Source organism: Lepus europaeus, chromosome 7 (assembly GCF_033115175.1).
Source record: "Lepus europaeus isolate LE1 chromosome 7, mLepTim1.pri, whole genome shotgun sequence".
NCBI classification, from domain to species: Eukaryota; Metazoa; Chordata; class Mammalia; order Lagomorpha; family Leporidae; genus Lepus; species Lepus europaeus.
Window position 1 is genome coordinate 4,141,502 of NC_084833.1, and position 270,832 is coordinate 4,412,333.

A 270,832-nucleotide genomic window follows, 5' to 3' on the forward strand; every position below is an offset into this window, starting at 1 on the left:
GGCCTGCGGTGGGCGTCTCCCAGGCGTGCTCACCTCCCACGGGCAGTGGCCCGAGGTGGGCCAGAGGCCACGGGTGCCCGAGGCAGGGGGCGTCTCCCAGGTGTGCTCACCTCCCACGGGCATTGGCCCATGGTGGGCCGGGGGCCTTGACCCATGGGAGGGGCACAGGCGGCCTCAGGTCTCTGGGGTGAGATCTGGCTGATAATGGGCGATAAACCAGCAGCCGGGGAGACAAAGCAGGCGTCTGTGGGGCTACCTGCCCGGGGAGAGGGGATCTGCGGGTCTTCCGGGGCAGGAAAGACCCCGGGCTCTGCCCGATCCCCATAGGAGGCGCGGACCCCACAGGTGAGGGCGGTGGGAGGAGCCACGGCTTTGCAAACCCAGCGCTGCCCCCACCTGCCCCACCGCGCCTCAGTTTCCCCTGCGGAGCAGGCAGCCAGCCTGATGTCCCCTGGCCAAGGTCAAGGGCGCCCTCCCTGTCCTTTGCTCCAGAGGGTCCCGCGTCCATTTCCTAACGACCCCCCCTTCCCTAACAGGCTCCATGCACCTGCACCCCCGCGGCCACCCAACGCCTCCTCGCAGGTCCCAGGCACCGCCTTTATGGGAACCTCTCGTGCCTCAGTTTCCCTGGGCGGACACCGGTCCCCGCGGCTGTTCCCGGGGACACGCGCTGCTCCCCGTGTTCTTGCTTTGTGCCCCTCACTCGCAGATGGCAAGGGTGGGGCGACGCCCGGGCCCCCCGACAAGGGGCCGCGTCCCCGCCGCACGCACGGCGGGCCACCCCAGCCCCACAACAAAGCAGCTCCCGTTCCGCGGCCGCCTCCCCGGCGCGGGCGGGAGGCGCGGTCCCGGGTGGGCGCAGGTGCGCCGGGCCCGCGGGCTCCGCGCGCCTCAGCCCCTCGCGCCTAGGGGGCGCCCGCGGGCGCTCGGCGGCGCCGCCTCCAGCCGCGATTTAAAGGGCAGCGAGGGGCGGAGGGATCCCTGCCGTCGCCGGCCCGGCCGCGATCCCTCCGCCGCGCGCTGAAGCGACGGCAACGACGCGGCCCGTGCTCGCCAAACCCGCTTTTTATGCGCCCGCCACCGGGCGCGCCCGGCGCGGGACTCGCTCCTCTCCGGCGCTGCGGCCCCGCGCCCAGAGTCCCGTCGAGGCCCCCGCCGGTGGCGCGCGGCGTGGTGTCCCTCCGCCGTCGGGGCCGCGCACTCCTTTTCGTGTCCTTCCACCGAGCCCGGGCGGCGGCCGCGCGGCTCACCGGGGGCGGCGACGCGGCTGCGGTGCGGCCGGCGAGGCTCCGGGGCGCTGAGGGAGGACGCCGGGGCGCGGCGGCGGCGGCGGCGCGCGGCGCGAGGGCCCGGGCCGCGCAGCCCCGCAGCGGCGGGCACCGTGCGGACGCCGCGGCCGCGCGCCAGGCTGAGGTAAAGGCCTGGGGGCGGGGGTGGCCGGCGCGGCGGCCGGGCGGGGCGGCGGCGGCGGCGGCGGCGGCGGCGGCCGGGTGGGGGCGGGGCGGCGGCGGCGGGGACTTCTTTTTCCCGGCAGCGGATGCAGCCGGCGGTCCTGCGGCCCGCGCCGCCATCTTGGATTTACTCTCCATTTTTCTGTGGAATTATTTTTTGGTGATTAATTTTCTTCGGTGGGGGGGGCGAGGAGACGGGCGGGCGCGGGGCCCGGCGGCGCGGGCCTGCCCCCCACGCCCACGTCGCGGCGGCCGGGCTGGACGCGGCCGAGGCGGAGCGGCGCCGCGCGGGGTGAGTCGGGCCGGGCCGGGCCTGCAGTGGTGGCCGCGGCCGGAAGGGAGCGGTAGCGGCCTGCGGGCCGCGGCGGCCGGGCCCCGCGCTCGCGATTGGGGGACTGCGCCTTCCGTCTGCTCCAATGGGCGGCCGGGCGCCCGCTCGCCCAATCTGCGGCGCCGCCGCGCTCCGCTCCGCCGCTGCGGTGTGGGCGAGCGCCCCGCTCCCGGGCGGCCCCGGCCGCCCCCTCCCCATGGCGCCGCGGGGCGCTGAGTCCCCCGGGGTCGCCCCGGCCCCGCCGGCCGCGCCGCGGTGCAGGCAGGGGGCGCGCCGTGTCCCCGCTCGGGTCCGCGGGCTGCCGTGCCGGGGCCGGGGGAGCAGGTGCGCCGGTGCGGGCTCGGGGAGCGCCGTGGGCCGTGGTGAGGGGCCGCGGGGCCTGGAGCGCTCGCCCAGGGGCGGGGTCCTTGTAGCCCGGGGTGGCCCGGGGTGACCGGTGCGGGTGGCGATGCCGCCGGACAGCCTGCGCGCTGCTCGCGGGCTCGGCCCTCCGGCCCCGGGTTCCCAGGCCGGGGCCTCCGGGAGCGGCCGCGGCCCCTGACCTGGGAGCGGGTGCGTCTCGGTGGCCGCTGCGCCCAGCGCCGGGGAGGCGGCGCTCAGATCTGGGTTCCGGACTGCCCGGCTCGGAGTTCGGGTCCGGTCGTCGGACTGTGTCCATCCCGGTGTGGCTTCAAGCGTGGCTGTGGAAACTCGGTGTGAGAGTGAGAGAAGTGTTCGCTGAGCCTGGGAGAGAGGTGGGCTTGTCTGAAGCCAGACTTCAACTCCACGTGCCCGCCGCTGCAGGGAGGGCGTCCTGGGGTCGGCTGTCCGAGCAGGGGGTCCCGGCGTGTCCTCCCCCCCCCCCCGGGTGCCTGTGGGCAGGGTGTCCGGCTGTCCGAGCAGGGGGTCCCGGCGTGTCCTTCCTCCCCGGGTGCCTGCGGGCAGGGCATCCTGGGGTCGGCTGTCCGGAGCAGGGGGTCCCGGCGTGTCCTCCCCCCCCCCGGGTGCCTGTGGGCAGGGGTCCTGGGGTCGGCTGTCCGAGCAGGGGGTCCCGGCGTGTCCTCCCCCCCCCCCCGGGTGCCTGTGGGCAGGGGTCCTGGGGTCGGCTGTCCGAGCAGGGGGTCCCGGCTTGTCCTTCCCCCCCGGGTGCCTGCGGGCAGGGCATCCTGGGGTCGGCTGTCCGGAGCAGGGGGTCCCGGCGTGTCCTCCCCCCCCCGCCCCGGGTGCCTGTGGGCAGGGGTCCTGGGGTCGGCTGTCCGAGCAGGGGGTCCCGGCGTGTCCTTCCCCCCCGGGTGCCTGTGGGCAGGGTGTCCGGCTGTCCGAGCAGGGGGTCCCGGCGTGTCCTTCCTCCCCGGGTGCCTGTGGGCAGGGCGTCCTGGGGTCGGCTGTCCGAGCAGGGGGTCCCGGCGTGTCCTCCCCCCCCCCCCCGGGTGCCTGTGGGCAGGGGTCCTGGGGTCGGCTGTCCGAGCAGGGGGTCCCGGCTTGTCCTTCCCCTCCGGGTGCCTGCGGGCAGGGCGTCCTGGGGTCGGCTGTCCGAGCAGGGGGTCCTTCCCCCTGGGTCGCACAGGTCTGCGGCTAAGGATGGTTTTCCCTTACGGGGCTGCGTGGCCGAACTGTGACAGATATGGGGCCATCGGAGCAGCCTCCTGACCCACAGAGCAAAACCTTTCTATAAATCGTGGGCGGCCTTGCGAGCCGCTGGCCCACGTAGGAGCTGGCTGTGCTTCGGTTCTCCAGACGCGGGCGGCTCCTGTGAGCCCAGTTCGGGGTGGGAGGCCTCCTTCCCGGCGGGTCCACCTGCCTGTGGCCGCTCGGAAGCGGAGCGCAGGCCACTCCCACGCAGACAGGAGAGACTCGTTTCGTGGTTAAGATGGAACTTAAGATGTAACTTTTTCACCCTGATTTTTTTTAGTTATATTTTGGGAAAAAAAATGTGGTCTTAAGGACTTAGCTTGGTGTAAAAAGTGGCTTTACTTGCTGTAAGAACCCAAGACAAAGTTACTGGAAGGTAACTAAGAGTAGCCGGTGGGTTTTAGGAGGCAGGCATTGGGGAGCTGTGAGCCTTTTCCCTTGGGGAGCTCAGCTCTGCCTGTGGAGACGCAGGCTCTCCGTTCAGAGCCCTTCCTTCCCAGTGTGAGTTAACCCCGCGGCTGGAGGGAAGCACCCCGGCCTTTGTCCCTGACGGACTTTGAGTTGGGGGAGTCAACAGTTCTCTAGTTCTGTTCCAACTCCACTACGGATGTGTGTGTACCTCGGCTCTCGCCGCAGGGCCTTTGGCTCTGGAGCTTCGTGCTCCTGGGAGATCGAGAGGCCTCAGCTGAGGGAAAGGTGGGCCTGACCGGCTCTGACCTCCTTCCTTACCTGTTGGCGGCTCCGAGTTCCACGTGGTCTCAGAGGAAGCACACACGTGTTCCGGATTTTATTCCTGCACATCTTATTTTACACGCATTACAGGATTTGGCTATTTTAAAGCCATGCAGGAGAGGATCCATCTGTAAAGACGGCCCCTGCTTTATTTTTGTGAGTCGCGTCAGCTTCGCGCTGCTTGGCCCGGCGAGCTGCAGAGGGGCCCTGGCAGTCCCTCAGCTGCGTGGTCTCACAGAAGGGACCGCTGATCTCCAGGTGCTTGGTCCTGCGCTGCGTTTCGCTGTTTTCCTTCCGGGCGCCACCCCGAGCGTTTGGTCACAGTGTCGCGTGTGGGCGCAGAACACCGGGCGTCCTCTGGGCGCACGGAGAACGCTCCGACCGTGTTGAGTGTCACTGGAGGCGGTGAAGGACCCGCTGTGTCCCTGCTGTGGCCTTGGCGGGGCCGGGCTCATTCTGCTCTGCAGGATGACCACACGTGGATCTCGGAGGTCACTTCCAACCCCGAGTTCGCCGTTCCACCACACTGCTCTCTGGTTTCTCAGAACCGTTTCCATCCCGTTGACATCCCCGATTGGCTTCTCTCACTCATCTGTGTGTGGCGCGGGGCTTTGCCTCCCCTGGTTTTTGAAACGCCATCAAATTAATGGAAGGCAGCGCACATTGGGTTTTAGAACTGAAAGACTAGGGTGTCCCAGCGGACTCAGAAACTGAGCTGTTAAGACCTGTGGGCTCCTGTTCTCCCGCTGGGTCTCCGCAGACTCGGGAGGTTTGCGTCGGAAGCCTGCCTCGGGGTGGAGCTGCGTGTGGCCTGGGCTTGGCATAAACTACAGTGTGCAGTTTCAACACAGGGTTTGCTTTTCAGATGTATTTATTTGAAAGTCAGAGAGAGGTCTTCCATCTGCTGGTTCACCCTCTGAATGCCTGCAACAGCTGGGGTTGGGCCGGGCAGGGGCCAGGAGCTTCTTCCGGGTCTCCCACGTGAGTGCAGGGGCCCAAGGACTTGGGCCATCTTCTGCCCTGTCCCAGGCAGATCAGCAGGGAGCTGGAAGTGGAGTAGCCCAGACACGAACCAGCACCCGTACGGGATGCTGGCATTGCCTAACCTGCTGTGCCAGCCCCTTCAGCACAAGGGTTTTAGACTAAGTCTGACCACTTAAAGGCACAGCAGGCACTTCGGAGCTTTGGCCTTCTGGTTGGCAGTGATAACCCTGCCTCCCCTGCCGCCCCGGGTGGTCGGCTGGTGTGAGTCCTTGGTCATGTGTGTCGGGGTGAGGGGTGCCTAGTGCAGGTGTCAGGGCGCCTACGTTCCAACTGTGCCACCTTTATAGGAAGGCCTGGTCAGAACTCTGATACTGGCTTGGTGGGCCTTACGCAGAAGGGTCCTGCCCTGGTCTGCACCCCGTTTTCTCACAGGCTTCCCTTTGATTGTGGTCCCCTACTCACCTTGCAGCCTCTGTGTTCCTGAAAGTGGGTGCTCTCGGGCGCCCTCTAGTGTTCCCTGAGCACAGCCAGTTTCCAGCACCACGAACAGTGCCCGTGGCTGCCGGATGCAGTGCAGTGCAAGGTGTGCGAGCTGGATCCCTTTGTCCGATGCATACAATGCGGCTGGAGTGGCTGATCACTTCAGTGGTTCTGAGGAGTGTTTTTGTTTCCAAGGAAATGCTTACTGTGTGTCACAGGGAGAAATCCGTATTTTTATCAGGAAGACCACCCTCTCTCAGGGACATGGAGCTCCTGGCACTGAGAAATGGGGAGGGCTTGCTTTGGCCAGCGAGCCCGTGGAGTCCGAGACTAAGGAAGCTGTTGGAAACCTCCTTGTCTCTCTCCCTTAAACAGAAACAAAGTCCTCACGCGGGGTCTTGGTGAGCTTAGACAAAGCCACTTGCCCCTAAAGAGATCTGGTGGATGCTGATAGATACCAGGAATGGGGTTTAGACGGAAAATACTTAGACTTTTGGTTTAGTTTTCCCCAGTTATCCAGCCTGCAGTCTCTTACTGTGGCACAGTCTTTGCTGACATCGTACACCTCTGACCAGAATAGTTAGTTCCAGAATACTCCGTTGTCTCTCCCCGCCCCACATTACACTCTGAGCACTGTGAAATCTGAAATCATATGTTTTGTTCTGTTTTTCTTCAAGTGTAGGACAAAAAATGCTTTAAAATCTGTTTGGGTCAAGATTGTGTTGTTTCTGTGATGTTCAGAGTACAGTCTCCGGACCTGGTCTTGTCTGTCTTTTGTTGTAATTCTCTTAGCTGTCCTTGTCTGTAAGATCGGGGTGGTGATGGCACAGCGTGTCGGGGGAGAGCTGTGCAGTGGGGAAATGACACCGTGCCCATGGCGAGACCGCACCGTTCTGGTACCCTAAAGCGGTGCGACTGGGCCGTGCCAGGCCGGACGCCCACCCTGCCGCGTGTTTCCAGCAGGCACTTCTTTTGCTGTGTGTTGGACGCGGCGCTGGGTGCGGTACGCTTCCCCAGACACCGAGTGGGGTTGCCCAGCTCCTCTAATTTGTTAGATGGCTTTGCAGTTCTTGTGTCCGTGACACCAGACCCTCTCTCTGCCCTTGCCCTTCAGTATCCTAGCTGCTGCCCCGCCTCCAGTGTCACGGTCCCCACCTGGATCGCAGTTGAGCTGGTCTTCCCCTGTGGAAGCTGAGTAAAAGGGACTTCTCCACGTGGCTGTTCAGCTCTGCAGGGAATGGCTCTGTCCCTCTTTGCTTTTGCCTTAGTTACTTGGAAAAAGGGGGCCTTTATTAGTGATTTTTGCTCATTGAGAATTAGACCCTCTTTTCATTTTATAAATAAGATGTGAGGGAGGCTGAGTGGTGAGTGCATGGACAGGCTGCTGGGGAGTTGGGGGGCAGCTGGGGTGGTCCCAGGTGCTTGGGCTCCAGGGCCACCTCCTTAGCCACTTCCAGATATGGGCCTTAGATGCTGACCAAGGATCCCCTCCGGAGGCTCCCCTCACACTCTGCCCACTGAGAAGGCACTGCTCTTTGGTTGGCTTGAGCTCTGTGTGCTGTGCTGGCCACAGCCAGATGTTGGACACCGGGTGGAGTCTGTTCTAGAACAGTGAAGCACTGGATCTAGGAGATGGACATCAATAAGAATCTCTGGTTTTATTTGTAGACTCTCGTAGGGGAGAAGATGGATCAGATATGTAAAGATAGGGAAGCAGGTGGTTTTATTGTTTTTTTGGGGGGTTGTTTGGATTTTTGTGGAATTTCCTTCAACTACGTCAGCTAAAACTTTCATTTTTAGAAATACCTGCAGAGTGTGGCCAGGGAGTGCAGTGGAGGATGGCCCAAGTGCTTGGGCCCTGCACCCCATGGGAGACCAGGAGAAGAACCTGGCTCCTGGCTTCGGATCAGCGCGGTGCGGTGGCTGCAGCGCGCTAACCACGGTGGCCATTGGAGGGTGAACCAACGGCAAAAGGAAGACCTTTCTCTCTGTCTCTCTCTCTCACTGTCCACTCTGCCTGTCAAAAAAAAAAAAAAAAGAAAAAAGAAAAAGAAAAAGAAACACCTGCAGAGACTGCTGGAGATATGGATGCTTTTCACATAGACTCCTCCATCTTAATGGGAGAGAACACAGACATAATAAACTAGGAAGCAGGACTTTCTGAATGAGACAGTTTATTCTGAGTCCAGCTGTGGATCTGTAGGCAAATAAGAAAAAGTATTGGGAATGTCTGACCATGAGTTTATCACTGTATTTTGTTTTAAATGTTGTGCTAAGTGAAAAACTCAAATAGTTTTCATTGTAAGTTTTGCTGTAAACAGAAACACGCTGGCTATGTCTAGGAGGATTTTTGGTTCCTGGCAGCGCAGCGCATGCGTGTTAGACACGTGATTGACAGCCTGGTGTGCACCATACGTGTGCTTCACGCCTGCACTCGCCGTGGAGGATGACTTAGACTGTTCTGAATCCCTTGTTTTTAAAGATGTTTAACGTCTCCTCCGGTACGTGTTTGAATTCTGAGTATTTATGGGGCGTGACGGCCCTAAGCCTCTCTGCTTCAGCTTTCCTGGCGCCTGTGTTGGGCTCCTGTGGCTGCCTCGGGGCTTGGAGGCACATAGACGTGTACTCTCACAGTTCTGGGGCCGGAAGCTCCACATCGCTTTCCTCTGGGTCTCCGGCGAGGTGTTGGTGCTGTGCGCTGGGGGAGGGAATCCATCCTCTGCCTCCTGGCTGTGGCCGCCACGTTCCCTGACCTGTGACCACATCACCGTCTGTGCCTGTCCTTCCCTCTGTGGCATCAGGTCTCCCTCTGCCTCTCCGGCATTTAGGGCGGCATTGAGGGCCCACTAGGTAACCCAGGGGGTCTCATCTCAGTTCTTAACTTATCAATATCTTCAGAGCCCGCTTCCCCATAAGGAACATTCGCACTTCTGCAGGTCGGGGCCAGTTTCCAGCCTGCTAGCCTCCTTTAGCGCAGTTATCTCGACTAAGTAGTGGTCAGTGTTCTCCAGGTCTTACTGAGGTCATCTCTGGCCATCATTTTGCCCTGGAAAGGTGATGGGTTAAGAAGCACTTGGGCATTCTCAGCTGCAGGCCTGTGCCTCGGGGGTCAGCCGGGGGCATGGCCACGGGAGGGTGTTGAGTGCACTGAAGCTGAATGCATCTTAACTTGACCACAAAAGCTAGAAGGAACGCGGGAGTGAAACCTGTAATGCCGTGGGCCATTGTCATCGTCCCGCACATGCGCGAGACCTGCTGTTTGCCGTGGAGTTGATGACGGTGCTGCGGGGGTGGAGTCCAGCTTAGGAAGTCAGGGAGACGGGGATCCCCAAGGCTCCTCTCTCAGAGCTCTAGCTGAACGCCATGCCACGTCATACGTCTTCCCAAGGGAGGCACATTTCTGACAGCAATGTTTATAGGAGCCAGTTTAAGGTTCCAGGTGTGACCATAAATTCATGGCGACTTTCTCACAATCAGTGAGACAGCTATTACCCCATGAAAGTATTGTCAAGTCCCACATTGGGATATTGAACATCAATGCTTCTGAAAGCTTTGCAGGGCAGTTTACATAGTTTAATCACTAGAATTACTGTTAGAGGGTTGATGGAGTCTTGGATGTGTTGATTGCAGCTGGATTTGGAATTCTTTGATACATTACAGGAGCCCTTTTTAAATTTAGATTTTGGAGGAAAGAACTAATAACCTGTTGGGATTAGATGTAGTGTTAAGTTTGCAAATAGGGTGTGGGGCAAAGCTGCTGCCTGTGACACTGGCATCCCCTGTGGACACCGGTTCAAGTCCCAGCTGATCCACTTCTGATCCAGCTCTGTACGGATGGCCTGGGAAGAGCAGTGGAAGATGGCCTGAGTGCTTGGGTCCCTGCCACCCGCGTGGGAGACCCGGAGGAAGCGCCTGGCCTGTACCCAGCCATTCGGCCGTTTGGGGAGTGAATCAGCATATGGAAGATCGATCTTTTACAAAGATAAATCTTTGTAAAAAGGCGGGGGTCTGATGGGCAGGCATTCTTTTGAGTGGGGCACCTGAATCTCACGTCTGCATGCCTGGTTTGAATCCCGGCTGTTCTGCTTCTGATCCAGCTTCCTGCTGCTGTGCCTGGCAGATGGCAAATGATGGCCCAAGTGCTTGGGTCTCTGTCATCTGTGTGGGAGACCCAGATGGAGTTCCTGACTCTTGGCTACAGCCTGCCTCATCTTCAGCCGTTGCAGGCATTTGGGGAGTGAACCGGCAAATGAAGATCTCTCTCTCTCTTTCCCTCTGTCATTATGCATTTCAGATAAATAAATCTTAAAAAATTATGTGTGTGTGTGCATGTGTGAGAACAAATGACATGAATGGTGTGTATATGAGAACACGTGACATGAGTGGTGTGTATGTGAGAACACGTGACATGAGTGGTGTGTATGTGAGAACACATGATGTGAATGGTGTGTATGTGAGAACACGTGTCATGAGTGGTGTGTATGTGAGAACTCGTGACATGAGTGGTGTGTATGTGAGAACACGTGACATGAGTGGTGTGTATGTGAGAACACGTGACATGAGTGGTGTGTATGTGAGAACACGTGACATGAGTGGTGTGTGAGAACACATGACGTGAATGGTGTGTATGTGAGAACACGTGTCATGAGTGGTGTGTATGTGAGAACACGTGACATGAGTGGGCTTGTGCTGCACTCCAGTGGTACGAAGTGCTCCTTAGCTGGTTTCCACCACAGCGGGGAAGGCAGGAGTCATAAATGGTTGTGCAGAGCGGTGGGTACGGCTGTAATAGGCACCACTGTGAGAAGTGGGGGATTAGAGCCTGTGTGAGAAGATCCGGGAGGCTGGGAGACTGGAGTGTGGGCAGGGGCAGGGTGGGGGCGTCCCACAGGCAGAGGCTTTGTTGCAGTGGGAAGCTACCCAGCCTGTCGGGTTTTCCTTTTTTATTTTTAACTTCAAATTTCTTTTTTTTTTTTTTTTTGACAGGCAGAGTGGACAGTGAGAGAGAGAGAGAGAGAAAGGTCTTCCTTTTGCCGTTGGTTCACCCTCCAATGGCCGCCGCGGTAGCGCGCTGTGGCCGGCGCACCGCGCTGTTCCGATGGCAGGAGCCAGGTGCTTCTCCTGGTCTCCCATGGGGTGCAGGACCCAAGGACTTGGGCCATCCTCCACTGTACTCCCTAGCCACAGCAGAGAGCTGGCCTGGAAGAGGGGCAACTGGGACAGGATCGGTGCCCCGACCAGGACTAGAACCCGGTGTGCCGGCGCCGCAAGGCGGAGGATTAGCCTAGTGAGCCGCGGCGCCGGCCTCAAATTTCTTTTATTACAGCAGTAATTACATGCTCAATTTTAAAAGTTACATATGTAGTAGGTAGAAATTCTGTATAATTTCATTCTCCAGAGATAACACTGTGTCAACCATTTGGTGCATTGAACTGGTTTTTTTTTTTTTTCCCCCAGATTATAGCTGAATCATTGGGATTTTTTTTCTGAATAAACATTTCTAACAGTTCTCCAGCAAGTTAGAGCGTACTTTTAGAAATTGTGTATTACTTCCTTCAGTCACTTAGGGGTTATTCCCGTTACTGGATAAATCTCTAGGATCAACCATCAGTAGGCAGATTTAATGTGTAAGATGGTTAGAGTTCTTGGTAACGTCACAGGAATTGTTAACATGCGTGATAGTTTTCAGAATCAGTGTTTTGTTTTTCTGACAGATTTTTTAAAAATCGTGGTTTGTGCAAGATGTTGAAAAAAAAAAAAAAAAGTGAAAGCTTTGGACCAAGGGCTGGCATTGTGGTGCAGTGGATCAAGCTGCTGCCTGCGATGCTGGTATCCCTTCTGAGCTCCAGTTCCTATCCAGCTCCTTCCTAACGTGCCTGGGAAAGCAGTGGAGGATGGTCTAAGTGTTTGTGCCCTGCCACCCACTTGAGAGAGTCTGTGGAGTTCTGGGCTCCTGGCTTTGGCCGTTGTGGCCATTTGAGGAGTGAACCAACCAATGGAAGATTCCTGTCTCTCCCTCTCTCTCTAACTCTGCCTTTAAAATAATTTGTTTTAAAGGTTTATTTATTTATTCAAAAGGCAGAGTTACAGAGAGAGGAAGACAGAGAGAAAGGTCTTCCATCAGCTACTTCACTCCCCAAAGAGCCACAATGGCCAGAACTGGTCTGGTCCAAAGCCAGGAGCCAGGAGCTTCTTCGGGGTCTCCCACGTGGGTGCAGGGGCCCAAGCATTTGTGTTGTCTTCGACTGCTTTCCCAGGCCACAGCAGAGAGCTGGATCAGAAGTGGAGCAGTTGGGACTTGAACCGGCGCCCATATGGGATGTTGGTATTGCAGGTGGTGGCTTAACCTTTTGCACCACAATGCTGGCCTTGCCTTTCAAATCTTAAAAAGAATAGAAAGATTGGAACCAGAGTTTTGAAATTGCACAACTGTTAGCTTAAAAGCCACAGAAACATTTGTCACTTGGTGAAGGGACTGTGGAGAGATGGAAGGGCACTGGTGTCAGCGGAGCCACCATCCCTGCTGAGCACAGAGCAGGTGTTTTGCATGAACCAAGCACATTTTCTGTGAAATAACTGTTTTCTTTTGAGAAGTCACCAAAAAAAATTTTTTTTAATGCAGAATTTTTCCATCTGCTGGTTCACTCTCCAGCTGCCCGCAACAGCCAGGACTGGGCCAGACTGAAGCCAGGAGCCCAGAAGTCCTCCCGGTTCTCCCACGTGGGTGGCAGGAGTCCAAGCACTGTGGCCGTAATCTTCTGCCTCCCAGAATGCATTAGCAGGGAGCTGTGTTGTAGGCAGGGGAGCTGCTGCAGCACTCTGACTTGGGGTGCAGGCTTGCACCTGCTGTGCCACAGCACGTCGCCGGACACCCTTTTGTGTATGTTTGGAATGTTTTGGAATCTGAAGTGCATGCCTCTTTCCCCACCTGTTGATGGAGTGAAACCTGGGAGGTGAAGCTTCCTCCCGTTGGTAAACCTCTCAGAAATGGCTCTGTGCGTGTTGGAGATAATCGGTTCATTCCCTCGGAGCCCGCAGGTGGGGAGGTCCCTGCCCCTTCGTTCTGCCTTTCTGCTAGATGAAAATAAGTGTTTTTTAAAGATTTATTTATTTTTACTGGAAAGTCAGAGTTACACAGAGAGAGGAGAGAGAGAGAGAGAGAGAGAGAGAGAGAGGGAGGGAGGGAGGGAGGGAGGGGGCTTCCATCTGCTGGTTCACTCCCCAGTTGGCTGCAACGGCTGGAACTGTGCCGATCAAGAGCCAGGAGCTTCTTCTGGGTCTCCCACGTGGGTGCAGGGGCCCAAGGACTTGGACCATCTTCTACTGCTTTCCAGGCCACAGCAGAGAGCTGGACAGGAAGTGGAGCAGCCAGGTCTTGAACTGGCGCCCATATGGTATGCCGGCCATGGTATGCCTGCCCCAGGCCAGGGCATTAACCCAATTTGCCACAGAGCCGGCCCCTGAAAGTAGTTTTAAAAGAGGGTGCTATTGGGGTCAACACTGTGGCCTAGCGGGCAAAGCCACCGCCTGCAGTACTGGCATCGCACATGGACACCAGTTAGAGTCCTAGCTGCTCCACTTCCAATCCAGCTTTTTCTATGGCCTGGGAAAGCAGTGGAGGATGGCCTAAGTCCTTGGGCCCCCGTACCCACATGGAGACCCAGAAGAAGCTCCTGGCTCCTGCCTTTGGATCTACACAGCTCCAGCCGTTGCCACCATCTGAGGAGTGAACCAACTGATGGAGGATGTCTCTCTTTTGCCTCTCTGCAACTTTGCCTTTCAAATAAATAAATCTTATAAAAGGAGGGGGGTGTGAATGATTTAGCATCAACTTAAACACATTGGAGGCCGGCGCCGCGGCTCAACAGGCTAATCCTTCACCTAGCAGCGCTGGCACACTGGGTTCTAGTCCTGGTTGGGGCGCTGGATTCTGTCCCAGTTGCCCCTCTTCCAGGCCAGCTCTCTGCTATGGCCCGGGAGGGCAGTGGAGGATGGCCCAAGTGCTTGGGCCCTGCACCCCATGGGACACCAGGAGAAGCACCTGGCTCCTGGCTTCGGATCAGCGCAGTGCGCCGGCCATTGGAGGGTGAACCAACAGCAAAAGGAAGACCTTTCTCTGTCTCTCTCTCTCACTGTCCACTCTGCCTGTCCAAAAAAAACATTGGAAAGGTGCTAAAGTAAGAATTATAATTAAGAGGGAAATTGTGTTTGTGAATGTTGAGAAAAGCAAAGGGAAAAGCAATGCACAGCCCCTTCAGAAATCCCACCCGATTCTCAAACTCCAGCGATCTGTGCTCCTCTGATCCAGAGAATTAAATCTATTTAAAAAACCTTTTAATCACAGATCCTCTAATCTTTTCTGGAGTGTGAAACCTAGTTGCTTTTTCTTGTTTTGTTTTTTAAGATTTATTTGAAAGGCAGAGTTAGAAAGAGATCTTCTATTTGCTGGTACACTCCCCAGACGACCACAATGGTCAGAACTGGGCTGGTCCGAAATTAGGAGCCGGGAGCTTCATCCGTGTCTTCCACATGGGTGCAGGGGCCTGGGCACACCAAGCATCTTCCGCTGCTGTCTCAGGCATATTAGCAGGGAGCTGGATCGGACGTGGAGTAGCTGGGACTCAAATCAGCGCCCATGTGAGATGTTGGCACTTCGGGCAGCTGCTTTACCCCCTATACCACAGTGCCAGCCCCATAATCTTTTTTTTTGTAAGTGCTTATATCCCCTTCTTCGCTGCCCTCCCCCCCCCCCCCCCCCGATTTATTTGAAAAGCAGAATGACAGATTGGGAGAGACAGAGACATTTTTTCATTGCATGCTCTGGTTCACTTCCCAAATTGCCACAACGGCTGGGGCTGGGCCAGGCCAAATCCAGGATCCTGGAGCTCCATGCTGGTCTCCCATGGGTGCGGGGGCCCAAGCCATCTTGTGCTGCTCTCCTAGGCACATTAGTAGGGAGTTGGATCAGAAGCGGAACAGCTGGACCTTGAGCTGGCTGTTCCATGTGGGATGCCGGCCTTGTGAGCAGTGTCTTGTCTTGCTGTGCCGCAGCGCGGACCCCTGACCTGTGTTTCTTGAGGTCATTTGTCTTGTCACCGTTACACCCATTTCAGTTGTTTGTGAGCAAGGTGCACAGTCACCAGTGGCCCCTTTTAGATTCCTCCTGCGCATCTCCTTCTGCTGCTCAGGTTTATCATTGCTTTCCTGGAGCTGCTTTCTCCTCATCCTAACCTCGACACGTCAGAGTGTGCCTGTGTCCCGCCATACTCGCTCCTCAATACTTTACCGTTAACACTCCAGCTCCAAATTTATATCCCAACCCTAGACCTGTACTACAGCCGCCTCTTCCACTGGGCATCTGTCTTACCCCGCCATATTCCATCCCTCTGCTTGGAGGCGTGTTGGAGTCCTTGTTCCCTCACTCCCACACTCAGCCGGTCAACAAATCCTGTCTTCCAGCAAAATCTTGAGAAAAGATCCCAAACCCCTCACTTCCTGCCACCTCTGCCACCGCAGGCTACTAGTTCTCCTCTGGTTATTGCAGTGATCTCTTAACTAGTCTCCTGTTTTCTCTTGTCCCCAGACACAATCTCCCATCTGCTGGTTCACTCCCCAAATGCCAGCAACAGCTGGGTCTGGGCCAGGCAGGAACCAAGCTGGGAACTCCATCCAGGTCTGCATGTGGGTGGCAGAAGCCCAGTTGCTTCATCACCACTCTTCCCAGGGCATGCACAGTAGGAAACTGAAATCAGGAGCCGGGGCTCCTGGGAGTTGAACCCACCAGACATTCTGTCCCTGGCAGGTCATTGGGTCTTTTTCATTAGACCAAATGCCCTCAAAATTATTGAGATATTTATATGCATTAAGTTAGATAAGTAAATTATTTTTAAAGATTCATTTATTTATTTATTTGAAAGGCAGAGTTACAGAGAGGCAGAGAGAGAGAGAGGTCTTCCATCTGCTGGTTCACTCGCCAATTGGCTGCAATGGCCAGAGCTGCGCCAGTCCGAAGCCAGGAGCTTCCTCTGGGTCTCACGTGGGTGCAGGGGCCCAAGGACTTGGGCTATCTTCTACTGCTTCCCCAGGCTACAGCAGAGAGCTGGATCGGAAGTGGAGCAGCTGGAAGTTGAACCAGCGCCCATATGGGATACCAGCACCACAGGTGGCAGCTTTACCTGCTATGCCACAGTGCCAGCCCCTAGATAAGTAAATTCTAGTGTTCTGTTACACAGTTGAGTAACTAGATAACAAGAATAAAGTATGTATTTTGAAAAAGCTGGAAGATGGCTGGCACTGTGGCACAGCGGGTTAACGCCATGACCTGAAGTGCCAGCATTCCATATGGGCGCTGGTTCAAGACCTGGCTGCTCCACTTCTGATCCAGCTCTCTGCTGTGGCCTAGGAAGGCAGTGGAAGATGGCTCAAATACTTGGGCCCCTGCACCCGCGTGGGAGACCCGGAAGAAGCTCCTGGCTCTGAATCGGCACATCTCCAGCTGTTGTGGCCATCTGGGGAGTGAACCAGGATGGAAGACCTCACTCACTCTCTGCCTCTCAACTCTTGTGTAACTCTGACTTTCAAATAAATAAATATATATTTAAAAAAAAGAAAACACTGGAAGACAGAAGTTTTGAATGTTTTGACCACAAAGAAATGATAAATGAGGAGATAGATAGGATATGCTTGTCTTGTTTGGGTTTTACACATGTATGCAAGTGTGGAAACATCAGATGGCACGCCACAAACATGCAGCTTGTATGTGTTGACTTAATTTCTAAAATTTGTATGGTGTTCAGGTCATGTGTGTAAGGTACATGTGAAATGTAAGTGAGCTTGCTGGCTGCCTTGGTCTCAACCCTGAGATGGGAGACACGCTCCGTCGCCAACATCTGGATAAGGGACACACCGACGAGGACACAGCCTTGTTTGGTTCCGTGCTTGTTCCCCAGTGCCTGTAGAAGTGTCTGGAATGTAGTAGCTGTCTAACATTGTTCCTGACATTTTTGTATTGGGAAAGCAGAACAACGGAACATTTGTACCTTGGGGAGTGGCCAGTACTTGAAATTCTCTCCTGCCGATTTTCAGATTAAATTGAGGTAATTTTTGCTTTAATTGTAGTCGGTGGCTACTTAGCTCAGATGTTGTCAACCAAGCCAAGCTCGTAGAAGCATTTCCACGCGAGTCATCTGTGTCCATGCAGAGAGACTGTTTCCTTGTATACTGGGGGTGGGAGTCCTCTGTAGTAGCTGTGAAACCTTTAGGCTTTGTGATCTGCTCCCTGTCTTCAACTCCTGTTTCTCCACAGTCCCTTACAGGGCTAACGTGGGTTAGCTGTTTGCATTTAGGTGTAAGCTGTGGTTCTGTAGGAAAGATATACCACCAAGGACAAACCCTAGACTCAGTGCAGCGGTGACGTACCTGGGTCCAGACCCAGCTTCCTGGTAATGTGCACCGAGGGAGGCAGCGGGCCCCTGACACGCAGGTGGGAGACCCAGATGGAGTTCCAGGTTCCTGGCTTCAGCCTGGCCCAGCCCTGGCTGTTTTAGACATGTGGGCAGTGAACAGGGAATGGAAAATCCCTCTCCATCTGTCTCTCTGCCTTTCAAATGAAATGAAAATAAATAAATAAATAAATAAAAGAAATCCATGCTCCTGAGGGCAGAACAAGTAATGTCCTGGTAATCAGTATATAATTCATTTTGAGCTGAAAATATATAAATAGCCCTCCAAAATTGATCCCTTTGTTGCAGCTGCTTCATCTGTGAGTTCACGTAGGTCTTGCTTTAATGACCGTGTCCCAGCGTCTGCTGAAGTAGGTCCAGTCGTGGGTGCATGCGTGCTGTGAGGTCCAGCCGCACTGACGGGAGCGCCCACTGCACTGAGCTGCCTTCACTTCACACGAGAATAATAGTTGCGAGAAAAATAAATGGCCATGAGACACAGGTTTGTTCCAGGTTGGACCAGTGACCCACACTGAGTTGAAGAGTTGCGAATAAATTAGAGTGACTCTGCCTGTGTTCCATGAGCTGGGCTCAAGGGTGCTGCTACTAAAGTGATTTATTTGTGAATGTTTCCTAATTCTCGGGATATGTTAGGTTGAAATCATTTTGTAATTTTTCTTAAATTCTGGCATCGCTTCGTTGCCCTAACAGATAATGAAATGATGCACACGCACACGGAGCAGCAGTTCTCACACTGGAGCCCGCGTGACCTTGGAAGTCTCAAACATGGGTGCTGGGCCTCGGGTTTCTGCTTTTTATGTCTTTTTTTTTTTATTTGTAAGGCACAATACAGACATCAGTCCTACATCTCCTGGTTCACTCCTCGAATGGCTGCAGTGCTCATTGAGAAAATGCTTAAGTCCCAGCTAAAATTCCCACTCAAGATAAAAATTGGAGCCTGCACTGTGGCATAGTGGGTTAATAAGCCTCTGCCTGCGGTGCCAGAATCCTATGTGGGCGCCAAGTCAAGTCCCAGCTGCAGCTGCTGCTCTTCCGATCCAGCTCTCTGCTGTGGCCTAGGAAAGGCAGTGGAAGATGGCCCACGTTCTTGGGCCCCTGCACCTGTGTGGGAGACCTGGAGGAGGCTCCTGACTCTTCAGATCAGCTCAGCTCTGGCCATTGCAGTCATCTGGGGAGTGAACCAGTGGATAGAAGGTCTCTCTCTCTCTCTCTCTCTCTAACTCTACCTCTCAAATAAATAAATAAAATCTTAAAAATCAGGAGCCAGCCGCAGATTGAGCTGCTGCCTCTGACACCAGCATCCCACTTGAGCACCAGTTCAAGTCCCAGCTGCTCCACTTCTGTTCCAGCCCCCTGCTAAGGCACCTGAGAAAGCATTAGGTGATGACCCAAGTACCTGGACCCCTGGAGTTCCAGGCTCCTGGCTTCAGCCTGTCCTGGACCTGGCTACTGCAACCATTTGGGGAGTGAACCAGCAGGGAGAAGATCTGTATTTCTTCCTTTTTCTGTAACCCTTTCAAATAAATAAATAAAAATATTCCTTGCCATAAAGGAGACCTGAGGGAAGTAAAAATTAAGTTTTCTATTTGTGGCCGGCGCCACGGCTCACTAGGCTAATCCTCTGCCTTGCGGCGCCGGCACACCAGGTTCTGGTCCCGGTCAGGACACCGGATTCTGTCCCGGTTGGCCCTCTTCCAGGCCAGCTCTCTGCTATGGCCCGGGAAGGCAGTGGAGGATGGCCCAAGTGCTTGGGCCCTGCACCCCATGGGACACCAGGAGAAGCACCTGGCTCCTGGCTTCGGATCAGCGCGGTGCGCCGGCCATTGGAGGGTGACCCAACGGCAAAAGGAAGACCTTTCTCTCTCTCACTGTTCACTCTGCCTGTCAAAAAATAAAAAAATAAAAAGTTTTCTGTTTGTGTTGGGTATCATTAAGGGCACGTCCAGGTCTGCATTTCTGGGAGTACTTGAAGTAACTTACTGTTTGTACTTTCCTGTGTCTTTGTGAAGAGGGGAATTAATTCTTGTCTGGTGTACCTGAGAGATTGGAGGGCTGCCTGTACTCATGAGTGCTACAGGCTTGTATGGCATGGGTTTGGCTTCCGTTTCATCTGCAAATTGAAGGAATTGTACTGGTGATATTAATATTTCGTATATTTAGCTCTAAAGTTCTGTATTTTTGCAGTTTTTAGTTTATGGCCTTTTTAGTCTGATTTAATACTAAAACATGATTCTGTAATGAGTTGTGGTGAATGGCCGTCTTCTCATTTCAACAGGTGTAATCTGTTTTACTCACATTTCCCAAGGTCCTTGTAGATTACAGAATTCTCCACTATCCAAGCCATTCAGTTTCCAAATGCAGCTAATTAGATTTCTGGTGGTCGGGTATAAGTATTTATTGAGCACCCACTCAGTGTCAGCCACTCTTCTGAGTACAGGGACTGAAACGCGGAGTGAGTCCCAGCCTGTTTACGTCTGATCGGGTTCCGAGGGCGCCGCTGTCTTGAAATGGCATTGTGTGTGTTGGGGCGGGTGGCGGCAGATGCTCCTTAAAGCGGAGACACATCACTAAGCCACTTGTAATACTCTGTGTCTGCTTACCGTGGTCTTTCCTGCATTTACCTCCCCATTTTGTTTTGTTTCTCTTAGGAAGGAACATTGACTTTATTCTCGGAGCTATTTGAAGAAAGTGACTAAATGCACCTGAGTCAGGCTGTCTGTGGGTATGAAGTGGTTGGGAGAATCCAAGAACATGGTGGTGAATGGCAGGAGAAGTGGAGGCAAGTTGTCTGACCATCAGCAGAACCAGTCGAAGTTCCAGTCCGCAGGCAAGGACGCCCTGAAGGCAGGCAGAAACGCCGTGGACAGGAAGTCCAGCAGATGTACGTACGCCCTTGAACACTCACTGCTGCCGTTGTGCTGTGGCTCAGTGATTCTCCCCAGTCTGTAGTGTGTATTCTGTTTGTTTTGTCTGCAAAACAGTTTTTATGTTTTCCTAGTTAATAGTATAGGGGTTTGCATAAATAATTCTTATCAAGCAATATGGAAAAACTTAAATCTAGTGCTAAGTGTATATAATCTTAATTATGCTTTCCTATCCATAAATCCATTTTGTAGAATTTATATCTGAATGGTTATTCTATAAGTTTTGTAGTGCTGTTGCTTGGTTTCTTGTGAGTCTAAACTCTTTGTTACTTTGTTGTAAGTATGTATTTTTTTGATAACTTCTGTAACTGTTCTCAGAGTAGTAAAGTCAGCTCTGAATGTAGGGTAAACAGGACTGACTGTTGGGGCGGCCTCACAGACTGTAGCTGTTCTGGTCCTGAGAGAATCATGCCTTCTGTGCCCATGGGAAGAGGACCACCTTTTTGGTTTCCGTTTTTCTTAACAAGGATCTCGCCACTATTGGATTTTCTTAGTTTGTGTCAGAATTGGCTTACTCCCAGTGGTTTGGGTCAGCATGGGGTTTTTCTGCAGTTTCAGGCAGATTATGCCAGTTCGGATCCGTTCCTTTCTCCTTACCTTTTTGGGGTTTGTGCTGTTCACTGGACTCGGAGTGCCCTCGACTTAGTTCTGTAGCAGATCAGGTCACTGTTCTGTAGAAAGCTACATGAGAATAGGAGAGAGGCCAAGACTGGGTGGGCTCCTGCGTGGGTACCAGCTCACTCCTAAGGTTCTGTTTGCACCCTAATCCAGTCGCACTCATTATTTGGTGGGAACCTGAAAGAATGAAAAGTACAGTGAGTGACCCAGTGAGTGGTACTGGTTCTAGTCAGTAAGTCGATTCACCTTTTAACTTTTTTAGCAAATTGTCGTTCGCTTCCTTTGTGCATCATAGTGCAAAAAGGTTTTCATTAGTTTTAATTGTTGGAGATAAATGAGGATTTAGAAGTTACTTTGAGAGTAGACAGGCACAGAGGGATAGGTTAGGGAAACCCAGAGTGTGAAGATAACATCTCAGAGAGTAATACTGGGCAGGAATTGTGTGCACAGAGAGCCAGTGATGGAGAGACAGAACAGAGCGGTGCTTACCTTACCCTCACCTAATAGCAAAGCTCCAAGTGACCACACTGAAGGGAAGAATACACAATTCAGCTGTCATTCAGTATGTCAGTACTTTTTTTTTTTTTTTTTTTTAAATGAAAGGCAGAGTTACAGAGTTGCAGAGAGGAGAGAGGTCTTCCATCCGCTGGTTCATTCCCCAAATGGCCACAACGGCAGGAGTGCCGATCTGGAGCCAGGAGCCTCCTCTGGGTCTCCCACACAGGCGCAGGGGCCCAAGGACTTGATGGCTTCCACTTCTTTCCCAGGCCACAGCAGAGAGCTGGATTGGAAGAGGAGCAGCCGGGACTAGAACCAGCGCCCATATGGGATGCCGGTGCTGCAGGCGGAGCTTTAACCTACTGTGCCACAGTGCCGGCCCCACAACATTATCAGTTAACTAGACCTAACAGACATCTATAACAGTCTACCCAACTACAGCAGAATCCACATTCTTCTCAGCTGTGCATAGAACATTGTCTGAGACAGACCGAGCTAGCCATTTAATATGCCTTCGTAAACTTAAAAGCGTGGAAGTCATCCAGATATGTTCTCTAGCCACAGTGGGTAAAATTTAGAAATCAGTAACAAAGAAGTCTGAGAGGCTCGCGAGTCCTTGGAAAGTAAACACGCTGCTAAACACCCAGTGTGTCAAAGGAGAAATCACAGAGGAGCCACAGGGGAGATGTCCGGCCTAGTGGCTGAGCTGCTGTCTGGGATACCCACACCCCGCATCAGAGTACCTGGGTTCAAGTCCTGCCTCTCTTCTGATTTCCAGATTCCTGCGAATGTGGTCCCTGGGCTGCGGCAGCGATGGCTCAAGTGCTTGGGTCTCTGCCCACCTCTGTTGGAGACCCACACTGAGTTCTTAGCTGCAGCTTTGGCCTGGCCCTGCTCTGGCTGTTATGGACATTTGGGGAGTGACCCAGCAGATGGGAGGGGAGGGTGTGTGTATGTGTCTGTCTGCCTTTCAAAAAATGAAAGTGCTTTTAAAAATCATGTATTGGGGCCAGCACTGTGGCGCAGTGGGTTAAATCCCTGGCCTGTGTTGCCGGCATCCCATATGGGCACTGGTTCGGGTCCTGGCTGCTCCACTTCCGATGCAGCCTCTGCTATGGCCTGGGAAAGCAGTAGAAGATGGCCCAAGTCCTTGGGTTCCTCCCTGCACCCGTGTGGGAGACCCAGAAGAAGCTCCTGGCTCCTGGCTTTGGATCGTCATAGTTCCGGCTGTTGCAGCCAACTGGGGATTAAACCAGCGGATGGAAGGCCTCTCTCTCTCTCTCTCTCTCTCTCTCTCTCTCTCTCTCTCTCTCTGCCTCTCCTCTCTGTGTGTAACTCTGACTAAAAATCATTTGTTTATTTGAAAGAGTTAGAGGGTAGGAGCAGGGGAGAGAAAGAGAAAGGCATATTCTATCCACTGGTTCACTCCCCAAATGACTGCAACGACCAGGACTGGGCCAGGCTGAAGCCAGGAGCCTGAAACTCCATCTGGGTCTCCATGGGGTAGCAGGGACCAAATACTTGGGCTGTCATTTGCTGCCTTCCCAGGCGCAAAGAGGTGGATGGGAAATGGAACAGGCGCTTAAATGGGATGCTGGTGTCACAGGTGTCAGCTGAATCTGTGCAGGAACACTAACCCCTAAATGTTTATTGTTTTAAATAAATGAAAATTACAAAATCAGAAAACACTTAAGATGGAAAATGGAGGTAGATAGAGTATACCGAAATTTGTGGGATGCAGCTAAACTGGTGGCTTGGAGTGAAATTTATAGTAGTGAGGAACCCATACTAATAAATAATAATAAAGAGCTCGAATCAGTAACCTAACCTCTTCACTTGGAACATCAGAAAAAGAAGTGGCCTGAGCTCCACGCAGGTAGAAGGAAGGAAATAAAGGTTGGGATGGAAGTGGATAAATAGAGACTGCTCTGGTAGAATAAATCAGAAAATCAAAGTGGTTCTTTGAAAAGATCATCAAAATTGGCAAACCTTAGGCAAGACCCCCCCAAAAAAAGAGAGAAGACTCAAATCATTAAGAATGAAAGAGGGAACTTTGTTTGCTGCCTTACAGATAGAAAAGGGGTGATAGCAATACCACGGACAGCTGTCTACCAACAACTTGGGTAAAATGGACAGAGTTCTAGGAAGAAACAAATCCATGAAGAGAACAGAAAAACCTAAGTAAACCAATAGCAAGTAAAGAACATCAGTAATTTAAAAATTACCCACGGGGCTGGCGCTGTGGCCCAGTGGGTTAAAGCCCCAGCCTGCAGCGCCGGCATCCCATGTGGGTGCCGGTTCAAGTCTTGGCTGCTCCACTTCTTTTTTTTTTTTATTTTTGACAGGCAGAGTGGACAGTGAGAGAGAGGCAGAGAGAAAGGTCTTCCTTTGCCGTTGGTTCACCCTCCAATGGCCGCCGCGGTAGCGCGCTGCGGCCGGCGCACCGCGCTGATCCGATGGCAGGAGCCAGGTGCTTCTCCTGGTCTCCCATGGGGTGCAGGGCCCAAGCACTTGGGCCATCCTCCACTGCCCTCCCGGGCCACAGCAGAGGGCTGGCCTGGAAGAGGGGCAACCGGGACAGGATCGGTGCCCCGACCGGGACTAGAACCCGGTGTGCCGGCGCCGCAAGGCGGAGGATTAGCCTAGTGAGCCGCGGCGCCGGCCGGCTGCTCCACTTCTGATCCAGCTCTCTGCTGTGGCCTGGGAAGGCAGTGGAAGATGGCCCAAGTCTTTGGCCCTTGCACCCACGTGGGAGACCCAGAAGAAGCTCCTGGCTCCTGGCTTCGGATCAGCTCAGCTCTGGCCGTTGTGGTCATTTGGGGAGTGAACCAGCAGAATGGAAGATGTAACTCTGTCTTTCAAAGAAATAAAATAATTCTTAAATAAATAAATAATACCCACAAAGAAAATCTCATTTCCATGTGGCTTCGGTGATGAATGCTGCCAGATGTCTAAAGAAGAATTAATGTGAATTCTTCACAAACTCTGAGGAAATACTCTTTTCCCTATTTTTCCAAACACATTTGAATACCCTGCTGCCAAACCAAAGACATCACAAGAAAACTGCAGACCAGTGTTCTTTCTGAATGTAATCACAGAGATCCTCAGCAAATACAGCAAACCAAATCCAGCAACATCAAAGGATTCTATCACACGGGCTAATGGGCTGTATCCCAGGGAGGATCCGAAAGTCTGCTAAGCTAGTAAACCAGATCGATGGGAGTGAAGGACAAGACCACACGATCGTCCAGTCGTTAGAGAATGGACATTTGACCGACTGCGACAGACTTTGAGGGTGGAAGCACGGGGCACGGAAGGTAGGACAGCTGCGAGAATGGTGAAAGACCAAAGACTCCCCTCGTATCAGGAACAAGCTAAGTATGTCCACTCCCACTGCTTCTCTTCAGCATTGTACCAGAGCCAGAAAATGAACCGGAAGGCATTCCGATTGGCCAGGAAGAAATAACCGTTGGCAGCCGATAGGATTGCCTGTCCAGAAACCTAAAGAATCCACCGATGAGTGAAGAGTGCAGGAAGATTGCAGAACATAGACCAGTAGGCAGGAATCAATACATCTTCATACCCTTTCAGTGAGCAACCCAAAAATATTAACATCTCATTTACAATAGCATAAAAAGGGAAAAATATGTCTCATGTTCACTGACTGAAAGGCAGTGTGGTTAGGGTAGCAGACTCCTCACGTGAACTACGGTTTCCACGCAGTTCCTACCAGAACCCAGGCTGGCTTTGCAGAAAATGACTAGCCGATTCTGAAATTTGTATGGAAATGCATGGGGCACAGACGAGCCAGGAAGTCTTGAAAGAAAACAAAGCTGGGGAGCAGGCATTTAGCCCAACAGTTAAGAGGCCCACAACCCATATCAGAGTACATCGGTTTCTTTGCTGGCTCCAGCTTTCTACCATTGCACACCATGGGAGGCAGCAGTGAGGGCTCCGTAATGGGGTTCCTGCCTCCCATGTGGCCATGAGACCTAAAGTGCATTCCCAGTTCCTGGCTCTAACTTCAGCCATTGACGGGCGTTTGAGGAGTGACCCTGTAGGTGGGAAGGCTTCGTGCTCGCTCTCTCCGCTGCTCAGATAAACAGGACAGGAAAAGAACCAGGCTGGGGGACTCCTACTTCTCAGTTTCATAACTTCAGTGATTTCTGACATGTGTATGTACACCTGTAGACTCATGGGATATAATCCCACATTTTTAGTTCTTGACTTTTGACAAGCATACCAGGAAAATTCAGTAGGGGAGAAATAGTCTTACCCCTTCACAGCCACAAGGTCACTTGGAGTCCAAAGGACCCACAGTAACACGTGTCTGCAAGGCCGTGGGACATTTGGGCCCTGATACCCCGGTGGTGGAAGCTCTGGTAACACAGTTACCAGAGTGAATGTGTAGCTAAGAGCAACTTTCCTATACAAGTGTTTGCACTAGCTACTGCTAACAGCCAAGGAGTGCAGACAGCCCAGCTGTGTGCCACCTGATGAGTGGATAAGGAGGAACAGTGTTTCCATCTGGCAGAATGTGCTTTGATTCATGGTACAGCATGGATGAGCCTTGAAAACTTCCTTTCAAGAAGCCAATCATAAAGAGCCACATGGTCTAGGTGAAGACTTCAGGATGGACAGACTCACAGACGGGGCTTGGGGCCAGGGGTTGTGCAGAAGGCAAGAACAGGGGGAAATTGCTCCTGGATATGGGGTACTTTTTGGAGTGATGGCTGCACAACTCTGAATATATGAGGGGGAAACATTAAATCATACACGTTAGGTTGGTGTATTACATTTCAATAAAGCAGTCATAGAAAGCAACATTACAGTGTTCCACATACATGAACATCTCTCTGCCTCTCTCTAACTCTGTCAAATAAGTCTTTAAAAAAAAAAATTATTTATTTATTTGACAGAGTTACAGAGAGGCAGAGAGAGAGAGGTCTTCCATCTGCTGGTTCTCTCCCCAGGTGGCCACAGCAGCCAGAGCTGCGCCTGTCTGGAGCCAGGAGCCAGGAGCTTCTTCCAGGTCTCCCACGCGGATGCAGGGGCCCAAGCACTTGTGCAATCTTCCACTGCTTTCCCAGGCCATAGCAGTGCAATCAGAAGTGGAACAGCCATGACTCAAACTGGCGTCCATATGGGATGCTGGCGCTGCAGATGGTGGCTTTACCTGCTGTGCCACAGCACCAGTACTTTTTTTTTTTTTTTAAACAACTGTGCTGCTGACCTCTGGCATTTGTTGATGTTTATGTCAAGTGCAGTCAGCACTGATGAAGCCTCATGTGAACTCGACCTCCGTTTCCTTCTTTGCACCACTTCTCTTCACTCGGATCCAGCTGTTTGTTACGTGTTTTAGTCCCTGCTCTTACCTGTCATTGAATTGTTTCAGACATCAGTTACAGAAAGGCCATTCATTATCTGTTTTTCTTCATCTCCACTTCCTGACTGTAATCATAGGCAAGTTTCTTTCTTTCTTTCTTTCTTTTATTTATTTGAGAGACAGAGTTACAGAGAGAGAAGTCTTCCATCTGCTGGTTTACTCCCCAAATGGCCACAATGGCTGGAGTTGGGATGGTCTGAAGCTGGGAGCCAGGAGCGTCTTTGGGGTCTCCCACATGGGTGCCGGGGCCCAAGGACTTGGGCTATCTTCTGGTGCTATCCCAGGTCATAGCAGAGAGCTGGATCGGAAGAGGAGCAGCCAGGGCTCGAACTGGTGCCCATATGGGATGCCAGCACCACAGGTGGTGGCTTTACCTGCCAACCACAGTGCTTTCCCCATAGGCAAGTTTGTTAACCTCTGAGCCTAGGCTGCCTACAAAGTGGGGATAAAATCATTCATAGAAACACAAAGCTGAACTTTTCACTTCTCAAGAGTCATTTTGGGGGCCACTGTTGTGGCTGTTAAGCTGCTGCTGGGATGCCGGCATCCCATATTCCAGTGCCAATCAAGTCCTGCTGGTCCTCTTCTGATGCGCCTGGAAAGGCAGCGAAAGGTGTGCGAGTATTTGGGCCCTGCCGTCCACATGAGAGACTGGGATGGAGTGCCTGGCCTAGCCCGGCCTTGGCTGTGTGGCCGTTTGGGAATGAACCAGCAGGTGAAAGATCTCTCTTTGTCTCTCCCTGTCTGTGTGTCACTCTGCCTTTCAAATAAATAAATCTTTTAAAAAAAAAAAAAAAAAAAAGTCCTTTTGGCATTTGGGATCTCCAGCAGTTCTAACACCTCGTGTTCCACTTGTTTGCCTCTTTTCCCGGTTCTGTCTGTAGTCCCCACGTGCCATCTTGTTGAGAATGGCGGGATCCCATCCCCTGGAAGGTAAAGTAAAGCTTTTCAAAGAAGACTCTCAAAGCCTGGTTTCCAGAACCTGGGTTCCCTGCAAGCCAGACTTCCTTCAGTAACTGAGTGACTTTGTTGTATTCTGCTTTGGGTTTGGTTTTGTGCAGAAGGGGACTAAGTTCTTAACATTAAGTAATTTCAGTTCTTGATTACTTGCTTGAATGTCAAAGATGGCAGAAATGTTTAAGGTAGAGGCCAGTAGTTTCCAGTCGGAGTTACTTTACTTTATTTTTCACAGGTAACGGTAACTCGGGGTTTGAAGGACAGAGCCGCTATGTGCCGTCTTCTGGAATGTCCGCCAAGGAGCTCTGTGAAAACGATGACCTCGCGACCAGCTTGGTTCTCGATCCTTATTTAGGTTTCCAGACACACAAGATGAATACGAGGTAATTTTAAATGTCTTTATCCTGAATGGAACAGATGATGATGTCGAATTGAAGAAAATAGGTGGCTAATTCTATCTCTGCTCAGAATTTAAAATGACGTTGAAGGAGAGTTATTTGCCTCAGAAGGGTTTTTGGTAAATGAACAAGAGGAGCAAGCAAAGCCCTGTAAGAGTCTTGTCAGTTCTAATTCTGTGTTCTTTACCTCGAAATGTTTCTGTGAAAATACAGTGCTGGGAAGCATCTTCATGTTGTATTCTGAATGCTGGTGGGGATTATCTTAGTGAAAAGAAAAATCTTAGATGCATCCTGCAAAACCTTGACGATGCATGATTGCATTTCCCTGCTGCAAGTAGGTTACATCAGTGTTGTTCATGGTTTTGTTAATACACTGTCCTTCTTCTAAATAATTCCACTGTATAAAGGGAATTCTGCCATCATGGTGAAGGTTTGGGATTCTAAGAGAACATTTTTTAAAGATGTTATATCCAGTATACATACAGGTATGCAAGTGAATATGTAGTATTTTACTGTCAAGAGCTACAAATATAAAATACTATTATGTCAGTCTTGAATGAAATCTGTTGTTCTTTAATTTTTGAGGTCAGATCTCTTAACTCTTTTTTTCTAGATATTTTTTGTATCATTGCTCCCTCAGTCACTTCATAATTGTTTCTGACACCAAACGGGAGGTCTGAGCTCCGCGGCTTTTCCTTACTTTCTAGCCATCATGGCGTAGGGTGGGAAAGCATGCCGGCCAGGCTTCAAGCAGAGACCGTCAGGACGGGGCAGCCCTGCAGGAAGTGGCTGGCCGGGTGGACAGGCACTGATGATGAACTGGGGAGAGTGGTGTGAACTGGTGAGCACAGGTGGGGGGAGGGACTCTCCTGTCCTGGCCTCCCCGACCCCTCTTGATTTTACCCCATGCTAGAATTAAAGCGCTGCACTGTGTGTTCACTTAGTGTCTGTTCCAAGTCCAGAAAGAACGTGCTCTAGGGAAGGTCAGTATTTTCCTGCAGTTCCCGTTGTCGTCTGTTTTTACTCATGGAAACAAAGTGAAAGCGTGGAGTGAGATTGAGATACTGGCTGTTCCCTGGAAAATCAGCCAGGTTGGACGCCCCGATGTCCAGCTAGGGCCTGGTTTGCCGTGCTTGAGTCCATTTCACTTTGTCCCTAGTGGGTGTCAGAGAGCAGGGCTCACTGTCCTCCTGGAAGCTCCTGCTTGTGTCTAAGTCACCTTTTTAAATTATTTTTATTTATTTGAGAGGAAGTCAGAGACAGGCAGACGGCTCCCATCCACTGATTCATTCACCAAATGTCCACAAAAGCTGTGGCTGCGCCAGGATGAAGCCAGGAGACAGGAATTCCACCCAGGTTCCTTAAGTGGGTGACAGGACGGCACCACTTTAATCGTCGTGTGCTGCGGCCTTGCAGTGTGCGTGGGGGGGGGGGGGGGGGAGCTGGACTTCAGCCGAGGTAATCTGGTACAGGTGCAGGTGTCCTGACTGCTACACCGGATGCCCGCCCACCCGACCCTGCACCCTGCTGAGGTGTTTGTAGGTTTGGTTGGCTCTTGAAGGCTGAGTGGAGAAGTGGGAGTGTTTGAATCGCTGTTAGAACAGTCTGGAAGTGTTCCGTGTGTCACCATGGAGGCACGTGGTCTTGACCTGGAGTCATAAGAAGGTCACATGGTGCTCATTGTGTGGAGACACACAGAGACACATGAAACATGCAGGAAGTGTTCCATGAAGCTGCCGGATTCTGCCTGACTCACGTGCCTTCCAGGTAAACACGTTTTTGGTATGCCATCGGTATCCCAGCCAGAGTTGTAGTGGCTTTTGAAGGAACTTGATGTGTTCCAAAGCCTTGCCCTTGACCCCAGAGGGTGAACATTTACCCTCTGCTGGTCTTTACGATAGAAAAGACTCCACTTCCCTGTACAAGTCCTCCTAGACAACTGCGGAATCTTGTAAGATGCAGATCTGATCTGTTGGCTTTGAGGTGAGGCCTCGGATCCTGTTTCTGACAAACTCCCAGACTATCCTGGGAATAGAGGAAGCCCCCAGGCCTGTGAGTGCACTGTGATTTGATGAGTGGATGTGAAGTTCCTTGCTGGTAGTTTCCTGGGGCTCAGTTAAAGCCGTGTAGTCAGGGCCCAGGTGTTGGGGCGTAGCAGGCTAAGCCAACACCTGCAACTCCAGCAGTCCATAAGGGCACTGGTTCGAGTCCTAGCCGCTCCGCTTATCATCCAGATCCCTATTGATGCACCTGGGAAAGCAGCAGAAGATGCCCCCAGTACTTGGGCCCCTGCACCCATGTGGGAGACCTGGATGAAGCTCCTGGCTTCAGCCTGGCCCAGCCCCAGCCATTTTTCCATTTGGGAAGTGAACCAGTGGTCAGTCTCTTTGTCACTCCTCTCTAACTCTGCCTTTCAAATAAATAAGTCCTTAAAAAAAAAAAAAGAAAAGAAAAGAAAAAAGCTGTAGCCATAAAATGTAAAGTTCAAGGTTACCATACAAATACTGTTAAAAGAACGCATCCAGTATCTAGAAGTTTTTTCCTATAGAAATTGAAGCATCTAAAATTAAACTGGTTAAACCTACAGAGGGACACATTCATTTGTACTTCTCAGTGCAGCATTTAATCACACGGTTTCTGCAGTTTCAGCTTATGGTGGGATAGCACTGCTGCCGTCCCAGGTGGGCCTGTGCGCTGGTCTCTCCTTCCCTCCAGGGCGGCTGTCACAGGCCCATCTGCCGCTTGGCGAGACACAGACACTGTGCCAGTGATGAGGGTGCAGGTTCATGTCACCATCCTGAGCGCATCTGAAATGAGACAGTTCCTTCTAGCTCTTCATCTTTTGAGCAAGAATTTAGCAGGATATTGACTGAGTCATTTCGCATATACTATTTTATGGGAAATCTGTAGGGGTTTATTGGAGCAGTAGATTACCAATAGATAGCTTGTAGACCTCTGTCTCTTTGGAGTGCAAAAGAAGTGTCTGGAAGTTGTCATGGATCTTGCATTTTAATTCTCTAAGCTGTATGCATGCTTCTACAAGGGGTCTGTCCACATGTATGCATCTGTAATTTGATAGTGATTTTTTTTTTTTAAAGATTTATTTATTTGAGAGGCAGAGTTAGAGAGAGGAGCAGAGATAGAGAGAGAGAGAGAGAGAGAGAATCTTCCATCTGCTGGTTTGCTCCCCAAATGGCTGCAACAAACAGGGCTGGCCAAAGCTGGAGCCAGAAGCCTCATCCAGGTCTCCCACATGGGTGCAGGGACCGAAGGACTTGGGCCATCTTCTGCTGCCTTCCCAGGCACATTAGCAGGGAGCTGGATCAGAGTGGAGCAGCTGGGACTTGAACCCAGAGTCCATGTGGGAAGCTGGCACCGTGGACCTGCTGCGCCACAGCACTGCCCCGATAGTGATTTTTTTTTTTTCTTTGCACCTTTATCTTCCTTCTGTTTCTTTCAGTGCATCACCAGGAAGGGTGTTTAGAAACAATAAATGTTTGGTGCTTGACAGTTTCCAAACTGGTTTTTTTTTTTTTTTTTTTTAAACAGGCAGAGTAGACAGAGACAGAGAGAAAGGTCTTCTTTATGTTGGTTCACCCCCTAAATGGCCACCACGGCCGGTGCGCTGCGCCAATCTGAGCCAGAAGCCAGGTATTTCCTCCTGGTCTCCCATGTGGATGCAGGGCCCAAGCACTTGGGCCATCCTCCACTGCCTTCCCTGGCTACAGCAGAGAGCTGGACCAGAAGAGGAGCAACCGGGACTAGAACCCGGTGTGCCGGTGCCGCAGGTGGAGGATTAGCCTAGTGAGCTGTGGCGCCGGCCCAAACTGGCTGTATTTTTAACCACTCATGTTTCTGTTTCTTTAAAAAAAAAAAAAATTCTTAATTTATTTGAAAGTAAGAGTGACAGAGGGAGAGACTGAGAGAGGTCTTCATCTGCTGGTTCACTCCCCGAGTGGCCACAACAGCCAGGGCAGGGCCAGGCCTCAGCCAGGAGCCAGGAGCTTCATCCAGGTGTCCCACATGAGTACAGGGCCAAGCACTTGGGCCATCCTGCACTGCCTTCCTAGGTGCATTAGCAAGGAGCTGAATCAGAAGTAGAGCAGGTGGCGGCTTTTCCCACTATACACAGCACCAGCCCTGAGCACGTGGTTTCTGTCTTAATATATGCCCCTATTTGCACCGATCCTGTCCCGGTTGCCCCTCTTCCAGGCCAGCTCTCTGCTGTGGCCAGGGAGTGCAGTGGAGGATGGCCCAAGTCCTTGGGCCCTGCACCCCATGGGAGACGCGGGATAAGTACCTGGCTCCTGCCATCGGATCAGCGCGGTGCGCTGGCTGCAGCGTGCCTACCGCGGCGGCCATTGGAGGGTGAACCAACGGCAAAAGGAAGACCTTTCTCTCTGTCTCTCTCTCACTGTCCACTCTGTCTGTCAAAAAAAAAAAAAAAAAAATGCCCCTATTTACCAACAACTCGGAGTTGCAGCGTGAATGCTTAGATGTAGTGCAAACAGCACTAGTTTTTTTTGTTGTTTTTTTTGTTGTTGTTGTTTTTTTTTTGTTTGTTTGTTTTTTGACAAAGTGGACAGTGAGAGAGAGAGACAGAGAGAAAGGTCTTCCTTTGCCGTTGGTTCACCCTCCAATGGCCATTGCAGCTGGCACGCTGCGGCCGGCGCACCACGTTGATCTGATGACAGGAGCCAGGTGCTTCTCCTGGTCTCCCATGGGGTGCAGGGCCCAAGCACTTGGGCCATCCTCCACTGCACTCCCGGGCCACAGCAGAGAGCTGGCCTGGAAGAGGGGCAGCTGGGACAGAACTGGCACCCCGACCGGGACTAGAACCCGGTGTGCCGGCGCCGCTAGGCGGAGGATTAGCCTAGTGAGCCGCGGCGCCGGCCAGCACTAGTTTTAATATTGGGAAATTTTTGGATTTGACTTGTCAGTTAGGGAACTTCAAGGTGTTTTTGTGTGTGTGTGTGTGTGTGTGGTTTTTTTTTTTTTTTTATGGGAACTGAGTTGTGATGCTGCCTTTGATTTTCAAAGGGTGCAGAGGAAGGCTGTTGTCCAGAGAGGCTTGGGGTGGGGGGCGGCACTGTGGCACAGCCGGTAAAGCCACAGTCTGCAGCACCTCTCCAATGGATGCTGGTTTGTGTCCCAGCTGCTCCACTCTGATCCAACTCCCTGCTAATGTGCCTGGAAAAGCAGCGGAAGATGCCCAAGTGCTTAAGGCCCTGCACACATGTGGGAGAACCGGAAGAAGCTCCTGGCTCCTGGCTTTGGCCAGCCCTGTTTGTTGCAGCCATTTAGGGAGTGAACCAGCAGATGGAAGAGATCTCTCTCTCTCTAACTCTGCCTTTCAAATAAATAAATAAATCTTAAAACAGGGGGCAGGGGGACCCCTGGGTGCTCCCTTCTTCTGGCAATAGAACCCTCAGATGTCAGTGTCCTAAGGAGTGGGGAGACCCCAGCAAGCAGGGAGCTGATCATTTTAAAGAAATAGGAGTCATCTCAGGGCACTTTTTCTTTGAAACTTTTCTTAGTCTTTCTAAACGGATGACACGCAGTCCTTGCTCATCCTTCCACCGCTGTGATAGCTAATTGTGATGTTACTTATGTAGGCACTGGTTATTTGTGTGCACTGTTGGGTAGGAATTGTAAATCGCTCATAGGTGCTTGACCAGGACGCTTGAGGACGTCGTAGAGTCCTTCTGGCCCACTCTGCAGAGTGTGATGTGGGAAGGAGGGACTTTGCGCCTGGCGTTTGGGATCCTGCTGGGTCTGCTCGCACTTCACACAGACGCTAAATACTAACAGGGAAGGACTTCTGCTGCAGTGGGTATTGTAAGTCTGTTTAGAAATTACAAGTACAGGTCATACAAATGGTTTTTTATTGTTGTGTTTGCTTCTGTGTAGCGCCTTTCCTTCGAGGAGCTCGCGGCACTTTGCAAAGTCTGACAGTTTCCCTCACAACAACCCCGTGAGGTAGGTACGCGTCACCCACAGTGGTCAGACACCGGCCACCCTGTGTCAGCTTGGCTGTTGTTCTTCAGTGTTAAGTGGTTTGAGGTGCCAGCAGAAACACGAGGTCTAGAACGTTTTGCAAATCTTTAAATATAGTTTGGTCTTGGTTATGTTTTTTTTAAAAAAAAAAAAAAACACTTGTACTCCATAACAGGATCACTTTAAGAGACAAAGCATTCATCAAAAGATCAGAGTCAGTGCATGGGATTAACCGGGCACTGGCTGAGAACTCAGCCAGGTATGTGTCTGGTTCTTGTCTATTTTCAGGTGCAGAAGGAGCGAAGAGCCATGGTGCCTCCTCTCGGCGTCTCTAGACTGTCAGTTTGCAGCTAAACTTTACTCAGAGGGGAAATGTGTTCACTGTGTTGCCTCGTCGTTTTCTTACTTGACATCTTAAGTGCTGGAGTGTTTTTCTCCTCTCTGCCGTCCCTCTCTCTGTTCGTCTTCCCCTCCCTCCAGTCGGCTCTTGGTGTGTGTGCTAAAGGAGGGCACAGTAGTACAGCTAACACAGAGCTGCACCTTTCCTCACTGCCACAGTGGGCTCGGGTTGGAGGCAGAAAAACAGAATAGCAAGAAAGCCTGGGAAGTCGGGCTCTGGAAAGAGTGGGGACCGGCTGTGTGGGAGTGTGAAGTTTTTTATCCTCCTTTTAATAATAACTGATTCTAAGTGACATTTTTAAAAGTTCTGCTATCAGCCATTGATCAGAGATGTGGGAAGAGAAAAATAAATGTTTGGTTTATTTGAAATATTAGATTTTGTATTAAAAAAAGAGGGAGGAGGGGACATACTGATTTGAAAATGTTGGGGCTACCATTGTGGCCTAGCAGGTAAAGCTGCTGCTTGCCACGCCTACATCCCATGTGGGAGCCAGTTTATGTGGATCCTGGCTGCCCCCTTTCCCACCCAGCTCCTTGCTCACGGTCTGGGAAAAGCAGCAGAAGATGGCCCAAGTGCTTGGGTCCCTGCACCCATGGTTTCTGGGTGGCCCAGCCCCAGCTGTTGTAGCCATCTTTGGAGTGTACTAGGCAGTAGAAGATCTCCCTGTCTCTAGCTGAAGATCTGACTTTCAAACAAATAAATCTTTTTAAAAAATTAAATTCAAGGGGCCAGCTCTGTGGCATAGTAGGTTAAACATACACCTGTGTTGCCGGCATCCCATATGGGCGACGGTTTAGTCCTGGCTATTCCTCTTCCGATCCAGCTCTCTGCTATGACCTGGGAAAGCAGTAGAAGATGGCCTAAGTCCTTGGGCTCCTGCCCCCACGTGGAAGACCTGGAGGAAGCTCCTGGCTCCTGGCTCTGGATCAGCCCAGCCCTGGCTGTTGTGGCCATTTGGGGAGTGAACCACCAGATGGAAGACCCCTCTCTCTGTCTTTCCCTCTTTCTCTCTGTAACACTGCCTTTCAAGTAAATAAATAAATATTTATTAAAAAAAAAAACAAACATGAAATTCAAGTGATAAGCAGTTTATTAAAAGTTTTTTGTAGAAGTGCCAAATACCTGTTCTTGCCTCCCTTGCTGCTTCACCCCAGATACCAAATTTAAAAATCCGTGTTTGCATGCACCCCCTCCACTGTGTCGTCAGTGTACAAGCCAGAGAACCAGAACCACCTGGGCTCAGCTCTGGTGTTCAAACCATGAGCAACACAGGGGGCTCTCGTAGGCCAGGAGCAAGCAAGGCCTGTGCAGAAGTCCCGCCATCTGTTCATGAGCCATGCGTGCTGCTGCTACCAAGTAGTGGTAATGCCAGCTGCTGTGCGCGCTGGGTGTTCTCTGCCTCGTTGTGAGCCCAGAGGGTGACAACCAGGAATGTCTTCCCAGCTCTGAGGACAGCTTCATGGGATCTGAGAGGTGCAGAGCAAGTGCAACTGAGAAAAGGGTGTCTTTTTTTTTTTTTTTTTTTTGACAGGCAGAGTGGACAGTAGAGGGAGACAGAGAGAAAGGTCTTCCTTTTGCCGTTGGTTCACCCTCCAATGGCCGCCGCGGTAGGCGCACTGCGGCCGGCGCACCGCGCTGATCTGATGGCAGGAGCCAGGTGCTTCTCCTGGTCTCCCATGGGGTGCAGGGCCCAAGCACTTGGGCCATCCTCCACTGCACTCCCTGGCCACAGCAGAGAGCTGGCCTGGAAGAGGGGCAACCGGGACAGGATCGGTGCCCCGACCGGGACTAGAACCCGGTGTGCCGGCGCCGCAAGGCGGAGGATTAGCCTAGTGAGCCGCGGCGCCAGCAGGGTGTCTTTTTTCTAAGGCCCTCAGTGGCTCTTACTCTGGCCTTAGTAACTATAACAGTCTTATGTTAACACTTTCTATTTTTCACAAAGTTTGTTGCATTGGGATGACTTGATGTGCCAGCCAGCTGGTTTTTATACTCATCTACAAGATGATTGAAAACCTTACCTTTGTCCTGCCGGTCGGCACCATAACTGTTCTCTTCCTTCCCTCCCTATCATTTCACACTGGTGGCAGCCAGCTCCGACAGTAAGTTTTAACATTTTTTGAGATGGCAGATTAACTTTGAGAAACATCTTTTTAAAAAAAAATTTAAAGATTTATCTGAAAGGCAGAGTGACAGAGACAGGGAAAAACACAGAGATCTTGCATGCACTGGGTCACCCCCCAGATGTCCACAACAGCCAGGCCAAAGCTACGAGCCAGGAACTCAGTCCGGGTCGCTCATGTGGATGGCAGGGACCCCAGTACTTGAGCCATCACCTGCTGTCCCCAGGATGTGTATTATGTAAATCACATGCTCACCCCACAAATTCCATTTTTCGTGAACTAGACGGTAGTTTCAGGAGTTTGATTTGTGTTTGCAGTGGTAGACGTCAGGAAGCCAGTGCAGATCTAGAGAAGAGTGGATTACCTTGTGTTGGCATTGTGAATCAATTCATTGTGAAGCAGAGTGGAGGCTGCGGGAGGAAGGGGCAGGTTTCAGGAAGCGTAAAGCACGCACAGCCTGGTAAACCGCTCGTGTGCATTGCGGGTTCATAGCGGATTTTTCCTGCAATTGTCTTAGGAATCTTAGGTGAGTTTAATTCTGACCCAGCTCGGTAGGTGTCAAGCCATGTGATTTTTTTAAAAACAGTGTCGCCAGGGTTACTGCCCCCATAAACAGGTGAAGGCTGGCACTTGCAGCCCTGCCACTGAGCGTCATCAGTAATTTGGCGCATTTGCTCGGAGTGTACCATTGCTCTTCGGACTGTTGCACAAAACTTGGAATTTTCTGTTTCTCACCATTTCATGTTTCGTCCTGCCTAAAGTGTTGTGTCTTAGCTGCTTTGTCCTCTTAGCTATCCTGAGTGTAGGGTTACTTGTGAGTGACTGCGAGTGAGTGTTGCAATACGGACTTCTGATGCTTTCCCAGTTCTGCAAGTCTTTCCGTATTGTAGTGGTGGTTCTCCCACACCACACTGTGATAGTCTAGTTCAGGACAGTTGTGACTTGTTAGAGGACTTGGATTTATCTGTGAGAGCTGCACTAAAAATGCTGTCCGTTTCTCCGTGTGGTGGCTCCAAGATGTGTGCAAGCTCAGATATTTGCACGCTAGTTCTGACCGTCTAGGTTTGGTGAAACTAGAATCGAAGCTGGTAAATTCCTGGCGCAGTCAGTTTACGTTAATCTGAGATCCTGCGGAAATCCTAATCCTCCCAGGGAGTGGTTACAGGTTCTAGACCCTACACCTCCCCCTGGTGGTCACTTGCTGGCTGACCCAGTGCATTGATTGGAACCCAGCTTTATTAAGACCCTCTGCTATGGGGCTGGTGCTGTGGTGCAGCAGGTTAACGCCCATGGCCTGGAGCACCGGCATCCCATATGGGCGCCAGTTTGAGACCTGGCTGCTCCCCTTCCTGTCCAGCTCTCTGCTATGGCCTGGGAAAGCAGTGGAAGATGGTCCAAGGCCTTGGGCCCCTGCACCCACGTGGGAACCCTGGAGGAGACCCCTGGCTCCTGGCTTTGGATCGGCGCAGCTCTGTTGTGGCCATCTGGGGAGTGAACCAGTGGATGGAAGACCTCTCTCTACCTCTCCTCTCTCTGTGTAACTCTGACTTTCAAATAAATAAATAAATAAACCTTTTAAAAAAAAAAAAAGACCCTCTGCTTAGGCTGCCTCTCACTCTTCCTGCCTTTTGACTTCCTCCCACCTGCAGTACTAACTTTACCGCTCTCATCATTGCTGTGTCAGTGTCAACCCCCAAAAACCCAAACCAATCTTAAACCTTAGTTATGCTCTGCGTGCTCTGAAGTGCTGTCGGAATGCAGCTCTTCCTGTCGGCGTGCGTTGCCTTGCTTCACCGCTTGGTGTGTGCGTGTCTGGAACTCCATGCGAGACAGTGCCTTGTCTTGTCTGAGATTTGTCACCATAGCGCTTCAGGTGCTGCTGTGCGCTCCGGCTTAATCATCCTTGGTAAAGTTCTGTGGCTTAAAATCTTAGCGAAATGTTGGGTGATGGAGAAGAAAATCTTACAGAAATGTTGGGTGATGGGGAAGAAAAGATGCTTGCCAAGTAGTCCCTTGTGCGGGCCTCGTGCCAGACCTCATCTCAGTCCTGGCACCTGCGGGCTGGCGCTGTGGAACGGGGTGCAGAGTTCAGAGATGTCCTCTCTTGGGCCACGATTTTTAATGTATTTCATTTGAGCAGCAATCTGTAATTATTTTTTTTCTCCCATAGAAACCTTTTATTTAAGGAATACAAACTTCATGCATTTCATAAATACAACTTTAGGAACGTGGTGATTCTTCACACCCTACACGCCCTCCCACCCCACTTCCTCCTACCTCTCCTATTCCCAGTCTTATTTTTTACTAAGATCTATTTTCAGTTAACTTTATACACAGAAAATTAACTCTATTCTAAGTAAAGAGTTCAACAAATTGTATGGAAAAAAATAACTTTTCTTTAAAAGTCGAGACAAGGGCTGTTCAAAGTCATTGCATCTCAAAGTGGATTTCACTTTTTTTTTTTTTTTTTTGAGAAACTTAACATTAAAGAAGACCCCAAGAATGACACATCTTCTGTGAGCACTTAGACATAACTGTAACTTAAGAGACTTAAGACTATCCTCCACTTACTATTACTAAAATGAAGTAGATCTTTGAGAACAAGTTTTGGCCGGCGCCGTGGCTCAATAGGCTAATCCTCCGCCTGGCGGCGCCGGCACATCAGGTTCTAGTCCCAGTCGGGGTGCCGGATTCTGTCCCGGTTGCCCCTCTTCCAGGCCAGCTGTGGCCCGGGAGGGCAGTGGAGGATGGCCCAAGTGCTTGGGCCCTGCACCCACAAGGGAGACCAGGAGAAGCACCTGGCTTCTGGCTTTGGATCAGCTTGTTGATGTGCCGGCCGCAGCGCACCGGCTGCGGCGGCCATTGAAGGGTGAACCAACGGCAAAGGAAGACCTTTCTCTCTATCTCTCTCTCACTGTCTACTCTGCCTGTCAAAAAGAAAAAAAAAAAATGTTTTACTATTAACTCTCACAATATAACTCTTTGAGGACAGAGGTCCTGCATGGGAAGTTAGTGCACAGTGACTCCTGTTAATTTAATGATTAACATTCTTATGTATTATGTCAGTGGTCACCGGAGGCTCTTGCCATGAGCTGCCTGGGCTGTGGAAGCCTTTTGAGTCCACAAACTCCTTCACTCTTTAGACAAGGCCGTAGGCAAAGTGGAATTTCTCTCCTCCCTTAGAGAAAAGTACATCCTCCTTTGATGACCGCTTCTTTCCACTTGGCTCTAATTCCTCTCTTTGTTGAGTATTTGTTTATCTTAAAAAATAAAAACTTTATTTAGAAAAATCAACCAAATGAAATTGACAGAAAAAATTTGAAATCTGAGAACCTTTAATCATAGTACAGCTGAGAACAGCTTTAGATGGAGGGGCTCTCGAAGTCTGAGTTGAACGGTGGTCGTTGAGCCATGGGTTAACAGGCCTAGGAGTTTAATATTCTGAAGCCAGTATGGCTGATTGTACAACAGAAATCTGAAACTCTACCACACCAGTTTCTCCTGTATCACTAATACAGCAATTGACTGCCGAAACTGCACTTTTCATGTTCTTTCTGCTCTGAGTGCGGTTGCTAGAGATGAGATTGATGTGGATGGCAGAACGCTTGGCCCTCCTGATGTCCTCAGGATGTGTCGGAGTTCTCAGGTTGCTGCTTTGCCGGCTGCTGACATAGGCAGTGTTTTGGTTGTGCATGATTTTGTTTGCTGCTTCATACTTCTGAATCATTGCATTGCAGTCTTCAGCTTGACTCTGCATGCTTCTAAAAAATTCTTATTCTGATTTGTCAATTAGATGTGCTCTCTTGTGTATTCTGTTACAGATCTCTTTCTGTACCTTTCAAAGTCTTAAGCCTGAATCAATTTTTGTTGGAATTATCTAGTCATCTTATATTTAAAATAACAAATAAAAATGTTACAGTTTGGAGAAAGAGAAGTTATGTTCCCAGGTGATCAGCATTACTTGAATAGTGATTTATCACCGATTATAGGTTGTTCTGTGTTGTTAGAGCTTTGCTCTGATAACCACAACTGATTTTACAGTGTTAGCCCTTTCTCAGGATCTCTTGAGATGAGTCTGTGGCCCAAGGCTCATTGCACATAACTAAGCTTACGGTTTTGATTTCTTTCAGATTTAGGCCTATTAAAGGAAGACAAGAAGAACTGAAAGAAGTAATAGAGCGTTTTAAGAAGGATGAACACTTGGAGAAAGCCTTCAAATGTCTGACATCGGGCGAATGGGCACGGCACTATTTTCTCAATAAGAACAAAATGCAGGAGAAGTTATTCAAGGAACATGTAAGTTTATTAAGCACAGTCATGCTGTTGGCTCCAGACATCACCTCAGGAAAGGATTCAAGAGCAGATATCCACTCCACAGAGTGCAGGCCTGCTCAGAGAGGAGCGGCCCCACCTCTGAACTCTGTAACGTGTGTGGGTCATTTAATGAAAGGGGAGTTGCACCCTTTTGCGGTTTTTTTTTTTTTTTTTTTTTTTTTTAAGCTTTTATTTATTTGAGAGGTAGAATTGCAGACATTGAGAAAGAGAAAAAGGTCTTCCCATCCTCTGGTTCACTTTCCAAATGACTGCAGTGGCCAGAGCAGGGCCAATCTGCAGCTAGGAGCTTTTTCCCAGTCTCCCATGCAGGTATAGGGGCCCAAGCACATGGGTCATCCTCTGCTGCTTTCCCAGGCCATTGCAGAGCGCTGGATCGGAAGAGAAACAGCTGGGACTCAAACCGGCGCCCATATGGAATGCCACAACTGCAGGCAGAAGCTTATCCCATTGCGCCACTGCGCCAGCCCTGTGCTGCACCCTTAATAAAGGAGAGGAAGTTTATGGTTTTTCTGGGATGTAGATTTCCCAGAATGTAGCGACCACCCTTTTTACCCTTCTTTGGCCCTGTGTTCCCGTCACGGTGGCTGGTAGGTGTGTCATCTAGCACAGTACTGCGTGGTGAGCTCTAGGTCGGCCTAGGGCAGCCTTGGTCCCCTACACCTCACAGAGCAAGATGATGGTCACTTAAGAATTCCAACTGCTAGCAATTAAGCTGGACCCAACTCCTGCCTCAGCTGCCCTACTGCTGAGACCCTAGATCAGGTGTCCAGAGAATTCCATGCCCTGGGTAGGCAGGGACACAGAGTCCACAAGTAACGGGAGACTTTTCCCTCACCAGCTCCTTAAGATTAAGGAATGGGCTCTCAGGGAGGATGAGCTAGGGAGGCAGAGGAAGCTGGGGGCAGCTCCTGTTATCGTGTCAAGAACCCAAGCCCATATTCTGTGGGTCTTGAGTGACCATCATCTTGATGTAGAATTGCTGTATTCTAAAGACAAACCTAATGGGAGGTTGAAAAGCACACATGGGAAACCTGTAACACAGTTCCAGCTGTTAGGGGTCCTGAGAGTTAGAAACCAGGTGGTACTGGCAGGGCATTCTTCACTGGCTACCAGATGGAGTGAGCTGTTGGCACCCTTGCCCAAAGACGTGTAGCCGTGCTTGGTGTTAAGTGTTCCTGGCACTGACTGCACTGCGCCTGAGGTCTTAATGCAGTTGTGCAGCTGGCACACAGGCGCGGCCTGTGTGAACACTGCTGCTGGCAGCCGGGAGGGCTCTGTGTCATCTGGGTTTGGGCCGGGTCCATCTGGAGAGCAAAGCCTCTGAGGAGCAGCTAACCCAGTGGCTGCCCCTGGACCCACAGACTTCAGCCCAGCAGCCTGTTGTTTGCAGGTTGGTCTTGGTGTTTGGTGGGTGGAGATGCCTTTGGAGCCACACTTCCCAGTGAACGCTGGTCCCTCTGTAGGTAGCTGTCAGTGCATTGTTGGGGAATCTGAGAAAGGACTAGATGTAATGTGAGCCATTGAGATCTGACTGTCTGGATGATACAAGATCCACTTGGGGCACAGAGTCTTAAGGGTGTGGTTGAATTTCCAAGACCCAAGTCAGAGTATTAAACCTGCAGTGGTGGGGAGCAGCCTCCCATAGACCTTTGGTAATTCCAGCAATCTGTCAGGTCGAAGTAGGCTTCCGGAAGGTAGGGATTGGTTTCAAGCTCACCCCTCCAGGTATCATACGACTGACTCCTTCCACCCATGGGTCCCAGTGAGTGTAGTCTGGGTGGCAGTGGGAAGAAGTGTGGTGCCTAAGAAAACCCTGATAGTTGGGTCATGTGGTGTCATTGAGGTGGGCACCAGGATGTGAGAAGTGCACTACTCTTAAATGGAAGTATGGTGTTAGAGGACAATAGGGTGTGCAGCTGACACAGGCAGTTGGCTCCTATGAGGGACCCTGATAGAAGGTCACTAGCCGGGGGGGCAGGTTATCCTCTGTGAGGGTGAAGTCTTGTCTAACTGGATATAAGTGAGGCCGAGGACTCAGGCTGATGATATTGGCAGCAAATCTGACAGTTGGTTAGGTTTCCCTTGTGCCTATGACTTGTGGAGAATTAGTCATGCAGTTTGTGTTGCGTTCTCTTCTGTAGGAGGTAATGAGAGCCCCCAGAATAGTGGCAACACTGTTTGCAGCACCCATGGCAGGAGATAATCCGGTATTGGTGTTTTTTTTTTTTTTTTTAAACTAATCTCCTGAAATCCAAGCTGTGTTTTATTTTTAAAAGGCTCATAAAAATTTACTCAATTATCTTTTATACAGGTATATTTAGTGAACTTTGTCCAAAAAGGCTGTGTTTTAAGTTTATATGTAAAAAATAACAAAAGCTGTATCATCCAGTCTCTGATCAATAAGAAGAAAATCTTACTAAAAGTAACAATAAATAATTTCTGACAAAATGCCAGGTGACGTAAGAATACTATATTAATCTATATATTTTCTTTGTATTTACAATAAATCTGTTTATTATTACTGTGACAGAAAAAATGATCCATATTATTTAGTAGAAACAAGCTTTGAAGATGGTTATACCTCTCACAATAAAAATGCACAAGGGCTTCTCACCCAGCTGAAGTGCTTTTCAGCATAGTGATAGTCTTGGGGTGAAGGTAAAACTGACCGAGTACTTTAGATTGGCTGCATCCTAGAAACAAGGAACCCAAAGCATAAGCATTGACCAAGCAGCAAAAAGTGGTTTCATTTTCCAGAACTATTTAAATATTGTGTTCCCCATGTGAGAAATTAATTTTACTTTGTAAGTTAGAAAGAGTAGAAACACTAATTGGGAAACTGTGTTAATCAAAAGCAGCCCCAAACTAAAAAGCCAAACAGAAGTGAAATAAGGCATTCTTTTAGGTATACCATGCATAAAAAGAATAATTCTACAGCACCTTCCTTAGTGACCAGACTAATAAAGAAATGAGGTAAATTTTGGCCGGCGCCGTGGCTCAACAGGCTAATCCTCCGCCTTGCGGCGCCGGCACACCGGGTTCTAGTCCTGGTCAGGGCACCGATCCTGTCCCGGTTGCCCCTCTTCCAGGCCAGCTCTCTGCTGTGGCCAGGGAGTGCAGTGGAGGATGGCCCAAGAGCTTGGGTCCTGCACCGGCATGGGAGACCTGGAGAAGCACGTGGCTCCTGCCATCGGATCAGCGCGGTGCGCCGGCCGTACCGCGCCAGCCGCGGCGGCCATTGGAGGGTGAACCAACGGCAAAAGGAAGACCTTTCTCTCTGTCTCTCTCTCACTGTCCACTCTGCCTGTAAAAAAAAATAAATAAAAATAAAGAAAGAAAGAAATGAGGTAAATTTTAGTCACTGCAACAAACTATATTTTACTACTTAAGAGCTGTCCTGCCATTGTTTCAGAATATAAAATAATTAACCTAATGTCTAAAAGCTGCAGACTCTGTTTTTTAGATTCCCTTCTGTGAGAGGTATTATAACAAAATATTATCTGAATATATAAATTACCAACACCAAATATGATAGTTATCCTGTAATCTACATTTTGTGTATGTATAGTGGAAATACTGTAAAAGCTAGACAAAAGAATAAAAACAGACTAGCCAGAATTTTAAATTTCAGACTAATGCATGGTAAAAATCTAGAACAAGAAATAAAATTCAGAAAATAGGTAACTTGCTGTCTTTTCCATATTCTGTGGTCAACTAAGGCGTAATCTCCCATTACCTTACAGAGTACAAAGAGGAAGAGAACATAAATCTCTATTAGTTATCGGTTGTACTTGCTGAAAGAAGGCTAAGATTAGCAAGGACGGTAACACTACAAAGTCTAGATTTTCTATTTTAGTTATTAGACTTAATAGAGAAAAATATTAATTGAATATTTTCTACCACATTGCTATTATCTGTAACTACCCTTAGTACCATAATTTATAAGATGTCCGCCATTAACCAGACCGCATTTTTCAGAGTATATCCCAATGTCAATGTGTGCTTTCTTTGTCCTCTTGCCATTTGAAACCATTATTTTAAACTATCTGATGGGAAATTTTATTTTACAAATTCCTTGTTTCAATTACTAAAGATGTGCTTTAAAAACATAAATGGATGCACCTGCCAGTCCTGAGATGATGATGGTAATGATGAAAGGAAAATGGAAAGCTTGGTAACTTTTTACTCAAATTTCTGCTATAGTTTTTTTTTTGAATACGGCTGGCGAAACAAAGAACAGCCAGAATCAGGATAGGTAGTGAGTCCAGGAAGCCGCTTCTCTGTTGTAAGCTGGCAGAGGTGTTCCTGCCTTAATCGCTACAAAAGACGGAGGTGCAGCACTGAGAGAAGTGCCAATAAAAAACTTTCAAAGGCACGTTTGTCCCAGGAGATGTAATGTTAATAAACCAGCTTGGCAGGGATGGTGTATTCTTAAAAATACAGTGTGGTTAATGAGATGTTCTCGGTGACATTCAGCCGCTGTGACCTTTTTACTGCTTTCTCTGTAAGGTATTTGTACACAACTGGTCTCCCAGCCAAATAGGAGAGCGTATAGCAAAATGAGGCACCAAGTCCGGAACACAAACAAACAAGAAATACGGCTGGTGGACAGGGGTAAAGAGATCCTGAGAGTATGCCGAGAAACACAGCCTGGAACAGCAAAGGAGCTACAAGCACTTGTGCCTAAAAGGGTCCTTACGTTTGGATGGTATTTTTCCGAGAGCCTTGGCATCATGCATATCTCTGGGAACCTTCATAATCACTTTCTTCTTCACCAAGCTGAGGACAGTTTTTGTATACCAAAAACATAACAAAAGCTGCAGATAGGAAAGTGGACACCGGTATAAGGAGTGACATTCTTGCTGACCCAGCCTCTGCCCAGGCTTTGCCTTCGGGTGGTCTCTGCTACCTGATGCTGCGGTCCCAGCGTCCTCACTGCCCCATCTCGCACTGGGGTCGTGTGTAGTGCCCCCGTCGACGATCGTTCACCTACTCAGCCTTTCACGGTGGCTGCCACAAGGGAAGGAGCGAGCAGGGTGGCGCCGCACCCCCTTAACAGCTAAACTCCGCCGGCAGGAGCTGCCAGCCCCCAGGTGCCACTGCCAGAGCCTCTTCCGGTGCGACCTCCTCTCCTGACACCACCTCAGGCTCCAGAGCACAGTGCATATGGATTAGTTTTTAGGGAGTCAATTAGCAAGCAGTGGGGGTTTGAGGTGGAGCACTGGTTAAGGCAAGAGTCAGCACACTGATTGTAGCAGTAGTAAAAGCAAGGCCTCTTACTAGGGCCCAGTGATACGGAGTTGAGGATAAAACTGAGTCGGGGCTGGTGCTATGGAGCGGCAGGAAAAGCTGCTGCCTTCAGTGCTGGCATCCCATAGAGCGCCAGTTAGTGTCCCAAGCTCTCCTACTTTCGTGCGATCCAGCTCCCTGCCAGTGGCCTGGGGAAAGCAGTGGAAGATGGCCCAAATGTTTGGGCCCCTGCCATCCACGTGGGAGATTCAGATGAAGCTATGAGCTTCGGCCTGGCTCAGTCTCTCTCTCTCTCTCTCTCTGATTTTCAGATAGACAGATCTTTTTTTGGGGAGGTGGGGTGGGGGGACTGGGTCTGGTGGAACAGTAGCTTTAGGTTGCCTTCTGTAGGTTCCCAGGTGTGTATCAGGGACAAGTTTGACTAGAGAGAGGTGGATCCAACTGGCTATTCCTTGGGAAAGTTTTACAGCAGAAGTGTGTGCTGAGGTAGCACTTGTTGGGGTCTCTCCCGTTTAGGTTCTCCCAGAGATCCAGCCTCCCAAGTCTTACCGTGACTAGGTCACCTGCTTGGATTGGACATTTAAAAGGCCCCTGTATCTGGGCAAGTAATACATTTCTGTATTCTTGTAGTGTCTGTTGTACCCGTCTGGTTGGTGTCTAAATCTCATAGCAAGTCTGTAGTTAGGAAGGGGCTACATACAGCATTTCAAAAGGCTGAGTTGCACAACGGCTGTAGGAGCTGCTGTTCTCTGGAGTGAAGTAGGTAATGGCTTACCCAGTGCTCAGATGTTTCTTGGCAAAGTTTTCTAGAGTTGACTTAGCTGAAGAGTGTGGCCTCCAGGAAGAATGTAGCTTGTAACTAAATTCCTAAGGACTTAGATACTTGCTTTTTTAGTATTGGAGGAAGGACCACTGTGGTACTGGAGGGCGCATTATCCTAAGTGTGGGATACTGTCTTCTAGTGAGAACTGAGCCCTTTCTGTTCAAGTTGGGAAGGCTTCTCCCCACAGTAATGGTAACCTAGGAACACCGGGAGGAACCCAGAGCCTCCAGCAGAGGGCGTCTGAGCGAAGTCTGCATGCCAGTGTCCCCTGGGTAAGCGCAGGGTGGTGTATGGTCGGCGGAGGGGAGGAATCAGATGATGACCAGGCTCCTTGTGGAAGCGTAATTCAGAAGCCCTTGTTACACAGCCCTGGCTAAGTCCTTCCCTGTAGACAGCTGTGTCACCAGTCCAGTCATGGTGTCTCTTCCAAGTGAGGGGACTGTGTACACTTAGACTTCCCATTGCTCTGTGGGAAGAAGATAGATCTTGTGGATCCACTCACATCCTCTAAGGCCCTTTTCCTTTGCCCACGTCTCCTCTTGGGAGGAGGATCAGGTACTTCCTGGCACGCCTCCCAGGGCAGGATCACCATCTTGGCAGCTCTCAGGTTGTTTCCTGTTGATGTCCCTGACAGGGAAGTCCTGGGGTTGCCTTGGGTGTCAGCACTGCCTGTACTCAGTTCAATATCTCCTCATGACGTCTAGGGAGGGGACTGTGCTGCGTGGGCACGTGAGGTCAGGGAAGTGTCTTAGGCGTTCATGTACCTTTCATCTCAGTCTTTCCCTAGTGGTAGGCCTGAGTGAGCGCACTAAGTTCAGGGGGCTGGTGTCATGGCACAGTGGGATGGGCTGCCACCTGTGACGCTGGAATGCGAGGTAAGCACCAGTTGAAGTTCCGGCTGCCCTATTTCTGATCCAACTCCCTGCTAATGCTAGGACAGTCTTTTCCAGCAGCCCTCAAAGTTTAACACTTGGTATTGGAGGACGGTGTCTCTTACCTGGAGCGCCCAGTTCCTGTCCCTGCAAACTGATCTTGATATAAGGGTCCCCAAAGTGACAGTGAGGCTGCAGCCACTGCCAGAAGTCTGGCCTTGTGTCTGCACCTGAACCCTATCTTCTGTCATTAGAGATTCTGAAGGCTGTATCTGCCGGTTGACTTCATGGCGGCTGAGGCCCGTTAGGCAGCTTTTGTGGTTTCCTACAAATGTCAGGTTCAGACTGACCAGTAGAGTGTGTGCCTGATAGCACCTGTCTGGCCTGGCACTCAGTCTGCTGTAGATATCCACTCCCGGAAGAGGGCTGGGTTTGCATTTGGTCCTGAGTTCATCATCTTTTACTGGTTATACAGTACATTTTTCATCCCCTCTATAAGGCCAGTGATGAGGTAATTCCTATTTTCCATAGTAGGAGAGTCCCTCCAGTAGTTCCAGCTGAGACCACGTGGACTTGGCAGTGAATCCTGCCTGAGCTAGCCACAACCCCGCTGCTGTCTTCCATCTCATCCGCCCCAGCTGGCCTTCACTGTGCCTCCACTGTGCATCTACTAGGACCTTTAGGTGTTGCTGGGTGATTGAAGAGTCTTAGTCACTTTATTAAAGTTCTAGACTCATTTTCTTGGTCCCCGGAAAGATATCCCAAACTTACCCTTGTATAAGGATAGGCCAGACACAATGGCGTGTGGACCCTGAGTGTGCCCTGCCCCCACTGGTAGCCTGTCTTTCAGGAGGCTTCCTTCAGACTGTGGCATGTCCCTCTGTGAGTAGTTGCTGGACTTCGGGCCCGTGTCATCCCAGCTGGGGATCCTCAGCTTACGGTGAACCACCCACAGAGACGGGGACAGCACACATGCGGTGGTTGAGATATGGTGACTAGGATGGGGCCAGAACCTGGAGAAGAGGAAGTGTAGTCTCATCCCCAATCAGAGTTCAGGGGGGAGCAGGAGTGGGAGGGGCAGTGGGCTCCTTGGAGCAGTGCCCAGTGAAGAATCTTCTAAGGTATCAGGCTTCTGCTTGGAAGGGGGAACTTGGGGCCAGTGCTGTGATGTAACCGGTTAAACCACCTCAATGCTGGCATCCCTCATGGGTGCTGATTCGTGTCCTGGCTGCTTCGCTTCCGATCCAACTCCTTGCTAATGCTACTGGGAAAGTTGCAGAAGATGGCCTAAATCATTGGGCCCCTGCACCAACATGGATGACTTGGAAGAAGCTCCTGGCTTTGGCCTGGCCCAGCCCCAGCTGTTGCGGCCATTTGGGGAGTAAACCAGAGACTGGAAGATCTGTAACTCTGACTTTCAAATAAATAAATCTTCAAAAACAAAAGAACGGGTAATTTGATGTGAGCCAGATAGACCTCACATTGCCTGCTCAGGCCCAGGTCCTGTTACAGGGCCGTAAAGTCCTGAATGTATGGAACCCCTTCCCATTTTGATTGGAGAGTATTGTTACAGTGGACCCGTCCAGCAACCATGTCTCAGGGTGACAGAAAAGATGAGGCTCTCTTCTGTAGAGCTTCTAAGTCAGATTTACCCCACTAGGCAAGATATGCCCTAACATGCAGTCCTGAGGGATAGAGTCCCCCGCTTCGTTTGGACGTCTAATCTGTCATTGGACACAGCTCTTCTCAGCTTGGCGAGGTTGTGAGTGTGCTGTGTCCCCTGTCACAAGGGGCCGAAGGCAGAAAGCCCTGCCAGTGGCTGTGAAGAACACAGAGGAGAGCGTGGCACTTGTATGAGATGGAGGCGGGAGAATCAGCTGGGGGTGAGAAGACTATAGTGGGCCAGAAAAATGGCAAGAGATCTGCCGCCCCTGGAACCTTCAGTATTTGAGGCTTAAAGGTGACAGAAAACCGTGGCACTATTGCAGTAAGTGTGGTCCAGTCCCAGTGTGGGGGCCATCTTTAATGTGTCTGAGGTTTTCTGCACCCTGCTAAGAGTTCTGTGGTGTGCAAGGTGCAGTGGTGTTTCTAAAGATTTTGCACGCAGCTCGAATAGGAAAGAAGTTTCCTTCAGTGACCACCCCAGTGTGGTAGAGAAGGGATCCAAGTACCCTAGAGGAGGAGAGAGTTAGACCTCCCTGAGGTCAGATTGGCTTAAAGCCCTTTGGTCATCCTACAGAGGCTGCAATGGCTTTTTTTTTTTTTTTTTTTTTTAAGATGTATTTATTTATTTGAAAGGTAGAGTTAGATCTTCCATCTGCTGGTTCATTCCTCAAGTGGCTACAACGGCCAGAGCTGGGCTGATCTGAAGCCAGGAGCTTCCTCTGGGTTTCCCACGTAGGTGCAGGGGCCCAAGCACTTGGGCCATCTTTCCCTGCTTCCCAGGCACATTGGCAGGGAGCTGGACTGGAAGTGAAGCAGCCGGAACACAAACTGGTGCCAGAATAGAATGCACGAGCCGCAGGCAGCCTTACCTGCTACGCCACATGCTGGCGCCAGCAGAGGCTCTTAAAGCAGTGATAGGAGAGAGAACAGCGTTGGAGCCAGCACAAGAGTTCACATTTAAGTCAGGATGGGCAAAGACAGACATAGCCGCTGGCCTGAGACAGGGAAAAAGAAAAGGGAGATAAAGAGATGGGCTTCCTGGTTGGCCTCTTGCACGGCACGGGCTTGTGACCTGTTAGTTGTGCAGGACTGCTGTCAGCCTGTGTCTAAAACTGTGTGTGTGTACTCTCCACCCAGCAGCTGGGGGAGCCGTGGTAGCTAGATGGGGACAAGATTATGCACCTATAACCCCTAGGCTGCCTAACAGTCCAGAGTGTCTGGAGGTCATTCCCAGCATCCCAGAGTGCTGCCTGCACCCAGCATCTGATGACCAAAGTGAGAGGTTTGGAGCCTCAGTTGTTGACCACCGTGAACTCAGGGCAGAGTGAGTTGCACTTGTCTTTATCGGGCTGCCCTGACTGTCTCCCCCACGCTGGTTCACCAAGAAGGATGGCACTGGACAACAAAGAATACCTGGTACCCAGGCCCTTGACTTCACCTCAAGAAAGAATTCAGGAGGCCAGTGCTGTGGCGCAGTGGGTAAAGCCCTGGCCTGCAGCGCCTACATCCCACATGGGCACCAGTTTGAATCCAGGCTGCTCCTCTTCCGATCCAGCTCTCTGCTGTGGCCTGGGAAAGCAGTGGAAGTTGGCCAAGTCCTTGGGCCCCTGCACCCACGTGGGAGACCCGGAGGAAGCTCCTGACTCCTGGCTTCGGATTGGCACAGCTCCAGCTGTTGCGGCCAATTGGGGAGAGAACCAGTGAATGGAAGACCTCTCTCTCTGTCTCTGTCCCTCCTCTCTCTGTGTAACTCTGACTTTCAAATAAATAAATCTTTACAAAAAAGAAAGAATTCAAGAGTGAGTCATAGAATAACGAATAGGGAGCAGCAAGTATTTTACTGAGGAAGCAAAGACAGTTGCTCCACAGAGTGCAGACCTGCGCGGAGAGAAGTGGCCCTACCTCTGCACTGTGGTCATTTAATGAAAGGGGGAGTGGACTCTAATGAAGGGGAGGGGTATTTGTGGTTTTTCTAGAAAGTAGGTGGAGGTTTTGAAATCAAGCTGCCACCCCTTTTTTACACTTCTGTGGCCCTGTGTTTCCTGTCATGGTGGGCATTACATTGAGCGCTTGGTGAGGTGTAGGTCAGTCTAGGGCAGCCTCGGTTCCCTACACCGACATGAGCCGGGTCCACACCTGGGGTCTGTGTATCTTCAGAGCAAGGAGACCCAAACCCGTTCTTCCTGGGTGAGTTGTAAAGTAAGCTGCAGCCGAAATGTTAGGGAACACTGACCTTTTGAATGTGTTTTCATAGAGCTAATCAGTGTGAAGATCTTGTAACATATAAGGTTATCTGGATAGCTACTATGAAGATACTCAAGTGTGTGAAATTTTAAAGCAGCAAATTTGTTACTCAGTGACCTCACATTTCTTGCATTGTTGATTTTATAATTCTGGTAAAAGCCTAGCTGGACAAGCTGTTGAAAGTCGTTCTCTTCTTCTCCCTCTGTTTCAGGTATTTATTTACTTGCGAATGTTTGCGACTGACAGTGGATTTGAAATACTGCCTTGTAATCGATACTCATCAGAAAGAAACGGAGCCAAGATAGTTGCAACAAAAGAGTGGTAACTGTCACGCTAGTATAAGAGTGGTAACTGTCACACGAGTATAAGTAAAGCAGTCTCATTAAGTCCTCTTCAGTTGCTGCCGATGGTGAAAACGGAAGCCCAGGCTTGGCCGTCACCTGGAGTCAGAGTTGAGCCAGAGCCCAGCTCTGGACCGCAGTGCTCTGGAGGCCCTTGGTGATGAGGGAAGGGGAACCTGGCCCTAGGGTTGTTCTTTCCTGGCTTAGCACACAGGCAGGGAGTGAGGTGTGCATGGACAGATAACCCTTACCTGCTAGCTTACTAGCTTCTGAACAGTGTGGACATGGGCCAGCTTACATAGAGTTGAGCCCAGCCAGGAGGGCTGAAAGCCGCAGGTGAGAGGGTGTGTGACTCTGACCTTCTGCCCTGTAATGCCTGATCTCCCGGAGAAGCATACTGTTCCTTCCGTACCTACTCCTGCTTCTAGCACGACATTAGGGGATCAGGTACTGAAACTAGAATGGGCAGAGGAGCGTTGGTGCCAGCCTCTCGGTGGGGGTGGGCGTGGCTGCACTGTGTTTGCTGAGGAGCCTGTGACAGTGCTGGGGCTCCCTGTGCTGCAGCGGCTGTGTAGGTCTGGGATCTCGGGTGTCAGAGCTCCCCCATCCAGTCCAGGGACTAACAGCACGTGGAGTCCTTGAATTGAGGAATGCTGTGTACGATACCAGATTTTGTATTTTATTTGTCATTAATAGCTCTTACGTTGATTAGCATTTTGGTGTGTTGGGTTTAAATATCATTAAAAGTGATTTCATTGGCTTTTATTCTTCCGATGTGGCTGCTAGAGAGTATGAGGCTGCAGCTTTGCTCCGTTGCAGCCTGGTGGCCGGTGTCGCAGGGCTGGTCCTCGGGACCCTCATTGCTGCTGCAGTGTAATTCAGGACTGCCAGTACTGGAGAGCTTCCTGCTGGCAGAGCGCCGCGCTTGGTGCTGCCGCACAGGGGTTTCAGAGATGGAGGAAGTGCGGTTCCTGCCCTGAGGAGTACCCCCTCTGGTAGGGTTAAGGCTGTGGGGCTCCCAGGAAGGGAGGAGATAGGAAGGCGGGGCCTCAGTCAGCCAACATGCCCACTGCAAGTCTTGTCGATCTCTGGTGCTCATTAGGCAGGCTTATTTTATTAAAAGAAGCCTTATTATTTATCATTACTGGTAACTTTTAACACATCACATATTTTAAATAGGAAACGAAATGACAAAATAGAATTACTGGTGGGTTGTATTGCCGAACTTTCAGAAATTGAGGAGAACATGCTACTTAGACATGGAGAAAACGACTTCAGTGTCATGTATTCCACAAGGAAAAATTGTGCTCAACTCTGGCTTGGTCCTGCTGCGTTTATAAACCATGGTAAGCTGCATTTCTAAGGTGTTAGCACTCATAGTGGAGCGGTTCTGACAGTAGAGCTTCTGTCTCCTTCTAAAGGAGTGTTGGAAGGAGGAATTCTTTGTTTGCAAACTCATTCCAGTCCTTTCGTGTTTAACTGAGCCCTGACCTGCCATCATGGGATGTAAAGTTTCTGGAGAGCTTATTTCAGACTTCTGTAACTGTTCGTGTTTCAGATCTTATCAGCAGTTAATTGACTTTATCTTTTGGACATTTTTCAGATTGCAGACCTAACTGTAAGGTAAGCATACCAAAAAATTATCTCCAGTATTCTGTTCCTGCCTCAGGTGTGAGTTTCTTAAAAAGTCACTTTCATTTCAGTTTGTGTCAACTGGTCGAGACACAGCGTGTGTGAAGGCACTTAGAGATATTGAGCCTGGAGAAGAAATTTCTTGTTACTATGGAGATGGGTTTTTTGGAGAAAACAATGAGTTCTGCGAGTGTTACACTTGTGAAAGGTAAGCTGTTAAGGAAGATTTGTGGTTGTAGTGTCTAGCCACCTGCTGATGTCTCCTTGTCATTAAAATGCTGTGACACCCTTGCTGTTCTCAGCAGAGCACTTAGTGAGATGTGCAGGCACAAAGTCAGATGCTGTACAGTTGCTCGGGGACACTGGCACCCGGCTCGGAGGTTTTGGTGTTGCCGGGTGTTGTGGGTCAGAATTCAGAGTAGGTTACGGGGGCGGGTGTTTGGCACAGTGATCACGTCACTTCCTGGGACATCCCCATCCCATGTCAAAGTGACAGGTTCAAGTCCCAGCCACTCCAGCTTGTCTCTGGCTTCCTGCCAAGAAGCACAGCCTGGGAGGCCAGAGCCTGGGATGGCTCAAGTCCTTGGGTCCCTGCCCCACACGTGGGAGACCCAGATGGAGTTCTGGGCTCCTGGCTTCCGCCTGGCGGGCGTTTAGGGAATGAGCTAGCGGATGGAGTATCTCTTGCTTCTCTTTCAAATAAGTGAAAATAAATTAAAAAGGTTAGATGGGTGCTTGCGTGTACACGTGGTACCAGTGAGCTTGACCTCGGAGTGGCTAGCGGAATGCCCGCTGTCATCCTGGGAGTCTGTAGAGCCTCCGCATCGTCGGGCCGTGCCCTCTGGAGCTTCTTTTTGAGGCACACTTTTCAGTGTCCACACCTGCCCCTGCTCTCACTCCCTGAAGACTCCCTTCTTGTGACACCCAGAGCCCACAGTCTCCACAGAAGTCCCCAGGTTGGCCGTGGCAGGAGCGCTCGACTGTCGTGACGTGTGAGCAAGAGCTCTGTGGAGCAAGCGTGATGTGCTTTCGCAAGCAGGGGTTAGGTAGTGCGGACTGCTCAGGGAAGGAAGGCCCGTTCCGCACACCTTGCCCCATGCGGGGCACTTGACCCTTGCTCCCTCATCGAGTCCTCACACTGCCCAGGACGACAGTGCCCAGCAAGTGCAGAGGTATCTGGACCCCATCAGCCTGATGGCTTCATACTGCTTTCGCAGTACTGGCAGAGTCCCCCAGCCAGTAGGCTTTGCCACTTCTCCCACTTGAAATGCCCAAGCTGCAGCCAGCCATCCTTGGGGAGAGGTGGGCCGATTTCCCAGGCACTATTTCTTCTGTGGGTGGCTGGGGGTCTCAGGCTGTGAGGATAAGACGGCACGTAGAGTGATGGTGCCGTCCTTGCCGGTTCTCCCCCGGCCTCTGACCCCTTGCTGTGAACGGACGGCAGAGAACTAACTCCTCATGCTGCTGAATTGTTGCCTTGGTGGTGAGGGTATAAACTTTATGTTGAATTTTGAAAAGTTATGTGAATGTTAGATCTCAGAGCAGTCCGCCAGAAGGCGCTTGAATCCGTGAAGTGGTGTAATCATAGCTCAGGAATGCTTTGGAGCCGTTTGTGGACGGATGCAGTGTGGCAGGTGAGTGCCTGTGACCTAGTCGGGCTACCTGAGTCAGAAAGCCACACTCGCCAGCACAGACCCGTGGCTGCCAGGACGGTCCTCACCCGTGAGCCGGGAAGAGTGTTAGAAGCTGTTCAGTGCAATTTTTGTGAGGGTTTTGTGTGGCACGTAGTTGATGCTTGTTGGTGTTTGGTCAGTGAGTGAATGAGTAGACTGAATGGTGATGGGCGAGTGCGTGGGGTCTGTCCTGAAGACGCCTCATCCACACCCAGGAGCCCGCACCACGCTAGGGCAGGACCAGGCAACGGTGTCATCGCGCTGTCTCGTGAGCCTCAGCCTCTCACTGGCCAGTGCCCCAGGACTAGTGCAAATCTGTGCAAAGCTTTTCTAAATGAAATACGGAACAGTAGGCCTGGCTGTTTGATTTAAAGGTTGACTGTGTGTGTTAAGACTTATTTTATTTATTTGAAAGGAGGAGTTAGAGGAAGAGACTGAGAGAGATCTTCCATCCACATCCACTGGTTCACTCTCCAAATGGCCATAAGGGCCAGGGCTGGCCCAGACCTCCTTCCAGCTCTCTCGTGTGGGTGCAGGGGCCCAAAGACTTGTGCCATCTTGCGCTGCTTTCCCAGGAGCATTAGCAGGGAACTGGATCAGAAGTGGAGCGGCCAGGATATGAATTGGTGCCCATATAGGATGCTGGCATCACTGGTACCTGTATATGTTCTTAAAATGCTCACAGGGTTAGCACTGTGGCATAGTAGGCTGAGCCTCCTGTGGCGCCAGCATCCCATATAGGTGCCTGTTCATGGCTCAGCTGCTTCTCTTCCAATCCAGCTCTCTTCTATGGCCTGGGAAAGCAATGGAAGAGGGCCCATGTGCTTGGGCTCCTGCCACCCATATGGGAGACCTGGAAGGAGCTCCTGACTTCTGATTGTCATAGCTCTGGCTGTTGTGGCCATGTGGGGAGTGAACCAGCAGATGGAAGACCTTTCTCTGTGTCTCTCCCTCTCTGTGACTCTGCCTCTCAAATAAATAATAAGCAAAATCTTCAGGAAAAAAAGTCCAGGAAAAAAAGGCAAATTGTCTCTGCCTTTACAAAAGTTAGCGGGGACTCTGAATGACTGGTCGAAGGAGCTCATTCAGTCATTTGTCAGGCATTAGCTGAACGTGACTCTGTCAGGTGTAGTAACACGCAGATTAAGCAAGACCAGCACAGTGTCTGCTCCACGGGGCCTGGCACACCAGAGAACTGAGAGCTGAAGCAAGACCAGCATATTGTCCGCTCCACAGCCTGGGCACCCAGAGTCCTGAAAGCCGAAGCAAGACCAGCACAGTGTCTGCTCCACGGGGCCTGGGCACCCAGAGTCCTGAAAGCCGAAGCAAGACCAGCACAGTGTCTGCTCCACGGGGCCTGGGCACCCAGAGTCCTGAGAGCTGAAGCAAGACCAGCACAGTGTCCGCTCCACGGGGCCTGGGCACCCAGAGTCCTGAGAGCCAAAGCAAGACCAGCACAGTGTCTGCTCCACGGGCCCTGGGCACCCAGAGTCCTGAGAGCCGACAAGTGCACAGAGGCCCGTTGGGGAAGGGCAGTGGACGCTGTAACTCCACACACTGTGTGGCAGTGCTGTGACTGCTCAAAGTAAGCTGTGCGCACTGCTCTTCAGAAGATGGGAAGGGTGACCAGAGTCTGGGCGTAGCACTTCAAGTCATTAAGATATTAATTCTTTCCCCAATTTTTTTTTTTTTTTTTTGACAGAGTGGACAGTGAGAGAGAGAGACAGAGAGAAAGGTCTTCCTTTGCCGTTGGTTCACCCTCCAATGGCCGCCACAGCCGGCACGCTGTGGCCAGCACACCGGGCCGATCCGAAGGCAGGAGCCAGGTGCTTTTCCTGGTCTCCCATTGGGTGCAGGGCCCAAGCACTTGGGCCATCCTCCACTGCACTCCCTGGCCACAGCAGAGAGCTGGCCTGGAAGAGGGGCAACCGGGACAGAATCCGGCGCCCTGACCGGGACTAGAACCCAGTGTGCCAGCGCCGCAAGGCGGAGGATTAGCCTGTTGAGCCATGGCGCTGGCCCCAATTGTTTTTTTTTTTTTTTTTTTTTTTAAAGATTTATTTTTACTTATTTGAAAGACAGAGTTACAGAGAGAGGTAGACACAGAGAGAGGTCTTCCATCCGCTGGTTCACTCCTCAGATGGCCACAATGGCCGGAGCTATGCCGATCAGGAGCCAGGAGCTTCTTCCAGGTCTTCCATGCGGGCGCAGGGGCCCAAGGGCTTGGGCCATCTTCTACTGCTTTCCCAGGCCACAGCAGAGAACTGGATCAGAAGAGGAGCAGCTGGGACTAGAACCGGCGCCCATATGGGCTGCTGGCACTTCAGGCCAGGGCATTATCCTGCTTAGCCACAGCGCTGGCCCCTCCCCAATTATTTTATAAATTGTTTGAGACTTTTATTTTTTTATTTTATTTTTTTTTTATTTTTGACAGGCAGAGTGGACAGTGAGAGAGAGACAGAGAGAAAGGTCTTCCTTTTGCCGTTGGTTCACCCTCCAATGGCCGCCGCGGTAGGCACGCTGCGGCCGGCGCACCGCGCTGATCCGATGGCAGGAGCCAGGTGGTTATCCTGGTCTCCCATGGGGTGCAGGGCCCAAGGACTTGGGCCATCCTCCACTGCCTTCCCGGGCCATAGCAGAGAGCTGGCCTGGAAGAGGGGCAACCGGGACAGGATCGGTGCCCTGACCGGGACTAGAACCCGGTGTGCCGGCGCCGCAAGGCGGAGGATTAGCCTAGTGAGCCGCGGCGCCGGCCGAGACTTTTATTTTTTGAATTGGTCAAAAATACCTTCAAGGGGCAGGCGTTGTGCGGCAGACCAAGCTGCTGCCTGCCACAGCAGGATCAGAGCGCCCGTTTGAGGCTTTCCTGACTGCTCATTTGTGTGGCTGCAGTGAGCGAGGTTGGGCTGGGGGAGCAAAGAGCTGGGGGCTCAGTGTAGGCCTCCCTCGTGGCGGCAGGGACCTAACTAGTTGAACTGTCACTGCTGCCTTCTAGGGCGTCCGTTAGCCAGAAGCCAGAGCTGGTGCTCAGACATGGGGCCAGGCCCTGGGGTAGGCCAGAGGCCCACTCCCAAGACGGGTGTTGTAAGGCAGGTTTTCACAATGGCCTCACCTTTTTAAACAGAATCTCAATTAGATTTTTGTTTGTTTTTTGAACCTTTCTTTATTTGAAAGGCAGAGTGACAGAGAGAGACAGAGATTCCCCCATCTGCTGGTTCACTCCCCAGATGGCCACAATAGCTGGGCCTGGGTCAGGCCAAAGCCAGGAGCCGGACACTCCCATCTGGATCCTCCTGCATGGGCGGCAGGAACTCAGGCAGTTGAGCCGACATCTGCTTCTTCCCAGGCGCCTTAGCCGGGAGCTGGATTGGAAGAGAAGCAGCCTGCATTCAGATCAGTGCTCTGGTGATGGGATGCAGGCACGAGCAGTGACTTAACCTGCTGCACCCATGACACCCATTCCTAGAAATGTGCTTGCGTCTGATGTCAAATTTTAAAGTGCAGAAAATTTGATTTTTTAGTTCCTTAATTTCCAGTGTTCGTTACTGAAAAGTTAATTTGTACAGAACACAACTGGAATGTAATTCACAGGTGTATTTTTGTTTGTTTGATTGGGTTTTTATTTTTGTTTTGAGAGGCAGAGAAAATGAGTCTCTCATCCACTGGTTTAGTCCCCAAATAATCACAACAGCCCGGCATGGGCTGGGGCTAAAACTAGGATCTCAACCCAGGTCTGCCACACGGGTGGCACACGCTCAGTTGCTGGAGCCAGGACCCAAACCCAAACACGACAGTGTCAAATGCTGGCGTCTTAACCACTGGGTGCAAGTGTCCACCCCAACAGGTGCTTTTTATTTCCCACCTTTTTAAAGATTTATTTGTTGTTTGAAAGAGTTACAGAGATAGGGAGAGACAGGTTTTCCATCTGCTGGTTCACTCCCCAGATGGCTACAACAGCTGGGGCTGGGCCAGGCCAAAGCCAGGAGCCAGGAGTTTCCTCCGGGTCTCTCATGTGGGTAGCAGGGGCCCAAGCACTTGGTTTTTCCAGGCCATTTGCAAGGAGCTGGATTGGAATTGGAGCAACCAGGACACGAAACAGTGCCCATGTGGGACGCCAGCACTGCAGACAGCGGCTTTACCTGCTACGCCACAGCGCCAGCCCCTAGATTTTTTTTTTTTTTTTTTAAAGATCTGTGTGTATTTACCTGAAAGAGTTACACAGAGAGAGGAGAGGCAAAGTGAGAAATCTTCCATTCGCTGGTTCACTCCCCAGCTGGCCACAGTGGCTGGCCAGAGCTATGCTGATCCGAAGCGAGGAGCCAGGAGCTTCTTCTGGGTCTCCCACATGGGTGCAGGGGCCCAAGTGCTTGGGCCATCTTCTACTGCTTTCCCAGGCCACAGCAGAGAGCTGGATTGGAAGTGCAGCAGCCAAGACTTGAACCGGTGCCCGTATGGGATGCTGGCACTGCATGCAGTGGCTTTACCCACTATGTTTTTTTTTCAAAGCTGTAGTTTAAACCTGTTTTTACAACCATTTTTTGAATTTGAAGAATTACATTTACCTACACATGAAGTTCTACAGGATCCAATAATTTCTCATAGGTAATGGAGAGTTGATAATGGTAATAAGAAGTTGTTACTTTCAAGTATGGCGTTTTTGAGTTAATTGTATTACATCCATATTTAATTTCTCTTAAGAGTCTTAGACTCACCGAGGCTCATGGGTCCATCACGTGTGCTATACTGGATTTGAATGCAGCCCTGCACCCCCCTGCAACACTGTGTTGTCAGCACACAGCCCTGTCAGTCTAACCTGTGCCATTTTTCTCTTTCAGACGGGGAACTGGTGCTTTTAAATCCAGAGTGGGACTGCCTGCGCCTGCTCCTGTTATCAATAGCAAATACGGACTCAGAGAAACAGATAAGCGCTTAAATAGGCTTAAAAAGTTAGGTGACAGCAGCAAACACTCAGACAGTCAGTCTGTCAGCTCCAACACTGATGCAGATACCACTCAGGAAAAAAACACTGCAAGTAAGTAGGGGGGCTCGGTAAGCGCGTCTGGTTTTGGCTTTTGTTTTTTCACCCCATTCACACAATGTGCTTCCTGAACACGCTTTAGTAGTTTGGAACTTTTAAGTATTGAGAGAAATCCATAAATACCACAGCAAAGTTCTACAAGTAATTGTGTCCCACCTGCAAACTCAGTGTAAAACTATAGACTGTTACTGAGGTTTTGGTGACTGGACACTGAATTCTTCGTCATGTGTTTGAAGAAAACTTTCGGGTGTTAGTGACACTGCACTGATGTCATTACGCCCTGTAAGAGCACCCAGGTCTGGGGAGGGTCGTGGAGGCTCATTCATGCCCAGTGCCTGGCCACTCTGTTGGGAAGACATGATGGGTGTGGGAGCCCTAGTTCCTGGGTTCCACCTTTTTACGACTTTCTTACTTTTTGAAAATGGACGGACCCAGTTTGCCAAATCACCAGTTAGCAAGCAGAGTTGTGACAGCATCGTTGTGAATGCCGCCATGTTGGGTGTTGGGTTACCACTTCCAAAGGGGCAGGAGAGGTGAGGAGGACGAAGCAAGCTTTGAGAGCCGGTTTTGTGTGGGCAAGACGAAGTAGAGACTGGAGAAGGATGAAGAGCAAAAAGAAAAGAGAGAAGAAAGCCCAGACAGGCAGCACAGAGGGAGGAGACGGGTCCCAGTTGGGAGTGCTGGACGTGCCACGTGCTGCTGCTTCTTGTAAGAGCGACACCCGTCTCCTGCAGTCGCCGCTGCTGCGTCGGGCTCCGGTCTGAGTGTCTCCGACAGACACAGAGCTGGAAAGGTTCAATTCGGGGATCCCCAGTCTGCCTGTGGTGTCTGGTGAGACTTCGCAGCCCTGAGGAGCACGCTCAGGTGCTGGTGTTTCAGGCCCTCCTCCCTGCCTCCACGTGTGCACGGCCCAGCGCTGGCTGTTGAGATCCTGATTAGAGGGAGGGCGTCTCCCCAGGGATGCATGCCACTGTCGTCCTCCTCCGCGTCCCAGCATGACCTCTGAGTGCACACACAGTGCTGTAGTTCTGTTCCCGTCTTCCTGGTGCACGTGCAGAGAACAGCCCATCGCTCACTGTTGACTGGATTCTAACAATAAATGCAGCGCGATGAACATTGGTTTTCTGAGTCTGGTTCCTTGGTGAAACTGGAGACTTGTGAAGCCCATTTGATGGATGCTTGCATAAGACAGGCAACGTGCTGCCGTCCGTACTCGGAGACAGCCCCAGAGCTGCCCACATGGAGCGACTTGTGATGTTTGTGGGAGTGTTTATGTTTCTGTACATAATTTTATTACTAACGTATACATACTGAACTCAGTACACCGCTGAATTTAAAAGAAGAGAAATGCAAGTAATTTTTGGAAGATGTTGGGTGTACTAATAGGTAACCATCTAGGGAATACTTATTAGTAAGCCAGATGTTTATTAAGAGCCTGTTCTTAGAAAGCTACGCGGTCTCTGGCTTTTCTCTTGGGGAGCCTGTGCCTTAGCTTGAGGGCTAGACCTGTGCAGAGCAGACCAGACACAGCCGGCTCTCACTGGTAGAGGGGCTGTGAGCCGTGAGTGGTGGTCTCAGCATCACAGAACAGGAAGCGCTTCCCAGTGACTCCTTCGGTCGGGTGCTTGCTTGACTCCACTTGCCTTTCTGCAGTGTGACTGCGGCTGGTGTGGCTGAGCCGTGGACGGGGTGGGCGTGACTCGGTGCTCAGACACACCAGGGCGTCAGCCTCGTCCAGGGCTGCCGTGCACTGCCAGGGCCGCGAGGACCCCTCCGGTTCTCACCTGTGTGTGCAGGGCTGCCGTGCACTGCCGGGGCCGCGAGGACCCCTCCAGTTCTCACCTGTGTGTTCTTAAGCTTCTCTGGTGTTTGCGTCTCGGCCTCCTACCTGTTTGAAACCACAGCTGGCAGGAAGGCCGGCCCTGCCAGAGTCTTCCCGGGCCGTTGGGCACTGTGTGCAGACAGGAGTGCTTTTTCCCTGCAGGGCTGCTCGTCTTTGTCCTGCAGTTCACGCAGGATTCGGCAGCGGCAGACGAACCGCTTTCTTTGAACAGCGTATGTAAAGGAACATTTCTGCCCAGTCAGAAGAGAAGTTGTTTCTTTCTTCCACACTGGCCATGTTTGAAAACTGTCTTGGGAGCTCCAGCCTGGCTTGTTTGCTTTTTAACATCCACCAGCGAAGACAAGAACTCCATTTTCATAAATTCCCACCTCGAGTCTGGCTGGGATGCCGTCCTTGGAGGATGTAGCTTGCCTGGCCCCTCACGCCTTGGTGCCTGGCTGCTCTCTGTAGTTAACGCTGGGAGGCCAGAAGGCTCTCCAGGGCCGCAAGGGAAGATGGGGACAGTGTCACTGCCAGTGCCGTAATTTGGCACAAGACAGTGGAAGGAGTTGACCTGCACGGAGGAGCGCCCGTCCCAGGCGTGGAGGCTGCCACCCTTCTGCCCTCGCCTCACTCGTGACCGTCCTTGCCTCAGAGCCCAGGCCGCCTCCACTGTGCTGGGAGCCGCTGACTGTCTGTGTCAGCCACATGGTGGGAAGCGGCTTGTGCCTGGGAAACTCGCGGACTGAGGATTTTCTGGGTTCTCGAGTCGTAAAGACTGGAACTGTGTGGCCCCCGTTGCCGTGGCTCGTGAGGGCAGTGAGCGTTCCCGGTGCCACCGAGCGCCCGGAACAGCTGTGGAGTCACTTCCCAGCTCTGGTGTGGCTGGCTGGAAGTCTGGGTGCCACACTGCCTTATGGTTTAGGAGACACCTGGAGGTGCACACTTTAGCCATGCTGTGGCCTTTACCCTGTGGTGTAGCTTACAGACCACATCACAGACTGAGCCACGGGCCTGAGTGCAAATCCAGTCTCTTCCAGCCCACCAGGTGGATGATCAGAGGCACGCCGGTCCACACAAGCTTGATTTGCACGCTGCTCCCACGGCACACTCCTTCCAAGGGTGCTCGTAGGGTGAGAGCAAGCTGACCTGTCCGTTTTGCACAGCACCTGGTGTGCACTGTGGCTGCTAAGGGGGGTGCTCTCCACCTACAGCTGCTGTCGTGTCCGACGGGGCGTTGTCCCGGCCGGTCAGGGAGAACCCAGTGAGTGCTGAGGCCGGGCCTAGGGCGTGGGCCCACTCGGCCAACTTGAGGTCATCGTGCAGCCGCGCCTGCCCCCTTTCGGCTGACTGCCCCTAAGAGGACGGCCGGCCTCTGGCGTTTCCCTGGACTCGCTCGTGTCATTGTCACACTTCTACTTCCTGCTGGCTCTGTCTGTGTCTCTTTTCCTTTTTGGGGGGAGGCCCTTGACCTATGAGCATACCTTTTGATTGGTCTTTGATAAGACAGTGATTTTCAAACAAAATGAAAACACGATGATAAATACACAAAAATAAGTGAGGTCTCTCTTGAAATAAAACAGCGTCGGCCCCTTTTGTGCTTGGTTTAGGACGCAAACCCAGAGGTGCCTTGTCTGCGCCAGTGCTGCCAGGGGTGAGCCTTTGGAAGGAGGGACGGGATGGGCAGAGCCAGGCTGGGCATCAACAGAACTCGCTTCTTGGCCTTTGAGAAAGCTAAGATCACGTGTAGGAGTCGTCCTTGAGTGGAGCAAGTGCCGAGTGAAGAGTCCTGGGCGCTGTGGGGCAGCATGGGGCGCCCACTCGGCAAGGCCTGCCGGGCGCTGCACAGGGCTGTCAGCTCCCCAAGGGGAGGGGCTGGCTGAGCGGAGCGTCCTCAGAGAGGGGACTCCGGTATGGGTTTGTGGACAGGGGAAGATGGGAGGTGAGCGCTCCCCATGGGCAGGGTGAGAGGGTGTGACTAGGTGACCACTGCACTCATTCTCCGGTCACGAGACTGTTGAAAGCCGAACCCGGAAGTGACCTGATGGGCACCAGGGATATTTCTGGCTGTGTGTGGAGGGATTGTGGGGAAAGGTGGGAGAGGGAGCCAAGCTGCCACAGTGCAGCGGGAGCTGGTAGCATTTGGGATGAGATGACAGGGTGGGGACTCCACAGGCAGTGCCAGTTGAGTGGATGGGCCATCCGGAGAAGTCGAGGTGAGCCTCGGGCCCTGCCTGGGCAGGGGGTGTGCCCACGCTGCCGGGAAGAGTGGCTTGGAGGCTTACCCGTGAGTTGAGTGTAGTTGGCCAACGGTGGCCGTGAGAGTGTCGGTAGGCACTGGATGATGGACATCTCCTTAGGAGAGGATCAAGATCAGGGAGCGGGCCGGCGCCGTGGCTCACTTGGCTAATCCTCTGCCTGCGGCACCGGCACCCCGTAGCAGCCATTTGGGGGGTGAACCAACAGAAAAGGAAGACCTTTCTCTCTGTCTTTTATAACTGCCTGTCAAAAAAAAAGATCAGGGAGCCGGCAGCTTGTTAGTGAAGTAGCCGGGGGAAAGCAGGCAGAGGCCTGCAGATGGACCATGGGGGCGCCAGGGACGGAAGGGACAGCCAGGAGAGGAGAGCTGCCGATGGCACGGGGAGAAGCGGGCTTCTCCAGGAAACGAGAGTGGCCGGGGCCGCGAGGAGAGGAGGGGCGCGGCGTTCACTGCGTTTCCTCGCGAGGCAGCGGTTGGTAGCGGAGGGGCAGCGGGACCCAGAATGCCAGGCCACTGCTGGACGCCACGCTGGCAGGGGTGCTTGAAGAGGTATGGGGTGAGCAGAGGAAGCCGGGGGCTGTGTGGACGCCTCTCCTCCGCGCGCGCCCTTAGAGGAAGCTGGGGAAGCGTCAGCACAGCTCCCGACTAGCAGGTAGTGTGGACAGGTCCAGGGCATGAGACGACGCTCACTTGTCAGAGCCCTCAGGAGCAGCCCCCGCACGGAGATCGGACCCTGGTTGGCTGCGGATACTGCTGGGCCGGTGAAGTTGCGTGTGCGCCGGTCCCCGTCCCGGGGCCTGCCGGGTGGGAATGCGGTATTCCTGCTTGCTCAGCAATGGCCCCTTCAGCCCTCGGCATGTTGGAGGCGACAGGCGGCCTGTGGGGTCCTGGTCCTCCGTGGGCCTGCAGCAGCGCGCAGTTTCTGTTGAGTGATCTCGGGTTCCCGAGTGGACGACTTGGAGAGGGGGGTTTTGACAGAGAAGAGGTTTTCAGCTTGGGCTGACGGAGCTAAGTAACAGGGAACTGCCTGTGCAAGACTGTCGACGGCCCAGACTGCACACAGTCGGTGCTGACAGCAGAGGAGCTGGAGTCTCGGAAGAGGCCCCGAGAGTGGCCTGTGCTGTTGGCAGGGTGTCCTTCCTGCTAGGACGCTGCCACCTTGGCTCCTGGTCCCTGGGAGCAGAGGTGTGGTTCCCTCAGGGTGTGCTGATGGCAGGGGACCCTGAAGGCCAGGCCACGTGCCTGCAGCTCTCCTGAGTGGACAGTCCCCTGGGAACAGTTCTGTTTTCAGAATGCTGACACTGACAGCCTCCAGAACATGCAAGTGTGTGTCGTGGAAAACCGTGAATTTTAATAATGTTGACACCCAAGTAATTTTTTTAAAGATCTATTTATTTGAGAAGCAAAGTGATAGGGGAAGAGAGAATCTTCCCACTGCACCACAACATCAGCCCCTGCATTTATCTTTTAATTCCATTTTTCAAGAACTTTTAAAAATACTCTTACATGTGTTGCTTCAGGATATAGTCCTGTCCTCTCCCTCGCCCTCCCCCCAAGACTGACTTATTTAGAGGGAGAGATCTACCTGCTGGTTCACTCCCCAGATGCCTGCCACAGCCGGGCCTAGGGCAGTCCAAAGGCAGGAGCCAGGAATTCCACCTGGAGTCTCCCCTGTGAGAGACAGGAGTCCAGGTGGCTGAGTCTCAAGTGGAGCAGCGGGGACTCGAACCTGCACTCAGGCAGGATGCTAGCACCCAGCTCTCACCTGACTTTCTCACTTTGAAGCCTTTGTGGTGGATTTTCTTTTTTCTTTTTTTAAGATTTATTTGAAAGTCAGAGTTACACAGAGAGAGGAGAGGTAGAGAGAGGGAGGGAGGGAGAGGTCTTCCATCTGCTGGTTCACTCTCCAGTTGGCCGAAACAGCTGGAGCTGCGCCAATCCGGAGCCAGGAGCTTCTTCCAGGTCTCCCACGTGGGTGCAGGGGCCCAAGGACTTGGGCCATCTTCCACTGCTTTCCCAGGCCATAGCAGAGAGCTGGATTGGAACTGGAGCAGCCGGGTATCGAACCAGCGCTCATATGGGTTGCCGGTGCTTCAGGCCAGGGCATTAACCCACTGCGCCACAGTGCCGGCCCCGGTGGATTTTCTCTCATACAACCCACTGGCAATACATGTTTGTTTTGTATTACTGGCCAAATAATGTACTTACTCCATTGAGTTTTATAGTTCAAGAACAATCTGTCAAGGAAAAAAGACTTTTAGTAGCTTTCTTTCGGAACTTCCACAGGAAGAGACTAAATCAGGAGAAGTACGTAATCTGGCAGACGAAGAAGCTGCGTTATAACCACGCGCTCACGAGTGCGAGCGTGGGGGGCAGCGCTGGGGGGCTGCAAACGTGAGCCGAAGGCTGTGCCCACACGTCGGGAGAGTCGGCATTGTCTAGCTAGGATTCTAGATTTTGGCATTGCTTTGTTGAACACATTTTCTGTTACCAAGGCTGTTTTTCAACTTTTTTTTTTTTTTTAAACCTTGCAGCTTCTAACCGAAAATCTTCAGTTGGTGTGAGAAAGAGCAGCAACAGCAGAACGTTAACCAGGCCGTCGGTGTCCAGAACTCCAGCCTCCGGCTCTACCTCATCCAAGCTAACTCATTTACATAATTCCAGGGTACCAAAGAGACTGAAAAAGCCTGCGAAGCCTTTACTTTCCAAGATAAAGTTACGAAATCATTGCAAGCGGCTGGAGCAGAAGAACACCTCGAGGAAGCTCGAGATGGGGAACCTAGTGCTTAAAGAGCCCAAAGTCGTTCTCTATAAGAACTTGCCCATTAAGAAAGGGGAGGAGGCCGAGGGGCCGGCGCAGGCCGCCGCTGCGGGCGGGTGCTTGACCAGGCACGCGGCGCGGGAGCACAGACAGAACCCGGCCCGAGGTGCTCGCTGGCAGGGGGAGGCCTCGCCCTGCGCCTACCCCACCAGGCGCTCCGTGAGGACGAGAGCCAGTGTGAAGGAGGCCTCTGACATCCCGCTGGAGCCGGCCCCGGGGGACGGCTGTAGCCACAGCGAGGCTGAGCCCGGCACGGACGCGGGCGAGCAGGCGGGGGAGCTGCCCGTGGTGCGGGAAGAGGAGCTGGCTCCTGAGACGCCGCCGCAGGGAGAAGCAAGGTGCCAGAAGGGCGACGCCAGCCCCTCCAAGAAGAGGGCGCGGCAAGCAAAGCTGGGGAAGCCGCCGGCGCAGGCGGCCGAGTGCAGCCCGGCGCACGACTCCCCCGGCGGAGACGGCGTGGCGCCAGGGCTGGCGGAGCCGCACCCTGAGCCGGGCGAGCACAGCGGCGCGGCCGGCCTGCCCGGCAGCCACGCGGCCTGCACCGCCCCAGGCGGGGGCGCCGCGGGGGCGCCGGACGGCTTCAGGACGAGAGACAGCGTCCGGCCTGCCAAGAGCAAGAAGAAGCGGCGGCCCACGCGCTACGACGCCCAGCTGGTGCTGGAGGACAGCTCTGGCATCCCCAAGCTGACCCTGCGCAGGCGCCACGACAGCAGCAGCCTGGCGGGCGAGGAGCGGGACGCGGTGAGCGCCTCCAAGATCAGCATCAAGCTGAGCAAGGACCACGAGCGCGAGAACAGCCTCTACGTGGCCAAGCTCAACAACGGCTTCGGCGCCGGCTCGGGCAGCGGCGCCACCAAGCTCAAGATCCAGCTGAAGCGGGACGAGGAGGGGCCTCACGAGAACCGCGTGTGCTGCAGCGACCCGCTCTCCCTGCTGGAGTCGCGCGTGGGCGTGGACGACTACGGCCAGTACGAGGAGAGCGCCGGGGCCTCGTCCTCCGAGGGCGGGGACGGGGACGAGTCCTCGGACGACTTCGAGGACGACTTCATCCCGCTGCCCCCCGCGAAGCGGCTGAGGCTCATCGTGGGGAAGGACTCCATAGACATCGACATCTCCTCGCGGAGACGGGAGGACCAGTCTCTGCGGCTGAACGCGTGAGCGCGGGCGCACCTCCCTCCGCGCACCGAACTGTAGAACGTGTACAGCGTGCTGCGCCCCCGTCTCCGTGTGCACATTTGTACCGTACTTCTTAAATCGCCTTCTTACGTGCAATCCTGAACTAGAGGTCAAGCCCTGTTGTAAAAATAAAGGCTCAAGCTAAGTTGTACAGTGACAACAACTTTCCACACAGGACGCGGACAACAGTGTGGCTACACAGTTGTGTGTTCTGTTTTTTTTAACTTTAGGAGCATCAGCTGACTGTGTAACATATGACTACACGGATTTAATCATCGTAGCAGCGTATTAAGGTTTCTAGTATATGCTCGTATCACCAGCAATGACCTTTGGCTCTTTGGTTTATTTGCTCCGTGTTTCCCGGTTGGAGTTTGATCCGTTTCACACTGTTTGGGGGCCCAGGTGTACTGTTCGTGGCCTTTGTTAACATAGCAAGCCATTGGTTGGAAGTCAGATTGATTTCTTTAAAAACCAAAAAAAAAGAGAGAGAAAAAGGAAGCCCCACGTGACAACTCACAGCGCGTGACGGGCGGGCGCGGTGTGCAGCCCAGTCAGTGCTGCGTATTTATTCTTGTCATGTAAATTAAAGACCTTGTATTTAACACTTTTCAACCCTTTTAGATAAAATTGTTCTTTGCAAGAATGATTGGTGCTTATTTTTTCAAAACTTTGCTGTGAACAATGTGACGGCGACAAGCGACATTTACCTAATGAACTCACAGCTGTCTTGATTTGGTTCTCTGAGTTTTCTGTTGCACTTGTAAAATGCTACAAGGAATATTAAAGAATCTATTCACTTTAACTTATAATAGTTTATGAAATAAAAACAAGAGTCACAGCTTTTGTTCTGTGGTAACCTATAAAAATGTTTTGTCTGAAATTCAATGTAAAGAGCTGAAAACGATGTATATGTTGTAAATATTTGTGTGTTGTGAGAACTTTTTGTCATAAGAAATTAAAAGAACTTACCAGGAAGGTTTTTAAGTTTAGAAATATCCATGCCAATAAAATAGGAAATTATAAATATATAGTTCTAAGCACTGCATCAGTGGGAGTTCTTGGCTTATGTTAGTTAATTATGAAAATATCAAAGATTTTTTGACTATATTATCAGTTAAAAAGAGGAGTCAGATCTAATCTGTTTTTTTTTTTTTTTTGAAGCACTTTGAGAAATGTTTAATTTAATGAGCAAATTTTTGATTACTACTTACGTTCGATACCAGGCTCTCATTTCTCTGGTTTATTTTACAAATCGTTGGACAAAGAATTGGGGAATATAGAACCGTAAGGGCTGTTTGAGCCCAGTGGGCCCCTCGTCCCTGGGCGTGGGCACGTGCGGTCTGGCGCCCGGGGGCGAGGGACAGCCCCGGAGGCAGGGCCTGCGAGCCGCACTTGTCAGGAGCCAAGCAGAACCGAGGTTCCTGAACACAACGAGTTCCTGACATTCGGATCGCTCCCCTCGCGTGCTCCAGGCGTTGCTTCTGTGGGGGCACAGCCTCCCAGTTTGTCAGCTGCAGTCTGGTTCCTCAGGTATTAGCTCGGGAGCACGAGGTAGACGCCCGCCACGCGCACACCCCCTGTCCCCGCCTCGAGGGTCACCCCTCCACGCACCTGGAGCACTTTACAGACCGCGTCCAGGCTCCCGGCCACCCTAGCCAAGCAGAGCCTGTGTCCGGGGGCCCAAGGACGGCCGCCCGAGGCTGGGAAGCCACCCCTGCGCCACTGCGGACTGTGCGTCCTGAAGACGTAGTCACACACGGCCCGTTTTTCTCCATCCGTAAGTTTAGCTTTCCTAACTTATTTATGATGTGTGTGTGATGTTGCTGTGGCCTCGGCGTTCGAGGCTGACCCTCCAATGCTCTCAGAACAGGGGCGCTCGGGGACGACAGGCGCTGCCCCTCCGGAGTGGACAGCCGCTGGGGTGACCTCATTCCGTTCCAGGCAGGGGCCTCGCAGCGGCTGGCGAGCGGGAGCAGTCCACGCCGCGGACCAGTTTGGAAGAGGTTGCGTTCAATAAAACTCTCAGCTTGAGCTTATGCAATGATTGGTGAAGATGTTGACCTTGTAAGAATTAGAAGCGATCATAGAAATAATCTATGTATTCAGTTTTCAATCATTTTTTCAAATTGCTGTTTTAAATTGTTTTTGCTGAGTTGTAATACTTTTGAGATACAATGTATTCCTTGTACTGAAAGAATGAAAAAGGACTTTTTCAGCATTTGAGGTAAGTTCTTTAACGTTTCATTAAAAACATTTTTTACAAATATTTTGTACATGCACTTGCAGTATTGAGGTTAATCATTTTAATAAATTCGGAAATTAAAACGATGTGACGGTGTGCACTGTATGTGAGAAGGCGGCGGCGGCAGGGTGTGCCAGGCCCGAAGCTGCGGACCCCCTCCCCCGATGGCCCGGGCTCTCGGAGGGACCACGCGCATGAAGCCCGCCCCCCGCCCCCGCTCAGCACAGCTGTGCCGCCCGGCCCATGGGCTCTGGTTGGCTTTTCCCTCCTTGCTGGGACAGAAGTGGCCTCGGGCCGTCCTTTTCCTACTTCGTGGCAGCAGAACCCCCTTGGGAGGAACGGGCCCTAGGAAGCGGGCACCTGGGGCTCTCCGGCTCTGGACACCTGGGGAGCCCCACTGAGCCGCAGCATGCCCAGCTGCTTTTCTTGGTCAGAAGGCCGTGTGGCCGCTGACACGAGGGTCTGCCTCAGGTCAGGGGTCAGGATGGGGGCAGTGGTGCAGGCCGGACCAGCCTGCGGGGGGCACCACCGCCGTGCGTGCAGGGCTGTGCCAGCTGCTTTCAGCCTGACTCCGGCACGGAGCCCAGGGCCCTCGTGTGCCTCGCTCGGCAAACGCCGACTCATCCCGACGGGCACCGCGTCGTAGGGTCTGCTGCAGAGCCCGTGCTGCCTTCCCAGGCAGGTTGGCAGGGAGCCGGGTAGGACGCAGAGCAGCCAGGACTTGAGCTAGTGCTAGGGTACGGGATGCCCGCTTTGCAAGCCACAGCGTAACCCACCGCGCCACAATGCTGGGCCGCAAGAGTGGGGTTTGATTCTTTTTTAGAGTGAGCACCGGGGCCAGCGCTGTGGCATAGCAGGCTAAGCCTCCACATATGGCGCCAGCACCCCGTATGGCCACCGGTTCGAGTCCCAGCCGCTCCTCTTCCGATCCAGCTCCCTGCTAATGGCCTGGGAAGGCAGCAGAAGATGGCCCCAAGTGCTTGGGCCCTTGCACTGGTGGGAGAGACCCAGAAGCAGCACCTGGCTCCTGGCTTTGGATCGGCGCAGCTCCAGCTGTTGGCAGCCATTTGGGGAGTGAACCAGCGGATGGAAGACCAGTCTTTGTCTCGTCTCTGTAAATCTGCCTCTGAAATAAATAAGAAATCTTTTTTAAAATGAGCATCAGGATAGATCCCCGGGCGGTAGGCTTACGGAGAGTCGTGGGAGCAGTTGGAGAGCTGCTGACCGGGAGGCCAGAGGCCGGCTCGCCGTGGTGGCTTTGGTGTGTGCTGAGAGAGCAGCCTTGCCAGACCCCCGTTCTCCCAGGCAGATGCCTGAGTTCTTTGAGATGTGACTTCTGTCCTTGGGACTGGGCCCGCCCTGCTGCCGAGGCTGCTCCGGGGAGAGGTGGAGCTTTGCTGGGCCTGCTTGGACTCCCCAGGCGCTGGCCCCGCCGGAGGCCCTGAGCAGACAGGTCTGGCATCTCTCAAGTGAAGCTGGTTTTTATTTATTTGAGAGACAGTTCTTCCATCGCTGGTTCACTTCCCAAATGACTGTCACAGCAGGCCAAGCCAGGAGCCAGGAACTCCAGCCTGGTCTCCCACTGGGGTGGCAGGAGCTCAGGCAATAGAGCCGCCCAGGATGCATCTACCAGGGAGCTGGGTGGCAGGTACTCCAGGCGGGACGTACGAGGTCTGCCCTGTGAGCGTGTTCTTAACCAAGGAGCCGAGGCAGCCTGCCCAAGGCCGCACAGCGGTGGCAGGTGGCAGAGCCAGAGGTGAGCCCCAGCCTGCAGGGTCACCGCTCTGCCTGGAGCCTCAGCGGAGCTCAGGTGCGGCCCACAGCCCCGCCCACGGCCCCACCTGCGCCGGAGCCATTCTGGACGTCTGTCCCCTAAGCTTTCAGTGACATCAGCAGTCGCTGCCCTGTGCCTGCCTTCCGTGCAGCTCTGAGGGCCTAGGAGAAGTGCAGATAAGCAACGTGCCCCACACCCGCTGGGTGCTGGAGAAATGGGAGACGGAGCTGCGAGTGTGCAGCCTGAGAGGGCCGTGGCCTCACTCGGCCCCGCCTGCCCAGGGACCCCAGCAAAACCCGAGCGTCCCTCCTGCCTCGCTGCAGCCCGACACATTTTTCTTGGCCAGGGGCCAGGGATTAGCCTTGTTTGGGAGTTTTCTTTTGTTGTCCTAAAAATTAGAGCGGTTAAGATACCTGCTAGGGGAGCCAGCAGTGCCAGGATCCCTTATGGGCGTGGGTTTAAGTCCCGGCTGCTCCTCTTCCTATCCAGCTCTCTGCTGTGGCCTGGGAAAGCAGCAGAGGATGCCCCAAGTGCTTGGGCCCCTGCACCCGCGTGGGAGACCTGGAAGAAGCTCCTGGCCCAGCCCTGGCTGTTGCAGCCGTTTGGGGAGAGTGAACTCTGTCCTTTTCTCTCCACCTTTCAAATAAATAAACCTTTAAAAAAATCGATGTATTCTTAGAAGCTTGTCTGTTAAAAGCAGGTCACACTTTGGCCACGTGGTACTCACGTGGGTGTGGTCGGGGAACTGGCTTGTCCCTCAGCCTCACTTTCGTGCAGAGGGGAGCTGGACACTGGCTGTGCCCGTAACAGCAGGTGGCAGGAGTCCCAGGGAGACTTCCCTCCCAGCCCCCAGCAGACCGGCTCAGGCCTCTCCCCGGGCGAGCGACCGGACCACACAGTTCCTCTCACTTCCTCCTCCTGCCGGTCAGACCGCATTGCTCCTCTGGGGGTAAGAAGGGAGCGGAAGTTCGGGGCCTTGCCAGCTTCCAAGGGGACCCGAGCTGACCCAGGAAATGGCCCAACCAGACTGGCACTGGGCGGCTGCCCTGACGCCCACCCCCAGCTGCAGGGGCCGGGCCGTGCTGAGGGCGTGGGCCGAAGGCGGCTCTTGGCACCTGTCCTCACCCAGCTGGGCGAGCGCTTCCTCTCCTGAGCCTCGTTTCTCACTGGTGAAGCAGGGTGACAAGGGCTGGGCAAGTCCCAGACGTGCCACCTCCAGGGGCCGTCACGCCTAGCAGGCCTCCTCTCTGCCCACACCAGCTGACACCTGCTCTCCTGCGCCTGGCCCCAGAGCTGCTCTCGATGGCCGCCAACAGCGGCCACGGATGCAAACTCGTTCTAGCCCTTTCTCTCTCTGGCGGATGCTTCTTGGTCAGCCGAGTCAGGCCGCCTCCGCTAACCCTGGCCCTCTCTGACAGCCGCAGGGCTCCTTGGGTTCACCTGCCCCCTCGACCACCTTCCTTCTTTGACTGCCAAGTAGGTGCTGGACACTGGACAGTGGTGAATCAAACCCACACTTTCCCAAATGCATAAAAATCACAAAAAGTATGTGGTAAATGCTTTGGGAGAAATGTGGATACACAGAGAGTGCCCCTGGTTTTACTGGGAAACGAAGGCAGGCTTTGTGGAGGAGGCAAAATGAAGTGGGGTCCTGAGGGATGGATAGGAGCTCATGGACCCAAGGGCAGAGACGCAGTGGACATGTGCAGAGGTGTCCAAGGAAGGTCTTCAGTGAGGGCTGGGGACAGTCTGGGAGGTGTCAAAAGGCCTGGCCTGGGGCCCCAGGGAGACTGCAGGGGTGGGGTGGGGTGGGGTGGAGCGTTGGCCTTGCCACAAGGGCCCTGGCCAGGCATCCTCAGAGCCCATCGGCCTCCATCACTTCCTAACGCGGCAGCTGTCCCTGCCTGGGCCTCGGCTCCTGGTTCTGCACAAGGGAGCCAGCGGCTGCCTCCCTGGGGCTCAAGTCCAACGCAGAAGACGGGGGCCGCTCAGTGTGGCCCGCGGGGGCGCCCGGCACTCGTGCGCAGTTCCTTCCTGGAATCTGATTCCAAAGCTGGTGTTTTCCCATCTTCACCGAATCCAGCCCCAGCTGCGGCCCAGCCAGCCTGGGAGGCCACAGCAGACGGGGCCAGGATGCTCGCTGTACACAGGGACGGGGCAGCGACTCGCCAAGGATCCCACAGCCAACTGGAGGCAGAGGTGCGCATGAGTCCAGGCCAGGAGCAGGGCTGCCCTGCCTGGCGGCCAGAGCCCCCTCCCGCCATGCCCGCCGCGGCAGGCAGTGCCAGGCTGCCCTGGGCTCTGAGTCAGCGGGCGGCCACTGCTGCTCCCCAGCGATAAGGTGTGTTGGCTTAGCTGGAATCATTCACCAGGGTTAATGTTCAACTTGCTGCAGCCCTTGGAGCACAGCAGCACGCACACACACACACACACACACACACGGCTTCCCATCCAGCTCCCTGCTGTGGCCTGGAAAGCAGCAGGGGACGGCCCAAGTGCTTGGGCCCCTGCACCCGCGTGGGAGACCCAGATGAGACTCCAGGCTCCTGGTTTCGACCTGGCCCGGCCCTGCCTGTTGCAGCCATTTGGGGAGAGAACCAGCAGATGGGAGACCTCGCTGTCTCTCCTTCTGTCTCCATGTCTCTGCCTTTCAAATAAATAAAATAAATCTTTATAAAGCAAGAGGCAGTGGGGCTGGCGCTGTGGCGCGCTGGCCTGCGGTGCCGTCCTCACATAGGAGCTCCCGTTCCAGTCCCCGAACACCTGCCCCACTTCCGATCCCGCTCCCTGCGCACGTGCCTGGGAAAGCAGCGGACGTGGCCCAAGTGCTTGGGCCCCTGCCACGCACACGGGAGACCTGAACGGAGCTCCAGGCTCCTGCCTGGCCCAGCCCCGGCCAGAGCAGCCATTTGGGGAGTGAACCAGCGGATGGAAGACCCTTTCCTTCTTTGTCTCCCTCTCTCTTTGTATAATAAAGATTCAATAAGAAAGGGAGAGAAGGCAGAGCTGTGGGCTCTGCCGCTGGGCAAGGCTGCAGAGGCGTGAGAGGAGGTGTGGCCGACGCCCCCTCGCCAGGCGGCACCGGCGCTGGGTCACAGGATTCTGGGCACTGGGGCAGATAAACAGCCAGCAGTAAGTGTGGCAAAGTGCGATTGGCCACGGCGGCCAAAGGCTGGGCCCTGCTCACGCCCCGTGCCCTTGGACTCCGGCCTTCCACAGCTGCCGAGCTGCCGGGGACTGGCCACTTCCTCGGCCTGGCCTCAGCCCAGCGCAGCTCACTCCGCGGTTCAGCGCCTGCACTCACCCTCAGTCATTCCTGCACTCCCCGAACACCTGCTCTGTGCCAGCGCAGCCTCACACACACACTCACACAGACACACACTCACACACATACACACACTCACACTCACACACAGACACACTCACACACTCACCCTCAATCATTCCTGCATTCCCCGAACACCTGCTCTGTGCCAGCACAGCCTCACACACACACTCACACAGACACACACTCACACACAGACACACACTCACACACAGACACACTCACACACTCACCCTCAATCATTCCTGCACTCCCCGAACACCTGCTCTGTGCCAGCACAGCCTCACACACACACTCACACAGACACACACTCACACACACATACACACACTCACACACACAGACACACTCACACACTCACACAGACACACACACTCACACAGACACACTCACACACAGACACACTCACACACAGACACACTCACACAGACACACACTCACACACATACACACACTCACACTCACACACAGACACACTCACACACAGACACACTCACACAGACACACACTCACACACATACACACACTCACACTCACACACAGACACACTCACACACTCACCCTCAGTCATTCCTGCACTCCCCGAACACCTGCTCTGTGCCAGCACAGCCTCACACACACACTCACACAGACACACACGCACACACAGACACACACTCACACACAGACACACACTCACACACACTCACACACACACTCACACACTCACACTCACACACAGACACACACTCACACACACTCACACAGACACACTCACACACACTCACACACTCACACTCACACACAGACACACACTCACATACACACACTCACACACAGACACACTCACACACAGACACACACTCACACACACATACACACACTCACACTCACACACAGACACACTCACACACATACACACACTCACACACAGACACACTCACACACTCACCCTCAATCATTCCTGCATTCCCCGAACACCTGCTCTGCGCCAGCGCAGCCTCACACACACTCACACAGACACACACTCACACACAGACACACTCACACACTCACACACAGACACACTCACACACAGACACACACTCACACACACATACACACACTCACACAGAGACACACACTCACACAGACACACACTCACACACACACTCACACAGTCACACAGACACACTCACACACACACTCACACACTCACACTCACACACAGACACACTCACACACTCACCCTCAATCATTCCTGCATTCCCCGAACACCTGCTCTGCGCCAGCGCAGCCTCACACTCACACACAGACACACTCACACACTCACACACAGACACACACTCACACACACATACACACACTCACACAGACACACACTCACACACATACACACACTCACACTCACACACAGCCTCACACACACACTCACACAGACATACACATACTCACACACATACACACACAGACACACTCACACAGACACACACTCACACACATACACACACATACACACACTCACACACAGACACACACTCACACTCACACACAGACACACTCACACACTCACCCTCAATCATTCCTGCATTCCCCGAACACCTGCTCTGTGCCAGCGCAGCCTCACACACACACTCACACAGACACACACTCACACACACATACACACACTCACACTCACACACAGACACACTCACACACTCACACACACACACTCACACAGAGACACACACTCACACAGACACACACACACACATACACACTCACACTCACACAGAGACACACTCACACACATATACACACACTCACACACAGACACACACTCACACACATACACACACTCACACTCACACACAGACACACACTCACACATACACACACTCACACACAGACACACACTCACACTCACACACAGACACACACACTCACACTCACACACAGACACACACTCACACACACTCACACACAGACACACACTCACACTCACACACAGAAACACACACTCACACTCACACACAGACACACACTCACACATACACACACATACACACACTCACACACACTCACACATACACACACTCACACTCACACACAGACATACACACTCACACACACATACACACTCACACAGACACACTCACACACACATACACACACTCACACTCACACACAGACACACTCACACACACATACACACACTCACACTCACACACAGACACACTCACACACTCACCCTCAATCATTCCTGCATTCCCTGAACACCTGCTCTGTGCCAGGGTCTCTTCCCCCTGCCCTCGGGTCGTCCACAGTCATGGGGGGTGAGGGGAGACAGACACACAGACACATGGACACACAGACACACAGACACACACTCAGACACAGACACACACACTCATACATACACACACTGACACACATACTCACAGACACACACACTCACACACACTTTGGTTGGGACTCTCATGAGGGCAGCCCAGGAGACCGGGAAACAGGACTCAACCTGGGAGAAGGGCTGTAGACACAGCAGGGAGGGCTTCTCGGAGGAAGTGTCCTGTAAGCTGGGTGTTGAGGGAGAAGGAAGAGCCTGGCCAGCAGGGTGTGGAAGGGCCCCGCGGCCCCCAGCCCTGCCTCCCCGCCCGCCTCCCACAGCCCCTTCCCCGGGCTGCCTTGTCTCGCTTTAACAGTCCTGGATACTTAGTGCACGGCCGTGTTTGGTGCACAGTGAGACACCAGTGTTCCTTTTTGGGGTCCCTGGGTTTGCTCCCCAGCTCTGTTTCCAGTCCCAGCTCCCTGCCAACGTGCGCCCTGGGAGCTGACAGTGGGTTCTTGCCACCCACGTGGGAGGCCCGGATTTGGTGGGTACTTGGGGATTGAACCAGCGGAGAAGAGTTCCCCATCCCTCCCTCTCGTGTGTCTCTGCTGGTCAAGGAAATAAAACAGCTTCAGGAGCAGAGGGTTGCAGAGTGGACGTGCGGGCTCCAGGCTGGGGTCAGACTGCTCCATCTTGCAGGAGAATCCCGGTGCGCTGAATTTAGCTGTGGTCGCCCGGACGCATCGCCCCCCAACCTGTTCCAGTGCACCATGAGTTTTAGGAAGTGGGGTGCTCCCGGGGAAACCAGAGGGCACCTCCTCCTGGTAGACCACCCCGCGAAGTCTGCTGGGGCAGGGGACGCTGAGCCGAGAGCAGAGAGCAGAGGGAGAACCCCACGAAGGCAGGGAGCCCCAAAGTGGGGGGCGGGTGTAGGCGGGGCTTGGAAAGGGCCCACTGAGCCTGCCCTGTTTCCTCCCCAGCGTCTGAGGAGGGGGCAGAGGACCCGCCTGGCTCAGGGTCCCTTAGCACGGTCTTCATGCCCCTCTTCAGGGGCAGTGGAGCAGGCGGAGTTCGCCAGGCAAACACAGCCCAGGAAGGAAGCCACGTGTCCGGGGTCGGGGCCATGGCCCTACCCAGCAGTCCCCAGGCCCCGCAGGTGTCACAGGGGGCAACTGCTGTCTTCAGCCCACAGCGGCCTCAGCCACTGAGGCCAGGGAAGGCGCCCAGCAACCACGCCTCCTCCCATTCCTGCTGCTAGGCTCCGTCTGCTAGGGTGGTGGGCAGCTGGGTCTCCCGCGTGGGGATTCAGGATTCGCTGCTGATTAGACAACAAGGGAGAGAGGGGTCTCCCAGGAGGAGGAAGTGGCCTGCAAGTCACGTGGGCTTGGCACTGTAATGGGGGGAAGGGCTGGGAGACAGACCCTCTCCGTGTGCCTGGGAAGGGGTGGAGTCTACAGCTCGGATGGGGACAGAAGCTGCAGGACAGGAAGTGGTGAGGCCAGCGAAGGGAGGGTTGAGAGGGCTTGGGACTTGGAGAGGCCTGGCTGGCAGGGGCAGCGGGGCACTTGACACCAGTCAGGGCAGGTGCCGGCTGCTGTGGTGAGAGTGTCGGACCCCAGGGGAGGTCACTGGGCCCCTGGCAAGGAGGAAGCCCCAGGGAAACTCTCCAGGCTGAGGAAGTCACTGGTATTAAAGAAAATCTTCAGCCCCTCCCAGGCGACAGTCCAGGTCCAGGCAGCCCCGCTGGGTGCCCAGGCCTATGTGCCCTAGGCTCCGGGAGACCCTGGCCCCAGTCAGCCGCTTCCTGTGCCATGGAGGTTCCGTGGAGGTTCCCGGGGGCCGAGTCCAAGCTCAGGGGCAGTGCGGATCCCGGAGGCGGGACAGTGAGGTCACAGGGTGACAGGAGCCTCGAGCCATTTCTTTTTCTTTACACTCTGGCTGTATGTTTTTTCTTTTTTCCTTCTTTCTTTTTTTGAAAGGAAGAGTTAGAGAGAACTTCCGTCTGTTGGTTCACTCCCCCAGGTGGCTATAGAGGCCGGAGCTGCGCCAGGCTGAAGCCAGGAGCCAGGCGCTCCACCCACTCCTCCCAGGGCGCGCAGGGGCCCAAGCACTTGGGTCGTCTCCCGCTGCTCTTTCACGTGTCTTAGCAGGGAGCTGGATGGGAAGTGGAGCGGCGGGGACCGGAATCTGTGCCCATAGAAGATGCCGGCCTTGCGGGCGCAGGCTTAACCGACCCTGTGTTTTCCTTAGCAGTGTCCTGAGCGCACTGCTAACGATTCACTCCTGCAGCCGGTGCAAGTATTGTCTCCACTTGGCAGGCACACTGACAGCTAGCACCTGCCAGGCCACACAGCCAGTGACAGGTGGAGCTGGGATCAGAAGTCAGGCAGCGGGCACTAGGCCACCTCTGGAATCCTGTCCGTTCACTCCCAAGTCATCCTGAAGGAGGCAGCGGGACCCCAGGCTCTGGAGAGCCAAGCGCAGGAGAGGGGACACTGGGAGGTGGCACTGGGCCTGCCCCACCTGCCCTGGGTGGACCAGCCCTCCCTCCGCCCTGGTGGCGCCGCCCGACTCTCTGCACTGTAGATATTGGCTCTGATTGCCAAGGCGGCCTCACCAGGTAACGCCAGGGGGAAAGGCAAGGGCGTCACTCCACCCCAACTCCACACGTGGCCCCCCATCCCCGTGGCCCCCCATCCCCGTCCTCCACCTGGGAGCCACCCCTTCCAGAGCGAGAGCCCACCTCCTCCCCTCCTGGCGAGGGGCAGGCAGGGTCTAGGCTGGAATCCTGTCGGGCCAGATTCCTTCCCCAGGCGGGCAGCCTCTGGCCTTGGGGTTCAGTCCAGGCAGAGGAGCCGGGGGAGGAGGGTCTGCCTGAGGCCTCCCAGGACCCGAGCTGCCCATCCAGCTCCTGCTAGTGTACCTGGAAGGCGGTGGGTGTTGGCCCAAGTTGAGCCCTCTGGGGCCCAGGCTCCATCTCTGGCGCTGAGTCTGACTGCATGGTGGAAGGAGGCCGACTAAGATCACATTTGGGGGGCAGGGCCCATGTTGCGGCCTAGGACCTGCGATGCCGCATCCCATCCGGCACCAGATGGAGTCCCGGCTGCTGCACCTCCCACCCAGCTCCTGCTAGTGCACCTGGGAAAGCAGCAGAGGATGGCCCGGGTGCTTGGGCCCCTGCACCCACATGGGAGACCTGGCTTTGGCCTGTCTGAACTCTGGCCATTTGGGAAGTGAACCAGGGGGTGGAAGATCTCCCTCTCATTCTCTCTCTCTCTCTCAAATAAATAAATAAGCCTTTTCTTTTTTGCACTAGGAATTTTTATTTTCTCATTGAATAAAGAAGCCTTTTAAAAGAGACCTCCAAGGCAGGCGTGCCCTTGGCTGACAGAGCTTCCCGGACTGCGGGTCAAGGCGGGCGCCTGGTGTGGGGCCAGCTGCACGTCCCCACGCCAGCTGGGCTGCAACCCAATCTTGGGCGTATGGGATCCAGTGTGGCCCTCTCTGTGCCCTCCGTAGTGTTTTTAGACTGCTTCTCAGGCCCTCCAGGGACCCCCGGCCATGCCAGGCTTCTCGTTTTTCCTGGGCACAGGACGGACAAGGCTCCCCTGGATCGGGTGCTGGGTGGTCTTGCCGGTTGGGAGACTTTGGAGATGCCGCATCCAGAAATAGGGCTCAAAACCCGCCCCGCCCAGGGTTCTGAGTCTGTTCTTAGGATTTAGCCTCGGCCGGCGCCGTGGCTCAACAGGCTAATCCTCTGCCTTGCGGCGCCGGCACACCGGGTTCTAGTCCCGGTCGGGGTGCCAGATTCTGTCCTGGTTGCCTCTCTTCCAGGCCAGCTCTCTGCTATGGCCTGGGAGGGCAGTGGAGGATGACCCAAGTGCTTGGGCCCTGCACCCGCATGGGAGACCAGGAGAAGCACCTGGCTCCTGGCTTCGGATCAGCGTGGTGTGCCAGCCGCAGTGGCCATTGGAGGGTGAACCAATGGCAAAGGAAGACCTTTCTCTCTGTCTCTCTCTCTCACTGTCCACTCTGCCTGTCCAAAAAAAGAATTTAGCTTCAGCTGCATTTTTTTTTTTAAGAAGACTTATTTATTTGAAAGGCAGAGTTAGAGATCTTCCACTAGCTGGTTCACTCCCCAAATGGCCGCAACAGTAGGGGCAGGGCCAGGAAGAAGCCAGGAGCTTCATCCGGGTCTCCCACATGGGTGCAGGGGCCCAAGCACTTGGGCCATCCTCTGCTGCTCCTCCTAGGTCGTCATTAGGGAGCTGGCTCGGAAGTGGAGCAGCCGGGACATGGACTACCGGCGTCCTTACGGGATGCCAGTGCTGCAGGCTGCGGCTTTGCCCGCTAAGCCACAGTGCTGGGCCCTCCAAACTTTTTACACCGAGATAAATCTACCTCTTCATTCACTTTTCCCATGAACTTTTCAAATGTAGTTACTTGAAAGGCTTAGGGGTGGGGGAGGCAGTGCGCTTCCATCTGCTTGTTCACTCCCCAAATGCCTGCGACCCCAGGGCTGGCCAGGCCCAAGCCAGGAGCCCGGAACCCCATCCAGGTCCTCACGAGGGTGGCAGGGGCTCAGGTACTTGAGCCATCACCTGCTGTCCCCAGGACTGCACCAAATAGGAAGTGGAGAAGCCACCAGGCCTCCCAGAAACAATGAGGCCCCCCCCCACAGCGGGGCGTTAATGGCTACACCAAATGCCTCGCTGTTCGTTGGTGAACTGGCTGATATTTTTATCTGTTAGGCACTTGAAACACTTGTATGCTTTATCTCATCTATCTTCGCACACCCTCTCCCTTTGCCGGGAGGCGGGCACGTGCCCAGGGAGTGGTGGGGCGCCGCTGTGCCCCACCATGTGAGGACTGGCAGGGCCTCACTTGTGGCACTCCCGGCCAGGGCACCACCCTCTGCCTGCAGCCCAGGTGAACAATGGCAGTGGCCGGGTCTGTGTGGGCAGCTGCAGGCCTGTGTGAGGGGCAGCCAGGGATGGAGGAGGGTCCCAGAGACCCCTGGCCTGAGTTGGACCATGAGCTAGGAGTCCTCGGCTCTGGTTATCTCAGGTCCTTGTGTGTTCTGTTCTACAGCACCGGAGCTGCACCTGGCTTCAGAATTCCTGCCACAGGGGCTGGCGCTGTGGCGTAGCAGGTAAAGCCGCCGCCTGCAGTGCCGGCATCCCATATGGGCACCGGTTCAAGTCCCGGATGCTCCACTTCTCATCCGGCTCTCTGCTGTGGCCTGGGAAAGCAGTGGAGGATGGCCCAAGTCCTTGGGCCCCTGCACCTGCGTGGGAGACCCAGAAGAAGCTCCAGGCTTCTGGCTTCAGATCAGCACAGCTCTGGCCGTTGTGGGCATCTGGATATGAACCAGTGGATGGAAGACCCCTCTCTCTCCTCTCTCTCTCTCTGCCTCTCTGTAACAATTTTGCCTTTCAAATAAATAAATCTAAAAAAAAAAAAAAAAAAAAAAATTCCTGCCACAGTCACCCCGTGAAGGCACTGCCCTGTCGTCTGTCTCCACTTCCTGCTGCTCTGGGGCTTATGTCTGGTCCCAGCAACCTGGTCATAGCTGACGGGAGCAGGCCTGTGCACCCGGCCTAGGGCCGTGGGCTGGCTACTGGCTCTTGCCAGGGCAAAGGCCACTGGACCAGTCAGATCGCCATTCTTTTTTTTTTTTTTTCTGACAGGCAGAGTTAGACGGTGAGAGAGAGAGAGACAGAGAGAAAGGTCTTCCTTTTCCGTTGGTTCACCCCCCAAATGGCCGCTACAGCCGGCGCTGCACTGATCCGAAGCCAGGAGCCAGGTGCTTCTCCTGGTCTCCCATGGGGTGCAGGGCCCAAGGACTTGGGCCATCCTCCACTGCCTTCCCGGGCCACAGCAGAGAGCTGGCCTGGAAGAGGGGCAACCGGGACAGAATCCGGCGCCCCGACTGGGACTAGAACCCAGAGTCCCGGCACCGCAGGCAGAGGATTAGCCAAATGAGCCGTGGCACCAGCCACCCCCCCCCCCCTTTTTTTTTCCTTTAAAGACTTATTTACTTGAGAAAGGTCTTCCATCCTCCAGCTCGCTCTCCAAATAGCCGCAACGACCAGAGCTGGGACTCAAACTGGCGCCCATATGGGATGCTGGCACTGCAGGTGGAGGCCTAGCCCACTATGCCACAGCGCTGGCCCCAGATCCGCACTCTTGGGAGGGTAAACCGGGAGGCCCGGAGTGAGTGAGTCTGATGGTGCCGGCTGCAAGGCTAGTGGCGGCGCTGGGCAGCGCCTGCAGCCCAGCGGCCCGGGGTTTGGCTGTGAGCTCTGCCATTCACGGGCGGGCGGGTAGGGCCGGGTGTGCTGTGCACGGCTCTGAGCTCGGAGGTGGGGCCGCGAGGGTTTCAGTGCGGTTTGCGACCCTGTGGGTGGGGAGGTGACAGGAGGGGACACAGACACGAGCTGATCTCTCCCAGCCTGTGTCCTGCGCCTGCCCCTCAATGCCCGGAGGTCCTCCTCTAAAGGCTGCAGGGACAGCACTGGGCTGGGCACCGCCCACCTCCAGGGCCCTCCAGGAGGACAGCCATTTCCTGTCCCTTAGAAGGCAGGAGAAACCAAGGCCTCAGTGCCCAGCACAAGGACGCACCCGGCTCCTTCCTCTCTAAGGCCTGGGCCCAGGGGTCTGGCATCTTTAAGGAGGCCACATCCCTCTCCCCCAGGGAGCTGCCACCCCGCAGAGGTGGCCCCAGCTTTCCTAGCCCACCCCGCGGGCTGCAGGCCAGCAAGAGTGACTGCCAGCTGCACCCTGGTGCCCCTTTCCCTGGCCAGATTCCTGACATTCCTCAGATGACCAGACTGGTGCCGGGGAGGTGGGACCACGGCCTGTCACCCAGGAAGGCCACTGACCAGGGGTCACTGCCCTGGGGGCTGCTATTTTTAGCAAAGTCCTTGGCTCCCTTATCTCACTGCAGACCTTGAATTCTAAGTCCTCCGCACAGCCAGGGGGACCCCAGCCTGTCCACCCCAGCCTCTGCTGGCTCCCCCCAGCTCACCGTGCCAGCCCCCTGCCTGTCCACCCCGGCCTCTGCTGGCTCCCCCCAGCTCACCGGGCCAGCCCCCGGGGCTTGTCCACCCCGGCCTCTGCTGGCTCCCCCCAGCTCACCGTGCCAGCCCCCTGCCTGTCCACCCCAGCCTCTGCTGGCTCCCCCCAGCTCACCGTGCCAGCCCCCTGCCTGTCCACCCCGGCCTCTGCTGGCTCCCCCAGCTCACCGGGCCAGCCCCCTGCCTGTCCACCCCGGCCTCTGCTGGCTCCCCCAGCTCACCGGGCCAGCCCCCTGCCTGTCCACCCCGGCCTCTGCTGGCTCCCCCAGCTCACCGTGCCAGCCCCCTGCCTGTCCACCCCGGCCTCTGCTGGCTCCCCCAGCTCACCGGGCCAGCCCCCGGCCTGTCCACCCCGGCCTCTGCTGGCTCCCCCAGCTCACCGGGCCAGCCCCCGGCCTGTCCACACCGGCCTCTGCTGGCTCTCCCCAGCTCACCGGGCCAGCCCCCTGCCTGTCCACCCCGGCCTCTGCTGGCTCCCCCCAGCTCACCGGGCCAGCCCCTTGCCTGTCCACCCCGGCCTCTGCTGGCTCCCCCCAGCTCACCGGGCCAGCCCCCGGGGCTTGTCCACCCCGGCCTCTGCTGGCTCCCCCAGCTCACCGGGCCAGCCCCCTGCCTGTCCACCCCGGCCTCTGCTGGCTCCCCCCAGCTCACCGGGCCAGCCCCCTGCCTGTCCACCCCGGTCTCTGCTGGCTCCCCCAGCTCACCGGGCCAGCCCCCGGCCTGTCCACCCCAGCCTCTGCTGGCTCCCCCAGCTCACCGTGCCAGCCCCCTGCCTGTCCACCCTGGCCTCTGCTGGCTCCCCCCAGCTCACCGTGCCAGCCCCTTGCCTGTCCACCCTGGCCTCTGCTGGCTCCCCCCAGCTCACCGTGCCAGCCCCCTGCCTGTCCACCCCGGCCTCTGCTGGCTCCCCCCAGCTCACCGGGCCAGCCCCTAGCCTGTCCACCCCGGCCTCTGCTGGCTCCCCCCAGCTCACCGTGCCAGCCCCCTGCCTGTCCACCCTAGCCTCTGCTGGCTCCCCCCAGCTCACCGTGCCAGCCCCCTGCCTGTCCACCCCGGCCTCTGCTGGCTCCCCCAGCTCACCGTGCCAGCCCCCTGCCTGTCCACCCTGGCCTCTGCTGGCTCTCCCCAGCTCACCGTGCCAGCCCCCTGCCTGTCCACCCCGGCCTCTGCTGGCTCCCCCCAGCTCACCGTGCCAGCCCCCTGCCTGTCCACCCCGGCCTCTGCTGGCTCTCCCCAGCTCACCGGGCCATCCCCCGTGGCCTGTCCATCCCAGCCTCTGCTGGCTCCCCCCAGCTCACCGGGCCAGCCCCTAGCCTGTCCACCCCGGCCTCTGCTGGCTCCCCCCAGCTCACCGTGCCAGCCCCCTGCCTGTCCACCCCGGCCTCTGCTGGCTCTCCCCAGCTCACCGGGCCATCCCCCGGGGCCTGTCCATCCCAGCCTCTGCTGGCTCCCCCCAGCTCACCGGGCCAGCCCTAGCTCTGCAGCAACCTGGTCAGAAGTCCCCCCTTGGCTTGTCTCCCTGTTAAACTCCTGGAGACACTTCGACCACGCACACGTGCACTCGTTAGAGGTTACCGCCATGGAACAGCCCACACCCGTGCTGCGGGGGCCAGCGCCCAGCCCACCCGGGAGGACCTGCAGTTTTTATATTTCTCAGTTGCTCGCTTCCTTGCAGGCAGCGGGCCAAAGAGGGGTGAGGGGCCCGGGAGCCAGGAGCCTCACCCCCACCCCCGCGCTTGGGGCCAAGGTGCAGCCGTCAGGGTCACGCGGAGGCGGGCAGCTGACAGTGGCCACTCTGGCCCGCGGCCCCCGCGGCAGGGACGGTGCCCCGCCCGTCTCCTGAGCCTCAGCACCTCGGACAGGGAAACTGAGGCTGCGGGAGGCGTGTGCGGGGCTGGGTGCGGCCTGGAGCCGGTCACCTGCTCCCCGCTTTCGGGCCTCGGTCTCCGGACCACGACCGTTCCTGCGGCCCGGGTTGGCAGGGGCGTGCAGGCGTCCCGCACAGGTCCGGCCGGCGCTGGGCAACGCCATGAAAACACGCCCGCGCCGCCGCACGCGGCCTCGCCCCAAGGTCACGCGGAGCGCGAACCCGGCCTCCAGCGCCCGTTTCCTGCCCGCCCCGCGCCGGGCGCCCGGCCTCCCAAGCCACGGGGCTCCCGAGCGGGGGTCCCGGCAGAGGCCCAGCTCCCGGGGCCAATCCCGGGGCCCGCCCCGCCGCGCCCGGCCGGAGCCCCGCGCCGCCCGCGAACCGCGCTCCGCCGCCCCCGCCCCGGGCTCCGGCCGCGCAGGCCCCGCCCCCCCGCGCCGGCCCCGCCCCCCGGCGGCCGCGGCGCCTCGGGCGGGGGGCGGCGCCGCAGCCAATGAGAGGGCGGCGTGGCGAGGGCGGCGGCGGTTGTGATGCGCCGGGGCGGCGCGCGGCGGCCAATCAGCGGCCGGCGGGAGGGCGGGCTGTGACGCGGCCGGCGCTCCTCGTGCGGCGGCGGCGGTAAAGGAGCGCGGCCCGCGGCCGGAGCGCCAGCTGCCCGCCGGCCCCGCCGCCGCCGCCCGCCGGTCCCGGCTGCCCGCGCCGCGCCCCGCGCGCCCCCGCCCGCCGCCCGCCCGCCGGCCAGCGCGCGGCCTCCCAGCTCGTCCTGCGGCCGGCATGAAGACCAAGTTCTGCACCGGGGCCGAGGCGGAGCCCTCGCCGCTCGGGCTGCTGCTGGGCTGCGGCGGCGGCGGCAGCGCGGCCCCGGCGCCCGGCGTCAGCGACCTGGAGCCCAAGCCGCCGCTCGCGCCGCCGCCCCCGCCGCCGCCGCCGCCCCCGCCGCCGCCCGCGGCCGACGAGCCGGAGCCCCGCACGCGCCGCAGGGCCTATCTGTGGTGCAGGGAGTTCCTGCCGGGCGCCTGGCGGGGCCTGCGCGAGGACCAGTTCCACATCAGTGTCATCAGGTGGGTCGCGGGGCGCGGGCCCCTCCTGGAGAGCAGGGCGCGCCCGGTGCGGGCCGCGGGGGTCGGGAGCGCGCGCGGGCGCAGGGGTCGCCTGGGCGCGGGCGCGGGGTCCCCCCCCCCCGGCAGGGGTCCCCGGCCCGGAGGCGTGGCGACCCCTCCCCCCGCTTCCCTCCACCCTGGCCCCGGGGTGTCCGGGTCCGTGCGGGGCGTGGGCTCCCGCACCCACGCGGCCGCTTTTCTGTGCGTTGGCTGAGCCGGTGGGTGCCGCCTGGCGGCCCCCGGTCATCCTGCGTCCAGGTGGTCATTGGGTTTCTCCCGGTGCCCACGGGGCGAGCGCAGCCCAGGCCCTGTTCCAGGGGCTTGGGAGCAGACGCAGCCAGAGGTGCTGGTGGGAACAGGAAAGGGAAAAAGCAGGCGCGAGGTGTCTGGGCGATCCTTGGGTTCCCGAAGGGGCTTCAAGAAGAAAAAAAAACCTCAAACTTGAACCCACACCCGAGAGGCCGCAGCTGACAGCGGAGCGACACCCTTGAATGTACAGGGAGAAGCTTAGAGGGTGGAGTGGGCCGGGCTCCACGCCCTCGGCTCCCAGAGCCTGGGCCTGGGCGGGCACTCGGAGCCCCTGGGTCCAGCCGCAGGGCGTTTCGCGGCCTTCTCCGGGAGTCTCACCGGTCACACCTCTGGGGTTTGGTCGGACTGTCATTGCAGGAGCAGTGGGGGTCTGGTTTCTTTCCCCAGGAGTTGGTAGCCGCGGAAGACACAGCTTTCCCTTTGGGTTGGAGGACTTCTTATTTTTTAAAGAGGGTTTTATTTATTCGAAAGCCAAAGTGACAAGTATTTTCCACTGCTGTTTTACTCCCCAAATGGCCACAACAGCCAGGGCTGGGCCAGGCTGGAGCCAGGAGCCAGGAGCTGCATCCAGGTCCCTCGCGGGGGTGGCAGGGGCCCCCCTCCTCTGCCTCCCGGGTGCATGTTAACATTAACAGGAAGCTGGATCAGCAGCAGGACTGGCACTTGAAACTGGTGCCCCAGTGTGCAGTGCCGGTGCCCGCGGCGGCCCAGCCCCAGGGAGAGCCTTTTAGAGACCAGCGCGGTGTGGCTGTCCTGTGGCCTGGGAAAATACAGTTAGTGAATGTGGTGAGGAGAAGAGGTGAGTCAGTGCGTGGAAAGGTGGGAGATGCCTTACTCTAAAAATGGCAGGGGGCCGGTGCTGTGGCATAGAGGGTAGAGCTGCCGCCTGCAGTGCCGGCATCCCATATGGGCGCTGGTTCGAGTCCTGGCTGCTCCACTTCCCATCCAGCTCTCTGCTGTGGCCTGGGAAAGCAGTAGACGATGGCCCAAGTCCTTGGGCTCCTACAACCACGTGGGAGACCCAGAAGAAGCTCCTGGCTTTGGATTGGTGCAGCTCTGGCATTGTGGCCCATTAGATAGTGAACCAGCGGATGGAAGACCTCTCTCTCTTTGCCTCTCCTCTCTCTGTAACTCTTTCAAATAAATCTTTAAAAAAAAAAAAAAAATGGCAGGGAGCCAGCATTGCCGCCTGTGATATCGGCATCCCATGTGGGTGCCAGTTGGAGTCCCGGCCACTCCACTTCTGATCCAGCTGATAGCCTGCGAAAGGCAGTGGGAGATGACCTGCCCCCCACGTGGGAGCCCCGGATGAAGCTTCTGGCTCCGGCCTGGGCCAGCGCTGGCTGTTGTGGACATCTGGAGAGTGGGCCAGCAGGTGGACGATCCTTCCCTCTGTCTCTCAGATAAATAAATCTTTTTTAAAAACGGTGGAAAAGGCCGTTGGAGGAGGTGGGGTTCACTGGAGTGAAATTCAGTGGTCCACCGGAGGCGGTGGCATTTACTGTGGCTCCTTCTGTCACGTACGGACGCTTCCTGTCCGTCTGCTCCAGTTCTTGTCCATCTGCTTGTTAGAGGTCGCAGCCTCTGCCTGTCCCGTTTACCCAGCTCCTGCCCACCTTGGATTGGGCAGCTGCCTTTCCCCTGGGAGTTATTTCCATACCAAGTGGTAACCAAGACCCTGAGACCTGGTGAACTTCCTTTGCATCCACACCTTCTGCCTGGTCCCTTTGCTTCTCCAAGGCCCGGAGACCCGGCCTGCTGCCCTGGGGACACCTGTGGTCTCTGCTCTTTCCAGGTCTCGGTCCCACTCCCGGGTGTTTCTCAAATACCTCAGTTATCGGTGCTCCTGTGACCTGGCCTGGCTGGAGAGCAGCATCCAGATGTGGGCGCAGACCTCACACTCTGGGCTCCGGCTGTGTCTTTTCTGTTATTTTAGAATTCTCCTTCCTCCCGGGTGCAGCAGCCGCAGCTGAGCAAGCGTCATGCTCCCTCGCCAGGCCCTTGCCCCTGCCCGCTGCTGGGCAGCCTTTCCCCGGGGTCTGCAGGCCTCACGCAGACCCCGACAATGGATCTTTCTCCTCTGTGTTTCCCCCCAGCACTTCACAGGCAGGCAGGAAGGCTTTGACCACCGCACTGGACGTGTCCTGCTCTCCCAGGAGATGGAATTCCTGTCATGCCGGGTTCATCTTTGTTGTTTGCCTGCCACCCAGGCCCTGGGAAACTGTAGACTCCCCTGTGGCTGAACTGGCCCTCTGCCGAGGGTGCTCTGGAGACGTGTCATCAGGGGCTCGGGGGCCTGGGTGCCAGCGAGGAGTGGAACAGGGAAAATAAAAGTGAAAGTTACTTATGCACCGGTCATTTAGAAAATATGTCCATGCAAGAGACAACACAACTGATCTCTGTCCCTGCTTACCAAAGCCAGGGTTGGCTGGCTGGTTTGCTGGCACTCTGGCTGGTAAAGCAGCACAGGCACGGCACAGGCACAGCACGGGCACAGGCACGGCACAGGCGGGACTGCAGGTTTGCAGAAACATGCCACACTGCATGGAGTTGTTTTTTTTGTTTTTTTTTTTTTGACAGGCAGAGTGGACAGTGAGAGAGAGAGAGACAGAGAGAAAGGTCTTCCTTTTTTGCCGTTGGTTCACCCTCCAATGGCTGCTGCGGCCGGTGCACCGCGCTGATCCAAAGCCAGGAGCCAGGTGCTTCCTCCTGGTCTCCCATGTGGGTGCAGGGCCCAAGCACTTGGGCCATCCTCCACTGCCTTCCCGGGCCACAGCAGAGAGCTGGACCGGAAGAGGGGCAACCGGGACAGAATCCGGTGCCCCGACAGGGACTAGAACCCGGTGTGCCGGCGCCGCAAAGCGGAGGATTAGCCTGTTAAGCCACGGCGCCGGCTGCATGGAGTTTAATGAGAAGTGTTTGAGAACTGTTCACAAAGTTCACAGGTCTCTGCTGCCACATTGCACCCCATGCACACAGCAAAGATGGCGGAGGAGGGATTACAGACCAGCGAGGCATCCGAAGGCGGAGGGGGCCTGAGAAGACCGGCGAAGTCCTCAGATGCCTTCTTTGCAAAATGACTCAATAGAAGTCGGTGAACTGTGTCTCATGGTATCATCCTAAGTATTTGGGAAAATTATGTCAAAACTCCCTCCTTGATTTGTTTGTTTGTTTGTTTGTTTTTTGACAGGCAGTTAGAGAGAGAGAAAGGTCTTCCTTCCATTGGTTCACCCCCCAGTGGCCGCCGCAGCCAGCGCTGCGCCGATCCGAAGCCAGGAGCCAGGTGCTTCTCCTGGTCTCCCATGCGGGTGCAGGGCCCAAGCACTTAGGCCATCCTCCACTGCCTTCCCTGGCCACAGCAGAGAGCTGGCCTGGAAGAGGGGCAACCGGGACAGAATCCGGCGCCCCGACCAGGACTAGAACCCGGTGTGCCGGCACCGCAAGGCGGAGGATTAGCCTAGTGAGCCGCGGTGCCAGCCTGATTGGTTATTTTTTTTATTTTTTTAATCTGTGTGTATTTTTTTTTTAAAGATTTATTTATTTTAAAGAGTTACACAGAGAGAGGTAGACAGAGAGGTCTTCCATCTGCTGGTTCACTCTGCAGTTGGCTGCAATGGCCAGAGCTCTGCCGATCCGGAGCCAGGAGCTACTTCCGGGTCTCCCATGTGGGTGCGGGGCCCGAGGACTTGGGCCATCGTCACTGCTTTCTGAGGTGCACTAGCAGCGAGCTGGGTTGGAAGAGGAGCAGCTGTACCCACTACGCCAGAGCGCCAGCCCCATTTATTATTTTTTTTTAAGATTTATTTATTTATTTGAAAGTCAGAGTTAGAGGAGAGACAGAGACAGAGAGAGAGAGAGAGAGGTCTTCCATCCGCTGGTCCACTCCCCAGTTGGCTGCAGCTTCTGGAGCGGGCTGATCCGAAGCCAGGAGCTTCTTCCGGGTCTCCCACACGGGTGCTTAACTGGCCTCTTAGCTGCCAGGCTACACCCCCCTCCTGAGAGTTTGTCTGGGTGTGGGATTTTGTCAGTCTCTTTGTGCACCTACTGATAGTACCATGGGGTGTTTTTCCTTTGGCTTGTTAAGCATGGGTTCCATCGTTGGTTTCTCACTGTGGGGTTGATAACCCTGTGGTTCGGTCTCAATCTCTTGGTGAGCCCGTGTCCCTGGACTCTGCCTGTGCTTCTTAGACCCCCACCCTGCTGTCAGGTGGGACAGGCTGAGAGGTGCGTACTGCCCGCCACCCAAGCCCTTTAGGCTTTGGGAAAGCCCCAGCAGGTTAGACTCTGGCAAAATGGTCTCTTCAAAATGGCTCAGGACCTGGTGTTCTGGGCCTGCGAATGAAGCTGCCTCATGTGACACGGGCGCCCCGTACCTCAGTGACATGGGCGCCCCGTACCTCAGTGACACGGGCGCCCCGTACCTCAGTGACACGGGCACCCCGTACCTCAGTGACACGGGCGCCCCGTACCTCAGTGACACGGGCGCCCCGTACCTCAGTGACACGGGCACCCCGTACCTCAGTGACATGGGCGTCCCGTACCTCAGTGACATGGGCACCCCGTACCTCAGTGACATGGGCACCCCGTACCTGAGTGACACGGGCACCCCGTACCTCAGTGACATGGGCGTCCCGTACCTCAGTGACACGGGCGCCCCGTACCTCAGTGACATGGGCACCCCGTACCTGAGTGACACGGGCACCCCGTACCTCAGTGACATGGGCGTCCCGTACCTCAGTGACATGGGCACCCCGTACCTCAGTGACACGGGCGCCTCGTACCTCAGTGACACGGGCGCCCCGTACCTCAGTGACACGGGCGCCCTGTACCTGAGTGACACGGGCACCCCGTACCTCAGTGACACGGGCACCCCGTACCTCAGTGACACGGGCGCCCTGTACCTCAGTGACACGGGCACCCCGTACCTCAGTGACATGGGTGCCCCGTACCTGAGTGACACGGGCGCCCCGTACCTCAGTGACACGGGCGCCCTGTACCTCAGTGACACGGGCGCCCCGTACCTCAGTGACATGGGCACCCCGTACCTCAGTGACATGGGCGCCCCGTACCTCAGTGACATGGGCGCCCCGTACCTCAGTGACACGGGCGCCCCGTACCTCAGTGACATGGGCGCCCCGTACCTCAGTGACACGGGCGCCCCGTACCTCAGTGACACGGGCACCCCGTACCTCAGTGACACGGGCACCCCGTACCTCAGTGACATGGGCGCCCCGTACCTCAGTGACACGGGCGCCCTGTACCTCAGTGACACGGGCACCCCGTACCTCAGTGACACGGGCGCCCCGTACCTCAGTGACATGGGCGCCCCGTACCTCAGTGACATGGGCACCCCGTACCTCAGTGACACGGGCACCCTGTACCTCAGTGACATGGGCACCCCGTACCTCAGTGACATGGGCGCCCTGTACCTCAGTGACACGGGCGCCCTGTACCTCAGTGACACGGGCACCCCGTACCTCAGTGACACGGGCGCCCCGTACCTCAGTGACACGGGCGCCCCGTACCTCAGTGACACGGGCGCCCTGTACCTCAGTGACATGGGCGCCCCGTACCTCAGTGACATGGGCACCCCGTACCTGAGTGACAGCTTGAGTCCTGGGGCTCCACTTCCCATCCATCTCCCTGCTAATGCACCTGGGAAGGCAGCGGAAGACGGCCCGAGTGCTGGGGCCCTGCACCCACGTGGGAGCCGGGATAGTGGTCCTGGCTCCTGGCTTTGGTCTGGCCGAGCCCTGGCTATTGGAGGTATTTGGGGAGTGAACCAGCAGATGGAAGCTCTGTCCCCCCCCCCCCCCATCACTCTGCCTTTCGTGTAATAAATCATAAACAAGGGCTGGGCACGTGGCCTAGCAGTGAGGCAGCCAGTGGGAGCGCCCGTCTCCCAGGTCTGGGCGTCTGGATTTGAGCTCCAGTTAAGGTGCGCCCTGGAGTGCGGCAGGGGACGGCTCCAGTGATGGGGTCCCTGCCGCCTTCGAGTTCCAGCGCTGGCCTCACCTGGCCTACCCTAACCTGGCTGTCTAGACACCTGGGGAGGGAGCCAGGTGGGGGCGCGCGCTCTCTGGCTCTCAGGCGCATGAAACGCGATGGTCAGTCTTGAGCCTGCGGGGAGCAGGCTGTCCCCAGAACTTCGCTGGTCACGTTTCTTTGCTTCCAGTTCTTTCACGGCCACAGACAGAACCACAGACGTGCCTCCCTCTGCCAGAAGCACGGAGGGGGTTTTCTCCAGTGTTCCAGTGACCTGGAATCCCGGAGGTGAAACACACGTGAGTCCCCAGGACTCCAATGACTGGATCCCCCGGAAGTTTTTCTTTTTGAAGGGGGGCGGTGTGAGCGAGCGCAGAGAGCGAGAGAGAGAGAGAGAGAGGTAGATATGGATGGATCGTCCCTCTGCTGGTTTGCTCTTCCAGTGCCTGCAACGGCCAGGGCTGGGTCAGGCCAAGTAGCCAGAACTCAAACAGTCCGATCTGGGATGAGGGCGTCCTGGGCAGCGGCTCCCCTGCCCCTCCCCGCGCCTGCCGGAGTCTGTAACCTCGGGCTGCCGCACCCAGCTGCTGCGCTTCCCCAGGTGCAGTTTAGGTTTTCCTTCCCTGGCCGGGTTCCTGCGGAGGTCTCTGCCCCTGTCCACTTTGGGCGGCAGCAGTTTGTCTGTGACCCCGCTTCTCTGACAGATCTGAGCCGTGCTGGTTTTCAGTTCAGCTTTTTGCTTGTTAGCATCAAGTGGCAGCTCTGAGCCTCCTCGGAGCTACATCAGAAACCGGAAGTCCCCTGGGATAGCGAGTTCTTCCTGCGGTCTGTGGCAGTGGTGCCATCGCGTCCAGGCGGTCTGTCGGCTCGCCCAGCCCTGCACTGGAGCCTGGGGTCGCCGTCCTCCAGCAGGGCCTGTGGGCCGGCCTCAGCCCCATGGCCGGACTGTCCTGCTGGCAGGAGTCTTGTGGCCTGGGGTTTCCACGCTGAGGTTGTCATTCCCGGGTCTGACCGCCTGCTTAGGCTCCTCTGTGTTGAACGCTACAGTGGCCTGGGGGCTGGGCGGAGCTGTAGCAGTGGGCCCTGGAGCTCTGAGGTTCCTGGACCCTGAGAGGTAGGTGGGAGGTGGAAGGGGCTTGCAGGGGACGAGAGCAGGCAGAGGCAGGCTATCTTGTGCGTGTTAAGGATAGTGGCTTGAAATTCATGACTTAGGAACCCGTTCGGCGTGACCTGAGAGGTGGCTTAGAGGGGAAAGAGACAAAGCCGTGGGGATCAAGAGCCCTAGCTTGGGGCCGGCGCCGTGGCTCTCTTGGTTAATCTTCTGCCTGCGGAGCTGGCATCCCATATGGATGCCGGGTTCTAGTCCCGGTTGCTCCTCTTCCAGGCCAGCTCTCTGCTGTGGCCCGGGAGTGCAGTGGAGGATGGCCCAAGTGCTTGGGCCCTGCACCCCATGGGAGACCAGGAGAAGCACATGGTTCCTGGCTCCGGATCGGCGCAGCGCCGGGTGTAGCGGCCATTTGGGGGGGGGGGTGTGTGTGTGTGTGAACCAATGGAAGGAAGATCTTTCTCTCTGTCTCTCTCGCTGTCTAACTCTGCCTGTCAAAAAAAAAAAAAAAAAAAAAAAAGCCCTAGTGGAGCTTGGGGAGACCCCGGCTAGACTTAGTACAGGTTCTTGGCCTCCCACACGGAGGAATACAACCCGACGGGGAGAGACGCGCAGGCCGGGGCACAACCCGACAGGGAGAGACGCGCAGGCCGGGGCACAACCCGACAGGGAGAGACACGCAGGACAGGGCACAACCGACAGGGAGAGACGTGCAGGACAGGGCACAACCGACAGGGAGAGACGCGCAGGACAGGGCACAACCGACAGGGAGAGACGCGCAGGACAGGGCACAACCGACAGGGAGAGACGCGCAGGACGGGGCACAACCGACAGGGAGAGACGCGCAGGCCGGGGCACAACCGACGGGGAGAGACGCACAGGACAGGGCACAACCGACAGGGAGAGACGCGCAGGACAGGGCACAACCGACGGGGAGAGACGCGCAGGACAGGGCACAACCGACAGGGAGAGACGCGCAGGCCGGGGCACAACCGACAGGGAGAGACGCGTAGGACAGGGCACAACCGACAGGGAGAGACGCGCGGGACAGGGCACAACCCGACGGGGAGAGACGCGTAGGACAGGGCACAACCGACAGGGAGAGACGCGCAGGCCGGGGCACAACCCGACAGGGAGAGACGCGCGGGCCGGGGCACAACCGACAGGGAGAGACGCGCAGGACAGGGCACAACCGACAGGGAGAGACGCGCAGGCCGGGGCACAACCGACAGGGAGAGACGCGCAGGCCGGGGCACAACCGACAGGGAGAGACGCGCAGGACGGGGCACAACCGACAGGGAGAGACGCGCAGGACGGGGCACAACCGACAGGGAGAGACGCGCGGGACAGGGCAAAACCGACAGGGAGAGACGCGCAGGACAGGGCACAACCGACAGGGAGAGACGCGCAGGACAGGGCACAACCGACAGGGAGAGACGCGCGGGACAGGGCACAACCGACAGGGAGAGACGCGCAGGACAGGGCACAACCCGACGGGGAGAGACGCACAGGACAGGGCACAACCCGACGGGGAGAGACGCGCGGGACAGGGCACAACCGACAGGGAGAGACGCGCAGGACAGGGCACAACCCGACGGGGAGAGACGCGCAGGACAGGGCACAACCGACAGGGAGAGACGCGCAGGACAGGGCACAACCGACAGGGAGAGACGCGCAGGACAGGGCACAACCCGACGGGGAGAGACGCACAGGACAGGGCACAACCCGACGGGGAGAGACGCGCAGGACAGGGCACAACCCGACGGGGAGAGACACGCAGGACAGGGCACAACCGACGGGGAGAGACGCGCAGGACAGGGCACAACCGACAGGGAGAGACGCGCAGGCCGGGGCACAACCGACAGGGAGAGACGCGCAGGACAGGGCACAACCGACAGGGAGAGACGCGCAGGACAGGGCACAACCCGACGGGGAGAGACGCGCAGGACAGGGCACAACCCGACAGGGAGAGACGCGCAGGCCGGGGCACAACCGACAGGGAGAGACGCGCAGGACAGGGCACAACCCGACGGGGAGAGACGCGCAGGACAGGGCACAACCCGACGGGGAGAGACGCGCAGGCCGGGGCACAACCGACAGGGAGAGACGCGCAGGCCGGGGCACAACCGACAGGGAGAGACGCGCAGGCCGGGGCACAACCGACAGGGAGAGACGCGCAGGCCGGGGCACAACCGACAGGGAGAGACGCGCAGGCCGGGGCACAACCGACAGGGAGAGACGCGCAGGACGGGGCACAACCGACAGGGAGAGACGCGCAGGACGGGGCACAACCGACAGGGAGAGACGCGCGGGCCGGGGCACAACCGACAGGGAGAGACGCGCGGGCCGGGGCACAACCGACAGGGAGAGACGCGCGGGCCGGGGCACAACCGACAGGGAGAGACGCGCGGGACAGGGCACAACCGACAGGGAGAGACGCGCAGGCCGGGGCACAACCGACAGGGAGAGACGCGCAGGACAGGGCACAACCGACAGGGAGAGACGCGCAGGCCGGGGCACAACCGACAGGGAGAGACGCGCAGGACAGGGCACAACCGACAGGGAGAGACGCGCAGGACAGGGCACAACCGACAGGGAGAGACGCGCAGGCCGGGGCACAACCGACAGGGAGAGACGCGCAGGACAGGGCACAACCCGACGGGGAGAGACGCGCGGGACAGGGCACAACCGACAGGGAGAGACGCGCAGGACAGGGCACAACCCGACGGGGAGAGACGCACAGGACAGGGCACAACCCGACGGGGAGAGACGCGCAGGACAGGGCACAACCCGACGGGGAGAGACACGCAGGACAGGGCACAACCGACGGGGAGAGACGCGCAGGACAGGGCACAACCGACAGGGAGAGACGCGCAGGCCGGGGCACAACCGACAGGGAGAGACGCGCAGGACAGGGCACAACCGACAGGGAGAGACGCGCAGGACAGGGCACAACCCGACGGGGAGAGACGCGCAGGACAGGGCACAACCCGACAGGGAGAGACGCGCAGGCCGGGGCACAACCGACAGGGAGAGACGCGCAGGACAGGGCACAACCCGACGGAGAGAGACGCGCGGGACAGGGCACAACCGACAGGGAGAGACGCGCAGGCCGGGGCACAACCGACAGGGAGAGACGCGCGGGCCGGGGCACAACCGACAGGGAGAGACGCGCAGGACAGGGCACAACCCGACAGGGAGAGACGCACAGGACAGGGCACAACCGACGGGGAGAGACGCGCAGGACGGGGCACAACCGACAGGGAGAGACGCGCAGGCCGGGGCACAACCGACGGGGAGAGACGCGCAGGACAGGGCACAACCCGACAGGGAGAGACGCGCAGGACAGGGCACAACCGACAGGGAGAGACGCGCGGGACAGGGCACAACCCGACGGGGAGAGACGCGCAGGCCGGGGCACAACCGACGGGGAGAGACGCGCAGGACAGGGCACAACCGACAGGGAGAGACGCGCAGGACAGGGCACAACCCGACGGGGAGAGACGCGCAGGACAGGGCACAACCCGACAGGGAGAGACGCACAGGACAGGGCACAACCGACAGGGAGAGACGCGCAGGCCGGGGCACAACCGACAGGGAGAGACGCGCAGGACAGGGCACAACCGACAGGGAGAGACGCGCAGGACAGGGCACAACCGACAGGGAGAGACGCGCAGGACAGGGCACAACCCGACGGGGAGAGACGCGCAGGACAGGGCACAACCCGACGGGGAGAGACACGCAGGACAGGGCACAACCGACAGGGAGAGACGCGCAGGCCGGGGCACAACCGACAGGGAGAGACGCGCGGGACAGGGCACAACCCGACGGGGAGAGACGCACAGGACAGGGCACAACCGACAGGGAGAGACGCGCAGGCCGGGGCACAACCCGACGGGGAGAGACACGCAGGACAGGGCACAACCGACAGGGAGAGACGCGCAGGCCGGGGCACAACCGACAGGGAGAGACGCGCAGGCCGGGGCACAACCGACAGGGAGAGACGCGCAGGACAGGGCACAACCGACAGGGAGAGACGCGCAGGACAGGGCACAACCCGACGGGGAGAGACGCGCAGGACAGGGCACAACCCGACGGGGAGAGACGCGCAGGACAGGGCACAACCCGACGGGGAGAGACGCGCAGGACAGGGCACAACCCGACAGGGAGAGACGCACAGGACAGGGCACAACCGACAGGGAGAGACGCGCAGGCCGGGGCACAACCGACAGGGAGAGACGCGCAGGCCGGGGCACAACCGACAGGGAGAGACGCGCGGGACAGGGCACAACCCGACGGGGAGAGACGCGCAGGCCGGGGCACAACCCGACGGGGAGAGACACGCAGGACAGGGCACAACCGACAGGGAGAGACGCGCAGGCCGGGGCACAACCGACAGGGAGAGACGCGCAGGACAGGGCACAACCGACAGGGAGAGACGCGCAGGACAGGGCACAACCGACAGGGAGAGACGCGCAGGCCGGGGCACAACCGACAGGGAGAGACGTGCAGGACAGGGCACAACCGACAGGGAGAGACGTGCAGGCCGGGGTTTGTTGCAAGGCGAGAAGGTAGCCCAGCCTGAGAAGTGACTGCAGTGGCAGAAACCCGAGCACACGTGGGCCATCACCTGCTTCCGGGCAGGTGTTACAAAACTGTGTCGGTAGCATGGCGTAGCCAACGAGGCACTGAGCTACGGAGCGCCCTGGGCAGCCCCTCTTCCCGCAGAACGCCCTGAGCTGGGTGTGGTGCAGGGGTTAAGCCGCGGCCTGGGACCTCGCGTCCCACAGCGTGTTTGGCATAGCCCGCCTCTGCTTCCCACCCAGCGTGCTGCTGACGAGCTAGGGAGGCAGCAGGGGCAGCCCAGGTGCGCGGGCCTTTGTCACCCACGTGGCGGCGTGCATGGTTTCTGGCTTGTGGTCTTGGAGTGAGCCAGCAGATGGAAGATCGTTCTCTGTTCCTGTCTGTCACTCCTTCGGATAAAGCAGTGGAAAAGGAGCTACCCGGTCTCGGGTGTCCTGGGCGCTGAGAATGAGCCGCCTGGAGGTGGAGGACCGCCGGGGGTCTCCGCCGTCGTCTTCGGGCATCTTCAAGGTTCGACTGGCGCTGGCAGTGGACAGCTGGTAGTCCTGTCTCATGCAGTCGTTAGGTTCTCGTCCACTGTTGTAGGGCAGATGACGGCTTGGAGGCCCAGGTCACACAGCCCCACTGTGGTGACTTCAAAGCTGTCCCTTGAGCTGGGCCCCAGAGCTGGGCTGAGATGCGGCTCCGGACTGCTCCCGGAGAGCTGCGTGGTGCCGCACTGCTTTGTGCCGGGGTTTCAAGTTGAATTTTACATGGCTAGAAGACATTTTGCAAACATTCACTTTTCTCTTACTCCCGCGTGCTCTGAATTCAGCAGCTGTTTTGCTATTGTGTTGCCTTCTGTTTGCATGTGGTCAGCCTGTGGCTTTGGGGTCGTGTTTGTGCAGACACACTGGCTGTGCTGGGAGCCTTCCTTGTAGTCATTTTGACTTTAGCTGGTGCTCTGCAGGCTTCTAGACACCTTTCCTGTGTTTTCTTCTGGGGTCCAGCCCCTTGGCTTTGGGGGCCGAGTCCTGTGTGTGCCGAGCTGCTTGCTCTGGGCTGTTGGCATAGATTTGGGTGGCATTTTGCTTTTAAGCGAAACACAGTTGGTTAGATGTGGACCAGCTAACTTCCCATTTTAATTTAGCAGATGAAAATCTTGGTGTTACAGGTCTGTCTGGAGTAGACGCTCCCAGGCTTAACATCTGCCTGAGTATTTTTTTTAAAGATTTATTTATTCCTTCAAAAAGCAGAGCAAAGAGAGATAGGGAGAGAGATCTTCATCCACTGGTTCACTCCCCAAATGGCCACAACAGCTTGGGTTGAGCCAGGCTGAAGCCAGAGGCCAGGAGCTGCACCCAGGTCTCCCACAGGAATGGCAGGGCTCCAAGGACTCCTTGCTGCCTTCCAGCACCTTACTGGGGAGCTGGGCTGGAAGCCAAACAGCTGGGAGTCGAACTGGCACTCCGGTCGGGGATGCTGGTGGCGCTTTACCCACCTGAGCCACGGCAGCGGCCCCTGCCTGAATGTTGAGCCGACTCTCCTGCACGTGACTCCCTCTCCAAGTTATTAAAGTAATGTAGACGATGTGTAGAATGCCATCTCTCAAGGGCTCGGGCCGTCCACCAGAGGGTTGGTGTTGTAGCGTGGATCTTCCTAGTTAGAATGCCAAAGAATGTAGAGAAACTAATCTCTTCAGACTTGCCAGGTCTACAAATAAAGGACGTAAACTATTTGTAAAGCTATCGAAGTCCATGTTGCTAAATTAAAAACTACATTTTAGAGTAAACCACTAACACGGGTGATTTTGAAGCATTGGAAACTTTGGGTTCTTCCAAGGAAGTGGGGAGAAATCCAAGCAAGGAGTTTGCTGTTTGTTTCCCGAGTGCGGTGGTGTGGACATCGGTCAATGAGGGCTGCTTTAGGCGGGGGAGGACAGCGGTCGCTGGAGGGCATTTCCTGGTGGGTCTGCTGGGAACCTGCGCGGTAGAAGGCTGGACGCTGACCGCCTGCCGGCTCTGCAGCTCGGCAGAACCCGAGCTCAGAGGGGGAGGGACGTAAGGTTCCCGCGCTGTTTGGAGGAATCCATCTCGACTCTTCGAGAGACTGGATGCCTGCAGCCGGCTTCCCTAGTGTTCTGGTTAACTGTGCCGGGTGATGTGGTCCTTGAGGTATTTTTGTATTATGTTGATTTTCATGGAAGCATTTACTTCTGTTAATGTACATTCAAGGCAGGCTATTTGTGTATTTTATTTGTGCAAATACTTAAAAAAGTGAGTGACTGAAAGAAAAAGTCATTTTGATCCAAAACTTCATAACCAGTTAATTTCTGTGGGATAGAGAGTTCCCTCAGTGGTCAGAGGTAGTTATAATCTGTTCCTCTGTGAAGTCACAGGCTGGTGCTTGGCGATGCTGGGTGTGCTGTCAGCCTTGCGCGAGGCCTGTGTGCCTGTGCTGGGTTGAGGAGTTGTGTCTGCTCGGCTGTTGTGTTTGTTACTCTGGGGGTTGGGAGGTTTTGATGACATTGCTGAGTTAGATTTGACTTCCTTGTAGATGCCAAGTCTAATTAGAATCTGAGGCCGGCGCCGCGGCTCACTAGGCTAATCCTCTGCCTGTGGCGCCGGCACACCGGGTTCTAGACCCGGTTGGGGCGCCGGATTCTGTCCCGGTTGCCCCTCTTCCAGGCCAGCTCTCTGCTGTGGCCCGGGAGTGCAGTGGAGGATGGCCCAAGTGCTTGGGCCCTGCACCCCATGGGAGACCAGGAGAAGCACCTGGCTCCTGCCTTCGGATCGGCACAGTGCGCCGGCCATAGCAGCCATTTGGGGGGTGAACCAACGGAAGGAAGACCTTTCTTTCTGTCTCTCTCTCTCACTGTCTATAAGTCTCTCTCTGTCTCTCTCTCTTACTGTCTAACTCTGCCTGTCAAAATAATAACAATAATAATAATAATCTCTCTGAGCTTTTCAGACCACCAGACTTGAGTGCGTTTTCTCGGTGCAGCCTGGCGGTGGCGTCGCTCTGCGGGAGGTGGGGGAGGGGCTGGGAGGACTTGAACCCCTTCGTTTCACTAGTATGAGAGCACTTCAGAAAGTCTGCAGAAAAGTGGGAATTAAAGATAAGTGAATTTGGGCACAAAAGATCGAAATCCATGCTTAGTTTTTCATAGTACGTATTTTTCATGAACCTTTTGAATTCCTTTATATGCGTGGATGTCTTGGCACTAAAATAAACCTGCCTTTTAACTCCGTTCTCCACGCACGTGGCTCTGGGGTAGGTGGCGTCCTGTTCCTGCCGCGTGGTGGTGAGTGACGCGGTGCCCGTCCTGAGGACCCCCAGGCTGGGACACGGAAGGACGTCAGTCGCTCAGGCTGCGGCCACTTCTCACGTTGCCGCTGTCCTGCCACCCGGTCCCACAGGTGAAGTGTGGCTCTGCTGGGCTTGGAAGCCACGGGATGGGATCGTCCCAGGTTGCTTCCTTGGACTCTCGGATCGCCATCAAGTTGGCTAAATGTTCGAGTAGCTTGTCGGAAAGGCAGTGAGCCAACCGCAGACTAAGGAACTTGGGGACCGTTTCTTCGCTTTGCTGGGTGTCTGTGTTTTGAGGGTTTGCTGTTGGTGTACGCAGTGTGGTAATTCACGGAGGAGCTCCCAGCTGGGACGCCGGGTCCACGCTGAGTGCCTGGTTCAGTTCCTGACTCCTACAGCGGTCCCTGGGATGACTGAGTTCTTGCCTCCCACACAGGAGACCCGCAGCGCATTTCTTCCTTGTAGGCGTCTGTGGAGTGAGCCAGTGGGTGGGAGCTCTGTGTCTCTCTTTGTCTCCATTTCTTCCTTGGTCTTTTTGCCTCTAAATTAAAGAAGAAATACGTGGACTGGGACTGGGGTCTGGCACAGCATCTTTTGTGTCGTGTGGGATGCCTGTGTCCCATATCTGTGCTCTGCTCCTGATGTCGGCAGCCTGAGAGTGTGCATTTTGGGAGGCACCAGGTGGGTGATGGCTCAGTAGTTAGGTCCCTGTCATCCAGACGGGGGACCTGAGTTGAGTTCCCAGCTCCTGGCTTTGACCCGGCCCAGCCTTGGACGCTGTGGACTTCTGGAGAGTCAGTCACTGGATGGAAGATCTCTGTGTGTCTCTCTCTTTGTCTTCTTCCTTTCAGATAAGTAACAAATTTAGCATAATCAAATTAGTCCTTATTATATATTCATATGCTGGAAAAAATCCAGGACTGAAGGAGGAGGCCTGGGCATACAAGTCGTGAGAGCCACCCGGAGGAAGGAGACGGGCAGTGAGACCTGCACTGACTTGGGGCCAGCTCCTGAGACGTTTCTTTATTCTTTTAAGAGAAATATACAATAAGATAAAGCAAGGTTATTTTAGTTTGGTGCCGGCATCCCATATGGGCGTCAGTTCGAGTCCCAGCTGCTCCACTTCCGATCCAGCTCTCTGCTGTGGCCTGGGAAAGCAGCAGAGGACAGCCTACGTGCTTGGGAGTTAGGCTCCCACCCGCGTGGGAGACCCGGAAGAAGCTCCTGGCTTCAGGTTGAAGCCCTTTGGGGAGTGAACCCAGTGGGCAGAAGACCTTTCTCTCTCCCTCTCTCTGTAACTCTGCCTCTTAAATACATCTTTAAAAAACAAAAGCACATTAGTTTGATAGCCTTGGCGTCAGCTCAGGTCCGAGTGTCTGTGTGTCTTGCCCCTGTGGTTCCCTGTGGTGATGGCGCAGGGTCCCGACCACGTGGAGCTTGAGCCGTTAACATGTCGTGTTTGTTATCTTCAAGGCAGGAGGGGAGGAGGGAAGAAGAGGTGTTGGATTTTCTTTTTTCTTTTTTTTTTTTTGACAGGCAGAGTGGACAGTGAGAGAGAGACAGAGAGAAAGGTCTTCCTTTTGCCGTTGGTTTACCCTCCAACGGCCGGCGCGGCCGGCGCGCTGTGGCCGGCGCACCGCGCTGATCCGATGGCAGGAGCCAGGTGCTTCTCCTGGTCTCCCATGGGGTGCAGGGCCCAAGCACTTGGGCCATCCTCCATTGCACTCCCGGGCCATAGCAGAGAGCTGGCCTGGAAGAGGGGCAACTGGGACAGAACCGGCACCCCGACTGGGACTAGAACCCGGGGTGCCGGCGCCGCAAGGCGGAGGATTAGCCTGTTGAGCCATGGCGCCGTCAGGTGTTGGATTTTCTGACAGGTATTTTATTTGTTGTTCTCTGTCTTGCACTGAGGATTTAATATCCACTTGATGACCAACAGGAAATTCAGTCAGACGGAAGAGCTCCCTCCCAGGCATTGCTTTTATTTGGGAAGTAACTACCAGGGTGGTTGGGGAAAATAAAGGTTATTTTTACTTATTTTGTTTTCAGTTCAAAATGTAAAAATAATTACTTGAGGGGCGGGCTCTGTGGTGTAGTGGGTAAATCTGCCACCTGCAGTGCTGGCATCCCGTGTGGGCGCTGGTTTGAGTCCCCACTGCTCCTCTTCCTGTCCAGCTCTCTGCTGTGGCCTGGTGCTTGGGCCCCTGCGCTCACGTGGGAGACCCAGAGGAAGCTCCTGGCTCCTGGCTTCCATCTGGCGCAGCCCTGGCTGCTGCAGCCATCTGGGGAGTGCACCAGCGGATGGAAGACCTCTCTTTGCCTCTGCCTCTCCTTCTCTGTAACTAACTCTGCCTTTCAAATAAATAAATCTTTAAAGTTTTTTTTTTTTTTTTTTTTTTTTGCGAGAGCTCCCACCCACTGGTTTTCTCCCCAGATGCCTACCACAGCTGGAGCTGGGCTGGGCTGAATGTCAGGCTCGGGAGTGCAGTCCGTGTCCCCCGCATGGTGGCCGGAAGCCAGGAAGCCAGTTACGTGAGCGTTGCCACACCTTCCAGGGTCTGCGCTGCCAGAGCTGGAGCGGAAGGCAGACCTCCGGTGTGGGCAGGCACCCGTCCCCTCCCTCAGGTTTCCCTGATCGCTGATGCTGAGGTCAAAGTGCAGGCGTCGTGAGGGCACACGTGCCAGGGAGCTGTGCTGTGCTTTCGCCCGCAGTGCCTCTCCTTAGACGCAGCTGCTGTTGCTGGGACATATTTTGGGGACTGGCGCTGTGGCGTGGCGGGTAAAGCTGTCGCCTGCAGTGCTGGCGTCCCATGTTGGCATTGGTTTGTAGATTGGCTGCTCTGCCTCCAGTTCGGCCCCCTGTTAGGGCCTGTCAAAAGCAGTGGAGGGTAGCTCACTCCTGGCTATTGTGGCCATCCGAGGAGTGAACCAGTGGATGGAAGATCGATCTCTCTGGAGATCTCTCTCACTCTTTCAAAATAAATGAATAATTTTTTAAAATAAATCTTTTTTAAATATAATTTTGGGCCAGAGCTGTGACCAGGAGCTTCTTCCAGGCCTCCCACATGGGTGCAGGGGCCCAAGCACTTGGGCCATCTTCCGCTGCTTTCCCAGGCCACAGCAGAGAGCTGGATCGGAAGTGGAGCAGCTAAGACTGGAAGCAGTGTCCACATGGGATGCCGGCACTGCAGGCGGCAGCTTGACACAGCGCTGGCCCACCTCAAATTTTAAAAACTTTTTTTATTTATTTTCAATTTTTTGAAGGGCAGAGAGCAAACTAGCTCTGTCTGCTGGTTCAGTCTTCAAAGGGCTGCAGCAGCCAGGGCTGGGCTGGCTGGAGCCAGGAGCCAGGAGCTCTGTGCAGGTCTCCCACAGGGGCGGTAGGAACCAGCGTAACTTGAGCCATCATCTGGTGCCTTCCTGGCCCATTAGCAAGAACTTGGCTCAAAAGTACGGAGTAGCTGGAGTAGCTGGGGCTCAAACCGGGCGCTTTGGTAAGGACGCGAGCATCCCAGGCAGTGGCTTCGGCCACTCCGCCAGTGGCCACCCTGGGAGGATGTTCTCTGGCAGATTCTGCGGGGAGTTAGGCTGCTGTATCCTGCTGTCTCTGCGCCTGGTCAAGCCGACTGGCTGACAGCTGACGTGTTCTGGGTGGCTTCCGAGGATCGTCCGGGCCAGCGTCCTTGCTTCGTTCATGTTGATTGTCATGAAAATAATCGTTTATTCTCTAAAGCCTGTTGCGAAACGGGCTGCAGGAAGTCCAGCAGGTGAAGGATTTCCGGGTCGGGAGCCGTTTGTGGCTGAGCCAGCCTGCCTGCCAGTGGACGGGGACAAACTTTGAATCAGGTTGCACAATTTGGAACACTGGTCCGTCTGTTTGCTCTTGGCTTTGAGCTTTGGAGAGTATGTGACAGGAAGAAAAAGCAGGCTTTCACCTCTGTCGTTTATGCCTGTCCTGTTGCCTGGGAGCCAGGATCTGGTGGCGGCTGAGTGGACACTCCAGGGATTCTGATAAGCCAGAGAGGCCCTGCCCGGAGGTCGGCGGAAGGCACACGGGCTGCGCCTTGCGGCCCACGGGGGTTCCCTTTTCTTCCTGTTCTCAAAGTTAGACGACTGGGGAAAGCTAGGTCCCTGCTCCTGGTCCTTCCTGGACAGCACAGCACTTCCTGCTTTGGAAGTGAGTTGTTGAAAAAGGAGCCTGCAGGGTGACTTACTAATCTGGGAGAACCTCTCTAGAAGCGCATTCAGGTTTGTGTTTGTGACCGTGGGAGAACGGAGCCAGCATTGTGCTGTTAAGGTCAAGGCACCGCCATGTGGTTCAAGACCCGGCTGTGCCTCATCCAGCTCCCTGCAGAAGCCCCAGAAGGCGCTGGGGCCTGCACACACATGGGAGACCCAGAGGAAGCTCAGAGCCCTGGCCACTGTGGCGGGGGAGCGACCCAGCTGAAGGAAGACGTCTCTGTGTCTCTCTCTGTAATGCTGCCTTTCAAATAAATAAAAAGAAATTTTTAAAAGTTTTTTTTTTTTTTAAAGCTTTACTGAAACAGTTTGTATACCAGTACCATTTAAGATTCAGCCATTTAAAGTACACAGAAGTGGTTCTTAGCTCACAGGTACATGCAACCATCTACAATTCTAGAACATTTCCTTGTTTTTTTAAAAAAATTATTTATTTGAAAGGCAGAGTGACAGAGAGACAGAGAGAGAGAACGGCCACAATGGCTGGAGGTCTGCCGATCCAAAGCCAGGAGCTTCCTCTGGGTCTCCCACATGGGTGCAGGGGCCCAAGGACTTGGGCCATCTTCCACTGCTTTCCCAGGCCACAGCAGAGAGCTGGATGGGAAGTGGAGCAGCCGGGACTTGAACCGGTGCCCATGTGGGATGGTGGTGCCGCGGCAGCGGCTTTGCACCAGCCCCAGAACAATTGTGTCATCTCAGAAAGGAGCACTGTTCCCTCTGCTGTCACGCCCCCTCCCGCCCTGGCCCTGTCTCCATCACTCTCCTGTTCCGGATATTTCTTGTGAATGCAATCACATGGCGTGTGGTCTCTTGTGCCTGGCTTGTTTGGTTTAGCATCATTTTTTGGTACATCGTCCGTGTTAGAGCATGTAGCGTGTTACAGTGTGTATCAGTACCCAGTTCTTTTCCATTGGGATTGTGGTGGAACACACAGCTGCAGTTGGGCCTTTTAGCATCGCGTGGCTGTGCCGCCTCCCCCCATCCCCAGAGCGCTCACCTCCCAGATTGGAATTCTGCCCCCAGTCGGCACTGGCTCCTTCTCTCTTGTTCTCTGAGACCCGTGAGCTTGGCCGCGTCTGTTCTCAGTTGTTTTCTGCGGGTTTCCCGGAATGTGGTGCCAGTGTATATTTTTTGATCTACTGCCCTGCTGCCAGCATTGATCCGAGCCGCGGAAGGCCTGTGTTAGTCTTGTGAACCTGAGCACTGAGGATAGTGAACGTTGTCTTGGGCCGCCAAGTTTGCCGTGCTTTGTTCCAGCAGCTGCGTGCGGAGTAGTCCCGGTGCAGGGCTCGTCTGCGCTGGGCGTGCAGCTCTCACGGCACCTGGTTACGGCCAGCGTGGCAGACGGGCACTCCTGCTTTGCCTCGTCTGTCTGGGGCAGCGCAGGAAGGACTCTCACGCTGGCTCACCTGCTCGTGCGGTTTGTTTCCTCATGTATGAAGTGGAGGTGACACCAGCCTCCACCCTGCAGGCTGATGCCGACGAGCTCAGCTGAGCTGACTGGTCCATACCTGGGGCGTTGCAGCCCAGGGCTCCGGGACTCCAGAGCAGTGCGTTCCAAGAGCAGAGGGTTAGTGGCATGCCCAGGATCGCACGGCCCGCGAGCGGCACAGCTGGGACTTACCCATGGCTCACTGTCTCAGGGTGCCTTCCCAGGAAAGTGGGCCTGCCCCTGAGGGCGCGAGCTGTTGGAGAACAGGGTACAGGGGTTTGAGAAGATAGGAGTCAGTGGGCCAGCGGTGGTACTGAGTAGCGTGATTTTTAGAACAGGTTTATTGAGGCTTCCAGCGCTGGGGGCCGTGGGCCTTGAGCGCTGAGTGTTCGGCCGTGCCCCTCCTTAAAGGGGACACTAAGAATGGTGACAGTGTCATGGAAGGGGCTAGACTCTGAAGTCGCTGTTAAAGAGCAGGGGGTGTGGACAGCAGAGTTCAGAGGAGCTTCCAGGCTGAGAGACACGTGGTGACGAGCGGCTTTGTTAGCACCGAGTTGGCAGCTCACGTGGTCTCCAAGCTAACTGTGGCTTAAACAACATAGAAATGTCTTTCTCTCTCATGTTAAGGAACTCTGGGGGCCACTGCTGTGGCATAGCAGGTAAAGCCTCTGCCTGCGGTGCTGGCGTCCCATGTGGGCGCCGGTTCGAGTCCCGGCTGCTCCACTTCTGATCGAGCCTCTGCTGTGGCCTGAGAAAGCAGTGGAAGATGGACCAAGTGCTTGGGCCCCTGCACCCGCGTGGGAGACCTTGAGGAAGCTCCTGGCTCCTGGCTTTGGATGGGCCTAGCTCTGGCCATTGCGGGGTAAACCATTTCCGGGGTAAATCAGCGGATGGAAGACGTTTCTCTCTGTAACTTTACCCCTCATAAATAAATAAAATCTTAAAAAAATAAAAAGCAGCTGGGAAGTAGCCAGGCCTGGGCAGAACAGCAGCCTCCTGGGCTCGATGCTGACCCCGGCTCCTCTCAGCTGACCGCCGTGTCATTCCGTGGCGGGCCTGAGGTTCTGGCCGTACGCGCCAGGCATTTCATCACAGAGTTCGAAGTGGGGAATTGGGTGAACAGGTGGCGGACAGAAGAATTGAACAGGGAACATTGTTAGGATTGAAGTGGGGACCGCAGGAAGCAGCGCCGTTGCTGGGCTGGGGGAGTGAGGGGAGGCTGGGGTTCTCAGGGCCTGAAGGCTGACCTCTGAGGAGCATTTTTAGGCCAGCACTTGGTGGCATGGCTGCACGTAAGAGGCAGCAGGTCGGGATAGCTTTGTTGTCGTGCCCATTGCTGCCCGGATAAAACGAGGGCTTTCTTGCCAAGGAGGAGGAGTGTGTCAGCGACGAGCAGGTGGCAGAATCGCACAGTGGCCTTTGCAGACCCCCAGCTAACAGCCTCTCCTTTCCCTTCCACCCAGTGGGCTGCAGGTCCCGTTGGCCTCACTCTGGGAAGTCTAGCTTGGTGGCCGGAATGTTCAGGGGTGGAACAGGGAAGGAGGACGGTGGCTCCCGTGAAGGGGCTGGGGTGGGGGGATTGGTCCAGGAAGCTGTAATCTGGTGTGATGGTTCTTTGCTCCTCAAAAAAAAGAAAAGAAAAGAAAGAGGTTTTGGCACATGCTGCCATGCCATTCGGCACCGGAGGACCTGACAGGTGGTGTGCACTGGACTCGCTGGCAGCTGCAGACTCTGTCCTGTGTTTGTGAGGTTCTCGCTGAAGAGTTGCGTGTCGTCTTTCCCCGTGGAGTGACGATTTCCTGCAGGGCAAGGCCCAGAGCGTATTTTGGTTTTGTGCTCCCCTGCTTCCAGCACGGGGCGTTGCTCAGTGGTACTTCCTTCAGGGTGAAGGGGTCGGGGGTTCCCACGTGCGGCCCTGGCTGTGCGGTGCTCTGTGTCCCTTCCCCTGGCTCGCATGCCTGCGTGAACCAGCCTTCCCGGCACCTGACACTTCCAGCCCAGGTGGAGATTTGCCTCCACGCTGTCACTTACATGACCTGTAACTTGCTTTTTGGCCTTGGTGGCCAGGGTTGGATCTGACTGCAGGGTAGCGAGGTCTCCTGCACGCTGAACGCCCTAACGACTGATGTTGCAGGTTTTCCAACAAGGCTGTTGTCAAATCAGTTGTGAGATTTTTACCAACTCTGGCAAAGACAGAGTAGCTCTTGGCACTGCCAGTCAGGTGGACAGCCCTGGGGAGAAGGCTTCAGGACTGACCCAAGATGATAGCTGACTGGGGGATGAGGCGGGCACTTTGCACTCTGGGAGAGGAATTTGCAGGATGCGCCTGCCCCCGCCCCCGTGCTCAGGCAGTTTCTGCGTGGTCCTTGTTCGTCCCTGGAGGCAAACGGCACGTGGAGGTGCAACAAGCAGTTCTGTAAAAACTGCCCCCAGCTCTGCTCCAGGAAAGATTGGGGAACTGTCCATTTTAAAAACAATTTATTTGGATTTATTTATTTATTTGAAAGGCTGATCGACTCTTCAAATGGCCGCAGCAGCTTGGGTTGGGGAAGGCTGAAGCCAGGGGCCTGGAGCTCCATCCGGGCCTCCCACCTGGGTGACAGGGGCCCCAGCACTTGGGTGTCTGCTGCCCTCCCAGACTGCTTCCCAGATGCATGGAGGGAGCTGGGTTAAAAGGGGAGGAGCTGGGGTTCAAACCCGCTCTCTGGTGTGGATGCCGGCGTGGCCAGCAGTGGTTTAACTCCCTGTGCCGCGAGCTGTTCGTTTTTAATGTGACTTGCGGAATTCATCTGAAAGCTGTGGCGTTCATCATCTGTGTTTCAAGATCTCGAGAGGTGGGACTGCGACTTGAGAGAGAACAGTTCCGGTGGTGCCTGGACTCCCCGCCCGTCTGCATCCAGGAGGCTGCAGCCGTGGGGGTGTCACTGTCCCGGAGTCACTGCCCATCTCAGTTCCCTCCCCGTGGGGGTGTTACTGTCCCAGACTCCCCACCTGTCTTAGTCCCCTCCCCGTGGGAGTGTCACTGTCCCGGACTCCCCGCCCGTCTTAGTCCCCCCCCCCCCGTGGGAGTGTCACTGTCCCGGACTCCCCGCCCGTCTCAGTCTCTCCCCGTGGGGGGGTCACTGTCCCGGACTCCCCGCCCATCTCAGTCCCTCCCCGTGGGGGGTCACTGTCCCGGACTCCCCGCCTGTCTTAGTCCCCTCCCCGTGGGGGTGTTACTGTCCCCGGACTCCCCGCCTGTCTTAGTCCCCTCCCCGTGGGAGTGTCACTGTCCCGGACTCCCCGCCCGTCTCAGTCTCTCCCCGTGGGGGGGTCACTGTCCCGGACTCCCCGCCCGTCTCAGTCTCTCCCCGTGGGGGGTCACTGTCCCGGACTCCCCACCCGTCTCAGCCCCTCCCCGTGGGGTGCTCACTGTCCTGTCTCCCACAGGGGCGGCCTCAGCAACATGTTGTTCCAGTGCTCCCTGCCAGAGACCACGGCCACCGTGGCCGACGAGCCCCGGAAGGTTCTCCTGCGGCTGTACGGGGCGATTCTGCAGATGGTGAGGTGCTGGGCTGCTGGGGGCGGGGCCTTAACAGCTTTTCAATTCTCTTTTGTAAGATATCTGCAGAATCTTTAAGTATTTTGGAGGTTTTCTAAGGATATTTAAATTGCTTTTATTTTAATTGGGCTCCACAACTTGGTTTATTGTTTACATTGTTAATTCTTGTTTTTACTCATTTATTAGTAAATTAGTACAAATGTTACCAGTTTCACATTGAAGAGAAGGTGTAATGTTGGCTTGGGTTTCCTGCACAGTGAAGTTCATAGCGCAGCCTTAGGTCAAATTCTGATGCGGAGAAGATACTGTTCAGAAGATTTTACCCTGTAAGAAGCACAATTATGTGTCGGTGAAAGGAGACTTTAGAGAGGGCTCGCGTTAATGACGTGGAATCTCAGGGAGGCGGAGTTTATGACGCAGATTTCTTTAAAACTCAAATTATATTTGAAATATTTCTAAATTTTACATTTAATTTTTAATTAAAGTGCCTAATTTGTTGAATTGTCTTATTCAGTTATAGGATCTCCCAAATGTCTGCTTTTTGTATTTGTGTCATGAATGCCACTTCACTGACCACACAGAACTGTGAGTTTGAGGTTTCTCTGGGCCATGATCTTGACACCTGCTTTGCTCTTCTTTGGAAGAATCTGTTTTTGTTTTCATGAAATGGAGCAGAGTAGGTTTTTGACTAAATTTTTTTCTTTTAAGATTTATTTGAAAGGCAGAGACGGAGAGAGAGAGAGGTCTTCCATCGGCTGGTTCACTCCCCAGATGGCTTCAGTGGCCAGAGCTGAGCTGACCCGAAAGCCAGGAGCCAGGAGCTTCTTCCAGGTCTCCCACGTGGGTGCAGGGGCCTGCATCTTCAGCTTTCTCAGGCCACAGCAGAGAGCTGGATCGGAGGTGGAGCAGCCGGGACTCGAACCGGTGCTCAGATGGGATGCCGCACTGCAGGTGGCGGCTTTACCCACTAGGCCACAGCTCCTGCCCCTGACTAAATTTTTAAAGGGCCAGCCTGTTTAATCTTACTCTCAGAAGTAGGTTATACCATGTCTATATTCGATCATATGTTTAGAAATATTAAAGTTAAAATTGACAATCTTAAATCATCAAACTAATTGTTGCAATGTGAAGAAGCCCTTCCACTGGGCCTTTTCCTTGACTGTCAAACTTGGACGCAGTTATGATCCGAAAGTGCTGGGGACAGGCTGGGCGAGTCTGAGCGCACAGTGACCATGCACGTGTGCGGCTGGGGGAGCGGCGGTCACTTGGAGTTGGGCACAGACACAGCTGAGGCCGACGCTGCCCCTTGCTGATGCTGCGCAAGCACAAAGGTGTGCACCGTGCAGGTTTTTTCTTTCTTTTTTTTTTGCAATTCCAAAATACAGTTTTGGAAATACTCAATGTCCTTGTGGAACTTTTAATGAAATCAGTCTTTTTTATTTGAGAGGTAGAGTTACTGACAGAGAGAGGGAGAGACGGAAAAGTCTTCCATCCGCTGATTCACTCCCCAAATGGCCACAACGGCCGGAGCTGTGCCGATCCGAAGCCAGGAGCCTGGAGCTTCTTCCAGGTCTTCCGCACAGGTGCAGGGGCCCAAGCACTTGGGCCGTCTTCTACTGCTTTCCCAGACCATAAGTAGAGCTGGATCAGAAGAGGAGCGGCCAGGACGTGAATCGGCGCCCACGTGGAACGCTGTCGTCACAGGCGGAGGCTTAGCCCACTACGCCACAGTGCCAGCCCCCAGAATCATTCTTTTTTAAATTATTTTTTCCTTTGAGGACTATTTATATTCTGTAACAACGCAGTCCCATCTCTGCTTCGGTTTTCATTTAAGCAGTACTTTTTATTTTTATTTTTTATTTTTGACAGGCAGAGTGGACAGTGAGAGAGAGACAGAGAGAAAGGTCTTCCTTTGCCGTTGGGTCACTCTCCAATGGCCGCTGCGGCTGGCGCACTGCGCTGATCCAAAACCGGGAGCCAGGTGCTTCTCCTGGTCTCCCATGCGGGTGCAGGGCCCCAGCACCTGGGCCATCCTCCACTGCCTTCCCGGGTCACAGCAGAGAGCTGGCCTGGAAGAGGAGCAACCGGGATAGAATCCGGCGCCCCGACCGGGACTAGAACCCGGTGTGCCGGCGCCGCAGGCGGAGGGTTAGCCTGTTGAGCCGCAGCGCCGGCCCGAAGCAGCACTTTTAAAATACTTGAATAAGTTGCTGTGATGCTTGTGATGAGACTGCTGTTTACACCTGATTTATGATTTAAATGATTGATGTTTTCCACTTATAACTCAGTGTTTCCAGTGTGCACGTCCACGTCCCAGCCTGGACTCGGAGTGCGGCCCTGTGTCCTGGGGCAGCACTGCAGAATGGAATGTTCTGGATCCGCGTTGTCCAGGATGCCCGGCACCAGCCACATGTGACTGTTGAAAGTTGAAATGTAGCAAGTGTGACCAATTGAGTTTCAAATTTTATTTCAGTTAATTTGAATTTAAACAGGCACCTATAACTGGCGGCTACCGTATTGGACAACGGGTCTTATTGAGTAACTTAGAAAACGCCAGCTGTGACACGGCTTGCGACTTGGCAAGTGGCTTGTCCCCTAATAAACAGTCACTGTCAGTTGTTAATATTTGGTCCTTTTATTTTATTATTACTTTTTAAACAAATTTATTTATTTAGAGAGAGAACACTGCTGTCTGCTGGTTCACTCCCCAGATGTCCACAGTGGCCCCAGACGGGGCTGAGGTGAAGCCAGGAGCATGGTCCCTCCCATGTGGGTGGCAGGGACCCAGCCACCTGAACCGTCCCCAGACTGCGTTAGCAGGAAGGTGGAGTTAGGAGCTGGAGCCGGGCCTCGAACCCAGAACTCTTAGGTGGAAGGTGGCCGTACTAACCTTCAGGCACAGCACCCAGCCCCTTCTCTCTTTCTGGAGTTTCAGCAGCTGGGGAGGCTAACACTGATGTGCCGTGGAATGCCTGCAAGTGAATTTGAGCAGAATTGTCCGTCTTTATGTAAGGAAAGGAGCATTAGGGGAGTCAGGAAAGTGGAGTCAGCTCTTAGACTCATGGAACTGTGTATGCTTTAAATACAGTTCTAGTGCTTGGGGAAGAACTCAGCTTTTCAGGTATCTTTGTCAGCGGTAACGGTGGTTTCTCCTCCTGCAGCTGCCCCTGCTAGGAGAGGTGGGCTGCACACCGAGGGCGTTTGGAGGGCGGGAGGAGTTTTCTGAGTGAGCAGCAAGCGTGGCTCACGCCGCACAGTTGCCTCACTGGATGGTAAACTCACTCTTTTTGGAAGAAAGGCTGATTCTTTGCCTCAGGGTGGGGATCTGTGTTTTCCCTGGGTTATAGCACCTCATTCAAGTGCAGTTTTCCCATGGAACTGTGAAACCTGCAGCTTCAGATCTAAACACTTCTGGTTTCCAGACTCCGCAGTTTTGCAGGACACTTGTTGGCAGTTAGTGTTGGGTGTCGGCGACCACTGTGGTCCTGCTGGCTGCTGGGGATGCTGTGGCAAGAGGGGACCCAAGTCCAGGGGCTCTGCAGACACTGCCCAGGCAGAGAGCAGGCGGAGGCGCCCGCAGCTGCTGTGTGTGCGGAAGTTGGCGTCCACACACGGTGTCTGGGATTTTGCCACAGCCTGCCGTGCCTTTACAGACGTTTTTCTGCTTTTTTTTTGACAGAGTGGACAGTGAGAGAGAGAGACAGAGAGAAAGGTCTTCCTTTTCTATTGGTTCACCCTCCAATGGCCGCCACAGCCGGCGCGCTGCGGCCAGTGCACCACGCTGGTCCGAAGCAAGGAGCCAGGTTCTTCCCCCGGTCTCCCATGGGGTGCAGGGCCCAAGCACTTGGGCCATCCTCCACTGCACTCCCGGGCCATAGCAGAGAGCTGGCCTGGAAGAGGGGCAACCGGGATAGAATCCGGCGCCCCGACTGGGACTAGAACCCGGTGTGCCGGCGCCACAGGTGGAGGATTAGCCTAGTGAGCCACGGCGCCGGCCTCTGCTTAGTTTTTAAGTTTCTCTTTTTTTGGCTGGGGCGTGGATGCAAACAAGCGCTGGGTTACAATCAACTCTTTGGGAGTGAATCTGGCCGGTAGTGGAAGGAGAGACTTAGGTAACGGTGGAGCTTTTGTTCCCATTATTACAGAAATGTGGCCAGAATTGATAGAAATTTGTCAGAATTAACTGAGAGATGTGGGTGAGCAAATACAGAGCCCCAGATAATAAATTATTCCAATTTCATAAATTTGTGGATTACAGACAGCATTGAATTTAGCACAACTCTCGTTTTCTCCTCTGCTTCCTTTACTCTGTCTCTAAAGATACCCCGGCACCTCCTGCCCCAGCTGTGTAAGTGCAGCGCTGGCCTCCTGGAAGGCGGTGAGGACTCGCTGCTTCCTGGGGATCCGTGCGCTGGGGGTGGCGGCACGCGGTGGCGGCCTGCGTGTTTCCTCCCGTGTCCGCTGTGCCGATCCACGACAGCCTGGCTTGGTTCAGTGCGTCCCCTCTTTCCCTTGTCCCTCCTTGGATTAAACACTTGAACTTTTTATCTCAGCGAGAGTCGAATGTTAAGTAGAAATGTTTCTCATGTTCGGTCAGCCAGTAATGTACAAGCAGCTGGGCTCGGACCCCCTGGGTGCTGCTCCACTTCCTCTTGGTGTCACAAGGTGTCTCGTTTTCTTTGTTTCCATAGCGGCCATGAATCTCTGTCCTTGGGTGCAGTTCTCTAGGGGAGAGCTGAGGTAAAGCCTTCTGAATATGCTGAGCCACGGTTTCTGTCCCACAAACGTGTGTCTCCCAGCCCCTGATTCTGTACGAGGTGGGACATAGGCAAACGCCCTCTCACACACATATATATCATACGGTGTTATGTATCCCGGCGGTTTTGTTTACGATGTCTATTAGTTTTAGGGGATTTGAAAAGTCCTGTGTTTGACAAGAGTGGGTCCTTCTGAAATACAAATAAGACACAGACAGCTGTATACTGTTGCTTATAGGATATTGTTAAACATAAAAAGACATTGATTTGGTCTTGAAATAACACATGTCAGTGTAATAATAGAGTATCTGTTCACATAGACAGCTTAAGTGAAAACTAACGCTAACTTGGTGAGGAGGTTATTTTCGTTAGCAGCACAGGTGGTGAGAATCGCACTCACCTGTGGAGTTGCCCTGACCTGAAGCACAGGAGCCGAAACAAAGTTTGAGAAGCCTTTCATTGCGGAGACAGATGTTTGCTAAGACAGCTTGGACGGTCGCGTGAGCTCCGTGTAACCGATGTTTTTCCTTTCTGGTACTGGGAAGGAGCCCGGCCCGGCAGCGCCCAGTCCAGCCTTTCCCAGAAGCGAGTCTGGCTGATTTCTCATAACCAGTGTGCTTATTTATCATGAATTGTGGAAGACACAAATGTCAGTACGTATTGTTCATTCAATGTCACCTGTGCTGGTTGGCGCACGTCTGAGGGTCGCTTGTCCCTGTCAGAGCAGTGACTGAGTTAAGCCAATTTCCTCTGTGCATGAGTGGAGAGACGGCCTCACCGTTACGAACGGTCTCACAGGCACGACTGTTGGCCATACACAGCAGCCATCTCTCCTGAATGTCGTCTGGAGAAATGTGTGTGTTTGTTTGTTTTTAATAGAAGGCTAATATTAGTGCTAGGTTGGGTACTAACCATAATAAAATGGAAGGCATCAAGGCACAACGCAGGTATGTATTAAAGATTCAAAGGAGTGAAATCGAGGCGCTGCCCTTTGAATCCCGAAAACAAAACCTCCTCTACCCTAGTTTGCTCTTAACCCCAGTTTAATTGAAAATGAAACTGCAAGAAAATATGGGGCAGCCATAGACAGTTAATAATGAACTATTGGCTGTTGAGAAATTGGCTATTTAAAAATAGTCTGTGCCGGTGACTAGAGGCCACGCTGACGGGGGCTGGCACGGCCGAGGCTCGGAGCTGTGCCGAGCCCGGGGATTTCCTGTCACCCTGTTAGTGTGAGGGAGCTCGTTTTGTTTACTTAACTCAAAAAAAAAAAAAAAAAAAAAATCCCCATACTTTGAGCATGCTCTAACGATGCCTGTTCCTTCGAAGTAGTTAAACTTCCCTCTCAGAACTAAAGCCTTTGCTAGCACTGTGTCTTCTCGTTCAGTCTGGCCCTGGGTCTGCCGTCACCGCTGCCGTCCTCCATACCTGCCTTGGTGCCTTCTCTCCGTACCTGAATAAGCCGCAGACTGCTGTGTCCAGTTTTGGCATAGCCAACGTGTCTTTGTCTTGCTGGTCTGCCGTGTTTGGGATTTGTAGCATGAAGCCAGTGCGGACCTGGTCCCTGGAACGCTGGTGTGAGCGCAGCCGCCCCGCTGTGGGGAGGAGCGTGTGTTGGGAGGCGTGCGGGGCGTGGGTACTGCACCACCTTAGCTGTGTGCATGTGTTCTCTGCTGCAGGCTTGCCCATGCGATCGTGCCTGGAGCACCCTGGTTTCCAGGTGACAGACACGATTCACGGTACAGTATGAGACCCCTGAAGTCGGAGCGTTCTCTACAGCCTTAATGTCTTTCTGTTAGTTCTTGGATTCGAGAAAATGCTTTTAAAAAAGAAAGTTGTAATGCTTGTTAAGTAGCACCAGCTGTAGTATGTGCTGTGCCTGAAGAAGTGCACTGGCTAAGATTTCAGAATGTTATGTGTCGAACATGTCACTTTGCCTATTTATTTATTTGTTTACTTGTTTGTTTTTGTCCAAGGCAATTCAGGTCCCTTTCTTCTGTTTCCTCAGTAGAAAATGACAGACCTCTGGCAATTTGGGAGACTTACGGGCCTCAGCCTGACCCTAGTTGAAACGCGTAGGCTCTTCTCCCTTCTGCCACCCTGTGCGTCCAGGTCAGAGTTGGAGATGAACTTTGTCCTTTGTCCCTGCCCGGCAGTGCCGCCGTGGCCGGGCAGCGTGCGCCAAGCATCTTAGGGCCGCTCCGCAGGCTGCCCTGGAGCAGAGAGCAGTTCCCAGAAGATCCTGCGGCTTCTGTCACCTGTGCTTATACTACTGGCTTACGAAGTACTTCAAAAATCCTTGGAAATGGAATTAAATGAGTTTGTTTTGGCGCAAAAAATTTTGAAATTCATGCATAATTTTTCCATAATACACGTTTTTCTGTGAACTCTTTGAAGACCTCTCATGCAATCTCCAGCCCTTTGGACGTGTTGGCCCCCTATCTCCTATCATCAGGAAAGATCGAATTGTAGAGTGTTCTGAGGGGTAACTGAAGATGCTCTGCAGAGATTACCATAAAGCATTAGAAGTCACTTGTCTGCTTAAAATTTTAAAAAAGTTTTGTTTTTATTAGAGAGAGAGAGATTCCTACTGGCTCACGCCCCAAATTCAGCTACAGCCAGGGCTGGGCCAGGTCGAAGCCAGGAGCCCAGAACTCTACCTGGATCTTCCACATGGGTGGCAGAGCCCAAGCAACTTGAGCCATCCTTTCAAAGAGATAATTATGAATGATCCATCGAGTTCTTTCCTGGTGGAGGAGGGGTGGTGGGTGGGAGGGAGGGCGTGCCGTCCATGTTTCTGCATGGCACTCTGGCCCATGTTTTAGTTGCACAGCACCGCTGTGTTCAGCGTGGGGTCTGTTTCTCCATGACATTATCTGTAATTGGTAATGGTTTGATTTAAATAGCATCTCCAGCCTGCTAGGCTGCGCTTTGTAGCCGGTGCACACTTTCTCCAGACCGTCCCTGGAGCCGCTCTTGCAGTAGTGGGCGGTCAGAGATGCTTTGAAGGTACATGTCTCAGCTATGGAAATGCTCTGTGACATTTGACAGCTCTGTGCCACTTCACCAGTTTGTTTCTGTCCACACACCCACATTTGTAAGGACTCAGGGAACTGTCAGGTGCTAATTTGTTTCACTGCACAAAGGAGGTTTAATGAAGTGGTTTAGTCGTAAACGCACCTCCCTCTTCATCAGAGGAATGTTCGAGCGCTGACCGAATGGCCAGAGTTTGCTTTGGAAGTTGGGAGAAATGAACCTGATGCGTTACAGAACATTAGATGGCTTAAAGTAGAAAATTCTTGAATTCCAAGATTATGTAGCACAAAATGTAGCTGTCTCCTTGTCCCACGTGCTGAAGCTGCCCCCTGCTTGCTCACAGCATGACCTGGAGCAGTTTGGAGATCAGCACCCTCTAAGAGAGGTCTCATTGTCTCACTTAGCCTTCAGATTGTTACAGTGAAGTTTTGTCAGAAAAGGAACATTTGGAAACTTTGTGCCAGACGTATTTATTATAAGAATAACTTGTACTTTCAAGAAGTATGTGAAGGGAAGGTGAGAGTTCTATTCTCATCTTGTTTCCTAGCGAATGGGATTTGTACTTTGAGGAACGTAACTTTTAAATTTTAAAGTTCTGGGCCAACCAGAAACTTGTGTCAGCTTTCAGAATCTTCTGTAACTTTAAAGAAACAAAATGCTAACTGCAGTCCCTTTGTGACTGCTGTCACGTGGCCTGTTTTATGTTCGGCATCAAAGCTGATGCATCCGTGACTGACAGAATCTCATGAAGACCAGACCCCAGACAGGAAGGGAGGGAAGAAGGCAGAGGGAGCCCCTGGCATTAGGTTTCTGATTATCATTGAGTGGCTTGCGCTCGCTCGCTCGCTCTCTCTCTCTCTCTCTCATAAAAGCTTCACAAACAGATTACCTGTTTAAAACGTACATCCCTGGTTTTTAGTGTATTTATAAAGTTGGGTGTCTTCGTGCATTTTTGAGACATTCTGATTTCTTAGGTTTTGAAGTTTATTTGTTTCAAAGCTTTATGGTCAGGACTCTCAGACACCCAGAGGCGGACTGGGGAAGAGGGGCTCTGATCTCTCTTCCATCTCAGCCGCCCTGTCATGTTTTTCCTCTTAACCACATTTTGAAGCAAATTTATATTATTCCTTCCCCTAAATATTTCAGTCTGCAGCTATAAAAGATGGTTTTTAAAAACTGACTTCAGTAATGTTCAGTATTTAATATTAAATAACCAGCATTCAGATTTCTAATAGACATAAACATTTCAGTTTTGTATCACAGCGTATAAAAGGTGATTTTTATTAATGTGCAAAGTAGTTGGAGAAAACCTTGAAGTCATGTGAAATATCTGTACAATTGCATTTTATTAGCTGCTTCAGATTTCTGGAGTAAAATCCCACAGATTGCAAAATATATTTTACTTCCCGTCTTTTTGGACAAAGACGCCTCTGACCTGTCTTGCAGAGTCTCTTCCTGGCTCCCCTCGGGAGGAGGCTGCTTGGCCCGAGGTGCCCTGGGCTTGGCTTTTGCTGGTGACAAGATCGGGGAAGCTGGCATTCTGTACTGAGGAAACAGAACGGAGGGCGGGCGCTGCGGAAGTCCGTCCCCGCGGTGGTGCTCTTGGGGCGCACGGGGCGCACTGGGGCGGGGGCGGGGGGGGTTCTGATGGGATTCATTCGCACTCTCCGTGCTGAAATGTTGAAGGGATGGCTTTGGGGACTAAGCCGCTTTGTAACTTTGGGTGAAGTGCCTGGCTTCTGAGAGCACCACTGGACAAGGGGAAGGGGCTTCTGCCGCTGCATACCCCCCCTCCCCCCCGCTGTGTCGCCCTGGGCGGATACAGCCAGAGGAATCGCAGCGTAGGAGTAACGTTGTCCTGTCTGTAGCTTTGCGCAGGTCAAATCCCGTTACAGCCGTGTTACAGTCCCTTATCTACCTCAAAGCCGCTCTGGCAGAGCGTCCAGGCCTGACACACATCAGGTGTAGGCCTTAGTTTGTTGTAAACTTCCCTTGGGGGAAGCCCAAGGACTCTTTCAAGGGGCGCATTGCAGCCCCGCTCAGTGTCTGATGACCACGGCAGGCGGCTGTGCCACCCCGACCAGCTGGCTCTCGGCGTGAGCTGTTCCGTGGACAGTGCCCTGTGCTTCACGTGTAGAGGGGCAGCAGCTCCAGGAGTCGCTTGGTGCTTTGAGGAGAGACTGACAATACAAACGGACAGAGACGGCCGTGGAGAGGCCTGTGCTAACAGTGCGGTCTCGGGAGTATTTGGGAGGAGCTCGGATACCATCCTGCCCCTCCCTGACCATCAGCAAAAGTCTCAAAGCAGTTTTGTACGGTTTTCACTTTTATACCTCTCATTGTAACGGGATTTCACCTGTTATATCTTCACCAGAGAAACACAGGTCACACAATTGAAAGTGCCATCTATCCCATTTAGACTCTGCTTTGTACCAAATGTACTTGGATGTGTGTCACAGATAATAGTGAATATGTGTGAGTGCAGCCATTGTCAGCCTTTTGCACATAGCTCTTTGTGTATGTGGGTATTTACTTTGTATACTTCTATACTGAGCAAGATAGAAACATACAAACCACACCCGACACACAGCAGTGTTGTCTCAGGGTGAGAGGGGAGTGGTCGCTTTAAAGTCGCTGGGTTTTGACTGATGCTAGCGGAGCTGGTGTTGCTTAACCTGGCGTTTCTTTTCCTGTCCACACGTTTCACCCTTGGTACAGGTGTTTTTGATAAAGCTGTGGAATGGAAAGGTATGTTTTATTTTTTGTGGGATGTTCAAGAATCTGTTACCTTAAATTTTCACAAAGGGATTTCCTCTATGGACTCCCTTTTGTGTCGCTGAAGCAGACTTCGTTTAATTATAACGAGCAACATGCTTTAGAGGCAGGGTTTGAGTGTGAGTTCTGACACACCCTTAAGTCTCTGACTTGACTTTTCCCCACGCCCTGGTTAAAGATAATGGATAGGTGTTGGTTTTAAAGCACTTTGGGGTGGGGGTCACGGTTAAGATGCGTGATCTGTGTAGACTAAGTCAGCGATCTGGTACATTGGTATTGCTGGAATCCTGGTTGTCAGTAACTTGCAATTTCATTGAGGAAAGTGACGGAAACATGTCCTGTAACATTAATACGTGGAATACCTGAGAGGCCTCGTTAGCTTCGCACAGCCCTCTCCTCAGTGGAGGAGCAATTCTGGCTGAGCTGGGGTCAGCCGAACTAGGAGAGCTCCTCAGAGAGCGGCGGTCGGCAGGTCAGCAGGTGCGTCTCCGCAGAGCCCGGGCCAGCTTTGCTGCCTGCAGGTGCGCGCTTCTCTGTCCAGCCCTGTGCCGACCCCAGCCGACCACGAGAAAGAACCACGTGGCTGAATAAGTGCCAGCCTTGCCTGCCTGCGTGTCGTTAACGTGGCCTGCGTGGCAGAGTGCATGCCGCTGACTTTCCTCTAACAATGAAATTGTGACCACACCGGGCAGCTGTGGGATGTGAAGCCGTGTGTCCACCGGCACCCCCCTTTGCTCGTAAGAGAGGAACGTTTTCTGAGCGTTGGCACCAGCGCCGAGGCTGCTGGGCCTTCTGATGGCTGCCGGTCAGCCGCGGGGCAGGCGCCTTTGTGAGAGCCCGGTGATGCTTTGTAAGCCTGACTGTTCTGGTCGTGGCAGAGTTGTGTCTGCGCGGCGTTCCCCATCTCACCGCAAGTGTTTGCTTTTTCTCATTCGTAGAGGTCCTGTAATAAAGAGGAAGCCGAACAAGCTCAGAGAGAAAATGAATTTCAAGTAAGTAACGCAGTGGTCCTGCCTGTGGGAGACGGCTCCCTGCTCCGCGGCCTGGCAGCGCCGCCTCCTGCCGAGGAGATCCCGGTGTGTCCTCAGAGGAAGGCGCTGGCGTAGCGGGAGCCGTGGGCCTTCCTGGCTGCTCCTGAGAGCTAGGGCAAGCTTGGTACCTGAGTGATGAAGGCTTGGGTCGCTCCGCAGGTGCTGTTCTGATGCGGAGGCTCTCTGCCCCCCAGGGCCCCCCGACAGGGGTTCACCGGCCGTACTCTGCCCGGGGAAGCTGCAGTGCTAGCTCTCCTGTGTGCCTCCTGGGTGGAGCAGCTTCTAGACCCAGAGATTGTCCGCTGCACGACGGCCAGATGTGCGGTGAGCACAGAGCGAAGGGCTCAGGAAGGGATTGTGTGGGGTGAAGACTCCCCTCCCCGCCCAGGGAGTGACCACCTGAGAGCAGGCCCTCCCAGCGTGTGTGGGAGACACCAGACACGCGGGCGCACACGCGGCAGACCCTGGCGCGCGCGGGAGACGCCAGACACGCGGGCGCACACGCGGCAGACCCCGGCGCGCGCGGGAGACGCCAGACACGCGGGCGCACACGCGGCAGACAAGAGAGTCCCATGGTCACGGCCGCTCTGGTCTCGCCCCCTGCCCCTGCCCCTCACCACGGCTGCAGTTGCCGGTGTGTGCGTGGCGCTGGGTGCAGCCGCTGCTCTACCTCCCGCCCCTTGCCTGCTGCGCCGCCCACTCTTGTCCAGAGGCCCCTCCTCCGCCCTCAGGCCCAGCAGGGACGCAGGGAGTTGGCGTTGCTGGTGGCCCTGCTGGGGTAGGAGGCAGCCGCCCACTCTTGTCCAGAGGCCCCTCCTCCGCCCTCAGGCCCAGCAGGGACGCAGGGAGTTGGCGTTGCTGGTGGCCCTGCTGGGGTAGGAGGCAGCCGTGGTTGGGTGCCGGAGTGGTTGCTCAGCTTTGTCGTCTTCCTGGACCCCTGGAATCGCCAGTCCTGGTCTGCCCACCTCTCGGAACGTCCCCCACTGGAGCCCCGCGCTCCCGGGGCCTCCCTGGCTGCCCTCTCAGGACTGTCTCCGCCTCGGGTACCTCAAGCCGCTGCTGGACTTGTCTCGCTCCGCTGCAGAAAGCCACAGGTCCTTTGGGACCCCCGGCCTCTGCCCCTGCGGTCGTCCTGGGCCGCCCTCATTTGGTGCAGACTTCTCTGGGAGTCTGGCCTCTGCCCTGACCTCCTCGTCCCCTAGTGACCTCTTCCTCCCCTTCCTCTTCTGTCATCGAGGGCGGTGCCCTCGATCGGGTGACAGAAACATACCGCCTCTGCCCTGCCGGCATCAGCTGCCCACCGCCTGTCACCTCTCAGCTCACCTTGGGCCCCGGAGCCACGACCCCGCTCCACGTGTTGCTGTCCATCCCAGCTGAGGACCCATGTGCTGCCTTTCTGTCCGTGTCCAGTGTTCTCGGCTCCCTTCCTCCATTCTGCTCCACAGACCCTGCCCCCTGCCGCCCCGTGCTGCCCTAGACTCTACGGTTGGGCTGTGGTGCTACGCTGGGCCGGGCACCCGGGAGCCGGCTCAGGTTCTTGGGCAGGTGTGCCCTCCTGACCCGAGAGTCCTGCTGGAGGCCCGCCAGACTTCCGGAGCTGAAGTCCAGCACCTGGGGTCCTGTTAAAAAATATGTATTTACTTGGCCGGCGCCGTGGCTCAACAGGCTAATCCTCCGCCTTGCGGCGCCGGCACACCGGGTTCTAGTCCCGGTCGGGGCACCGATCCTGTCCCGGGTTGCCCCTCTTCCAGGCCAGCTCTCTGCTGTGGCCAGGGAGTGCAGTGGAGGATGGCCCAAGTGTTTGGGCTCTGCACCCCATGGGAGACCAGGATAAGCTCCTGGCTCCTGCCATCGGAACAGCGCGGTGCGCCGGCCGCAGCGCGCTACCGCGGCGGCCATTGGAGGGTGAACCAACGGCAAAGGAAGACCTTTCTCTCTGTCTCTCTCTCACTGTCCACTCTGCCTGTCTAAAATAAAAAAAAATAAAATAAAAAATAAAAAATAAAAAAAATAAAAAAAAAATAAAAAATATGTATTTACTTGAAAGGCAGGGCAACAGAAGAGGGGGAGGGAGGGAGGGAGGCAGAGAAAGATCTTCCATCCACTGGTTCACTCCCCAGATGCCCACAGCAGCCAGGGCTGGGCCATCTGGGTCTCCCACGGGGTCTCCATGGGGCCAAGTGCTTGAGCCCTCACCTGCTGGCTCCCAGGAGTATTGGCAGCAAGCCCTCCAGGACAGGGTGTGGACTTCCCAAGCAGTAGCTTAACGTGCTGGGCCCCAGCACCCACCTCTGGTTTTAATTGTTTTAAAGAAATGAAGCTTGATAGTTAAAGTGAAAAGTCCGTTTAAACCCATTTCTTCCACCTCCTGTCCCGTCCCCTTGCCCTCTCTGCCTGCCCCTTGCCTGCTCCCAGCCGAGACCCGTCCCCACCACTGGGTCTCCTTCTCCTCTGACATAGATCCCTTCTCTCCTTCGCAACACCGGGCATCCCCTGGGCCCCCTTCCTGCTGCCCAAATTCAAACCACTTTTTCTTTTTCTTTTTTTTTTTTTTTTTAAGATTTATTTATTTATTTGAAAGGCAGAGTTACAGAGAGGCAGAGAGAGAGAGGTCTTGCATCTGCTGGTTCACTCCCCAGACGGCTGCTATGGTCAGAGCTGCACTGATCCAAAGCCAGGAGCTGCTTCCGGGTCTCCCATGTGGTGCAGGGGCCCAACTTCCTTTGCTTTCCCAGGCCACAGCAGAGAGCTGGATCAAGTAGAGCAGCTGGGACTTGAGCCGGCGCCCAAATGGGTGCTGGCACTACGGCGGCGACTTAATCCGCTGTGCCACGGTGCCGGCCCCTAAATCACTTTTTCAGATGGTGGATTGCTTTTTTAAATGGAGTAGAATAGAAGCCATTAGAAGGCATTCCCCATCGGGAGGGCAGGTGGCGCTGTTTGTGAGGTGGGGGTGCGCCGAGCACACGCCTGTGCAGTGGGTGCCGTGGAAGCACAGTGTGAACCCCGCTTGGGGGGGGTCTCGGCTCCAAGCTGGAAGCATGGACATTGAAGACTTTGGGATCTGCATCCTGGGCTCAGGCCTTCCCGTAAGCACCTGCCGTCCTGGCAGGCTTCCCCCATTGTCCTGTTGCTGAACACGGGCCCTTCCTGGTCTTTGAATGTGAAAAGTCATTCTGCCTAGGGCTGTTTGTGACCCCTCCTCACCCTGCAGCCTCAGGCCCCTGGAGGCCTGCCGCCAACCCTGTCACGCCACCCTCCGCGCCCGTGGCAGAGCCTCCCCGCCGAGTGGGCTTCCTCCGTGGTGTGTGGCTTTCGTCTCGCCGCGGGTTCCCTGGCCCTCTCTGGCCGTGTGCAGGTGTGCAAGGGAGCGGGAGGGTGGAACTTCCTCTGAAGCCCAAGCAGAGGCTTCAGGTTGAGATGTGGCTCCTCTCCTCACTGGGCCCAGGCTTCCCTCGACTGTTGCCAGCTGTGGCCTGGTGGCCAAGGCTGCACGCGGTGGTGGGAGGGAGCTCCGAGTCGGTCTGCCCAGTCTGCTGTGCTTTAGGTAGCGAGTGAGGGGGCCTCCGGGCGGCAGTGTGGACAGCCTGGGGGTGGAGGCGCTCGCACTGCCACCTGCTGTCCTTTCTCCCGTCCGTGTTTCCTGCCTGGGCCTTGGTATTCCTTCCTTCTCCCTTGCTCCACATCCGACCCTCTACACTCCAGTCCCTGGTTCTTCTGTTGAGCCGTGTTACTACGTCAACACACAGACTGGTGTGTTTGTTTGCCGCTCTGAACAGCGCTGAAGCAGTTGGAAAGTTCTGCAGTCTCTCTCTCTCTCTCTCTCTCTCTCGATATTATTTATTTGAGAGGCAGAGTTACAGACAGGGAGAAACAGAGGTCTTCCATCCGCTGGTTCACTCCCCAAATGGCTGCAATGGCTGGAGCTGGGCCAATCTGGAGCCAGGAGCTTCTTCCAGGTCTCCCACATGGGTGCAGGGGCCCAAGCACTCAGGCCATCTTCTACTGCTTTCCCAGGCCACAGCAGAGAGCTGGATCGGAGGGGAGCAGCTGGGACACAGACCGGTGCCCACATAGGATGCCGGTGCCACGGGCCGAGGCTTAGCCTGCTGTGCCACAGCATGGGCCCCTGGGGACTCTTCATCTTTGCTTCCTGTCTCGAGTGGTTGACCAAGCTCTGAGAGGACTTAGCCTGAGCACTGGTGCCACATACAAATAAACAAAAGTCTTAGATTTACTTAGTTGAGAGGAAGAGGGGAGAGAGATCTTGCATCTGTGGATGTACTCCCCAAATGCCCTCAACAGCGGGGCTGGCCAGACGGAAGCCAGGACCCCAGAACTCCCTCCGGATGCCCCTGTGGTTGGCAGGGACCCAAGTCCTTGTGCCATCATCTGCCCTCCCAGGTGCCTTAGTGGGAAGCGTGATCTTACCAGAAGCAGAGGGGCCGGCACTCCAGCTGGCTCTGGGGAACAGGCCGCTGGGGGCATCCGTGCGTCAGCTCCACCCTCTGCCCACAGAGGCCTTTTGTTCTGAGCGGCTCGACGTGCAGAATGCTGAGCTTATGATAGAGAGGTCGATGCTGGTTGAGTGTCCCTTACCCTGAACAGCTGAAACCGGAGCTGTTTTGAAATTTGGATCTTTTTTCCCTCCATATATATTTATTTGCTACTGAAAATTGAAACATTGCCTCAAGATTTCATTTTCCTGTGATTCAAACATTTGAAAACCACACTATCCAAGATGTCTGCCCGCCTGCTCGGTCTAGCCAGAATACCCGTGTTCCTTCACATCCCGGTCCCTCAGTTTACTGTGCACATCAGGTCTTGGTGCTGGGTTTCAGTCTCTAAAACGCGTGGGCGAACTTGAAACCTGCTGGTGGTGCTTCTGGGGCAAATCAGAAAGAACTAAAGTCTGCTGGAAAGTCATTCAAATACATTCAAACTACAGATTCCATATAAATCTTTTTTTTTTTTTTTTTTTTTTTTTTGACAGAGTGGAAAGTGAGAGAGACAAAGAGAAAGGTCTTCCTTTTCCGTTGGTTCACCCTCCAATGGCCGCTGCAGCTGGTGCACCGTGCTGATCCAAAGGCAGGAGCCAGGTGCTTCTCCTGGTCTCCCATGGGGTGCAGGGCCCAAGCACTTGGGCCATCCTCCACTGCACTCCCTGGCCATAGCAGAGAGCTGGCCTGGAAGAGGGGCAACCGGGACAGAATCCGGCGCCCCAACCGGGTCTAGAACCTGGGGTGCCGGCGCCGCAGGCGGAGAATTAGCCTATTGAGCCATGGTGCCGGCCCTATATAAGTCTTTGGTGTCAAAGTAAGAAGAGGGGCTGGTGCTGTGGCTTAGCGGGTAAAGTCGCCACCTGCAGTGCCTGCATCCCATATGGGCGGTGCTGGTTCAAGTCCTGGCTGCTCCACTTCCAATCCTGCTCTCTGCTATGGCCTGGGAAAGCAGTGGAAGTTGGCCCAAGTCTTTGGGCCCCTGCACCCGCGTGGGAGACCCAGAAGCAGCTCCTGGCTCCAGGCTTCCGATCGGCGCAGCTCCGGCTGTTGCGTCCAATTGGGAGTGAACCAGCAGATGGAAGACCTCTCTCTGTGTGTCTCGTCTTCTCTCTCTGTGTAACTCTGACTTTCAAATAAATAAATAAATCTTTTAAAAAAGAGAGAGAGGCCGGCGCCGCAGCTCAACAGGCTAATCCTCTGCCTTGCGGCGCCGGCACACCGGGTTCTAGTCCCAGTCGGGGTGCCGGATTCTGTCCCGGTTGCCCCTCTTCCAGGCCAGCTCTCTGCTGTGGCCCGGGAGTGCAGTGGAGGATGGCCCAAGTGCTTGGGCCCTGCACCCCATGGGAGACCAGGAGAAGCACCTGGCTCCTGCCATCGGATCAGCGCGGTGCGCTGGCTGCAGCGCGCTGGCTGCGGTGGCCATTGGAGGTTGAACCAATGGCAAAAGGAAGACCTTTCTCTCTGTCTCTCTCTCACTGTCCACTCTGCCTGTCATAAAAAAAAAAAAAAAATTAAAAAGACATCACAGAACTCACATCATAGGTTATCAAAATTATGGTGCCAGGTCTGTCTCAGCATAGAATAGCTTTCTCTCTACTGTATGAAATTACTAGCAAGAACAGTATAAAGATAAGGCTTATGCCTAAACTGACTCTGTCAGAATCCATTTCTATCCTAGCATCCTCAGGGTTCCACCTGTAATAGAGGCATTAAGTGCAGCTACGTCTTTTATGTATTTTTTAAAGATTTATTTTATTTGAAAGGCAGAGTTGGGGCCGGCGCTGTGGCACAGCGGGTTATCCTGGCCTGAAGTGCCGGCATCCCATGTGGGCGCCGGTTCGAGACCCGGCTGCTCCACGTCTGATCCAGCTCTCTGCTATGGCTCGGGAAAGCTACAGAAGACGGCCCAAGTACTTGGGCCCCTGCACCCAAGTGGAGGGCCCTTGCACCCACGTGGGAGACCTGGAAGAAGCTCCTGGCTTTGGATCGGCACAGCTCTGGCTGTTGCAGCCAATTGGAGAGTGAACCATTGGATGGAAGACCTCTCTCTCCTCTCTCTCTCTCTCTGCCTCTCTTCTCTCTGTGTAACTCTGACTTTCAAATAAATAAATAAATCTTTAAAAAAAAAAAAAAAAGGGCAGAGTTAGGGAGAGACACAGACCTTTCATCACTGGGTCACTCCCCAAATGGCTGTAATGGCTGGGACTTGGCCAGGAAGAAACCAGGAGCCAGGAGCTTTTGGGTCTCCCACATAGGTGGCAGAGGTAAAAGCACTTGGGTCATATTTTGCTGCTTTCCCAGGTCATTAACAGGGAGCTGGATGGGAAGTAGAGCAGCCGGGACTTGAACCGGCACCCACATGGGATGCTGGCTTCACCGGCAATGACCTAACCCACAATGCCAAACCACTTCTTGATTCACTCTGAACTTCCTTTTTTTTTTTTTTTTTTAAGATTTATTTATTTGAAAGGCAGAGTTACAGGGAGGCAGAGGCAGAGCGAGAGAGAGGGACAGAGAGGTCTTGCATCCGCTGGTTCACTCCCCAGATGGCTGCAACAGCTGGAGCTGCACCGATCCAAAGCCAGGACCCAGGAGCTTCTTCCGGATCTCCCACGCGGGTGCAGGGGCCCAAGGACTGGGCCATCTTCTACTGCTTTCCCCGGCCATAGCAGAGCTGGATCGGAAGTGGGGCAGCCGGGACTCGAACTGGCGCCCATATGGGATGCCGGCACTGCAGGCGGCGGCCTTACCTGTTGTGTCACGGTGCTGTCTGCCGTCTTTTTAAGCTGAGAACATCTGCTCGTTGCCAGCCTTCCTATTCTCTCGGAGAGCAAGGGCCCTACTCCTCTCTCCTCCTCCTGGGCACCTGGGGCACCGTCGTCTTGCCTCTGTCAAGCTGTTGAGGTGGGTCCTGTGACACAGGACAAGGGAATTTGATAGCAGCCTCGAGAGCCAAGTTACCAAGGTCCTTTGTTAGCGTTTCTGGACAGACAGCACGTCAGGGTTGGCTGAGCTCTGCGGGGTTGGGTCTCTGAGGAGGCCGCGCTGCGCTCTCCAGGCCAGGTTTCAAAGGACGTGCATGGGCACAGTGAGACCCAGGCGATGGGGCCGCGTCTAAACCCCGCAGTCCCCGAGTGTCGGCACAGCCTGAGGGCACTGGCACGCGGCGTCTCTGCCGTGCCGTGTGTTCACTGCGACCACTTACAGGGTCGCATTTGCACTCAGGGTTTGGATGTTGGCACATTTCAGATGTTCAACCTGTGTGTAAAGTTTGAAATTTAAAATGTTAAGGGGTATTTAGGATTGGGTCTGTTTTAGTGTCCTAAGGCCTTCAGTGTAGTCATTCCACAGTGCAGAAAGCTGAGAAAAAATTTAAGGGCTGGCATCGTCGCTCAGTGAGCGGGCGTGAGGTCCCAGCTGCTTTCCTGCTACTCCAGCGTCCTGCTGATGCCCGGGGAAGGCGGCGATGCTGTGCGTGCTTGGACCCCTGCACCCAGGTGGGCGCCAGGTGGGGCTCTAGGTTCTAGGCCGTGCCTGCGCCAGCCCTGGCCATTGCTGTTTGGGGGTGAAATGGAGATGGAAGATTGTCTCGCTTTCACTCTCGCTGAAGGGTCTATAGACGGCAGAGGGTGATGAGGGCCTCGGGCAGCTGGCTGTCCTCTTGTCCTGCAGTGCCAACCTCCCTTCTGTTGCATCTTGTACGATGTGGGAAGCCAAGGAGTCTCTGTAGCACCTGGGTGTGCGGCCCCGTGGGTGGCCGGGGCGAGTATCCCAGTGGACATCCCAGCTCCAGGCACAGCTTTGGGGCAGCTCCCCTGCCCTGCCCTGGCTCGCGGTCACAAAGGCCAGCAGCCACGGCACCTTCTGCAGTTTGCTCGCGGACCAGAGAGCTGATCGAGATCCGCCAGCTGAAGTGAGAGCTCACGTAGTTACTGCCAGTCTCAGGGTTAGGAGATCAACCTGCCTGCTAGCAAATCCTGCCGGGATGTCAAATACAGCTGCAAAGTAGCAGATGAAGATGGGGCCTCACAAGAGGACGGCTGGACCTTGACGGCAGGGATTCTAGAAGATGATGGGCAGACTCCAGCCCTGACAGCCACGCACCACAAAGCGGGTGAAAGGGGCTGAATTAACTTTAACTTTACTTTTTTTTTTTTTTTTAAAGATTGGTTTATTTTATTTGAAAGGCAGAGTTACAAAGAGAGAGATCTTCATCCACTGGTTCATTCCTCAAATAGCCAGCCTGTCCGAAGTCAGGAGCTTCTTCTGGGTCTCTTACGTGGATGTAGGGGGCCAAGCGCTCGGGCCATCTTCCACTGCTCTCCCAGGCATATCAGCAGGGAGCTGGATCAGAGGTGGAGCAGCTGGGACTCAAACCGGCTCCCATATGGGATACCGGCACTGTAGGCGGTGGCTTTACCTCCTCCACCACAGTGCTGGCCCCCAATTTTAACTTCAGTGTGGTCTGATTTTCTTCGGAAGTAGCTTTGCTGTCTTCCGCGCTGTGGACGTGCACACGTGTGTGTTTCCGTCTCACCAACTACTGTGATGTCATCTCTTAGACTTTGACCTCGTAGTTCTTGCTTATAACATGGGGCTGCTTTAAACAGTGCTTCTCTGGAACGTTTCTTAACGAGGAGTGAGGACGGCCCGAGGTTTTCAGTGTGCACCTGCTGACTGCTCTCTGCACGTCAAGACCTGGGCATGTGCAGGGAGGGGCACTGTCCGATTGGCAGGGACTTTTTTTAGTGAAGTCTTTTTTTTTTTTTTTAAGATTTATTTTAGTTATTTGAAAGGCAGAATTAGAGATCGTCCATCCACTGGGTCATTCCTCAAATGGCTGCAACAGCTAAAGTGGGCCAGACAGGAGCCAAGAACTTGGGTTTCCCACATGGGTGGCAGACACAAAGCACGTGGGCCATCTCCCCACTGCTTTCTCAGGTGCATTAGCAGGGAGCTGGATCGGAAGTGGAGCAGTCGGGACTCCAGCTGGTGCCCAGATGAGATGCTGGCATCCCAGGCAATGGCTTGACCCACTGTGCCACAGTGCTGGCCCCTAGACTTGAATTTTAAATCTCATCAGAATAATGTAATGCGTGCAGGCATGGGTCCTACAAGTTATAAGATGTATAAACTTTGGATCTCTCTTTCTCTCTCTCTGTTTTTAAATGTTTATTTTAAAGGCAGAGTGACAGGAACAGGTGGGGGTAGGGAGATCTCCCATTGACTGGTTCACTTCCAAAATGCCCACAAGTCAGAGCTGGGCCGATCAAAAGCCAGCAGCCACGAACTCCTGCCAGGTCTCCCACGTGGGTGGCAGGGACGAAGTACTTGAACCATCATTTGCTGCTTTCCCAGGTACATTGGCAGGCAGTGAACTGGAAACAGAGGCAGACTTGACCGCAGGCATTCTAGTGTGGGCTGTGGGTGTCCCACGCAGTGCCTTAACCTGCTGTGCCTCTTTTTATTCATATTTAAATGGATGGAAGGCGGTGCTGTGGTGCAGTGGGCAAGGCTGCCATCTGTGCTGCCGACATCCATGTGGGCACTGCTTCGTGACCTGGCCACTCCACTTCCGGCCCTGGTTACTGCTGATGGCCTGGGAGAACAGTGGAGGAGGGCCGGAGTGAAGACCAGGAAGAAGCTCCTGGCTTTGGCCTCCCAGCTGCTGTGGCCATCTGGGGCGTGAACCAGTGGAAGGAAGATGTTGCTGCCTGTGTTTCTCCCTCCCTCTCTAACTCTGAATAAAAATGAAAGTAAAAATGGTCTGCTGATAGTTAGAGTGCCCTCATCATCGCAGTCTGTGAGGGTCAGGTGGAGCCGCCCGGGCAGAGCACACTCTAAGCCTTGCTTCTCGCTGTCTGTTGCAGGGGGCGGAGGCAATGGTCTTGGAGAGCGTCATGTTTGCCATTCTCGCAGAGAGGGCACTGGGGCCGAAACTCTACGGCATCTTCCCCCAAGGCCGGCTGGAGCAGTTCGTTCCGGTAAGATTCCTTTTTGAGTGACGCGAGCCTCGTCTTTGCAAGAACTTGGAAAGCTGTGCTGTGAGATGTTGAACGTGGTCTATTGCTGAGCTGCATCAGAGCCTCGTACGGCTCCTGTTCACTGCCTGTCTTGACTTCAGCGTTTTCTCTCGTGTTTGATGTGATGTTGTGGTCATCGTGGCCCCGAGAGCGGCAGGCTGTACTGAACATGACCGACCGTAAAGCCTGGGGCGTGGGAGGCTGTACCCCCAGCTGTGTGTGTGTACACTCTGTGTTCACAGAACGTGTCCCTGTCACCAGGCTGTACCCCCGGCTGTGTGTGTACGCACACCATGTTCACAGAACGTGGCCCTGTCACCAGGCTGTACCCCCGGCTGTGTGTGTGTGTCACCAGGCTGTACCCCCGTCTGTGTGTGTGTACACTCTGTGTTCACAGAACGTATCCCTGTCACCAGGCTGTACCCCCGGCTGTGTGTGTGTGTGTACACTCTGTGTTCACAGAACGTGTCCCTGTCACCAGGCTGTACCCCCGGCTGTGTGTGTGTGTGTACACTCTGTGTTCACAGAACGTGGCCCTGTCACCAGGCTGTACCCCCGGCTGTGTGTGTGTGTCACCAGGCTGTACCCCCGGCTGTGTGTGTGTGTACACTCTGTGTTCACAGAACGTGGCCCTGTCACCAGGCTGTACCCCCGGCTGTGTGTGTGTGTGTACACTCTGTGTTCACAGAACGTGGCCCTGTCACCAGGCTGTACCCCCGGCTGTGTGTGTGTGTCACCAGGCTGTACCCCCGGCTGTGTGTGTGTGTACACTCTGTTCACAGAACGTGTCCCTGTCACCAGGCTGTACCCCCGGCTGTGTGTGTGTGTACACTCTGTTCACAGAACGTGTCCCTGTCACCAGGCTGTACCCCTGGCTGTGTGTGCGTGTACACTCTGTGTTCACAGAACGTGTCCCTGTCACCAGGCTGTACCCCCGGCTGTGTGTGTGTGTGTACACTCTGTTCACAGAACGTGGCCCTGTCACCAGGCTGTACCCCCGGCTGTGTGTGTGTGTACACTCTGTGTTCACAGAACGTGGCCCTGTCACCAGGCTGTACCCCCGGCTGTGTGTGTGTATACTCTGTGTTCACAGAACGTGTCCCTGTCACCAGGCTGTTCCCTCGGCTGTGTGTGTGTGTACACTCTGTGTTCACAGAACGTGTCCCTGTCACCAGGCTGTACCCCTGGCTGTGTGTGTGAGAGGAGTCCAGAGCGCGGCAGAGGATGAAGCCCGATACCTCCAGTGCGCGCTTCACACCTGCCATTGTCTAGAGGGGCCCGGAGCTGCCCCAGCAAGCTTCGTGTGCGTTACCTGCTCCAGCTGCAGTAGCAGTGTGTTTATTTGAAAGGCAGAGTGATAGACACGGAGATTGTTCATCCACTGGTTCACTCCCCAGATCTGGTCCGGGCTGAAGCCAGGAGCCAGGAGCCCCATGCTGGTCCCCCACATGTGTGGCAGGATCTGAGCATTGGGCCGTCCTCTGCTGCCTTGCCAGGCTCATTAGCAGGAAGCTTGATCAGAAGCGGAGCAGCCTGGACTCGAACCAGTGCTCCGATCTGGGATGCTGGCATTGCTAGCAGCAGCTTTACCACCGTGCCCTAACACGGGCCCCGCTCTGAGGGTTTTGTGTTGTGGTTCAGATTTCACAGAAACAGGAAAACGGGGCACAGGGGCCTAGGAGCTTTAAAGCTAGCCTGTGAGCTAGGGTTCCCCGGAGCCTCCGTCTAGTCTCTCGGTGTCTGGAGCACTCGTTCACGTGAAGAAGACATGGGGTCGTAGTGCATCAGGGCTCCCGTGAGCCAAAACGAGCAGTGTCCCAAGGCTGGGAACAAATCCCCTGGGACTGTCTCCCTGTTCAGCATGCCCCTTGGCAGCCTGGTGTGTGCCGGCCAGGTGCCTCTGACAGTGGCTTCTGGTTAGACCACATGCTGAACAGCCCGCTCAGGGGAGCTGGAGCTGGGTCAGGTGCTGAATACGACCTGCACTTGTGCCCTGGTAGACTAAATAGACACTCTGGTTTTACAGGGCAGACTCCTAGATCCCAGGAGAGGAGTCTTTAGTTCAATAACATTATATGTCAGTGGGGCTGGCACTGTGCTGTAGAAAGCTAAGTGTCCACCTGCGGTGCCAGCATCCCATACGGGTGCCAGTTTGAGTCCTGGCTGCTCCACTTCTGATCGGGTTCTCTGCTAATGGTCTGAGAAAGCAGTGAAGATGGCCCAAGTGCTTGGGCCCCTGCACCCACATGGGAGACCCGGGAGAAACTCCTGGCTCCTGGCTTTGGATCGGGGCAGCTCCAGCTGTTGCAGCCATTTGGGGAGTGGACCAGCAGATGGAAGACCTCTCTGTCTATAACTCTGCCTCTTATTTATTTGAAAGGCAGAAATAAACAGAAGTGGGTTGGGGGAGAGATCTTTCATCTGCTGGTTCACTCCCCAAATGGTCGTAAGGACCCAGGCTGAGCCAGGCTGAAGCCAGAAGCTTCTTCCGGATCTCCCAAGTGGGTGCAGGGGCCCAAGCACTTGGGCCATCTTCCACTGCTTTCCCAAGGCGCATTAGCAGGGAGCTGGATCAGAAGTGGAGCAGTCAGATCTCGAACCTGAGCCCATACGGGGTGTCAGTGCTGCAGGCAGTGGCTCAACCTCTGTGCCAAGTGTCCACCCATAGTTCATTACAATTGAAGGAAGGGCCATGGCGGAAGGGCCATAGCAGCTGCTGGGCCACCGTCTGTGGGCACAGAGCCACCATTTCTGAGGGAACGTTGAGCATTTCTGGGTGGGCGCCTGTTCAGTGGTTAAGGCACAACCCATGATCAGAGCCTGGGTTGGATTCCTGCTAGTGCACACCCTGGGAGGCCACACGATGGCTGTCGCTGGATCCCTACATGGTGGACTTGGTTGCATTTCTGGCTCTGGTTCTGACCCGGCCCAGCCCTGGCTGTTGCAGGCATTGGGTAGAATCGTTAGATGACAACGCGCTCTCTGTCTCTCTGCCTCACAAATAAAAGAAAACCATGTTTTGTTTTTTTTTGTTTGTTTGTTTTTGACAGGCAGAGTGGATAGTGAGAGAGACAGAGAGAAAGGTCTTCCTTTTTGCCGTTGGTTCACCCTCCAATGGCCGCTGTGGCCGGCGTATCTCACTGATCCGAAGCCAGGAGCCAGGTGCTTCTCCTGGTCTCCCATGCAGGTGCAGGGCCCAAGCACTTGGGCCATCCTCCACTGCCTTCCCGGGCCACAGCAGAGAGCTGGCCTGGAAGAGGGGCAACCGGGATAGAATCCGGCGCCCCAACCGGGACTAGAACCTGGGGTGCCGGCGCCGCAAGGCGAAGGATTAGCCTGTTAAGCCACGGCGCCGGCCAGAAAACCATGTCTTAAAAGGAACCCTACAGGGGCTGGTGCTGTGGCACAGTAGGTTAATCCTCAGCCTGAAGCATCCCATATGGGCGCTGCTGGTTCTAGTACCGGCTGCTCCTCTTCCAGGCCAGCTCTCTGCTGTAGCCTTGGAAAGCAGTAGAAGATGGCCCAGGTCCTTGGGCCCCTGCACCCGCATGGGAGACCTGGAAGAAGCTCCTGGCTTTGGATCGGGGCAGCTCCGGCCGTTGTGGCCATCTGGGGAGTGAGCCAGCGGATGGAAGGCCTCTCTGTAACTCTGTCTTTCAAATAAATCTTTAAAAAAAGGGGGGGGGGGGGGCACCGATCCTGTCCCGGTTGCTCCTCTTCCAGTCCAGCTCTCTGCTGTGGCCAGGGAGTGCAGTGGAGGATGGCCCAAGTGCTTGGGCCCTGCACCCCATGGGAGACCAGGATAAGCACCTGGCTCCTGCCATCGGATCAGCGCGGTGCGCCGGCCGCAGCGCGCTACCGCGGCGGCCATTGGAGGGTGAACCAACGGCAAAAGGAAGACCTTTCTCTCTGTCTCTGTCTCTCACTGTCCACTCTGCCTGTCAAAAATTAAAAAAAAATAATAAAATTAAAAAAAAAAAAAAAGGAGCCCTACAAGAACCGACTTCTAGCTCTGGAGATTGCGGGCGTCGCGTTGCCCAGCTCACCTTGAACGTCCGCCCCTGACTGTTTATTTCAGAGCCGGCGATTAGACACCGAGGAGCTGAGTTTGCCAGGTATTTCTGCAGAAATAGCTGAGAAGATGGCCACGTTTCATGGCATGAAAATGCCCTTCAACAAGGAACCCAAGTGGCTCTTTGGAACCATGGAGAAGTAAGTCTGAAGGCCTGTCCCCTCGGGGCGCTCCCCGCAGCTGGGGGTTTGCCTCATGAATAAGGCGTTCTCGCTTGGGAAAATCAAGAAAGAAGACTTGTTTGCAAAACTGCATTGAGTGGCTGCGTGGGCAAAAACGCAAAAAACAGCCTTCCCAGGATGCTGTGCGCGGCGGGCCCGCCCTCTCCCCGGCCCCCAGGATGCTGTGCGCGGCGGTCCCGTCCTCTCCCCCTGGCCCCCAGGATGCTGTGCGCGGCGGTCCCGCCCTCTCCCCGGCCCCCAGGATGCTGTGCGCGGCGGTCCCGTCCTCTCCCCTGGCTCCCAGGATGCTGTGCGCGGCGGTCCCGTCCTCTCCCCCTGGCCCCCAGGATGCTGTGCGCGGTGGTCCCGTCCTCTCCCCTGGCTCCCAGGATGCTGTGCGCGGCGGGCCCGCCCTCTCCCCGGCCCCCAGGATGCTGTGCGCTGTGGGCCAGCCCTCTCCCCGGCCCCCAGGATGCTGTGCGCGGCGGTCCCGCCCTCTCCCCGGCCCCCCAGGATGCTGTGCGCGGCGGTCCCGTCCTCTCCCCTGGCTCCCAGGATGCTGTGCGCGGCGGTCCCGTCCTCTCCCCCTGGCCCCCAGGATGCTGTGCGCGGTGGTCCCGTCCTCTCCCCTGGCTCCCAGGATGCTGTGCGCGGCGGGCCCGCCCTCTCCCCGGCCCCCAGGATGCTGTGCGCTGTGGGCCAGCCCTCTCCCCGGCCCCCAGGATGCTGTGCGCGGCGGGCCCGCCCTCTCCCCGGCCCCCAGGATGCTGTGCGCGGCGGTCCCGTCCTCTCCCCCTGGCCCCCAGGATGCTGTGCGCGGCGGTCCCGCCCTCTCCCCGGCCCCCAGGATGCTGTGCGCGGCGGTCCCGTCCTCTCCCCTGGCTCCCAGGATGCTGTGCGCGGCGGTCCCGTCCTCTCCCCCTGGCCCCCAGGATGCTGTGCGCGGTGGTCCCGTCCTCTCCCCTGGCTCCCAGGATGCTGTGCGCGGCGGGCCCGCCCTCTCCCCGGCCCCCAGGATGCTGTGCGCTGTGGGCCAGCCCTCTCCCCGGCCCCCAGGATGCTGTGCGCGGCGGTCCCGCCCTCTCCCCGGCCCCCAGGATGCTGTGCGCGGCGGTCCCGTCCTCTCCCCTGGCTCCCAGGATGCTGTGCGCGGCGGTCCCGTCCTCTCCCCCTGGCCCCCAGGATGCTGTGCGCGGTGGTCCCGTCCTCTCCCCTGGCTCCCAGGATGCTGTGCGCGGCGGGCCCGCCCTCTCCCCGGCCCCCAGGATGCTGTGCGCTGTGGGCCAGCCCTCTCCCCGGCCCCCAGGATGCTGTGCGCGGCGGGCCCGCCCTCCCCGGCTCAGCGGGGTGGCTGCGCGGCGGTCGGGGCGGTCGGGGCGCTGAGCTGTGCGTGCTCCCTGTGCGCAGGTACCTGGCTCAGGTGCTGAGGATGAAGTTCACAGAGGAGCCCAAGGCGCGGCGGCTGCACAGGTTCCTCGGTTACAACCTGCCCGCGGAGCTGCAGGAGCTGCGGTGAGCGCCGCCCCCGCCCGGAGCCCGGCGTTCCGCAGGCTGGTGTCGTTGCAGCCAGCGTCCCTGCGGCCTCTAGTCAGTCCGTGAGGGTCCCGGGGGCGGGGGGACCTCAGCAGAGGGGTGTGCGGAGTCTGGCTTGGGGCGGGAGAGCCCGGGAGAGCCCTGCGGAGCTCCGGGGCCGGGGCGGCACCCAGCCCGCTGTGGGGCGCCCGGCCTGCTCACAGACGGCGTTCCGGGGGCTTCTGCTGTGGGCACAGAAAACGGGTCAGCAAGTATGTCACGTTGTGGTGGGTGCCCGGAGGAGACGGCGCTCTGCTGGGCCAGTGACCAGCGGGAGGCCCGGGGCGGGGCCGCCGCTGTGCGGGCGCGGGGTGCTCAGGCCCGGGTGCAGTTGTGGCGCGGGCCGCGGCAGAGCCCGCCCACGGAACGTTTCTGGCTTCACGCAGAAGCGGGACACGGACACGCGTGTATGGAGTGCCGCCCAGCCCCGTGTGAGCGTGGCCGTGGCCGCTCGCCCCGCGGGGTGACAGCAGAACTTCTCTTCCAGGTCGCTGCTGGAGTCCACTCCGTCTCCAGTTGTGTTTTGTCATAACGACTGCCAAGAAGGTAAGGCCCGGGCCCCGCGGATGCCGGCGTCTGCGCGCTCCCTGGGGGTGGCCGCGAGGAGCGCGCTCGGCGGAGGGACTTCCAACCCGCCCACGGGGAGATTTAGGGCAAATGAAGGAAGCAAAGCAGGTTTTAGAGAAGCCATGAGGAAGCCTCTGCGTGAGAAAAGTGAGAGGAAGAGCGGGGATAACGGACTAAGCGCTGTTTGTCACTGTCCTACCCAGAACAGGCCCCCTCCCCAGGCGCTGCCTCCCCGGCCGTGCTGTAGACGCTGCCGTGTCTGGATCCTCTTGGTACCCTCAGGGACCCAGCGCGACTTCAGACTTGCCAGCTTCTCCAGGGGCTCCCTGCCGACCGTGCCCCCACCCCTACCCCGTGCTGCTCATCTCGCCCTCCTGGTCCTGTCAAAGGTGGCGCAGGCTCAGCCCAGGCCCTCTGTGCCGGGCTCAGCAGTTTGTTTTTAACTCCAGTCCCAGTCCCTGGTGAAAGATCTGTCATCAGTAAGCCTCAAGTGTGAACAGAATACCCTTTTATCTTTGTTTAAAGAGTTATTGATTTATTTGAAAAGCAGAGTTAGAGGCAGAGAGAGGTCTTCCATCCGCTGGTTCACTCCCCAGGTGGCCACACTGGCTGGAGCTGTGCTGATCTGAAGCCAGGAGCCAGGAGCTTCTTCCGGGTCTCCCATGTGGGTGCAGAGAGCTGGATGGGAAGTGGAGCAGCCAGGACCTGAACCGGCACCCATAATGGGACGCCGGCACTGCAGGCGGCGGCTTAACCTGCTGCGCCACAGCGCCGGCCCCCAGAATATCATTTTTTTTTTTTCTTTTTTTTTTTGACAGGCAGAGTGGACAGTGAGAGACAGAGACAGAGAGAAAGGTCTTCCTTTTGCCGTTGGTTCACCCTCCAATGGCCGCCGCGGTAGCGCGCTGCGGCCGGCGCACCGCGCTGATCCGATGGCAGGAGCCAGGTGTTTATCCTGATCTCCCATGGGGTGCAGGGCCCAAGGACTTGGGCCATCCTCCACTGCACTCCCGGGCCACAGCAGAGAGCTGGCCTGGAAGAGGGGCAACCGGGACAGGATCGGTGCCCCGACCGGGACTAGAACCCGGTGTGCCGGCGCCGCTAGGCGGAGGATTAGCCTATTGAGCCGCGGCGCCGGCCAGAATATAATTTTCTAACGAGCTGACCACTGCAGCTAACTCTGGGCCAGCAGGGTGTTGTCCACACTGCTGGGTGCGGCTAGGAAGCAGAGGAGTGGGGTTCTGGAAGGAGGTCAGCTGCCTGCATGTGCGGGAGCCAAGGAGATGCAAGTGGGACGCTTTCTTGGCTCTGCTACTTGGGGCGTCTGCCTCCGAGTCTGCTCTTAGGAAGTGCGCGAAAAGCCTGGCACCTGCTCCCCCACAGAACCCCGGGCAGGGAGCGGCCACAGCTAGCAGCCGTCTGGCCTCAGTGTGTGAGATCTGAGCGGCGGAGTCTCGGGGCGTAAACCGACAGGGCCAGGCCAACAGCTGGGCACCTGTGGCGGGAGCTCAGCCCTGAGGGGTACAGGTGAGGGCCCGAGCAATGGAGCAGAGGCAGGGATGCTGGGCGGCTCCCCGGTGCACCCCAGCCAGCTGCACGCGCTGGGCGTGGTCCATGGCCCCCCCGTCTGCACCTCAGCCAAACCTCTCCCCAGGGAACATCTTGCTGCTGGAAGGCCGAGAGCACTCTGAAAACCAGAAGCTGATGCTCATCGACTTCGAGTACAGCAGTTACAACTACAGGTGATCGCGCGCGGCTTCTGCTGTCGCTCTAACGCTGTGTTTTCGTGATACGGTCATTGGAGACAGTAAGTGGAGGCAGCATTGGAAGTCCAGAGCTTCCTCGGTCGGAAGTGCAGGCCTCCGTGGGGCGGCCTGAGCGGGCGGCGTGGGAGCGGCTGCACAGGCCTCCTGCGCTCGCCTGGTTGTGCTGGGGACAAGCAGAGCTGGGCATTTTGTCTCGGGGTCCAGAAATCCAGTCCCTCCCGTGACTGCTGACCACAGGAGGCCTTGGGTCTTCCCGGTCACTCCGTCTGCCGTGGTCCTGGGTAGGTGACCCGGTGCGCCGCCCCCCAGCAGGCGCACACGCCCCCGTCGGCCCGCATGGCGTGCGCTGGGGCAGCCGGCCCTGCTCTGAGCCAGCGAGCCTCTCGGGTGCAGCCGGCGTCAGGCCCTGCGTGTCTTCTCCTCGCAGGGGCTTCGACATTGGGAATCACTTCTGCGAGTGGGTGTATGACTACAACTGTGAGAGGTACCCCTTCTTCAGGGCAGACATTCGGAAGTACCCCAGCAGGAAGCAGCAGGTAGGAGCCTGGTTTTTATATCCTCACAAATCAGTCTTTTTTATGCAATTAAAGCCACCATTGTTAGGTTACAAAATACTTAGGCCAGCTCTTTTTATGTTAGAAAATGTTGTTAAAGTTAAGTTCAGACTTGACGTTGAGTCACTGCTTGCCTGTTCGGAGGAGCGCGGCCTCTGGCTCTGCCCAGCATTTTCCGGAACGCCCCGCCCCGTCCCTACGGCTCTTCCTCTGTGCAGAGGGAGGACTCTGACTCGCGTGGCTGAGTCACTGGAGAGCGCATTCGATGCGAGCAGCTCCCTTTCCTGCTTGGCGTGCGGGAGCCCCTGACTGCGGAATTTCCCGGGGGACTCTCCCGGGGAGCCCTCTCCCGGGTCTCCAGGCCAGCCCGGAAGCCCCCTGGGAGTGGTGCTGAAGCCGAGTGGGCCCTGCGCTTCTCCCTGGAGACCCCTGCCGTGGAGCGGTGCAGGCCGCAGCCCGGTCCCCAGGGCACAGTGAGCTGCAGCGCTCTCCCGCTAGGCGGAGGGTCTCCCAGGAAAGCAGGAGGCGCCGCAGGCGGCGGCGTCCGTCTGAGGGTGGCCCCTCCCGCCCTGCCAGCTGCTGCCTGGCCAGACTAATCAAATACATACATCTGATTTTATTTGAGAGGTAGAGTTAGACAGGGAGAGACAGAGAAAGGTCTCACTCCCCAAATGGCTGCAACGGCCAGAGCTGGGCTTATCCGAAGCCAGGAGCCAGGAACTTATTCCGGGTCTCCCCTGTGGGGGTGCAGGGGTCCAAGTACTTGGGCCATCCTCTTCTGCTTTCCCAGGCCACAGCAGAGAGCTGGATTGAAAGTGGAGCAGCTGGGACTCAAACCAGTGCCTGTAGGATGCTGGTGCCACAGGTGGAGGCTTAGCCCACTGTACCACAGCACCTGCCCCAATGAATGTTTTTTTAAGATTGATTTATTTAAAAGTCAGAATGACAGAGAAGAAAAGACAGAGACAGACCTTCCATCTGCTGGTTTGCTCCTCAAATGGCTGCAATAGCCAGGGCTGGGCCAGGCCAAAGCCAGGAGCCAGGAAGCTCCACCCTGGGTCCCACAGGGGTGCAGGGGCCAAGCACTCAGACCGTCCTCTGCCTTCTCAGGCGCGTTAGCAGGGAGCTGGATCAGAAGCGGAGCAGCACCCAGGTGGGATGCCGCCCAGCAGTAGTCTCCCCTGTGCCAAGGTGACTGAGTGTAGGGCCGCCTCCCGGGCGGAACTTGAGTGGTGCTTTCTGGCTGTGGAGTAGTGCCGCTGGGAAAGCCGGCTTGGAAGAGGGTGATGGCCGAGGCGGGGACGGTGGCAGCAGGGCTCCTAGCAGGAAATGTCTGCAGTTTGCTTGCTTACTAAAGGGAACCGGCAGTTGGCCTGTCCTGATGTCCTTTGATAAAATGTACAGTGTACACGGACAGGGACCTCCTGGCTTACACGGAGACTAAAGGTGGAACCTGCTGGAGCCACAGCCTAACGGTTTCTCTCTGAGCCAAAGTAAGAACCGTGGTGCACACCAAGGTAACCCTGGCGCCCCTCTGGCCTGCTGTCTGCGGGCGGCCGCGTGCGCGCAGCCTCCGGGGACAGTGACGCCGGCGCACCCTGCACTGAGACCAGGCCTCCGGAAGCAGCAGCAGCAGCGGGCGTCCAGTCTGCTGGCCTTCCACTGTGACCGGACCTTGGCATTGCTGCCGGCCAGGGGAGCTTCCTGAACCCTGCACCCGGGTGCAGCCACGGACTGGGTTCCGCAGGCTTTCCCCGGGGTGATGTGTATCCTTCTGCTAGCTGTGCACAGTGTCTGTTTTTCACTATCATTGAAGTGGGCCAGCAGGTAAAGCCGCCGCCTGCAGTGCCAGCATCCCATATGGGCACCAGTTTGAGTCCCGGCTGCTCCACTTCTGATCCAGCTCTCTGCTGTGGCCTGGGAAAACAGTAGAAGATGGCCCAAGTGCTTGGGCTCCTGCACCCACGTGGGAGACCTGGAGGAAGCTCCTGGGTCCTGGCTTTGGGTTGGTGCAGCTCCGGCCATTGTGGCCATCTGGGGAGTGAAGCTGCGGATAGAAGACTCTCTCTCCCTCTCTCTCCCTCTCCCTGTCCTTCTCCCTCTCTCCCTCCCTCTCTCTTTCCCTCTCTCTCCCTCCCTCTCTCTTTCCCTCTCTCTCCCTCTCTCCCTCTCCCTCTCCCTCCCGCATTCCCTCCCTCTGCCTCCCCCCGCCTCTACCTCTGCCTCTGCCTCTACCTCTACCTCTGCCACTCTGTAACTGCCTTTCAAATAAGTAAACATCTTTTTAAAAAAAAAAAAAAATTTATTTGAAAGAGTTACAGAGACAGGTAGAGAGAGAGAGAGAGGTCTTCCATCTGCTGGTTCACTCCCCAGATGACCACAACGGCCAGAGCTGTGCCAGTCTGAAGCCAGGAGCTTCTTCCGGGTCTCCCACGTGGGTGCAGAGGCCCAAGGATTTGGGCCATCCAGGCCACAGCAGAGAGCTGGATCAGAAGAGGAGTATCCGGGACTAGAACTGGCGCCCATATGGGATGCCGGTGCCTCAGGCAGGGGCTTTAACCCTCTGTGCCACAGCACTGGCTCCTAAATAAATCTTTAAAAAAAAAAAAAAGTGTCATTGAGCTTAACTAACACTGTCACCTTTTTTCTTAAGCTCCACTTCATTTCCAGTTACTTGGCTGCATTCCAGAACGACTTTGCAAACCTCAGTAGTGAAGAGAAGTCCGCCGTAGAAGAAGAAATGCTGGTGGAAGTCAACAGGTAACTTTTCTTTCTTCCTACTTTGAAGATCGCTGCTGTCTGTGTGGCCCACACTTGGGCTGCTGACTTGGGGCTCAGGAGTGCAGCCCAGCGGTGCTGGTGTGGGCCCTGTCCTCTGCTCTGTGTGGGGAGCCAGTGGGATGAGGGGGAGATTCGAGGCGGGGCCAGCCCAGGGAGGGAGCTTCATCCTTCCTGGGAAAGGCAGCAGGCGGCCTGCTTTCTCTGCCACATGGCCACCAAGGCCTCCCCTGCCTCCCGGGATGTCATGTCACTGGCACAGGTGGGAAGAGGCTGTGAGCCCGTGGATTTGCGGGGCAAAGCCTGGGTGGGCTGACGTCCTCCGCCGTGCCTGTCCGCCCGCCTCTCACGCGCTGTCCTTCTGTCCCCGCAGGTTCGCCCTGGCATCCCATTTCTTCTGGGGACTCTGGTCCATCGTGCAGGCCAAGATTTCCTCCATTGAATTTGGGTACATGGTATGTCTTAGGGGGAGCCGTGTCCCTCCTGCCCCAGAAGGACAGTGCTGCAGCGTGGTCTGCGTGCGGCAGGTGGCCCTCCCTCACGGGGGCAGCCAGTGGGGACCGACCTCAGTGCTGGGCGCGAACCGTCATCACGGCAACCTTCGCAGAAAAGTTACCGTGACACCGAGCAGGTTTTACCGTAAACCAGTCACCCTGAGCTCTCTAGAGAGACAGGAGCCATGCCTGGTGACCTAAGGTAGACAGTTTTGGGTTACATAAGTATAAAAGGAAAAATACACAGTGTATTAGACGTGATCAAAATGAAAAACTCGTGAATGACACCACCAAGAAAATGAAAACACAAGGTGCAAATTGAGGGAAAATGATGCAATCTATGTAGGACAAAAAGACTCATCTTTAGACTGTGTTGAGAATTCCTAACTCAGCAAGGAACAACCCACTTCATAAGTGGACATATCTGGACACGTCTCACAAGATAAATGTAATTAATGTAGCTAAAACCGTACGTATCCCAGCACTGCGGCTTAGCAGGTCCCCACCTCAGCACCACAACCCAGATGGGCGCTGGTTCACGTCCCGGCTGCTCCACTTCCATCCGGCTCCCTGCTGCGGCCTGGGGAAGCAGTGGAGACGGCCCTGGTGCCTGGGCCCCTGCACCCGCGTGGGAGCCCCAGAAGAGGCTCCTGGCTCCTGGTTTGCTCTGGCCCAGCTCCAGCCATTGGAGCCAGTTGGGGAGTGAGCCAGCGAATGGAAGGCCTCTCTTTTTGTTCCTCTCTCTGTTTCTCTACCTCTGCCTTTTGAATAAAATAAATAAATAAATTTTTTAAAAAAATAATGCAAATTAGATTCCCAGTGGGAGTCCCTATACACCACAGCAATGGCTCAGCTTTTTTATTTATTTATTTATTTATTTATTTATTTATTTATTACTTGAGAGGCAGAGACACAGAGAGAGAGGTCTTCCATCTGCTGGTTCACTCCCCAAATGGCTGCAATGGCCAGGGCTGGACTGATCTGAAGCCAGGAGCTGGGAGCTTCTTCCAGGTCTCCCACGAGGGTACAGGGGCCCAAGGACCTGGGCCATCCTCCACTGCTTTCCCAGGCCACAGCAGGGAGCTGGATGGGAAGTGGAGCAGCCAGGACTCCAAGTGGTGGTGTCCATGTGGGATGTCAGTGCTGTGGATCGATGCCTAACCCACCACGCCACAGTGCCGGGCCCAGTGGTGCAGCCTTCAAGAGCTGACAGTGGGGCCAGTGCTGTGGCCTAGTGGGTAAAGATGCCACATTCTATATGGCCGCTGGTTCAAGTCCTGGCGGCTGCATTTCCAATCCAGCTCCCTCTAATGGCCTCGGAAAGCAACCAAGGGTGGCCCAAGGGCTTGGGCACCCGCACCCACATGGGAGAACAGGAGGAAGCTCCTGGCTTCGGATTGGCCCAGCTCCAGCCATTCGGGGAAGGAACCAGTGGATGGAAGATCTGTCTCCTCTTTCAAAAAATAAATATTAAAAAAATAAAAAGCAGCTGACAGCTCCAGTGGGATGGAATCGGTGTGGCAGTCTGAAAGTGACCACAGAGGCTGACACAACCCACTGGCTGGCTGAGGCGCCTCCTGTGTCTACACCAAGACTTGTACTCCAGTGCTCGTAGCAGTCTTAAAAAAATTATCTGCTAAGGCAGAGTCACAGAGGGAGAGGTCGTCGTCCATCTGCCTCTTCACGCCCCAAGTGGCCGCAACGGCCGGAGCTGGGCCGATCCGAAGCCAGGAGCTTCCTCCAGCTCTCCCAGGTGGGCGGCAGGGCCCACGTACCCCAGCCGACCTCTGCTGCTGTCCCAGGCACATTAGCAGGGAGCTGGGTTGGAGGTGGAGCAGCTGGGACGTGAACTGGTGTCCATGGGGATGGGACACCGGCACTGCAGGTGTAGGCGATGGCGCCCCTTTTGCTTCCAAAGGCAAAGCCCTGTCACGGCCGGGGCCTGCAGCATTGCAGTCAATAGGGCGTTTGCATCGGAGTCGTTGAGCTGGCTGCTGTGGGGGCGACTGTGAGGCATCTAAAATGTCAGGGTGCAGGGGTGGCTTGGAAGGTGCTGTCCTTGGAGCAGCGTCGTGCGCCCTGCCCGGCCGGTCCTCTGGGTCTGCCCCCAGCTCTGGCCGGGGTGGGCAGACAACCAGGAGCCCTTGGTGAGGCCTTCTCTGCTCTTGCTGTCCCCAGGACTACGCCCAAGCGCGGTTCGATGCCTATTTCGAGCAGAAGAGGCGGCTCGGGGTGTGACTGTGAGAACCCCACCTACTTGGTCCCTGGACCGCGGGGGAGGCGGCCGGCGGGGTCCCCCGTGCTCGGGCCCCTGCTGCTGCAGCAGGAAGGCCCGGCGGTGCCGCCGCTGCTACTAAAGCCGAGTGCCGTGGGCGGCCTTCGTTCCTGCGTGTCCACCGCTGCACTCGGACCCCGGAGTGAGGTTGGGAAGCGGCAACCCAGTCCAGTGGTGCACCATGTCAGCCTGTGGTCTGGAGAGGGCGGCCACCCGGGCAGGGCTCGGGGCCAGAGCGGCCAGGGCCCACGGTGTCCCCGCGGGGCTCCGCTTCCCGCTGCCGTGTGCACATGCCGGTGGGCGTGGAGCCGGCTCCCGTGGGTGGCGCTTGGCACCCAGCGACTGACAGGCATACTGTGAAGTGCTCCACGTGGAGGCCCCGTCGGGCTGTCTCCAGGGGGCGCCCGTCCTGTTTCCTGAAGCTGCTGTCACCCTGGGGTCCACGTGGCTGATGGGACGCGCGGTGCACGCGAGTCGTGCGCCGCAGCTCTTCCGCACCTGTGTACATTTCGTCTCCAACCCCTCGCCGTGCCCTCCCCCACCGTGTGCTTTGCTAACTCCAGCCGTGGGCACACGTGCTGGCTCCCCCTCCAGTGAGGCTGCTGCTGCCCTGGGCGGGGGTGTGGGGTGGCTGTGAACCCACGTGCGCAGTAACTGTCCTCGCTGACTTTTTTACTGAACCCATTTGTGCATATATTTCTGCTACCACAGGATCGTACTATACAAATAAAACCTAAAACCCGACCCGGCTGCGGATGGCTGTGTCGTGGGGGTCCGGGGGCCCCCTGTGCCCGCTGGTGCCTGTGGGAGCTCGGCCCTCTGGGCTCCACACTCGTTCCCCGGGCTCCTGTAGGAGTTCCTCCCCCGCGGAGACCCTGGCCCAGGGAGGCTGGGAACCTTCCAGACTCCACCTGACCCTTGGCACACTTCTCCTTGGCTGGAGCAGGGGTGGTGTGGGGGAGGGCAGCAGGGGGCTGTCCCAGGGCTCTGGACTGGACTTGTGTTCACATCCAAGCAGGAAGTGACGTCACGGCCCACAGCGCGGGGGCCCCTGGGCCAGGCCTCCCCCGCACACGCCAGGCTCCTTGTGAGTCCCCCAGGATGGCGGGGTCAGGGTCCCGTCGCTTCCCGAGGCCCGGCCACCCAGGCCGCTCGCCCGGCCAGTGCTTGTTCTCTTCACTCGGCTTTCCCTGGAACTCTGCCGGACCCGGGCCCTGTGCTGCTCCTTTGAACGTTTTATTTTCCTTTATTTGAAAAGCAAAGACAAATGCCCCATCTGCTGGCGCCGGTTTATTTCCCAAATGCCCCCAGTAGGCAGGGCTGCGGCCAGGAACTCAATCCAGGTCTTGCACTTGTGTGGCGGGACCCAAGTACCCCAGCGAGAAGCTGGCTAAGGTGTGGGGAGGCCAGGGCTCACAGCAGCCCCACCGCCACGCCTGCCTGGCCCCGGCATGAGCCCCCGGCCCTGTCTGCTGATGACCTGCATGCCCAAGGGCAGCCAGACAGCCGGACGGGGCCACCTGGTGTCCTGGGACCTCACGCCCAATCCCCCAGGCCATGTCCCCACACCGTGTACACACACACTCGCTCTCCCCCAGGCCACGCCCCCACACCGTGTACACACATACACACACACACTCGCTCTCCCCCAGGCCATGTCCCCACACCGTGCCCACACACACACACACACACTCGCTCGCTCTCCCCCAGGCCACGCCCCCACACCGTGCCCACACACACACGCTCGCTCGCTCTCCCCCAGGCCATGTCCCCACACCGTGCCCACACACACACACACACACGCTCGCTCGCTCTCCCCCAGGCCACGTCCCCACACCGTGCCCACACACACACACACACACACTCGCTCGCTCTCCCCCAGGCCACGCCCCCACACCGTGCCCACACACACACACACACACACGCTCGCTCGCTCTCCCCCAGGCCATGTCCCCACACCGTGCCCACACACACACACACTCGCTCGCTCTCCCCCAGGCCATGTCCCCACACCGTGCCCACACACACACACACACACTCGCTCGCTCTCCCCCAGGCCATGTCCCCACACCGTGCCCACACACACACACACACACTCGCTCGCTCTCCCCCAGGCCACGCCCCCACACCGTGCCCCCCCCCACATGCTCGCTTGCTCTCCCCCAGGCCACGTGCCCACACGCACACACACACGCCCGCTCTCCCCCAGGGTCTGTGCCCAGCTCTGCTCCCCGGGAAGGTGTAAAGCTGGTTCAGACCCATCCCCCCTCCCGTTCCTAACCAGAGCCTCCGAGCTGAGCCAGCCAGGACGTGGACAGCCCGGGAACTCTGCGCCCCAGCCTGCCTCCAGTCCCACAGCGGGCTGTCTGCTGCACCCCAGTCGGCCCATGGGCCTCCAGCCGCAGGAACCATTTGGCAAAATCCCTGGCCGCCAAGATCAAGGCCTGTGGGAAGCGGGGCTCTGCACGTAGAACGGCAGGAGGCCGGCCCTCCCCACAGGACCGAGGCCCAGGAAGGGGCGGGCGAGACAAGGGCTTGGAGCCCCACCTTTCCCTACAGGGCTGTGGCCTTGCCTTGGGGGTGTGACCCCCCGGGGTCCCACAGCCCTGGGCTGGCTCGGGGGCCCACTCTCCTCTCTGCCTCACAACACCTCAAGCCCCTAAGGCGCACACCAGCGTGCAGAAAGGAGACGGCTCTGAGCTGGAGCATGCTGGAAGCCCACCCTATGCGCCCCCACTCTGTCAAGAACCTGGAGTTCCTGCAGGTGCATCCCCGTCAGCCTCACTGGAGTGGAGGCGGCCACGGGGCCAGTGGACCTCAGCCAGCCCTGGCGTTACAGACGGGACCAACACAGCGCCCAGCTCCGGGGCCCACGCCTCTTTATTGCGTCCCAGGCCAGCGCCGGCATGCTCCCCACTGGGCGCTAGTCGTCCTCCACGGCGAAGGTGAAGGGGCTCAGCTTGTAGCCGGTGCCCTCGTAGAACTTGTTCTGGAACTCCACCCTGGGGGGTGAGGGCAAGGCTGGTGAGGAAGCCGCCAGCGGCCCCGCGGCCCCGGCTGGGCGGGCGGGCGGGCACTCACCAGTGCAGCCGGAGGGCGTGCAGGAAGGCCGAGAGCCCTTCCATCACCAGCAGGATGGCCACGGTCAGCACAGCGAAGGCGGCAAAGACGGGCACCAGTACCACGGCCGCCACGCCCACTTCCCGGCCCATGCCCAGGCCCACGCGCATCACCATGGCCCACAGCACCTCCGACAGCTCTGTGCCAAGGGATGGTCGGGGCGGGTGGGCACCCAGGGAAGGGGGCGTGGCCCTCCCTGCTCCTGCACCCCGCGGGGGAACCCCTCGGACAGCCCTGCTGCTCGGAGTGGGGCCCTGAGGCCCAGCGATGGGACCCCCGGGTCGGGTGAGCACTCACGGGCGTGGGCCAGGCTGAGCGCCCAGAGGCGCAGGTAGGAGGCTGTGTTGGAGATACAGCCCAGGCAGAACTCGATGGTGTGGATGGCCTGGTGCATGAACACCTCCGAGGCCACAAACTGGGGGGGGAGGGGCAGCAGTGAGGGGCCGGCCGAGGCCAGAGCCCCCCACTCCCCAAGAAGGCCCCACACCCACCTCAGCCTCTGTGTCTTCCCCCGGGCACCCAGCCGCCTCCTCATCAGAGCCCCAGCCATTCACAGACACCTCGGGCGAGTCCAGGAGCCCGGCCTTGTCCCCCTGGGGGGGCAGGGGAGGGGAGGAGGTAGTGTCCGCAGCCCCCCCAGCCTCAGGAGGGACCCCTGCCCCCTTACACCTGCGCCCAGCCACCCAAGCCAGGCCTGGGCCCCCCAGCCCCGCCCATGGCCCACCCCTACCTGGGGGCCGGCAGGCCGTCTCTGTGCACGCCGGCGGTGCTGGCGCAGCAGGTACAGGGGCGTGCCCAGCAGCAGGACCGGCACCATGACCAAGGCCAAGAGCACTAGGACGGACTGGACCACTTCCTACAGGCCAGGGTGCCAGTCAGGACCCCAGCAGTCCCAGGGGCCCCTCACTGAGCAGGGAGAGGGGCTGTGGCCGGGACACCCCCGCCCGGGGCGCGAGCCCACCTGCCCGGGGAAGAGCGGCCGGTTGGTGGCGCTGCGGGCGAAGAGGAACATGTTGATGAAGTGGATGAGGATGCTGGGGGCGCTGGCGGCGCCGGCGGCCGAGACGCACAGCCATTTGTAGAGCACCAGGAACACGAGGTAGCCGAACAGCCCCAGCAGGAACACGAGCTCGGGCAGCGTCTCCAGCAGCAGCCGGTGCCCCTGGCCGAAGTGCCTGGGCAGGCAGGGGAGGCAGGGTCACCCGGGCCCTGCTGCCGCCGCCCCCTAGCCCCCTGCACCCCGCGGGCAGCCCTGGCCCTCACACGTGGTTGAAGACCCCCAGCAGCACCCCGAAGGCCATGTGGGTAACCCCCAGGATGACGGACATCTTCATCTTGAAGGAGTTGAGGAAGCTCAGGTGGTTGGTGGCCAGGCTCCAGACCTGGGCGGCGGGGGGGGGGGGGGGGGGGCTCAGCGGGCTCCCCAGCCCCCGCTGCCAGGAAGCCCTCCAGCCGGCGTCCCTACCCCCACCCCCTGGGCGCCTGCAGCTCTGCCACCGTGCATCCCGGAGTGACTGGCATGAACGAGATCAGGTGACCCAGGGTCACACCCCGGCTCTGCCAGCCTTGGTCCTCTCATCTGTGCAGTGGCCGTGACCCTGAGGGTGCCCATGGGAGGCCACACAGACAGCTGGGCATGTGCCCGGCCGGGAGAGCAGGGGGCTCCATGCACTGCAGGGGGGAGGCAGTAACGGGTGCAGCCCTGGAGGCCCCGCCCCACCCCAACAGGTGCAGCCCTGGAGGCCCCACACCTTCTCCGCCACTCACAGGGTCAATGCCAAAGGGGTAGGGTCCCAGGAAGACGCCGGTGACGTTGGGGTCCAGGGTGAGCATGGGGTGCTGAGCCAGGAAGGCATCACTGTGACAACAGCGGGTGGGTGGTGAGGGCAACGCGGGGCCGGGTGCACCGGGCAAGCTGGGGACGCGGCCTCACCTCCAGCCAGACTGCTCGGCCATGGCGGCCACGCTCCAGCCCGAGGGGAAGATGGTGGTGGCGCGGCTGAAGCACTCGTTGTAGATGAAGCCGGTGTAGACGGAGAAGAGGCCCATGAGCAGCAGCAGATAGCGGCCCCCGAAGAAGGTCTGCCAGATCTGGGGCGCGGACGGCACCATGAGCGGGTGGGGGCCCGGCCACAGCGCCCCCTCCCGGCCACACCCGGCGCCGCACCTCGTTCTGCGCCGCCTTCACGGCCGGCCGGTTCTCAGCCAGCACCATGGCCAGGGCGAAGAGGAACATGAGCAGCCCGTGGCCCACGTCGCCAAACATCACCGCGAAGAGGAAGGGGAAGGTGATGATGGTGTAGGGCGCTGCGGGCAGAGGGAGGGCTCAGCCGGGAGCCCTCAGGGGAAAGCGGGCACCTGCTGCCCCGTCCCAGGCGCTACCATGGCCCCTGGCCCAGGCCTCTGGCACCCCAGGAGCCAGCAACGGCGTGGACCAAGACCACACGGCACAGGCGAGCTGTGTGGCTGGAGCCGGCTCTCTGGGCCGCCTTCCCCGCACCTGTGAGGCGGAGAGGACAGCGGGGCCACCGGACGGGGCTGTCACCCATGAGCAGGCACCCAGGCCAGCCGCAGTCAGGCAGAGGCCGAGCTGGCCACCGGGACCCTGGCCGCCTGGGCACCTGCAGGGACCCGATACACACACCTGTGACCCCCAAAGACCTCCGGAAGTGACGTCACTCGGGGAAAGGGTCTTTCGGGGAGGGGGGACAGGTGTGCTGTGGCCCTGGGGGGCCCTGATCCAACAGGACAGCTGTCCCTCAGAAAGGCGACACTGGGACAAAGGGGGACACCAGGGACGACGTGGACAGCCTTCCACACGCAAGGTGAGAGAGGCCCCGCCCACACTGGGACGCCCGCCCTGGTGCCGCCGGACCACGTCCCTGTGACAGCAGCCTGGGCGACCTCGTGCTTCCACGAGGCCACGGCCTCAGGAGCTGGTAGCTGGCACCCGAGGGCACCCAGGTGGGGGCGGGGAGCTTGCCCTAACTGAGCGCCACCTGCCGCTGGGAGGAGCGGGGAGAGCAGGGGCGCCGCGGGGTCTGCAGCCCCACGCCCCTGCGACCCTGGTGTCAGTGCTCCACCTCGGTCACAGGCTGCAGCCCAGGCCCCGCCCAGCGGCACTGGGGATGCAGGAGCCCCCCACCCATCCGGGCTACAGCCACAGGGCAGCCAGCCCAGCTCCCCCACCCCACCCCTGTGCCCCACTGGCTGCTCCTGGAAGCAGCTCCCTGGTCAGACCCGGGAGACCCCACCCAGCGCCCACTGCCTCTGAGGCTTCGAGGCAGCCCGGGTGCAGCGGGCTGCACCTCACGCCCGGGCCAGTTCCGCTGCCCGCCAGGGAGGGCACTGTGGCTCTCACCGGGGTTCACCTCCTGGTAGCGGCCCACGCCGTAGGCGTCCACGATGCCCTGGAAGCTGGCGGTGAAGCGGTTGGTGCGGATGAGGGTGGGGGGCGCGTCCTGGCACGGGATGCGGTGTGCCACGGCACTCACTCCCGCCTCGCCCTAGGGCGCCGAGACACACTGAGCGGGGCGCTCGCGGACTGGGGGCCTCCCTGGGCAGCCCCTTCCCCGCCCTGGGGAGGGCAGAGCCGTGAGCGCCCAGAGCACCTGCTGGGCACCAGCGACCCCTGGGGGTGGGGCCACCGCCGCCAGGGTCACAGGGACTTGTAGCTGGCCTGGGCGGTCAGGGGGCGGGGCGCGGGCGGGCCCCGTGCTCACCGAGCTGTCGCGCAGCGCCTGCTGCAGCGTGGGCAGGTCCCGCGTGGCGCACCAGGTCTCGGCGATGAGGCACTTGTGCGTGCTGCTCACGCTGCACTGGTTGAGCACCAGGTACACGGCTTTCATCTTGCGGACCTGCACCTGCGCGGCGGGCAGCAGCCGCTGCACCCGGCCCAGCACCTGGCCCAGGAACCGCTCCGTCTCCCCCAGCACCTGCGGGCCAGCGGGTGGTCAGGAGGGCTGGGCGAGGGTCAGGGCCCCTGGGCCAGGGGTGGGGGGCGCCCACCTCCTGCAGCTCCTGGCTCTGCTGCTGCAGCTGCTGCAGGGCCCCGCGGCGCGCATCCTCTGGCTCCAGGAAGGGGAAGACGTGGCAGTGGAAGCTGGCAGGGGACAAGGCGGCAGCTGAGGGCAGCGCCAGGCCTGCAAGTCCCCCGGGGCCAGCCAGGGAGGGCTCGGAACAGCCGGCCGCCACTCACCAGTCTGTGATCTTCCGGATCTTCTGTCCGATCTGCTCGCCCCAGTAGGAGATGACGAAGGTCATCCACGCGGCAGGCTCACCCTGCGGGGGCCACATCCACTCAGCCCGGCAGCCCTGCCCGCCCCGGGGGCCCCCCACCGCCGCCCCTCCCGGCCCTGCTCACCGTCACCGGGTCCTCCAGCCGCTGCTCTGTCTCCTTGAAGCTGGCGATGAGGAAGCCCCGGCAGGCTCTCCAGAGCAGGCGCTCCAGGGCCGCGGCCCTGTGCGGCTCCACCGCACCTGCCACGAAGCTGCAGCCGTGGGGCTGGGCGGGGCTGCTCCGCTCCCTCCGCCTCCCCCCAGGGCAGGGCTCCCCCCACCTCCACCCCAGCAAGCCCCAAGGGGAGAGAGCCCCAGGGCCAAGGGGAAGTTGTGGGGGCGTCTGAGGACACAGGAACCGGAGCCCGGGCCGAGGAGTCCACGCCTCCCGGGCTCTGGGGCCGATGGCAGACAGCACCCTGTGCCCTCACTCACTTGACCTTCAAGTCCTGGTGCGGCCCCCCAGGGGCCTGAAGCAGGGGAATCCTCTCTGAGGGGCCATCGGCGTGGGCAGCGGCCTGCTGTGAGCCGAGAGACGCCCGCCCGTGAGCCCAGCCCGGGTGGGACCGGGCGCACCCTGCTCCCCGGCACCTGTTCCCCGCCGGGCGGCAGCCGACCTGGGGGCTGTGGGCCTGGCCCAGCACGGCGGCGTGGAGCTGCAGCTGGTGCAGCTGGGCCCGCAGCACCTGCTGGTTGCCTCTCACATCCCGCAGCTCCTGTGCCAGCCGCTCCGTCTCCTCCTGGATGCGCAGCAGGTCCCGGGGCGGGGGCGCCGGCAGCTCCCCCTCGGGCGGGGGCAGCGCCAGGCCGGCCCGCCGCACCTCCTCCTGCAGGAAGGCTGCGTGCACAGGGATGGGTCGGGGAGGCCGGGCCGGCCCCCACCCCAGCGGCCCAGGGTCCCCAAGGGCTGCCCCACTGCACGGACCCCCAGTGGACTAACTCTGCAAGCCCTCCCTGTGCGCTCGAGCCCCGCGGCTGCTCCCCGGCCCAGCGCCTGGCCGGAACCTACTCTGTGCCTGTTCCAAAGGAGGAGGACCCCTCCTCGCTCTGCTCCTTGGGAGCGCCGGGCAGTGACCCTGCCCTCTGCCCCCCACCCCCAGCCGATCTGCGGAGGACAGAGCTCCGCGCGACCGCCTTGAGGCCCTTGGTGTCCAGACACCGCCGGCACCACCCTCTGCCCTCCTCCTGGGTAGCACAGGCTTCCTCTCGGACCAAGCCCAGCCAGCACCTCCTCCAGGAGGCCTGCCTGGGATGAGGGCCAGGGACCCACTCACTGAAGGTCTTCTGCAGCTCCTCACAGCGCCGCACGTCCCCCACAAAGCGTCTCTGGAAGGCGCTCACGGAGGCGTTGAGCTGGGGTTGCACATGGGGGGAGGGTGTCAGCGTCCCGGGGGGGGTCCTGGAGGCCCTTGGCCACCACCTCCCAGAGGGATCAGAGCACCTGCGAGCTGTGCGTGCGGAGAGACCCCCACCCCCTGCTCTGCTCGGGCCAGGGCAGGAGGTCCGGAGGGTGGAGGAGCCCACCCGGGCCTTGGCCTGTCCTCGCCGCCAGCGCCCTCCCCGGGCCAGCACCACAGGCTTGCCTCACACACCCCCAGCGCGTGGCCCCTCCCACGCCGGCCCCGGGCCCCACTCACGTCTCTGAACTCCACGAGGCCCAGCTCACCCAGCTGGCTCACGCAGGTGTAGGCGGCTGCCGTGGGCAGGAAGAGCTGGACCAGCGCCACCTCCTCACTCCGGAACAGGGAGCCCATGGTCCTGGAGGTGGGGGGCGCGGGGAGGGCACAGCTGGGGCCAAGCCACAGCCAGTTCAGGTGCCCCAGGGATCCTGCGAGGCGCTGCTCCCACCCTCGCCTGGCAGCCAGGGACACAGACCACGGCCCAGGGTGCAGGTGGGTGCTGAGCTCACACAGGAAGTGAGGCGCGAGCAGGAGGGGGGCTGGCCCAGGCCGGACCCCTCCCCGCAGCCTGACCCTTGGCCCCAGCTCAAGCCAGCGCCCCCGCTGTCCCCCCCACCCCGGGCCCTACACCCTCTCAATCCTGGGCCCTCTCTCTCCCCACTCCACCCCAGCAGCAGCGACACCCAGGGCTGGGGAGGGGCTGCTGGAACCCTCTCGCCCCACTCTGGGGTGGGCTCAGGGAGCGCAGAGCAGGCTGTGGAGGGGGTGCCGCTGGGGCATCCCCTGCAGCAGCTGGGAGCTGGGCAGGGGCGGGAACTGCCTTCCTGGTATGGAAACCAGCGAAAGTGAAACCAGCCCAGCCTTGCTCAAAGGCGACGGGGGAGGGGGCTCCAGAGATGCCCAGCCAGCACCCAGGGGCCCCTCGGGACCCGGTGTCCGCCGTGGGAGGGGGCTGTTCAGGCCTGCCCCAGGGGCTACCGCCCCCCCGCCCGCTTCCTGAGGTCCTAGTAGGGATCCGAAGCTGGGTGTGGCCTGGGAGGCCACAGCGCTTGGCCCAAGGCTGCACCGGGTGGGAGGGCAGAGGGGGAGGACGTGGCTGCAGCCCTGGGGAGTGAGAGGCCCTGGGGGCTGGGATCGGCTCTGTGGCCTTGGCCAAGTCCCTTGCCTGCTCTGGGCCCCCACTTCCTCTTTGGGACTTGGTCACTCCTGGCAGAGACCAGGTGGATGGGGGGATGGGAAGAGCCCCACCCCCACCCCGCAGTGCAGGAGAGGGGCCCTGAGGCTCTGGTGAGGGAGGTGCGAGGCCCCTGGCCAGGCTGGGAAGGCCCAGTGCACCGTGGGTGCTCCAGGCAGCATGGCTCTGACAGGGGCACCCTGTGGGGGTGAAGCAGAATGGGTGCGGGGGCAGAGGGGCCCCCAGCACCAGCTGTGGCCACTCCAGCCTGGTGCCCGGAAGCAGGGGACAACAGGAGCCCAGGGCCCTTCCCCTTGGGTGGAACCAGCGTGGTGTGCGGCTGTGGGTGCAGAGGCCCGGCGCGGACCCCTCCCCCGGCGGCAGCGGGGCCCTCCAGGGGCTCGCCCCTCCCGCTGGGCCAAGGCTGCTGCCACCAGCCTCCCTCCCCGTGGGTCTGCCGCCCCCTCTGCCCCAGGCGGTCTCTAGCTTGGCCATGTCCTCAGTCTTCCCGTCTGCAGAATGGATCCCTCCATCCAGGAAGCCGCAGCAGGAAGAGGTCTGAGCACCAAGCCCGGCGAATCCGGCAGCCACGGCGCCCCCGCGCCCCGCACTCCTCGGCCCTGCGGGTGGGGCGCTGGGTCCGCTTCCCGGGAGAGGCGGCGGCGGCCGCAAGGGCCCGCGGGCGCCGCCCGGCACTCACCCCGCTGGGCAGCGCGCACCGGCTCCGCTCTGCGCCCCGGACTGGCACCGCGCTGCACCCGCCGCGGCCAACGCCACTCGCGCCTTCCCGTGGGCGGGGCCGCGCCGCCCGGGCCCCGCCCCCGAGCCTGGGACGAGGCGGGGCCGGCTCTGGGCAGGGAGGCTTCGTGGGGCTGTGGGCGCCCAATCCCAGCGAAGCCAGGGGATAGCTGGCCAGCGTCTACGCGGCCGGAGGCCGGGGAGGCGCAGGCTCCGGGCTCGGAAAGAGACCCCGTTCCCACCTAGAGGGCCCGCGACGCCTACGCTAGGGGGGACCCCAACCTGGGCCTGGCACCCCTCTCCCTAGGGTCCCTCGCTTCTGGCCATTGGGGCTCATGCCCCTGACGGGTCCGGCCCAGGCTGGCCTGCGGATCCTCCTGGGAGCACAGTGTGGGGTCACGGGAACCCTGCTGCTCCATGGGGTGCCTCAGGTCTCTGAGGGACCTGCGGTCCCCGGGCCTGGTAGGAAAGGGGGCCCCAGCCCTGGTCATCTTTGAACCCCACACAGTGAAAAAGGGCCCCTGGAGGGGGCAAAGAGAGCCCCAGAGCCAGGCCTGGAAACTGAGTCGCAGCCAGGGCGAGCGGGAGCAGCAGCAGGGCCTCACTGCCCGGGCTCACAACCACGCGGCGGGCGGGAGGGGGCGGCCTGTTTCACAGGAGCGCACGGCCGCTCTGCTGCGGCTGCGAAAACCTCACGCAGGCCACCCAGGGCTCCCAGAGTCCTCCTCCCTCCAGTGGCTCACCCACACGTGAGCACCCCTAGGCCGGGGCTTCGCTTCACCCTTGTGCCCACCCCCACACAATGCAGGCGTGCAGCCGGGCTGGGCCCCGGGCCCCCGCCCTCCCCAGAGCCCTGGCGGCCACACACTGTGCCCATCTGGGCGTCTCCACGCGCGCTGTCCAGACTGGAGCCGTGAGCCCTGGCACGGGGCCTCCCCTCTGGGTCGGGACACCCCGGGCCCCGCTCAGCCCCTCGCGCAGGGGGCCGCCTCGGGACCACGGGGCAGGAAGCCCTGAGCGGCTGCAAACAGGCCTGGGGAACTTGGGGCAGAAAGGGGATGTGGCTGGAGGCCAGGCCAGCTCAGAGGCAGCAGGGCCGGGGTCACCAGCTCGTGATGGTCACTCCCACGGCGGCTTCCGCTTCTCCACTTCCCTGGGACGCCCGCCCCTGCTGGGTCACCCGATCCATCTCAGCCGAGAGGGCGGGCCGGCTCGGGCACGGCTCCCCCTTGGGGAAGATGCCTGAGAGGCGGGCGCCAGGGCTGGCCCAGGGCCTGGCTGCAGGGTGTCCCTGGCGGCCCCGGGCTCAGACGCAGGACAGGAGGCGCTGGCGGGTCGGAGCGCTTTATTGGGCCTTGCGGCGCGCGTCACCGGTAGAGGAAGTCGGCCTGGATGTTGGCCGAGATCTCGGCCTCCCACTTGTCTCCGTTGTGGAGCAACTTCTCCTTGTTGTACAGCAGCTCCTCGTGCGTCTCCGTGGAGAACTCGAAGTTGGGGCCCTGGGGGTGCAGGCGGCGCCGGGTGAGGCCCCTCCCTCAGCTCCGCCCTGCCCCCCCACCGGCCCAGCCCCGCTCACCTCCACGATGGCGTCCACCGGGCAGGCCTCCTGGCAGAAGCCGCAGTAGATGCACTTGGTCATGTCGATGTCGTAGCGCGTGGTGCGGCGGCTGCCATCGGCCCTGGGCTCGGCCTCGATGGTGATGGCCTGGGGGGAGTGGCCAGGGGCACTGCCGCGCTGCGCTGCCCCGGCCCGGCCCCCACCCGTGCCCTGGTGCCTGCACGGATGCCCTCAGTGCTCCCACGCCTTGCATACCGCCCCGGGGATGCCTCCTCCTGTGCCCGGTGTCTCCCCCGCCCCGAGCCGCGGCGACTGTGGTTTGGTGAATGACCCCTCGGACCTCTCGCGGAGGTCTGGCCGGCCTGCTAGACGACTGACTCTCCCAGAGCGAGGCGGCCTCGGAGGCCTGTCCTGAACCCCCAGCTCCTAGGGGTCAGCAGGGGAGGCATGGCCTAGGGTGCCCCAGGAAGGTCAGCCCACTACCCGGGACCTGTGGCTGGGGCTCCTCTTCTTATGCCTACAGAAATGGGAGTAGGGGCCGCCACCTGCGGTGCCGGCATCCCATATGGGCGCCAGTTCGAGTCCCAGCTGCTCCTCTTATGATCCAACTCCCTGCTAATGCGCCTGGGAAAGCAGTGGGGGACGGCGTGGGCCCTGCACCCTCGGGGGAGACCCAGGGGAGACTCCTGGCTTTGGTCCTGGGCGTTGAGGCCACTCGGGGAGTGAATCAGTGGGTGGCAAATTGCTCCCTCTCTCCCGCGCTGCCTTCCAAGTCAATCAGTCTTGTTTATTTCTTAAACAGGTGCAGTTGCTACCTCCTGGGGCTGCCGTAAGGACCCAGCGAGGTGACACAGGCCCCGCCCATGGCAGCACTCACACCACGCAAGCCAGGACGCTGTCACTGCCCCTCTGCAGGGCCACTCAGTGGCTGCACAGCCCCCACAGCCAAGGCCCCCCCAGGCTGGGAAACGGGCTAGGACCAGGCCAGAGCCACCCAGAGCGGGCACAGAAGGGGCTGTGCCTGTGCCTCTGAGCTGCCGGCCAGTGCGGGGCGGCCTGTGCCACACCCCCTGCAGGACCCCGGAGCCTGGGCTGGGCCTGAGACACTGGGTGGGGCAGGGCTCACCTGGGGGGCATATGGGGGGCAGGCTGGGCTCACCTGGGCAGGGCTCACCTGGGTGGGGCAGGGCTCACCTGGGGGGCACATGGGGGGCGGGGCTCACCTGGAGGGCACACGGGGACGGGGGGGGGGGGGGCGCTCACCTGGGCGGGGCACACGGCCTCACACAGCTTGCAGGCGATGCAGCGCTCCTCCCCCGACGGGTACCGGCGCAGGGCGTGCTCGCCCCGGAAGCGCGGGCTCAGCGGGCCCTTCTCAAACGGGTAGTTGATGGTGGCCGGCTCCCGGAACAGGTAGCTCAGGGTCATGCCCAGCCCTGGGGGCGGCGCAGCGTGGTCGGGGGAGCGCCCCTCCGCCCCCACGCCGGCGCCCGCCCCGCCCCGCCCCCTGCCCCAGCACCCACCTCGGAAGAGCTCTGTCCACATCAGGGTCCGGGCCGCCTGGTCCGTCACCGACTTCATGTCCGTGGCGGCCTCCTGGGCGTTCACGTACTCTGCAGGGAGGCCGGCGAGGGGGCTACAGAGGGGCCCGGGCTCCCGGTGCGGAGGCGCAGGCCCCCTCCCCACTCCCCCCCCCCCAGCCAGCGGCAGGGCCCAGGTGGGGGGGGCACTCACTGTAGGTGGCGGCCACAGGGCTGCTATGCAGGCTTCTGCCACTCAGGGGTCCTGCAGAGAGAGGAGGCCGGGCCGTGACCCCCGCCCCGCCACCCCCCCACCCCCGGGAAGGCTCCCTGTCCTACCTGTGCGGCCGGCCTGGGCCAGGGCCCGCAGCAGCGTGGGTGTCGGCAGGCGGCGCATCTAGGGGCATCAGAAGGGAGGCTTGGGTGGGCTCCGGATCTCCCCCCCAGCAGCTCTGGGCCTGCAGGGCCCCCGGGGCCACCCGTTCCCGTCCCCGGGCAGGCACGGCCCAGCCCAGCCCTGCACCCTGAGCCGGCTCTGCAGGGAGCCCCCGTGGACCCCAAGTTCCACCGACCCCACCTCCTGAGTTAAAAAAAAAGAAATTATTTATTCAAAAGGTAGAGAGGGTGGGGCAGGCAGATTTGGACCCCCAGATGGCTGCCACGGCTGGGGCTGGGCTTGGCGAAGGCGACTCAGGCTCCCACGTGGCTGGCAGGCACCCACCTGCTGCCCCCCACGGTGTGCATTCACAGGAAGCTGCGATGGGGAGCGGGCACCGGCTATGGGTGCGGGCGCTGGCTGAGAGCGGGCACCAGCTATGGGTGCGGGCACCGGCTATGGGTGCGGGCGACCCTGCCACCGCGGGCACCGGCTATGGGTGCGGGTACTGGCTATGGGTGCGGGCGCCGGCTATGGGTGCGGGCGCCGGCTATGGGTGCGGGCGCTGGCTATGGGTGCGGGTGGCCCTGCCACCGCGGGCACCGGCTATGGGTGCGGGCGCCGGCTATGGGTGCGGACGCTGGCTATGGGTGCGGGTGGCCCTGCCACCGCGGGCGCCGGCTATGGGTGCGGGCGCCGGCTATGGGTGCGGGTGCCGGCTATGGGTGCGGGCGCTGGCTGAGAGCGGGCACCAGCTATGGGTGCGGGCACCGGCTATGGGTGCGGGCGACCCTGCCACCGCGGGCACCGGCTATGGGTGCGGGTACTGGCTATGGGTGCGGGCGCCGGCTAAGGGTGCGGGCGCCGGCTAAGGGTGCGGGCGCCGGCTATGGGTGCGGACGCCGGCTATGGGTGCGGGTGGCCCTGCCACCGCGGGCACCGGCTATGGGTGCGGGCGCCGGCTATGGGTGCGGGCGCCGGCTATGGGTGCGGGTGGCGGGGGTAACCGCACAACGCGGAGCCCACCGGGCCGGAACCCCTTCCCCCACGAAGGCCCTCCCGCCGCCGACCCCAGCCGGCCGAGTGACCTTGGGCGGGTGACGTCACCGGCCTCGCTCGGCCACGCGTCCCGCGCACTGGGGGAAGCTCGTGGGCGCCAGGCCGGGGCTCTGTGGCCTGTGGCCTCCAGCGGGGCCACTCTGACCAGACTTCAGCGCCAGGGAGCCCACCCGCGACCTTCCCCGTGACCTCTGACCCCACGGACGCAGGAGGGGGCCGGGCGGCGCATGCGCCCGCCCAGCGCTGGCTTCCCGGTCAGTCCGCTCCACGCTGAAGGACGCGGAGGCCCCGGGCTCCGGGGGAGCCGACAGAGAGTCCGGGCGCGGAGCTGGCGGGGCCGGCGAGGACGCCGCGCTCGCCCCCGGCGCCGCGCCACGCCGGCCTGCCGTTTACGGCCGAGCCCCCAAACCCACCTTGAGGCGCTGCGGCTCCTTCTCCGCTCCAGCCGGCCGGTCAGCCTGGAGGCGGAGCCTACGCTCTGGGACTCTGCCATTGGGCCGGCTGGCTTCACTTTCTTCGTGCCGCTCCTCTGTGTTGTGGCCTGATTGGCCAGTACCCTGCCGAAAGAGGAGGGACCCGGAAACATCTCTCCTCTGGTTGGCTGAGGGGCGGCGGGCTCTTGAAGGCTCATAGGGCGCCGCCATGTTGGTTCCAGGAGGCCAATAAACGAGGACCCGCGAGCCTCTGGAGGCGGGACATCCGGGGCGTGGTGTAGGCTGTGGCTCCGGGAGTTGGGGACGCTGCGGGCTGGGCGGGTGGTCTAGGTGTGGGCGGCCGCGTTTAAAACGGGAACGGTGGCGGCGACGGTGGGAACCGCCGCCTGGGAGTGACCGCGCATATCTAGTCCTCACGGCAACCTCGCCTGAAGGAACTGTCTTTGCAGACGGGGAAACTGAGGCACGGACGCGTCTGGTGACCCCGCAGGCCCTAGAGCTGCGGGGTGTGGCCCCGGTGTGTGTAACACAGGCGCCCCGCGTCTCCACCCGTCTGTTTGCTCGCGTGGATTTCGTGGTTGAGAGGTCTCGGGCAGTCGGGGGCGCTGGTCGGGGTGGGGGGCTTCCTGGAGGAGGGGGTAGGAGAAAGGCAGAGGGGGGCTCGTCCGGGGCGTGCGCAAAGGTCCTGTGGTCGAGGACGGGCCCTGGCGACCGCGGCCCCGGAGGACCGGCGGTGCAGCGGGGCCCCAGATGTGGGGGGGCTGAGTCCAGTGTGGGACAAGCTCGGGGGTGCCGAGGTCCCACCGCGGGCAAGGGAGACCCTGCCGTCGGCCCCACCGGCCCTGCAGGAGAGACCACACTGACACCGGCCTCGAGGCCACGGCCCCCTGCTTTAATCCCAGTAACAACACCACCGTGTGTCACCTCGGGGCCCAGGCACAGGGGGGACACGGAGGCTGGGGCGGCCCCCTCTCCGGGAGCAGGTGGCTGGCGCCGCGGGCGGGGTCGGGGGGCTCAGAGCAGCGTGCAGCCGCAGCTGCGCTCCTCCATGGCCAGCAGTAGCGCGCGCAGGCGGCCTGGCGAGTAGGGCGGGTAGCGGACCTCGTTGAGCTTCTCCATGCCGGGGCTGCGCAGCAGGCAGGCGCGGCGGTGGGAGAAGGTGTCGAAGGAGAACTTGCCGTGGTAGCTGCCCATCCCGCTGGTACCTGCACGGGAGGCGGGCGGTCAGCGCCTCGGGCGGCCCACGCCGCGGGAGCCCCCGCCCCATCCTCGGTTCCCCCATCCGTCCAGTCGGCTCGGCCGGAGGCGTCGTGGGTCCAGGACTTAACCCTGAGCCTGGCGCCAGCACCGGCTCAGAAAGCCAAGGACAGCAGGTGCCAGGGTCCAGGGCGGGTCTTGGGCTTGACCCCCGGCCCTGCCACAAAGCAGCGGTGGCATTTGGGCAGGCAGGGTTGCCTCTTGTACCTCGGTCCCTCCCCTGTGACAAGGGGTGGCAGTGGTGCCCCATCCCAGGACCGTGGGGGTAAGCGAGCGTTGAGTGGTGCAGCCGGGGTGGGCACCGGGAGGGCTCTGACCAGGGAGGCCCAGGGACACAGCCTGGGTGGAGCGGGGGTGTCCTGGAGGGAGTGACGGCCGGCCGGGAGAGAAGGGGGCGGGGGCAGGCTTGGGGATGGGAGACTTGGGGCTTGTCCTGGACCTGGGCTGGACCCAGCGTGGCTGGAGCAGCAGGCGGTGAGGACAGGCTGGAGCTGGATTCGCCCAGAGACCCGCCCCACTGTCCCCTGCTTGTCCCGGTGCAGAGGGGCAGGTGGAGGGAGCCTGGTCTCAGAGGAAGTGGCCGTCCTGGGTGAAGCTGGTGGCCGTGTGTGGGTCGGGCGGGCAGCTCCCTCCCGCGGCCTCCCCGGGGCAGGTGGCACAGCGCAGTCATGGCCGTGACGCCCCCGCTGTGCGGGCACAGGCGGGTGTGGGAGCCGGAGGCTGGGCAGGGCCTCCTCCGGATGCTGTCACCTACCCACTCCTCCGAAGGGCAGGCTGGCCAAGGTCATATGCATGAAGCCATCGTTTCCGCAGAAGCCCCCGCTGCTGGTCCGCGCCAGCACCTGCCTCACCACCTGGGAGGAAGCGGAAGTGGGCAGGGCGCCCACCACAGCGCTGGGGGGAGGCTGCCCCGTGCGGGCTGAGCTCGGTGAAGGGGCTGGGGAAGGGGGTGCAGGTGGGCTGGGGGTCTCGGCAGCCACCTCTCGCCAGCCCCCGCCTGGTGTGGGGACGGGCAGGGCCCTGCGTCACGTGGCTGCTGTGTCTCAGGGGTGCAGGCAAAACAGACCCCCCAGCCCCCCACAGCGGGGCCCAGGGCCCAGAGGCCGGCGGCCGCTAAGACCTGGAACGCACGTGCACTTAGAACCCCAGCCCTCGAGGCCCCGCCTCCTCAGCCCGCGGGTTTATTTGAAGAGTGAGAGGTGGGTGACAGGAGGAAGTGGACCCCTCCCCCAGTGGGTTCAGACCCCGCCGTGAGGCCTAGAGACCAGCATTAGCAACAGGGCAGGACCGCGGAGAGCACTGGGTGCGTCCTGTGCCGCCGCCGCCGTGTGCCCCAGGCCCGGCACTGAGAGCCACCAAGGGCGGCCGCCCCTCCGCGGGGAAGACTGGGGCTTCCCGGCATCGCAGGGGGAAGGAGGGCCCCTGGAGTCGGGTGGGGCCTGGGGGTGCTTGGCCGGGGCGGGGCGGGGGGGGTTGGTGCCAGTCTGGGGAGTGACAGGGGCAGCACCCAGCACCCAGCACCCAAGCCTGGCCTTGGATTCTGCCCCAAAGCCAGGTAATTACCGTAGGAGAGATCTCCCGAGGAGTCTGGGGGTGCCCCTCACCAGGTGGGCGAGGCTTAGAGACCTGCGGCTTCCAAAGCCGGGGAGAGGGCACCCCGGGACCCTGCAGCACAGAGCCCTGCGGGCCGCAGCCTGGACAGGGGCTGAAGCCGATCGCTGGCTGCACATGGGCCCCAAGGAACCCTGCCGGCCTCCGTGGGGGTCTCCGCCAAGCCCCCAGCCCGGGTGCTCAGGCCCCTGCCACTGCAGCCCTCTCAATCCGAGCTGCTCCCCAGATAAGATCATTTCTAAACAATTGTTTGGACAGTCGGCTGAGCGCTGGCTGGGTGGGGACGGCTGGTGTCTGGTGTGTGCTAAGCTGGAGACACGCCCTGTGCCTTTGGGGCCCCCAAACTGTCCGACGACGTGGAGACCAGAGCGCTTCCTTGGGATTGTGTGTTTTATCATCCCCTACCCCCACCCCGCCGCCTTCAAGCCACTGGGCCTGGGTGAGGGAGACGCAGGTGGGGGCTGCCCTGGAGGGGCCCCGGCTGGGGTGGGAGGTGGAGGGACGGAGAGGCTGCTCCCAGGAGACGGGAGGGGAGGAGCCAAGAGGCCCCATCCGGGGAGTCCTGCAGCTGCCCCGGAGGGGCCTGACCCCCTGCTGTCACCTGTTCCCTCCGTCCCCAGCCCGTGGGACCCACCTGTCTGCTGTTGGAGAAGGCGTACAGGGCCAGGGGCTTCTCCCGGCGGTTGATGAAGGCGATGGCCTCGTCCAGGCCGCTCACCGTCACGATGGGCAGGATGGGCCCGAAGATCTCCTCCTGCATGACCGGCTCCGCCTCCTGCACGTCCACCAGCACTGTGGGCGCTGTGGGCACGGGCGGCTCAGACCTCGGCCGGCCCCTGCGGCAGGGGACTGGGTGCAGCAGTGGGCGGGGGGACGAGGAGGGGGGAGGACGGGGGCTTAGGGCCCTGGAGGTGGAGGTCACAACCCAGGCCGTCCTGAGCCCAGGAGGTGGGGGCTCGCTTAGAACCTGGGGCTGGGCCGGCAGGATCGGGGTCACAGGGTAGGGGAGGGGCCGGTGTTGAGAGCCTGGGCCTGGCACTGGGCAGACGCATGGCTGTGGCCCAGGGTGCGGCGGGGAGGAAGCCCAGCTCCGGCCACGCTGAGCGGAGCCTTAGGCCACCAAATGGTGGCACCAGAGCCGTGGCCTTGGCCTGGGCTCCAGCAGCAGGGCCCCGGTTTGGGGGTGCGGTCCGGCCTGGCAGGGTCCCGGCCCCGGGGCCTGAGCGAGGAGAGGGGCTCACCGATGTAGCGCTGGCTCTCGTCGCTCTGGCCGCCGATGGCCACGCGGCCGCAGCCCAGCAGGGCCTGGAGCCGCCGGAACTGCTTCAGGTTGATGATGCGGCCCAGGTTGGGGGAGCTCTGGGGGTCGTCGCCATAGAAACGGGTGATGGCGCTCTGCAGGGCGGGCAGCAGGCGCTCCCGCGTCTCGGGGCTGCACAGCACGTAGTCGGGGGCCACGCAGGTCTGGCCGGCGTTGAAGTAGCGGAACCAGGCCACGCGGTTGGCCACGGTCTGCGGGTCGCAGTTGTCGTCCACGTAGCAGGGGTTCTTGCCGCCCAGCTCCAGGGTGACGGGCGTCAGGTGCTTGGCGGCGGCCGCCATGACGATCTTGCCCACACGGGGGCTCCCTGGCATGGAGAGAAAGCAGTGGCCTGGGGGTCCTCCCGAGGTTGGAGCCGGACTGATCCTGGCCTCTCCTGGCCACCTGCTGACCCCTGCAGCCCGGGACCTGCTCATCTCCCCCTGGACCAGCCACAGAGCACACAGAGCCTCCAGCAAGGCCGAGCACACAGCGGCCTCCACTCTGCCCTGCAACTTCCTCTGCCTGCCCCGACCCTGCTCACCTCGCAGGTGGCTCTGAGATGCAGCTCTGCACCCTGTTGCCCATCCTGCCTCCCCCTTAGAGCCCTCGAGGACCACTTATCACCCAAGGCCAGGGGCCGGCTTTTAGCCTGGCCGGCATTTGTGTCCATTTGCCCTGGGACCTGACCCAGCAGCCCGGCCACCCTCCCGGGACGCCTGGTGTGAAGTGACCAGGTCTCAATGGCACAGGCGTCTGCACACCCACCTGGCTGGCCCTCGTGTCTGCTGGCCGCTCCTGGCCTGCATGCCGCCTCGGGCCTGAGCCTTCCCAGCACCCAGCCCGGCGGCCTGTGCTGCCTGCCTTCTGTCCGCGTGGCCCCGGCCGTTCTTCCCATAGGGGCCACAGCAGAAAGCCCACCGGGTCTGGCTGGGGCCTCCCTGCTTGCTCCTGCGCACCTGCCCTCAGCTCCCCTGCCCGCAGCCCCCAGTCCAGAGCCAGCGCCTGCTTAGTGGCAGGCTCAGGGGGTCTTGATCTTCTGGCCCCTGCATGCCCCCTAGGCCATGTCTGGCCCGCGGTCTGCGCTCCCCGAGTCACCCCCGAGCAGGGGGCGCCAGGGAGAGAAGGGGCGCATTCCCAGGGCCACTGCTGTGACGGAGGACTTCGTGCTGTGCCCCACTCGGCCTTGGGCAGCTGTGCGACTTGGGGACCATCCACTCATGGGCACGGAGGCCCAGGCCTGCGGAAGGCTCAGGGATAGGTGGCAGGTCCTGGCCAGCTCTGCTGGCCTCCATGTGGACTGCCCCTAGGGACCTGCAGGGAGGGCCTGGGGGCCGGGGGCGGAGCAGGCATGGGTGGCCACAGTGGTTCCTGACACTGTGGGTGGCTGAGTGGTCTGTGGCCTTGGACATGGGACTCCTGGCATCTAGGGCTGCTCAGAGAGAGAGAGCGAGCGAGCGAGGAAGGAGCCCCCATGCTCCCACCCAGCGCCCGCCCCCCCGCCTGTCTGCCTCGCTCTCTTGCAGACCTGAGTGCCCCTGGAGAGCCCCCGCCCTGTGGCCTCACCTGTGAAGAAGATGTAGTCGAATCTGTGCTCCAGCAGCTGCCTGGTCTCCTCAGGGCCCCCCAGCACCACGGCGAAGCAGCTCTGGGGGCCGGACGGGCGGACGGTTCTCTCCAGAGCCCAGAGGACCCCCGCCCCCACTCACTGCTTGGCTGACCCAGGTGGCCCGGGGGGTGGGTGCCTGGGGAGGGCGCTCTTCACCACTCATGGGAGGGAGACAGGCTGTGGCAGGTGTGACTGAGGCTGGGGGCCAACGACAGGCTGCCCAGCCCATGGTGCCGGCCTGTCCCCGCGCCAGCTGCCTCACCTGGTCCAGGTACCGGGGCAGCACCTCGGCCAGCACCTTCTCCGTGCTGCAGCTCAGCTCCGAGGGCTTCAGCACCACACAGTTCCCTGCAGGGCCGAGAGGGAGGAGCTGGCCCACACCTGGGCTCACACCTGGGCTCACACCTGCCGGCCCCCACCCCCGGCCCACACCTGGCCTCACACACGTGGGCTCACACACCTGGGCTCGTATATCTGCCCTCACACACCTGCCCTCACACACCTGCCCTCACACCCCTGCCAGTGGGCAGGCAGGCGCCAGCCTCACCCATTTTCAGCTGACAACTGGCTCAGAGAGGTGGCCCCGGGCCCGCTCTCACCTGCGGCGATGGCCCCCACCAGGGGCACCAGCGTCAGGTTCACTGGGTAGTTCCAGGGGGCGATGATCAGCACCAGGCCGTAGGGATCCTTCCGGATGAAGGCGGAGTCCAGCTGAGTGGCCTGCCGGGAAGCCGGGGTGAAGTGCTGGGCGCCCACCCCCAGCCCAGAGAGGACCCCAGGGGGCAGCCAGGCCCCGCCTCCGCTGGCTTACCAGGTTCCTGGGCACGCGCTCGTCTTTGGCCCAGGCCCGCAGCTTCCTGAGGGCCAGCTTGATCTCGCCCAGGCTGATGCCCAGCTCGGACACCTCCGCCTCGAAGGCCGACTGTGGGGGTGGGGGCCCAGCGTGAGCAGGGGGCCAGAGGCGTGGGCCAGGCCTGCGCCCCTCGCTCACTCCCTCCCTGTGCCAGGGACAGCCCCAGGAGGATGGGACAGGTGCCCTGGACAGGTAGGGGCTGGAGACGCCTGGAGTGGGGGCAGGGCATGGGTGTGCCTGACTGTGCATCGTGTGTGTGTGTGTGTGTGTGTGTGAGAGAGAGAGAGGGAGAGAGGGAGAGGGGGAGAGAGGGAGAGAGGGAGAGAGAGAGAGAGAGGGAGAGAGGGAGACGGTCAGCCGAGGCCAGAGGTGACACTTGAGCAGGGTCCACGGGAAGCAGGGAGCCCGTGGGGTCGGGAGGTGCAGTGTTCCGGGCAGAGGTCCCAGCAGGCGCAAAGGCTTGGTCTGTCCTGCTTTGCAGTGAACAGCGCAGGTGAGGTGATGGGGCTGGGCTCGTGGGTGGCCCCGAGGGTGGGCAGCCTGGCAGCCTCTGACGCAGGACTCAACAGAGACCGGGCACGGCCACGCTGCTGTCATCAGGGCCCAGGGCACAGGGGCAGGAGTCAGGAGGGGACAGCACTCAATAGGGACATTGTCCTGATCTCTGTCCCTCAGAGACCAGCCCGCAGGCTGCAGGCGGCCAAAGGCCACTGCCAGGGACACCGGCCCCAGGCTGTCTCCCTGCCACTGCGGTGCCAGCGCTCCTGGGTTAGGGCAGCTGATGGCCCTGGGGGCAGGGCGGGCCTAGTCCTGAGGAGGGAGGGCGTGGCAAGGCTGAGGCTGGAGGGGAGGGGGCCGTGGCCCCCAGCACCCCCAGCACAGGCCCACTTTCTGCTGCCCCTGGGTCCCAGCTGCTGCTCCGGGCCGGCCAGCCTCGCGCTGCCTTCCACACCCTGCCGAGCACCCCGGCTGTGGGCAGGTGGGCGGTGTGGAGCCAGGCTCCCACCCTGGCCTTCTCCTGGTCTCCTCTGGGGGCTGCTGCCCCCACAAGGAAGGGCTGTTGGGGGTTAAGTGGGCAGATGCTGCATTTTTCTGGGCTGCTGATCCCTTTGTGCGGCCCAGGCTCTCGGAGTCCGGAGGTGAAATCGGAGCCGAGAGAGAAAAGGGACCAGATAGCGCGAGCAGGGCTCAGGCGGAGGCTGGCTGAGGCTCAAGGGGTGTGTCCGGTGGGGGGGGGGGTCAGTTCCCAGGGAGCCGGCAGGGGAGGGGAGGGGCTGTGACACCATGGCTTTTGAAGCCACAGCAGGGGACGTCCGCAGAGAGCAGCCAGGGGCAGCTCCCGGAGTCCAGCGGGTGGGCCTTGTTGGGGACGGGGGCTGGGGGCGTGGCCACAGGGACAGGTGTTCCTGGGGGTTCTGAGGCTGCTGCCGACACGGGAGGGGCTCAGCCCTCAGCCCACCTGGACCCAGAGGTGCCCACAGCACCCAGAGTCCACTGAGTTCCCCGCCTCTCTCCCTGTCCACACTAAGACCTTCTGTGGGGCCTGTGGCTGCCCAGCGTGTGGTCCAGTGGTCCGTGGCCGAATGCTCAGCTCCACAGGCACTGGACGGTGTCACCTTCCCCTCTGTACCCCCCGAGCTCAGCAGAGATCCCGAACATGGCAGGTGCACAATGGATGTTTGCAGAGATGAATGAGTGAATGAATGAGTGCAGATGATGAATGGGTGCACAGGTGAATGAATGAGTGGGTGGGTGAATGAGTGGGTGGGTGAATGAATGAGTGGGTGAATGAATGAGTGGGTGGGTGAATGAATGAGTGGGTGAATGGATGAATGAGTGGGTGGGTGAATGAGTGGGTGGGTGAATGAATGAGTGGGTGAATGAGTGGGTGGGTGAATGAATGAGTGGGTGGGTGAATGAGTGGGTGGGTGAATGAATGAATGAGTGGGTGAATGGATGAATGAGTGGGTGGGTGAATGAGTGGGTGGGTGAATGAGTGGGTGGGTGAATGAGTGGGTGAATGGGTGAACGAGTGGGTATGCAGATGGATGAATGGGTGTGCGGATGGGTGAATGAATGGATATGCGGATGGATGAGTGAGTGAGTGGGTGCCAATGGCAGCTCCTGGCCCGGGGACGGAGCCCTTGGGCGCCCCTCGTGGGGCGTGCAGCCGTCCCCGCCCTGCCCCTGGCGCCCACCTTGTGCAGGTCCTGGGCCAGCGTGGCCTGCAGGAGCTCCCTGTTCTCCTGCAGGAAGCGGCTCAGTCCCCGGAGCTGCGCAGCCCGGAACTCGGCCGGCCGCGTGCACCCCGCACCGAAGGCCTCCCGCAGCCGCCGCAGCCGGTCCTCCAAGGGCTCCATCCTGCGGGTGGGGGGGTGGGAATGGGGCGGTCAGCACCCGCGGGGCTCACGGACACCCCTACAAGCTATGGGACCCCCCCGGCTGTCTGCAGCCCCCGGGCCGACACACACACATGTACACACACACAGTGCACGCACACACATGCATGGGTGCACACACAGGGACCCCGGGCCACCCCCTCAGCACAGGCCACACCCCCTCCTGCTGCAGGGCTGAGCCCAGGGCCCTCCCAGCTCCACTGTTGCCTGGCATGAGTGACAATATCAAGACGCCATCCACGGCCACCATGGCCACCATCTCCAAACACTCAGAACTCTGCCCCGCCCCCAGCCCGGGACGCTGCCCAGGACGTCCTGGCCACCGGGGGTGGCTCATAGACCCAGGTGACCTCGGCTTTGGCCACCTGTCCCTGGCAGAAGGGGAAAGAGTCAGGACCTCCCCACAGGCTGCAGGGGTCCGAGGGGGAGGGGAGACAAGGGGCCAGGGGCCTTTGTGCCACCATGCTGTCAGTAGTAGCCAGGGCTGGCGGGCCGGGCGGGGGCCCTGACGTTCCCCTGGGCCCCAGCTGTTTACCTGAGCTTCGTCAGAGGCACGCTCTGACGCATGCACTCCTCGGCCTGGTGCCCAGCACCCGTGGGGACCCTGTTCCCTTTCCTCGGACACCTTCTCTTCGAGTCTCAGCCTGGCTGGTGCCTTCTCCAGGCAGCCCACTCTGATTACTCCCTCACCTACTTCCCTAGCGGCTCCTTGGTGCCCCCACTGTACCTAGTCACACTGGGTGGCAAGTACCTGGTTGCCCTCTGCCCACCTGTCCCTCCATGCCTGGGGAGGCAGAGCCCTCTTGGCTGACTGAGCCCATCACATGGGTGTCAGTGCCCCAGCGGCACACACCCTCTGCTGGGGTGTGATGGCTCCCATGGGGGACAGGGTGTTCATGAGGGGAGAGACCCCTGAGGCTGTCCACACAGCCTGAGCCTCCCCGCAGCTTGGAGCCACCCTGAGGACCGAGCCTGCTCTCTCTCACCCGCTGGACGGCCTGGCCTGACTGCTGGGTGGGAGCAGGTGCCCGCAGGTGTGCCCGGCTGAGTGCTGCAGGCCCAGGTCACTCCCAGCTGCCCCGGCTGGGAGCTGGGGACAGGCACCGCGGCCCCCGGAGAAGCCACCACCGAGGGTCGGCAGACATGAGCTCGGCCGCCTCCAGAGCCACCCTGGGGCTCATTTCCCGGCTCTGCCCCCGGCCCCCGGCTCTGCCCCCGTCCCCCGCCTCTGCCCCCGGCCCCCGCCTCTGCCCCCAGCCCCTGGCTCTGCCTCAGGTTCTTCAGCTGTACGGCAGGGTTACCAACAGCGTGGGGCCCGCACCACTGCGCCCGTGAGCTCAGCCTGGGGGTCGGAACCCTGCCGGCTGCCTCACTCCCACCGGCCCCCACCCTCACCTTTAGACTCCTGTGGACGGTGCCAAGGCAAAGCGTGCGCCACCCTTGTCTTCAGGAGTCCCTGCGGAGCACCCACAAAAATGCAAGGGCGTGCCCCGAGGGGGGCAGGGGCGCTCTGTGGGGGTGGAGCCTGCAGGGAACATTCCAGCACCCATGCCTAGCAACACCGAGGCTGAGCCCCAGGCTGTCCTGCAGGCTGGGCCCCAGGTGTGCGCAGTGGGTGGGGGCTGGGAGCCAGGCCTGGGGCAGGCAAGCAGAGGTGCCAGGGCTGCCTGCTGCCCAGGATCTGGGGGAACCCGGGCCTGTGACCTCACAAGGGAACCAAGCAGCCACTGCAGGCGTGAGGCCCTGAGCCCCGGCCCCTGGCACAGGCCACACGAGTTCTGCCCGTGCCTGCCCACAGCAACAGCCCTGGGAGGGCCCACAATCCACTGCATTGTAGGAGGAGGAGGGAGGCAGAGGCAGGACAGGCGCCGGGCACACTGGGCAGCGCCCCCACCCCCCGCCTTCCTGCCCCTCCCCCCACTGGGCAGGAGCAGGGTGGTCCCGGGGAGGGGCGGCCTGGGCCCGGGGGCTCCTGCGGTCAGCAGCGGGGGAAGGACCCCTGGCTGTTTTCACTCCCTGCCAAGCCTCTGAGAGCCAGCTGGGCATCCGAGACCCCCTGTGCCTGCTCAGGGTGAGCGCTGGGGCCCAGGAGCCTCGGGCCTCAGGTGACGATAGGGTGGGAATGGGTGCCCCCCTGGGGTGGGCTGGCAGGACCAGCCGCTTCCCCTCCCGCCTCAGGCCTCAGGCTTCTTCTACAACCACCGGGCGCTGCCTGTGCCGCGTGGGCGCTCCCCCGTGCACCGGAGTTGTGCACAGAAGAGGGGCAGGCGGGGTGGGGTCCTGCTGGAGGGCTCGCCCTGGCCCGTCACGGGGGCTGCATCCCAGGGGCCTCCCAAGAGCATCCCGCCACCGTCTTCCCCTGGGTCGAATCCCAGCCACAGGTGTAGTAGCAGGAGGCCTCGGGCTGGTCACTCTCTGCCCGTCTGTGAAATGGGGACGTCCCATGGCCACCTGCAGTGGAGTGGCCCAAAGCTCAGTCGCCATGGCTCAGACCGGATGCCCTGGGGTGGGGGTGGGGCTGGCGGGGGCCCTGAGGGGCCTGGATCCAGCGTGGGTGCAGTGGGGAGGCCAGGACATCAACCTGAGACGAAGGAGGGGCAGGGACACAGGTGACGGAGAGGAGTGCCCCTGGGGGGCTGGGGGCTGGGGGCTGGGGGCTGGGGTCCCGGGTCAGCCTGAAGCTTCGCCAGGCCCCGCTGCCTGCTGTCCCGGGTCCCCGTTCTCATCCCCTGGCCTTCAGCCTTCTGGGATGCTCATGGGGTCGCCCACGGCTGGGGTGGCAGCCCCTCCCTCCCTCCCATGGTGGCTGGGGGAGGTGGGGACAGAGGTGTCGCTGTGGCCGTGGGTCAGGCTGAGCTCCAGGCCCCCACAGGTCCTCGGGTCCCCGTGAGGCGGGGCCGTCTGCCTGGTTCCTCCCTCCTGGGACCGTGACAAAGTCCACAGCTCAGAAGTCTCTCCTGGGCACTGCCCAGGCCCTGCATGCGTGCAGCACCCCCACGTCCTTGGCTCCCCTGTGGGATGTGTGGTCAGCCCAGCCTGGGCCCCTCTTTCTCCTCCTTCTTCCCTTTTTTTGTTGGCTGGCGGCAGCCAGGCTCCTCCGGGGACAAGGCGGGCCTGTGTGTGCGCCCAAGAGGCCAGGCCCACCAGGGTGACCAGCAGCCCGGAGTCGCTGGGCTGGACCCCTGCCCCGACTGCCCGTCCGGCCGTCCCAGCCTTCCCGGGGACACTGTACCTGGGGCCCTGCCGCTCTGCGTGCTGCTGGCCGTCCCTGCTCTGCCCAGCCACTCTGCGGTTATGAAATGTCCAACGCTGGGCCAGCCCCTGGGCGGGGCGGCTCTGGCCTCGTGCCCGGCCTCGGCTCCCGGCCAGGCGGAGGCTGTGGGCCGAGATTCAGCCACGGCCGCCCTCAGGAGCTTCCTGGACCACAGGGAGACACAGGGGCCCAGAGACGGCCGGCACGGGGTCAGGGCCGCACAGCATGTCTGAGCTTGGAACCCAGTGCCCGGGGGACAGCAGAGCCGGCTCTGTTCCCCGTGCCAAGACTTCCCCTAAGGCGTCCCCCACGGTGAGTGAGCCTCAGTTTCCCCAACGGCAAAGCGAAGAGGTCAGACCCCAAACTGGCCAAAGTCCACGTCCACCGCCTGCCCGCTCTGCGTCCCAACCCCACGTATCTGTGTCTCTCGGCACCGCCCTCCGGAGCGCTGTGTCATCCGAACTCAAGTCACCCCCGAAACCCGACAAACGGGCCGAGAGGGCGTGGACCCCCCCAGCCCTGGGCCCCAGGGGGCTGGCTTTGCGCACGCCCGGATGGGGCTGACCTCCAGTGTCCCCTCTGCCCCCTGCGACAGTGCTCACCATGCTGCCTCCAAGGTCCCGCCGCTCCTCAGGCGCTGGGGCTGTGCTGGGGGCCGCCCCCACCTGCCCCGGCCCCCGCCCCACCCTGGGCACACCTGTCAGAGCCAGCACAAAGGGGATGAGCCCCGAGCAGCTGCCGGTGTCGGACAGGCTGCCGATTGGGTTACGGGCTGGGAGGGGCACCCTTTGTGCCAGTGCTGCTACTCTTCTCCCCTTCGGTTGCCAGTGCCCTGGGTCTCCCTGGGCTCCTGGCCCCAGGGCCTCTGCGCCGACCTGGCTCCTGGGAGACGCTCATCTCTGCCCGCTCCGGCGCCCCGGCCTACCTGGGAGGGCATGGAGGGCTGCCGGTCCTCGCCCGCAGTGGGAGCCCCAGGAGGACTGTCGGCTGGGGCAGGGGTGAGGGGCGCAGAGGCCCCGTGCCTGCTTGCAGGGGATGGAGCCCCCAGCCAGTGTCTGTCACGTGGCACGGCATGTGACAGTCCTGCTCGGCTGATCTCTGGAGCAGAGCCAGGCAGAGGCAAAGGCAGAGCGAGTGACAGGCGGGGCCGGGCTGGGGCTGAGCCTGCAGCTCCGGGCCAGGAGCGGGGCCCAGAGAGGGGCAGCCACTGGCCTAGGGCCACACAGCAAGTCACGGATCCACGTGAGGAGGTACCGGTGAGTGAGAGGAGCGTTGGGCCCTCTCCCTGGCCAGGGGGTCCCCCTCCAGGGGCCGAGCCTGTCATGAATTCAAGGGCGGCCTGGAAGGAGGCCCCGAAGACGCTGTCTTCCAGGGACAGGCTCTGAAACCCCTGCCCGGGTTCCACCGGGTCTCAGGGCACAGGACCAGTCCCTGCTCTCTCACGGGGGTCCTCAAGGCTTCAGAGGGTGGACGGCCTGGGAGCGATGGTGCCGAGGAGAGCCGGGACCACTGGGGACCCCAGAGCCAGGCCCAGCGCCAGCCTGGGCGGGTGCTGTGGTGGCTGCGGGCCGAGGTCGTGGCCTGGGGACACAGGGCCACGCTCCTGCGGTCCTGCCCCGTGCTGTCCTATGAACAGCAGGCTGGGAGTCCTGGTGCTGGCTCGGGGGAGACCTCGGAGCCCACGGCCCAGCGCCTCGTCCGGACGAGCTATGGGCCAGGCCTGGTTCCAGTCCTTGGCCAATTGCTTACCTGTGTGTCCTCGGGCTGCGTCCTCTGTGTTCCCGTCCATGAAATGGGGTCCGTGATGGGACACGTCCCGCAGTGAGTGAGGCGGCCCGCAGCCATGGGCCTGGAATTGCTCCCACGCCGCCCCCACTGTCCCCTGGTGGAGGCTCAAGTTGTGCCTTACAACTGAGACCTCCCGCTCAGAGAGGTGCGGTGACTCGGCCAGGGCCACACAGCGGGGACACAGGGATTCAAACCCAGACGGGGCTGCCTCCCTGGCCCGCAGCTTGCCCAGGAGGGGCCGGGGTCCTCATCCAGCTCCAAGGAACCTCCTATATCAGGCAAAAGCAGCAGCTGTGGTTCCTGGACACTTGCTGTACCAGGGGCGGGGCATGGGCGGGGGGGCAGCATCCTCAGCTCATCTCGCTGGGGGCACACCTAGCGCCCACCTGACCCTGCAGGCCTGGGGTCTGCCACCTTCTACTACCGCATACGCCAATTTCTTTCCTCCTCCTCCTCTTCCTCCTTCTGATTCATTTATTTGAAAGTCAGTTTCAGCGAGAGAGGAAGAGACAGAGGTCTTCCATCCACTGGTTCACTCCCCAGTTGCAATGGCCAAGGCTGGGCCAGGCTGACACCAGGAGCCAGGAGCTTCTTCCAGGTCTCCCACGTGGCTGCAGGCTCCCACGTGAGCCATCTTCTACTGCTTTCCCACTGGAGCAGCCGGGGGCATGGACCAGTGTCCATATGAGATGCCAACATCACAGGTGGCACCTTTACCCACTATTGCCACCATACCAGCCCAAGCAATTTATTTTCTTTTCTTTTAAAAATTTATATATTGGGGCCAGCGCTGTGGAGTAGTTGGTAGAGTGGCTGCCTGCAGTGCCAGCATCCCAAATGGGTGCCAGTTCGAGTCCCGGCTGCTCCACTTCTGATCCAGCTCTCTGCTGTGGCCTGGGAAAGCAGTGGAAGATGGCCCAAGTGCTTGGGCCCCTGCACCTGCGTGGGAGACCAAGAGGAGGCTGCAAGCTCCTGGCTTTGGATCAGCACAGTTCCAGCCACTGCAGCCAATTGGGGAGTGAACCAGCAGATGGAAGATCTCTCTCTCTCTCTCTCTCTCTCTCTCTGCCTCTCCTTCTCTCTCTGTGTAACTCTTTCAAATAAATCTTTAAAAAATTATTTATTGAAAGGCAGAGTTATGGGGGGGGCAGAGAGAGAGAAAGATCTTCCATTCATCGATTCACTCCCCAAATGACTGCAACAGCCAGAGCTGCACTGATCCGAAGCCAGGAGCCAGGAGCTTCCTCTGGATCTCCCACGCGGGTACAGGGGCCCAAGGACCTGGGCCATCTTCTACTGCTTTCCCAGGCCATAGCAGAGAGCTGGATGGGTAGTGGAGCAGCCAGGACTCGAACCAGTACCCAAATGGGACGCCGGTACCACTGGCAGTGGCTTTACCCACTATGACACAGTGCCGGGCCATCCATGAACTTTTTGAAGACCCCATCATTTGCATGAATTTTGAAATTGTTCACACTGAAATCACTTGTCTTTCTGCGCAGGCATTTGTTACAGGGGCCGGGACACCTCTCGGGACAGCTGCACACCCTCAGAGTCCTGGGTGCAAGTCTGGCTCCCTGCTCGTGTGCTAACGGCCCAAGTAGCTGTGCCCCTGCCATCCACGCAGGAGACCAAAGTGGAGCCCCTGGCTCCCGGCTTTGCCTGGCCCAGCCCTGGCTGTTGTGGCCATTTGGGGAGTGAACCAGCGGATGGAAGACCTCTGTCTGCCTGTCAAATAAAATGAAAATAAATTAAAATATTTTAAAGTAATTTACCTCAATTCCATTTTGGGTGCACTTTGTGGAGTCCCTTGTGTGGAGCATCACGCTCTCTGGGGGCCCCCGGCTGCCCCAGGTCCCCCGTGGGGGGATATGCAGCACCACTAGGCTTGGGGCCTCCCCGGCCCCCCTCCCTGCCCCGCACCCCCCTGCCCCCACCAGCAGACACCAGCACCCGTGAGCTCTGCCCGTGGCCGGCCTCTGGCCTGGGCCTGGCTCTGCTCCCCGCAGCAGGGGGACTCAGACTTGTCCCCGGATGTCCTCGGTGACACACACCTACGCTGAAACGCGCCCACTGTGTCCTAGCTGTTCTCTGGCTCAGGGCAGTGGCGGCGCAGGTGCCCCACGGGGCTGGGTGGTGGGGTCCAGCTGTAGCTCCAACCTCCCTGTGAGCCTCCAGGGACCTGTCACCTCCATCTCCCCGCCCCGGCCCCACCGGAGGGGTCCAGCTCGCCCCCCTCTCTCCACCCCATTTGCAGCCAGCAGAATTCCTGCTATGGGGCTCTCTCCTCGGCTGTGGAAGGAGCAGTGGGGTTTGTGCATGGAGGGGTGAGGGCCCCTAACGTGGGGGGGCCCTGGGGGCTCCGATCCCTGGTGGGGATCCTCCCGGGCTCCACTTCTGTAACCACAGAGCCTCAGGGAGCGCATGGGCCAGGCTTAGGAGGCAGGCGGGGTTTGAACAGGGCGGTGACTGGGTCTGTGAGTTCGGGCAGGGTCTGTGAGTTCCAGCCAGGGTGCTGGGGTGTGCGTGGGGGTGTTGGCGGGGCCTGAGTGTGCTCTCTGGTGTGGACAGTGCCTGTGTGACCTGGGGGTGTGCCCGGGACCTGACTGTGCCCAGGGGTGTGGGCAGAACCTGAGTGTGCCCCCAGGTGTGGGTGTTGCCTGAGTGTGCGCCCTGGTGTGGGTGGGACCTGTGTGCCCCGGGGTGTGGGCGGGACCTGTGTGCTTAGGGTTCCTGCGTGGGAGTGGAGTCCCTGCGGGTGGACTCACAGAGGGCAGGTAATCAGGACGCGCCGCGGGGACTGAAGCTCGGGCGCTGGAGCGGGTGGGATGAGGTCAGCCTGGTGTGGTCCCGTGACCCCCATCCTGCCCTGGTCATACGAGGGCCACCGCTCTGTGCCCCGCACATGGCGCCCTGGCTGCACCAGGCTCCGCCAGCAGGGAGGCCTGGCCGAGGCGGCGTCCACTGTGCACCTGCAGAGCCCCGAGCTGCGGAACGCGCCCGGCCTGCGGTTTTGGCGACAGAAAACAAGCAAAAGCCCAGGCACAAGCCTCGCCTTGCCCTCCCGCCCCGAGAGCACTTCAGGCCCCGCCCATACTCCAGATCACACTCAGGCCCCACCCGCACACCCAGGGCACACTCAGGCCCTGCCCACACTAGGGTCCATGCTCAGGTCCCACCCACACCAGGGTGCACACTCAAGCAACACCCACACCTGGGGGCACACTCAGGCCCTGCCCACACTCCAGATCACACTCAGGCCCCGCCCACGCACCCAGGGCACACTCAGGCCCTGCCCACACTAGGGTCCATGCTCAGGTCCCACCCACATCCCATGGGCACAAAGGCCCTGCCCACACCAGGGAGCACACTCAGTCCCCGCCCACACACCCGGGGCACACCCAGGCCCTGCCCACACCCGGGCACACACTCAGGTCACACCCACACCAGGGTACACACTCAGGCCCCGCCCACACCCCTGGGGCACACTCAGGCCCTGCCCACACCCCTGGGGAATACTCAGGCCCTGCCCACACCAGGGTCCATGCTCAGGCCCCGCCCACACTCCAGATCACACTCAGGCTCCTCCCATGCTGCAAGTCAGGCCCCACCCACCCCGCACAGTCAGGCCCTGCCACATCGCCACTGCCGCCACCCGGGCGGCCCGTTTCCCACGGGTGGCGACCTCCACCCCGGCTCCTCGGGTCCTTCGCCGGAAGCACACGGCTGCCAGCACCCAGCCCAGGGCTGAGGGACGCAGATGTGGCTGGCGCCCCAGCACGAGGCCTGTTCCGTTAAGGTTTGGGGGTGCACTCCTGGCAGCCTGGGGGCTCATGCTGGGCCTCCCAGTCCACGACTCCATTGCTGCCTCCTGGACACTGCCCGGTCCCCTACCCTCTACAGCACAGCCTCCCAGGGCATCGGACACTGCTGCCCCCTCCCCACTGTCCCCAAGGCCCCGTGGCCACACCCTTGGCTGTCATCACCCATGAACCCTAGCGTCCACCCGGGTGCCCACCGCCCCCTGCGCTGCTATACCTCCGCTTTGCCCCCTGCCTTGTCACTGCCCTCCCTCCTGCCCCTCCCATGGCTCCACCTACCTGGATCCCTGGTCTGCTTTACCTGGACTTGCACCTGGCATCACCTCCTGGTGCCACTTCCTGGACCCCTGAAGCCGCCATAAATCCCCCAGACACCCCCAGGCCCGCTGTCCATCTGGTCACTCACGAAGAGCCTGGCACAAACCTTGGCGGGAGGCGCCCCTGGGGACAGCAGGAGTCGAGAGAACCAGGGGGAGCCGCGGCGTGGGGCTGGGTCCCTCCTCGGGGAGGACCCCTATTCTACAGCTGAGGGGGAGGTGGCTTGGGGGGGCAGCAGGGGGAAGGCAGGGCATTTCTGCCTCAGGGACGGCGCGGGAGGGGAGCCGGCTCTAGGCACCCAGGCGGCAGGGACCCCGGAACCAGAGCCACCGTGGCTGCCCCGCAGGAAGCCGGAGTCGGAGCTGCAGCTGGGACTCCGGCCCCACACTGGGGAATGGAACGCGTGAGTCGTCCCGCGGAGGCCAAATGCCCACCTCTTGGCAATTTCCTAAGATCTTCCCAGGAGCTCTGGCCGGGTGGACGGACCGGGAAGGCTTTGGGGTGTTGGCGCTGCCGAGTGGACCCCTCAGGGGTGCAGAAGGGGCGGGGCGGCGGCCGCTTGCTGTCGTTCACCCGCAGTGACCGAGATGTCGCGGGCACAGCTGAGAGTGACCCCGAGAACTTGCCGCGTCCCCGGGAAGGGCGAGGCAGCTGACCGGGACGGCGATTTTTAGCCGAGTTTTTGGACACGCACAGACAGCTCCACAGGCAAGCGGCTCGGCGCGAGGGAGCTTCTGAAACAGAAAGGCCGTGTGGACAAGGGCGACAGAGACGGGACGCACCACAGGGCTCTGCTCCGCGAGGAAAGAGCGGGCGAGGGGGTGATCTGGAAAGCTCGCACGGGCCCTTTAAGAAAAGTCTTCATGTGTGGTGAGCTCACTGCCTTCTTTAAAAAAGATTTATTCACTTATTTTTTTAAAAGACTTATTTATTTATTTGAAAGTCAGAGTTACACAGAGAGAGAAGGAAAGGCAGAGAGAGAGAGAGAGAGAGAGAGAGAGAGAGAGAGAGTCTCCCATCCGCTGGTTCACTCCCCGGATGCCCACAATGGCCGGAGCTGCACCAATATGAAGCCAGGAGCCAGGAGCTTCTTCGGGGTCTCCCACATGGGTGCAGGGGCCCAAGGACTTGGGCCGTCTTCCACTGCTTTCCCAGGCCATCAGCAGGGAGCTGGATCAGACCTGAACCGGCACCCGTGTGGGATGCCGGTGCGGCGGGCGGAGGCTTCATGCCATAGCACCAGCCCCTCACCCTGCCTTCTGACCTCCATTCCGCCCACCTGGTCAGTCTCGGGCCAGGTGTGCTGTCACGGTTTACCACGCCGCCTCTCTACAAGCCTGGTGTCTTAGTGACCAGAGGCAGCTCAGCCCAGTCCTCAGCTGCTGCCCAAGTGTAACCTGACCTCCCCGCTTTCGGCTTCCTCCTGCCTGTGCCACCAGGGCCCGCCCCAGCTCCACGTGCAGGCGGGGGGGGGGGGGGGGGGAGGTGGGCGTGAGTGGCCTCCTGTGCCTGTTGGGGCCGGGAGGCCAAGGTGCAAAGACAAGGAGTTAAATCCTAAAGTCACAGGCCTGGGAGGTGGCTGAGGGGGACTCTGTGTTTTTCTTTTTCTTTCTTTCTTTCTTTCTTTCTTTTTTTTTTTTTTAACGTATTTACTATTTATTTTCACTTTCTTTGAAATGCAGAGACAGAAAGATCCTTGGTCTGAGCATGGGTTCAGTCCCCAGATACCAACTCCAGGAAGAAGCCAGGAGCCCAGAACTCAAGCTGGGTCTCCCACGCGGGGGGTGGCCGGCACCCAAGTCCCAGAGCCACCACTGCTGCCTCCCAGGGTGTGCGTGAGCAGGAAGCTGGCATCGGGGATGGGCTGGAACTCGGACCCGGCCTCTGGTGTGGGGCGGGGGGCGGGGGGGGGGGGGGGAACCGCTGCACCGAGTGCCCGCCCCTGGGCGCGGGTGTGAACTCACACTTCACATGCTGGGGCTGCCTTGGCATCACACACACGCGTGCACACGAGACAGGAGACCCCTACACGCGCACACACACACACGCACACACGATATGCCCACGCAGGAGCTCGCAGATACACAATGCAGAGGAGAGGCGCACACACGCGCGGTGAGCCAGCGAATCACACACACGTGCACACGCGCGCCCCATCGCGTCCAGTCCCGGAGGCGCCGGCCCGCGGGGCGGGACGCGGCGGGCCGGGGCGGGGCCGGCACCGAGGAAGTGCCCAGTCGGGCGGGCTGGCCCGGGACAGACGCCGTGGGGAGTCGTGGGTCCGGCTCGGGCCATGGACGCGGAGCCGCCGCTGTACCCGGAGGCGGGGGCCGCGGGGCCCCAGGACGAGGGGGACCAGCTCCGGGTCCCGGACGGGCCCGAGGCCCTGGTGAGCGGGGGGCCGGCAGCGCGGGGTGGCGGGGTGGCGGGAGCGGGGCGGCGGCGACCCCGGTGGGGCGAGGGCGGCGCGGGGCGAGCGGGTGCGAGCGGCGTGCGTGGCCTGCAGCTGGACGAGCTGGTGGGCGCCTACCCCAACTACAACGAGGAGGAGGAAGAGCGCCGCTACTACCGCCGCAAGCGCCTGTGCGTGCTCAAGAACGTGCTGGCGGCCAGCGCGGGCGGCGCGCTCACCTACGGCGTCTACCTGGGTACGCGGCCCGGGCGCGCCCGCCGCCCCGGGGCGCAGGAACCGCGCGGCCGGCCCCTCTTCCCCTTTCGCTCCCCAGCGCTCGGGAGCCGGGCGGACGGGGCGGAGCCGCGGGCGCGGGGTGGGTGGGCGCCCTGGGATCCGCACCCCACCCGCAGCGCTGGCGTCGGGGGTCCCGGGGCGGCGGGCGGCCCCTCCATGGCTCCCGCGCGCAGGCCTCCTGCAGATGCAGCTGATCCTGCACTACGACGAGACGTACCGCGAGGTGAAGTACGGCAACATGGGGCTGCTGGACATCGACAGCAAGGTGCTCATGGGCATCAACATCACGCCCATCGCCGCCCTGCTGTACACGCCCGTGCTCATCAGGTGCCCGCCAGCGTCCCTGGGCGGGCGGGCGGGCGCGCTCGGCGGGGCGCAGGCTGTGGCACCGAGAGGTGGGGGGAGAGCTTGCCTGGGGACCACGTGGCATCAGGGTTTGCTCCTCGGGGGACCCAAGCCACCCCCACCTGGAGAGACCCTGACCAGCCGGCCACGGCCAGGTGCCAGCCCGGGCCCAATCAACTGGGACTGGTGGGGGGGGGGCATTTCTCACGGGAAGGGCTGAGCGGCCGAGGCCAGTGGTCCGCCCTCCCAGCCACCGAGCCCTCCCTGAGGCACCCAGATGCCACTGGGAGAGGTTTTACTTCCCCATCAAGGCTCTGGGTTGCGCCTTGCACTTCCCTTTGCTTCGTTGTAAAAATAACAACAAAGACTTGGGACAGCCATCGCCTCACTAGGTCAAAGGCATGACCTAGTGAGGTCAGCACTTTAGGAATAGTAGTGACCCCGAGGTGTTGCCGGCGCCCAGCGCTCTCTCAGCTGCTTGCATTCCAACAGTCCACAGTAGGCGCTGTGGTCCTGCATGGAGAAACCATGAGGTGCAGCGCCCGCCCCAGCCCAGGCGGCTTTGGGTCTGGAGGGGTGGCCCCGAAAGCCACCTGCTCACCCCCTTCCAGAACCTGGGCCTCTCCCCGGGACCAGTGGCTGCAGGCATCGTTTTTAAAATGTATTTTGAGATGTTTGTTTTCACTTTTATTTGAAAGGCAGGGAGAGAGAGAGAGAGATCTTCCATTCACAAATTCGCTTCCCAAATGCCTGCAACAGTTAGAGCTGGGCCCCGGCTGAAGCCAGGAGCCAGGAACTCCCTCCAAGTCCCCCACGTGGATAGCAGGGGCCCAGGCATGTGGGCCGTCCTCTGCCACCTTCCCAGGTGCCTTAGCAGGGAGCTGGATCAGAGCAGAGCAGCCGGGCCTCTGATTTGGGATGCCGGCGTTACTTAGCCTGCTGTGTCACAATGCCGGCCCCTGGAGTGCAGTCCCCTAAACAGATCAGAGGACGCTGCCCAGTTATTACAGAGCGAAAAATAAGGCTGGCGGAAGAAGCAGGGCCCTGCGGTCCACAAGGCAGCACCAGAACACTAGTGCCACCGAGCTCATGGCTTCCGGAGAGTGAGAGAAAGGAGCCAGCGGTCCCCGGGGTCCCGTTCTAAAGTGGGGAGGCTGCAGCTGTACAAGCCCCCCGAGCTAGAGGCTGCCCCGAAAGCAGTGGACAGTGCCACCGGCGTTCCCGCTGTTAGCATTGATCAGCGGCCACGAAAAAAAAACTGGTGCTTCACTGAAGAAAAATACCCAAACATCGAAAAACTTCAACATTATGGAAAAAATTGCAAAATATAAAATAAATAAAAAAGGAAACTTTGAACCTTATGTACCGAGCAAATGCCAGGTCTAGCAAGCGTAATGCTAGTCCTAGGTTACTTATTGATTTTTAAAAAACCAAAAAATAGTAAAATATAAAAACAAGTTAATGTTTTATAGACGCTGGAAAAAAGAATTTTCAGCAAAGTACAAAATCTAAAGATTCCTTTCTTTAATCTTCTAATTCTTTACTGTGGAAGAGCTCAGAATGTCAGCTCTGTTTTAGGGAACAGAATTGATAACTGAGCGAGGAAATGTGATTCGGATTATACAATTCTTGCTTTAATATAAATTCCTTATACAGTGGCAAAAAAAAGAGAAAGGAGCCAGTAGCGGTTTTCAGGCTGATCGGCCCCCATGCTCTGATTGGGCCCTTGCCCTGTCACTCATCAAGCCCCTCCTGCTGTCACTGTGGGACCTCTTTTCAGACCCAGAGAGCAGGAAATGTCCCCACTGACCACAACAGACCACGGGGCGATGGCGGGGGGAAGCCCAGCCCCTCGGGTGAGCTCCTGGCTTCTAGGGGCGTGCCGCGGGGGTTCAGGAGAGGGGGACTGGGACTGGCTCATGCGCCAGGCCATTCACCTGCTTCATCTCCTGCGGCTGGGGCGCTGGGCCCGTGCGAGGGTCACGTGAGGTCGCTCGGCTGCTCTGTCCCTGGGAGGTCAGCTCGTGGCCCTCGGCCCCCCGGGCTGGGGCTCTCTCCCCACTCCCACCCTGGGACCTGGGGCCGGGATCGCGGCGGCCCCTGCTGCTTGCAGGCTGCACGGTGTGCCCGCGGTGCCAAGGTCCCGCCCACTGCCTGCAGGTTCTTTGGCACCAAGTGGATGATGTTCCTGGCTGTGGGCATCTACGCCCTCTTCGTCTCCACCAACTACTGGGAGCGCTACTACACGCTGGTGCCCTCGGCCGTGGCGCTGGGTATGGCCATCGTGCCGCTCTGGGCCTCCATGGGCAACTACGTCACCAGGTGAGCCGGCTGGGGGGGGGGGGCCGGTGGGCAGCGGGGGGCCCTGGCGCCGAGGCCGGGCAGGGGACAACCTGCTTGTGTTGGGCTCCAGGATGGCGCAGAAGTACTACGAGTACACCCACTACAAGGAGCAGGACGAGCAGGGGCCAAGGCAGCGGCCCCCCCGGGGCTCCCACGTGCCCTATCTCGTGGTCTTCCAAGCCATCTTCTACTGCTTCTTCCACGTGAGTGGAGCCGGGATGCTCCAGGCCCAGGGCCCAGCCCCGCCTGCTCACCTCCAGAGACCCCGCCCCTGGGCTGACTCTCCCGCCCCGCAGGGGCCCCCTCCCCAGCTCTGTGCCTGAATTGGCCCCACTGCCCTCCCGCCCACAGCTGAGTTTCGCCTTCGCGCAGCTGCCTATGGTTTACTTCCTGAACCACTACCTGTACGACCTGAACCACACGCTGGCCAAAGTGCAGAGCTGTGGTCAGTCCTGGGCAGGGGCCGGGGGCGGGGGGCTGAGGGGGAGGTGGGCTTGCTCTCCGCCCCATCCCCCAGCAGACACAGAGTCCTCACGCACAGTGGTCAGGGGTGGGAGGCCAGCAGCCCAGGGCTCTGGTGGGCAAGGCACGGGGTCCTGCAGGAGTGGGTCCTTATGACAGCTGACCCAGTGTGGGGACGGGGCAGGGCAGGCTGCCTGGAGGAGGCGCCGTCTGGGCTGATGCTGCGGGGGGTGGGGTGGGGGGATTTCTCTCCAGCCAGGCTCGTGGTCAGGGCTCCGTCAGGGCAGGACGTGTGTCTGCAGATTGGAGGCGGACTGCTAACCTCCGAACTGCACCCCGCCGTTCCCGGGGGGGCACCCTGGCCCGCACGCACGGTCCTCGCTCGCCCCCTGCTGGCTGGGTCGGCAGCGGGCACCGCCCCCTCCTCACGGAGCCCCCGACCCCTGCCCCCAGGCACGAACAGCCAGGGCATCCTCATTGGCTTCAACAAGACGGTCCTGCAGACGCTGCCACGGAGCCGAAACCTCATCGTGGTGGAGAGCGTGCTGATGGCGGCCGCCTTCCTGGCCATGCTGCTGGTACCCCGGGGACCGCGGGAGGGTGCACGGCCTGGGCGTGGCCAGCAGCCTGGGGGCGGGGGCTGAGTCCTGGGGAGGGGGCCTGAGGCCCAGGGGGCGTCCCCAAGGCTGGAGGCGGGGTCGGGCAGAGGGGCAGGGCCTGGGTGCCCGGCTGCAGCCCGCTCACCGTGCGGGTGCCCAGGTGCTGGGCCTGTGCGGTGCTGCTTACCGGCCCACCGAGGAGATCGACCTGCGCAGCGTGGGCTGGGGCAACATCTTCCAGCTGCCCTTCAAGCACGTGCGTGACTTCCGCCTGCGCCACCTCGTGCCCTTCTTCGTCTACAGCGGCTTCGAGGTGCTGTTTGCCTGCACTGGCCTGGCCCTGGTAAGCGCAGCCTGGGGAGGGTGCCGGGCAAAACGCAGGGTGTGCGGCTGATGTGGGTGTCGGGTCAGCGCGAATGTTCGGGATACGTGTGTCCCCAAGAACCCCTCTGCCCCATCCGCCTTGGGCATGCTGTGCTCAGCTCTCTGAAGCCGGACAGGGGTACCACCCAGAGCGGGACGCAGCCGGGGGAGTCTGGGGACGCCGTCTGAGTTTTCTCCCATTGTCTGTCCCCTGGGGCCTTCGCACAGTCCCTGGAGGGAGCTATACCTCGGGGGTCCACCGAGGTGCAGTGTGGCCTTGGAGAGAGCCAGGGCTGTCTGACTCAGTGCTTGTCCCTTGTCCCCTAGGGCTATGGCGTGTGCTCCCTGGGGCTGGAGCAGCTGGCCTACCTCCTTGTGGCCTACAGCCTGGCTGCCTCTGCCGCCTCCATCTTGGGCCTGCTGGGGCTGTGGCTGCCACGCTCGGTGCCCTTGGTGGCAGGGGCTGGGCTGCACCTGCTGCTCACCCTCGGCCTCTTTTTCTGGGCCCCTGTGCCCAAGGTCATGCAGCACAGCTGGGTGCTGTACATGGTAATCGCGCTCTGGGGTGTGGGCAGCGCCCTCAACAAGACCGGACTCAGCAGTGAGTACGACCACTGGGCCGGGCAGGGGGCCCAGTGGCTGCCTCTGGGCGGTGGGGGGTCTGGGCCTGTGACATTCCCGCACACGCTCCAGGGTGGACGAATTCCCATGGACACCGTGGCGACATGTGGGGAAGGCAGGGACACCTTGGAGGTGGGGCGGGGGGGGGGGGCTGTGGCACTGTTGTGTTGGCACTCCACGGTGGACACCAGTGAGATCCTGGGATTCCGGGGTGGGCGTGCAACTCGGTGGAGAAAACACGAGAGATTGCTCCTTCTCAGGGGACGGGACCTGCCTCGCCAGCTCTCACGGCGCTGGGAGTGTGGGTAGCTGCAGGTGGCCGCCCTCGCCCTGGGGAACAGTGCACACCTGGGCCAAGGCTGGGCGGGAAGCTCCAGGCTCCGGGCTGCACAGGGAACACAGGGGAGCAGGAGGCCGACTGCAGAGGCAGGGCTGGGCCCGCGTGTTGCTGTGTGGCTCTCTGCCCACAGGCGGGAACGTGCCGGTGACGTGTGGCTGGCACCACAGGTGCACCCAGGCAGGGGTCCCCCGGTGGGCCGATGCTGCAGTGTGGTGATGGAGCCGGGGTGGCCTGGGTGTCACTGCCCGGCAGGGGCGGAGCCTCCCGCTCCACATCATGCTCTCCCGGCGTTTTGCTCGGGGCAGGCACCCCGGGCACGGTCCAGCCTGGGCACGCTCATCTGATCCTGGCATCCCCGCACCCATCGCCCCTCCTCGCTGGGCTCGCTCCCAGCAGCCCTGTGGGGTGCTGCCCCCCCGCCCAGGCCCCCAGCGTGTTCAAGCGCCTGGTCAACGTGTCAGCAGTGACCCCCACGGCCTGCCGGGTGCCGGGCGTTGGCCTTCCCAGCGCAACGCAGCGTGGCTGCTAGCCCATTGCACGGCTGGGACAAGCGGCACTCAGTACCCACAGTGCCGGCGTTTGAATCCACATCTGGGTCCCTGGAACGCCCTCCCTCACCACCTGGCAGTCCTGGCTCCCTGCCCAGTGCTCCTCCCGCCCACCCCAGGGAGGATCCTTCAGGAGACAAGCGGTTCCGAGTCTGATTGGCAGGACCTTGGGGGCTGCAGTCTGTCCTAGATGCAGCTGTGCACTGAGCTGGGCTCAGAGTCAGGACAGGCTTGACCGCGGCCACACGTGTGTCGTGGGGTGAGGCCCACCTGCTACTTCTGCTCAGTGCCTGGCCGGTGTGGGAGCCAGGTGGCCACCAGGGGGCGGGCCAGGACCAGCGTCCAGCAGGGCCGGGACAGTCAGAGGTGGGAGATGAGCAGCCCCAGGCCCCAGGGGCCCCTGGCCCTGCCCACCCGGTCTCTCCTGCCCGCAGCACTCCTGGGGACCCTGTATGAGGACAAGGAGAGGCAAGACTTCATCTTCACCATCTACCACTGGTGGCAGGCCGTGGCCATCTTCTTCGTGTACCTGAGCACGGGCCTGCCCATGAAGGTGAGGCTGCGCCGGGTTAAGGGTGCACCTGCCCTGGCCTCACAGCCTGTACCCCGCTGACTGCCCATCCCTGCTGGCCTCTACCCGTGTTCCAGGGCGTTCACAGTTTGCTCCTCCTTGTGAGCGCATCCCAGCCTGCGGAACCTTCACCCCCACGGGGGGCGGAGGCAGGGGGGTCTTCCTTCCCCTAATCAGGGGCCATGGGCTCGGGAACGCAGGTGCAGGGGCTGGGGGTGCCCGGCAGTGGGCGCCCGGGAGCCGGCGCGGGTCCGGAGGCGCGTGCGCGCCCGCAGGTGCCCCTCATCCCCTGCCCGTCCCGCATCCAGGCTAAACTGGCGGTGTTGATGGTGACGCTGGTGGCCGCCACGGCCTCCTACCTGTGGATGGAGCAGAAGCTGCGGAGGGGCCTGGCCCCGCGCCAGCCCCGCATCCCGCGGCCCCAGCACAAAGTGCGCGGCTACCGCTACCTGGAAGAGGACAACTCGGACGAGAGCGATGCGGAGCAAAGGGGCGCCGAAGGCGGGGGCGACGGCGCCGAGGAGGACGGCGCGCCGCCCGCGGGGGCCCGGCCCGGCCCAGAGCCCGAAGGCCCGTGCCGCCGGCCCTGCCCCTACGAGCAGGCGCTGGGGGGCGACGGGCCAGAGGAGCGCTGAGGGACCCCAGGGCGCGGCCTCAGCTCACTGCGGCTTGGGGGGCGGGGGGGCATGAGTCCTGCACCCGCTTCGGGAAGGACCCCCGTTCCCTAACCCGCATTGGCGACCCCCTGCAGACCCTCCGGGGCGGCGTGGGACTCTGAGACCCCTCTGGCCCGCAGGCGGCTGTGGTGTGGGGAAGGGGAGAGGCGCGGCCCAGAACAGGGAGTCGGAGTCCCCCCACACCCCGCACCCCACACCCCGCACCCCGCGTCTCCCGAGCTTTGCGCTCCCGGGCCGGGACCGCTTGTAACAGGCGCTTTGCACTTTTGCTGTGGCAGGGTTCGCCCGGAAGTGTGACCTTTCTTTTATAAAAAAAAAAAAAACACACACAATAAAGAGATTTTTGTTTGTCCAGTCTGGACCAAGGGGGTCTGAGGAACCTGGTTGGGGGGAGGGTCCCTAACCCCCCACTCCCTTGGGGTTTCCCAGAGCTCCCCCGCCCTGGAGCAGCAGGGACCCCCGCGAGGGTGGCATCTGCCCACCAGCTCTGGCTCTCCTGGGCTGTTGGGGTGTTTCTGCCCACGGCTCTGCAGGGACAGCTTGGCAGGCAGGCTCCGCCTCTGTGTTGCCTGGGGTCAGCCTGCAGGGGGCTGCCCAGCTGTCCACGGGAGCTGGAGGCCCAGCCCTGATGCCCACGAACCTGCGGAGGCCTTAGGGTGCTGCCTCTCCACGCCGCCCTGTGCTCTCCACGCCCCCACCTGCACCCCACCGCCCTCCACTGGGGCCACACTGCCCACGCCCCACGGCCCCTGGCCCCTGGCTGAGGCCAGAGCCTTGTCCCCACCGCAGGGCCCCACAGCCCCGTCAGCACCGAGACTCGGGCCGTCCCAGCCGCAAGCCTGCCGCCCCTCCGCTCCGCTCTCAGCCCCCACTGCCCCCACCTGGGTCTGTTCTGAGCCGCTCCTGGGCCCCCGTGACCTGTGCCCAAGCCCGTCTCCCCTGAGAAGCGCGCAGCATGGACACGGACCCAGTAGGGAGCGCTCAAGGTCACAGCAAGATTAATCCACATTTTCTAGATTTTTTTTTCTCCTGCTTGCCAGGAGAAGGCTACACCCGTCGCCCGGCTGCTCTTGGCACATGGGTAGGACCCACCCGCACACGTGACCAGCCGTGCTCACCCGGATAGCACAATAGGCAACACGCATGTGCATGCATCACAGACCACACCCACGGCAAGCAGTGCCCACACACACACACACACACACAGAGCACAGCAGCACGGAGGTCGCGACCGCAGGCCCCCAGGCTCGGGTGGGCCGTCTGTGCCATCTGGTGAGACTGCCCAGTCCCTGAGCAGCCCTGGGTCTCGGGGTAGTGACCTTGGCATTGGTGTCGCCTCGCCTGCCTCTCACCCGTGGATCGGGGGCTGCGGAGGGGGCGGCCTTGGGTCCCTGAGTGGAAGATCCGGTTGTGCTGGCCTCTGGTCACGCCAAAGCCACCGTGAGTGGTGAAGCTGCGCTTAGAGATGTATAAATCGTCGCTGTGAGACTCCCCGGCCAAGCTGGCATTTTTTTTTAAATTTTTTTTTTTTTTGACAGGCAGAGTGGACAGTAGAGGGAGACACAGAGAAAGGTCTTCCTTTTTGCCGTTGGTTCACCCTCCAATGGCTGCCGCGGTAGGCGCGCTGCGGCCGGCGCACTGCGCTGATCTGAAGCCAGGAGCCAGGTGCTTCTCCTGGTCTCCCATGGGGTGCAGGGCCCAAGCACTTGGGCCATCCTCCACTGCACTCCCGGGCCACAGCAGAGAGCTGGCCTGGAAGAGGGGCAACCGGGACAGGATCGGTGCCCCGACCGGGACTAGAACCCGGTGTGCCGGCGCCACAAGGCGGAGGATTAGCCTAGTGAGCCACGGCGCCGGCCTAAAGCTGGTATTTTTTAATTTTTTAAAGATTTATTTGAAAGGGGGAAAGAGAGAGAGAGACAGAGACAGAGGAAGACAGAGAGAGACACACAGAGAGAGATAAACAGATCTTCCACCCACTGGTTCCCTCCCCAGATGGCTGCAGAAGCCAGGGCTGGGCCAGGCTGAAGCCAGGAGCCTGGAGCTCCATTTGGGTCTCGCACATCGGTGCAGGGGCCCAAGCACTTGGGCCAAGTTCTGCTGCTTTCTCAGGCACATTAACAGGGAGTTGGATGGGAATTGGAGCAGCTGGGACTCGAACCAGCGCCCATATGGGATGCCGGCGTCGAAAGCAGTGGCTTTACCCACTGTGCCACAGTGCCTGCCCCATCTAAGATTCTGTCCTTAAATTCTCACCAGCAGGTCAGAGGCCCTGAGCCTTCCCTTTCTCGAAACACCCGGGTGTGCTTGATAAGAAAGAAGCTTCCGGGGCCGGGGGCCATGGAGCAGTGGGTTAATCCTCCGCCTGTGGCGCCGGCATCCCATAGGGGCACCGGTTCTAGTCCCAGTTGCTCCTCTTCCAATCCAGCTCTCTGCTATGGCCTGAAAAAGCAGTGGAAGATGACCCAAGTCCTTGGGCCCCTGCACCCTCATGGGAGACCTGGAGGAAGCTCCTGGCTCCTGGTTTTGGCCTGGCTCAGTTGTAACCATTGCAGCCATTCGGGAAATCAACCAGTGGATGGAAGACCTCTCTCTCTCTCTGTGTGACTCTGACTTTCAAATAAATAAATAAAATCTTTAAAAAAAAAAAAAAAAAAGAGGAAGCTTCCTTTTAGGGCTATAGCCACGCTTTCATGAAAAGAAACCAAAGTGCTCTCAGGCCACGGTGAAGAAGGAACTAGAAACCATGGTGGCGACCAGGGAGCCCGCGCTGCAGCCGCCTGGGGGTGGGGGTGGGGAGAGCTGGGTGCTGGGCAGGTGCAGAACAGGGGGTGGGGTGGAGGTCACCGGTAAAGCTGGGACCACAGAGCAGCCCTTAGGGCGAGGCGGGGGCGGGGCGAGAAAGCCCCACCCAGAGGAACAGGAAAGAAGTTGTCTGAGGATGGAGCTGCTAGTGATTTCTGCAGGGCCGGGGCGCTGACCCACCGTGGACACTGGGTGACCCTGACAGCCCTTGCCAGCTGACAGAGTGAGGCCCAGAGCCCAGGCAGCGCGTGGGGATGGCAGGCGGGCTAGCGGGTGCCAGGGCATGGGGCGGGAGTGCCCTAACAGCAGGTGGCAGTTGCCTGGCTCAGTGCAGGTACAGATCCTGCCCGTGACTTCCAGCGAGGGGGTCGACCCCGTGAACCCCCTGTACGCCGACATCGCCAACCACCAGAGGCGCTTCATCCCAGGGAGCTGCTGAGCCGGAGACCCCGGCGACCCGGGCACTGTCCACGCCCATGGCGAGGGAGGATTGGACCACACGTGGCCTGCCCAAAACACGGAAATCGGACGGGTTCTCCCGAAGCCCTGTTGCTTTCTCAGCATCATAAAGTAAATTTAAAAAAAAAAAAAATCAGTCCTAAATCAGACCATCAAACCGTGTTAACAGTGGCCCTGTCGTTCAGCTCAGCCGAGCGGACCTTGGACTCCAGCTTTGGTCAGGGAGGTGCCCGTCTGGGGGTGGACGCCAGCTGCTCTCCACGGGGCTCCGTCGCTGTCCATCTGTGAGGGTCTGAACTCCCTGTCTTGTTCACTCGCTTGCTCCCAGGGCTCCCCAAGCCTGGTGCCCGACTGTGGGGGAAGTGGCCTCCGCTGTGAGCCAGAGAACCGGGGGGTGGGGGGACAGTGCCCCGCAGAGCTGCCTGGGGACTGAGCCAAGCCAGCAGGCAGAGCGGCGGCTGGGGGAAGCCTCACCACTTCGGGGTCCAGTGAGCCCCCGCAGGGCTCAGCTGGGAGCCGAGGAAGGCAGGGTTTTGTGCCCGGAACCCCTGAGGGACGGCAGCCAGTGGGAGTGGCCCAGGGGCAGACGGCGGCGGCAATGAGGGGGGCTAAGGCATCTAGAAACACGTGCCCTGGAGAAATCAGAGACACCCTGTGCGTGGGTCACGGGCGGCTGGGCAAGCTCTCACGCGTGGGTCACGGGCGGCTGGGCAAGCTCTCACGCGTGGGTCACGACAGGCGGCTGGGCAAGCTCTCACATGTGGGTCATGGGCGGCTGGGCAAGCTCTCACGCGTGGGTCATGACAGGCGGCTGGGCAAGCTCTCACATGTGGGTCATGGGCGGCTGGGCAAGCTCTCACGCGTGGGTCACGACAGGCGGCTGGGCAAGCTCTCACGTTTGGGTCACGGGCGGCTGGGCAAGCTCACGTGCGTGGGTCACGGCCGGCTGGGCAAGCTCTCACGCGTGGGTCACGACAGGCGGCTGGGCAAGCTCTCACGCGTGGGTCACGACAGGCGGCTGGGCAAGCTCTCACGTTTGGGTCACGACAGGCGGCTGGGCAAGCTCACGTGCGTGGGTCACGGGCGGCTGGGCAAGCTCTCACGCGTGGGTCACGGGTGGCTGGGCAAGCTCACACGCTTGGATCACGGGCGGCTGGGCCAGCTCTCACGCGTGGGTCACGGGCGGCTGGGCAAGCTCACACGCTTGGATCACGGGTGGCTGGGCAAGCTCTCACGCGTGGGTCACAGGCGGCTGGGCAAGCTCTCACGCATGGGTCACGGGCGGCTGGGTAAACTCTCACATGTGGGTCATGGGCGGCTGGGCAAGCTCTCACGCGTGGGTCACGGGCGGCTGGGCAAGCTCTCACGCGTGGGTCACGACAGGCGGCTGGGCAAGCTCTCACGTTTGGGTCACGGGCGGCTGGGCAAGCTCTCACGCTTGGATCACGGGCGGCTGGGCCAGCTCTCACGCGTGGGTCACGACAGGCGGCTGGGCAAGCTCACATGCGTGGGTCACGGGTGCTGGGCAAGCTCTCACGCGTGGGTCACGGGCAGCTGGGTAAGCTCTCACATGTGGGTCATGGGCAGTTGGGCAAGCTCTCACGCGTGGGTCACGACAGGCGGCTGGGCAAGCTCATGTGCATGGGTCACGACAGGCGGCTGGGTAAGCTCACGTGTGTGGGTCACGGGCGGCTGGGCAAGCTCTCACGCGTGGGTCACGGGCGGCTGGACAAGCTCTCATGCGTGGGTCACGACAGGCGGCTTGGGCAAGCTCACGTGCGTGGGTCACGGGTGGCTGGGCAAGCTCTCACGCGTGGGTCACGGGTGGCTGGGCAAGCTCTCACGCGTGGGTCACGACAGGCGGCTGGGCAAGCTCTCACGCGTGGGTCACGACAGGCGGCTGGGCAAGCTCTCACGCGTGGGTTACGGGTGGCTGGGCAAGCTCTCACGCGTGGGTCACGGGCGGCTGGGCAAGCTCTCACGCGTGGGTCACGACAGGCGGCTGGGCAAGCTCTCACACGTGGGTCATGACAGGCGGCTGGGCAAGCTCTCACGCGTGGGTCATGGGCGGCTGGGCAAGCTCACGTGCGTGGGTCACGGGCGGCTGGACAAGCTCTCATGCGTGGGTCACGACAGGCGGCTGGGCAAGCTCTCACGCGTGGGTCACGACAGGCGGCTGGGCAAGCTCTCATGCGTGGGTCACGACAGGCGGCTGGGTAAGCTCACGTGTGTGGGTCATGGGTGGCTGGGCAAGCTCTCATGCGTGGGTCACGGGCGGCTGGGCAAGCTCTCATGCGTGGGTCACGACAGGCGGCTGGGCAAGCTTTCACGCGTGGGTCACGGGCGGCTGGACAAGCTCACACGCGTGGGTCACGACAGGCGGCTGGGCAAGCTCTCACGCGTGGGTCACGGGTGGCTGGACAAGCTCTCACGCGTGGGTTACGGATGGCTGGGCAAGCTCTCACACGTGGGTCATGGGTGGCTGGGCAAGCTCTCACGCGTGGGTCACGACAGGCGGCTGGGCAAGCTCTCATGCGTGGGTCACGGGCGGCTGGACAAGCTCACATGCGTGGGTCACGGGTGGCCGGGCAAGCTCACACGCGTGGGTCACGGGCAGCTGGGCAAGCTCTCACGCGTGGGTCACGGGTGGCTGGGCAAGCTCTCATGCAGGGCAGGCCCAGGCCAGGGCCAAGGCTGCCAGGTTGTTTGGGGAAGGTTCACGGAGCCTCTCTTGGATTTAGACCACGGGTGATCATGTGGGCAGATGTCAAAGGCAAACAGGTTGGGCCGGTGCTGTGACGTAGCGGTAAATCCCCGGCCTCCAGTGCTGGCATCCCATGTGGGCACCGATTCGAGTCCCGGCTGCTCCACTTCCGATCCAGCTCCCTGCTGTGGCCTGGGAAAGCAGTGGAGGACGGCCCAAGTGCTTGGGCCCCTGCACCCGTGTGGGAGGCCTGGATGGAGTGCTAGGTTCCTGGCTTCAGCCTGGCCCAGCCCTGGTCATTGTGGTCATTTGGAGAATGAAACAGCGGATGGAAGATCTCTCTCTTTCTGTCTCTCCCCCGCTCTGCCTGTAACCCTGCCTCTTAAATAATAAATAAATAAGTAAAATATTTAACAAAGAAAGTGAATCCCTGTCCTCGTGGGCTTTCTGGTCTCTCAAGAACAACATGTGCCCATTGCTCGGAGGGGACCACTGAGGCCTGTGGCACTAACCACAGAGAGCGCAACGCGGAGATCCGGGTGCTCTTCTCCGGGATCCGCCTTCCTCTCTTTCCTCCCGGCCCCTCTGTCACTCAAACGTGCTCTGGGCCTGACACCAGCTCCTGTGCTCCCTGGGAGGCGGGACCAGACCAACAACCGGGCCAGGCCAAGGTTTAACCAGCTGCCCCACAATGCCAGTCCCTAATTTCAAAATCTTTTAAAAACTATTTATTTACTTGTTTATTTTAGAGACTGTAGGCAGCCTTTGGACAAGTCAAGGCTAATCTAGGCCTGTGGAATTCCTGGGACAAGAAAGTCACATACTCCCATCCTGAAGGAGGATGTTAAGAACACTGTTAACATTACCTGTGCTACCGGAGGCCCCATAAGCTGCTTGCGTATCTTTTGTGCTGGTTATGTATAAATACCACCGAGACATTGGAATAAACGAGCCTTGCTCAGCCTTGTTGTCTTGGCTCCATTCTCTGCGATCTCTTGCCCCTCTTTCCCGCTCCCTCCCTCAGGTTCTGTTCGACTGGTGCAGCAGGCCCAGTTCATGCCCCAAATGTCTGCAACAGCTGGGCCTGGGCCAGGCTGGAGCCGGGAGCCGGGAGCCAGGAGGGTTGGCTGGCAGGGGCTCAGCCAGTTGGGCCGTCGCCTGCTGCTTCCAGGGTGCGCATCAGCAGGAAATTTGCATGGGGAGTGGAGCCTGGGTTCAAACCCAGGTACTCGGAAGTGGGGTGCGGGCTTCCCAGCCAGTGTGCCGGCTGCCGTGCCAGAGGCCCACTCCGCAAACCTTTGGGCGAGCTCGCTTCTCTTCGCTTCCCATGGCCTCTTGCCTCCAGCTTAGCGGAGTAGGATCCGGAGGCCCAGACAGAATGTTCAGGACCGTGAGAAGGAGAAGTCGGCGGTGCCGGTGCCGGAGCCGGTTCCTGAGCTCCGTGAGCCTCAGGCAGGGTCGCTGTGGGGGGCCCTGAGCCTCTGCTTCTGTGCCCCCCCAGCCCCTTCCCCCATCCCCGTGTCTGGCCTCAGGTAGCTACATTCAAGGCAGAGGCTTGGAAAAGCCCAGGAGGATCAACTGGCCCCTTCCGGTTCATTCCAAGAGGGCCGGGAGAGATGTGTGCTCCGTGCTCAGGTGTGGCCACCTGGTCTCGGCACCCATCTTTTTTTTTTTTTTTTTTTTTTTTTTTTTTTTTTTTTTTTACAGGCAGAGTTAGACAGTGAGAGAGAGAGAGAGAAATGTCTTCCTTCCGTTGTTCCGTTGGTTCACCCCACAACTGGCCACTACGGCTGGAGCTACGCCGATTCGAAGCCAGGAGCCAGGCGCCCCCTCCCAGTCTCCCAAGCGGGTCCAGAGGCCCAAGCACTTGGGCCATCCTCCACTGCCTTCCCGGGCCACAGCAGAGAGCTGGACTGGCAGAGGAGCAACCGGGACAGAACCGGCACCCCAATCGGGACAGAACTTGGGGTGCTGGCACCGCAGGTGGAGGATTAGCCTAGTGAGCCGTGGCGCTGGCCCAGCAGCCATTGTTTTGTTGGGTGCCTGGCGTCCCCTGCTGGACCCGGAGTCACTCTCCTGTCCAGGGATTTGAGGCCCCAGGAGCATGGGGTGAAATGTACAGTCCTCCCCCCAAGCAGCAAAAGGGGTCCCCCAAGAAGACTCAGGTTAGTGCTGGCCCTCAGGGAACGGAGGGGCGGGGCGCCCAGTGCAGCCTGGGCTCCTGGCTCTGTTACTGGGCTCTGGGCAGGGGAGGGAGGGCAACTTGGACGGACAACAGAGACAGAGCCGCTCCCCTCGCCTGCAGGACACTGGCTGTCCGGATCTGCTCACAGCTAAGGGGCTGGGACGCGCTGAGGGGTCCACAGCCATTCCCAGCTCAAGGCCTGCACCTGCGGACCCCGCTAAGCCATAGCCAGGGTCCCGGCCTGGAGCTGTGAAGTTCTGAGCGAACGCTGTTGTTTCCTTCCTTCCTTCCTTCCTTCCTTCCTTCCTTCCTTCCTTCCTTCCTTCCTTCCTTCCTTCCTTCCTTCCCTCTCTGTCTTTCTTTCTTTCAGATTTATTTATTTATTTGAAAGTCAGAGTTACACAGAGAAGGGGAGAGAGAGAGAGACAGAGAGAGAGAGAGAGAGGTCTTCCACCCCCTGGTTCACTCTCCAATTGGCCGCAACGGCCGGAGCTGAGCCAATCTGACGCCAGGAGCCAGGAGCTTCTTCCGGGTCTCCCACAAGGGTGCAGGGGCCCAAGAACTTGCTATCCCAGGCCACAGCAGAGAGCTGGATCGGAAGAGGAGCAGACAGGACTCGAACCGGTGCCCACATGGGATGCCGGTGCTTCCGGTGGTGGTTTACCTGCTACACCACAGCACCGGCCCCTGTTGTTTTCAAAGATTTATTTATTTGAAAGGCAGAGTTAGAGGGAGAGAGAGAGGTCTTCCATCTGCTGGTTCACTCCCCAGATGGCTGCAATTGCTACAGCTGGGCCAGGCTGAAGCCAGGAGCCAGGAGCTTCACCTGGGTCTCCCACGTGGGCTTGGGCCGTCATCCGCTGCTTTCCCAGGTACATTGGCAGGGAGACAGATCTGGAGTGGAGCATCTGGGACTCGAACCAGCGCCCATATGGGATGCTGGTGTCGCAGGCAGTGGCTTGACCAGTTCTACACAATGCCAGCCCCAGAAAGACATTTGTGAGACAAGGTAGGAACCAGTGTGTGGCAGAGGGTTGGGTCGCTGCTTGCAATGCCGTCGGCAGTCGCGCCAGTTCGAGTCCTGGCTGTTCTGCTTCTGAGCCAGCTCCCAGCTAGTGCACCTGGGAAAGCAGCAGAAGTGACCCAAGCTTGAGTCCCTGCCGCCCATCAGGGAGACCTGGCGGAGCTCCTGGCTTCAGCCTGGCCCATCCTTGGCTGTTGTGGCCATCTGGGGAAGGAGCCAGCGGGTGGGAGATCTCTCCATCTCTGTCTCTCCTTTTTCTCTGATCTCCCTTTCATTTGTTTATTTATCTTTTAAAAAGATGTAATTTTTTTTTTCATTTGAAAGGCAAAGAGAGAGAGAGATTGCATCTACTGGCTCACTCCCCAAATAGCTGTAATGGTTGGGGCTGGGCCAACCTGAAGCAAGGAGCCCGGAGCTCCATCCTGGTCTCCCACATGGGTGGCAAGGGTCCATGCACTTGGGCCGTCCTCTGCTGCCTCCCAGGCACATCAGCAGGGAGCTGGACTGGAAGGGAAGCAGCCAGGATGCCCGCATTGCAGGCTGCGGCTTAACCTGCTGCACCACAATGCCAGCCCCCACTCTCCCTTTCAAATAAAATAAATAAATCTTAAACAAGAAAAAGGTTTCTGAAGCCAAGCATAAAAAACGCAAGTCTCAGGGCTGGCGCTGTGGCGTAGCAGGTAAAGTCTCTACTTGCAGTGCCAGCATCCCATAGGGGCGCCGGTTCGAGTCCCGGCAGCTCCACTTCCCATCCAGCTCTCTGCTGTGGCCTGGGATAGTAGTAGAAGATGGTTCAAGTGCTTGGGCCCCTGCACCCGCATGGGAGACCTGGAAGAAGCTCCTGGCTTCAGATCAGCCCAGCTACTGCTATTGTGGCCATCTGGGGAGTGAACCATCAGATGGAAGACCTCTCTCTCTGTCTCTCTCTCTCTCTGTAACTCTGTCTTTCAAATAAATAAAATAAATATTTTTTAAAAAAAAACCTCACAAATAGGCCAGCGCCGTGGCTTAACAGGCTAATCCTCCACCTTGTGGCGCTGGCACACTGGGTTCTAGTCCCAATTGGGGCACTGGATTCTGTTGTTGGACCTCTCAGTTGTAGAGATGCCCACTTGCTCGAGAGGACGCCCAAAAATCCAGACTCCAGACCAGTTGATGCAAAAAGCATGAGGTATTTATTGTACGTTTGCGCAAACGGGCCCCCACCTAAGGCGGTGAGGAGCCCTGAGCGGCAGTTTCACACAGGTTATATAGAGGGATAATTAGCATACCGGAGAATGCTGAGGAGAGTGCTGAGGGAACCAGCTGAAGAGAATGCTGAGGAGAGTGCTGAGGGAACCAGCTGAAGAGAATGCTGAGGAGAGTACTGAGACTCTCCGAAGGGGGAGTGGCAGCTCTGCTCTGGGCATGCCTAGAGGTTCTCTAAAGGGGATAGACTTTTCCTTCCCAGAGAACGTGCCCGCTGGACCCTGGGGAACATCTAACCTCTTAAGAAGCCCCTGATATCTGCCCAGGCCTAGTTTCTTGTCCCTCTCCCCCATAAGGGTCCTTCATTCCCTCCTTTTCTTTTTGCAAAGATTTTAATCTTAAAATCTATTGAACCGGCCTGGGGAGAACCTGCCTCACTGGAGGGAGGAAACTCTGTTCTTGCTGGACTGGGTTAGGTTCCACGTTAACAATTGCGGAACATGGGGATTGGAAAAACAATGGGGAAAGGCCAGGAACATCATAAATATTAAACAGTTTTTTGAAAGTCTTAGCTTGAGTGGGTTCTGAGTGCGCTGGAGCTTCCATTTGGCTGGTCTATCCAGATCCTCGGGGCCCTGGGGAGGTGGTGCTTGCTTCACGTGTGAGGCGTGGACCCAAGCAGCGATTCCGTCGACCTTGAGAGCGGTGGAAGTTGTCAACAGCACAGTGAAGGGGCCTTTCCACCGGGGCTCTAGAGTCTTAGATTGGTGCCTTCGGACATACACAGCATCACCGATTTGGAAAGGATGTGGAATGGTTGTCGTCTCGGGTTGGTAGGCTGCTGCAAGAGGTTTCCAGACCTGGTTCTGGATGATCTGGAGTGCTCTCAACCGGGCCTGTAACTTAGGGGCATCGGCAACGGAGTCACTGGCAAGGTCAAGCAAGCCTGCTACTGGTGGGGGCCCTCCATAAAGGATTTCGTATGGTGTCAGCCCGCAATGAGAGGGCGTGTTTCGGACCCGGAACAACACCATAGGGAGGAGTTGGACCCAGTCTTTAACACCAGTCTCCAACGCTAATTTAGTCAAGGTCTCTTTAATTATTCTGTTCATCCTTTCTACCTGTCCTGAACTTTGGGGTCTATAGGCACAGTGCAATTTCCAATTTATGCCTAATGCTTTGGCCACCAACTGACTTACCTGGGAGACAAACGCTGGGCCATTTTCGGACCCGATTACCTTAGGCAAGCCGAACCGGGGGAAGATCTCCTCTATGATCTTCTTGACGACCACCTGGGCGGTTTCCCGTTTTGTGGGGAATGCCTCAGTCCATCCGGAGAAGGTGTCTACAAAAACTAGAAGATACTTATTCCCATAACTGCCCGGCCTTATCTCAGTGAAATCGACCTCCCAGTTGATTCCTGGTCGGTCTCCTCTTACCCTAGCCCCCTCCGGGAGCTTGAGGTGTCTGGCATTTACCTTGGCACACGGAACACAGGATTCAGTCACCTGCTGGACTAAAGAGTCAAGTCCGGGGATGTAATAAGACTGCCTATCTTCCTGTAAGGCTGCTTTTAGCTTTTTGTATCCCAAATGAGTCCATTGATGGAGGCTGGTAATTATTTCTTTAGCCAATTGATGTGGCAAGACTATTTTCTCTCCGAGCCTCCAAACCCTTATTTGTTCATCATACTCTGCACCGAGCCGCTGAATCGTATCTAAGTCTTGGTCCGAATAGAGGAAAGGTGGTTCCCTCGATACTTGGGTGGGCTCAATTGTCTTTAACGGGAGCACCTGTTGGCTCAGGGCTGCCGCCCTAGCGGCCTCGTCTGCCATCCTGTTTCCCCTTGCTACGGAGTCGTCTCCTCGTTGGTGCCCGGGGCAATGAATTGCTGAGGAGAATGCTGAGGAGAGTGGCAGCTCTGCTCAGTTTCAGCGGCAAGGAGGAGGTCGTCCACATATTGCAGGAGGACCAGGTCCGGATGGTTGACTCGGAAGTCGGCCAAATCTAGGTGCAGAGCTTCATCAAACAAGGTAGGCGAGTTTTTAAATCCTTGAGGCAACCTTGTCCAAGTGAGTTGTCCTGAAAACCCGGTCTCTGGGTCTTTCCACTCAAAGCAAAGATGGATTGGCTCTGAGGGCTCAGTCTTAAACAAAAGAATGCACCTTTTAGATCCAACACAGTGCACCATACGTGGGTCGGAGGCAAGGTACTTAGCAGATTGTAGGGGTTGGGCACCGTGGGATGCATATCCTCCGTTCTCCCGTTAACCTCCCGCAAGTCCTGTACCGGGCGGCAGTCACCCGTACCAGGCCTCTCTACTGGTAGTAGGGGGGGCGCTCCAAGGTGAACGACAAGGTTTTAAAATGCCTAGGTGTAACAGTCTCTGGATATGTGGCCGGATACCTTCCTTAGCTTCCTTGCCCATCGGATATTGACGAACTGACACGGGAATGGCCGTGGGCTTCAGATCAAGGGAGGCCGGTTGACGGCCAGCCCTATTCCCGCAGTCTCTGCCCAGGCCTGAGGAAAATCTTGGAGCTTAAAGGCCCTTTTTCTGAAGTCAGTACCGAGTGCTGGGCTCCCGTGTCAATCAGGAAGGTTACCGGTCTGCCCCCCACTTCAAGGGTTATCCTGGGCTCAGGGGGGGGGCTCCTGGCCCTGACTCACCTAGTCGTCTTCTTCCAGGGACAGGATTGGAACTGGTCTCCTCTTTGGTCCCTGTGTTTTCTTCGGGCAGTCTTTGACCCAGTGTCTTCTTTCTTTACAATAGGCACATTGATCTCTTTCCACCCGAGGCTTTCGTTTGTCTCCCAAGTCCCTATTCTGTCCTGGTCTACTCCTTTCTGTATCCTGCACTACGGTGGCCAAAATTCTACTAAGCTCTCGATTACGTTTTTTGTCTCTTTTGTCTTCCCTTTCCTCCTGCTCCTTGCGGATCCTTTCCTCCTTCTCCTCTCGGGTCTCCCTTTTGTTGTAAATCTTTTCTGCCTCCTTTATTAAATCTTGTATAGTATACCCCTGAAGCCCCTCTAGCCGCTGCAATTTATTGCGGATGTCCGGCGCTGACTGTCCTATAAAGGACATGATTACATCTCCCTGCCGGTCCTCTGCCAGGGGGTCAAACGGGGTATACATACGGTAGGCTTCCATTAATCTTTCTAGGAAGCCTGCCGGCGTTTCCTCAGCCCCCTGTACTACTGCACATACCTTGGCCAAATTGGTGGGGCGCTTTCCAGCCCCTCTGAGACCCGCAAGGAGAATCTGGTGGTAAAGACGAAGTCGCTCCCTACCAGCAACGGTGGTGTAGTCCCAATCAGGACGGGTTGAGGGAAACGCCTCCTCGATTTCATTTAGCAGTAGGGTCGGTCGGGCATCTGCTCCAGGGACGTTTTTCCGTGCCTCAAGGTAGACACGCTGCTTTTCCTCAGTAGTGAGGAGGGTCTGCAGGAGCTGCTGACAATCATCCCAGGTGGGCTGATTGAGTCAATAAAATTGACTCAATCAGCCCAGTCAGAGCCTGGGGGTCCTGAGAGAAACAGGGGTTATGGGTTTTCCAATTATAAAGATCGGAAGCAGAAAATGGCCAGTACTGCATCTGGCCAGCCACCGAGCGAAGAGGAAAAGCCTGCGAATTCCAGACGCTTCCCGAGCCCCCTGCCTGCCCCTGACGGAGGCGCAGGCGGCTGGAGGGCGGGGGAGGCGCTGAGACTTCTTCCCCTGCCCTCGTGGAATCAAGGGGTGGTGCAGAAGGTTGCACATCCCGCTCTGGTTATTGTGGAAGTTCCTGCGGGGGAGCAGGCTGGCCGGGAAGATAGGGTGGGGGAGAGTCAAAGCGCAGAAAGTCCTGATCAGCCGGAAGAACCGGTGGCTTGTCAGGTTTTGGATCTCGAATCTCCTTCAGAGGGTATAGGGAGGAGGTTGGCACAACCGGGATAGGAGGAGGGGGTAACGGGGTCCGTATGGGCTCCGTCGGGAAGGAGAAGGGTTCTATCCAGGGAGGGGGATTACGTGAAAGATCCTCCCACGTAGTAATGTAGGGCACCTGATCAGGGTGTCCATTTGATCCTGGCTGAAAGACCCGTGCCTTAATCTGTAAAATAATATCGAGGTTAAAAGTGCCGTTCCTTGGCCAGCCGACCTCGAAGGCCGGCCACTCTGAGGAACAGAATTTTGCCCATTGTTTCCTTTTAACCTCCAATGAGAGGTGGCGCGCGCGTTCTCGAACGTCCTTCCAGTGATCTAGAGTGAGACTTAAAGGGGTGGTTATTTGTTGACCCATGTGTGCAAGGATTTTAGCCCAAACAAAAAGAACAGCCAATGCACAAACATATACAATAAGTAAGACAAACCCCATGGCTTGCGCTAATTTTGGGAGCGGCTACCTGACCAGCCCTCCCCGGGAAGGAGGGAGACTTGGTCTCCGACCCACCTCCAGACCACCCCGGGTGCGTCTTCCGGGGGAACAGACCGAGGGTTTCCCCTCATACCCCGGAGCGTCCTCCGGGGAACGGACCAGGGGTTGCTGGGCACGCCTGCCTCCCCCACTGGTCCGGAACGGACCAGGGGTTGCAGGGCACGCCTGCCTCCCCCACTGGTCCCACAGAGTCAGGTCAGATACTGGCCAGTCAGAATACTTCAGTCAGAATCCAGTCAGAATACTCAAGACAAAAAACAACAGACAGAAAACACTTAATTATACCTCCAACTGGTCCTGCAGAGAATGGGTCTGAGGGCGACCTCGAGCCCCACGTTGGGCGCCAAAATGTTGGACCTCTCAGTTGTAGAGATGCCCACTTGCTCGAGAGGACGCCCAAAAATCCAGACTCCAGACCAGTTGATGCAAAAAGCATGAGGTATTTATTGTACGTTTGCGCAAACGGGCCCCCACCTAAGGCGGTGAGGAGCCCTGAGCGGCAGTTTCACACAGGTTATATAGAGGGATAATTAGCATACCGGAGAATGCTGAGGAGAGTGCTGAGGGAACCAGCTGAAGAGAATGCTGAGGAGAGTGCTGAGGGAACCAGCTGAAGAGAATGCTGAGGAGAGTACTGAGACTCTCCGAAGGGGAGTGGCAGCTCTGCTCTGGGCATGCCTAGAGGTTCTCTAAAGGGGATAGACTTTTCCTTCCCAGAGAACGTGCCCGCTGGACCCTGGGGAACATCTAACCTCTTAAGAAGCCCCTGATATCTGCCCAGGCCTAGTTTCTTGTCCCTCTCCCCCATAAGGGTCCTTCACTGTCCCGGTTGCCCCTCTTCCAGGCCAGCTCTCTGCTGTGGCCCGGGAAGGCAGTGGAGGATGGCCCAGGTCCTTGGGCCCTGCACCCGCATGGGAGACCAGGAGAAGCACCTGGCTCCTGGCTTCGGATCAGCGAGATGCGCCGGCCGCAGCGGCCATTGGAGGGTGAACCAACGGCAAAAAGGAAGACCTTTCTGTCTCTCTCTCTCACTATCTACTCTGCCTGTCAAAAAAAGAAAAAAAAAAAAAACCTCACAAATAAGAGAAGGAGGAGTGAAGTAGCACCTTGACAGCAGGGACTCCATTTTGGAGACCCTGAGACTCCATTCTGGGAAGGTGCCCCCCCCCACACACACACACCGTGAGAGTCTGGTCTGAAACGAGGATCTAAAACAGTTGGACAATAGCAGTCCACTACATCCCACCTGGCAGATATAGAGACCCCAGCATGACCGCTCAAGCTTGGAAGTGGAGCCTGCACCTGGGCTAATGATAAACACGTGATTTGTCTGTGTCCTACGTATGATTAAAACCAATACCTGGATTCATGTCCAGATTATAGTTGGAATTGTTAAGGTTGTACCTGGTATTGTCAAGATTGTAATTGATACTAGTTTTGCATAGGTTTTAGGTCAGCTTGAGCCCGGTAACCATGTATTCCCCCTGATCCTAGCAACCATGAATCCCCCTCCCGATTTTGTGGTTTTTGCCTTTATAAACCCTGTAGCTTTGGGCCTCGGGGCCTCGGGGTCGAGGGTTCTTGAGGGCATGAGCCCGCTCTCCACCGCCGGCAATAAAGGACGTCAGATTGTGTCACTGTGTGCAGCTCCTCTGTTTGCCCTCGCTCAGGTACAACATTGTGGAGGCCCCGTGAGATATGGAGACCACCTCTGGGAAGACCTCGCTCCAATCCTTCCAGGTTGGTGCTCTGGCCATAGGGGAGGCGCCCCCTGATGACGTTCCAGGGCCCCGTGTCCCGATTCATCGACCTGGGAGGCTCGGCTCGACCTCTTCACCGACAATTGGCCTTAGGTCCTCTGGTAAGTCGACTCCTGTTTTCTGGTGGCCCCTTCTGGGTATTGGAGGTCTGGCGAGACACCAATACAGTCTCCGTTCTGTTTGAGCGCGGCGGCGTTAGGACGGGAGACTCTGGTCTGGTTAGAGAAAGGTCTGTCCTGGATGTGCTGGCTTCTGTTCCTGTCTCGTGGCCACGTTCTGATGCCCCGTCTGCAGCCATAATCCCGGGAGGTGAACTCTTCTCCCTGTCCTGCCTGTCTGTCTCCTTTATTCCCTTGTCCCTGGAGTCTCTGTTCCTTCCCTGAGCGTGGGCTCTGCTAGGGGACACCTCTTCAGTGTATGTGCAAAATTTTCTCTCTTAAATCTAGAAAGATTGTTGCCTTAAACATTGCCTGTAACTTGCCAACGTTTTGAGCTTGGTTTTTACAGATCCGGATGAAAAATAACAATGGGTGATCAGCCCTGACGTGGATCTGTCAATCTCTGGTTTACGTCATTGATTTCCAGCTGGAGTTTTATAAAGAGTAAAATTCCATGTAAATGTAATTTTGACCTTAATTCAGATAAAGGTTGATACAACATCAACATGTTAAGTCACTGAGGTGTAACTGCTAAATATAAGTTAGGGAAAGGTAAATGAGATAAATGTGTCTAACAAAAATGTCTTCATTAGAGTCCATATGTAAAAAATAATTCAAGACTGCTTAAAAGTAACTACGGTTAAAATTTGATGTGTTATCTTATTTTAAAAATGTTGTCTTAATTTACAGATTTTTAAAGGATTATTTTGACGTAAATCTAGAATTCAGCAGATAAAAAGGCCACAAGTGTAAAACTGTTCTTGGTATAAAAAAAAACAAACAGGTTTCAGTTGTAAAAAGAGGTTTTTGAAAAAATAAGTTTAAGTTGTAAAAGGTGTAAAAAGGTCACAAAAGGTAATGAAAAATGTTCTGGATACAAAAGTTATTAATTAAAATATAATCCTCTTTTAAAACAATGAAGTTTTTTGTAATACATATATGTTAGTATTTTTAAATAGTCTTTAAAATTTGTTAAACTACAACATATTGTTTCAATAGTTTTTATTTAATTGGTGACTCTGCCGTTTTCTAGGCGGATGCAGTCAGCTCTCTTCTCTTTCCTGGTTCTGACTCTGTTACAATTGTTCCAAGTTATGGGATGAGTCCATGGGCTAACTTGTATTTAAGGATTTTATTTCCCATTTTATTCACAAAGAAACATCAATTTTGTATCCTGTTGGTATTCTCTGTCTCTCTTTTAATTATGATAGTTTAAAAACAGCTGTGTTTTTATTAAAAGAACTATGGTTTGGTCAGATATATACTCATTCTAGAACATCCAATGTCCACTTTGTAACAGTAAAATCCGGTCTACTCATACAAATGTGCCAAAGTTACAAAGTCTAAGAATTTTGCTGTCATCAGTCACGATGGCTGAAGGCTTCATAAAAGGAGGCCCAGAGGACTAAAAAGGGATAAATGGTTAATAAACTCTTACAGGTACTTTCTAAAATAGCGTGTGGAGTAGACAAGTGCCTCTTCTTGTTGTCTAATAAGTTTTATAATTTTAGCCATGACCACTCAAAGCCTTTTGTCACCCACAGTTACTGCTCATAAAAATTAAAACATTGTTGGTTGTGTGTTTAACTGTGTCCTCTTTTAGGTTTCAAAGGACTTCCTTTTCCTCCCTTTGTTGTGTTCAGTACTTTAGTATGGCTCTACAAATAGATAAAGCCAAAGTTTAACAGGTTCCAACAAAAAAGCATGGCTAATTCAGGTTACAAAAAAAAAAAAAAAAAGCAATTCTAATTAATTGGTAATAAAAAAAAAACAGTTAAAAATCTTAAAAAGCTGTCACTAAGATTGCTTTATTGTTCTATCCTGTCATGTATGCTACATGTTATATGTGTGTACATATTGTATGTCTACATAAACAAGTTATTAATAGATCTCTTTTAATGGACTTATAAATATAAGATTGCTCATAAATTTAAACTACTAGGTTAACCCAAAATACATTTTTGGTTCAGATTACCTAAATAAGCTCTGTCTCGGGTGTTTTAAACTTGGTGTTTAAGAGAAACCAAAATTTTTTAAAGTCACTGACATGTCTATGCTTGGGTTGGCTGGTCAAACAACTTGCACTTGGGTTAGATATTCAAAAACTGTTTTCAACTACAGGCACTCGTATAATTTAAAGAAGACTTTAGGCTTTCTGTAAATGCTTTCGTAAGTTGTTATTTAACAATTAAAGTTACTTACTAATATTGAATTATTAACAGTAAGGAATCTAAAAAGCCTGTATTCTCTTCAAGATGAGAAACTGATCCTACTCTAAATTCTCCATCAGGACATAGAGTTTGATCTTCAAACTTATAAAAGTAATGGCTAACATTTTTTATGTCATGGTGCCTGGCCACATATAACAGCTAGATTTATTTTGCCATGGATACAGTAAACAGGCAAAACCCCCTCTTCAAACCAAACTAATGGAGAAATACTAATTGGTTAAGAATGGTTTGGATAAAGTGGTCTCCGTGTTTGATCTTACACCTGCCTGTGACAACACATTTCTAGCCCAGGCCACCAAAGATTAGTGATGGGATTGAGCACCCCCTTGGCTAACATCCTAAAGGCCTCTGTGGTCTACTTTAACCAGGACAGGAAAAAGGAGCGAGCTGGACAACAGGAGCGATGTAAGGATCGGCCAATTAATAACGGCTGTACACAGCGACCTGCCACCAAGGAGGCCCAGCAGGCCAGTCCACCCTCAATGGCATTGGTTTTCGATGTGGAAAGCCAGGGCTTCGGACAGACAGCAGTCACGACAGAAGCCAGCCTCTAAAGAGCTCCAGCAGCTCTGCCAGCCCAGAGCTGGGTCACTAGAAACGGAACTGCCCTGGAGTCGAAGGACTCCTAGGTCAGAGCCGCAGACCTTGTTGGCTCTAAGCTGAAAAGCCCTTCACTCTGCTCAGCTTCCAAAGTGACCACCGCCATCGGGGGACAGCCCAGGGTCAGTAACATTGTAGACAAAGTTAGAGATTTGCTTTCAGAGATTCTGCCTATTCCATACTGACCTCCTACTAAGTCCAGCTCCGCTCCCAGGCCAGCTAGGAACTGGGAGTCAACAGGTGCCTGCCCTAAGGAGGTTCACAACTTCATGATGTCTCTTTCAGTACCCCATGTAATTAATAATGACCTTGTCCTTTGTTGCAGACCCTGTGTATTTAATGCGCTTGTTAGATTTGCTTTCTCCAGATTTAAAGCAGTACAACCCTAGATGGCCGTCACACGAAACCTTGGATGGAAGCAGTTTCTACAAGCTGACACTGCAGCCCCTCGAGAGGCCCCCTCCTGTAGGAACCCAGCTTTGGCTGCCACTCCCCACTCCACACCCTATGGGGCCCCCAGGACAACAACCCCCGTCAGCAGGAAGTAGCCAAGACGAGACGGATGCCCGGGGTCCCTACAATAGTGGGGTGTGGATTAAAAGGGGGGAGGGCTGAGGCCCTCTGGTTGGGCTGTCTGTGGGCCTCTCAGGCTTTGACAGAATGTCTGTACACACGGGCTGTAAGCTGTGAACAGAAGATGGACTCGGAGACCTGACCCCAACTCTGCCCACTGTGATAGTCCGTACCCAAAACTAGCAACAGGGGGGCTGGGTCCACCAAGGCAAACACCAGCTCTCAGCACCTCCCATTCCAGCTGTCACCAAAGCCCCGTGGTAGTTCTGGTCCTAGCTGGGTCCAGTGTGGCAGGCACAGCAGCCCTGGTTCTGGGGCAGCTAAGTCCTCCCCAGACGCCAGCATCAGCCAGCGCCGATCTTCTATTAATCTGTTACCCATTACTCTACTGTGGATAGCCTTCCTGATCCACATGATGTGACTAAATCAAGGGTTTGACTCGTCTCAAAACACAAAGCGGGGAGTGAAGTAGCACCTTGACAGCAGGGACTCCATTTTGGAGACCCTGAGACTCCATTCTGGGAAGGTGCCCCCCTCACACACACACACCGTGAGTCTGGTCTGAAACGAGGATCTAACACAGTTGGACAATAGCAGTCCACTACATCCCACCTGGCAGATGTAGAGACCCCAGCATGACCGCTCAAGCTTGGACGTGGAGCCTGCACCTGGGCTAATGATAAACACGTGATTTGTCTGTGTCCTACATATGATTAAAACCAATACCTGGATTCATGTCAGGATTATCGTTGGAATTGTTAAGGTTGTACCTGGTATTGTCAAGATTGTAATTGATACTAGTTTTGCATAGGTTTTAGGTCAGCTTGAGCCCGGTAACCATGTATTCCCCCTGATCCTAGCAACCATGAATCCCCCTCCCGATTTTGTGGTTTTTGCCTTTATAAACCCTGTAGCTTTGGGCCTCGGGGCCTCGGGGTCGAGGGTTCTTGAGGGCATGAGCCCGCTCTCCACCGCCGGCAATAAAGGACGTCAGATTGTGTCACTGTGTGGAGCTTCTTTGTTTGCACTCGCTCAGGTACACCGGGAGCAGTAACACCGCAATGTCCAGGGCCGTTCTGGTTGTCTCAGCCCCAAGGGTGCTCCGGGCACCTGGGGGTGCTGCTGACACAGCCCCACGTGGCAGCGTGACAGGGCGCTGAGCGAGCCCGGCCCCAGGTGGCTCCCACGGCCGCCAAGGCTCCCCCACCCCGCCCGCCCTCCTGGACCCAGATGCTCCTCACACTGGGACTGCCGGCGCCCTCCCTCCCCTGGGGCCCCTCGGGCTCCATGGCTCCACTGCGGCTTCTCCCCGCCCCTTCCCACGCAAAAATCCGTCCCAGGCTGTCAGTCCTGTCTGTCCATGTCTCTGCCCTTGTGTCCACAGCTCCGGGCACTCTGGTGACCTCCTCCAGTCCCACAGCCTGTGGGGCGATGGCTCCCCAGTGCAGACGAAGCCACCTTTTTTTTTTTTAAAGATTTATTTTATTTATTCAAAAGTCAGAGTTACAGAGAGAGAAAGGGAGAGAGAGAGAGAATCTTCCATCCGCTGGTTCACTCCCCAGATGGCCACAACGGCCGGAGCTGATCCGAAGCCAGGAGCCAGGTGCTTCCTCCTGGTCTCCCATGCGGGTGCAGGGCCCAACCCTTGGGCCATCCTCCACTGCCTTCCCGGGCCACAGCAGAGAGCTGGATCGGAAGAGGAGCAACTGGGACTAGAACTGGCGCCCATATGGGATACCGGCGCTTCAGGCCAGGGCTTTCACCCAGTGTGCCACAGCGCCGGCCCCACGCAGCCGCCCTCGGCCTGAGCCCCTGGCCCTGACTCAGGTTCCCGGCACCTGCTTTGCCTGGTCCCTCACACCTCTTGAGTGGTCCCTGCCTCCCTGATTCTCCCTCTCCTGGGCCCCCGCCCTGGCCCCCATGCAGCTCCTGATGACGGCTGCCCCCCCCCATGGCACAGATGCCCACCGGGCTCCTTCCTCCAGCCGCACTCCGCCCCTCCCCCGCCCGCTGTCACGGAGACTCTCAGGTGCCACTTGCCTTTGAACCTCACGTCCGGCGTCCAGTCCTAGCTCCTGGCCCTGCCCCGGGGGTGTCTGGGTGTCCCCTGCCCCAGGCTCGCTGTGGGGCTGCCCAGTGGTCTCACTCCAGCCCCTGCCCTTCGCCCTGGTGCCCCAAGTCCTCCGTCTTCCCCCGCACGGACAGGTGTCTCCTTGCTCTCACCTTGCTAATGCCTGGAGAGCTCGGCCCCTGTCCACCTGCCCTCTCCACCGTCGTCAGAGTGGGGCCCTGAGGCGGGAGCTGCTGCTGGAACACGTTCCCTGACCGTCGTGGGTGCACGGGGATGGAGAAGGAGTGGAGATGAGGACTGGGTGCCAGGAACCCTGGGAGAGGCCTGGGAGGGCTTCCTGGAGGAGGCAGCCGAGGCCCTGAGGGGCTTTTTCTCGCTGTCCTGACGACGCAGCAGCCTGAGCCGTCCAACTTGTTCCCCGGGCCAGTTCCACCAGGCCAGCGGTGAGCAGCAGGATCCCCGCAAGCAGGCGGGCGGAGGAGTTCCTGAGACTCCTGGCAGTGGGAGAGGGGTGGGTGTGGGAATCGGTGTCGGCCCCTGCCCCGCCCCGCCCCAGCTGCTGTCAGGTGGCCTGGGCCTCACTCCCCACCCGGCGTGGGCATGGAGTCCGGCGGGGCGGCCAGCTGTGCGGCTTCTGGGCAGTCGGCGGCTGCAGAAGCCTGGGGTGGGAGCACCCTTGTCCCATCTGGAGGCAACATGTCCGGGGGAGAGGCCAAAGGCTCGGCCCAGGACCCAGGCTCGCTGCCCGCGCTGGGGTACGTGGGGTCCCCGGGGCAGAGGGACCTTCGGGTGAAAGGCCCTGGGTGGGGCCACGGCACAGGGTCACGGCAGGTGGGTGCAGGGGCCACACTGCCAAGCGGCCTGGGGCTGGGGGTGACCTCCGGGCCAGGGGCGCTCAGGGCAGGGAGGCGGGTGCCTCGTGACCTCAGGTCAGTGTCCGCTCCTCACCCCCTGAAGGAGCCCCCAGGCTGGGGCTGGGCTGGGGGTGACCTCCGGGACAGGGGCGCTCAGGGCAGGGAGGCGTGCGCCTCGTGACCTCAGGTCAGTGTCCGCTCCTCACCCCCTGAAGGAGCCCCCAGGCTGGGACAGGGGGCTCAGGGCAGGGAGGCGGGTGCCTCGTGACCTCAGGTCAGTGTCCGCTCCTCACCCCCTGAAGGAGCCCCCAGGCTGGGGCTGGGGCTGGGGGTGACCTCTGGATACAGAAGAGGACCCTGGTGGGGACCTGGCAGGGCCAGCAGGGCTGGGAGCCTGCAGGGGAGGAGGGGGAGAGTCGGATTGGGGAGGGGAAAGCTTTGGCTTCAGGTCCCCGAGGCCATTCACTGCCAGCTCCGGCTCCTGGCTCCGGGAGCCTCCCTCTCCCATGGTAGAAAGCCTGGAGGTGGGGGCCGGCACTGTGGTGCCGTGGGTTAGGCGGCAGCTTGCGACACTGACGACCTATATGGGGGCGCAGGATCGAGCCCCGGCTGCTCCACTTCCGATCTGCTCCCTGCCGATGCACCTGGGGAAGCAGCGGGAGACGGCCAAGTGCTTGGCACCTGCCCCCCGACGTGGAACCAAACTGAACAGCTGCCCCTGAGAGGTCCCACCCCCTCCCCACCGAGTCAGAGCCGGGAGTAGGTCTCGGGCCAGCCTCGGGGGAGCCCTCGGGCACGGATCCAGATTGTAATGACAGTGTTTGCCATGTCTGGACCGTGAGCTCCATAAGGGCCAGCCTCGTCCCAGAGGTCGCCTGTGTGGCCCAGGTTCTACCAGGACCTGCCTGGGATGCGGCCTGGGATGCGGCTGGAGACCCCAGAGGCCCCGCGAGCAGGTGCTCTGGCTCCTTGATTACTGCAGAGAATACCAGGTGTCACAGTGAGGGGGGCAGCAGGTGTCACAGGTGAGGGGGGCAGCAGGTGTCACAGATGGGGGGCAGGTGTCACAGATGGGGGGCAGGTGTCACAGGTGGGGGGGCAGCAGGTGTCACAGGTGAGGGGGGCAGCAGGTGTCACAGGTGAGGGGGGCAGGTGTCACAGGTGAGGGGGGCAGGTGTCACAGATGGGGCAGCAGGTGTCACAGGTGGGGGGGCAGCAGGTGTCACAGGTGGGGGGGCCACAGGTGTCACAGGTGGGGGGGCAGCAGGTGTCACAGTGAGGGGGCAGCAGGTGTCACAGTGAGGGGGCAGCAGGTGTCACAGGTGAGGGGGCAGCAGGTGTCACAGGTTGGGGGGCAGGTGTCACAGTGAGGGGGGCAGCAGGTGTCACAGTGAGGGGGCAGGTGTCACAGGTGAGGGGGGCAGGTGTCACAGGTGGGGGGGCAGGTGTCACAGTGAGGGGGGGCAGGTGTCACAGTGAGGGGCAGGTGTCACAGTGAGGGGGCAGGTGTCACAGGTGAGGGGGGCAGGTGTCACAGGTGAGGGGGGCTGGTGTCACAGGTGGGGGGGCAGCAGGTGTCACAGGTGAGGGGGGCAGCAGGTGTCACAGGTGGGGGGCAGCAAGTGTCACAGGTGGGGGGCAGCAGGTGTCACAGATGGGGGGGCAGCAGGTGTCACAGGTGGGGGGCAGGTGTCACAGGTGGGGGGCAGGTGTCACAGTGAGGGGGGCAGGTGTCACAGGTGAAGGGGCAAGTGCTCACAGCCCAGCCCCGTCTCTACCCTCTGACACCTTGGCTTCGAGAGGCCCTGAGGCTACACCCAGGGGGGCGCAGCCTTAGTGCAGCCGCAGTGGCCTGGATGGGCCTCCCTGATGGACTCCCGGTCTCGGTCTCCCAGTCTGTGACCTCGAGAGCGCTGCGGCCTCGGAGACAAAGAACCCGGGGGCAATGCCGGGGACCCTGAATCCATCTCCGGATAGAGCGGCTGGGCGGGAGCTGGGGGCAGGTGCGCAGGTGGGAGGGGCCTGGAGGGGAGCGGCTGCCCCCTGGGGTGTGGGGTGTCAGCTCTCTGCCCTCCCTGTGGGCGCGATCCGAAGCCCCTGGCCCGTGGGGGTGCCCATGAGCCCCGCGGGTGCTGACCGCCCCGTTCCCGCCCCCCCACCCGCAGGATGGAGCCCTTGGAGGACCGGCTGCGGCGGCTGCGGGAGGCCTTCGGCACGGGGCGCACGCGGCCGGCCGAGTTCCGGGCTGCGCAGCTCCGGGGCCTGAGCCGCTTCCTGCAGGAGAACAGGGAGCTCCTGCAGGCCGCACTGGCCCAGGACCTGCACAAGGTGGGCACCAGGGGCAGGGCGGGGTGTGGTGGGGGCGGGGCCAGGACAGGTGCATCACAGCCTCGCAGGGAGGCAGCCCTGATGGCTGACCCACAGGGAAGCGGCCATCCTCGGGCGGCCCACGGGAACTCGCTTGTCCCCCCTGGCCGGCCCGGGGGCCTGCGCTCCGGGAATTCCTCCCGCAGTCGGCCTTTGAGTCGGACATGTTGGAGCTCATCGTGTGTCAGAACGAGGTGGACCTGGCCCTCAGGAACCTGCACGCCTGGATGAAAGACGAGCCGGTCGCCACCAACCTGGTGAGCCCCTGCCCAGGCCTCCTGGACCCTGAGACTCCGCCTGGGGAGCCGAGGACCTGGGTACGGGGGCGGGCTCGGAGCGGGCTCCGGTGGGGCCTCACTGTCTGCCCCACACCCCAGCTCACAAAGCTGGGCTCCGCCTTCATCCGGAAGGAGCCCTACGGCCTGGTGCTGATCATCGCCCCCTGGAACTACCCGGTGAACCTGACGCTGATACCCCTGGTGGGGGCCATCGCCGCAGGTGAGAGCGGGCCCCTCGCCCGCCCACCCAGGAGCCCCTCTCAGAGAAGGCTCCAGAATCTGCCTGTGTGGGGGTTGGGGGCTGGGGGAGGGGTGTAGCCTTGTGCGCCCGGGGCACTGACCTCTCCCAGCGCTTCCCCATCCCCCCCACCTGCAGGGAACTGTGTGGTGCTGAAGCCCTCGGAGGTGAGCAGCAGCACAGAGAAGGTGCTGGCCGAGGTGCTGCCCCGGTACCTGGACCAGGTGAGGGTGGCCCTGCCCCCACGCAGCCAGTGCCCCCCACCCCCACCTGCCCCAGGACCTGCCCCTGAGCCGAGCTCCCCCCCCACCCCCAGAGCTGCTTCGCCGTGGTGCTGGGGGGCCCTGAGGAGACCGGGCAGCTGCTGGAGCACAGATTCGACTACATCCTCTTCACGGGTGAGGCCACGGGGCGGGGGCTGGGACTGGAGGGGTCCCGGGGTGAGGTCGGAGGTGGGGGTTCTGGAAGACGGAACAAGAGGCAGGTGTCTGGGCCGCCCAGCCAAGGCCAGCTGAGGGCGGGGCGGTCTCCTGGCCATGTCCCCAGGGAGCCCCCATGTGGGCAAGATCGTCATGGCGGCCGCCGCCAAGCACCTGACGCCCGTCACCCTGGAGCTGGGCGGCAAGAACCCCTGCTACGTGGATGACAACTGCGACCCGCAGACCGTGGCCAACCGCGTGGCCTGGTTCCGCTACTTCAACGCCGGCCAGACCTGCATGGCCCCCGACTACGTGCTGTGCAGCCCCGAGACGCGGGAGCGCCTGCTGCCCGCCCTGCAGAGCACCATCACCCGTTTCTATGGCGACGACCCCCAGAGCTCCCCCAACCTGGGCCGCATCATCAACCAGAAGCATTTCCGGCGGCTCCAGGCCCTGCTGGGCTGTGGCCGCGTGGCCATCGGCGGCCAGAGTGACGAGAGCCAGCGCTACATCGGTGAGCCCCTCTCCTCGCTCAGGCCCCGGGGCCGGGACCCTGCCAGGCCGGACCGCACCCCCAAACCGGGGCCCTGCTGCTGGAGCCCAGGCCAAGGCCACGGCTCTGGTGCCACCATTTGGTGGCCTAAGGCTCCGCTCAGCGTGGCCGGAGCTGGGCTTCCTCCCCGCCGCACCCTGGGCCACAGCCACGCGTCTGCCCAGTGCCAGGCCCAGGCTCTCAACACCGGCCCCTCCCCTACCCTGTGACCCCGATCCTGCCGGCCCAGCCCCAGGTTCTAAGCGAGCCCCCACCTCCTGGACTCAGGACGGCCTGGGTTGTGACCTCCACCTCCAGGGCCCTAAGACCCCGTCCTCCCCCCTCCTCGTCCCCCCGCCCACTGCTGCACCCAGCCCCCTGCCGCAGGGGCCGGGCCGAGGTCTGAGCCGCCCGTGCCCGCAGCACCCACGGTGCTGGTGGACGTGCAGGAGGCGGAGCCAGTCATGCAGGAGGAGATCTTCGGGCCCATCCTGCCCATCGTGACGGTGAGCGGCCTGGACGAGGCCATCGCCTTCATCAACCGCCGGGAGAAGCCCCTGGCCCTGTACGCCTTCTCCAACAACAGACAGGTGGGGCTGAAAGGGGTCCAGACCAGACCCCTCCCCTAGGGACACAGCCGTCTAAGGCCTCTCCCCAGGCCACTGGTGTGACCGCCTGGCCAGGGGCTCGGGCAGGGTGGGGATCAGCAGGCGGCGGGCTGGCCAGCAGTGGGCCGGGGCCAGGGCAGCCACTGGTATGGACCGTGGGTCTCCTGAACCCTGCACAGGTTCCTCACAGGCCGGCGAGGTCCTCGGTGGAGCTGGGGGCCGAGGGAAGCCTGACGGGCCAGGCAGCGCACTGCCGGCCTTGGGTGGGGCCTGTGCTCTCCATTGCCAGACCTCATTGCCACGCCCCAAGGTCATGGCCGCCCTTGGTGCTGGAGGGGCTTCCTCCATCCTCACACCCCGCCGCACCTCCCCGAGCAGGTGCCGCCCCACAGAGGGGCTTAGAGAGGAGGGGATTGCTCAGGGGCCAGTGGAGCTGGGGGAGCCCCCGACGGACGCCTGGGGCTGCAGCCCACCACCTGGACTCCCTCCACCCCAGGTGGTGAGCCAGGTGCTGGACAGGACCAGTAGTGGCAGCTTCGGAGGCAACGAGGGCTTTATCTACCTAACCCTGCCGGCCCTGCCCCTTGGGGGCGTCGGTGAGTCCCCGCCCTGCGCCCAGCCCCGGGGAAGCTGGGGTGTGGCACCCCAGACCCAGGAAGTGTTCATTCGCTGTTCAGCCTGCAGCAGGCCCGGGGGTCTCTGCAGGCCTCAGTTTCCCTACCTGTGCATCTCTGGGCTCCCGGCCGGGGCGTGCGCTGCTCCGGAGGCCGGGCTGCATGGCTGGCTGGGCTGCCCGGCCTCAGCCCTCCCTCTCCACGCCTGTGCAGGCCACAGCGGGATGGGCAGCTACCACGGCAAGTTCTCCTTCGACACCTTCTCCCACCACCGCGCCTGCCTGCTCAGCCCCTCGGGCATGGAGAAGCTCAATGAGATCCGCTACCCGCCCTACAGCGACTTTGCCCAGCAGCTGATAAGCTGGGCCATGGGGTCCCAGAGCTGCACCCTCCTATGAGGCGCGGCCTGCCGCCAGACCCCTCCATCCTCTGCCCCGCGCGTGAAACCCAGACCTGGTGATGGAGCCCCCACGTCCCAACGCTGGGCAGAGTCTGTGGCCAGAGAGGCCCCTCTGTCAGGCCCATAAACGCATCCACAAAGACAGAGCAGCTCTGCTGTCACCTGATTGGGGAGCTGGCGTACCTGACCTGAGGTGATCTGCTCTCGCACCTGCAGTGTGCCCTTGGCAAGGGCTCTGACGCTCCGCGTGGGGTCCGCAGGAAAGGGCCGGCCGACTGGTGGTCAGGCAGCGCGGCGCGCACACGGTGGCCCCACTGGTCATCTCTGCTCCCAACTCCCGGGAGGAAGGTGGTCAGGGTTGGCACGATCTAAACCTGGTGACCCCCAGAGCTGGCATCGTGGGGACCCTAGCCAGGGCAGGTCTGGTCCATGGCAGCCACTGCTTGCTCTTCCCCTGGTGCCTACCCTGGCAGCCGCTTGTCCTGGTGGGTTCCGCACCCCTCTGAGCCACGCAGAATCTGAGGCCTGAGGTTGAGGGAAGGGAAGGAGGGCCCACCAGCTCCCCCGGAAGCTGTTTGGGGTGGTTGTCCCCAGATGGGCACAGGGGGGACTCAAGGGAGGTGTCATACAGGGGCTGTTGATGAGGGGTGGGGAGGATGAACAAGGAAGCGAGACGGTGGACGGACGGATGGATGGGCAGGTGGGCAGGCGGACGGACGGATGGGTGGATGGATGGGTGATGGGCAGGTGGGCGGGCGGATGGACGAGCAGGCAGGCGGATGGGTAGATGCGTGGATGGATGGGTGATGGGCAGGTGGGCGGGCGAGCAGGTGGGTGGCGGGTGACAGAGCAGATAGTGGGTGGGTGGCTGGATGAGAGTAGACGGTGGGTGGAGGGTGGGTGAGGGTGGGTGTATGGATGGGACAATGGGTGGGTAAGGAGATGGGCAGGTGAGTAGTGGGTGCAGGAATGAATGAACAATGAACAGTCAGGTTGTTGGTGGGTGAGCCGATGGTTCAGACAGCAGACGAAGCCTCCAGGGGAGCGGGATTCCGGGGGCCACCAGGGCCGGCGCCCCAGCCCCAGAACACGGCAGTGCCGCAGGCAGTAGGTCCGTCCCCTGCCTCCCGGTTGGCCCCACACCTTGCCCTCGCCTAACCCAAGGCAGCTGGAACAGGGTCAAGGGCACAGGGCCTGGCCCCCACGCAGACTTGGGGCTGCAGCCCAGCTGTGCCTTAGGCAGGCTGTGTGCGCCCGGGCAAGGTGCTAGCCCTCTCTGAGCCCCAGCTGTGCCTGCTGCAGGGGATCTGGCTGGGCCGAATTGAGCAGATGCACGTTGAGTCCGCCTAGGCTTTTGTCCTCCCCCTCCCCTGCCCCCTCCCCAAGCCTGGACCCCACCCTTCTTCCTCACACTGCTCCCCAGGCTGAAGTCTCTCGTGGGCCTCTGATTGGTGGGGCCGAGTCACGTGACACGGGGGCTGGTTCCTGCCCTGGGGAGGCTGCTCCCAGAGAGGCCAGGAGCTCAGCACCCAGCCGGCTGGCCCGGTGTCCCCTCTACTCCCCTCCCCGAGTCCAGGCCTTTGCTCTCCGGTCACGGCTGAGCAGACCCGGCCCCGGGGAGCAGCGGCCTGGAACCGCCCAGAGCCCTGAGCCTGCTGGCCGCTGTCCGCACGCCCTCTACTGCACCCTGGCCCCTGCGGCTCCTCTGCGGGACTCGCACCCAGTCCCAGAGCAGCCTCTCCTGCGCCCTCCGCTCCCCCCAGCTCGCCGTCGCTGAAGCCCGTGGCTCTGAGCCTCGGCTTCCTTGTCTGATAGAATGGGTTTCCACCGCCCCTTGGAGCTGGTGTGAGGATTCCGTGGGTCCTCTCCCCAGGACGAGGCTGAGCCAGCCTTGGGCACAGCGGCCCTGGCTGCAGGTGGGACCCCGGCTGCACCCCTCCAAGAGCACCCCAGACCCCATCTCAGCCGTGAGGTCTGCGACAACAGCTTCCCCGGCTCAGCACCCACGGCACCTGCAGCCAGCGGGCCGGGGGAGCTCCCTGGGGCTGGGGTCCCCCATGGCTAGGAGAACGGCAGTGGGGTCCTTTGTCTCGGGATCCCAGTGGGGAGGGCTGGGCAGGGCGGTTCCAGAGCGGATGGGGAGGACCTGGCCGAGGCCAGGGTGTGGTGAGGTAGGCGGATCCCAGCCCGGGGTGAAGGGGCAGTGGCGCCAGGCTGGGCCAGGGCAGCGTCCCCACCGTCACGGCCACCACTGGGGAGCCGACAGCCTCGGTGACGACCCCCCAGGCCTGCACGTAGCCTCCCATCCCCACCCAGTTCCCCGACTCCAGGCACCACAGAAATGCCAGGCCCGGACGTGGGGCTCGACCTGCTGCCCTGCCGTGCCCTCCGTCCCAACGTTGGACTGCGCCTCTGCACCTACACCCAGGAAGGCCCTGTGCCCTGCATGGCCAGATCCCCAGGCAGAGCCCGGCCTGCGCCCCCCACCGCGGTGCCTGGCATCAACTGGTGCCTGGCGTTGTGGGGGGCAGTGGAGTGGGAGGGAGAGCCGGGGAGACATCGCCGCTCCCCCCACCTCCCCAGCCCGATGGTGAGCAGGAGCCGCCTCCACGGCGCTGAGCGGCCCAGCCTGTCTTCCAGGGCGTCTGTGTGTCCGGCTGGCACCTGCTGCCCTGTAGTTTCCACTCCGCCACATGCGGCCCCAGCCCGGCCTCTCCCGGTCTCTGCCTCGGTGCCGCCCGCCATGCGCCCCGAGGCCCAGCCCCGCGGTCCCCATAGCCCCTCCAGCCGCACCTCGGGCGGAGACTTGAATGAAGCAGCAGGTGGACGGCCGGGCACACACCTGGCGTCCAGGGCGGGCACGTGGGAGGGCGGCCAGGGCAGGGCGGGGTGGGGGAGGCCTGGGTCGGAGTCAGGCCTCCTGCAGCCACAGCGGAGCGGGCGGCCCGTGCCGCTTCTCCGGAATGATGGGTGCCCGGGAGACCAGGCCGACCGCAGGGAGGGCACCGTCGGCGAGAGGCGGAAAAGACCCACAGAGGGGGCCATGGGGGTGGCAGGGCCCACTCAGGAGCGTGCACGGTCAGGCAGGGGCTCCAAAGCCACGGCAGAGACCAGCGGGCCCCAGGCGTGGCTCCCAGGCCACACGGCCCCACTGGAACCAGCGAATCCACGCATAGGCTGGCTGGGGCTCTGAGCCTCTCTGGTCTGTCTCCCTACGAAAGTTGACGCTTTTAGTTAAAAAAAAGATTTATTTAGTCATAGGAGAGAGAAAGGCTTCTATCTGCTGGTTCACAAATGGTCCCAACAGCCAGGCTGGGCCAGGCAAAGCCGGGAGTCGAACTCCATCCGCGCCTCCACGTGGACGCAGGGGCCGGGCACTCGGGCCACCACCCGTTGCTTTCCCGGGCGCGTTAGTAGGGAGGTGGATTGGAAGCAGAGCAGCCGGCACTCGAACCCGGCACTCTGACACGGGATGCGGCTCTCCCACGCGTGGCTTAGCCCGCCGTGCCACGGCGCCCACCCCACTCACTCGCCCAGGGTCTGCCCGCACGTGCACAGTTTCCAGTGGTCCACTGCCATTGCTCCCCTCTGCTCACAGCTGTCCTGGGCTCCCAGGCAGGAGTGGAGGCTCAGAGAGGGTGCGACGTCTCTCGGGGTCACACAGCCCGTCAGGGAGCGCAGGCCCAGCCTGGGGAGGCCCCCTGGGAGCAGGGGTGTCCCCAGGCCCCACGACCCCCAGGATCTGCAGGCCAGGAGCAGCTTCAAGGAGGGTTAGCCCAGAGGGGCCTGGCTGTCCTGCGGGGCCTTGGGGTCCCAGGGCCTGACCTCCAGGGGCACTGGGTGACCAGGCTGACCGCCATGCCTCTGCCCTGCCTCCCTGTCAGTGACCCCTGGACCGTGCTCCCCCCAGCAGAGCTAAGCCTGTGCCAAGTGCAGGGGACTTTGCCTTGCCCCCTCCCCCCCTCCCCGAGCAGAGGGGCACAGTGGGGGCGGGGCGGGTTGGAGGGGTTGCCGCCCGCCCCTCGTGCTCCGAGTGCCATCGGCCATTCTGCTTCGGCCTCAGTTTCCACCTCTGTACAATGGGTCCTGAGAGCTATTCCTGGAACAGTCATGCCAGCGCCTAGAACAAGGAGAACGTGGCCGGCGCCGCAGCTCACGAGGCTAATCCTCCGCCTGCGGCGCCGGCACACCGGGTTCTAGTCCCGGTCGGGGCACCGATCCTGTCCCGGTTGCCCCTCTTCCAGGCCAGCTCTCTGCTGTGGCCCGGGAGTGCAGTGGAGGATGACCCAGGTGCTTGGGCCCCTGCACCCGCATGGGAGACCAGGAGAAGCACCTGGCTCCAGGCTTTGGATCAGCGCGGTGTGCCGGCCGCAGCGCGCCTACTGCAGCGGCCATTGGAGGGTGAACCAACAGCAAAAGGAAGACCTTTCTCTCTCTCTCTCTCACTGTCCACTCTGCCTGTCAAAAAAAAAAAAAAAAAAAAAAAGAACAAGGAGAACGCAGCCATGGCCGGGACTCGTGGCCGTTTCCCGGAGCCTCGCGAGCTGCAGAACCGGGGCCCTGGGACAAGCAAGGCCAGGAGGGGCCGGGGTGGGGCTCCTCACCTGGCCTGCCCTAACCGTGACTTCCAGGGGCTTGGTCCCCCTGCCCACAGGAAGCCTCCCCTGGGCCCCAGAGGCGGGGCAGCTGCCCGGACTCAGTGGGCCGTGCAGGATGGGGCGGAGCCGGGGTGCGACCTTCGGCTGTGGACCTCAGCCCCTGGCCTCTGCTAGCTCAGCACAAACACTTCCCGTCCCCAGAGCTCCGGGTCCACAAACAGCACTGGCCTGGGTGGCCAGGACCCGGGGAGCCCAGGCTCTCAGAGGCAGGGGGCAGGCAGGGGTGGCCTGGGCCCGGCTCCGGACAGCCACCTCCCGCTCTGATGCTCTCCGGTCCCCAGCTCTGAAACGGGGGCCTAGGGCTCTCCCTGTGAGCCCCTCCCTGGGGTCTCCCTCCCCACCGCGCCCCCACCCCGCTCTTCTCACCCCGGAGGGAGCAGGAAGCCCCCAGAGAAGGGAGAGGCCCCAGGCAGGGGTGCCGGTGACGCCCTCCACGGGGGGCCAGGGGCTCTCACGGCTGACGGCCCCTCCAGCCGCACCACCCGGCAGGCCACCCACCTCCCCGGGGAGCTCACCGCCGGGCCCTGCGTGCGCCCACCCGTCAGGCCGCCGCCCCCACACACCATGTGCTCGCTGCCGGTACCCCGGGAGCCCCTGCGCCGTGTGGCCGTGACCGGGGGCACCCACGGCAACGAGATGTCCGGCGTCCACCTGGTGCGGCACTGGCTGCAGGCGCCGGGGGAGCTGCGGAGACCCAGCTTTGCCGCCATGCCCGTGCTGGCCAACCCGGCCGCCGCAGCTACCTGCCGCCGCTACGTCGGCTGTGACCTCAACCGGGCTTTCACCAGCAGCTTCCTCAGGTGAGCACCCTGCCTTCACTCTGGCTCTCCCACGTCCTGGGCCGCCGTTCCTCCCTCCTCCATTCCAGGCAGAAATCCAGACAGAGGCCACCTCCTCCAGGAAGCCCTCCAGACTGCAGGCTGGGCCGGGCTCCCCAGCCTCAGGGGTCCTCTTAGAGCAGGCCCACAGGCTGTGTTTACCTGTCTTGCACCCCTGTCTCCCCTTCCTGCCTTTCTTCAGTGGGTATCCACTGAGGCCAGGCTCTGGCCGGCTCAGGATGAGAACGGGCCTAGGAGCATGGGGTAAGCGTGTTAGGAGCACAGAGGCCAATACGGCAGCCACAACCCCAGAGGCTACATGCAGGGGCGTGGGGGCTCCACAAAGCATCTGATCTGGCCACGGGCAGTCAGGGAAGGCTTCCTGGGGGAGGCAGTGTCTCAGCCAAGCCCCCAAAGGTGAGAAGTTAGCTAGGTGAGGAGGGGAGAGGAGTGACCAGTGAGGGCCCAGCGGGTGACAAGGCCCTGCAGGTGGACAGGGTGGTGGACAGGGCCGGGACAAGGGCAGGTGGACAGGGCGGTGGACAGGGCGGGGACAAGGGCAGGTGGACAGGGTGATGGACAGGGCCGGGACAAGGGCAGGTGGACAGGGCGGTGGACAGGGCTGGGACAAGGGCAGGTAGACAGGGCGGGGACAAGGGCTGGGGCTCCATGGGGAAATGCAGGGGTGCGGGCCACTGTCGTGAGTGCCCCCTGCGGACGGACTGAAGCTCTGGGGGCTGGCGTCCCCCGTCTCTGTCCCCGCAGCGCGAAGGCCAGTCCAGATGACCCGTATGAGGTGACAAGGGCCCGAGAGCTAGACCAGCTCCTGGGGCCCAAAGCCTCGGGCGGGGCCTTCGACCTGGTCCTGGACCTGCACAACACCACGGCCAACGTGGGCACCTGTCTCATCGCCGAGACGGCCCACCAAGTCTTCGTCATGCACCTGTGCTGCCACCTGCAGGTGGCCCCGCCCCTGGCGGGGGAGGGGTGGAGGCAGCAGGGACAGAGTGGGGGGCTCTCTCGGGCTTCCTTCTCTGGGGTTAGCTCCAGTCCTGCACCCCAGGACCGAGGGAGACCAGGTGTCCTGCGCTCCCCCCAACCCCCTCCGCCTCAGTTTCCCCTTCCTGACCCGCCTCTCCCGGCCGCAGCTGCAGACCCCAGAGCTGCCCTGCCGGGTCCTCCTGTACAGGTGGCAGGGGGAGGAGAGCTACAACGTGGGCTCCGTGGCCAAGAACTCGCTGGGTAGGCCACGCCCCCTGGAGAAGTGGGCGGGGCCTGGCAGAGTGGGAGGGGCTTCTTTGATAGGTGGGTGTGGCCACGAGGCGGGCGGGGCCTGGTCCCAGGGGCCGCTCGCCGCTCCCACCTCTCTGCCCCTGGCCCCCCAGGCCTGGAGCTGGGCCCGCAGCCTCAGGGCGTGCTGCGGGCCGACGTCTTCGCCCGGATGAGGGCCCTGGTGGCCTCCACTCTGGACTTCGTGGAGCTCTTCAACCAGGGTGAGGCCCCTGGGTGGGGGGTGCGGGGAGCCGAGGCCCGCGAGCGCGCGTGTCTCACCTCGCCCCACCCCGCACAGGCGCCGCCTTCCCGGCCTTCGAGATGGAAGCGTACAGAAACCTGGGCGGCGTGGACTTCCCCCGCACGGCCGACGGGGACCTCGCGGGCACCGTGCACCCCCGGCTGCAGGTGGGCGGGGCGGGCCCCTGGGGGGATCCGGGCGCCCACGCCCCGGCCCCGTGCCCGGTGGTCTTCTCGACTCCAGGGCGGGCGCAGCAGCCTGGACACCGAGCCCGGGAGGGCGCCAACGCGGAACCCGCGAGCGCCCCCCCACCCCACGCCCCCGGCCTCCCCTTCCCGGGGTGCCGGGACTCGCGCTGCTGCTCCGCCCGGTGCCGCGCGGGGGCGCTGTGGAACAGGGCTCTGTGCGGTCCTGCGCCCCGGCTCTCGGGCTGGGGTGCAGGGAGGGAGCCCCAGCAGCGTCGGGGCCAGCTGGCCTGGCTCCCTTGCAAGCGGTGAGCATAATACACTTTGGGTGCCCTGTCCTACAGCTGAAGGGTCACACAGTCTCCAGCACTGTTGACCCCCTGACCTTGAAACTCAGAAACGGGGAGGGGGTGAGACGTGGGGACCCCGGTTCTGCAGACCAGGAGGTTGGGGAGCAGAGGGGTTAACGTGACTTCCTGAGCCTCACACCCCCACCAAGGATTCGAACCCGTATCTGAGTCCATAACCTTTAGGCTAGGTTTCCATAGCAACAGGCATGTCTCCAGGGTGACTGGCAGCAGGGTGGCTTCTCACCAGGTACCCGATCAGAGGGGCAGGAGGGCCAGCCCGGAGTGAGGGGTGCCTCTGGGCTGCCGCCAGCTGGGGTCGCTGTCCATTGGGGCGACCTTGGCCTCCGGCTCCCCCTCCAGGACCGAGACTTCGAGCCCCTGCAGCCCGGCGCCCCCATCTTCCAGCTGTTCAGCGGCGAGGACGTGTGCTACGAGGGGGAGTCCACTGTGTACCCCATATTCATTAACGAGGCTGCCTACTACGAGAAGGGCGTGGCCTTCATCCGGACGGAGAAGTTCACCTTCTCGGTGCCCGCCCTGCCCGCGCTGGCCCCCACCCCCACCCTGGTGCCCTAACCCATGCCCGCTGACCAGGCTCCGCCCCCCGGGGCCCCCCTGCTCCCCCGCCCAGGTCTCGCCTTCCCGTTCTGTGAAATGGAAGACGTCCGGGGGACCCATGGTCTGTGTCCTTGGTCTGTTGTGCAGGGGAAGTGGGTGGAGGGGGGAGGCTTGACCCGGGGTGGGTCTGGCCAGCGCCGCCCTGGGCACGCCCATCTGTGCGGGGGTGGGGGGGCACCCAGAGCAGCCAGAGAGGGAGAAGACAGAGAGGTCCCAGCCCAGAGGGGAGGTCCAGCCAGCTGCTGGACACCGCACGGCCCGAGGCTTGTTCTGGGGCCAGCAGAGCCCTGGCCCACGTACTGGGACGCTCGGCCCTGCACGCACCTGCCCCCTGTGTCCTTCAGAGGGTGGGCGTTCTTCCACGCACACAGTGTCTGAAGCTTAGTTCCTGGGTGTCCTGTGGGCACCTGTATGTGGGTGCAGGCACAGCGGGCTGTGGAGTTCCGGGTGTGGAATGAGCCCCATGCCCATGGTGGCCCTGGGTGACAGGGCTGGGGGGAGGGACACCAGCACGGCCTTCCACCTGCTGTGATGCAGGGAGGAGGTGCCTCGGGCTGCGGCACAGGGACGCCCTGCCCCCTCCACCGCGTCCACCATCCCCAGAACCCCCGCTGTGGTGCCTGGGAGGGGCAGGCAGGGTGCCCTGGATGGGGCCCCCCACCCCGTCCTGGTGCAGGCACCCTCCAGGGCGGGCCGGCTGCAGCTCACTGCCCGCATCTGCCCGAGCCCGAGGAAGTGGTCTTGGCCGGACGGAGCCCAGGGCTCGGTCCCCTGGAAGCAGCTCTGCTGGGCGGGCTCCAGGTGGGCTCCGGCTGTCCGGCCCAGCCCATCCGTCTCCCCGAGGCCACGGCTGCCGCGCACGTCCTGCTATTGAGCAGTGAGATGAGGAGGTGTGAAAGACACGGGGGCGCCAGGGACTGGCTGACAGCAGGACGGATGAGGGGCAGCGGCCGCCGGGCGCCTCGGGCAGGATGGGCGGGGAGGGGCGTGCAGCGAGATGGGCGTGTGTGTGGCGAGGGCGCGTGCGTGTGTGTTCACTGGCGCTTGTGTGTGTGCGCGTGTGGGTTAGGGAGTCAGTGGACGCGCGGGGGGGAGGGCAGTGCCTCACATCACACTGATCACACACACACACATGCACACACACGCACACGCATCAGGAGCCAACAGTACCCTGGGCTGGCCCGGCCCTGGGCATCTGGGCTCAGGGGGAGCTGCTAAGCCTGGGATGCCTCCTGCCCTCCCCATCTCCCACCCACCCCTGCAGGTGCTGGGACCCCGCTAAGCCTGGGATGCCCCCTGCCCTCCCCATCTCCCACCCACCCCTGCAGGTGCTGGGACCCCACGTCTGGCACAGGGCACCCTTCTTGTCTGGCAGTGAACCACGGCTGAGGGTTGCCTCCCTTGACCCCACTGGGCACGGGCCTGCCAGGGGCTGGCCCTCCCTCCGCTCCACGGCCCTGGGCCAGCCTACCCTCTCTGTGGGGTCCCAGTGCGCTGGGCTGTCGGGCACAGGGACTGAGCCAGCAGGCACCCCTAGCTGCAGGGAGCAGAAGCCTGAATGGAGAGAAGCCCCCTGAGTCCTCCACCCCCACATCCCCCTCTCAAAGACTGAGGCCTCGGGAGGACATGGGCGGATCCAGCTGACGCTGGGGACCTGTCATGTGCGCCCAGCCCACCCAGGCCTGGAGGCCAGGGCCCAGCCAAACGACCCTCTCAGGCTACTTGGCAAGGGTCCAGCGACCAAAGAGCAGCCTCAGCCAAGGAGCCGACACAGCCGAGGGGGTGCTGGCCTCCGCCCCCCCAACTTTCCTGCCAATGCCAGACAGGACCTGCGGGCACCGTGCACGCCCACCCCGGGGCTCTGAGCAGGCCAGCTCAGGGTGCCACTCACGCCCTGCTGGGGACCACGTGGGCGCTGCCCCTGGCTCAGGCGGGGAAGGCTCCCTGCTCTCCACACTGGGCCAGGCAGGAGAGTTTGTGCACTGAGTCATTTAGGGAAACCGAGGCAGAGACCGTCAGGGGTCGGCCGGTGCCACACAGCTCTGGAGGGTCCACGCCTACCGTGCCTGCTGCTACTGCCCCCTTGTGTTCCCTGCCCCGGCTCAGGGGTCCGGCCCCCAGGGCAGGGCATCGCCTCCATCTGCTGCCGCTACTGCCATGTCCCCCGTCTCCCCGAGGCCCGCCGGCTCAGCCTCTCCAGCCAGCTGTGCTGGGCCCCCGTGGACACCCAGCCCATCTCCAAGATGCCATCCCCGCCCCGTGCAGGGAGGTGGGCATTGATCTGCAATGGCTGGGGGGCTCTTAACTGGGGGAGGGAGGGCGGGCTGGGAGAGGGAGAGGGAGAGGGAGGGGGCCTGGCCACGTCAGAACCTCCCCGCCCACCCTCGCCCGCACAGCGCCGGCCCCTGGGTCTGACGAGCCCAGCCCGTGGCCCAGTCTCAGCTGCTGCTTGGAAAAGCCCGTACCGCCCAGAGCCAGGGCTCACCTGCGGACACCAGGACGGTCCCGCCCAGCGGCTGGGGCCACCGTGTGTGCACGCGTGTGTGTCTGACCGTCACCAAGCCTCCCAGGACCGGTGCCCACCCTCCTGGCAGGCGGGACCCCCCGGGGCGGCTGAGCCCCCCCCCCCCCCAGCTGAGAAGCTTCCTAAGGAGCTGGACATCAGCACGGTCATGGCAGGTACGGCTCAGGCTCGGGCGGTGGGGGGCTGGGGGCAGGCGCCAGGCTGTGGTCTCAGCTCCGGCCAGGACAGGGCGGTCAGACAGGTGCGGACCCAGCTGGTCCTGGGAGCCGGGGCCTGCGGGACGCCTGTGAGCTGGGGTCTGGCCCCCGGCGTGTGGGGTGGGGGGTGGGCAGGGAGTCTGTGCCTTCCCTTCCAGATCCAACACTCCGGCCACTGGGGGAGCCCGGGGTGCTGGCTTCGCGTGAGGCCGAGGGACACCCCTCCTGGTGTGACCAGGGCACAAAGCTCCCCCCAGCTGAGTGCAGCCACAAGCCCTCCCCTGGACACCCATCGCCACAGAGCTGGGGGCTAGCATGGGCCACCTGGAGGAGGCACCTGCCCAGCGGGCTGGCCAAGTACCCGGCCGGTGGCATCCTTCTCGCCCCAGGGTCCCCAGACCTGATGTGGCCCATCCCCCTGTGCCAGACCCCGCCCCCGGATCCCATACATGGGTGCCCGAGGCCGTGGAGGACATGGGTGCTGGCCCTGGGCCCCACCCTCTCACCAGGCACTCCTTGGGGGCCAGCTCTGGCCAGGCTCTGCCCACCTGCTCCGCCCTGAGCCGCGGGCTGGGCACTGCTGGGAACGGGAGCCTTGTCCCCTGAGCCCCGGCCACTGCAGCTCCCGGGGCCCCACCGGTCCTCGGCCTCTTCGGGGCTGTGGTTAATGAACAGGTCTGGGTCTCAGGATTTTTCTTTTTTTTGACCATTAGGACATGTTCGTTGGGCTAAGATACACGTACTAACACTGAGCCCTGAGCTCTCTCAGAGCTGTGCCGCCGCACCGTAGCCACCGCCAGTGCTGTCCCCATCGAACACTGCCCCTGTGCCCCCCCCCCCCGGTTCCCTGAATTTGACGTCTCGGACATCTGGAGGGAGCTCCCTGTTGGAGCGCGGGTCAGTGTTCCCGATCTTTCCACGGGAGAACATCCCACGGCACGAGTGCACCGCGCGGCTCCTCCACGCAGCCCCACCGCGCCCCTGGGCGCTCCTTCTGGCCACTGCAGACGCCATGGCCGTGAACGTGGGCACCAGCCTGCTTTTCAGATGTGGGGGTGCTGGGTCAGATCAGGACGGGACCTTCGGGAACTAGGGGGGAAGACACTAGAACGGGCTGGCGGCAGGAGCTGGGTGGAGTTTCAAGGCTGGGGAGGACGGTTTGAGGGGAACAGGGGCTCGGCTTTCCTTAGGCAGCACCAGGGGCGGGGGCTCCAGGGAGCTTGGGGAGGCCCCACGCACATGCTGCGGCCGCCGCCGGGCATCCTCTGTGTCCCCGACCCCCATATGTGTTCTTCCTGCTGGGCCCAGGGCAGGCAGGTGCTCTGTGGCATAGTGGGAGAAGCATTCTGTACGAGCACTGGTTCGAGTCCTGGCTGCTCCACTCCCAAGGCAGCTCCCTGGGAAAGCAGTGGAATATGACTCAAGTCCTTGGCCCCTGCATCCGCATGGAAGACCAGAAGGAAGCTCCTGGCTCCTGGCCTTGGCCTGGCCCAGCCCTGGCTATTGTGGCCATTTGGGGAGTGAACCAGCAGATGAAAGACCTCCCTCTCTGTGACTCTGACTTCCAAATAAATAAATAAATAAATACATAGGACCCCTGTGACAGGTGTGGAATTGAGGCTGTAGGAAGTGGAGAGATTTTCCAAGGCCACACAGCCACAGAGCAGCTCAAAAGTTCCCCGGGGAGCGTCTAGCTGACGGGGACACAGGCCTGGTCATCCAGGAAGGCTTCGTGGAGGAAGAGGCCCACAGGGCCCCACTTCTGTCCTCTCTCCCCAGCCTTCCTGCCTGCCGGCCTCAGTGCACTTGTACCCTCGGAGACCTACGCCCTGCCCATGAGCGGCTGGGAGCCCCAGCTGGGGACGTCATTCCCCCCAGGCCCTTGTAACAGCTCCCTGGGCACGCAGGCCAGGGCTGAGCCACCCGGGCAGGGCCCCAAGAACCCACATGTGTCCGGTGTGACGGTTCAGCTGGAGATGAAGCCGCTGTGGGAAGAGTTCCACCGGCTGGGCACGGAGATGATCGTCACCAAGGCGGGCAGGTGTGAGGCTTGGGCCAGGGCAGGGGCGGGGCTGGATCAAGGCAGGGGCAGGGCAGGGCAGGGCGGGGCTGGGCCAGGGCAGGGGTGGGGCTGAATCAGGGCAGGGGCAGGGCTGGCCTGGGCAGGGGTGGGACTGGATCAGGCCAGGGGCAGGGCGGGGCCTTGTTGGGCCTGGGCAGGGATGGGGCTGGGCCTGGGCAGGGGCAGACCAGGGAAGGGGCGGGGCCTTGTTGGGCCACGCCCAGGCTGCTGAGCGCCCCCCCTGCAGGAGGATGTTCCCCACCTTCCAGGTGAAGATCCAGGGCATGGACCCGCTGGCCGACTATGCCCTGCTCATGGACTTCCTCCCACTGGACAACAAGAGATACAGGTCTGGGGGTGCAGACCAGGAATTAGACCCTCGGGCTAGGCAGGGGCCTGGCTGGGCACCAGCAGGAGGGCACCCAGCTCAAGCCAGCCAACAGCCTTATGGGCGACGGGCTAGCCTGGGACAGGCAGAGTGGGCTAGCCCAGAGCAGCAAGGGTTACCCCAATGTCAGTCAGTCAAAGGTCTGCCAGTGTTGCCTGAGGCCCGGTTTCCCGTCCGCAAGCTGCCCAGCAGGCAGAGTGGGCAGTGGGGGGGTCAGTGACCAGCTCCAGGTGGGGGTGGGGCACTCGCCTCCTCGCTCCCCTCCCCAGGTACGCCTTCCACAGCTCAGCCTGGCTGGTGGCGGGCAAGGCGGACCCGGCCACCCCGGGCCGTGTGCACTTCCACCCAGACTCCCCGGCCAAGGGCACCCAGTGGATGCGCCAGATCGTGTCCTTCGACAAGCTCAAGCTCACCAACAACCTGCTGGACGACAATGGCCACGTGAGGCCGGGGCCGGGGGCAGCGGCCGGCCAGGGCGCGGGGTTGGACGGCAGAGAGGGCCGGCCAGGTGGGCGGGAAGCGGTTGTTGGCGGGGTGGGGGGTGTGCCAGTGATGCTGTGGTCCCAAGGACAGGGAGCAGAGGGTGTGGCGTGGCTGATGTGGGCAAGCGCCCACGCTCCGAGGCCACGCCCCTGGGCCAGGAGGCTCCCCATGTGGCTGAGAGCAGCAGGGAGGGGCTGAGAGCGGCCATGGAGGGGCCCGGCTTGTTCTCTGTGTGGGGGCGGCCACGGCAGGGTCTGCGGGCGGCAGGGGCCAGGCTGTGGTTTTCCGGGGCTGCCGGGTGGAGGACGGACGGGAGGACCAGGGGCGGGCAGGCAGAGCAGCCCGGGGCCCACACGGGGCGCCCCGGCCCCGCCCAGGAGGGGGCTCAGAGGCGGCTACGGCTCCCCACCCCCACAGATCATTCTCAACTCCATGCACCGCTACCAGCCGCGTCTCCACGTGGTGTTCGTGGACCGGCGCAGGGACAGCGCGCGCTACGCCCAGCAGAACTTCAAGTCCTTCGTGTTCACGGAGACGCAGTTCACGGCCGTGACGGCGTACCAGAACCACCGGGTGGGTGGGCCGGGGCCGTTCCCCGGGTGCAGACCCAGGCCCGAGGCTCCCGGGGCGGGGGGCGGCCAGGGCGCTGAGCCCCGGCCCGTGACGGCGCTGCGCCCCCCGCAGATCACCCAGCTGAAGATCGCCAGCAACCCTTTCGCCAAGGGCTTCAGAGACAGCGACGCCGACTCCTGGTACTGTCTGGCCCCCACCCCGGGCATCTCCTGAGGCCTGCACTCCTGACCGTGACCCTCGACCTCCTCACCTTGTCCCACCTGCAGGCCCGTGGCCCCCCGGCCCCTGCTCAGTGTCCCGAGCCTCAGGTCCAGCCTGCTGAGGGGCCCTGCGCAGCGGGACAAGGGTGAGTTCCCGGGCTGACCGGGACTTGCGTGGGGGGTGGGGCCATGTCCCCTTCCCGCTCTCCCCCCAGGAAGGAGCTGCAGCCCACTCAGCAACCCCGCTGGGCGAGCAGTAGGGGGTGCCAGGTGGGCTGCCCGGAGGAGGTGGCCCTAGAGCCGGGCCTGGGAGGACCGGGAAAGGTTGGGACAGGAGGGAAAGGCTGAATGGTGGACAGCGGGGGGTTGGGGGGGCAGTGGAGGGGCCAGGGCAGCACAGGGCCGGATGAGGGCCGAGGACATGGTGGGACATGGGGTCCACTCAGACCAGTTTCTCCTCCAGACCCCAACAAACACTCAGCCTCTGCCTCTGGGACCTCGGCCCGGCTCCACCAGCAGCTACTGCCCTCCCCCGAGGCCCCGCTGGCCCCGGCCGCCCACAGGCCTCTGGCCTACCAGGAACTGTGCCCCGGAGCCCCAGGCCGGCTCAAGATCTCGGGAGCCCGCCCAGCGCCGTACCCCCTCCCGGGCATCCCGGCCAGGGCTCGGGGAGGCCTGCCCCTCCCGGCGGGGCTGGGGCTCCTGTCCCCCAGCGCCCTGTGCCTGGGGCCTGGCCAGGGCGCCCAGTGATGCGCAGGCCCCTGGAAGTCCTCCGGCCCTGGCCCCCGCCCGCCGCTCCTCTGCCAAGGACAGCGGGCAGGGACAGCCCGGCGACCCAAGCCGTGCGCGCTCCCGCCTCGGGGCGACTCCCCCTCCCAGCTCTGCCCCAGCATTAAACCATTGGCACGGTGGTGGCGGACTTCTCTTGTCGGGGGTCTCTGGGGGAGGCCGCAGGAATTCCCAGCCCACCAAGGACATGGCGAGGTGAGGGCGCTGCCTGCGGGTAGAGGTGCGGGCGCCGCCCCCCTGCAGGCCGCCTCAACCCCGCCCCTGCTCCCTGTGCCCGGGGTGCAGACCCAGGGCGGGCCGGACACAGGGCCGGGGTTTGGAGCCCGGCCATGGCCGCAGGGGGGCAGGGACACTCCGCGCGGCGGGCGAGGGCCCGGGACCGGGCGAGAGGGGCCCGCAGAGGACGCGCCAGGCCCCCACGGCCCCCGGACTCTGTACATCCGGGCCCCCTGCGAGACCCTCGGCCGAGGGGACCCCCGCCTCCCGCAGCCCGTGGAGGAAGACGGCTGGGCCCCGCCGCCAGCCCTGCGGCCCGAGCCGCCCCGCCCGTTCCTCTCACGGGCCACGCCCCCGGAAGCCCCGCAGGAAGCCCCGCCCCGCGTGACCACACCCCTTCCGGTTGGCCGCTGGCTTCGGGCGAGGACGCCCGACACGCCCCGCCCCCGACCGGCCCGCCCCTCCTCCCTCCTCCCTGGGAGCCCCGCCCATCCCGCCAGAGGCCACGCCCCGACACGCCCCGCCCTCGATCTTCTCCAACGGCCCGCTCCTCGCCCTGGGAGCCCCGCCCAGTTCCGCCCGAGGCCCCGCCCCGGCCCCGCCCCCGGTCCCTCCAGTGGCCGGCGGGACCCGGGAAGGACCCGGGAAGGACCCGGGAAGGACCCGGGAAGGACCGCGCGGCCCCGCCCCTGCCCTCGCGCGGCCCCGCGCCCTCTGTGTCCCCGGCGCACCGGCCCGACATGCTGCCCGACTGCCTGTCCGCCGAGAGCGAGCGGCGATGCCGGCAGCTGCTGGCCGGGGCCACGGCCCGGCTCCGCGCGCGGCCCGCGGCGGCCGCGGTGCTGGTGCCTCTGTGCTCCGTGGGCGGGGTCCCGGCGCTGCTCTACACGCTGCGGTCCAGCCGCCTGGCCGGGAGGCACAAGGGCGACGTCAGGTACCCCGGCCCGAGCCCCCTTCCCTCTGCGGGGCGCTCGGCCCCCGGGCTCCAGGGAGCGCCTCTGCCCCAGGCCCCGGCCCGGCCCTCGGCCCGCGGGCTGCTCACCCGGCTGCCGGGGCTGGACCTCGCCCCCTGCCGGCCGGGCGCGGAGAACCCGCCCGGACCCCCGCCCCGGCGGGACTTGAGGACCCCCGGCGGCCCACGCGGGCGCGGAGCTCCTTGCTCCCGCCCCGGCCCTCCCGCCCAGGGCCTCTCCCTCGCCCCACTGTCCCGCGGGCACGTGTCCCGCCTGCTGCTGACCGAGGGCAGGGGCAGCTGATGCTTGGCTGGTCCCGGGCCCCGGGTCACTGCCGACCCCGCACCCCTGCACGGCCCGAGAGCCCAAGGACCAGGCGCCCTGTGCCCGTTCAGTTTCCCAGGCGGCAAGTGCGACCCGGCTGATCAGGACGTGGTGCACACGGCGCTGCGCGAGACCCAGGAGGAAATGGGGCTGGCCGTTCCTGCTGAGCGCGTGTGGGGCGTGCTGCGGCCCGTGTGGGACCGGGTGAGCGTGGGCCTGGGTCAGTGTGGGGCGTGCTGCGGCCAGTGTGGGACGGGTCAGTGTGGGCCCGGGTCAGTGTGGGGCGTCCTGCGGCCCGTGTGGGCCCGGGTCAGTGTGGGGCGTCCTGCGGCCCGTGTGGGCCCGGGTGAGCGTGGGGCGTCCTGCGGCCGGTGTGGGCCCGGGTCAGTGTGGGGCGTCCTGCGGCCCGTGTGGGACCGGGTGAGCGTGGGGCGTCCTGCGGCCCTTGTGGGCCCGGGTGAGCGTGGGGCGTCCTGCGGCCCGTGTGGGACGGGTCAGTGTGGGCCTGGGTCAGTGTGGGGCATCCTGTGGCCCGTGTGGGACCGGGTGAGTGTGGGCCCAGGTGAACTGTCAGGCCGGGGCTGCCCACACCATCCTCATCACATGCCTGGCCTGGAGTGGGAGCCAGGGCCCCAGGGAGGAGGGGGCCAGAGCCCCAGGGAGGAGGGGAGTGGCTGCTGACTCCTGTGGGCACCCGGCAGGCGGGAGAGGGAGCTGTGGAGTCAAGGGGGCTGGGAGCCAGCTCCGCTGTGCTTGGGTAGGAGGGTTGGGGGCACACTGGCAGGTTAGGGTAGTGGGGGGAGCCGAGTGCAGGGACCAGTGCTGCAGGTTCAGAGGTGTCCGTACATTTGGGGGTGAGGCCAAGGGTGGATCTGGCTGAGACCACTCAACATCTCTGGTGGCAAGGCGGGTCCTCCTGTCAGACCCCCAGGCCACACCTCCCATGACCGCCGCCACCCCCCATCCCCCCAGCATAAGGCCACAGTGGTGCCGGTGCTGGCCGGCTTGGGCCCGCTGGATCTGCACAGCCTCCGGCCCAACCCTGAGGAGGTGAGTGGGGGCTGCTGGGGGCCGGGCGGTACCAGGGAGGGGGCTGCAGCGGCCGGCCCCCCACCCACCTCCCCCCGGCCTCCTGCCCACAGGTGGACGAGGTCTTCGCGCTGCCCCTGGCTCACCTGCTGGAGACCCAGAATCAGGGCTACACCCACTTCTGCAAGGGCGGCCACTTCCGTTACACCCTGCCCGTCTTCCTGAACGGACCACACAGAGTCTGGGGCCTCACAGCCATTATCACCGAGTTCACCCTACAGCTGCTGGCACCCGGCACCTACCAGCCCCGCCTGGCCGGCACCAGACTGTCCGGTGGCTGAGCGCCTGGCCCTCGGCAGCCGCACACCAGGACTGAATAAAGAGCCTTTGACAGCTCGGCCCCCTGCGCCTTCCTGGGGCCTGGCCTTGCGCAGACGCCCAGCCCCTCCGCTCTTCACGGCAGTGGGCACCTCCTGTCTTCCGGGAAGCCAAGGAGCATTTTCCTTTCTCTCCAGGGCTTGCCTGAGGTCACCCTGGGCTGGGGTCTGAACCTGGGCTGGCCCCAGCCCTCCTCTGAGCCTTGGCCCCTCCGCGGTGCCCTGCTCCCCAGCGCTGGGGGTGCCCGGTCTGGGGCCATTCAGATCCCGGGGAAGTGACTGCACGTCCATCATCCTAGGTGACCATGGCGTCACAGCTCAGTTATGGCTTCCAGCTTCTGGGAGAGTCGAGGGGATGGGCAGTCTCGCAAGTGAGCCAGTGGATGCAAGATCTCTCTCTCTCTCTCTCTCTCTCTCTCTCTCTCTCTCTCTCTCTGTGTGTGTGACTCCGCCTTTTAAATAAACAAGTAAATCTAAACCAAAAAAGAAAGGAGAGGAAAGCCCAGCAGGAGCTAAGCTCGCCTGCGATGGGGCTGGAGCAAGACGTCTCTCCCTCTCTTGCTGTGCCTACCGCCGCTGGCCCCACTCCCGGCAGCCTCGTCCAGAGGCAGAGGAGGCGAGGAGAGGATGGCCCAGCGCCAGCATCCCAACGGCGAACAGCTTCTCTCTCCCCGCCCGTCTAACCCAGGATGCAGCTCCCTGAACTGGCGCAGGCTTGCTGGGTTTGCAGGGTACTGGGTAACAGGTGGTGATGCAGCCCTGGGGATTGGCTGGACCCCCTGGACTGGGTAGGGGAGCAGTGGCTCCAAGAACAGTTGGGGTTCAATTGTTCAATATACAAAAACCAACTCAGACTGGGCGAAACACTTCAACAGCAGACAGGAATGGTAGGAACACTGGGAGAAAACAGAAGCTCTGGGAAATGATTCCTGGGACCCCGAATGCCCAGAAAACAAATGCAAACAAACGGGACTGCATTGCACCGGAAAGCCTCCATGCGGCACAGAAAGCCGTCCGCAGGTGAGGAGACAGTACACGTGTCGGGAGAACGTGCCCACACACACCCACATGATCAGGGCTAAGACCCGGGGCATACAAAGAACTCGAGACCCCGGAAAGGGAAGTACTCAAGTTTAGACATGGGCAAGCGACTTGAACAGGCGTTTCTCAAAAGAAGACAGCAGCAGCGAACAGGTGCGTGGGGAAATGTTCAGCATCCCCAAACTGCAGAGAAATGCAGACTAACAGCACAGCGAGCTAGCACCTTCCACCAGCATCGGGCGGGGTGAGAGGAGACGGCCCTGGCCCACTGTCTGTGGGAACCCAGGTCAGTGCTGCCCTTGTGGAAGACACCAGGGAGGCTCCCTAACAACCTAGGGCTAGAAGTGCCGTGGACCCAGCAGTCCTACTTCTGGGTACGCACCCGGAGGAACTGAAGGCTGTGTGTGGAAGAGCTATCCGCTCCCGTGTGCATTTCAGTGTTATTCACAGTAGCTGAGAAACGGGAGAAGGCGGAGCACCCCAGCTGGTGAGTAGGTAAGGAAGATGCCACACACACACCCAGAAATACTGTCCCACCTTACGGCAGGACACTGCCAACAACATGGGTGACACTGGAGGACATTTTGCTCAGTGAAATGGCAAACCCCACACAGTCCCACTCGTACGTGGAATCCAAGACTTGTGCATCCGGAAGCTGAGGGGGCTGACCGGGGGCCGGCGCTGTGGCACATGGGTTAAGCCACTACTGGAGAGGCCACAACCCCTTGCCAGAGTGCATGTTGAAGTCCTGGGAAGGCAGGGGATGGTGGCTCAAGTACCACGTGGGAGACCCGGATAGAGCTCCTGGCTCCCGGTTTCAGCCTGGCCCAGACCTGGCCATTCCAGTCATATGGGGAGTGAGCCGGTGCATGGGAAAAGTCTGCCTCTCTTCTACCTTTCTGGTGAGTGCATGAATGCATTTTTAAAGATTTATTTTATTTATTTGAAAGAGTTACAGAGAGGGAAAGACAGAATCTTCCAATTGCTGGTTCACTTTCCAAATGGCTGAACAGTGGGGGCTGGGCCAGGCTGAATCCAAGAGCCAGGAGCTTCCTCTGGGTCTCCCACGTGGGTGCAGGGACCCAAGCACTTCCGCCATCTTCCCCTGCCTTCCCAGGCGCATGAGCAGGGAGCTGGGTCAGAAGTGGGGCATGGCAGCACTGCAGGCTGTGGGTTAACCTGCTACGCCGCAGTGCTGGTCCCATGAATGCCCCTTTAAAACTAAGGGCCAGGGGCTGACGCTGTGGCATAGTGGGTAGAGCTGCCGCCTGCAGTGCCAGCCTCCCATATGGGCGCCGGTTCGGCTCCTGGCTGCTTCTCTTCTGATCCAGCTCTCTGCTATGGCCTGGGAAGGCAGTAGAAGATGGCCCAAGTGCTTGGGCCCCGGCACCCACTTGAGAGACACAGAAGAAACTCCTGGCTTCAGATTGGGCCAGCTCCAGCCATTGTGGCCATTTGGGGAGAGAACCATGGGATGGAAGACCTCTCTGTCTCTCCCTCACTCTGCAACTCTAGCCAGGAAGAGCAATGTGGAGATGGGGGGGGGGGGGACACTGTGACGTGCCAAGGGCCTCGGTGGGGGACCAGGGGATGCCCCAAGGATGGGTTAAGACTCCATTCCAGGCTGGGGGTGGGGCTGGAGCTGTCTGATGCGTGGTGTCCAACACTCCTGCAGGCGAGGGCACCGGATAACAGGGACCACCGGCATCCCTGTCCCTCCCATGCGCCCCCTGCCTGCTAGTGCTCCCCCGGCACCCCCACCTCCCGCGCACCCCCTCCTCACCCCACACCCTTTTGTCACCTCCTGCCCTCCAGGTGGGAGCGGGGCCACATGACCGCAGTAAAAATAACTCCCTCTGGCAATGTGCGAAGGGGGCAGGGCAGGAAGCCGAGCCCCAGCACTAGTAGGGGCTCTGGGCGCCGCAGCCCCAGTCCCGCTCGGCAGCCCGGGCACACACCTGCGCCAGCAGCAGCAGGGAGCCCAGCCGGTGGAGCAGCTCTTGGCGGTAAGGCACCCAGCTGGGCACCCACCACTTGGGGGGCCCCCAGCCCTGCGCCCCCAACCCCGAGCTCTGTTCTCAGGACCCCCCCCACCGCCCCAGCGATGCCTCTTCGTCCTGCCTCGGGGGCCCGGTGCACTCCTCCCAGCCCCAGTCCTCAGGGGCTCCCCTGAGCCCCGCCCTGTGGCTGAGCCCCATGGAGGGCATGGGGCCGGTGGGCCGGGGGCGGCCGCAGCGGGTGAGCGTGCAGGAGCACATGGCCATCGACGTGAACCCCGGGCCCATCCGGCCCATCCACCTCATTTCCCACCACTTCCCGCGCTTCTCTCCCTTCGCTGAGCCTGCCCGGGGGATCCCGGCCCCCACCAGCCATCCTGCGCCCCAGCCACAGCCTGACCCGGAGCCAGAGGGAGACTCGGACGACAGCAGTGAGTAGGGGCACAGCCCTGCCAGCCGCGTGGAGGGGCCAGGCACGGGGAGAGGGGCAGGGAGTGGAGGTAGGGGCTGACCCTGCTGCACCTGCCCTCAGCTGCCCTGGGCACCCTGGAGTTCACGCTTCTTTTTGACGCGGACAACAGTGCCCTGCACTGCACAGTTCATTGTGCCAAGGTGAGGATGGGGAAGGGGTCTTGGGGACCAGGGGCTGGGCCACAGGCTGCCCCACGTCCACTGTCTGTCCCCAGGGCCTCAAGCCACTGGCCTCGGGCTCCGTGGACACCTACGTCAAGGCCAATCTGCTGCCAGGGCCCAGCAAGGTGAGCTCAGAACCAGGCCCCACCCCACTGCCCCCTCCCAGACCCAGGACCAGGGAGGGCTGGGCGGGTGTCTGGGCCACAGAGGCCCTGACCCACTCCCGGCCCCCAGGCCAGCCAGCTTCGGACACGCACCATCCGGGGCACGCGGGCACCTGTCTGGGAGGAGACACTCACCTACCACGGCTTCACCCGCCAGGATGCCAGGCACAAGACCCTGCGGTGAGGGTCCCGCTCAGCCGCAGGGGGCAGGGGTGTGGGGAGGAGGGCTTGCGGCTAGGGCTGACCTGCGGGGCCAGCAGGCTGTGCGTGTGTGAAGACCCCCGCCTGCGGCCCCGGCGCCGCCCACCTCCCCTGGGGGAGCTGCGGGTGCCCCTGAGGAAGCTGGCGCCCAACCGAGCCTGGAGCTTTGACGTCTGTCTGGAGACGCGCCGGCTGGTGAGCAGCGGGCACCGGCGTGGGGTGGGGGTGGAGCAGCGAGGGGCCCCGGGCGGCGTGTGCATGTGACCCGGCGCTCCACTCTTTCAGGCCAAGAGGCCCAAGAGCCTGGACACCACCCGGGGCATGTCCCTGTATGAGGTGGGTAGCACAGCCGGACGGGGCAGGGGTGGTGTCGGGGTTTCTCATGGGCCCTGCAGGCTCTCACAGCCGGAAAACAGCCAGGCTGCGATGGCTGGGCAGGGCAGGGCCAGATCTCCCTCTGGGGCCCAGCCTGGCAGAGACCTGGCAACCCGGAGGCACGCATGGGTGCTATTTTTCTGTGGCCCAAGATGGGAGGGCTGGCAAGATCGGAGAGACAGAAGGGTTAGGGCTGCCAGGTCCGGCCCTGGGGCAGGTGGGCGGCTCCCGGGCTGGCTGCCCTCACGTGCTTCTCAGATCCAGGCCACTGGCCCTGCAGCTCTGGAGAAAGGGCGGGGTGCCCTGCCCCCTAGTGGGGCCACAAAGGTGCTGCAGCCCAATTAGCTACACGCAGGCTGCTGAAGCTACAAGGTGGGCATCGTTTAGCACCTGGGACACCCCCTCCCGACCCAGGCCCCCACTGCACCCAGCGTGCCAGGGGACAGGCTGGGAGCCCGGAGGCCGCCTCCCTGCAGAGGCACTCCCCACCGAGAGAGAAAAAGCACCCAGCCGGCTTCCTCCCCCAGTCCTGGAGCTCTAGGGGCCCAGTGTGGTCTGGCGGAGGGCGGAGGGCAGAGGGGTGGGCTTTGCGCCTGAAGAGGCCTGTGCAGCCTCGGGTTGCACAAGGTGTCGTGGGAAGGCCCTGGAACAGTCCTGGGACCCACCAGTCCCCTTCCCCGGTCAGTCCTGCCAACCGTTTCCCTCCCGGAAACCAGGCCGAGCCACTGCCCCCCACAGTCATCGCAGCCATCAATCATCGCTTTGTAGTTCTGTAACTGAAGCTTGCACACCGTGGGCTTCCACAGCGTGGGCGGGGGCTGTGGGGGCCAAGCCAAGCTTGCACACCGTGGGTGGGGGGGGTGGGGGCCAAGCCAAGCTTGCACACCGTGGGTGGGGGGGGTGTGTGGGGGCCAAGCCAAGCTTCCACACTGTGGGGGGTGGGTGGGGGGTGGGGGCCAAGCCAAGCTTGCACACTGTGGGCGGGGGGGGGGGGTGTGGGGGCCAAGCCAAGCTTGCACACTGTGGGCGGGGGGGGGGGGTGTGGGGGCCAAGCCAAGCTTGCACACTGTGGGTGGGGGGTGGGGGCCAAGCCAAGCTTGCACACTGTGGGGGGGGCTGTGGGGGCCAAGCCAAACTTGCACACGGTGGGCAGGGGGGCCGGGGCCGTGCGGGCTGAGCAGGGCCTCTACTCGCAGGAGGTGGAGGCAGAGGTGGCCTGGGAGGAGCGCGGACGCATCCTGCTGTCCCTGTGCTACAGCTCACAGCGGGGCGGCCTGCTGGTGGGTGTGCTGCGCTGTGCCCACCTCGCCCCCATGGACGCCAACGGCTACTCAGACCCCTTTGTGCGCCTGTGAGTGTGGATGGGTGGACAGGCGGGCAGCTCCTGGCCTCTGCAGGGCCACACCTCACCCCCCTACTCAATCAGCTTCCTGCATCCAAACCCGGGGAAGAAGTCTAAATACAAGACCAGTGTTCGCAGGAAGACCCTGAACCCCGAGTTCAACGAGGTGAGCCCGGCCGGGCAGACCTCCGCCAGACCTGGCCTTGAGCCCAGCCCCTCCCGGCCTGAAGACCCGCCCCCTTCCTGCAGGAATTCTTCTACGCAGGCGCCCGGGAGGAGCTGCTGCAGAAGACACTGCTGGTGTCCGTGTGGGACTACGACCTGGGCACGGCCGACGACTTCATTGGTGAGCAGGGGCTCGGGCAGCGGGGGAGCCCCGGGCCCTGCCGGCTCCTGACCTACGCCTCGTCCCCCGTGACAGGTGGGGTGCAGCTGAGCAGCCGAGCCAGTGGGGAGCGCCTGTGGCACTGGCGCGAGTGTCTGGGCCGCAGCGACCACCGGCTGGAGCTGTGGCACCCACTGGATGGCACGCCCCCCCAGCTCGGCGACTAGCCTGGAGGCTGGCCCCCAGGCGCCGGGACACCTCGGGCTGAGCAGAGCCCAGGGCCTGCCTCTCCCACCGCCCCAGCCCCCGTCCCGTCCCCAGGGTGTTTCTTCTCCCCACCCCAACCACGAAACCAAAATAAACATCCCCTTCAGCCAGACCGCAGCTGTCCTTCCTCCAACCATCGCCGCATTGGGCAGGCTGGGCCCCCTTCGCCCGGCTCCCACCTCCCAGAGGCCGGCACCAGGCCAGGCCCAGGACTGGCCTCAAGCCACAGTGTCCAGGGCCCCACACGGGACCTCGCCTCTCCCACCCCAGCCTGCTTCCTGCATGGAGGGAAGGGTGCCAGGATGCTCCGGACTGAGACTCTGACCCCGGGAGGCCAGTGTGAAAACCCTAGACTGAGACACCGACCCCGGGAGGCCAGTGTGCAAACCCTAGACTGACACTGACCCCGGGAGGCCAGTGTGCAAACCCTAGACTGAGACACCGACCCCGGGAGGCCAGCGTGAAAACCCTAGACTGAGACTCTGACCCCGGGAGGCCAGCGTGCAAACCCTAGACTGAGACACCGACCCCGGGAGGCCAGCGTGCAAACCCCAGACTGAGACACCGACCCCGGGAGGCCAGTGTGCAAACCCTAGACTGAGAGACCGACCCCGGGAGGCCAGTGTGCAAACCCTAGACTGAGACTCTGACCCCGGGAGGCCAGTGTGCAAACCCTAGACTGACACTGACCCCGGGAGGCCAGCGTGCAAACCCTAGACTGAGACACCGACCCCGGGAGGCCAGCGTGCAAACCCTAGACTGACACTGACCCCGGGAGGCCAGCGTGCAAACCCCAGACTGAGACACCGACCCCGGGAGGCCAGCGTGCAAACCCTAGACTGACACTGACCCCGGGAGGCCAGCGTGCAAACCCCAGACTGAGACACCGACCCCGGGAGGCCAGTGTGCAAACCCCAGACTGAGACACCGACCCCGGGAGGCCAGCGTGCAAACCCTAGACTGACACTGACCCCGGGAGGCCAGTGTGCAAACCCCTGACCCGGTGGAGTCTGGGAGGAGTGGCTGAGGGCGGCGGGATCGCCAGCCAAGTCACAGAGGTCACAAGGGCACGGTGGGCGGCACTCGCTTTATTGCCCGGCACTGCAGGCAGACGGCGGAGCCGCGGGCGGGCGGGGGCGGCACAGGGAGCTCAGGAGGCGGCCTGCCGGGCCTGGTGCTGCTGGGCGAACCGCTGCATGCGCTCCTCGAGCTCGGGCCGGAAGTGGCGGATCAGGCCCTGGGGTGGGAGAGGCATGGGGTGCACCAGAGTCCAAAACTGCCCCTGCCCCCGGACGCGCAGCGACCCCCGCCCCAGGGCCACGTGGCGGGCACGGCACCTGCACGGGCCAGGCGGCCCCGTCGCCCAGAGCACAGATGGTGTGGCCCTCTATCTGCTTGCTGATCTCCCACAGGGAGTCGATCTCGGCCGGCCGGGCGTCACCACGCACGAAGCGGGCCATCACCTTGTTCATCCAGTCCACACCTGCGGCATAGCCGGGACACGGGGCTCAGGGGGCGAAGCCGCGGCAAGCAGCCCCCTCCGGCCGGGATGCTCACCCTCGCGGCACGGGGTGCACTGGCCACAGCTCTCGTGCTTGTAGAACTCAATGAGGCGGGCGATGGCTTTCACGATGTCCGTCTGGGCGACAAAGGGCAGTGGGCAGGCGCCCGGGCCTCAGCCCCCGCGGCACGCCGGCCCCTGGGCCCTTTTGCCCGCCTCCCCAGGCCTCCGCCCCCGCGGCACGCTGGCCCCTGGGCCCTTCTGCCCGCCTCCCCAGGCCTCCGCCCCCGCGGCACGCTGGCCCCTGGGCCCTCCTGCCTCCCCAGGCGTCCTCCAGCCCCTGCCCCAGCAGCCTTGTTCCCTCCTCGCCCCTCACTGGTGTCTCCGGCCGCAGCCCCACCCTCACCGAGCGGTCCATGACGATCACCGCGGCCGTGCCCAGGCCCGTCTGTGCCTGCACCAGCGCATCGAAGTCCATCAGCACCGTCTCACACACGGACTTGGGGATCAGCGGGGTGGACGAGCCGCCGGGGATCACGGCCAGGAGGTTGTCCCAGCCGCCCGTGACACCCCCTGGGCCCCAAAGCAGTCCCCAGGACGGATGGTCAGGGTTGGGGTGGCACAGCTGCCCAGCCTGAGCCAGGGCCTCTGCCAGCCCTTGAAGCCAGCCCTAGCCCTCCCGCCCAGTCTTTGTGGGCACCTGTGGCTCCCTGCTGCCCAGTGGCCCTAGGCCCCAGGCCATCCTGCCCAATCTCTGTGGACACCTGCCGCTCCCTGCCCCCGGCCTCACCCGCGTGTTTCTCAATCAGTTCCTTCAGCGGCACGGACATCTCCTCCTCCACGGTGCAAGGGTGGTTCACGTGGCCAGAGATGTTGAAGAGTTTGGTGCCCGAGTTACGCTCTCGGCCAAAGCTGGCGAACCAGGCACCGCCACGGCGGCAGATGGTGGGGGACACGGCCACCGTCTCCACGTTGGCCACGGTCGTGGGGCAGCCAAACACACCTTCAGGGAAATGGGAGGGGCCCAGTGGCTTCCTGGGCGGGGGCTGCCAGGGTCTGCTTCAGGGTCTCGCTCCTACGGCAGGGTCCCCGCTCTAAGAGCCATCGGGGGCCTGGGGGTGCCTGCCCGCCTCACCCCGTGGGCCCCGACGCGGGCCGGGCCTCACCCACGTCGGCGGGGAAGGGCGGCTTCAGGCGCGGCTTGCCCTGTTTGCCCTCGATGGACTCGATGAGCGCCGTCTCCTCCCCGCAGATGTAGGCCCCGGCACCGCGCACCACGAACACGTCGAAGTCGTAGCCCGAGCCGCAGGCGTCCCTGCCGATCAGTCCGGCCTCGTAGGCCTCGCGGATGGCCACCTGCGGGACGGGGGCGGGAGGAAGGGCCCCAAAGAGCCCGGGGCCGCGCGGGGGTGGCCCCTCTCTGTGCACCGCCCCCCCCTCACCTGCAGGTTGGAGGCCTCGTTGTAGAACTCGCCCCGGATGTAGATGTAGGCGGCGCGGGCGCCCATGGCGCGGCCCCCCACCAGGCAGCCTTCCACCAGCTTGTGCGGGTCGTGGCGCATGATCTCCCGGTCCTTGCAGGTGCCCGGCTCGCCCTCGTCCGCGTTCACCACCAGGTACTTGGGCCTGTGTGGGTCCGCAGTCAGCCGGGCCACAGCGCCGCCAGCCTGGGCCTCCACCACAGGGCACCCCCACCGCTCCTGGGGAGGCCTCGGTGCCCCCTCCTACAGCCACCCCTGCCTGCTCGGCGCGGTCACAGCCAGCTCCCGGCCCCACCGTGGGCAGCGCTGACCCCGAGAAACCCTCCGTTCGGCTCCGTGCTCTCCCGGAAACAAACTGCCGGCGGCCAGAGCAGCCTCGGCCTCCACCCCATCTCTGGGGCCGGCAGCCGCCGGGATGGCCACGCCCGGGGACCCCAAGGTTCACGAGGGCCAGGAGGCTGCCCGGGGCTGTCCAGGACTCGAAGCCCAGGTCTGTACCCCGTGTCTCCCCGGAGAAGTCCAGAGAGAACGCCAAGTCCACCGCGGCGAGGGCACACACGCACGCGCACCTGCCGTCCGAGGGCTTGTTCATGAAGCTCCATTTGAGGCCCGTGGGGAAGCCGGCGCCCCCGCGGCCCCGCAGGCCGGACGTCTTGATCTCGCCCAGGATCCAGTCGGGCCCCTTCAGCAGGATCTCCTTCGTCTTGTACCAGTCCCCTCGGCTCTGGGCGCCTTTCAGCCTGCGCGGGCGGGGCGGGTGGGCAGTGAACGGGGGCCCAGCCGCGGCCCACCAGGCTCAGGCCCAGGCCCCGGCCCCAGCTCACCAGGCTCAGGCCCCAGCTCACCAGGCCCCGGCCCCGGCTCACCAGGCCCCGGCCCCGGCTCACCAGGCCCCGGCCCCAGCTCACCAGGCCCAGGCCCCAGCTCACCAGGCTCAGGCCCAGGCCCCAGCCCCGGCTCACCAGGCTCAGGCCCAGGCCCCGGCCCCGGCCCCGGCTCACCAGGCTCAGGCCCAGGCCCCAGCCCCGGCTCACCAGGCTCAGGCCCAGGCCCTGGCCCCGGCCCCAGCTCACCAGGCCCAGGCCCAGGCCCTGGCCCCGGCCCCAGCTCACCAGGCCCAGGCCCCAGCTCACCAGGCTCAGGCCCCGGCCCCGGCCCCGGCTCACCTCCAGTCGTGCCGCCCGTACAGGTTGGTGAAGATCCGGTCCTCATCCTTCAGCGAGCCGAAGGAGGTTTTCTTGGGTGCCGTCTGGGGGTCAGAGGGTCGGGGGCAGAGGTTGGGCCAGAAGCTACGGGTCTGCAGCCGGGGCCCCGCCCCCAGCGCTCAGCATCTTACACCCGGGATCCCAGTTCCTGCTCACGACAGCCCACTTTACGGAGGAGCAGACCGAGGCCGGGGTGGCCGAAGCTCACGGAAGGTCACAGGGCCAGAAGCGGCAGGTGGGCCGGGAGGCCCGACGCCCCGTCCACCGCCCGGTCTGCCTCTCCTGCTGGCCAAGACTGGGCGCGGCCGGGGCCTCAACCTCTCACTCTGAGCAGGACGGGTGGAGGAGGTCCACTCGACCCTCACTTCCGGACGTCGCCCTGGGAAGCGCTTTGCCGCCACTGCGAGGGGGCAGACCCGGACGTGGACCCCGCGGCGCGCCTCCACCTCCACGGCTGCGGCGAGGCCGGAGGGGCCGCGGGGCCGGGAGCACAGCCAGCCCCGCGGAGCCCAGGCCGCGGCGGCTTCCCCACAGGGCGCCGCGCAGCCCGGGCACCGCGCGCCCCGAGGCGCGGCCCGGGTCAGGCCGGCTCTCACCGTATCGCCGCTGAAGCGCACGGAGACCCGCGCGGGGAGCGCCCCGCCGAGCAGTCGCCGCGCCACCAGCATTGCGGGGGCCAGCACGGTCACCTCCCGCTGTCACCTTCACAACACCGAGGCTCAGGAGCCGGCGCGACGAGGATGCTGCGCGGCGCACAGGAAGAACGTCACGCGCCCGGCAGCCGGAGGCGCGCCCAGGCAGCCTTGCGCCTCTCCAGCTCCGCCTCCTCGTGGGAGGACAGGGGACCGGAAGTGACTTCTGGCGCTGAGACTCCTGGGAGTTGTAGTCCTTTCGGCCCTGGGCCCGCCATCTTCCACCGTGGGGGCGGGCATTCGCTAGCAGGCTGGTCCCTCCCGCGCTGTGACGTCCCCTGTGCCTCCGAGTGCTCGGGAAAGGACAGCTCGTTAGCCGCGGAGAGCCGGGGCGAGTCTTCCGCAGGCAGGGAGCTGTCAGCCGAGGGCTTCCCAGAGGGCGCGCGTCCAGAGCCTCAGCGGGGCGAGGCCACCCTTTGTCGCCAGGCTCCGGCCCTGGAGTCGCCTCCGCCGCCTTCGGAGTCCGGCCCTGCCAAGCCGGGCGTTGAGGGCTCGGGATGCCCTGCATCGGCCCGGCCGTGCGGCCAGCACCCCCATTCCCTCTTCCCACGCGACCCCTTTGTGGCCCCGGAGTGGCCGTGCCCTCCCGCGCTGGCCCCTCTCGGAGGGGACGTCTTGGGCCCCAGCTCGGCCTCTGTCCCCTTGAGATGCCAGCTCTCTCTAGAGAGGTGCTTGCTTCCTCTGCCGAGCCCCGGAGCCTCGCTCCAGCGTCCCGAGGCGCCCTGCGCGCGGCGCATCCATGCCACCAGCGGCCCCGTGGACGCAGGCCGCGCTCCCACGAGAGACCCCCCGCTCTGACCAAGGTTGCCCCTGCGGGTAGGGCAGCTCCCAGCCCCGGGCCTCCGCTCCGGGCGGGCGGGGAGGCGATTGCCCTGGCAGAGCCGGGGATTACACAGCTAATCCGGGGCTGAGTCCATGGATCCCTCCTCGAGGGGGGAGAAGAGGAGGCAGGATGGAGCCAGAGGGTGGGTTCCTTCCTCCTCTCGCTAACTGGGCCGAGGGGACACCGGCTGCAGGGAGAAGCAGCGGCCTGGGTGCTGGGGCGGAATCCCCTTGTCCCCCAGGGCCAGGCTGGGTGCCAGGCGTTTGCCCTGTGTTAGCCCCCTAATCCTCCCACACCCAGGGCGGGGTGACGGGGGCCCCTGTTGCAGAAGTAGTGACTCAGAGGTGCTGGGTGGCCTGCCCAGGTTGGCACAGCTGCCGGACCTGGGCCCGAGGTCTCCTCACCACAAATCCCCGCTCAGTCCACACCCGCCCCGTGCCCTGGCTCGTCTGGCACCGCAGGGGTTAAGGAGGTCCACTCCAGTGTCGCCTCCCGGAAGCCCCTCTGCCTGAGCCTGGCTCTCACCTCTCAGCACCTGATCCATCCGGTGCTCCCGTCCCTGTACCTGCCTCCCCCAGCAGCCTCCCGCCAGAAACAGGGACCAACAGGGGCGCCTGCCTGTGCCCCATGCCGCCCACCCACTGCATCCTCCCAGCTCGATCTGCCCACTCCCTGGGGACCACACCGTGCGGGCTGCGCAATCCCCTGTGAGCGCTGCTTTGAGTCCTGGCTGCTCCACGTGTGCGCCCTGCTAACGTGCCTGGGAAGGCGGAGAAAACAGCCCAAGTGCTGGGGCTGTTGCCACGCATGTGGGAGACCCAGGTGGAGTTCCGGGCCTGGCCCAGCCTTGGCTGCTGCAGCCATTTGGGGAGTGATGGAAGACCGATCTCTCTCTCTCTCTCTCTCTCTCTCTCTCTCTCTCTCTCTCTCTGCCTTTCAAGTTAAATGAACAAATATTTTAAAATAGCAGTAACACTACTACTGTGTTCCCACTCCTGTCTGTGACCTCGGGTTCCTCTGCATGGCTGACCGGTCATCTTTCGCCTGGAGTTTTGCGGTGCCTCCTTGGTGTGCCAGCCTCGCGGGCTGGCCCTGCTGACCCCTCCTCCGTGGACACGGAGCAGCGGGCTCATGATAAAGTTCAGCCCGCCTGCCCCTCCTTGCCCTGACCCCTTCCAGTTCCCCTTCCCTCAGGAGAAAGCACAGAGCCGCTGCCCAGCACCCAGGGTCTCAGACCGAGGTCCCCATTCTGCCTCGGTCGCTCCGCCTACAAAGGTGGGTGTGTCCCCGCCCCGGCAGCTCTCAACTCTTGAGTGACAGCTATCAGAGCTCCTCCAGGGAGAAGGTTATTCAACACCGCAACCAAGTTTGACACGTGGCAAATGACAGATGCCGCCGATGTTTGAGATTTAAGAAATACGGCAAAGGAGGGGCGAGGAGGCCCCTGTTTCTCACCGCGGCTTCGTCCCCAGAAGGATTTTGCTTGTTTGCACTCTGCCGCCTGTGCTTTTTTTTTTTTTTTTTAGATTTATTTATTTTATTTGAGTTACAGAGAGGCAGAGAGAAAGAGAGAGAGAGAGAGAGAGAGAGAGAGAGAGAGAGAGAGTCTTCCCTCCGCTAGTTCACTCCCCAGATGGCCACAACGGCAGGAGCTACGCCAATCCGAAGCCAGGAGCCAGGAGCTTCTTCCTGGTCTCCCACGTGGGTGCAGGGGCCCAAGCCCTTGGGCCATCCTCCACTGCTTTCCCAGGCCACAGCAGAGAGCCGGATCAGAAGTGGAGCAGCTGGGACTGGGGCTGTAGAACTGGTCTGGGAGGCATGTGTTTCCCCTCTCTCTCAGCAGTTACCTCACATTTCTAAGTCATGCCTAAACTTCATCGCCACCAAAAGCTGCACCGAAAGCCTGCATCTTCCTGCTGAGTAGGAAACAAACAGAGGACAGGAGCCTTGGGGGGGGGGGGGGGTGGGTTCCAGGTCCCCTGCGGAGACCACAGCCTGTAGCCCCCGGGGTCCCTCCTGACACAGCCTGGTGTCTGCATAGCACACGTCCTCCCGTAGCCTTGGAACACCCGATACCCAGTCAGTGCTATTCAGATAGTTGCGGTGCTGGGGTATTCTAGGAAATAAATGGCAGGGGGAAAGGCATGTACCTTTTCAGGACAAATGCAATTGTTTTGTTTTCTTTTAGATTTTTTTATTTTTAAAAATTTATTTGAAAAAGAGGGAGAGGGAGAGGGAGAGGGAGGGGGAGAGAGAGAGTCTTCCATCCACTGGTTCACTCCTCAAGTGGCCGCAATGGCTGAGGCTGGGCCAGGCTAAAGCCAGGAGCCAGGAGCTCCATCCAGGTCTCCCACGCGGTGCAGGGCCCCGAGCACTTGGTCCGTCTTCCGCTCCTTTCCCAGGTGCAAGGCGGTGGACCCCACTGGAGCTCTGCTGTCCCTGCACCACCACCACCACCCGCACTCCTGTGTTTTCCCTTGGGTCTGCACTTCCGGCTTCTGCTCCAGGCTGGTGGCGGAGGCCTGGCCAAGGCCGTGGCTGGGCGGTTGGCTCTACCAGCCCCGGGTACACACCCAGGACCTGGCCCCCAGCCCCGTGTGCTCCGCCTGGCTGTGCTCCCGCTTCCTGGCAGAGACCCAGGCTCCAGCTCGGCCCCTGGCTGTGGGCCTCTTCCTGTTTCCTTCGGGGAGAGACTGCACAGAGCTGGTCCTTGTCCTCCTGGGGTTTTGTTGGGGTTGCAAAGCACAGGCTGCACCTGCGGCTGTGCTCTGCGTCAGGGGCTAGGACTCTCCCTGTTGATTTTCCTGTGCCTTCAGACCATGGACAGGGTGAAGGAGGGGAGCCCCCAGCCGATGAGGCACGGCCCAGCTCTCCCTGCCTGCTGGCCTGGCGCGGGTCCCTCCCAGACCCTCTCCTCTCAGTCCTGGATCTCAGGGCCCCTCCTCGGCTCAGCCTGCTCCTCAAGCATGGGACAGGGCCTGCAGCGTCCGTCAGGAGGGACCTCAGTGGGGCACCTGTGTCCTGTGGCCCCCGGGGCAGCAGAGCCTGTGCAGAGCCTCGCGAGCCGAGCTGGGAATCTGGTGTGTCTCCGTGAGGATCCCCTGCCTACACCTGGTTTCCTGCCTGCACCTCCTTCCTCTCCGAACACAAAAGCTCGGGGCTCTCCTTCCTCCCCACAGGCTCCCGCGTGGCCCTTGAGGGCTACTTGGGATGCCAGATGCTCAGAGGAGCTTACGCCCGCCTCCGACTAATCCAAGCTGTTAGGAACGGAAGACTCGGCTGCCTTGTGCACAAGATCCTCCCATAAATCAGCAAAAAGAAAGAGCAAGGACCCGTTGAAGTGTTGTTAGTAGAAACAGGTCGAGCTCTTCGTCTTCTGCTCCTTTGACGGCTCTGCACCTTGCGAAGCCAGCTTCCTCCCACAGGCAAACCTCTGGCCGCAAAGGCTGCAGGGATGGGGGTCCCCCAGGCTGCGGGCGGTATTTATGACTTCCTCCTGCGTGCACCCCAGGCCCCCAGCCCCCTAGCTGCTCAGGGGGCCTTCCCAGGTGGGGTGAGCTAATTGTATAAAGATGCCGCATCCTTCCAAATGAATGCATACGCTCACTGCAAGTTCCCGGCAGAAATCCCATCGGGGATGTTCCTGAAACTGCGAAAGCTGGCGCTAAATGTATAAGGAACAGCAAAGGACCAAATGGCCAGGCTGTTTTGAAGAACAAGATGTGCGTGGCTGGCCCAGCCCCGGCTGTAAGCCTGAGGCAGTCGGACAAGTAGACCTGGGTGCTGATATATGGAGCTCCTTTATTACCGTTTGCTAGAGGCTCTGCGATTTCGGTGTTTATTTCCTCTTTTGACAGGAGTCACGTTAAGTGAGATTTATAAATGTGCAGGTGGTAGGCTGTTTTTCATTTCCTGGTTTTTGTTATTTTTAGTTTTATTTCTGAGACTGTTAGCTGTACTGTCTCTGCCTCTCCCTCATGCTCTAAATCTTACTTAAAAAATGTATTTTTAAAATTTATTTGACAGAGTTACAGAGAGGTAGAGCCAGAGAGAGAGAGGTCTTCCATCCATTGGTTCACTCCCCAGATGACTGCAATGGCTGGAGCTGGGCTGATCTGAAGCCAGGAGCCAGGAGCTTCTTCCAGGTCTCCCACGTGGGTGCAGGAGCCCAAGCACTTGGGCCATCCTCTACTGCTTTCCCAGGCCATAGCAGAGAGCTGGATCGGAAGTGGAGCAGCCAGGACTCGAACCGGCGCCCATGTGGGATGCCAGTGCAGCAGGCCAGGGCTTTAACCCGCTGCACCACAGCACTGGCCCCTCTAAATCTTTCCTTGAGGCATGGAACATGGCTATCATAGCAAATGTCCAGTAGCAATGAGAAGGATGGATGGTGCCTTCGTTCTCTTCCTGTTCCTTAGAGCTGCCAAGTCCTGGCCTCTCATTAGCTTTTTTTTTTTTTTTAAGATTTACTTGAAAGGCAGAGTTTCAGAGACAGAGAGGAAGAGACACAGAGAAAGATTTTCTATCCGCTGGTTCGCCCCCTAAATGGCTGTGGCAGCTGGGCCTGGGCCAGGCCGAAGCCAGGAGCCGGGAGCTTCCTCTGGGTCTCCCACGTGGGTGCAGGGAACCAAGCACTTGAGTCGTCTGCTGCTGCTTTCCCAGGTGCATGAGAAGGGAGCTGGACTTGAAGCAGAGCAGCCGGGACCCAAATTGGCACTGATGTGGGCTGCTGGCGGTGCAGGAGGTGGCTTAACCCACTACGCCACACCGCCAGCCGCTGCTGTCGGCTTTTGCTTTACGGATGTCTGGGTGTGTGATTTGGTGCGTAGAAGTTCATAGCCGTCATCACTTCCCGCGCCTCCGACTTTCCCGGGGTGGGGTGGGGGGGCATGCTTGGTGTTCCTGTTGCTGCGGCTCTGGGGGATTCTGAAGAACTTAGTGAGGTCACCGCCTTCCCTGCCATAACCACAAGGCTTCCTTCCTGTCAGATGCTGCGGGTGTTGCCCGAGTTTGCCATCTGTCAGATGTGAAGATCTGACACGTGACCTTCAGCTTTGATTAGTCAAGGTCATTCGGTCAGGGCCCTGTGCAGTCATGCCAGGGTCATGAGGACGTCCTTATCATCATCATCATCATTGTTATTATTGGTCGGGGTTTTCTTTTCCCCTTCAGCACGTAGGTGGACCCTGCCGCGCGGTCACTCTGCCTGGACCCATGGGCGGTTCGGGCTGGAGATGTCCTTGTGGCAGGCGCAGTCCTGTGCACTGTAGGGTACCATGCAGCTCCCCCGGGAGCCCGCAGCACCCTACAAGCCATGACAACACAGACGCGTTCTGATGTTGCCAGGCGCCCAGCTGAGAACCAGTGATCTCTCTGGAGTTTACTGGGTATGGCGTGAGGTACGGGATCCAGTCATTTTTCTTAAAATGATGGATTGGTTTTACCAATTCTGTCTCCTCCCATGAATCCGGGCAGTTCTCTCTCACTCAGTCTCCCGGGGTCACAGTCAGGTGACAGCTCTTCCAAGGTCACCTTGAGGCTTTCTCTCCCAGCTGGCTGGCACCTGGAAGTCAGACTGGCCAAGACCCCAGCACCCATCCTTCCCCCCTCCCCGGCAGCCTCCAGGCAGTGGGACCCCTCGCACGAAGCTTGTGATGAGTGGCACAGAGGAGCTACAAAGCCCAGCTGCGAGGGCCACAGCGTCACTCCCGCGGCATTCCGCTTGTCGAGGCAGGCACGAGCCTGCCAGGCGTCCCCAGGAGGGCCCAGAGATCGCTGAGTGTCCGGGGCTTTGTGGCCGTGTTTCAAAATCACCCGCACGCGATCTGACGCAATTCCAGATTCCTTCTCCCGCCCGGCGTGGCCTCTTTGTTCTGGAAGGCTGAGGGCTCTCCATTGCATTTCCGTGGTTGTAGGTTCCAGGCTAAGCTTTCTGTGGCGTCTGTGTCGGGTTCTTTCTCATGAGTGAGCTGCCAGCTGGACATCCCGCCGCCCCAGGATCGGCACCGCGGTCCACAGACGCCCATTGCCTCCGTCACCTGGTTTTCTGCCCTGTCCGGCCCTCCTCAACAATTCTCCCATTACCTTTCCACACTTTTGTCTTTTTGTTCTATTTTTATACAACATCTTTGACTATCACCTGAGATTTTTCACTTCTGACATACTTGTAATTTCCAAAAGTTCCTTTTTCCCTAAATATTCTTCTAGCAGACTTCCTCTCTGACATGCGGGGTGTAAGACCTTTTATCTCCCTGAAGACAATGATTAAAGTTCCTGTGAAACTTTTCTCGGGGTTCCGCCTCCGGGGTCCCTGTCTTCTCTGAGTGGCTTATTTCTTTCTGGTCTCTTCCTCCTCCTTTTAAAGTATTTATTTCTTTATTTGAAAGTCAGAGAGAGAGCGGTCTTCTGTCTGCTGGTTCACTCCTCAGATGGCTGCAATGGCTGGGGCTGGGCCAGGCTGAAGCCAGGGGCCAAGATCTCCATCCAGGTCTCCTACATGAGTGGCAGGGGCTCAAGCACTTGGGCCATCCTCTGCTGCTTTCTCAGGCCGGCCATTAGCAGGGAGCTGGGACTCGAACCCCTGATATGGGACACTGGCCCTGCAACGGGAGCTTGACCGCCGCACCACAGGTTCACCCAGTCTCCCTGTTCATTCTTGTCTCTCATGTCGGGGAAGCCTCTCGGGTGCCCAGAAGTCACGCGGTGTCTGTTGGTGTTTGTTGCGCTGGGAGTGCACAGGGAAGCTGATGGCAAGTCCCACGTGAGGGAGAGGCCTGTGAACTTCAGGGCGGGCTTGGTGGGTGCTGCCCCGAGAGGACTCCTCTGCTCTCCTGCCTGGGAATAAGCCTGACTGTGCTCGCTCCAGACTCTGGGCTGGGGGACAGGGCTGGTGTCTCAGGGCTGGGAATGCAGCCCAGGGCATTCCAGCTCACAGCACATGTGATGCCGTCTGCCTCCTGCTCCACGGATTGTGAGCAAGTGAATGGTGATCAAAGCCGACCACCTCGTCATGTGGCAAATGGATGCCCGAAATCCATTGCGAGGTGATGGGGGCCCAGCAAGCTGCTGTCTCCGGTGGGTCGACGGCACCGATTATTCAGATTTTTTGTATTTATTGAAAGTCACAGAGGCAGAGAGATCTTCTATCAGCTGGTTCACGCCCCAAATGCCCATAATGACTGTGCCTGGGGCCAGGCCAAAGCCAGGAGCCTGGAACTCCATCCAGGTCCCCCACATGGTGGCAGGGCCATCTTCTGCTGCCTTCCCAGACACATAGCAGAGAGCTGGATCATCAGCAGAACAGCTGGGACTCGAACTGGTGCCCCGACGTGCGATGCTGGCATCGCAGTGCGGCTTCTGCTACATTACAGCGCTGGCCCCAGGACCCCTTTTCTGAAGCAGGGTCCTCTGGGCCAGTGTTCCCACAGGACAGGTGGACCGGTCCCTCCCTCAAAGTTTTTCAACAACACCCACCGTGCCCATCCTTAAGTCTCACCTCTTCTGGGATCCTGAACACCGGCCTCTGCCTGGGTCTGTGGGTGCTGACCCTGGCTTTTTCTCTTCCCTGGCAAGGTGGATGGAGAGGGATGCTACAGGAAGCCGGGTCCTTCAGGGCTGCTGACCCCAGCTGGTCCACAGTATCAGGCAGAGCCCTCGGGAAGGGAAGCTCTTGGGTTACTGTTCCCAGAGGGCACTGCCCTTGAGGCCCAAGTGTGTCACATCTGAGTCACGCAGTCTCCCAGGGCACCAGGGTCTGCCTGGGCGGCTCCCGCTGTAACCGCGTGCAGTGGAGGAGGTGTTGTTTGACCCTGTCTTCTAGCCTTGGTTCTAATGGGCGACTCATTACCATCTTTCCCCGGGGTCCTGAGATCAAATGTCCGGTCTCCCCTGGAGCCCTGAACACAGCCAGAAGCTGTTGCTTGAAAGTGGATGCTGCCGGCTCCTGTTTTCCCTGCGGGACGTTTCTACACTCAGTGAGAGAAAAGCTTCCAGTGGCATGGCTGGGCCCATAGGGCCAGTGACACTGAGTGGACAGTGGGACAAGTGTAGACCATGTGTGAAGGTGGAACTCAGGTCTCCAACACACAGCACCCAGCCTGAGAGGCCAGTCCTTGCCTACGGCAACCAGCCAGGAAGCCGGCCTGTCTCACTCCGTGCTATCTCACTGCTCCCTCGGAACATTCCAGAACACCAAACAATAACTTCCGAAACCATCAGTCCCAACCGGCTAGGACTTGATTAATAACGGACAATTTCCCTAACGTTTGTCTCCACTTCCTACTTAGGACCAAGCCGAGAAAGCCAAGCAGGTGCCTAACCCGTTACCCAGCATCACCTGCTTCTAGCCGGCTGCTGCCAGCCGCCTTGGGTCAGGACACCTCCCCCCCCCCCACCTTCCCTTTGGTCCATCCTGAAGCTTCCTGTGCCTCTGCCAGCTTGCGAGTCTCTGCCAGACGGCAGTGCCAGAGCTGGCTCCTTACCACAGCAACTCGGAGCAGCCTCCACGCCCTCTGGTTTGCTCGGTTCTTGTCTCCAGAGGGCAGCTGGTGTGGCTGGGGCGTTTCAGGAGGGGGTGCCGATGGCCGGAGCACGTGGGGGCAGAGCCGTGTCTTCAGTGGCCCCAGTGTTTGGGTGCCTGCCAGTCACACGGGAGACCTGGATGGACTTCCTTTAGCCTGGCTGTTGAGGATAGCTGGGGAGGGGCCAGCAGATGGAAGTCTCTCTCTCTCTCTCACTCTCACTCTACTTTTCAAATAAATAAGTGCATCTTAAATTCATAAAGAAAGAACATTTTTAGGAGAGCTTGCAACCTTAAAACATGTCCCTCGGGGCTGGCATTGTGGCGTAGTGGGTAAAGTCGCCACCTGCAATGCTGGCATTCCATGTGGGTGCTGGTTTGTGTCCTGGCTGCTCCACTTCCTGTCCAGCTCTCTGCTGTGACCTGGGAAAGCAGTGGAAGATGGCCCAAGTGCCTGGGCCCTGCACCCACGTGGGAGACCCACAAGCTCCTATGTTCCTTTGTAGTTCTTTGCCATGCTATAGCCACTACGCCAGCTGCCGTTACACACACACACACACACACTTTAAAATGTACTTGAGAGAGAGAAAGCTCCCATCCACAGGTTCACCCCGAGCCAGAGCCAGTAACTCCAGCCAAGTCTCCCACGTGGACGGCAGGGGACCCCAGTATTGCAGGTCTTCCAAATGGGGTGGCAGGAACACGATTGCTAGAGCCATCACCGCTCCCTGCCCTGGTCTGCGTTAGCAGGAAGCTGGAGCGAGGAGCAAGGGGGAGGGGGAGGGGGAGGGCGAGGGCGAGAGGGAGAGGGAGAGGGAGAGGGAGAGGGAGAGGGAGATGTTCCGTCCGCTGGTTCACTCCCTAGATGGTCCCAACAGCCAGAGCGGAGCTGGGCCGACCTGAAGCCAGGAGCCTCCTCCGGGTCTCCCACGCGGGTGCAGGGTCCCAGGCATTCTGGCCATCTTCTGCTGCTTTCCCAGGCCACAGCAGAGAGCTGGATCGGAAGTGGAGCAGCCGGGACGTGAACCCCCCGCCGCTTGGGATGCCGGCACCGCAGGAGGCGGCTTTACCCGCTACGCCATGGCCAGCCCTGGGGTGCTGGTGTCCTGACCCGGCCTCAGCCGCCAGGCCAAACCCCTGCCAGCAAGGCAGCCCGGATTCCGGCCCCGTTCTGCGGATGCAGCCGGCTCACGTGCAGGCCTCCGCCCAGCTCTCCTTGCAATTGCCACGGCTCCTGGAACAGCTTTGCGCTGAAGCTTGACGCTGGGGTGGACTGCTGTCGTCCCTCGGTCCCCAGAATATCGCGGGGATCCCGGGCCTGGCAGGAAGTGACGTTTTACTCCGTGCAGGGCTGGGCACCCTGGAAGCCAGGTGCATTGGGGCAGCTCGGGGTAGACGCTGTAGTGGAAGTGTGGGTAACATCAGTGTTTCCAGCTGTATGCCCTCATCAGGAGAGTGAGTCTGATCTCTGATGTCAGGAACTTAGTAATAGATTCTGAATCCTGGAGGGGTCCAGGGCAGAGGAAGTTACATGTTCCCGTTATCTTCACTCTTGACCTTCCATCTGCTGGTTGACTGCTGGGGCTGGGCCAGACTGAAGTCAGGAGCCAGAGCTTCCTCTGGGTCTCCCACGTGTCCTCTGCTGCTTTCCCAGGCCGTTAGCAGGGAGCTGATCAGAAGTGGAGCAGCTGGGACTTGAACTGGCAATCATGTGGGATGCCGCTGTTGTAGGCAGTGGCTTAACCTGCCGTGCACCACAATGCTGGTCCCGGTCCCCTCCTGTTTTATAATTAAAAGACCTACTAAAACACAGCATAAGGGGCCGGTGCAGTAGGCTGTGTCCCCACGGTGACTTTTAGGTCGTTATAATGTCGGTATAACAGAATTACCATGGCTGACACTCCAACTCCCATCATGCACCTGACGCTATGACACTTCCCAGATTTCCCAAACTACTGCAAGGACAGGGGTGGTGCTCCAGCCCTGCTCCCTTGCTCCACCCCCTTTGAATATTCAGTGCAGCCCTGCCCCAGACACCACCCGCTGTGCCTCCAAAGCAACCCCGACCTTGCTGAGGGCAGCCCTGGCTCCTGCGTTTGCCCAAACTCCTTCCTGGGTGGTATTTTCATTTTGCAGGTAAATAAATCTTGCTTCTCTGCCAACTTCTACCTATCTCTCTGTCTTTTTTTTTTTTTTTTTTAATTTTTTGACAGGCAGAGTTAGAGAGACAGAGAGAAAGGTCTTCCTTTTTCTGTTGGTTCACCCCCCAAGTGGCCGCTATGGCCAGTGCGTTGTGGCCAGCGCACTGCACCGATCCGAAGCCAGGAGCCAGGTGCTTCCTCCTGGTCTCCCATGCGAGTGCAGGGCCCAAGGACTTGGGCCATCCTCCATTGCACTCCCAGGCCATAGCAGAGAGCTGGACTGGAAGAGGAGCAACCGGGACAGAATCCGGCGCCCCGACCGGGACTAGAACCCGGTGTGCTGGGGCCACAAGGTAGAGGATTAGCCTAGTGAGCCATGGCACTGGCCAATGTCTCTGTCTTGAACTCCTTGTGACAGAGAGAATTGTGACAGAGAGAAGAACCTGGGCCCAGCCTAGTTAGGGGCCACCCCACAATACCACAACAGGAGGGAGTGCGAGGGGTCGACACCACTTCCAAACTCTATCGCCTCCTTGTGATAAACTGGCCACCAACCTATCATCTTGTCGGAGGCTCCGCCCACTCCCCCCCCCCCCCACGAGCTGTCTGCCTCCCCTCACCCTCTCCCCTATGGAAAGGCAAGTGAACTGGTGTGGACGTATTCATTTTTCCCTGTTGGGATACCCCCTTGCATGCAGGAAATTGTAGAGTCTTTCTCTTCCTCATTTGCCTGCTGTCAGTTTATCTCACAGATTCAGTCACGGACCCACAGAGCATCCCCTGCATTATCATTTGATGTTAATTAATTTTGTTGACAACACAGGAAAGTGTTAAAAACATCACAGAAGCAGGATCAGCGCTGTGGCGTATAGGCTAAGCCTCTGCCTGAGGCACCAGCATCCCATAGGGGCACCGGTTCGAGTCCCAGCTGCTCCTCTTCTGATCCAGTTCTCTGCTGTGGCCTGGGAAAGCAGTAGAAGATGGCCCAAGTGCTTGAGCCCCTGCACCCGTGTGGGAGTCCCAGAACGGGCTCCTGGCTCCTGGCTTCGGATTGGCTCAGCTCTGGTTATTACTGCCATATGGGGAGTGAACCAGAGGATGGAAGACCTCTCTCTCTGTCTCTTCTCTCTCTGTCTGTAACACTACCTCTCAAATTAATAAATAAAATCTAAAAAGAAATATCAATAGAAACAAGGAAACTAAAAAATTAAACATGGTCTCCCCCATCATTTCTGCAAATGATATGCACCAAGCAATTCATGTTTAGTGCCCATTTTGCTCTTGGGTTGGATTTGCAGCTTTGGTCTTAACATTTAGCTGTGAAAGCACAAATCTGCCTGGCCAGAAACCCAGGAAAAACCTTCAGCTATGACAAATTCTTACTTTTTTATCACCAAGTTGAAAATAGCTTTATTTACCAAAGACCTATCTAAATCATATGAAATTATAACAACCATTTTGGGGCAGTTTTGATATTTCTGAAAGTTTTAGGAATAGTTTATATGAAAACTCATTTATCCCAAGTCAATTTGAATAGAAACTCCCTTCAAGGACTTTTTAATTGAGAGGCAGGTGTTTGTTTTACTTGGGGGGAGTGGGGTGGAACAGACCACTGGACAGAGCGCCTATCTGCTAGTTCACTCCCCAGATGTCCATGACAGCTGGGACTAGGGGAAGGACAAAGCTGGGAGCTGGGACCACAGCCCCGGTCTCCTCTGTGAACGGCAGGGACCCAGCCACCTGAGCCATCAGCGCTGCATCCCGGGGTCTGCTTCGGTGGGCAGCTGGGATCGGGAGTGGGCCTGCACGCGAACCCAGGCACTGTGGTCAATACGGGACCCGAGGGTCCCACACACCAGCCGAGCCCCCACGCCGAACGCCTGGCCCCTGGAGGATTCTGAGTTGGTTCAGAAGCACCAGAGGGGGTGGGGATACCACACGCACAGAGCGCCGCGAGGGGATTAACCGCCGGCTTCACAGTGGATTACGGGCAGGGCCGAGGTCACGCTCGCCGCTGATTGACCTGGAGTTGCTCTCAATGCCAGGCCGCTAATTTGGAAGCTTTCGGCTCCTTTCCTTCAAGTGTCCATCTGAAAAGTTCGTCCAGCTTAGTTAAACTTGTCGCTCCCTCTTCACATCTCGGGAGGGAGAGTGTGTTTCTGAGGAGGGCAGCTACGGATGGCTCAAGTGCCCGGTCCCTGCCAGCCACCGGGGAGACCCGGATGGAATCCTGCCTCTTCATGCGGCCATCTGGGGAGTGAACCAGGGCATGGAAGATCTCTCTCTCTCTTTCTCTCTCTCTCTCTGCTTTTCAAATAAATAATACATCTTTTTTTTCTTTAAGATTTATGTATTTATTTGAAAGGCAAAGTTACAGAGAGGCAGAGAAAGAGACAGAGAGAGAGAGAGAGATCTTCCATCCGCTGGTTCATTCCCCAGTTGGTAGCAATGGCCGGAGCTCGCGGATCCAAAGCCAGGAGCCAGGAGCTTCTTCTGGGTCTACCACAGGGGTGCAGGGGCCCAAGCACTTGGGCCATCTTCCACTGCTTTCCCAGGCCACAGCAGACAGCTGGATTGGAAGAGGAGCAGCTGGGACTAGAACCGGCGCCCATATGGGATGCCGGCGCTTCAGGTGGTGGCTTTACCCGCTATGCCACAGCACCAGCCTCTCAACATTTATTTTTATTTATTTGAAAGGTAGAGTAACAGAGGGGGAAAGAGGGTAGGGGGTTAGGGAGGGAGGGAACAGGGGAGAGAGAGATCCTCTGTCTGCTGGCTCACTCCCCAAATGGCCACAATGGCCAGAGCTGGGCCAGGCAGAAGCCAGGATCCTGGAGCTCCATCCGGCTCTCCCAGGCAGATGGCGGGGCCCCAGCACTTGGCCGTCTTCTGCTGCCTTCCCAGACACCTTAGCAGGGAGCTGGATGGGAAGGGAAGCAGCCGAGACTCAACCCAGTTGGTACAGGAAGCGGCAGCCGCACCCAGCACGAGCGCCTGTGCCCAATGTCTGTCGTGACTTTCTTTCTTTCTTTTTAAGATTTATTTTTATTTGAAAGAGTTACAGAGAGAGCAGAGACAGCGGGAGGCCTTCCATCTGTGGGCTCACTGCCCAGACGGCCATAACGATGCCGATGCTACAGGCCAGGGCTTTAGCCCCTGCGCCACAGCGCCGGCCCGTCCGGACTTCCCAACCTCACAGAGGCTCAGAGACCTCCGCCCCGGCTGTGGGTGGGGTTCACGTTCAAGTGCGGATCAGCAGGAAGCAGCGACCACAAGCCGCTCAGGGGCGCCTTGTCCCCGAGGTCGGAGGTCGTCCCGGGGGCGGGAGTGAGCATCCCCACGGGACCGCGCCCCTGACACCAGGTCTGTTAGAAAACTGGAGCGCGTTTACCTCGGAGTCTGCTTGAGCAGGCAGTGACTGGAGGAGCGGGGGCGGGGCCGGGGCGGGGCTGGGTGGTGGTGGGCAGGGGGCTGGGCTGGGGGTTGGGCTGGGGCGGGGCTGGGGCCGGAGGCGTGGCTGGGGCCAGGGGCGGGGCCGGGGCGGGGCCGGGGAGGGGCTGGGGCTGGGGCCGGGGCGAGGGCCGGGGAGGGGAGGAGAGGGGTGGGGAGGGGAGGAGAGGGGTGGGGAGGGGCCGGGGCGGGGCCGGGGGCTGGGGCGAGGCTGGGGCCGGAGGCGGGGCTGGGGCCAGGGGCGGGGCCGGGGAGGGGCTGGGGCTGGGGCCGGGGCGCGGGGGGCCGGGGAGGGGCCGGGGCGGGGCCGGGGGCTGGGGCGGGGCTGGGGCGCTCTATGAAGTTCCATAGCAGCAGGACAGAGGAAACCATCTTGATTGGTTGGAGTGGAAACGCCCTCCTCAGAGATTGGTTGGCAGTTTCTGATTGACACAGGCAGAGTGCCAGCGTGATCTGTCATGTCCTCCCAATTATAACTCTTTAAAAATACTTATTTGAAAGGCAGAGTTACACACACGCACACACGCACACAGACAGCGAGAGAGAGACAGGAGATCTTCCATCTGCTGGTGCACTCCCCAAATGGCCACAGTGACCGGGGTTGGGCCAGGCCAAAGCCAGGAGCTCAGTCTGGCCCTCCCATGCGGGTGCAGGCCCGAGCACTTGGCTCACCTGCTGCTGCTCTCCCAGGTGCGTTAGCAGGAAGCCGGTCCAGAACTGGAGCAGCCGGGGCTCGAACCAGCACCGTGTGGGACGCCGGTGTCGCAGGCGGGGTCGTAACTGGCTGCACCCCAACGCTGGCTCTCAGTGCTGCTCTCTTACAGGCTCATCAGATACAGCACAGCTCCACCCAACAGATCGCCTGTGAGCAGACCGGGATAGCGCCCGCTCCATCATCTCACCGGCTGTGGCGGTGACGATCCGGCTGTTCTGCCTGCCCTCCCGGGGGGGCAGTGAGCCCCGCTCTGTTCCATGTGCTGCCTGGTAATCACAGGACGCCTCACAGCTACAAGGCGAGCTCTCAGAGACTGCCCTAAGCAGCCGAGACTCACTTAGGTTCCCAAGGTGAACTTTCTGGGGACACAGTCGCTGGCTCTGTAGCACCTGTCCCCGTGCCCCAGGGACACGGTAGGTGCTCTGTGCGATGTCAGCCAAGCTGCTGGACCCACAGTGGCTGAAGCACGAGGGGCCACTTGCTGACGCTGACTGTGGATGAGCGCCTGGAGAGCCCTGCTGTTGGCACATCCTGGCCCCTGCTGGCCGCTGCTCTGTGGCTGAGTGTGGCCCTCGGAGGTCCCCGGTGCAGCCGCATGCAGTGGTGTGACCAATGGGTGGTGCCGGGGTCAGGAGGGCGCCACGCTTGTGAGTGGATGAACACCACCATCAGAGGGGCTGTGGGAGCGCTGGACCTGGTCTCTCCTCTCCTGCCATGGGAGGACACAACATGGCTCCTTTCCAGAAGGCACAGCCTAGAACTGAGAGCCGAACCTGCCGAGCTTGGGGCCAAGGAGCAAACCCGCCGGCACCTGCATCCTGGACCCCCCAGCCCCTAGAACTGAGAAGTCAATTTCCGTGCTCCGTGGATCACCCAGTGTCAAGGATTCTGTTACAGAAGCAAACAATGGACCCAGATCCAGGCTGCTCACCTGTAAGAATTCCTGCTGTTCACGGGCAGCCTGCGTGGAGACCGACCCGCAGGGCAGGTGCTGTGGCACCGTGGTCAGGTTGCCGCCTCTGGCGCCGGCATCCCATCTCAGAGTGCTGGTTCGAGTCCCGGCTGCTCCACTTTGATCCTGCTCCCTGCTATGGTGTCTGGGAAGCAGCGGATGACAGCTTCTGCCTCTGAAGTCGGAGTCCGGGATGGTGTCCCAGGCTCCTGGCTGGCCCAGACCTCGCTGCTGTGACCATTGGGGGAGTGAAGTTGAGAATGGAAGATCTCTCTGCCCCCCAGAATATATATAAGTCTTTAAAGATTTATGTACTTATTTGAAAGACAGAGTTACAGAGAGGCAGAGAGGCAGAGAGAGAGAGAGAGAGAGAGAGAGAGAGAGAGAGGTCTTCCATCCGCTGGTTCACTCCCGGTTGGCCACAATGGCCAGAGCTGGGCTGATCTGAAGCCAGGAGCCCAGAGTGTTCCAGCGGATGGAAGATCTCTCTCTCTCTCTCTCTCTCTCTCTCTCTCTCTGTCTCTCTCTCTCTCTGTGTCTGTCTCTCTCTCTCTGTGTGTGTGTGTGTGTGTAACTCTGACTTTCAAATAAACAAATAAATCTTAAAATAAGAAAAGACAAAAAAAAAGTTTCTGGGCTTGGATACCCCAGATCCGAGGCGCAGACCAAACCCCTCTGGCAGTAGCGTCTGGTTGTCCTGTCCTCCTGGCATTGCAAAGCCTCCCAATCCTGGCTCCAGTGAACGTGACGGGACCCAAGGGAACAGTGCAGTGCCATGACCAGCTGTGTGCAAGAATGAACTATTACGGCTGGAGGGCTCTTCTAAAGAGATTTATTTGGCCAGCGCTGTGGCACGGTAGGTTAAGCCTCAGCCTGCAACCCCAGCATCCCATTTGGGCGCCGGTTTGAGTCCAGCTGCTCCTCTTCTGATCCAGCTCTCTGCTATGGCCTGGGAAAGCAGTGGAAGACGGCCTGAGTGCTTGGGCCCTTGCACCCAAATGGGAGACCCGGAAGAAGCTCCTGGCTCTTGGCTCCAAATCAGCTCAGCCTTAGCCATTGCAGCCATTTGTGGAGTGAACCAGCAGATGGAAGACCTCACTCTCTGCCTCTCCCTCTCTGTAATTCTACCTCTCAAATAAATAAATAAATAAAATCTTTTTTTAAAAAAGAGCTTTATTTAGCAGGCAAAGTGACATGGGTAGGGGGTAGGGCGAGAAAGAGAGAGAGATCTTCCATCTGCTGGTTCATTCCCCACATGGTTGCAACAGCCAGGGCTGGGCCAAGCAGGAGACAAGAGCCAAGAACTCCATGTGGGTGGCACCCATGTGTTGCTTTCCCAGGTACATTAGCAAGGAGCTGGATCGGAAGTGGAGGGGCCGGCGCTGTGGTGCAGCTGGTTAATGCCCTAGCCTGAAGCATTGGCATCCCATATGGGCACCAGTTCAAGTCCTGGCTGCTCCTGTTCCCATCCAGCTCTCTGCTGTGGCCTGGGAAAGCAGTAGAAGATGGCCCAAGTCCTTGGGACCCTGCACCTGTGTGGGAGACCTGGAGTGTTGCTGTGTATTCGTTTCTGGGAGGAGGAGAGTGGTGAGTGGTGAGGGCAAGAGGCGCACAGTCATCACACAGACCCTGGGAATTGGGTGAAAGCAGGCCAGAGGCGAGCAGCCTGAAGACTCATTTATTTCAGTTGGTATAGCAGCTTATTAGCCAAGGCGGCCAATCCAGTCAAGGGTGGTCTGTGCTTTAACCAATCACAGCCTGCTGCCAGGCAGGCTCCGTTGTCATGTGGTTTCTGAAACCAACCAATCACAGCCTGTTGCCAGGCAGTTTCTGTTGCCAGCAGCCATTTTGGCATGGCCTTCTCATTCTACCACACTGGAGGAAGCTCCTGGCTCCTGGCTCCTGGCTTCTGATAGGCACGGCTCCGGCCATTGCGGCCAATTGGGGAGTGAACCAGCGGATGGAAGATCTCTCTCTCTCTCTCTCTCTCTCTCTCTCTTTCTGCCTCTCCTCTCTCTGTGTAACTCCGACTTTCAAGTAAATAAATAAATCTTTAAAAGAAAAAAAAGGAAGTGGAGCAGCTGGGACCCGATCTGGCGCTGTAATGTGGGATGCTGGCATTAACTTGGAGCGAACTACAGCTGGTACCAAGGCCATGACCTCTGCTGACTGACAGGTGTCACGATGCGTCTCACTCAGGAGATGAGGTTACCTCGGGGGCTCTGGAAGCAAGCACACCTGCTACCTTGCTGGGAAGGACTTTGCGCAGTGTGGACACTGCCTGGACATCAAAGAAAGCCCCTCCTGGACTCCCGAGGCTCGCGAGCTGCGCCCGGATCAGCCCTGGACACACAGGACTTCCAGGAGTGGACGGCTGTTCCCAAAATCCCAGCCAGGAAACCGCACTTCCACCTGCTTCCTTCCCCTGCAAGCCTAAGACGGGAAAAACAAACAAAACCAAGCAACTGCCTTTCCCTCCCTCTCTCCCCCCTCGCCGGTTCTGAGGGCCGCCCTCTGGCTGGCCCATCCGCCCTCCACCATGAGCTTTCTTTAAACTTGCCTGGCTCTTAGTAACCCCTAATCTTCGCTTGATGGCACAGTCCCCACACCCTGGCACCGGTTTCCCAAGCCCTGGCCCCCCCAGGAACCGATCAATCTGATTGCTGGTTATGTCAACATCTAGGTCTCGCCAAAGGCCAATTTTCATTCCTGCCAAAGCAAGCAGCTGGCGGCTCAGCCCTGGGAGACAGCATGGCAGGGTCCGCTGCACACAGCCGAAAGGCAGTGCCACTCGGCTCCCTTCCCGGGGGTGACGGGAGGTGGAGAAACATCCTCGGGAGCCCGTGGGCTGTGCTTCCCGCAGGTGAAGCCATCAGGAGAGAATCCCCCCAACCCTGGAAAGCAGGTGCATCCCGAAACCCTTCCTAGGTGACAGCCTGGCAGTGTTGCAGCCAGACCCCGGGGTTCAGCTTCACCGGTGGCATCCTCAGGCCTCCTGCGAGGGTCACAGGCGGTCCTGGCACCAGTTCTCGTGTGGCAAACATTTGCAGCCTGGGAGGCAGCTCAGCCACATCGCCAGCAGGGTGGCCGAATACCAGTGGTTTCCTACACGAAGGCCAAGGTCGGGCACGCAAGCAAACCTTGCAGCTGCTAAAGCCAGACCACAGCCCTTCCACACAGGTGCATCCCAACCTGTTTTGCTTTTACAAACTTCCAGGAGCGCACAGCAAATAGAGATGTGAGATGCCAACGAGAGACACACCGAATCTCTGCCGGCACCTCCCAAATCCCCCTGCTAACCGTTAACAGCACTGGCCTTTTAAATGCGTTTGAAACAGACAGTGGTCGCCCATCCACTGAGCAGCCAGGGCTGAGCCAAGCCAAGGCCAGCAGCCGGGAACTCTGTCTGGGTCTCTCGTGTGGGTGGCAGGGATCCAAGCTCTTGGACCATCACCTGCTGCCTCCCAGGATGCACATGGAAATAAGCTACAATGGGAGTGGAGCTGGGCCACAAACGCAGGCACTGCCACACCCGAGCGGCGAGGTCTCAAGAAGCCTCTTAGCTGCTGTGCTAAATACTTGCTCCAGCAACGTGGCAACAAAGTATACAAAGGGTTTCCACCTGTCACTCTACCATAAATGCCAGCCAAACTGCAAACTTGGGCTCCTTTGTAACATAGTGGCTGCCTCCCAGATGCACCGGATGCGACGCTTTTACAAACACACACACACACACACCTCTATCAGGGCTTCACGATCACTGTGCAAATGTCAGAAGCACTCAGATCAGATGCCAGAGGCTTAGTCCGCAATCCTCCAAAATCGTCGCGCACTGAACACAGAGAGCGACAAGGAGAACCCTCTGCCATGCTTGGCGGACAGCTGTGCCTCTGTGTGCACTGCACGCCGGAGCCCACCGGGTCCATGCTGCACCTTTGTTTGTTTTAAAGATTTACTTATTTATTTGAAAGGCAGAGTTACAGACAAAGAGAGGGAGAGGCAAAGAGGTCTTCCATCCTCTGGTTCACTCCCCAGATGGC

At 59.3% G+C, this 270,832-nt stretch overlaps 12 protein-coding genes, 1 non-coding gene and 1 pseudogene across 22 annotated transcripts; 8 read left to right on the plus strand and 6 right to left on the minus strand.

Moving 5' to 3' along the window:
* The first annotated feature begins 1,357 nt into the window (after positions 1 to 1,357).
* Positions 1,358 to 70,609, plus strand: KMT5B (lysine methyltransferase 5B). Of its 4 annotated transcripts, none has more exons than XM_062195711.1 (11): positions 1,358 to 1,413; positions 19,700 to 19,932; positions 27,670 to 27,817; positions 33,743 to 33,811; positions 40,480 to 40,645; positions 51,750 to 51,859; positions 53,059 to 53,225; positions 53,483 to 53,502; positions 53,583 to 53,719; positions 60,020 to 60,216; positions 66,839 to 70,609. In XM_062195711.1, the coding sequence occupies exons 2-11, from the start codon at positions 19,776 to 19,778 to the stop codon at positions 68,281 to 68,283; spliced, it is 2,616 nt and encodes an 871-aa protein (XP_062051695.1). In that variant the 5' UTR covers positions 1,358 to 1,413; positions 19,700 to 19,775; the 3' UTR covers positions 68,284 to 70,609. The 4 variants fall into 4 exon arrangements, with proteins under 4 accessions (XP_062051695.1, XP_062051697.1, XP_062051696.1 ...); XM_062195713.1 differs by lacking the exon at positions 1,358 to 1,413 and adding an exon at positions 1,589 to 1,611; XM_062195712.1 differs by lacking the exon at positions 1,358 to 1,413 and adding an exon at positions 1,683 to 1,743.
* On the minus strand, positions 41,438 to 47,349 carry LOC133764052 (transmembrane protein 41B-like; annotated as a pseudogene).
* A 17,022-nt stretch (positions 70,610 to 87,631) lies between the features above and the next one.
* CHKA (choline kinase alpha) lies at positions 87,632 to 149,542 on the plus strand. 2 transcript variants are annotated; one of them, XM_062195714.1, is made up of 12 exons: positions 87,632 to 87,918; positions 112,329 to 112,440; positions 123,947 to 124,000; positions 134,412 to 134,525; positions 138,643 to 138,776; positions 140,205 to 140,309; positions 140,857 to 140,915; positions 142,591 to 142,678; positions 143,130 to 143,238; positions 145,910 to 146,016; positions 146,408 to 146,489; positions 148,707 to 149,542. In XM_062195714.1, exons 1-12 carry the CDS (start codon positions 87,632 to 87,634, stop codon positions 148,764 to 148,766), a joined length of 1,311 nt encoding a protein of 436 aa, XP_062051698.1. In that variant the 3' UTR covers positions 148,767 to 149,542. The 2 variants fall into 2 exon arrangements, with proteins under 2 accessions (XP_062051698.1, XP_062051699.1); XM_062195715.1 differs by lacking the exon at positions 123,947 to 124,000.
* LOC133764973 (small nucleolar RNA SNORA38) lies at positions 94,362 to 94,493 on the minus strand. The gene has a single exon (XR_009866538.1). It is a non-coding gene; the product is annotated as a small nucleolar RNA SNORA38 (small nucleolar RNA).
* A 1,446-nt stretch (positions 149,543 to 150,988) lies between the features above and the next one.
* TCIRG1 (T cell immune regulator 1, ATPase H+ transporting V0 subunit a3) lies at positions 150,989 to 159,553 on the minus strand. Of its 2 annotated transcripts, XM_062195716.1 has the most exons (20): positions 159,476 to 159,553; positions 157,839 to 157,959; positions 157,476 to 157,554; positions 156,819 to 157,039; positions 156,637 to 156,722; positions 156,287 to 156,413; positions 156,122 to 156,204; positions 155,932 to 156,025; positions 155,646 to 155,858; positions 155,285 to 155,429; positions 154,091 to 154,230; positions 153,857 to 154,014; positions 153,691 to 153,781; positions 153,187 to 153,305; positions 152,885 to 153,098; positions 152,654 to 152,779; positions 152,415 to 152,516; positions 152,221 to 152,338; positions 151,885 to 152,062; positions 150,989 to 151,805 (listed from the first exon to the last, which is right to left on the minus strand). In XM_062195716.1, the coding sequence occupies exons 2-20, from the start codon at positions 157,953 to 157,955 to the stop codon at positions 151,727 to 151,729; spliced, it is 2,490 nt and encodes an 829-aa protein (XP_062051700.1). In that variant the 5' UTR covers positions 157,956 to 157,959; positions 159,476 to 159,553; the 3' UTR covers positions 150,989 to 151,726. The 2 variants fall into 2 exon arrangements, with proteins under 2 accessions (XP_062051700.1, XP_062051701.1); XM_062195717.1 differs by lacking the exon at positions 159,476 to 159,553 and having other exon boundaries at positions 156,637 to 156,719; positions 157,839 to 158,138.
* Positions 159,554 to 160,843: 1,290 nt separating this feature from the next.
* NDUFS8 (NADH:ubiquinone oxidoreductase core subunit S8) lies at positions 160,844 to 164,497 on the minus strand. Its single transcript, XM_062195719.1, has 7 exons — positions 164,440 to 164,497; positions 162,931 to 162,988; positions 162,806 to 162,856; positions 162,595 to 162,684; positions 162,335 to 162,507; positions 161,090 to 161,218; positions 160,844 to 161,012 (listed from the first exon to the last, which is right to left on the minus strand). Exons 2-7 carry the CDS (start codon positions 162,986 to 162,988, stop codon positions 160,881 to 160,883), a joined length of 633 nt encoding a protein of 210 aa, XP_062051703.1. The 5' UTR covers positions 164,440 to 164,497; the 3' UTR covers positions 160,844 to 160,880.
* An 896-nt stretch (positions 164,498 to 165,393) lies between these two features.
* ALDH3B1 (aldehyde dehydrogenase 3 family member B1) lies at positions 165,394 to 177,719 on the minus strand. 2 transcript variants are annotated; one of them, XM_062197720.1, is made up of 10 exons: positions 177,668 to 177,719; positions 173,289 to 173,451; positions 171,049 to 171,159; positions 170,837 to 170,957; positions 170,500 to 170,585; positions 170,195 to 170,276; positions 168,570 to 168,956; positions 167,963 to 168,129; positions 166,472 to 166,571; positions 165,394 to 165,665 (listed from the first exon to the last, which is right to left on the minus strand). In XM_062197720.1, exons 2-10 carry the CDS (start codon positions 173,448 to 173,450, stop codon positions 165,475 to 165,477), a joined length of 1,407 nt encoding a protein of 468 aa, XP_062053704.1. In that variant the 5' UTR covers position 173,451; positions 177,668 to 177,719; the 3' UTR covers positions 165,394 to 165,474. The 2 variants fall into 2 exon arrangements, with proteins under 2 accessions (XP_062053704.1, XP_062053703.1); XM_062197719.1 differs by lacking the exon at positions 177,668 to 177,719 and adding an exon at positions 174,885 to 174,951.
* Positions 177,720 to 184,906: 7,187 nt separating this feature from the next.
* Positions 184,907 to 192,570, plus strand: UNC93B1 (unc-93 homolog B1, TLR signaling regulator). Its single transcript, XM_062195720.1, has 11 exons — positions 184,907 to 185,058; positions 185,176 to 185,317; positions 185,532 to 185,685; positions 187,864 to 188,025; positions 188,117 to 188,249; positions 188,398 to 188,491; positions 188,962 to 189,086; positions 189,268 to 189,450; positions 189,798 to 190,071; positions 191,414 to 191,532; positions 191,859 to 192,570. Exons 1-11 carry the CDS (start codon positions 184,963 to 184,965, stop codon positions 192,183 to 192,185), a joined length of 1,809 nt encoding a protein of 602 aa, XP_062051704.1. The 5' UTR covers positions 184,907 to 184,962; the 3' UTR covers positions 192,186 to 192,570.
* A 24,852-nt stretch (positions 192,571 to 217,422) lies between these two features.
* Positions 217,423 to 220,710, plus strand: ALDH3B2 (aldehyde dehydrogenase 3 family member B2). 3 transcript variants are annotated; one of them, XM_062197724.1, is made up of 8 exons: positions 217,423 to 217,584; positions 217,770 to 217,880; positions 218,001 to 218,121; positions 218,278 to 218,363; positions 218,955 to 219,072; positions 219,514 to 219,680; positions 220,195 to 220,294; positions 220,526 to 220,710. In XM_062197724.1, the coding sequence occupies exons 1-8, from the start codon at positions 217,423 to 217,425 to the stop codon at positions 220,708 to 220,710; spliced, it is 1,050 nt and encodes a 349-aa protein (XP_062053708.1). The 3 variants fall into 3 exon arrangements, with proteins under 3 accessions (XP_062053708.1, XP_062053707.1, XP_062053706.1); XM_062197723.1 differs by lacking the exon at positions 217,770 to 217,880 and adding an exon at positions 218,456 to 218,537 and having other exon boundaries at positions 218,686 to 219,072; XM_062197722.1 differs by lacking the exon at positions 217,423 to 217,584 and adding an exon at positions 218,456 to 218,537 and having other exon boundaries at positions 217,836 to 217,880; positions 218,686 to 219,072.
* Positions 220,711 to 225,934: 5,224 nt separating this feature from the next.
* ACY3 (aminoacylase 3) lies at positions 225,935 to 228,812 on the plus strand. Its single transcript, XM_062197725.1, has 6 exons — positions 225,935 to 226,170; positions 226,954 to 227,149; positions 227,337 to 227,430; positions 227,574 to 227,681; positions 227,759 to 227,868; positions 228,597 to 228,812. Exons 1-6 carry the CDS (start codon positions 225,935 to 225,937, stop codon positions 228,810 to 228,812), a joined length of 960 nt encoding a protein of 319 aa, XP_062053709.1.
* A 505-nt stretch (positions 228,813 to 229,317) lies between these two features.
* On the plus strand, positions 229,318 to 236,031 carry TBX10 (T-box transcription factor 10). Its single transcript, XM_062195751.1, has 10 exons — positions 229,318 to 229,336; positions 230,961 to 231,113; positions 231,489 to 231,533; positions 233,355 to 233,616; positions 233,885 to 233,986; positions 234,295 to 234,466; positions 234,926 to 235,081; positions 235,193 to 235,260; positions 235,348 to 235,427; positions 235,745 to 236,031. Exons 1-10 carry the CDS (start codon positions 229,318 to 229,320, stop codon positions 236,029 to 236,031), a joined length of 1,344 nt encoding a protein of 447 aa, XP_062051735.1.
* A 908-nt stretch (positions 236,032 to 236,939) lies between these two features.
* Positions 236,940 to 239,559, plus strand: NUDT8 (nudix hydrolase 8). Its single transcript, XM_062195723.1, has 4 exons — positions 236,940 to 237,220; positions 237,635 to 237,767; positions 238,536 to 238,613; positions 238,706 to 239,559. The coding sequence occupies exons 1-4, from the start codon at positions 237,027 to 237,029 to the stop codon at positions 238,931 to 238,933; spliced, it is 633 nt and encodes a 210-aa protein (XP_062051707.1). The 5' UTR covers positions 236,940 to 237,026; the 3' UTR covers positions 238,934 to 239,559.
* Positions 239,560 to 239,926: 367 nt separating this feature from the next.
* Positions 239,927 to 245,414, plus strand: LOC133762790 (double C2-like domain-containing protein gamma). Of its 2 annotated transcripts, none has more exons than XM_062195721.1 (11): positions 239,927 to 239,989; positions 242,093 to 242,438; positions 242,540 to 242,619; positions 242,694 to 242,765; positions 242,875 to 242,984; positions 243,065 to 243,200; positions 243,291 to 243,341; positions 244,577 to 244,731; positions 244,807 to 244,888; positions 244,972 to 245,068; positions 245,144 to 245,414. In XM_062195721.1, the coding sequence occupies exons 2-11, from the start codon at positions 242,207 to 242,209 to the stop codon at positions 245,272 to 245,274; spliced, it is 1,146 nt and encodes a 381-aa protein (XP_062051705.1). In that variant the 5' UTR covers positions 239,927 to 239,989; positions 242,093 to 242,206; the 3' UTR covers positions 245,275 to 245,414. The 2 variants fall into 2 exon arrangements, with proteins under 2 accessions (XP_062051705.1, XP_062051706.1); XM_062195722.1 differs by having other exon boundaries at positions 244,988 to 245,068; positions 245,144 to 245,251.
* A 968-nt stretch (positions 245,415 to 246,382) lies between these two features.
* NDUFV1 (NADH:ubiquinone oxidoreductase core subunit V1) lies at positions 246,383 to 250,264 on the minus strand. Its single transcript, XM_062195724.1, has 10 exons — positions 250,098 to 250,264; positions 249,463 to 249,545; positions 248,866 to 249,036; positions 248,258 to 248,441; positions 247,982 to 248,171; positions 247,606 to 247,818; positions 247,222 to 247,388; positions 246,872 to 246,953; positions 246,652 to 246,797; positions 246,383 to 246,551 (listed from the first exon to the last, which is right to left on the minus strand). The coding sequence occupies exons 1-10, from the start codon at positions 250,167 to 250,169 to the stop codon at positions 246,465 to 246,467; spliced, it is 1,395 nt and encodes a 464-aa protein (XP_062051708.1). The 5' UTR covers positions 250,170 to 250,264; the 3' UTR covers positions 246,383 to 246,464.
* Positions 250,265 to 270,832: the final 20,568 nt, after the last annotated feature.

What these genes read in the sequence shown, in the direction of transcription:
- LOC133762790 (XM_062195721.1), top strand. Translation starts at nt 242,207, where the DNA reads ATGGAGGGCATGGGGCCGGTGGGCCGGGGGCGGCCGCAGCGGGTGAGC. An exon ending in GCACAGTTCATTGTGCCAAG is followed by an intron (nt 242,620 to 242,693) that starts GTGAGGATGGGG and finishes GTCTGTCCCCAG; the next exon opens with GGCCTCAAGCCACTGGCCTC. An exon ending in CACGGCCGACGACTTCATTG is followed by an intron (nt 245,069 to 245,143) that starts GTGAGCAGGGGC and finishes CCCCCGTGACAG; the next exon opens with GTGGGGTGCAGCTGAGCAGC.
- TBX10 (XM_062195751.1), top strand. An exon ending in GACAGCGACGCCGACTCCTG is followed by an intron (nt 235,261 to 235,347) that starts GTACTGTCTGGC and finishes TCCCACCTGCAG; the next exon opens with GCCCGTGGCCCCCCGGCCCC. An exon ending in CCCTGCGCAGCGGGACAAGG is followed by an intron (nt 235,428 to 235,744) that starts GTGAGTTCCCGG and finishes TTTCTCCTCCAG; the next exon opens with ACCCCAACAAACACTCAGCC.
- ACY3 (XM_062197725.1), top strand. Translation starts at nt 225,935, where the DNA reads ATGTGCTCGCTGCCGGTACCCCGGGAGCCCCTGCGCCGTGTGGCCGTG. An exon ending in ACCTGTGCTGCCACCTGCAG is followed by an intron (nt 227,150 to 227,336) that starts GTGGCCCCGCCC and finishes TCCCGGCCGCAG; the next exon opens with CTGCAGACCCCAGAGCTGCC. An exon ending in CGTGGAGCTCTTCAACCAGG is followed by an intron (nt 227,682 to 227,758) that starts GTGAGGCCCCTG and finishes CACCCCGCACAG; the next exon opens with GCGCCGCCTTCCCGGCCTTC.
- NUDT8 (XM_062195723.1), top strand. Translation starts at nt 237,027, where the DNA reads ATGCTGCCCGACTGCCTGTCCGCCGAGAGCGAGCGGCGATGCCGGCAG. An exon ending in AGGCACAAGGGCGACGTCAG is followed by an intron (nt 237,221 to 237,634) that starts GTACCCCGGCCC and finishes GTGCCCGTTCAG; the next exon opens with TTTCCCAGGCGGCAAGTGCG. An exon ending in TCCGGCCCAACCCTGAGGAG is followed by an intron (nt 238,614 to 238,705) that starts GTGAGTGGGGGC and finishes TCCTGCCCACAG; the next exon opens with GTGGACGAGGTCTTCGCGCT.
- CHKA (XM_062195714.1), top strand. Translation starts at nt 87,632, where the DNA reads ATGAAGACCAAGTTCTGCACCGGGGCCGAGGCGGAGCCCTCGCCGCTC. An exon ending in ACGGGGCGATTCTGCAGATG is followed by an intron (nt 112,441 to 123,946) that starts GTGAGGTGCTGG and finishes TCTCATTCGTAG; the next exon opens with AGGTCCTGTAATAAAGAGGA. An exon ending in CTCTTTGGAACCATGGAGAA is followed by an intron (nt 138,777 to 140,204) that starts GTAAGTCTGAAG and finishes CCCTGTGCGCAG; the next exon opens with GTACCTGGCTCAGGTGCTGA.
- NDUFS8 (XM_062195719.1), bottom strand. Translation starts at nt 162,988, where the DNA reads ATGCGCCGCCTGCCGACACCCACGCTGCTGCGGGCCCTGGCCCAGGCC. An exon ending in GGCCCAGGCCGGCCGCACAG is followed by an intron (nt 162,857 to 162,930) that starts GTAGGACAGGGA and finishes CTCTCTCTGCAG; the next exon opens with GACCCCTGAGTGGCAGAAGC. An exon ending in CGGTGGACGCCATCGTGGAG is followed by an intron (nt 161,013 to 161,089) that starts GTGAGCGGGGCT and finishes CTGCACCCCCAG; the next exon opens with GGCCCCAACTTCGAGTTCTC.
- TCIRG1 (XM_062195716.1), bottom strand. Translation starts at nt 157,955, where the DNA reads ATGGGCTCCCTGTTCCGGAGTGAGGAGGTGGCGCTGGTCCAGCTCTTC. An exon ending in CTGGGGGTCTTCAACCACGT is followed by an intron (nt 153,099 to 153,186) that starts GTGAGGGCCAGG and finishes CTGCCTGCCCAG; the next exon opens with GCACTTCGGCCAGGGGCACC. An exon ending in GCTCAGCCTGGCCCACGCCC is followed by an intron (nt 152,063 to 152,220) that starts GTGAGTGCTCAC and finishes CCCTTGGCACAG; the next exon opens with AGCTGTCGGAGGTGCTGTGG.
- KMT5B (XM_062195711.1), top strand. Translation starts at nt 19,776, where the DNA reads ATGAAGTGGTTGGGAGAATCCAAGAACATGGTGGTGAATGGCAGGAGA. An exon ending in ACACACAAGATGAATACGAG is followed by an intron (nt 27,818 to 33,742) that starts GTAATTTTAAAT and finishes GCTTCTGTGTAG; the next exon opens with CGCCTTTCCTTCGAGGAGCT. An exon ending in TGCTGCGTTTATAAACCATG is followed by an intron (nt 53,226 to 53,482) that starts GTAAGCTGCATT and finishes GACATTTTTCAG; the next exon opens with ATTGCAGACCTAACTGTAAG.
- UNC93B1 (XM_062195720.1), top strand. Translation starts at nt 184,963, where the DNA reads ATGGACGCGGAGCCGCCGCTGTACCCGGAGGCGGGGGCCGCGGGGCCC. An exon ending in ATGGGCAACTACGTCACCAG is followed by an intron (nt 188,026 to 188,116) that starts GTGAGCCGGCTG and finishes GTTGGGCTCCAG; the next exon opens with GATGGCGCAGAAGTACTACG. An exon ending in GCACGGGCCTGCCCATGAAG is followed by an intron (nt 191,533 to 191,858) that starts GTGAGGCTGCGC and finishes TCCCGCATCCAG; the next exon opens with GCTAAACTGGCGGTGTTGAT.
- NDUFV1 (XM_062195724.1), bottom strand. Translation starts at nt 250,169, where the DNA reads ATGCTGGTGGCGCGGCGACTGCTCGGCGGGGCGCTCCCCGCGCGGGTC. An exon ending in TGCGCTTCAGCGGCGATACG is followed by an intron (nt 249,546 to 250,097) that starts GTGAGAGCCGGC and finishes TCTGACCCCCAG; the next exon opens with ACGGCACCCAAGAAAACCTC. An exon ending in TACGGGCGGCACGACTGGAG is followed by an intron (nt 249,037 to 249,462) that starts GTGAGCCGGGGC and finishes CCGCCCGCGCAG; the next exon opens with GCTGAAAGGCGCCCAGAGCC.
- ALDH3B1 (XM_062197720.1), bottom strand. Translation starts at nt 173,450, where the DNA reads ATGGAGCCCTTGGAGGACCGGCTGCGGCGGCTGCGGGAGGCCTTCGGT. An exon ending in AGCGCGTGCCCAGGAACCTG is followed by an intron (nt 170,958 to 171,048) that starts GTAAGCCAGCGG and finishes GCTTCCCGGCAG; the next exon opens with GCCACTCAGCTGGACTCCGC. An exon ending in GGTGGGGGCCATCGCCGCAG is followed by an intron (nt 170,586 to 170,836) that starts GTGAGAGCGGGC and finishes TCGGCCCTGCAG; the next exon opens with GGAACTGTGTGGTGCTGAAG.
- ALDH3B2 (XM_062197723.1), top strand. Translation starts at nt 217,423, where the DNA reads ATGGAGCCCTTGGAGGACCGGCTGCGGCGGCTGCGGGAGGCCTTCGGC. An exon ending in GGTGGGGGCCATCGCCGCAG is followed by an intron (nt 218,122 to 218,277) that starts GTGAGAGCGGGC and finishes CCCCACCTGCAG; the next exon opens with GGAACTGTGTGGTGCTGAAG. An exon ending in TGCCCCGGTACCTGGACCAG is followed by an intron (nt 218,364 to 218,455) that starts GTGAGGGTGGCC and finishes CCCCACCCCCAG; the next exon opens with AGCTGCTTCGCCGTGGTGCT.